The following is a 288,358-nucleotide window of genomic DNA, read 5'->3' as shown; positions in this document are numbered from 1 at the left end:
AGGGCAAAATTCAGAGAAAATTTCTCAATCAGATTTTGAAACCAGGGCTTCAGTTTGAAAGGCTTATAAAATAGAATGCATAGTTTTATATTATAATGGCCACAGGATCAATTTTTTTTTATCGGTTTAGATTGGTTAGTTTTTTTTCCATAAGGATTTGAGTGTGTGTATTTTGGCTACACACACACGCACACACACACCAGTTTCTCCACACACACACACATACACCACATTTAGACATCCCTACCTACACATACAACTCATTGAAGCTGTGATATACTTGGCTGCAGTATTCATAATAGAGGATTAATGTCCCTAGTGGAACCAGGAAAATAGCATGCATCTGGCATAAAGGGTTAAAAAAGAGAAAATGGCTCAATCAGCTAGAAAATACCAAAAATTACAATTTTGGCGCCAGGACATCATTTTGAAAGTCTTATAAAACATAATACATGAATTTATGCTCTGGCAATCATGGGATCAAAAAATGTGGTTTTAATGGGTTTCAATGGGATCTAAAAGGGCCCTAACATGCTGAAAGGTAGTATTGGTTCTACACAGTTTATTATAGACTTATATAGGATCTGTGGTTGAATTACCAAAATTTGAGTAAAAATACACACATTTGCCATATCATGGCTACAGCATAATCACAGCCAAAATGATTGAAAAAAATGTTAAAGGCTCTTTTAGGTCCCTAGTGAGGCGTAAGTGTTAAAATTACAGATTTCTCAGGGTTTGAACATTGTCAGAAACATTTGGGATAATGTAAGTACACACCTCAACAAAATATATAACATAGGTCTAGTCGTTTTTAGACATTATAATGCGGAAACGTTACATATTATACCTTTAAATATTTCACTGACCTGAGAGATACAGGACACTCAGCAAGATCCTTTCCATCATGATGCTGCTCTGAGGTCTATATGTTCTGATGTTTACCCCTAAAAGGAAACTCTACCTCTACTGTATGTTCTTAGGCAAATCAAGGCAAATTGAACACCACCGTCACTTCTATGTCACTATTAAAAGTCACTGTTCTGCTGCATTCTATATGCAAAAAGTATTGTCACGTATGTAAATGTTTGACTCCAGCTGTTTTTTCAGTCATACTTTGGTAGTATACAAAGGTGTTGATTTGAAGGGATCAGTTCATCCCAACTACAAAAGATATATATTTCATTTTTCACTTACCTCCAGTCGTATCTAGCGTGCAGAGTTGTATTTGACTATCTGTTTTTCTGAGATTTCTGCCTTCTACACAGTAGAGGTGAATGGAGATGTTTTGTTTGTTTGTTTTTTGGTGCTCAAAGGGTTGAAAAAGTGGCATTCAGATAGTACAGTAGCAGCGTCACCCAATGGAGTCTTACTCCAAACAGAATTCACTGTGATCAGTTTTCATTGGGACTATTTCTTCAGTAGAAAGTAGTTCCAATGATACCTGCTCACAGAGAGACTGGGCTGGATGTTTGAAATGTTTAAATGTAGTTGGCACCTCTAATTAAAATTCCACAGATTCCAACGTATATATATACATCAGATAAAAAGTCAAAATGCAAGAAAAAAGTGGGGAAAGAGGAAAAATAAATATAATAAATACACACATATATAAATAAATTGAGTAATATCAGTTCACAGATTTAATAGATGATATTTGCCTACTACTACTCTACTGCATTTTGTTGCCTTCAGGCAGCAGAAAGTCTTTTGAGCCTCCCACTTATACATATTGTAATTATCACACATTGTAAACCTTGATCAGAAGTTTCTATCAAATCAGATGAGGAGTTGAAATGGGTATAATGTTGCATTTTTGGGGTGGAACACACTTTCAGGAAGTGGAGCCACGTTTGGCACAGTGCTAGAAAAGGGTAAGATAGATTTGACACTTTGAAATCAAGATAACCTTTAAAAAATACAAGCATGAGCATTAATGTTTTAAAAAAAACAACAACTGAATTGATGGTTTAAAGACTTTTTAAATTTTTTTTTTGTGATTTTTTTTTGTTGCCTGGAGGCATAATTAGTGCCATTAGTGTAAATGTTAAGACATTCTAAATGATGGCAATGTATTCTTGTGTAAAATAATGATCTGGTTAATGTTTTTGCTATCTACTACTCACTGGGAGTAATGAAAGTACATTTTATGATCCAAAGGGTGGAATAGATGCATACAAATATATTGTATTTCTTATGCAAAGTGCAGAAAGTGTGATGTCCATGTCTGGTTTATGAACAAACGTAAGTGCTTCTAAGATTCCACACAGGATGAGAAGCCCTGCTCCACTGTGATGTGATGGTGTTTATATCAAACAGTCCCCGCTGCACTCAGAAATGGAGCTGAGCAGCTCGCTGTTTGCTTGTTAATTCAAAGTTTATTAAATATTAAACGTGTCACATGTCCAGATTGCAATTGCAATTGAGTGTTTGATGGTTGTTTATTTGCGCTTTAGAATGTAACCGCTGTGAAACAATCAAGAAAATAACGTATTTTTGTCATTCACAGTCACATTACTTTTTTTCTCTCAGAGAATACAAAACAAATCATCACTGGGTAACATTTGGGTTACTTGACACACAGAATGAGTTTAGTAGAGAAAGGTGCACATAAGGACAAGGCTGCATGACAGATCCACTGTATCCTAACTTCAGGTTAAATACTAGAGGAACATTAAGCTCACTTAAAGAGGTGGATTCTTGTGGCTTCATGGCAAAAAATGAAGCCATTTTACATCTGTGGAGGATTCAAGGGCTGTTGAGTCCCCCTCCACTCAAAAATGTGTTTTGCTTGTCATTACTTCACTTGAATTTTTAAATTGGATTCAATTTATGAAAATGATAAATAACACCCCAGGCTCGGGGAATGAAGAGATTTGTTTGATATTAACATATCCACAAAAATCTGTAGAACTGACAGCAGCTACTATTGAGGGCATTGAGGACAAGTGTTCAGTGTTGTTTCCGGGAATAACAACCTCTTTTACTCACTTTTACTTTTAATTTGCCATCTTTCAATTTCCCTGCTCTGTTTATAAGTAAATTGTTATTATTATTTTTATTGTTATTATCACATTTATTTGTCAGGGACCATGTACCAAAAAAAATAATCTCACACATGGAGAGGATATACATATACATATTTAACATATATATACATATAATTCATGTGTGTGCAAAAAATCTTTTTCTGTGCTCAGAATCGAGACACAAATATGACCAACGAATCACAACTTTACATTCTAGCTCATTGTGATTTTGTTTGAGTCAATATTCTTAGATGTTTTTTGATTTACAATTTTATATTGTGAATTAAATTTTATTATTTTTCTTCTTCTTCTTCTTCTTCTTCTTCTTCTTCTTCTTCTTCTTCTTCTTCTTCTTCTTCTTCTTCTTCTTATTTTAGATTACACCAACAGAATTACACTCAGTTACCGGTTTATTAGGTACACCTGGCTAAAACTAATGCTGTCTAATACAACAGGCCTGCAGTAATACCATTGCCTTATAATGTTGATCTTTTGTTGACATTTCTTTCTGAAGCTTATGGACATTTTGGAGGCTATGGTTGGAGGAGTTATTGGAAATAAAGTGGAGTGTATATCCTTAGTATTGTCTCTGAAATAACAATTAGACCTCCATACGCAGGGATATAATTTACAGGAAACACTGTATGTTTTAACAGGTAAATAAATACATAAAGAGTAAAAATAATAAGAAACTTTCACAGACTTTTATTGGCTGCTGTTATTTTTTTTCTGAACTCATGACCATCAATCATTCCACTACTTTTCAAATGGCAGTGAATAAAATATTCTGTGTCTGTGTGGTCCCATGATGTACAGTACAGTATATTTTTATGGAGCGGTGCACCCACCACTCATTGATCTCATCCTCTAAAAAGCCATGCTGACCTTTCTTTTATCTGCTGAAGGTCACAAACACTTTGACATCAGTGTGAAAACAGTCTATTGATCACTCTGGAAAATAACAGCAGGCTTAGGTAAGTGCAGTTGAGTCTTTTACTGTATCTCACTTATTTACATGATGGAAATACAATGTTAGTAATAAAAATGAAAGAAAGAGATTATTGCAGTGCAGAGTACAAGAGGATTCAGTAATAAGTATAACACAGTGAGGATATAGATGAAACGTGATGCTTCTTTTCAGGGCAGATTGTTTCATTAACTTGACTGAGTCCAGGAGCAAAAAAGCATCATTAGATGTGTTCATTAGCCTCTCACTGTGCTCTTGTCACCAACAAATAATTAGAGCGGAGCTCAGTTGCATCCAAAGTAATCTGAACATTGCTGGAAACTCTCTGTTAGTGTGTCTGTGAGAGAAAATCCAAAATCACCACTTTAATACCGTAGCTCCATATTCCAAAAACACATATATTTATATCTTAGACATTTTAATCACTTAAATGGATTCTTTGTACCTTTTGCATAGTTTAAGTTGCAGATGTATTTTTTGGCTATAGAGGCATTTAGTCCAGTGATGATCTACATCTGATCTGTCAGTATGTTTGCAGTTTGGTCTATCACTGTCAGTCACATTGATCCCTGGATTATCAAGGTCAATCAAGACCTCTAATGATACTTAATACATCTGTGCTACTGATTATAAAATCAAGTGTATAAGAAAAACATGTGCAGGGTTTACAGTGATTGTTAAATTGTTCCTAATTTGGTTTCAAGAAAGAAACCCAGAAATCACTGAGTGATTACTGCACAGCCCAATAAAGAATGAAGCTAATCTATCGACTGTTGACTGGCTGCAACTAAGCTTCAAACATTGACCTTTTTCAGTTGCATTTAACCTTTTAAAGAGTGTCATAGCTGTGTGATCGATAACCTGCTTCTCTGACCTCTGTGACTGAAGAAACGTAGATCACAGATACAACCTACAGCAACCTACAGTATAAACCCAAGAAAAAAAATCCACATATCTCATGTACTTGTCACTGGACTGTTGAAGCATTTACATCAACTTGAGGTGGCAAGTTGGTTGAGAATCTCAAAGCAAAACATTGAACCTCCACTTCTTACAGAGTTTTCTGGACTGTTTTAGCATCAGTATAATACCTACAGTAAAGACACATTCACAATCAAGACTAAACAGATTTCACATTTTAAATACACGTCTCCAGTGGTGTGCTACAAAACTCAACCCATGGAATCTAATTAAACTGAGTTAATTAAATCAAAGTAGGACAAACAGTTCAAAGTGAGTTAAATGTATGTACAGTGTTTACTGAGCACCTGAGGGTCAGCCATAAATAAGTTATTAAATGCACAGGCGGTGACAAAAAATCAAAAACAAAGCCCACTGCTTGCTTTAAGGCTGCAGGTGAAACTCAGTATGTGGCAACTCATGCATGCATGCTTGTGCTGAATTCTGGTGGTGAGTTACTAAAATGACATATGACATTCAACATTTCCTACCAGTTTTTGTTCATGTATCCGTCCATCCATTTTCCATTCCACCAGTCCTGTTTGGGGTAATGGGGGGCTGAGGCCTATTCCAGCATGCATTGGGCAACAGTAAAGGCACTCCCCAAGCCTGCAGGAACAGCGCCGCACTGTGAAGCCAATTTGATATAGTGGCCAAACTGTAATTACAACTTCTGCGTCGGTCATGTGATGCACACTGACCCCAAAAGCATTTTTCCTACACAATCATTGGAAAAGGAGCTACTGTAAAACGGTGAATATATAGCGTCACAAAGCCCTGCAAAATGACTTGTTTTATTATCAGAATTTGATGCATGACAACAACATTTGGAAACTCTAAAAACATGATGAATTTATTTCATCCCCATTCAAGTGAGTGAGGAGCCAACTGGAAATCAGCTGGCTCAGCCTGTGGAAGTTCTTCTCGACTGGAGGACTCTAGCCTAGCCTAGCCTAGCCTAGCCTGGCCTGGCCTAGCCTAGCCTAGCCCTTCGTGCCTATACTGAGCAACTTTCTTTGAAATGAATGGGCAACAACTTTGAAAAGGTTATCCAGTTCTCCTTAAAACATTCATAGCACTCCCTGGACAGGACTATTAGGCTATTACAGTGCTAATATTTTCATGAGCAAACACTGGCACTACCCGCATTTGCATTCAAAAAATATTCTGGAGGAAAACAGACAGACTGTGTGAGTTGTGGAATTTGGGTGAAGGGGAAAGTGAGTCCCATTTTCTTTTGTACTGTACAAATTATGAATTATTACGAGAGTTACTGCTCCATGAAATCGCTCGACAAAACCCTGAAATATTCTGGTGTTCAGATGAGCAAAAACTGGAATGACTGTTTACTTCTGATGTGTTTAAATCTGCTAACATCATCTCAAAAGTCTGGAAAAGAAGGCAAGATAGATTGTTTAATTGGTATTTATTTAGATTTTTCAGTAATACATAGTAAGCTTCTGCTAGTAAATTAGAAGTTCTGCACTACTCAGTGATGGTCTGAAGATCTGAAAGTGAAAGATGCTTTAGTTGTTTCTTTATTTTCTTTCTCTACTGTTTGACAGTGTATATGCTGTACTCTGGTCATGACTTGTTTGAATTTATGGTGTATATGTATATGCCCATGTAGGCTTTGCATACAATTTTATGGACAGCACTATAATAAAAATATAAATCATTCATTCATTCATTAATGCAATCTTCAGTTCACCTGACCTGTATGTATTTTCACATACACACACAGAAAGGACACGTTCGGTGAGTGGATTGAAACCCAGGCTGGTCTTGCTGTGCAGGAGACAATGTTCACTAGTCAGCCAATTTGTCTGCCACGTTACTGAAGTAAAAACAGTTAAATATTGAGGTAGGTCTGGCCAGTTTTATTACACACATTATTAAACATTAATGAAAGCCAAACAACAAATGCATTCACTCAATCTACAGAGACTTTTCACAGAATGTTCTGGCTCCTTGTTGGATGTGTTCATATATTCGGAGTACAAAACATGATTTAAAAAATATAAAAATCTAAATTAAAAATTATAAATAGGTCAAAGTGGAACAATAAAATATTTTTCTCCAGTGTTGTACCTGCATCACTATTCTAGTGGTGGATGCTTGTGGACATTTTCTCCACAGTGGTTAGCAAACAATCATGGCCGGCCATACAGGGAGAGTGAGACCTGTCAATCATAATGACCTTGAGGAGAACAGGAGTAAAACTGTATATTCCAGCTTATTTCCAAGTCAGCATCAACCACAGAGAATTTTCTTATTTTTCTTTGCAATTTGCATTGACATGGTGACAAATACACGCCTCAAAATGATTTTTAATTTTTTTGTTGTAAAATCTGCAAATACAGCAAACACATGTGTGGATGTTAAATGGGCTGCAGTGATGTTTGAAATATAGAAACCCCAGAGACTGAAGCATACATGCTAACAAGGGTCATATGGGGTAAAGATGAATTCAGGGCCCAATACCTTTCAATCAGAAACCAGATCAACTGTGCAACTCCTATATTGAGAATTTCAGTGAATTGATAACAGCGGAGAGAGGAGGTGAATACTGTTAACCTCTTAGTTCTAAAGAGATCATGTACTAAACAGCCACATGAAGAGGCCTGATAGGGATGTAAATAAACATGAAACCCACTTTACAGGATTTCATCTACAGCAAGGTCGACCAAACTCCGATTATACACAGACTTTTTGCTTGATTTTTTAGTTTGGGTCCCATTAAATATAATATTTCATAGTTTCCTGGAGGAAAAGCAGGAGTAGAAACTTATCAGCAAGTATAAAAATAACACATTCAATTTAAGTTAGTTACTTTTACTGTCAACTCTGCCCTTTTTTTTTTTAGTTTCTCAGCATAATACTGAAATGCAGAAAACTCAAAATCATTCCCAGTTTTTGAAAAGAGAGGCAGGAGGAGTCCTTCTACAGCATCAGTTTATTTTTAGTTACCTAGCAACAGTGTTCTCTCGACTCAAGTTTAACCACTAGGACCCTGCGTCAAAAACTCTCACACTCCTGTTATTGCAAATGTTCCTGTATGAAAGAGAAAATCAATGACCCATCAACGCATATAGTGAGTCACACACACGCACACACACACACACAGAGTGAACACATTCCTAGGCATAGACATACACACTAATACATTTATGTACACACAGAGGCAACATGTGCTGGATGCTGGCACAGCCCTCTAACCCTGCTGTTTGTTGTGTTTCCAGATGGCAGCTGACTTGTGCTCATCAAACATCGCTTCCCAACTTCTGCCCACAAAAACTCTTGTTTGATTGAAAAAGAGTTGCCCGCTGATTTTTTTTTTGTCTGTAAATACGCCGTTATCTCCAGAATGCAGAGTGCTGCTGGTGTGATTTTTTTTTTTCCATCAGTGTAAAGCCGAGCTGTGTGTTGATCTCAGTCAGACTAAAAGAAACCCTTCATCCAAACTTAAAGTTTGAAATGCTTCGTCTGGCTCTATAGCAGCTGCTTGAACTTCTCCCCTGGACCCCCTCTTGGCTCAGCTAAGCCTGTTTGGGGAAAATTAAGAAAGTGTGAAGAAAAAAAACAAAAAAACCCCCACATCGAGCCACAGTCAGATGCCAGAAGAAATGATGGGATAATTTCATATGGAAATGAGAATGCTGTCGTCCAAGGAAGAAATGTTGAGAACAGAACCAAAGGGCCTGCAGTAATTGAATGTCACTCACAAGGGCTGATGTGGTTGGCTACAGTTTGACACGCAGTCTAATTGCACACAGTCTACTAGCGTCATTGGAGATTCATGTCTTTTGGAGAGAAATTACTAATGGAAAAGCCTGTTCTCGCCCTCTATAACTTTGTGCTGAGTCATGTCCGGTGGGGATATGACTGTTGAATGTCCTCTCGCTTTATCACCAGTTGCTGCGTCACACCATCTGGAACGCCAGAAAGAATTTCCCTCAATCTGATTCACTGTTGTGGCCTATTAACTACAGTCCATGCCAAGTTTGTCAATGCCATTTTGAAAACACAAACATTTTTGCACCATCAGAACCAGAAAAACAGATAGAAATGAACTAAATTACTCAACAAAAACAAAAGCAAGATGCTTTTGGGGATTTTTTTTAAGGTGGAGACCTGAGATCAATTTTGTGAATGTCTGATGATTCATCACTATACTGAACAGGGCCAGACACCACCAGGACTAATGCACATAAATCATCACCAAAGTTCTGAGCTACCAACATTGTTATTTAGTGTTAAAACTCACATGATCTAGGGGAGAGGGGAATAACACAACATCAGGAGTCAGATTTACTTATTCTTTCTATTGCCAAAAGCTTATGAGGGCTGATGCTTCTCTTCTTCATCACTTCTTTTTTCTCTAAACTGTTCTGTTTACTTTCCCCTTGGATTTTGTTCATCATTGCAGACTATTTAGTTCAATAAAAAGCTGTAGCTGCATTGAGAGGGGCTTTCAGTCACTGGAGTTAATGTGAAGCTAACTATGGTCAGTATACTCCAAACTGTAGGCTGACTGTTAAACCACTACATCTCGCTTTCTTTGTCTACTTGTGACAAACACAGATAATGGAACATGTGGCTGTGGAGGCTTTGAAGTAATAATGTAGCTAATTACTTTTTCTGTTCAGTAATTAGTAATTAGATTGTGTTGTATATTGTGTATATTGTATTGTGTATATATAGTGTTGGGTAAATTATTACACCTCTCACATTTACTCACTTTACACACTTTGACAAAACTTTTCTGTTATCTGTTGTGTTTTTAGTTGTAGACTAATTTATATTTTTCTTTAAAAATCACATCATTACTTGATGCACTACACTGCGTATAAATACACAAAAAACCCTCAGTTGAAAATGTTTAGGGAGAAAAAAGCATGGTAAATTGGATATAATGTGAGAATTTTGCTTTGAAATATCATATAAAAATTAACACATGCAATTTTGTACTACTGCCATAACATGAGAAACAAAATTAAAAAAAAAAAAATGTTACACAACAATTACCATGTCCTATGAAGCTCCATCCACCTGGGCAAGTTCGTAGCAACATTTTTCACTCTGAGGTTCAATCAGGCGGTTGTTCTATGACTGTCTTACCATGACAGTTTTGTAGTAAATGTAATAAATGTTTAAAACAAAGAAATATAACCACAGAATTCAAAATATATAAACTTATAGCATGCACGAGTCCATATTTCATGTCATAGTGCCCTGAGCCTTACTTTATGCCTTACTATAATGCAGCAGGGAAACTTAAGATATACGTTCAGGGGAGTGGAAGAAACCTTTACATTGGTTATAATGTGATCATTAGAAATGCCGATCATCTATACATTATATGGAACATACGGTGTTTGCGCCTCCAGTGTTTCTTTTTAAATCTTCACACAGAAATACTCATCGTGACAGTAGATGATCACATCATGTTACATATCAGGTAAAGTCATACGGAATTAATTTTGATGGCTCTTATAAATTGGGTTTCGTGCTTCCTCTCAGTCTGATTATTAATATTGCTGGACACTGGCACTGACAAGTATGTCAACTATGTATCTCACCATGAGGTGAACCTTTTGATTGTGGGATAATTCAAATGACCTGTGGCTATATTCTGCAGGGTCGGCTCATGGCATACAAGCAAACAGGAATGATTTTAATCTAATCACATCTCATAGCGTAATGTCATGATGCAGAGTTAAACTGTTCTGCTGAATATGCTCCTTGTAGAGCGCCAATATGGGCCAAGTTAGTTTAATAAGTGCCCTGGGGGTGAAAATTGCTTCTTTTTGTCAGAATAATAAGGCATTTGTAATTACACTTGGGAATGTATGCATGCTCATTGTGTACATGGAGAAGAAATTACATTAGCAGAATTTCATTACCTTGCTTTTGAGGTGATTAGTATGATTATATCTAAAGTAATCATTGCTGTTGTAATTGCAATAGACTGAGATGATTTCAGTTTTTCAGAGATAAAGCGACAGACTATAAGACATTTAACAGGTTTGTAATTTGCAGTAGGTGTCTGCCTGTCCATCTTTCTAATAGACGGGCAGATTTCTAGGCAAATCTTAGTTTCATGCTGTGTTATAGAGTGTTGTGTTCCTCCACTCTCTGGCTTCATTCTACAATTTGTTTTTCTTATCCTGTCCTCACAGACCAATAAAACTTTATTGATATTTTCAGCCCCGGCGACATGTTCCTCTTGGGCTCAATGAATCCACACAGCTGAGAACACGAGTTATTAAGCCAGGCAGCCCAGGAAACAAGCAGTATAAGCCAGAGGAACAAGGATGTGTGAAATGACTGAGCAGGGAAAATCACAATAAGAAAAAGATGGATGTTTTATTGTCCAACAGACACCGTGTTCATTGTGTTTCATAAGATAATGCTTTACAAATGGTTTTACTGACCCCTTTACTGACAGCAAATGTGAAAGCCAGCTGTTCTAAATGAGCCAACAGGCCACCAATGGCCTTTTCATGAAAACTAGAATGACTTAGTTACAGCAATTTTTTATTAAGGACAATATTGCTGGATCATATTTGCAACTTGACACACTGTAAGTTCAAACTGGAACACATTTTGTATGGATAAGAAACTTTTTTTGATTCTGAGGAATACAGTTTATGTGTTATTTTTTGATTCAGTACAGCTGATAATGATCTAATCTAAAGAAGTCTAATAATTTCCCATAGCCCACAAAGTATAGCTCCATCATTCTCTTAAGAGCAGGGACTCTAGCAAATATATTAACTTGCAAATTAGGCTATGGCATCATCTGGAGACTTCAAGTGATGTTTAGAGCAGAAAATAACATTTTACCTTGGAAAACAGTTGGCAAAACTTCTCTGCACCTATATGAGTATCCATGTAGTATGAATATGTCACAAACTGTGTCAGTGAACACATCCAATGCATAGCATACTGCTGTAAACTTACATTGTTTTGTCCCACAGCACAGCTGATTCTGAATCTTGCATGGTGTTGCATGAGGCATGTGGGGTCCATTCATTTTCAGCAATATCAGTATATGTAGGAGAGATAAGACAACGTTGCCCCTCTATTATACGCAGGAATGGATGTAAAAATAGATATCTGTTTAGCTGACAAAGTGGCAATTACAGTGAACAAATGACAGTTTGTCTGATGGATGGAGATAATGCCCCACTCAGCAGGTATCACCAGTGCAGCACTTATTAAGCATTATCAAACATACATCAATGCCAGCATAATTCTAATTTTTTCATAATATTAACACCAATGTTGGTGTTAATGTTGGTGTTAATGAACAACTAAACCTTTCTGCATAAAATCATTAAAAAAAAACAACTTTAAAATGGGCACTTTTAGCAAGTGTATCCTTTCCCTGGTTTGATCATAGGATGATATATAACCACCTCACTACACACTTATTACACCCAACTGTTGTCTGCCAAGAGATAATTGCAGCACATAACTAATATTAATTAGTGAGCTTTAAAGGTGCTGGTAGGTGGATTTTTGAACTTTGGGGTGAGCCAGGCGAGCTAGTTGTCATTGCTTCCAGCATTTATGCAAAGGTAAGCTAATTACCTCCCAGCTATGGCTCCATTTTTAACAGAACAGATACGACTAACTCTCAAAAAGAAAGTGAACACCTGTATCTCCCAAATATTTGAACCATTTGTACAAAACAATACTACACTGATGTATTCTAATTATGGGTTGTGTATCCTCTCCCACTCATTATACTCACATTTACATTCACAAATTATATTCAATACAATTTGATCCGGGATTAAACATTTTAGAAATAAAATAGTGACCAAAATAAACCAGTTATTTATTAATTTTTGTTCATGCTGAATCATAAATGCCCCAGAAAATGATGTCTTTTACTAGACGAACAATGGTACAGTAATAATACAGTGATACGCTGGATACTTTTTTGTTCAGTCCTTAAGGAGGAGGAATATTTCTCTAAAATGCTTCTTACAGGCTGATGTGTGCCTCAGTTCCTGGGTCAATTTCATCTGTCTGTATTTGGTATTTTGATATGATATTATATGATATTGCTGATACAGATGATTTATGATACTGCAGAAGGTTTTGATGACCGTAAAGTAAGAATTCAAATTCAAATTCAAATTTGCTTTACTGGCGTGAATGTCACAACAATAATATTACCAAAGCATCAAGAGTCAATGACACAATATAAGATTAACATAACATCAGGATTGATATATATTAATTATATATAGTATATCTATATCTATCTATCTATCTCTCTCAATATATGTATATATATATATATATATATATAGGTCATTCACTGTCCCTCAGGTTGTGGTATGTTGATACATATTGGGGAGCAGAATATGCCCTGTCTCCTTCTCCTCGGCGTATTTTTATTTTTGAGAGGACATTAAGCTCTTTGAAATCTGAAATTTTAGAATTGAACTTGTTAAAGTAAAAGTTCCCTATTTTATTGAATGTTTTACATTGTAGAAAAGAGTGCTTTCCTGAAACATATCATGTAATCTTTACACTTCTAATGGTTATATAGAGTCCAGTTTCAAATTTAATACAAGCACTGAGCTAAAGTAGACATGCTTTGCTAGTGTCACTGTTTAAAAGCAATTCAACATGGAAGTCAGCGACTTATAATCAAAGTGGATCTTCAGAATAATTAATCATCTGAAAAGGTTAGCTTTAGTTCACTTTTGAGTCTGACAATCTGACATAAAACAGATGCTGCGGCCAATTAAACCATATTTTCCATCTTTACAATATGACTTTCCCCATTGCTTGTGTTGCAGTGTTTATTGGTCTGCCACAGTTTCTACGGGTTACATCAGCTCATAATTTACCCACCAGTTCAACAACAGCTTCAATGCAGTCAAAACCAATGCTGGTCATGTAGGATGGGAGCTGAAGATAAGTGGAACAATACAGGATAGATTTTCAGCCAGATGCTGATGTCAGTAACTGGGGAGATAAATGAATGACCCTCCATTGAGCTTACTGCGCACTCTCCAGGTGTAAAGGGCAATAACCGTTTCTCACAACACACAAGCATTACATGTAGTATTAAACCCTTTACAGACAGAACTAGTTTGTCAGGATGGTTCTGTATCTCCTAACACTGCAGGACAGTGCTGAGGCGCACATCTCTCTTTTATTAAATAATGCTTCCCTGCACAACTAAAATTACAAACTTGACCTCTTCTGGTACAATTAATCCCATCTGGACAGGCCCTTATATAACCACTGGTATTTTACAGAGCTGTTCTCTGCCCAGGGGTGTGGTGTAAATGTCAGACTAACCATAAGTGAAGCAGTTTTGTGTGCATTCTGCCTGAGACATGAAATATAGGCTGTGAACTAGATGCTGATTGCTGACACTGATGTTGCTGTGGGAGGGCAGTGTTGGCTGACAGTATCAGCACACAGCTCATACAGTAAATCTGACTGAGCAGGATGAGCAAGGCAGCGCAGTATGATCACTCAGATAGATATCGTATTAAAGTTAAAGGTACATAGCATCCCAATACATCACAACTTGATAAAGGTTATCTGTGTTTCCACAGATTACATGGATAAATAGATGTTTTCAACCTTCATCTGTACAGAAAATGAAGCTATTTTTGAGTAGTTCCACTGAAGTCATGGTCTATTATTTTTTATTTCTTCTTTTGTCTGGCATCATTTCAACTGGTGATAATGGATCTAAACCCCAATCTCAACCATAAGCATTTATGAAGCATTGTCTTCATTACAATGAAACATTGTCTTGTACAATCCCATAGCTCTTCAGTGAAGAGGCAGACATGAAATAAGAGGAGAGAGAGATGAGTATTACATGCAACAAAGGTGCATGGCTGGAATTGAACCAAGGACATTGTTTTATGTGGCATGCTCAGTAACCATTCAGCTACCAGGAAGCTTCAACAACCAGTTTAATTGATTGATGAATTTGGTGAAAACAGTTATTAACTTCATATATAACTGTTATAATTTTGTGTAAATGTTAGATATGAAGTTTAAGTTTCATCTAGTCTGTATCCATTTAAAAAAATCTGTTCTGTTAATGAATTCATAATACAAATATAAGTACAGCATATTATTATACTGCAACAGGATGATCACATGGTGCAAATTAGCTGTTTAGCTAACCCTGACACATTTACACTGATGTTTTTGAAATGTCACTGTTGATTAATGTGCACTGTCACCTATAAATAAACAAATAAAGACACAAACATATCCAATTTGCTCAGACTGAAATTGTTTCTCATTCATTTTAAATCCTACCCAGCATCCCTTTATATTCACTTCCTCACCTAGATAGTTCACCCTGTCCAGGATTTCAAGTGGGCGTCTGCCATCGCAATCAAGCAGACAAATGGCAGAGAGATGAATAGGAAAGAGATACTTCAACTAGCAATGAATTATCCTACAGTGCATAACTCTGCCTGCTGTCCGCAGCATAATGACAAACCTGAGATTTAAGGCCTGGCAGTGTCAGCGCTGTAACTTAAACTAATTTGACAGAGCAGTTCTTCAGGCATACACATATACACTAGACACACACACAGTCAATTTGTTCACTGTCAGATTCATATGACAGTAAGCAGAATATCAGAGCGGACAGGAATTATTTCAAAGACCAAACAGGACACCTGGGCTCCACATATTGTTGTGCTAACTAATCACTGCTGTCAAAGGGAGACAGCTGCTAAATGCTGCTGCTGCCCAAACAGGCTGAAAAGCACGAGGAGAAACATGAGAGAGAGGCTGAGCAGGACTTCTATCTGCCTACTGTGGTGGAACAATGACAAGATATAGCTAAAAAAAACCTGCAGCTGCAAAGAAATAATGTAGTTGTTTGAGCATGAACAGAGGAATGCAAATCCACACACGTGAATGCACATTTGCACCAACACATACTGTACATTACAGACTTGGAAAGAATGCAGCTGTGGAGCTGTGTATGAATGAACGCAAAGTGGGAGTGTGTTTAGTCAAAAATAATTACAATCATCATTATTAGAGCCCTCTTGCAGCTGGGAGATGGTTATGTTTCAGCTTGAAAACTTCTGAGGAAAAACTTGATTCAATGTTTGCAAATTGGAAAAGTTTCAGCAACTTGTTAAAACTAATTCATATTTGTCTCTCACATCTGGAACATTGATAATCAAACTTTTTCATCCATAGTGTTTGAAGTGCTGGACAGTGGCTTTACCTTCAGATTCAGTTAAATGCAAATTTACCATCAGACAAAGACAGTACATGCAGATGAAACAAATACAGATAGATCAGTTCATAAACAGGAGGATTCACAGAAGTATTTTCATTATACCTACAATGTAGTATATTTTATTACTTTTTATGATGACAAAAAGCTTTTTATTATTGCATCATGTTTAAAGGTATTCCCATGGTCTTACAAGAAAATACAATTAACAAATCGATTAATCTGCTGATTATTTTCTTGATTATTCGATAAGTTGTTTGGTCTATAAAAGTTGTCTGGTCTATAAAATATCTAAAATGGTGGAAAATGTCAATCACTGTTTCCCAAAGCCCAAGATGATGTTCTCAGATGTCTTCTTTTGTCCCAACCAATAGTCCACAACTTGAAGATATTCAGTTTACTATCATAGAAACCAGAACATATTCACTGTTGAGAAGCTGGAACCATAGAATTTGGACATTTTTTTTCTTAAAAAATTACTCCAGACAGTCAAACAGTCAAATGGTTATTTGACTCATTATTAACATTAAAAAAATATTGAATATAGCTTTAAACAATAGTAAGACAGTGTGCACAATCTACAATAATAAGTGACTCACTTACCACTTTTCCTGGATAATACAGCTCACACAATCTATTCTCTGTCTGAATAATTTTGAATCTGCCAACACAGGAAGAATATCAGTTTTTAAATGTGGACTGAAGATCTTTGGCTTCTGGATAAGTGTGATGTCACACATGGTTGAGGGCCATATTTTGTCATGACCTAAGAGCTGCTACTTGTGGCAGTTGTCTGTGACCTACAAAGAACCCAATATAGTGCAGGCATTTTGTGAGAAAAAAGATGTGAACCTCGCACAAATTGCAACAGAAAATTTGACAAATGTGTATTACTCATAAAAGTCTCCTCTATAACATATAAAAGTCCTAAGAGATCCAAGGGGTGGAACATTTTCAAAGGTGTTTCTTAGCCATACCATGGCACCACTTTTTTGTTTCCTAAAATAATATTTTGAAGCAACATCACTATATTGCTATACTTGTATACAAGGCAACATAAATAAGCACTAATCCATATAAATGTAGGCATTGATTAACATAAATTTAAAACAAGATAATTTAAATATCACTTAAAATAGCACTTTTATATTACTTTCAAAATATTTGTGACTGCCAAATCGGCACAAATCAACATAAATGTTGGCACTGATGAACATTAACTTGAACATGTTAACTTTTAAGTAAAATTTAAACATTGCTGGTCATCATCAGTGTAAGTTGTCAGGCTTATCTTCATCATCTTCATCTTCACCACATGCAGCTTGAGATGAATTTACACACCCTGATCCTTTGCAGTTGCTACATGCAACAGAACATTCAGTGTCATGCCTCTTGCATGTGCATCTCAGGCTGCTGCAGCCTGTCTTGCAGGTGAGTCTGATGACCTGAAGGAGTTCCTGTGGAGTTGGTGGTCAGTCAGTTTGGACAGGGACAAGCCCCCCATCACTCTATTTCCATCCCCATTCTTGTGGCAGGGGTTCATCTACGGTTCCCTTCCACTGCAGCACCTGGTAGTACACCTGAAGACTATGTACTTCTGCTTCATCAGCATTCTGCTGCTGATGAAGGTGGCAGACTGTGGCTGTACATGAGAAGTGCTAGTACCCACCTTCTCACAAAAGCACTTGTTTCATAGTGAGTCAACTCCCTACATAGGCTTCTCATTGTACAGGCACAGCAAAGCATCCTCTCCTGCTGACACAACATCTGCTGTAGAAGCTGACTGTGTGTCAAACACTGTAGCTTGCTCATGGAAGTCACCGCTGGTTGTGAATTTCTTTCCCAATGCGTCACACCCGGCTATTGCATGGATGAAGAGGATGTGAGTGCACACACTGGGACCCAGCTGCTGCTTAACGGCCTTGATGTTCCAAACACGTGGCTTCTTCATGCTCTTCTTTGACTCATACTTTAACATTGATGCCAGGTCTTGTGAAGCTTGTGCAGCAATTGTAAATCACTGGAAAAGTAGTTGAGTATCCACCTGCACTGTTTTGCAATCAGTCTTCACTGAGGATTTTGTACTCATGGTGATTGCCTGATCCCTATTCTTGAACGTGTACTCAGCAGTAGTCTGTCCATCCATGCTGTCCAAGATGGTGCCTTATCAACAATCACAGAAGGGTGTGCATGGACCCCATTCTAGACGATGCTCAATCTCGGATCCAAGCAGAAGGCGTGTCTTTCTTGGAGATAGTTCAGAACTGTGAGTGTGTCCTTCATATCACATGTTGATCAATGTTGTGGTTCACCCCTGTCAGCTCCTGCATGAAGCTTGGGGTAGTTATACAAAAATTACAATTTCTTAAAAAGTATAAAAGGTATATTAAAAATGTAAATGGTCTGATATCGAAAACAAGGTTTTTGAGGAATACCTGGAATATGACATGGTAAAAACTTTTTATTACAAAAATATTGCAAAAAACAAAACAAACCCCACCAAAAAATGAACTCACTGGGTCATTCTGATCCACTTGCATCTAAGGGTTAAGAATTTCCTTTTGCACATGCACTGTACTGCATACAACTCCATGTCTCATGTAAAACACAGTTTCTGGTTGATTTTGGACAGTAGTGAATCCTTTGTGTGGACATCAGGCAAGAAGACATGCATAAATCAATTTTTTAACATGGGCAGTAATGGGAAATTATGACATCACTGATTTCAGTATTTTTCAATACTTTTCAATACCACTTGGATTTCTTAGGATTTTTAATATGTTATAAATTACATATTTATAAGTCTAGAACAGTTGACAGAGTTTCTGTTGCAATTCGTGTGGGGTCATGTTGTATAATACCTGTACTAATACACTTTGGTCTCACTTTATCTCATCCCAGTTTCATTTCAATTCTCTGAATGAACAGGCAGGATATTTCTCCCCCACCCTCCATCAAATTGTTCGACCTTTCACCAGGTGTGAAGATAACACATCTTGTAGGAGGACATTCCAAGGATACAAACCAGCTCATGAATCCACAACGTGAACAGTGAGAGATGGTGAGTGGGGGAGGGGGCGGCAGATGGAAAAATAGACAGATAGATATAGACAGATATAAAGACGAGGGATATTAGAAGTATGATTCATGAGCTGCGGGACACCCCTTCCTCTGCATGCGTTCATCATTCATCTCCCTGACAGTAATGAAATGACTGAGATTAAAATTTACATTTAATCCTTTCCTTGGAGCTCCTCAACTTTTCACTGTCACATGGTGTTACACAGTGTAGAAAATATTTCAGTAGGAGGTGAAATACTGCAAAGTCACTGTTGAATCTTCTGAAGGACGATGCTAAATGAAGGAGAACTGGAGTGTGAAAAAGAGAGACCTCTTAAAAGATATTGGTCTGTGTTCCTGCTTTCATTCTCAGCTCATTCATTCAGAAAGAAAAAGTCAGGATCCAACCCGTCCTTTAGAGCACATTTGGCAATCAATTCTCCCAGAAAATGAGACGTCCATCATGGTAAAAAAAATTACACCTGCTCACAAATGATTGATTGTCAAGCATTGAAAGAAATTACAATGATTTTCAAGGACTGACAGTCACCTTAAATCCAAGGTGGAAGACTTATAACACTCATTGTCTTGCTCTTGAACTTCAATCAATCTTTGGCCTACTTTGACCAAGACTTTTAGTTGTGCTGAAGAAGCTGTTGTCTAAAATTAACAATTAACAATATCTGTAAGGTGTGATCTTTTGCCTTGAGTAATGGCAAATGGATGGTGATGTCAGTTGATCAGTCCATCTTTCCATCCAATGCTTTGGCCTGGAGCAAGACCTGTAGAATTACACAACACAACACATGAATATTTATGCTGATTTTGGTCAGGAGGTCACCCCTGATCCCATAAAAATGTCCTCAGAACTATTAGAGGTTGTGTGAGTCCATATAAAGTCAGTGCAAAGATGTGAGTGGGTGCAAACAAACATATATTCACTCTGGGTAGCAGAAATTGAGGCAGACATGTTCTCACAAGTTGAAAATGTTTCAGTTTGGTCAAAAAATGTAAGCTTATCACCAGACAGATGGTGTTTATGTTGCTAGCTAGCTACAGCCAAAATTAGCTTCAAACTCAATGTAACGTGTCTTGACCCCACCACTGAGTTAAAATATATAGTTTGACACACAATATATTGGCCTTATAGTGAAAGCAGCATGTTAGCAGCACTATAGTCTTGTGTTAAGATGCCAGTATACTGACATCAGAGTTGGGCAAGGTGGGTGGCAAGGTGACAATTTCTGTACCTCTCCAAAACTGACAATCCGACATTCACACCAACTTCACATGCAGTGATTGGTCAGCTGTGAGGAGGGGAGAAAATAAACAGGGTTTGAACTTGTCTTTTTAATTTTTTTTCCCTAACTAACCGTTTCTGTCACTTTTTGTGTGTATAACTGAGTGCAAACCTATGAATGCCTCCCAAGGTTGTTCAAAAGTGTATGCTGTTATAACCATTTTTGAATAATTATTGCATCTTGACCTGAATGGCCACACCCTGCTTTTGGGTATGGCTGCATCGAACAAATGTAGTTTTGTCTTCTGACGTAGACCAACAGTATGTCATACAAACTAGTTCTATCTGAGCTTACCCCAGCCCTCAGTGTCTACACTGAATCTATCAGTCTTTTTGAAGGGTCTTGACAGTGATAACAGCCCAATACACAGTGAAAATAGTAACACACATAAGTCAGAAGGAAATAGATTTGAAAGTGTAATGATATCCTTTGCAGTTACACACATGAAGTCACAAGCTCTTACTCTGCTGGTGTAAACAACTATTATTTATATGTGGTATGCTCCTCAAAGGATAAATATTTCCATTTTAGGTACTCCCATGACATCTAGCTACCTTTACACAAAAAATCTCACAATCTAAGAAACATATTGCCATGAAACTTTCTGTGCATATCCATGCATACAATTTGAATTTAATGACCCTGTGACCCCCATTCCTCTAGTGTCATCTCCAGGACAAATATTACATTTTTTAACCAGTTTACTCATGAAAATCTAAGAATAGCATAATCAGGAATTGTATTTTTGTTCCATTGCTCCAGATAGAAAAACCTTACTTAGAGACATGAATGAGTATTGCTCTCTTTGCAATTAAAACTCACAAGCCTCTTAACAACTGGTAACTTCAGCTCCCTCTGATCTGAGTGAATGTTTTTGGGTGGCAGCTCCATCTAAATTGCCATTACTATCAGTGGAGTACCCAGACTTCTTTCTTGCTAGAATTGTCAAGAAAGCACTGACTCTATTAGAGAAAAGTTCCATGTTCACATACTGTACATAACTGAACTCACACAATCAATTCTATTTTTAGGTGTATGTTCCCTTTAATATTGTAGAATCCTTATGATTCCCAAGGCTCCTACCTCGGGGGGGTTCTCCCTTTAAAAACAGCCACGACACACTCACAAAACAAAACCCTGTGACTCATACTTCATTGTTATTCTCACTTCTATAAAAAAATCCACACAATCACAATGAACCCTGCAGTCGATAGTTTGTGTTAATGTTAGAAAATAAGAAAGAAGAGGTCAGGCACTGAAATAGCTTGACTTCACAACCTTAATTTGAACTCTGACAGCGAAGGAACGTCAAGGGTGGTTGTATAACTTATTACATGTGTGCTTGTTTTTAGAAAATAGTGACATTAATTGGGTTACATCTTCGCTCCTCCAGTCTACATGCCGATGTGTCCTTGGGCAAGATACTTAACCCTAAATGTGTGTGAATGGTTAGTTTCCTCTGATGGGCGGGTTGGGACCTTGCATAGTAGCCCCTGTGTTCATTCAGCGTATGAATGTGTATGAATGGGTGAATGTGATTTGTAGTGTAAAAGCGCTTTGAGTGGTCGGAAGACTAGAAAGGCGCTATACAAGTACAGTCCATTTACCATACTGTAACAGCAAACATCAGTTAATACAACCAGAGAAGGAGTCAACAGGGGTGGTAGAGTTCAATTACAAGACGCTCATCAGTACAAAACACACAGCTCGCATGCTGAAATGTGAGATGCCACATCGTTTCATGTGCAAATGAAGCAATCTGCTAGTAATTGGGATACATTAATCCTTTCACTTCCTCTTCTCCCTCATGATCCCATACTGTATCTTCCTTTTATCTTCTGTCTTCAACTTTCCTTTCCTCCTGCTTGTCTATCATACTCGATAATTGTAGCAAACTTTATGTCTTGCTGGGTCTTGTATGTCCTAGATAAAAAGCCAAACTTTACTTGTCTAAAGTGTTTTCAGTAGATCATATGGCAGATTGTATGAGCTGAGTTGTAGTAGAAAACCTTCTTCAAAATAAGATTCTCAGCCTTGCAGATGTGTAACTGGCATCTCCTCGCCACTGAATCCTCCTCATTTATTTCTTACGCCTGTCATCCATTTATTCCGTCTCATTAAAGCTTCTGATTGGGTCTGAAATTGCGCATTGTACATGATGTTCCTTTTCAGTGAGTCACCCATTCACATGAGTAGCATTTTCTGACCTTGAAGTGGGCGTGAGGGCATACAGTGTAGTAAGTGCAGGGGTGCACACACGTATACACAGAGAGGGAGTTTTCCTGACCAGTGAGGTGGATGATCACCCGTGAGAGGTCAGTATTGGAGACCTTCTGCTTGGCTAAGCTTGAACATTAGTACTACAAAACACTGTGACATACAGTGGGGTTAAATGTCTGAAGACTGGAATCACAGCTGGCTGAGCAGATGGAACTGCACCTCTGTCTGACTCAGTCAATTTCAAAAACCATTTCTTTCTTAAAAGAAAGTGGTCGATATGTATTAAGACATGGGAGGGAATAAAAAGTGGGGGAGTGAGACGGAAACCTGAAGAGAATGCAAAAAAAAAGGAATGGATTACAGCTTTCTTTCTTCTCTCTCTACCCTTCTCTGTTCTTTGAATTTGGATAAATTATACTATTTCTTTCTTTTTATTATTTATTATTTCTTTTCTTCTTCTTCCTTTTTTTAAAAAAATGATCAGATGAGGCATAAACGTGAATGTACAGGGTTTATGGGTATCAAGGTGAAGAAGTTTAAGGGCTTTAATCTTCTTCTTTTCATAGACAAATAACTTGATATTGTAGTGTCATTCAACTTTATGTAAATTCTGTATTACCGTAAGAAAATATAACTTTCTTTCCCTTAATGTTTTTCTGTATTTTGTATCATGTTCCATCATATGTTGTTTACTGTCTGTTGTAGCAGGAAGGTTTGGACAGGATTTAGAAAGCTAAGTTAAAATGGAGTTTTCAACCACAAAGTTAAAGTACATTTTGTAACTACAGTATTGTGTTTTCATATTGTCATATTGCTTGGCCGACATAACTACTTCATTCTTTCTACATTAGTGCTGGGAAGCTCAAGTGTTATGTTGCTCCAACATATACTAAAAATGTTCTATACAATTTTCACATTATCGTTAATATTTTAGATGTAAGCTACATAAAGGTCTAGTCTGCTTAATTTTCTGCATTAAATTGTTTTCTAACCCCATTTATACTCCTTACACATAAATCTATAACTTATATATTTAGTTGCCAACAAAATAATATAATATTTTAACCACGTACCTAAATTAATGAAATATTAATACATGATTTATATTTTACCCCTACTTTCAAAAAGCAAGTCTAAATAAAAGCTGCATAACTAAATCAGTAATGACAATATAATGGAAGGCTAGTAGCAAAACACAAGTCAAAACTGCATGATTTTTCTTTATAAACTGGGTGTTGCATATATTAAGAGAGGAAGCCCAGATGAATGTAAAGTTGCTCTGAAGTGTTTATGATGAAAAAAGAAAAAGCTACTGACTGATAAGGGCCATATTAGCTCATGATGCCCTCTTGAATATTGTTTTTAAAAGGGAGATTGTGCATGCAATGGGAGGAGGTCAAGATGAATATTGTCAATGAAAAAAGACAAATGTAAAAATTTTAGTACCTCCCTGAGTCCAATTGCAGTCAAGAGCAAGGTGCCAGGCTTCAATATTGAACATGAGTCAAGAGTTATCCTGCACTGCACAACTAGTGGTGAAAACTGATGAAATGTTATTAGGCATGATCCTCACTGGATGCCTGATTATTGAAATGCACATTTTGAAAGTATCACCATAATGTAGTTTGTTTAGGTTTCTTCTTGTTGGTTGGTGTCCATCTTTCTGTGAAAGGAGGGCTAACTTGCAGCTGCTTAAGAATAGGTTTTGCATTTTACTCATGTTTTACATCATCACTTCCTGGGTGCTGAGGAGAATTCCTCCCACCATCTGTATCCAACACCAGAATTTTATTTCAGCAAAAACTTGAGTCTCAATTAGGGCAATGAGACATCCAAAATACTGCATAGTGCATATTTTTGGAAAATACTAGATATCTACAAAGGGAAAGAAATGAGTCAGGTTATGTTTTCTGTCTTTATTTCTGTCTGTCATCCATTTCCTCCACCCTATCTGCTGTCTCCTCCCCCAACTCCCCCGCTGTCTCTCTCCCTCAATCTCTCCATGTTTTCCAGTCTCTTTGAAATGAGGACAGATACTGTAGGGTGTGGGGATGCGCCAGTGAGCTCCATAGAAAATTTATTAGCAGCTCTGATGTTGGCTAGCCAAAACTGTGATTGCTTAAGCACTTTTTCATGGTGAGATGTCAAATGGATGTGTCATGCTTGATGAAAATAATTTGTAGTCAGTTTCCTGTCTCTATGTGTTCCTGTTATCAGCTGTGTGTGTATGTGTGTGTGTGTGTGTGTGTGTGTGTGTGTGTGTGTGTGTGTGTGTGTGCTTGAGTTACCAAGCCATCTGCACTGGTTTTTATGCATCAAAGCACTTGTAAAAAAATTCCTATATATTCATCCACATCTTTGTATGTGAGTATTAGTGTGTGCCTTTACATTCATGTCTGTAAATGCACATATGTATGACTAAGTGTATGTCACTGTGTGTGTGTGTGTGTGTGTGTGTGTGTGTGTGTGTGTGTGTGTGTGTGTGTGTGTGTTCAGAATCACCAGCATCCCTTTCATGGATGAAATCTCTGAACCATCAAGACCTGCTCTCATTTCCAAATTTGCAGTGGTCAGCTCTCCTCCACTTCCCTGTTAATGAACGGTGAGCACTCAACAAATGATGATATGATCTCTAACACAGACACACCAACACAGGCGCTCAGGGATGTATATATTTAGCTGTGTGTCCTCTGCAAGTGTAAAAAAAGAGGCATGCTATGTGATAAACACAAGAGTTACATGAACTCTCATTAGTTCCCACAGAAACCGACTCGGTCACTGAGTCAGATTTAAGTCCATGAAGTCAGATTTAATCACCACGTTCATCGTCCTGCAGCCGTTCTGCTGTGGCCGCCACCAGCTCGGCTTGTCTGCCTTAATATGGCAGCGTGGCAATATTATGGATTGCCTGCCATGTTTAGCATCATTAGTGTTTTTAATTTGGAAAAGTGATTAAATGAATGTGTACCTTTTTTTATTGCTTCATCAGAACATCCACACACACACAGAGTGAGTGAATCTCTCAACCTTGAGCTGTGCTGTGGCCAAGATGACTTATACTATAGCTATCCAGTGGAGTCTTGTACAAACAGAAGCTCTGTGTAGCAATGTTTTGATGAGTAAGTCCCGATTTTGTTTGTATCTTATGCTTTACTAGCAAGCACATAAGGATGCGCATGCACTCATGTGAGCACGTGGGTGGTCCGATATGCATTTTAGCTGACTGCAGAGGCAGAGGGTGACTGAATGACAGTTTGTGGAGGTAATGTGCCAAGAACTGTAGCGCTGCACCAGTTGAACTTCAGACCCTCCCAAACCAGAAGATGAACTCATGTAAAACGATGTGTTCAACCATTGGAAATGACAGCTATACACAAACATAAATAACTCACACTGAGTTACCTCTATATTTGGTAACAAACTAGCAAGAAGTTTATGTGAAAAGACACAGAAGTCAGAGCCAAGAACCACACAATAGAAAAAACATCTGAACTCCAGACTGATACCAGGCTTGGGTACTAGAGTGCTTGCTCATGGACAGCTCAGAACTGTTCACTAACAGTTTGCTATAGTGAACTACACTCACAGAGCATTTTATTAGGAACACCTGTGCAATCTAATGCAATCCAATACAACAGGTCTGCTGTACTGGAGTGCATTATATTGAGAAGTCTAATATTTTGTCCACCCATTAACATACACGAGGTGGGCAAAATTAAAGAACACTTTTAATGCACTCCAGTACACCACCACTCACTGCAACTTCAATAATAAACATTTAGTAGAATTATCACCTTTCTGACAATGTCAACTGAAAATGTATAAGCTTCATAAAAGTAGAATTTATGGCAGAGCTGTTGTAATGGATTGCATTAGACCATTAGATTGCACAGTTGTTCCTAATGAAGTGATCATGGAGCGTATATTGTAGTGTGTTGGTGTTAATCCTGATGAAATGCATTTAAAGATGCTTCCAGAAATCCCTATTGGAAGTCAGTGCCAATTGACACTGGGGTGGTTGATTAGGCCATTGTTATTATTGGTTGAAATAAAGCCTGAACATAATCCAGTCAGAAGATTGGACAATACTGAGATGCAAAGACTGTGTAATGGGAGGTAAAGGACGATTAACTGTCTTACATATGCTTAAATCTTCATTTCAACAATTGGGCATCGTTCAGTACAACTCAATACATTTTCGTGAGCTACAGTGCAGTACAATTGGTTGAATTCCAGATCGGTTTATATAACTGTACAAATTCAGGACAACATCTGTAAGACTCTTTCACTCACTAGGCTAGAGTGATGTGCAGTATATGGTGTACTTTCATTAGTAGGTTTTGCACTGTCCCTGCTCTTCTGGTGTAAACTGACAATAAAATGAAACCATTACAGTTAGTCATACCTTCAAATTCTGACACATTTTAATCAAATTCAGTGTTATCAAACTTAGATCACACAAGTTTAGCTCAGTTCAGGTGCTACTGTAGTTAATTTGAACCTATTCAGCTGAAAGGCCATTTGGAAAGTAAAGCTGTTTACAGAGTTGACAGTGGTCTAGTCAGTGGTTTCTGAGAAAATGTGATGATGAATCAAAACAAAATTAAAAAAATAGAGATGAAATGTAATAGAAACACATACAAAGTGCAGCTGTGGGATATCTTTGCTTGTGAATGTATCTCTGTATTTCTGCCGCTTCACTGCCTCAGCAGTCTGCTATAAGAGCCATGAGTCATTGGCTGGAGACACAGGGACATACACACACTACAATGCTGTTTAAAAGAGTATGCAAAAATAGCATCTTTTGCCTTCCTTTTCTTGTTTTTTTGTGTGTACTCCATGCTTTCTTTGACAGATGACAGTGCAGAGAAGCATAAGGAATGGGGAGAGACAGTTGACATGTGATGGGGATACTGGGACAAATGGTACAATTGTATCATATGTTTCCTGTCCAACTCAGCCACTGGGATGACCTTGTTTCCTCTTCTGAAGTGAATGAATGAGAATGTTTTGTACCCATTTATAGCAGCTGTAAATGTATCTGTTTGTCTCAAGTGTTCAGCACAGACTGTGATCAAAATGTTTAGGTAAAGAATGTTCATTAAGCCACTGTTGATTATTACACACACAGTAATATACTGCTATACTGTGATATTGAATGGTCAATTGGCCAGTTTTACTATCAGAGTTGAGTAACTCTGTTGCCAACGCAAACCAAACACTTCCTGCTTTACTGCTTAAAAGCTTTTAAATGACTAAACAACAGGAGACTTTTATTGTGAGGAATTTACAGGAAGTGAAACCTGTTCCTCACTAAAGTGGCAGAGCTAGTTAGTTAGCTTGTTAGCGGTGCTAAAAAGCTGTCGAAACAACAACATATGGAGATATTTGGAGCTATTTGTTCAGTAGATCAGTTGAAAATAATGCAGGGAGGACTAGTACAAGCAGAAACAGCCACAGTGATGATGATGTTTTATGAAGAGCTACAGATGACCAGCACACCTCCAACAGGTAAACTACTTATTTTACTTTGCTGTACTGTGTATTGGATTCATGGCTCAGCGTGATTACCCCCGGAGCAGAGTGGAACAGATGAACATATAAAGAAATCCATCACAAACTGACGTCGGCTTGGGCCGAAAGTAGAAAAAACCGTTGGAAAGTTAGCATTTAGAGCAGTCTGAAGGGATTACTTCAACATACGTTTACCTCATTATTTGACACATCGGCCACTTTTAACATTAACATCCGCCATTGTGACATTATATATATGTCTGAAAATAAGGAAAAGTATAATACGTCCCCTTTAAAAAAAGACTGAAAACACAGCTCTGAGAAAAGTCCCAAATGTTATCTTTTAAACATAAAGGCAGTTAGTTAGGGTCTCGATAAATGTCTCAGTAATGTCTTGATACTTGAATTGTTCTCAAAGATACTGGTCCGTGTCTCCTGTTCCCTGCAGTCCTGTCTGCTCTGGTTCCAGTCCCTGTCTCCCATCCCTCATCTCGTCAGCCTGGTTTCCCTACCCTGAATCCCCACTCTATCCGGCTTCCACAGCTTCAGCTCCAGGACTGCTCCCCTTACCCCGGCCTGCCTCAGCCCCAGGTTCCCTGCTATCAGTCCAACCTTCCCCAGGCCTGCATTTCCCACCTTCTTGAAATATATACTTTGTCCTACCAGATCCCTGTCTTACCTACATGGGTTCACCTTGGGATCACCCACTCCACCCCACATAACTAAAATATATTATTCAGACTATAATGCTGTTTAATAGAGCTGGATGAAATCACAGACACTATGTCCTGTTTTGTTAGGGACTGATAAGATTTGAATATTTTAGAATGTTTACAAAGGGTTGATCGGATGCTAAAACATAGACTGAGGAAACTGATTTTCATAATATTTTATAAACCCTAAATGATCTGATGAAGATGAATATTTGATATCTTTGCGTCTAAATGTTAGAATATTTCTGCTAATCATGAAAGCACCTCATGCTATTAACAGCACAATCATTAAATCAATTTACAACATGACAAACCTCCATTAATCACTGCTTGTGGAGTAGCTGTGGAGGATAGAGGTGAAATTAATGCCTGAGATGTGGACTACAGAGTGGGCTCAAAAGTAAGGCACCAAATCCTTGAATAGAGGAAGAGAGAAGAGGAGAAAAATGCCTTTGATGTGTGGTAAATGCATTAACGTTCTTCCATTTCTACCAGGAGGTAATTGGAGTGTTGGTTTGCGGAGGTTTAACTTTCAGCTGAGGATTTTATGGTAATTGATTTTTTTTTTTTTAAATAATAATAAAAGGATTTTTCCATGAGTTAGTGCCTCACACTAATAAAAGGCTTAATCCTTAATCCAAATGTAAACAAAACACATTTATCTGTCATATGTGAATAAACAGTGGAGAAAATATATTTTAAGATATGATGGTTGGAAAAAGGTGATAATATTACAGTGTGACAAGATACACCAAAATGGATTTTTATCAAAAAGACCCTAGATGGAAGTTTAATTACATTATGGTATGATTAACTCAATTTCTATTCATATTTCTCTCTCTCTGTCTTTCTCTGTCACACACAAACACATGGAATGCTTGTTGCATTCCTCATATTTTATTGCTTTGTTGTTGAAAAATGCTGTTTTTCAGAATACAAATGTTGCTCCTTTTTTCAGCAAACTGAGCAGTAAAAGGAATAATCTGACAAATAGTAGTTTGAAAGATTAAGTTTATCAACAAAATGTTTCCATCCATTAAAGCATATACTGAGTCCAAACACATGAGTTTCAATTTTTTTTGCTTTTTAAATTAACTCCTCAATTAACAATAGTCAACACCCATGACAAATGGACAATTCACTAATGTATATAACTTTCAGGAACGCAGAGAGCCAAGGATATTGACATGAATAAGACGCTCTTGGGAGGGCTGTGTTGGTCTGTCTCTCAGTTGGTCCACCACTTTAGTCCAGACTGAAATATCTCAACTATTGGGTGGACTACCATGACATTTTGTACTGACATTCACATTCATCGGAGGATGAAGCCTAACAGATTTTCTAACTTTTCATCCAAAACCATCATCAGGTGTCTCCACCTTAACCTTGCTCCTGATGATGGTTTTATAGGAAACCTGAAAACTTGAAACAACAAATTTCCTGAGTAACTCTACTCCTAGTCTTACCTACTTACTCCTTTTAAAGGTATTACAGTCACGAAATGACATCCTGACTGAGCTTCATGAATAAACCAATTTCTTATTTCTGAGTACAATAATATTTGAAACAGATAAAAGTGAAGGGGCTGCTGCAGCAGAGGTGCAGAATATCTACATTACCTACACTGAAAAAGTGACCTTTCTGATGGTTAAAGTGCACCAATAACCACATGCACATTCTCATTAGGTATGGATGTACAACAAGAATCCATCGGATGTAGTTAAAATATAATAATAAATAACCTGCTGCTAATCTTGCTATCAACCTTGATTCAAATTCATCATCCGAGCAGCTATGATTAATTTCTGGAGCAGCCACCACTCCCCATGTTCTGATAACACTGCTGAGATATTCACAGGCCTCTGCTTTGGCCTTATCTTATTTAGCTCGAGGCCGTGTGACACACAGACTCTCTGAACAAGAACACAGCCGATATACAAAGCCTTGAGAGCATCATTTAAAATGCAGCAGATGGTGCATAGTGATGCAACAGCAGCTGAGCTGAAGGTGTAAGGCTGCTCAGTACATACTGGATATACAATACTGCGTCTTCACTGTCCTGATTGTTTTTTAGGGGTATTTTTCCCACTTTTATTGTCTTAATTTTCGTCTCATACTCTTATACCATCATCAACTCCGACAGTAGCAGCAAATAGCTGTGCACGTTCATGACAGTACCAGTGTCGTCCGTCTCCTTGCTGCTGCCACCAACCTTTGCGACATGGCTGCTGTCTTTAATCCACACAATCAAGCCAGTGAGAATCTAGAATTCTCAATAATAGATGATCATTTATTAATCCAAAACTATTTCAGATACCTGCTTCAAGTCAGTCATCCGTAATGACAATTTGATATTTGCCACTATAACACAGTGCCTGTATGAGTCAGTCTCTGTGTGTGTGTGTGTGTGTGCGCGTGTGCCACGCTGAGGTTGTTAATATTTACACATTGGAACCATGTGGTGCTGTTTTAAAGCTAATCTAAAGGTCTTCCTCCAACATCGGAGGTACACACTGGGAGCAAAATGGAGATCCTGCTGAGATGCATACCGTACACACTCACACACACACACAGGTACACACTCGCAAGTGCACACACACTCTGTAATCCCAGTGGAGGTGAGGTGAGAGCAGCTAAATGATTGTCATGTGGAGTGATTGGAACAGTAACCTTTCCCTCTGTTATTTACCCGACTCAAAATGTCTTACTTCTCTAAAACATACTGTAAACATTCTTCGGCAGCGATGTGTGAAGCAGACATATGCCTTTTAATAAGCTGACTTTATTCCTACTGTTTGTTTCTGCTTAATGACTTGAATGCAGTTAGCAACATGACTGCTTTTAAAATTCAAAATAGCAAGTTGTTAGGTCATAAAATTTAAAACAGTTCGACAGGTTTTAGTGGCTACTGGAAGTGTTTGTGTATTGGGGCAGGTATGGGTGTTTCATTGCATCAGGTACAGGTTTAGGTTCTTTACAATTTGCAAGTTACATCTCAGAAACTAAGAAAGGAGTGCATTTGCTTTTGGGAGAAATAAAAAGGAAAGACAACCACGTAGCTACAAGTGTGCAGGTATCCCAGCTATACTGACATATGTCAACAGACCCTCATCACGTAGGATTCAAAACTAACTAACCTAAGATATTAGTTCAGAGATTTCTGGCCTTTTTTTTTGCCTCAGAACTCCAATTGAAGGTGTGAAAAATTTTGCAACCCCAGATATTTGAATAGATGGTGTATAGTGCATAAGGAAGCAATTACATTAGAGGCACAGACTGATGTCTAGTTCAAAAACAAATATTTCTTGGAAAAAGATGTTGCCACAACATATCATGGATGGATTGTCAGTTTAAGTTACTTAATATCTTTAAAAGCTGCTATATTTGTGTTAGTGTCGTGCTGTCCGTTTTGTAAAGTGATGAATACCTTATTTTAGAACAAAAGTCATTTCATACGATGTGCTGATCAAAAGCTAAAGTAAAAAAGCCTGTGTAATGTTTGTACTTTGGTCCTTGTGGTACATTCAGTGCTTTATGCATTATTTTACAATGTGTGGCTCACGTCTCTGTTGTCTCTCATTACTTGCCTTCGGGATTAAATGGCATGAACTTTGAATATGTAATCAGATATAAGGTGCATGGACACATACACACAACAAACACATGCATGCACAAACATGATCCCAGATCCCAGAGGGGAGGTCGAGAACATAACAGAGAACCCAGAGGAGCTGAAACCATAACAGAGAAACCCATGAAAGAAGATGTGGTATTTTAATCTCCCTCTGCATCTACATCAGTGTGCACTCTGTTTGCATGGATTTATTATTATTCATAGGCTTAAATTTCCTGTGGAAGCATATTCAAAATTGCTGTTGTTACCTTCCCTGGCCAGTATCAATACATCATCTATCTTCTAATTTGACTTATTAAAACCAATAATTTTACTCTCAAAAAATTTCATAGTCTACCTCTAAATATTCCACAGTCACCTACAGACACATACATATATATATATATAGCATTTCACGTTAATATTTGTGTATCCCTTTATTTTCATTTTCCACTGGCCTGATAATTACCGCACATCTCATATATCTCTGTACTGCCATTCATGAAGATGATCATTGACTCCCTGCAGTGCAAACACTCCACAGAGATGCTCACCAGTCAGCAGCAGATGTTATGAGCAGAGTGGGAGAAAAGTCATTCCCACCATTTGTCAGGAAACACCCTTTAATTAGTGATTTTATGTCTGTGTGTGTGTGTGATACTGCAGCTGACACAGGAGCCAACACTGACTCATCAACGGTATACCCAGGGACGTTATAATAAATATGAAGATTGTAAATGTGCATGTATTTATTTATTTTTTATTTATATGTATTTCTTTGATTTCGTGTGAATGTGTGCATTGTTTTGCTTTTCCTGGTTGTGTAGGCCTATGTGTGTTTCCTGCTGACAATGTGTAGTGTAACATAGTGTGATGATAGGCAGCTGGATGATCTTCTCTGCAAGCGGAACTAACTTCTCTCTGTATCAGCCTATAAATCTTGCACAAAACATGCACGCACACAAACACCTTTGAAATAACCTCCTGTCTCTGACAATAATAAGGATTTGAGAACCTGCCTCACTGTGGCCAAACTGTATGCTCATGTTATAATTTTTTTCATTTTAGCAATGTTTTTAAACAGTGAAGAAATGAAATAAATAAGTTAATCATTAGTTCTCTGAAGGCCGACATAGGCACTTGACATCAACTATAACATTTTTTTTAAACATTCCCTTGATTGTGGGTTAGTGGGATCTTTACAAATACTACAATGGGTCATTGTTGTCACTGGCTATTATATTTAGGATTGGAGAGAAATGTTACAATTACTATTGTTGCCTTACCTGTGACAACTTTAAAGCTGCAGCTAGATATTTTGGGAAATACAATAATTGATGAAAGGCATCAATATTGAACTAATCTCTCTCTGGTGTCGAGGAGATGTGCTAAGTTATATTAGCCCTTGTCTTAAGATACAGCTAAACACATCATACAGAATAAAATTGTAATTTAAAACACATTTCCTGCATATCTACTCCAACTAATCTCTTGGATTAAGTAAAGAAACAGCCACCTGCACTAGTCTAGATTAGTTAGATTGAGGGTGCTATGAAAACCAAGAATGCATCATGAACAGTGTATAATTGGGTGGATAAGGACAAGAAATTATTATTAGAAGAATGGCTATTTCATATTTAAAAAATATATTTATAAAAACATTATGTAGCCTAAAATGGAAGTAGGTTATACACAGAGCGTCTCCGTAACCATAGCAACTCATTCTCACTCCTGCTTGTGTGAGTACGGCGTGAGAAGAGAAGAAGAGATGCTGTGCTGCTGCCAGAAGAGCCGCTGACTTAGATTACTCTGAGCAGCATGCATGGGAATACATTACAATATAGCAGTTTGTTTGTGTATATTAGTTTGTGTATATTTATGGATTTCCCCCTGATGTTCTGAATTACTCGTTGCTGCACGGTGCTGCTGTTGTGCTGTGCTGCTCTGTCTTGTCTGTCCATGCGCTGTCAGTGTCCTCTTTTCACGCTGCGATGTTATCATTTATGAATTTGTTTTTCACTGCATGAGAAAATGGACGTGTGGTGTGAGTGTGTGTCAAAAGTGTCAATTGTGTGAGTCTCACAATCAATGTGTTAGACTTGGCAGCCCTGTCTTTAATCATCAGTTTCTTTTGGACATTTGTAAAAAAGACTTTTGCTATGAGAAATACTAGCTGGGAGCTTAATCAGCTGAGTGAGCTTGGTCTGCTATGTCCAGTGGGCTCAAAGGAGACCATGTGCCGGAGAGGAAACGTCAAAAGCAGTGCGACAGAACATGCAAGCGGGTGAAGTGCAGAGGAGTGCAAGCTAGGCTAACTGCAGACCCATACCAACCAGAAGTTCCAACAATTATGCTGGCTAATCTCTGTCCTAGACGCGATATTTTTTTTTCTCCCAGGATGGCGAAGTCATGACCAACCCTACTCTGCCTCTGATTGGTTTACCCTGATATTCTTACCCTAACCCTAACCAGTCTCACTCCTCACGCCTAAACCTAACCAACCCAACCAATTAGGCACTGAGTACTAGCCAATCAGAGGCAGAATACGGCCGGTCATGACTTTGCCATCCTGGGAAAACAAATTTGGTGTACTGGAGGCACAGATGTGAAAAAACAAATCTTTGCAAACAGTAAGCATATTTCTCCAAATGTCAGTTCCAATAAAAGGAAAAGAAAATGTTTTTTTTTGTCTTTTTACTGTGCCCAGAACTCACTTTTATTGCTGTCATTTATCAGAAATGTTAAAGTTTCACCACTGCTCTATAGCACTATAATGCATTTTGCTCACAGCAGCTTAACTGCAGGTTAAGAGTCTCTGTGGCTGTTGAGGCAGGGCAGAGCATTACTCTTTCACGCTGCCCGACCAGATTATTAATAGGGCTCTAGAGATATCTTACCTCCATAGAGCTCGAGCAACTATCTCTTTATTAAAGAGTATTTCCACCAAAGCAACAATGCCTTGTTTAATTGAACGTGTCAGTGATGTCAGAGGATGGAGGAGGAAGTGAAAGATTGCAGAGGGCTGGGCGATGTGATAGCTTCTAGCAAAGCGCTGGGTCGGGAGGCAGAAGAGAGGTCGCTGACTGTGATGCATTACCCCAACACAAAGACACCATTCAATACCAGGGGGCAGGGAAATTGATCTGCAACTCTCTCCGAGGAGCCATTGTTACTGGCTCCCTTGTATTAAATGACAGAGAAAATAAGAGGAGATGAGATGGGGATGGGAAAAAAAGAGAGAGGCTGAGAGAGGGGGTTGAACGGATGAGATGGCGGGGGAGGAGATATTGAGAGAGGAAGAGGAAGGATAAAATGCAAGAGAGAGACATGTTTTGAGTTTTGAGGTTAGGGGAATGAAGAGACATCCAGGCACAAGGATGAGGAGGCAGTGCTTGGTGCTTTTCCAGTTTGTTGTGTTGTTTTATGTTCAAATTCAAATGATAACACACTGGCTTCAGCCTGTGAGATGCTACAGGTGCACCGTGAGCGGATAAAAAAACAAATTAGAAACATCACCTGCAAACATTCTTTAAATCGAATGGAAATTAAAATTTATTTAGCTGAGAAAGACAACCAACACTACCTAGACACCCTCTTCTCTATAATTCAGGATGAACATAGTACTGAGTGTGAAGGTGCTGCCCAAGACTCAAGAGGTGAAATACCATGCACAAAAAGTAATGTCCATAGGGTGACCATATTTTAAAACCCCCAAATGGACCTTTACATGTATGTGCTTATGCATGCAACATAGGCGTTTTCATCAAGATGGGGGATAATTATTTAAGTGCTTAGAACACCTGCCAAGTGCACCTTTCAACACCATACCATCATGATACATGACCAAATGGGATATTGCTGACCAGACTGCTATTATAAACAGATCAAATTATTAATGGCTCTGGTTATAACTGGCTGGACTCAATAATATGGCCTGTCAGAGTTAGGTAAATATCCTAAAGCCAAACAAAGACTTGACAATATCCTACAGTACCTTGCAGTTTGTCTCAGCTAGCACACACATAAGTCATGACAATTAATAAGCTAGAGAGGCTGTTAATTTGCTCTGTTAATTCACGCACAAACACAGCAGCTCCCTGACTAAAAAATAAAGCACATTCAAACCTTGTCTGTTTCTTTTACACCTTCACAAGGATTATTTCTTACTAATGTTACCAGTTATTAATGGTTAAATTAATATAGGATGTCTCAACAGAGATATTGCTGGCCAATGTTGGCTAAAAAAAAGTGCAAAAACTAATTTAATTCATTGATGAGAAAGTAACAAGAGCCAGTAAGTGATAAAGGTTTAGATTTATAAAGGCATATAAAATTTGGCAATTAGCGCCACCTCCTGACAATAATAGGAGACATTATCGAGGGAGCTGGCTAACATTAGCCCTCCTGAATATTATCAAATATCTTTAACAATTTGATGGTTGGTTAGTTATTGATAATCAAATACATGTACAATAATACCTGCTATTAGGAGAAAAGGAGGCTAGCACACCCTCCCCATCTCAGTCAGTGGTCTTACATGCATTGCCATTAACCTGTTTTCTACAGCTGTCTTATGTTCAATCAGAAAATGACTAATATGCAGTCCTATCATTAATGGAAGCATAACATCATGTCTTGTAGTAAATCATAAAAGGACAGACATGGCTGGTTATCATTAATGGAAACATTAACAACATTATATCTTCTGGTAGAGAATGACATGAATAGTATTATGAATAGAAACACAATTAACACTATGACTTCTTCTGGTAAATCTGAAGAGGAAAAACATAACTAGTATAATCCTCAGTGGCAACATTGTTAACACTTTTTTGTTTTTGTTTTAGCCAAATGGTTGGCTGAGCAGCACCACAGTGTCGGAGGAGAGGGTCTGGGCCTAACAAAAAGTGCTTTTTCCACTTTCCAAAGACCCCGACAGAAGAAGGAAATGGATGATAAAGTAATAAAGAGGGCAGGGTCAAATGCATTCCATTTAAGGCAACCTACAAAAGAGTCAAGGCTGTGTGAGGTAAGATAGAGCACTTGAACCCAAAGAAGCATTTATCTGAAAAGTCAATAACAAGTAACATCACTACACTAACCCACCATCCCCTCTTATAAAGGACCACTTCTCAAGTAAACAGTTTGACAGCAAAAGTAGACTTCTCCCTGATCCCAAAACTGCCTAACTCTCAAGGTGAGATAAAATACCTTGTCATACATGAGTAATGTTGTGTTCACACCAAACGCGAAGTGAATTTTCGCCTCGCTTTACTTGCGCGAATTTGGCCGCAGGATCATTTGTGTTTATTCACCCCACGAGTACATGAACCCATGAATATTCACTAGAAAAGAGGAGGATTTATTTCCGCCATTTCTTTCCATCATCAACCATGACCAAAGTAACATTACTGCCTTGTACCTGTTGTGGAAGTCCCAGATACGTCGGAAAACCAAACGCCGCCGTGTCTGGATCCATAACATTATCAGCAGCTGGATGAATTTCACCGCCCTCTCCAGGAACTGCATCTTGATGATGGCCATTTCCAGCGGTACTTCAGGCTGACATGGGCCCAGTTTGATGACATGTTGGCGAGGATCTGTGCCAGGATATCATGGGTGGACACCAACTACAAGTGATCCGTCTCAGCAGCAGAGCGCCTGTCCATCTGTCTCCGGTGAGTTGCAGTTTTTGGTCCGTCAAAATCAACAGATATTCACTGTATCTAGCAAGTCACACGTCAGCTGAATTATCTAATTTACTAAAGCGATATGACTCCAAACTAAACTTATAGTTTATATTATATTATATTCTTCATTGTGGTTGTTGCACAAGTTGTACAATTTATGTGTAAAGTGAATAGATTTATGAGTAAATCCTTAATCTCTTTATCTGCTTTTCTTGTTTTTCAAAGGAAAATTTGTTATTCTAAACAGGGTGAGAAATTAGCACCAGCCACCAGCCAAATGCTGGTAAAATATTAAAGTAGCTGGTAGATTTCAGTCACAAAATAATTATTTAGTGGCAGGTGAATTTGAACATAATGGTTGGTAGATGTTCACATTTTAAAAAGTTAATTTCCCACCATGAGTATAAATATTCAGTTAGCATTTCAAAAACACCTGTGCAGCCATATCAATAAAATAGCACTACTACTAAGCTAAATTAAATGTTTTCTCTATTGCAGATACCTAGCCACTGGTGATCATTGTGAACAGTCTTGGGGTCTCCACTGTCTCCAAGATCATACCAGATTTTGTCACTGCTATGTGGGACTGCCTCATGGACTGGTTCATGGCTGTGCTGACCACAGAGGAGTGGAGATCAATTGTAGAGAGGTTTGAGGAGCGGTGGAATTTTCCTCTCTGCTGTGGAGCACTGAATGGCAAACAGGTCGTTCTTAAAGCCCCTGCTAATTCAGGATTCCAGTACTACAACTACAAGGGAACATTCTCTCTAGTTCTCCTGGCAGTTGTTGAAGTTGTTGATGCCCAATATTGTTTTTGGGTGATTAATGTCGGGGGCTATGGAAGAACAAGCGACGGTGGGATTCTGGCCAACTCAGCCTTTGGTCAGGCACTTCGATCTGGCACCCTCCAACTGCCTGTTGACTTGCCGTTTTCCGGAGCTGACCACTGAGAACCCCAGCCATGTCTTCATTGCTGATGAGGCCTTTCCACTCCAGAAAAACCTTATGAGGCCATTCCCTGGGTGTGTCCTTCCACGAGAGCGACGGATATCCAACTACCGTCTGTCCCGAGCTCGGCTGGTAGCGGAGAATGCCTTTGAGATCCTTTCACCACAGTGGAGAATGTACAGGTGTGCCCTTGAGATCCACCCAGAAGTTGCGGAGAAGTTTGTGAAGGCTACCTGTGTTCTCCATAACTTCCTGTGGAGAACAACCCGGACAACTGCAGGAAGGGGGAGCATCACGGTTGGTGAGGTGGAGCCACTGCCAGGTCTGGGAAGACTTGCTGCCAACAACTCAGCAAGAGAGGCCATCAGGGATAGGGAGATCTTCATGTCCTACTTCTCTGCAGAGAGAAGTGTCCCATGGCAAGACACCGTGTAGTGCACAAACACACCCAAAACGGCTCTTTTCAGAGCCACCCACACATTGCTATTGAGCAAAATTCCTGCAGTATTACTATATTGCATATCAGCACCAATATATGCCTGTGTTTGTGCATGCTAGGTCATCAATTTATATTCATATCATAGAAAACATTGTGCCTGCTTTTATTTTTATCCATAATATATTATTATTGTGAGGTAATACAGCTTTACTTTGGCATGTCTGCACCGCATTACAACACAATAAGGATATTGACCTGTACGTTTGATATGAACAAAATATCTATCTTACGACATAAAGAAATGCACATAAGGTTGTTTCCTTTGTGTGTCAACTGTATTTTTGTAAATAAAGAACATAAAGTAAATCATGGAAATAAAATGTTTTTATTTTTTGATTAAAAAAAACAAAAAAAACAAAACTGTACACTATACCTCAACCAAGTGCCAGGAGGCCAGGTGTGGGTGTGTGTGTGTGTGTGTGTGTGTGTGTGTGAGAGATGTAAGGCCAGGTTTGTTCCCTGCAAAGACTGTCGCCCTGATAACCTATTCTGCTGGTTCCAAATTGAGAACGATGGAGCTGGATTCATAAATGAGTTTGGGGATCTGAAATTTGACAAATTCCTTCCGCTGGGGCGACAGTCTTTGCAGAGAAGGAACCAGGCTTTTGAGGAAAAGCTTGACCTCTGAGGGGGGAGGTGGAGAAGGCCTTTTCAAAGCCTCCAGAAGGAGTACTTCTATCTCGCGCTCCCTGTCACTCCCTCTGGTCCTCTTTCAGGTCCTCTTGGTCACTGTATGAAATCGAAACACCATATTTCCATCAATGTAATAGTTTGTAGAGCTAATATTTACTGAGATCAGGCAACAGACAAGAGCCATGAATCAAACATGAAAGGAAATGAATACAGTAGTGAAAAACATGTCATTCATGCAGAAATTATACTCATACCATAAAAAAATGCAATCCAACTCTTCTGACTCTGCCTCACAGGCTTCAGAAGACTGATCTGACTTGTCTGTAGTGAATATAATAAGACTGTCTTGGTTTTTGTTTTGCAGACATATGATTGTCTGACCATTCTAGCTTTCAGTGTCAATTACAGCACATAAAGCATTTTACAAATGCAACCATATTAATACATCATACAGTTCCAGCCATAATAATATCTAGCCTTATGGTAGATCAGAAACAAAAACAGTTCGTTATCAATCTATACAAAAGATATTTCTTTGTTTGTGTGTGTGTGAGTGTCTCTCTCTTTCTTCTCCTGTCAACCAACCTCTGATGACAATCCCTGACGGTCCAGCTGCTGTGTCTGACACCTGGTCCTCATAATCTGCGGTCCTGTCTTCCTCGACCACCCACCCCATGTTACTGCTGGTCTCTATCGGCGTAACAAAGGGGTCGAGGAAAGACAGGACCGCAGGGTACTTCCACCTCTTGGCTGGCCCTGCTGCTGACCCATTCTTTCTCTCACTGTCCTTTCTCCTCTCCTTCAGATAAGTGTCCCTGAGGCCATTCCATTTCTTCTGACACACCTCACCTAGTGAGGCAGACAAGTAACTTATGCCGGGAAAGCCAGCTCTGAATGGTTGTCCTAACTGAGGCTAATGCTAGTGCTAACTTGGTCCATAGTAAAGTACAATTTATAGCTGGAATCACATATTTTCAAAACTTACCCAGTCGTTCTATCTCCCCGCTCACTTTCCTCCTAGCATTTTCTTTTTTTGTCCAGTCTCTCTAGATATAGGACATTGTGTCATACAGCTCTGGGTGACCACTCACCGCGACAATAAGTTTGTGCTCCATTTTCTGACTCAACAGCACGCCAGGACATCAGGAGAATCTAAACGTTGATAGGCTTTCTCAAGACAGCGTCATGCAAATTTCTTGCTGAAGTTGAATACGCAAATACGTGAATTTGTGTATTTGCACCATTCGTGGCACGTTATTTGCATCTTTAAATTGAATTTATATGTAATCTCATAACATGAAAAATTTTCTTAATGTTTGGTCTGGACACAACATAATGAATACATACAACTTAACAAATTACTTGAAAATATAATTTATGTAAAATAAATGTAATTACAAGTCAAGAAACAAACAAAAACATATCAATTATGTGTATTTCATCATCCCCAGCACTGAGTTGCACCAGTTATGTGTAAGCTGGCATGAGCCACTTGGCATCATAGCACTTTGTAGTAAACTAATGTTAGATCGATATTGAAATATCATATCAGTAAATTAGGTCTATACTGGATTACTGTTGTAAAATGACAGCAATTAATGAGAAAATGTTGCTGTGTGGCAGAAAAACTGCTGTTTTACCAGTATTTACCAGCTATTTTGACATTTTATGATTTACATTTAGTAATGCATAAATCACAACTTAGTAATATTTTACGTTGTAACTAAGTTTGAACACAGCTGGTGCAGATGTACTAGACACAACTGCCTTAATCCGCACTACTACCAATGACGCCAACAAGTTGTCCTTGAGCCAGGATTTGGCCCACAACACCCCTGAGGTTGATGTTGCAGTGGCCCTCTCCTTGGTCTTGGAAAATGGCACTGCACAGGGGGCAATACCCCAAATGAGACCTGTGGAGGAAGACAGATTATGTGATTGAGAAACTCAAAGCTGAACTAGATTTTAAGGTATGCCTTAGGTGACATTTCAATCCCGTACACACATTTTTTTATATGGCTTATGTTACGAACTTAATTCTTTTTAGAATCAAACGCTTGCTGCTGTCTTTAATGAGGATCAGATTCAGTACCTCAAGAGCAGGTGAGATAAAACTCCTTGGTATCAAAATCACTAAAAGTTGAGACTTACAATGAGTGGGGTTGGGTTGGGGTTGGCTTTAGGCTGTGGATTAATGAGGGAAAGAGAGAGACAGACAGACAGAGAGAGAGAGAGAAGGACGTCAACTACTTTAAGGGAGCTTCTGTGGGACGGCATTGGAAATCCCAGGGGTGACGGGGCCCTTTTTGGAGTACCAGGTTTCTAAAGAGAGGGTGGAAGATGGAAGAGGAAAGGGAGGGAGGCAGATAGTGTTAGTAAGAAACAAAAGTGTGAACTGTAAATGATATTTCAAAATACAACCAATACATGCAAAAGTTTGAACAGAACAAATAAATAATAATAATGTGTTTTTTTACACATAGATCCACTAGAATCAAGAGTCCAACAGCGGTCATCTGCAAAAATCAGCAACTGTATGAAAATAAGGGTTACCACAGGGTTGAATGCAGATGAATACTTGAGACAAGTATGGGCTCGACAACATTTTTACAGGAAAGACTAAGTCATTTTATACTTGATGCACCACAATTTTACAGAAAATGAGAGACACTGCAGTCCCACTTAACACTGACAATGTTTCAATTAGCTTTCTTGGTGAAAATTAGCAACTTAAGAAAACTGTCTTTATACCATTTATAGAGATGAATCTGTCCTACCCATCTTTCCAGACAATAACTTGTCATTTGGAATCCATACCATTTGGACCAGGCATCCAGTACACAATTCTGGATATGATGGTGGCAAAGCTGCAGTGATTTCCATCCAATGTGAGACTTACCGGTAACAAACCATACTGAAAAAAACAATAATCTCCACTGCCTTACATTAAAGACTTAATAGAGCCTGACCTAAAGTCACCTTGCCACCAACTCCCCATAAATCGGCTGCAAAACTCCTCAACACCATCTTTTCCTCTCTAATGAGGCAATATAAGAGGGTGCTACACAGTGACGTATAGACCCTTCCTTCTTTTACAGATTCCTTGGTGGTCTTCATTTGTTAGCTAATGTTAACTGGCTAACTAAGCTAACTTAGGAATATCGTCCTTTACATAATGCCATGAGTTATGTTTGTTTGTGTATATATATATATATATATATATATATATATATATATATATACACACACACACACACACACACACATATACATATATAATACATATACATATATAATGTAGTGTATGTATATATACTATATAAACATAGTGAACTTTCACTCTCTACACATACAGATATGAAATGTAAACTTTGGCATTTACATTTTATCAGATGTGGACCTCTTTTTCTACACAAACAATCACACAATCAAAATTTGCTCAGTTAAAGCTATAATATGTACTATTCCACATTAAAATGTCTAAAAACAACTAGACCTGTGTTATATATTTTGTCGCGCTGTGTACTTACATTATCTTACATAACCAAATGTTTCCAACAATTTTCAAACCCAGAGAAATCTGTTACTTTAATCAAAGTAACGGTCCATTTCATTTGGTCACCTGTCAATGGCGTCATACCCCTTTACCAAACAGTATGTAATATGCACAAGATAATATATTGGTGTTGTGGTTGTTTGACAGAAACTGTTATGAATTGACTTTTATCAGTTTTAAGCCACATTTCTCTGATAACTTTTTTTTTTTTTTTAGCTTTTTTAAATATATCTTTTAACTAGATGAAGGGATTTAAGTCATCAGATGTTATCAGAAAGACAATTTATCAGAGAAATAAGCTGGGCAAACGTTAGCAGTAGCTCGGCTAGCAGCCCATCATGGACGTCTGGTGCTTGCCAAACATCATCGGAGAAACATTGATTTTTTTACGTGAAACAGCTTCATTCAGTATTTTTATGGTTTTAATCCCCTTGTACGTTTATTTTTGGAGAGGAGGAGACCTCTGCGGATAATTCGACTCCTGGTAGAAACCTGCTGAATGTCTGTGTCTTAAGTTATCAGAGTAACAAGCTGAGCAAACGTTAGCAGCAGCTCAGCTAACAGCCCCTACCGGACGTTCGGTGCCAGCCGAACAGTGTCAGAGAGAGACACTGATTTTCAATGTGAAACTGCTTTATTCAGTGTTTTTACCTGTTTTAATCACCGGGTCTGTTCGTTTTGGAGAGAAGGAGACCTCTGCGGATCATTCGGCTCCCGGTAAAAACATCCTGAACGATGAACACTGGAGTAATCCTAACCTGAAGAAGCTGGTTGTTGAAGCTTGGCTATTGTTGCTCCTTTTCACTTTTTTGGATTGGCTCTTGCTCCCAAGACGGTCATCTTTTAAGTGTTCTTTTTTTCTGTCATCTTGTGTTTTTTTTGCCTCATTTCTCATTCTCAGCTGCGTGAATCTTTAAATGATTTTTTCTTGTACTCCACAGCATGACGGAAGCCTGCTGGAGAGTGCCTGAGCTTCTTTCTCCAAGATACTGACTGCGCTGAGGAGCTCCATGAGGGAGGACCCAGTCTTGGTCCTAAATAGTTCCTCAATTTGGTGAATGAAATCATTGGCTTCTTGGGAGAGACGGCAAAGACCACCTGCCTTAAACTCTTTTAAGGTGCATTTTTAACCTTGATAACCTTGATGTTAACATAAACCTGTATCAGCATCTTCGCCTGTATGGCCAAAATTGATGTTGTTGCCATTATCACCCCTTTCTGAACAGGCTTCCAACCTCCCTTTTGACGAATCTTCATCCCACGGAACAGATGGACGATGTCCTGGAGGAAGGTGATGGCCTTTTGGTATTCCTCCATCTTGAGTCTGCTCAGCACTGTAATTGGATGGTGGGATGACATGAGATCAAACCAATGATCAATTTGCTCCAGGAGCCATGCTATAATCAGATAGGACAATGGATGGTTTTCTGCCTGTACCATTGTTTCAGCCCAGCACTTGTTGCCTTACTGAATACATTTAGAACAGGACCAATCTTCATCTTATCAAAGTGACTTGGCTCGATGGCTGCAGCTGATAGATGGGAGCTAGTTTTAATGACATCCCTTCTTGAAAGGTCAGTAAGTCCTTAACAGGGACCACTGAAACCTCGTTAGAGAGGAGGTTCTCTTTCTTTACAATATCTTCAGGACTTATGAACACCTGTCCACAGACCAGACCACAGACCTTTTTAGATTTTTTTACCAGATATGGGAGATCAGGCATGAAATGGAGCCACCTGTCTGGTGTTGCCAGTTGTTGGACTGAGGTTTTATTCTGGTCGACCCCAAAGGATTTCCACATGGCCTGGTTAGGACTACCCATGTCAGTGCTGACATTAAGCACATGTAGCCCTATGGATGCTGCCCTCTGTATTATTTATATATTTTGTTAATTACTGGCCTGTTCTCTGCTCTGTTGGTACAATTGCCACTTTAATGATAGGCCACTACTTGCTTCCACCGTGTTGTGTTTCCAGCCAACATGAACGCACAAGCGTGTGTTGCTAGTACTACATACAGTTTGCCTGTAAGCATGTGCAACTCCACACTAGATGTGATTGCCATTTTATTCAATGTCAACACACACTCCCTTTCAAGCCCGGTCAATCCTTCTACCTTCAGTTTTAGAAAATCAAATTCCTGCAGGGTCTCGTAACCTGTTGGACCAGCAGCAAAGCAAATTTTTAACGCCTTCCTAATTGAGTCATTGCTCCATTTCATCCCTTTTGTGGTTAGTCTGCCTAATACTTTAATTTGGTCTTTTGAAAAAGTTTTCTTAAATTTTTGTCCCTAATTTTCATTGTCTTCTTGAGAGCTGCATTTTCCTTCATTATTTTTCTTAGTGCCACCTTTGCTTTTTTGATGATTTTTTCTTGTCTCTTTAATTTTTTCAGTAGATCTGATTGATTGGCTGCTGGCTCACTGGGTGGTGTCAGCTCTCCCCATCTCTCCTCACTAGCCATGTCCTCTCTTTCTTCTCTCTCTTTCCCTTCTCTCAGTCTCCTCATCCCTTTCCTTAATCTTTGAAACTGATGTAAGTGGAAGACATAACACTGTTAATTTTTAAATATTCAAAATAATATATCATTTAAACATATGAAATATTACTATAATTATTAAGAATTCATGCTTATTATACCTGTATCATCTTTAACACTATAGCTGTGATCAGCAGCTATGGGCTCTATATTTACAGGTCCAGGGGTGCATCATGGTGCAGGGGCCCTCCTCTTTTTGACCACAGGGTGATGCACAAAGATGGGGGAAATAGCATCTGCTTTCAGCCTAGTCCTGCCCTTTTTGGTCTTGACAAACTGGTCTGCCTTAAAATGTTCCTGCAGAGAGACGTGAGTTTACTCCCCACACATAACAACTCAGTTTTGTCTACCCACATACATATCCCATAGTGATTAATTGCACAGTATTAGGGAACACTTTATACTTATTGGACATGTATACACACATTACATATCTAAAAGAAAACAATGAACATGAGACAACTTTATATGAATTCATATCACATTGGTAACTGATGCCACTTATCATACTGTACGTTGCTAAACATCAGCAGTAAAACCTGCTGATGATCACAACTACTGAAATATGTTATGTATCAATGTAAAAATTAATGAGTGGTGGGGTGCATAAGAATTGTAAACAAAAAGATTCATTTAAATCCACTCCATTATTTGCAATGGCTTTCCTAAGATAACACACTTAACATCATGGTGGTGTAGCTGCTAGTCCATTAATTTATTGTGCTGTCAGTTGACAATCATTTATGGTCACCTGTTGGTCTCCTTCTCTCTTATCTGAAAGTCATAAAGATTACATATATCATTAATATTACATAGGCCCTCTGTTAGCATGGGATTACTGAAACCACCATGAATTATAGAAATGGCAGAAAATTATTCTAATCTGAATTTTGAAACATCCCTTCCCTTCCCCTCTCTCTAGATATATCAATGACCATTAGGATGTGATTGCTCTTGACTGACATTCAAATTTAAGAACATAAATAGAAAAGTAATAAAAAAGAACAACACGCTCTTTAAAAGGTAACATTAGTCTAAAATATGTCAACAAGGCAGGTAAGTTCACACAGTAACAGTTCATACTAATCCTCAAATATTAGCAAGTTTTACTTTTTAAACACATGGATGTTATTACATACGCATGTCAGTGTGCTATATAAATAGTATATAAATATTATAAATCAATGCATTTATTGAGTACTAATTACCAAAAATCGCAGTTCTGTCTCTCTATATCTATGCTTTCAAATTGCCTGCCAATAACTTCCTGGAATTATGTGAAGTCTACATGAATCATGTAACGAAGCATTTTGAACTTCCGTTGACGTGACTCTCTCTTTATACGGCTCTGGCCTTTGACGACAACACACTGATTGATTGAGACTCATACAGACAAATCAGTGTTGAATTCAGACACATGGTGCATTGTTTATGCTTTTGTATTGGGTTAGGTAATAATGGTTCTATGTTCTATGAGAGAGAGTGGCTGCACCAGAGATAGACTCCTGAATACGTCTCAAACTTGAACCTAAACAGTGGGACATTTTGCAAAATAACCTTCAAATAATCTTCAGAAAAGAATCTTAGGAGGAGATAACAGCATCAGCAAGAACAGAAGAGGAAATATCATCTTTGGATATATTTTGTAAATCAAAACAGCCAGCTTAGCTGTCAACTGCTAACTGCTACCTGCCACTGTTACCAACATTCCAAAGGAGAAACTGCACCGAGGAAGCTAACAGAAGAGTTATTTTGTGAAGAAAAGAAGAGAAATTAAGGGGTCCTTGTTGGTGGTATTCTCTCTCTCTATCTCCATGAACTGGTGTGATGCTGGCACGACTGACATTTGTGACCTCTCCTATTTCCAACTATGCAGTGTCTTTGTCCATGTCCATGTCTACGTCTGTGACATTGTGTGGAGTGCAAGGGAAATATGTCAATGATCGTCAGTTTCTTTTAGACATTTGTAACACTTGTAATGTAAGATTTTTGCTACGAGAAATACTGGCTGGGAGCTAAATAATCTGAGCACGCTTGGTCTGCTATGCCCAGTGGTCCTAATTGAGACCATGGCCTTGCCTGGGGCTGTGCTGGAGGGGAAACATTGAAAGCGGAGCAAGCTGGGCAAGTGTGGAGGAGTGCAAGCTAGGCTAACTGTTAACCCATACAAATCGGCAGTTCCAACAATCATGTCACCTAATGTTCTCTGGACAGCAAATTGAATTATATAACTCCCTCATCAGTGCTGGTCACTCGATGACATGCAGGAGCTGTCTACATCAAACTGAGACATATACTTTTCTCTCTAAATGCACTTTAATGCACTGTGCTGCTAACTGCTCGTTCTTTTATTGTTGTTTTTTTTCTCTTGGGATTTATATGTTTTTATCATTTTGTAAAGGGAATTTTTAGAGATATAGTATATCTTTATCATTTCTGTTGTTGCTCTGCTGTGGGCTGGGAGGAACAGCAAAAATGTGTGCGCGTATGCAAATACAGAAAAAAATGACAATAAACTAAATCTTGAATCTTGAATGAGTGGGACAGAACATGATAAACGTCTATGTAAGCACTGAATTAATATTTTAATTGTGGTGAAAATTGGGACAATTTGGTAGTTAATGTTAAAAACCGGGACATTTTAATGTTTTACAGATATTTGTTGGGACACCCAGCTTGAAACTGGGACAATCCCTGACAAACCAGGTCTGGTCACCGTAAATGTCCATAATGTTAGCAAGCAAGGCTAACTAGCTTCAAGTTTTCCAACTAGATTACAAACTTAACAGCACAATAGGACCTCCTAAATGTTGAATGTTGTGAAATTGCTAATTAGTAGGTAATGTATTGTGATTTTGTTGAAAAATTGGGGAAAAACAACTTATATCTATGTTTGCAAGCTATACTATGACGTTCTTCAGTCATTGGCGTCCCTTAGAAGCTAACAGTGTATTCCCTAGCAATGCTGCCTCTCTGCTGTCAGTCAACCAGTGCCATGGGAAACGCCCAAACCTCAGGGTTTTTGATGCTCTTTTCAAGAATGTTAGAGGTGGGAATCTTTGGGAATATAAAGATTAGATTCAATTCCAACTCTATGTGTCACGATTCGATTCAGAATCGAAATAAAAAAGGAGGCAGTATTTTCAGGGTCTTATTCCAATGTACCAAGCCTGCTAAATTGCAATGACACATGACTGGCAGTTAAGCTAAGTGATCTTGATGAAGATCACTGTGTGTGAGATGAAGCTTTTTTAATGGATAAAATGTATTAAAAAATTGTAATTTACTGACCACCAGTGGCTAAATATCAGTTTTAAAACAGAAATAGATCTACACGTTCTGGAGGGAGAAATTATTTTAAAAAGTGTTTCAATGTGCTGTGCGTATAGTCTGCCTCCAGCAGTGGAGAACATCTCGCTGCTGCAGTGCATGCACAATAGCTGCAATTTATACTTCCTTAAACTAAAAGTGAGGAGAGTTAAAATTTCAGTTTGACTTAGAAGGTGCCCTGTTTAGGTTTAAACAAACAAAAGTTATATATACCTTTAGTGTTATACACCCAAATGCACTGCGTGTATCCTTGAGGTCTAACAAACATGTTGAATGGATTTCCTTCCTCATGAAACATTTCAAAGTGTGTCGTCTTCTTCCTTGCTTTTGCAGGTGCATTGCTGCATATCCTTTGCGCACTATAGCCACTGTTGATCAGTGGAAGAGTGTGCAAATCATTTGCTATAACTGAGTATTGCATGACATAAATTATTTACTATCACTGTTAAAGTGAGGAAAAAGTATCTGATGAAATCACTTGAAGTGCTGCATAAAAAATATTGTGTATATAGTCATGTATTCTATTTCTCCACACTGTTATTTACTTGGGGGTGAATTCGTGAGTCATCTAAATGGGATGGTCACACAGTTGTCCATAGACATAATACAAATGGATGCTTCATTTCGAGCTGTACACACAGTCAAACTGATGGTGGAAAGTATTCATTGGCCACCTACTGAAACAGCTAGAACTGTTTTTCAGAGAAAGAGTTGAGGTTACAAAGATGAATCATACTGCTCTTGAAAGACTGCCAAAACATTTTGGCAAAATGTTTTGTCTCAGTCTAAAGTCTATAAAAGTTTTAACAAGCTTCGGTGCTGAGGAATTTTATTTTTGGCTGCATGAAAATGATTCAGAAACAGCATGTAGGTCATCATGAGATGAGACATCAAGATGCAATTTTTATTGGTGTTGTATGGATATTTAAAGGCTCATCATTTCTATTTAAAGGCACCCTGTAGTACTTAACAACCTGTGGCACAATGGAGCAATGTTTTGATGATGGGGTTTTTGCTTTGTTTGTATTTCGTGTTCTGTGTGAGCCCGAAATGTAAGGCGCCGCAATTCAACAGTTTCATGCTATTTCACATATAGAGCTGTGAAGTGGGAAGATTTGCTGGTTTCCAGAAGTATTTTTCCCCCGTTTGACATTTAAAAATTTTGTTTAACGGTGTTCTAATGTTCCTCAACGTAGAAACACATGAGGCTCAACTTTGTCTCTGAGAAATCACGGTAACCATGAACTTTAGCCTCCGTCGCTACAGATAAGAAGAGAGTCAAAGATGCACAATTATAGCTGTAACACTGTCATTAAAATTAAAACATAGCTGCAAAGTTGCCAAATTGATCCAGAATTTACTCAGTACCTGAAATGCACCTTGGGAGTTGTAGTTTACTTCCCTACTTTAATTGTTTTGTATACATACTTTAAAAAGTTACCAATATTTTTGAATCTTAGATGCCTGAAATCGTTCCACTTTGTAACTCTTTAGTTATAATATAATTAGAAAGAAAAAAGAAACTCACCAAGAATCATGGTCTCACCAGCAAATGTGGGTGAGAAGATAGCTAGCCATTGTTAAAATCAATGTAAACAATTCAAAATATTCAAACATTTTAATATTTTCAAAATATTTCTAAAAGGGAGCTTTGGAAATGTTCTATAAGGAAGGAAATGCACTCTTGATTTTCACATGAAAAGTACACAGGGTACCTTTGAGACATTTAAGACCTTTTACTTTATGAGATGGGTGAAGAGGAGACTGCAAGGCAGACCCAGAACATGCTAGAGGGATTACTTAACACTTGGAGGATGAGGCTGGGGAAAAAGATGGATGACCGCCAATGCAGCTTTGACCTGAATCAATATAAAGATACATTTATGTTTACTGACATTTCTGAACCCAACAACAACAAACAGTAGCATTAACTTTTAGTTTCGTCCACCCACAATGCTACAGTAAGACTATGAAGTTAGTTAAGGTAAAGAACTGAAGGTGATGTTGTGTTCTGAGTCACCTCATGTGTCAGCTGAGCTTGCACACTGCCATCACCATTTGGGTGGCGCATTTAAGCTGTCAAACTAATTTGCTCATTCTGTGCTGCTGCTCATGCAACTCTCAGCTCGTCACCACAACTTGAGCATCCACCTGTTCCCTGTGGCAGACTACACTGATTTCTGTCTGTTTTGAATTATGATGGCAGGCATAGAAAGGCTAGATGCTAAAGACAAAAAGAAAAAAGTTTCCGAAAGAATTTGTGGCTGATATATTGTAGGGATGTGCAGAGAGCCCAGTATTTGTATTTGTTTGTATTCTGTATTTGTTGAGGCAGCAAAATTATTTGTATTTGTATTTGAATAAAAGTGGAAAGACGCTTAAAAATCCTGTTTTTGTTTTTATTACGCTTTTAATTTTAGAAAATTAAAGTGTTACAACAAGTGTTCATGAATAAATTACCTTATGAAGAAGGTCCCCACACCAGGTCTCAAACTGGAGTCTCCCAGATCTTAGACAACTGTGCTGACTACTGAGCTAAAACTTTACTCATCGCCTCATTGCAGACAGACCTCCACCTATTTACAGACCCATAACACAGAGACAGCACAGCGTGTAATGTGTAGGGAAGAATGTCAAAGGAGAATATTGCTTTGCACTTTTCATTTATTGCCTATTTTTTACAACCTAACTTTGTGGAAAGGAGAAAGGTAACAACAGGTTATGGGGAGTCCCTTTGTGCACTTTGTGAGTGTCAGTAGCTCAGCTGTATCTCTTGGGAAGACCCACAACTCCAGGAGTGATGTCCAAATTAGGAAATGTGCGTCATGTAGCAGGTGGATGTGACTCCCCTTGTTGAGACCTGCTGATAGACGTAACAGCAGACCAGAGGAGAGAGACTGAGATAGCGATGTAACCAACCTGTGCACTGGTATTTGATATGTTTTTTTTTCTTCCCGACAACAAATAATTTTTAAAATATTTGTATGAAACAAATATTCATAAAAAAACAAAACATAAACACAATTTGTGCTTTGCCGAATAACGAATAATTGTTTAGTCTACAAAATGTCAATAAAACTGAGAAATAAAACTCAGAAAAGCATCAAATCTTCCCATTTGAGAAGCAAAAAAGAGAAAAAGAGAAGACTAATGAAGATTAATTAAATGTGTTTCCAGTAGTTTTAGAAGTACAGGTACTGTACGTGTAGTGTGTGTATATGTGTATGTGTATGTGTGTGTGTGTGTGTGCATTTATAACTACCAAACTGATGAACTGAAACACTCAATTTTTATACTGACACACTCCTTTCTCTAATTTCCACCCCTCTATCTCTGTAACACACACACACATTAGGGGAAAGACACTATGCGGTGTAAGCAGCTTCCTCTCTAAGAGATGTCCAGGCTTTATTGTCACCCAGCTATTTCTGTATGTGTGTGTGTGTGTGTGTGTGTGTGTGTGTGTGTGTGTATGCAGACAGTACAAGTCTGAATGTTCTTGTTATTTTAGTCTTCCCAGAGGCTGCATTTCACTTCACACTCAGCCGGCCTGACTCAAGCATGTACACCAGTGTGCCCAGAGATGTACATACATGTTTGTACTGTACATATCAGTGCAGAGATACACAAACATGCTCAATGCAACACTGAGTGCCATTGTCTTCATTGGAACCAGACAGTATCTCTATAAACACACTGAGTAGATGATAGATGAAGTAATACTGCAGTTAGGTTCTGCTAAGTGTTATATCTGTACAAATGATCTCCTGACCGTGGTAAATCAACAGCAACACACAACATGAACAGCACAGCCATACAAAATATAATAATATCCTGGCATACAGCCACACAAAAACACTTCTAATATTAAATCCACTCATGGTAATTCATAATGGCACAGTGGCATAATGTGTCTGTGTGTGTGTGTGTGTTTCAGGATGCATAATTAAAGAATCTATTCTAACTATCAACTTTAATTTACATAATATGAAAAGCAATAATATTACATTCATAGGAACCGGTATCAACCTCTATTTAAAAGTTTGTAATATTATATCATCATGTGTGTCTTTGAACTTTTACATCAACTGTAACAAACTTTTATAGTTAATATTTTCTAATTTGACAAAACAATCTCAACTCAAGCTCCACCTGCTAGCTTTCACTCAGTTGTAATAGAGACGGATCTGTTGACATGCTAACTCAGCAGCTGTTATGATGTCATGTTGGCTTCAAAGTTAAATGATTTGACTTGCAATTTTCCATATTTTTCTTACTGTCAGCAACTCTCATGTGCAGAGCCAAACCAACAATGAACTCATGCCAGTTACAAGTAACACAACCTTTTGACTTTGTACTATATTGTAAATTCATGAAAGAACTAGTACAAAGTGAAGAGGTTGTGATATGTAGAAAAACAAGCTAGTGAAGCTCTGTAAACAGAACCATGTTCCCGTGCATGTGCAGTGGTGTCTGCCGTACTAGGAACCGTTCTCCTGAGGGTTATCTTGTCACTGTTTTTATTCTTTAGAGCCTATTTTAAACAAGCTGCGGTAACCATTGTCTTCAGGGAGGAATGAACATGTCACACAGTAGTGTGGCTCATTGACATCTTTTTAATAGTTTTTGGTTTAAAACACGGAGGAATAAGATATATCAGGCTTTGGACACACACACAATACTTGTAAGTAGGATGAGTTCATTGTTGTTTTGGCTCTGCCCATGAGATTTGTTGACAATAAGAAAAATATAGAAAATCTCCAGCCTTATCCTTTAACCCTGAAAGTCTAAGCTTGGAAAAAGTAGTTTGACAAATCCCAACCCAAGGTTCACTTACTAGATCTTCTGGAGCTTTCAGTCATATCTCAAGGTATTCAACTGCTACTGAGCTCACATATTTACAGATTCTTCTCTGTGACAACTGAGTGATGAAGACTGTGATAAAATTGTCATGAATTTTGCTTGGGTATTTATAATTTTGACAAGATGTTTTGGTGACCCTCTGACTTTATTTCCATTGACATTATCTTGTTCAAACTTTCAATTCTACACCGAAAAATAGGAATTAATGTCAACTGTCAACTACACAAACATGTTTTCTCATAATCTAGGATAATAGGCAAAGGCCATCAGATTTTGCAGTTATTTCATGCTCTCAAGGTTGAACTCATTTTATTTGAATCTTTAGTACTTGATTGATGCATTTTTAAATATAGTTCTTTGATTAATGTGAAAAACATTAATTGCTCCTAGCAACTGCCACTGCAGCTTCCATTTAAACTGAAAAACAAAGCAAAATAAGCTTCACTTGCAGCAAGAAATCAGCTAAATGAACACGATATCAGCTGAAGACTGAATTGAAACAAAATGGCATTTCAGTCTTATTATCAGGCTAACTTTGACTTCATGGCTAAATTACACTTATTATAAAAAGGAAAAAAATAGCAAATTGTTTGCCATTATTGAGTCATACAATGTCTCATCAACATGGTTCTTTGACAATACAATCCCAACTCAATGTCCACCTACTGGCTTTTTTCCAGAGTTTGCTTTGCATTGAAATCATAACATCAATCTAACATGTCGACAGATCCATCACCATGACAACCGAACAAAGTCCATCTGCTGATGAAGGTTTGAAAAGGTGTCCTAGAACATGTGTAGTTCTAGTCACATGTCAAATGAAGACATGTCTGAGTAGCCCAATCAAAGCTTTGCTTTGCCTTTTCCGTGTTGCTGTGATCAGAGTACTGTAATCCCACATCACAGTCTACATGTAACCCACAGCTTGTCAACCTGGTGTCTTAGTAAATGTTGAAGTCTGGCTCATAATGTAAACACTCATACTGTAAGAGAGTCATTGAGTCATTACAAACACACACACACATACACACACACGCACACATATCCACACACACACATTCAAATCCCCATCAAAAATAGGTTACCTAGGAACAGATGTAAAGCTCAAAGGAAATGAAATTCTGCCACTGAAGATTTCCTCCAGAGACTGTATGTGTTTGTGTCTATGTATATCTGTGTGCATTTTTCACCACACATGTAAATAGTGCGTGTGCGTCTGCTTCACGGATTCCATTTTTATTAGTTACGGTGTCCTTATCCTGCATAAACAGATGAAAGGTTGGCATGCTAGACATGAAGCCAGTGGGGGATAGAGAAGGTATGAGTGTGTGTATGTGTGTATTTAAGAAAGATAGAGGAAGTGAGACTGTGAAAGAAGGAGAGAGATAGAAGACAAAAATAGAGAGGGATAAAGAAAAGAAAATCTCAGTGCCCTGTCTGGTGGTAAATTTATTGTGTTTGTGTGTATTGTACAGTATGTATGTGTTTGTGCCTTCCACACAACTGCTCCACTTGAATGAACCAAACTATACTAAATGCTCCAGATATTCAAATCAACCAGTGTAAAGTCTGTGTAAACGCCTCTGCTGTGATGTTTTTCATAGGGCTGAATATTTCACTTTCACATGAGGTCTAGTCTGGCCTGTATATGGACTCTGAAGTGTGCCACTACAGCAATTACCAGTGTTTCACAGTCATCAAGTATAATAGAACTTATCCCCTCATAGGGCTCCGTCTGTGCTTATAGAACTAGGGTTACAATATTGTAACCATCATTCCATCTCACACAGGCTCCTCCCTCTACTAGACTCTATGGGTACAGTAGGCAGAGCGTGATGAATGTTTGCCCTGCTGTGACATGCCTTCAGTCTGCCTCACTGAGCGTAAAGCAGCCTCCGTGGCCATGGCGCATGTGAAAACTAGGGGTGCAATGGATCACAAAACTCATGGTTCGGATCGTATCACGGATTTGAGTCACGGATTGGATCATTTTTCAGATCAGCGGAAAAAAAAGAAAGAAAAAAGAAATGCTCAGTTGTTAAATTAAATTGCAATATGAGTCATGATACCTTCCTCCTTTAAACATGGTAGTGAAAGAAACAACAGCCTGTGTCCAGATCATCAGAACTTGATGATAACTTATAAACATAAACACACGTCTTGTCCTGCAGCTTAGTTTGTTGAATAAGCCACCAAACAAACATTCACCGCTAACGTCTGTTAGGGAGGGTGTGGGAACTTGCTCTGTTGGCAAGTTGTATTTTATTTTAATGAAAGGGGAGTGTTTTGCTGTGAAGACACCAGCAAAATGCTCAACACACCCTAAGATGCAGAGCAGATACACCGTTGCTGAAGTGAGAAAGATGAAAGGGGCAGCAAAGTGCTGCCTTATATACTGTGATACATCCTGATTGGCCATCTATGTACATGCAAATTTCAGTGGGTGATTGTGTACGTGTGATTGGAAGAGAGTATTACCCATAGAGTCCAGTAGAGGGTGGAGCCTGTGTGAGATAGAACTACAATCTTCAGCTGGTGACAGCATACAGCAGCTACATGGGAGTAACTGGAGGTGAAATTTCTCATGGGAGGTGGAGAAAGAGGTTATTGTTTGTCCATCACTTTCCCCACAGGGATTTTTCCCACTGATCCAAGAAATCACAGTTGTTGCAGTGTAAACTACAGCAGTTCACCTTTCTCTATCCTCCCCACTGGCTCTGCAGGAGGACACAAACACACACACACACACACACACACACACACACACACAACACAGAGGGAGAACTGCATCCTTGTGGGTTGTGGGGTCTATTTCGGGAGCCCCAATGTCTGATTCAGCCCCGGGACTCTTTGTTAACAAGTAAACACAACCTCCACAACACATTCACCCACATCCACAGAGTACTGCATGAATGAGAGACACACACACATTGAGCTGTAATTTTAGCATCTTTCTTTTACAACTCAAAATAAAGCAGAGTTCAGCAAGATTGTAGTCAGCTGTGCTGCTGTGGGAATACAAGTAAAAACAACTTTCACAACAGTCCTTTGCTTACATCTGAAAGTTTAGTGTCAGATCTTTTGGTTTTCTCATTTTCCTAACATGACTTAAAGACACCTAGTAGGTCCATATGCTCCTCAACAAGTGTTAGTGCTTTGTTAAATCCTTACACTTTTCATTTCTTGATACTGTTTTGCTCAAATTTGACATGATGAGTAAGGATGAAAAATAATGCTGTGAAAATCATTTTACTGTCATTACAATAAAAGTTGTGAAGAACTTTAGTGAGTTCATGATGCAAACAAGACAACAGGACAACAGTCACCAAAACATACAAATAAATCCATCAATATCCTGAAAATAAAATAAAAAACACCATAAATGATTGCAATCTTACTTCTTTACTGTCATCAATCAGACATTTCAAACATTTCTTTTATAATTGTTCCCTGAAACCTCTTTTGTACTTTTGGGGAAATAATCTTAACTCAAGGTTCACTTACTAGCTTTTTCTGGAGATTTTGACATTCAAAAAAACTGAGAAAAGATGCAGTTGAGAACTCCTTAAAAAGCCAGTAAGTGAACACTGAGTTATTAAATCCCTACTGACAAGATCATTATCCAAATTACATTGAATGACAATATATTTACATTGAATGCCAATGTTTGTAAAACTGATTGGCAAAACAATCTTAATCAAGGTCCCTTTAGCTGTTCTGGAAATTTCAATTATATCACACAATCTTTCTCAGCAGATGGAGTTTGCCCAGTTGTCATGTCATGTTCAAATCTCCATATTTCTTAGGACTTCATGACTGTAAAGTTTACTGTAAAACAGTATTTGGTAAAACAGTCTCACCACATCTGTCCGTTCAGTAACCGCTCTGGAGCTTTTGACTGTATCATAAGATCTTCCTCAACAGATGGACTCGCCCAGTTGTGATTGGGCTCAGTTGTGATTATGATGATAGATGGAGCAAATTTCCATTTTCTCCATCTGCTGAGGAAGACTGTGTGATGAGATAAAAATATCTTTCCCATTATTGTTTCCAACGTCAAGAATGAACTTTCACTGTCAGTTTTCATTCTCAGCCTTACTGTCAAAAACCTCACTACATTAAAGGCACACTACCTACTTACCTACTACACTACCTACTACCTCCTGAGTTGACCTTCTGTAGATATAAGGTGAAGTGCAGAATTGCCCATTATGAATATAATTCTTTGGGATACTGGTCCCCCCCCCCCCCTTAGTTCTTCTGTACATTGTAAGAAAGTCTTAGATTAAAAAAAAAGACTCTATAACCATATCGACAAGGTTCAAACCACCCTCTCACAGCTAGACTTGCTTTATGAAGAGTTTTTCCATTGTGTTTCACCTAATTTCCAATAGCCTGTGAGTATTACGGTATGTGGTTTTGATCCATCTCTTAGAGGTCGGATCTGTTTTCTACACTTAAGTGGATAATTGAATTATTGGATGGGTTCCACCCCCTCAGCTGCAACTCTATTCATACCACCTGTGAAATGTGTATATGTTATGTGCCATGATGACAGTTAATGTTGGGTAAAACATGAAACATGTTGGTTTCTTAATGATAGTTAATGATCAGCTGAAATCAGGCCAACACAGAAAGATTTGGAAGAAGATCACAAAGCTTTGTTTTTTCCACGCTAGTTTAATGTATTTTATTCCCAAGTAAAGATCATCCTTAGGATACTACTCACCACCCCCTGTTTGACTGCTCTGTCCGCCATTTGTCTAGCTGATATTTTAATACACTACAAAATAAAAACTAGGTGCATAAACTTAGAACCAATGTAGGAGAAAGATACGCTTTATGTTTTTATTTGCAAAGACTCCACCTTGTACTCCTCACCACTAGTGTTTTGTGATATTGGTAAAAATGTATTATTTTTATTGTTATTGTTATCATGATTATTATTATTATTATGTCTACTTTAGAGCTGTGGTTCCCAAATGGTCCAGGCTCAGGGGTCAAATTTTCCCTTAGACATCAGGTTGCAGTCCACACTCAACCAACATAACACCCAGTCAACTGACTGACATGACTCACATGACTGACCGGGATCGATCGGTTATTTGTTCTATAAAGTTGCATGTTTTAACATGCTACTATACATACTACTATTACTAGGAAGCAGGAAAACGGTACTTAAAAATGAAAGCTTGGTTCTGTAAATTCCCTTAATTTCACCAGTTTTTTCTCTATTTTAAAGTTGATCCACAAATTCATGATCAACTGAAAATGGACCCATTGGTATAGTGCCTACCTTTGGACTGTGCCTTGTCAGTTGGGAACCACTGCTTCAGAGCTAGATAGTCTGTCTATTAGTCAGTCAAATAAATACTAATGCTAAATGCCAATTTTAAAACACAAATGCAATTTCTGGATAATGTTATGTATCATTTTCATTACACTGATACTAAAGTGCACAAGAAGACCAGGAGCAACATTAGCATTCATTTGGTGTCATGTGGCCATCTGACAAATATAATTCCAATATTCAGTCTCCCTTTTGCTCCATTGATCTTCACCAACTCCATAGCAAAATATCCACTATAGCAAATGGTCCACTATATTCACCAGCTAGTTGCTAACTTGGTCTCTCTGCTGTTTGCTTCTAGGCAGTGTAGAGAGAGTTTATCACAGCTTTTTAACTTAAAACAGCTAAATGCTGCATCTGAAAAAGAGGCTGATGAAAGTGATGAGACCAAAGTAATAGTAAAGATGCATTCTTCTCTGTGAGTAAGCACTTTCACATTACACATAGTCTTGACCCAATGACCCAACCTCTAAATAATTTCTGAAGGAGGATTTTTTTTTTGCTAACACAGTTATTGCTACTCTGTGACAGATTACATCTTCAGCGTTATCCTTCGCCCATTTCTCTCTCCACTGCACCTTTAGCGCTCAGCCTTGAGCTAGAGGCAGATGGAGAGGAATGACCTCATGTCTAAAGCTGTTTATGAGTGAAAGGCCACGGACAAACAGCTCCTCTGTCATAGTCAGGGAGTAACAGTTTTTCTCAGCAGTATGTGTGTGTCAGAGAGTGTGTGGGTGCTTGTGTGAGCTCTGGCAGCCTAGTGGTTAATGCAACAGTGTTGAAGGTCAGCTCAGCGCCAAGGAGAACATATCTTTGGTAATTAGCACTCCCACAGAGAGCCCGGCATCTGTGTCTAACCAAGCTACAGAACATTCACATGTGCATTGCTCATACACGTGAATCGCTACTTCCAAGGTTCTTCATTGATTGTAACCAATCTGTAAAGTGTAATTCTAACACAAAGCCCAATTCCTGAATCTAAACTTGTGCATAAAATGTAAAAAGTGCCCTCAATTTGCTGCCGAACAAAGAACCGGTTTGACTTTTTAATCAGTCCATTGTTGATTGGTTTAATGGACAAGGATGTATTCCCACTGCAATATAGTTTCATGTGCCATGAGCAGTGTTGCCAACTACTTTCAGTGGGAAGTAGCTAAAGCCTGCAGGAAGATGTCGCAAGATGATGTAATGTGCTTTTTTTCATATATATGATGTCACAACGTATTTATGTATACATGCATACAAGATTTTAAAAAATCTAAAGAAAATTAAGTGAAACTAAACTGACAGTAACTAGCTATATCATTAGCTATTTTTTCAAGCAGCTCCTCAATGTGCATCTAAATTTACCTCTAATATTAAAAAACTGTTTCACAGGCTGTTGTACTGACTCTCACTGAAGTATTATGAATAGAGAGATTATCATGTACTGGAATAAATGTATTCATTCATTCTATTGTTAACTGTCTATTTTGATGAAACAAAATCAAACTGTAGGGGATCAGTGGGGATCAGTGATCAGTCATTAGGTATTCACATTCACAGCTCATTCATGTCTCTGTCTGGCTGATGATTGGTCGACTGAACGTGCTGCTGCTCTGTCCCACCCACTGAACACAGTCAGTCCAGAGAGCCACATTAGTGCACATTCACTAAGAAGTACTGGTGACTCCCTTCCAGGTGAGGAGTTAAAAGCTGTCCAAAAAATCGCTAGACATGTCTCTAGCTGCTTTTTTGAAAAAAAAAAAAATCGCTAAAGGGGTCTTAAAAATTGCCAAATCTAGCGAGGCTGATGTTGTCCATTTTGTCTTCTCATTTTGGGATGACATTTTGTCCCAAAATATACTTGTCTAATCAGGTATTTGAGGAAAAAAATATGGTCAATCTAATCTAGACTTGAGAACAGGACATCAAGAAAAAGCTAAAGTACTTAAGCTAGCTGGTAAAACCACAGTGTCTTGTTTTCTATTCTAAGTGTGTTAAATTCTCAAGGTATTTGTAATGATGACAGCTTTGGAGTTGTTTGAATTATTTATATGAAGCACAAGGTAAATGTATGTTAAGTTTGCCCCTTACATTAATAATACAGTCTGCCTACAGGCCTGATGAAAAAAAATACATTCATTTTTTATGTTTTGACCTACAACTGCGATCAATATGATTACTAAAAAATCAAAAAAGAAAAAGAAAACTGGCAGTCTGACTTTTCAAATTTCAGATTCCTTGACAAGTGTAATCATCCGTGTCAAACTGGATCATTAAAAAGTGAATTCTTGACCTTAATTGTAGTTTAGCAAACTAGTCAAGTTCAATGATCTATTTTTTTTCCAGGCTCTTTAACTGCATCTGAGATATGGTTGAATGAAAACAACCTCACAGTAGACCACACAGTGCAAAACAAAAATGTACTGTATGCTGTATATTGATGCTGTTGTATGCCAAAGTTGTGTGAATATCTAACTGCGACAAATATAGACTTGATTTTATCTTCTTTTTTATGTGTTGTGTTAACATGACTTCAAGGACACAAAGACGACGAAATGTGTGTTTAAAAAAACCCAAATGATGATATTATATTATCTTTACGTTGTAATATGAGCAAATAATTAGTTTTCTTTACATTGATGATGGTGAACTTGAATATTGTCTGTGATTAATTGCAAGAAACACTGAGAATCAAAACAGGCTACTGTACATCAGAGCGGTGGATTCACATGACTGAGACTCAAGTTAGATTTCATTCATGAATTTAATGACTTCAGACTGGACTTGACCAAAAACAAAAGCAGAACTATGAAAATCTTTAATCTCGAGGTTGACTTTAACACAAATGACTCATAACTTCATGCTGGACTTGAACCTTCTGACTTATACATGAAGAGGAAGACTGCGGGCAGCTGCAGTGTATACAAAGATATTCAGTCTTGTGTTCAAACTGTACTGGATTACTACTGGATCCTCTGCAGCACTTAATTTGATGTGCTTTTGATTTATTGTGATTGTGGCATAAGAGAAAGATGAGAGAAAAAAGTGGTTGTTTACTGTGGGAAGAGAGCATACATATCCATTCTGTGAGAAGATATTCCATTTTATAGAAAATAGGAAATAACACACATTACCATTTCTTCCATACTGAAAATCCTCAAGACAACCCTGTTCTCTAGTAATTACATTTATATATAAAATTCTTGTCCCAATTATGATAAACATAATAACTTCCTGGATTATGTTCACAGGCAATGTTTTATGGATGAATGTAGCGCTGCATTTATATATTGTACTGAAGTAAGAGGGAGGAGGTCAGGGTGGATGGCAGGTATACAAGATGCAGGACTCTGGTACCGGAGACCAAGGTTCACATCATCATCATAGATGCTTTGATATTTCTTCCCCTTACACTGTGATGGCACACTAAGTACTGTGCTGTAAATTATGTTATTTGGAGGGCATTAATGTGATTTTAAGCTGCTCTCATTGGAGATTGGAATTGTTGCTGGCAACAACTTTGTTACTTGTAAGAAAATCTTGTAACCGTTAAGGTGTTGATGCTTACAGAATAATTTCCACCAAGATGGGGATTTTGCTGATACTTTTGTTGATGTTTTTTTCACATATGGCCATATTTATGTGTCATAAAGCCATTTTCACCCTAGTAAAAAAATTAAAATCATAACAGAAACAACTGACAAAAGGTCCATGAATAATTAATGAAGTAGTGTTAGAAGCACAAACAGGTGTTAGGTAGCTTGTTCACACTTGGTTGCATGCATTACTCCCATTAACTACATGAATAAATCAGTGTATTTTTAGGTCGCTTTATTTCCATCACTAGCTGCTCTTTCCCATGATGCACTGGGTGAAAAGTCAGTCTCTTGTTAGTGTTGACTTTACATTTTAAATGAAGATTTGACTTGACAACAGCGGGTGCAAGAAGCTGCAGAATGCCTGACTAGTGACTTGCAAAACAATGGCTCCAACAGTACCTCTGCTGAATGTAGTAGTAATGAGAAGGCCAAGATTAACTCATCAGATCAGTATAATATTATACATACTTAAGTCTCAGCAGCTTTTAAATACAGTCTATTACTAGGCATTTGGTGTTTTCTGCGTTATTTTGCCACAAAAAATCAATGATTATTAAAAATTGACGCTATTACTGCTAAACAGAAGGGTTTTTTGGCCTTGCTACAGCAAAACGCCAATTCTCCTAAAGAAAGAGACACGCTCAAGACCTTAACTTATAGCACTTATAGCACTATGCTCACACCTTACTTTTCTCTGATTGCCGGATGGATCATTACTGGCCCTGATGGGGAACCCATCCAATATCTGAACCCAGATTCATCAACATACACCTCAACACCTGTGGTGTAAAATAGTGCTTATCTGTGCCCACAAACTCCTCAGAGAGACTCACTAAAACACTCTCTGCTGCGCTAAAACAAGAGGGGAGTCGGAGTCATACAAATGGCAGTAAAGGCTGATTCTTCTGTATCACTGGAGTGGCTTTGCCAGAGGCTGTGAAGGTAGAAGTGCTCTTTAGAGATGGCTTCATTTGCAGTTTTATCCAACATAACAGTGGAAGGAGCCATAAGTCTTTCCTTTTTGACTGCCTTATGTCAGTGTATTAAGCTCTATTATTCTCTGCAGGTTCAGTGAGTGTGTGGCAGTATCCTGGTTGGGTGTAGTAGAAAACAGAAAAGTTTACCTGGTGAGAAAATGGTAAAGCTATAATTTGATAATCTTAACCAGACCTATTTCTTCTTCTAACGCCAACCCCAAATCAAAACTCAACTCAACATTTTTTAGCCACTTGGGGACAGCACAACAAGTTATAAACACAAAATTGATATATTATAAAAATGTCATGGCCACCATGTTAAGAGCTGCACATTTACACACCCAGCAGAGACAGAGAAAAAAAACATCAATTGGAGTCATGTTGCTGGCCACCTGACAGATGTAAGTCCAACATTCACTATTTTATCTCTGTTTTCGTCTCCACCAACTGCTGAGGGAAATATCTGTCTCTTTAGCTGCTAAATGCTCCACTGTGTTCACCAGTTTGCAGTTTGTTGCTGGGCAGGGTACACAATATGTACAAAGCTGCAAGCTGTAAAAACAAAAAACGAGCTAAAAGATGCTAAAAAGTTAAGCACATTAAAGCTGAGGGGTTGAAGAGTTGTGTGATAGTTCTCTGTGAGTCAATACCAATGACTCCTTTCACATTACACATAGTCATGCAATGCATTGTTTACATAAAAATATTTATTGGTGCAGCTTTAACTTAGCCCTAATATTAATATAAACTGTACATAACTAATAATTTACAGTTCTGCACTGGAGTGTAGAGGTGTAATGCAAAGCTGCTAAATGTATATGATTAGTTTAGAAAAATATCTGTATTCTGATTTACACTGGCACCAGAAATAGTGAGAAATCATCCAGACTGTTTTATTTTCTGTTTTCAATTGTTTTTTATTGACATTTATACATTTATACCCCATTAAATATGGAATTTGTCGGAACAAATGGTGTTAGTGCAGACATTTTCTATTGGTCCCTGTGGGGGAATAAGAACAAGAATGATCCTAATGTCCATGAGCTGTTTTCATTCATGTTGGACTCATTAAAGTTATGGATGATGATTTATTTGTGTTTATAGATTGTAGGTTATAAATTGCGTGTAAAAACATTTTTAATCAATGATGTTGTGTGGCTGTGATTGGATAGAATAGAGCTACTGTCATGCCACTAAACTGTGTGTACGGGTCACTTTCACAATGTTTGCATAAAACTACAGTACACAACACAGTAGGAACATGAGATAAAACTATTCATGAACATAATGAACATCATTAGGCTGCCATTAAGGTGATCTGTGGAACACCAGTGAATGTTATTTAGTGTTGGGAGGATTCCAGAGTACAATAGAAAACACCTGCTGCAGGACGTCATGATGCCCATTTTTCTTCTTCTTGGCGTTTGGCAGATAGATCAATGGTGCTGTGAAGGTATTCATAATGAACTCGCTCCTCTTGTATTATACTCTAATCAATCCTCTCTTTTATGAACACACATCTGGAAGACAGAATGTTATTAGAGAGTAGCTCCAGGAGAGTGAGTTGAATATATTACTGGGCTGGTTTTCTTCAATAAGTGATGGTGCAGATTAAGCAGGTTTTAATCATTTGTGATGTGTAGATTGTGATCTAGCCTACTTATAATGCATATCTGACATTGCATATTTTATGGTTGTCAAATGTGCCTGTTTAATGTACAATTCAACCAAAGAGGGCACAACACACATCTCACACTGTTTGACTGACACAGTCCTGAGTCACTGATGTCAGTTTGACAGTGACAGCAGCTCTGGCCTGACAGAGATGCATGGTGGGAACGCTTGGAGTGCCTTCTGCAGGTAGGTCAAGTGCAGTTCAGCGCTGACAGCCTACATTACTTAAAGATGATGTGAAATTCAGTGGATGTATTGTTGCTAATGCTGGCTTGTTTCACCGCTCAACTTGAATAAAAATGAACTATTTTTATTTGATTTATTGTTTGAGATTTGGACAGCTCATGAGGATTCAGACATTATAAGTCTTGGAGGGAGTTTGTGAAATTTTTTTTTTTTTTTTTTTTTTAATTTTTGAATTCACAGTCATTATATACACAAACAGAACTTATACTATAATTAGGATAAATTTATAAGGCTTTGTTTAAATTTTGACAAATCAGTTATCAGTGGACTTTTGAATTGTTTGTACATAATCACATTAACTTCAGCAAAATGCCCACACGATTCAAAGAAAGGCTTTTTTTGAGAATTGAGAAAACAACTGTTTGGTTGAATAAACTTAAAGTATTTCAGTGGTGGTGTCTGGTGTAAACACAGCTGAATGCAGGTGAAATCATCTCCCTGTCTTACCAGTGGCACATAGACAGGGTGACACATTGCCCATATAGCACTGCAGGATGGCACAACCACACATGTCAAAGCACATAATGCTTAGCTGCCTCTGTCACACCCACCTCCCTTTCTCGCCCCCTCTCTGTGTCTGAGGATAAAAGGATCACCGGGGAGGCTAGTGAAGGAAGGTGAGGGACATGCAGTGAAAGCAAAAAAAAAAAAAAAAAAAGAAAGAAAAAAGAAAAAAGAGGAGGACAGAGGTTTTTACGATAAGGTGGTAAATGAGAATCCAGCTCTCTGTGAAGTGTTCAGATGGCATTAGAGCAGAGAGATAGTTTGGGGACAAAGTGGCTGAGTCAGTGGACAGTACTCAAAGAACAGACAGGCTGACTCAGTGGCTCTTAAATACACAGTCACAAAGCCAGACACTGGACCTAATGTTGTTTTAGGACAACATCAAGAGTAACAACCTTTCTGAGGGAAGAATGACGATGAATCATAACTTGTGTTTTTTTCAAAGAATCACAAGATCTATGTGCTTTTTCAACATTATGAAGACGATTGAGGTTGGTGTACTGGAAGATTTTATGAAACTGTACCTTCTGAAGGCTCTTGAAAATAAATTAGAAATGACTGTTTTCACATGAATGCTCATTTAAACCTGCACTAAACAATATCAGCAGACAGACAAAGTTAGTAACTCGCTGGTGAACATAGTGGAGCATTTATCAGCTAATGAGAGTGAGAGTGAATATCTGATTTAAAATTTACAGGTGGCCATACGACTCTTGTCAATAGATGATGCCATCTGAACTTTACAAGGCAATAATATGTCAATGTTTTGTATACAGCTTGTTTTGCTGCTCCCAAGTGGCCAAAAGAAAACAATTAATGCAGTTTTAAATACATCAGATTTGACAGATTTGAGATATTTTGACAGTAACACAGAGAAGAATTATAAAGACAGCAATGTTGTATGTTGTATTACATTAGCAAATGATTTGTCTTCTTGTATATTTGTAAGAGGAAGAATGTATTATTACTTAAAAGTCAGAGTCTCACTTCAAAGTATAATGTCAGTCCACTGCATCTTTAACCTTTTCTAACCAACTATACCTATTAGGTTTTAATTTCTCCAAATGGCCTTGAGCTTGATGATACAAAGGTCAGGTTGTGCCAGCTCACCTACCATGGTGAGTCTCCAGTGTGACCAAGAAGCTGCCAATTACAAGAAGAATTCACTGATTTGATCTTCTGCAGCCAGAGAGGAGGACCTAAAGAAGCTCAGATACCTTGTTGAGTTTGGTTGAAAAGAAAACCTGCAGGATCTCAAGCTACCCTAGAATGAGTGCAGCTCTCCTGTGTCCCACGTCAGTCCATTGTACACAATTTGATTCATTGACCTATTTGCACACTTTGGAAAACTATATGTTTGAACCGAATCACAGAGCCGGTTTCTGCTGGGCCTCCACATGGGACAAGTAGCAATATGCATGTGTGAGCTTCAGTCCCATGCAGAGCAGGATTAAAATTGGCTCCCTTGCTGTGAAAAGTTGAAGAAACAGAGTTTTACAGACAAATCTCAGGTTCCAGACGGCTGAGCACAGTGTGCCGGAGCCGCAGGACAAGAGCTCAATGTCATTTCGCAGCTTTAAGAGGAGAGCTGGATGCTGGTGAGGATTTGGGGAAGAGAAGAGTAACAGAGGGAGGCGAGAGGAGGAGGTACGGGAGGGAGACTAATCCAAATACATCACTGCCAGTGTCTTCACATACACACATGTACACACACATGATGAGGGGCCAAAAGGTCAGCAGTGTGTGTCTGGTTTGGTTATGATGAAATATATGGCAGTGATGTGGAGAGCACCCAGGTGCATACTGGGAAGACAGGCTGTCACCAAGCTGTCATCGTCTGTCTGCCACAGCTTGGACACACTCTTGCTCACCTGCACACACACACACACACACACACACACACACACACACACACACACATACACACACACACAGTAAACAGTAGCATTCATTCATAAAAAAAACAATTACACTGAGATGTTAACAACAAAAAAACAAACAAAAAATGTTTGAGGAAATCTTTTTTAGATAAAAGTGGATATAATGTGTTAGACTGGACAAATTCAAGAGAGAGGACTTTAAGACAGCTATAGCTGATTTTGACACTCAAATTTATGACATAATATCTTGTAAGTGTACTCTATAGGCCTGGGCATCTTGAGCCTTCATTATAAGATGAAATCCTATAATTAATGTTTTATGTCCTGCACAAACAGCTCAGCCCAAGTGGACATGAGCTACATCGTTCTTCATTTGAGGAAACAGGGCTTTTTCTTTACTGTGTCTAAGAAAAGTTGTACTTATATTTGTTATGCATAATTTCCCTTCCCTTTTTGCTGACAGTGATCATCTTTAAAGACAAGGAGCTCTGTTTCCCTGACAGTGCATGCTGCATATTGTGAATTTGGGTTGTGATAATTACAATGAAGAGGTGCAGTGTAACCGGGTATCACGGTTTATCATGATTAGCACATGTGTGCCCACCTGCTCATACCTGGCCAAGACTGTATGGCACCAGATGCGGTCCTGTTCTCTGTTATTTTTATGACTGACTGATTGACATAAACAGATCCTGTCTGAAAAGCTACAGTAAGAACTTTCTATGTAGATGATACATTAATATACCTGTATATCCTCCTACCCCCACCTCAATGCTTCATGTTCCCCTGTGGTGATTCTGCACCTCCTGAACAAACATGATATATGAGAAAGTATGATGAGCGGAAATGTACATAAACACCAAATCTTTGATTTTAAAATACTTTATTTCATAAACAATATCTAAATTCAACTTGGTTGGTCACATACACAGTAAGGATAGAAAATGCTTGAATTAGAATAAGAGAAAACAACAAGAATCGGGCATTCCTATCTGCTCCTTGAGTTACGAAGATGATGGTGAAGATCTGAAGAGTGGCCTGATGGTTAGAAAACTGCGCTACACATGGAGGAGGCAGGTCTAAGCCCATATATTGGAAAGCACCTGCCCTGCTGAAGTGCCTGTAAGCAAGACTCTTGAGTTTCCTTCCAGCTGCAGAGATGCTGCTGAGCCTGACCTCTAACCTTTCTGTGGAAAGAAGCAACTTTCTTTCTGGTAATCATTTCAAATATTCTTAGCAAGCACGTTTGGTGCAAATTGTATGAATGAAGGTGAAGCTTGCATCATCTGCTACAATCTGCTTTGATTTGAATCAGAGAGAAAGACAGACTAATGCTAGGCACCTTTCTCGTCTTCTGCTTTGTTCAATACTCTTGTAGTCTCTCTCCTGGTGGTGTGGTCTAACTGGAAGATAATGTTTAGTTTCAGATAAATCATGTAGGCAAGCCATCGATATCTCACAAATAGGCTAGACATAAATAAATCCATTTTCATACTGAAAAGACAACATTTTGGTCCATTGTGTAAATAGAGCTAGAAAAGATTCACATTGTTCCCCCATGTTCAAACAGGGCTGGCTAGTTCTTTAAATGTTGGAAGACCTTCACCTGTGTGGCTAGACTATCATAAATTATCTCTAATATATAGCCAAATATTGCGAATATTGTGCAAGATCAAAGACACTATTTGTGCAAAGAATGTGTGCTCCTCTACTATAAAAGCTCTGACAGGTTTCAGTTTTTATGCCTTTAGTTTTGAGTTTTAGAAAAGTTTCCCACAATAGAACGACACGAGGACAACACTAAGAAGGCATTTGCTGTATAGAATACCTCCATAATTCAATTAGAAATGCCTTTTGTTAAAGAATACACCAAAATGCACACGTCACAAAAGCCATTCACATAATGTTAATGTAAAGAAAAGCCCACAGGCCATGGACTGTACTGTATGTGCTGTTCGGGAGAAAATAGAGAGAGCTCGCTGCTTCCCCCCAAGCATTTTTCTTGTTTCTGTACAGTGTGATCCGTCCGTCTGTTCGTCCATCTATCCCTCGTTTCTGACTCACCGGTGAAGCTACGGTCGGTGAGGCGCCGAGGAGGAATGACTGCGGGCCGGTGAGCTGTGCTGGGCTGGACAGTGCTTCACCATGCTGTGCCTGAGACAAACTGTGCAAACGCTACTGTGCTCTTCGTCCTCTGGGCTACCGGCACTGCTACTGTACAGTAAGTACGGTACCATTCCAGAGGAGCCTGTGGATGTGTATGTGTGTTGGTCTATGTGTGTGTGTGTGTGTATGTGTATGTGTATGTGTATGTGTGTGTGTGTGGTACAAACGTTGGCCAGGCAGTGATTAACTCAGGTCTCGCTATGACCAGTCAAACTGTAAACAGTGGATTTAGTCTTCAGTTTTTATATACAGTCGAGCATTCGTTCCTCTTTGGGGGACGAGGCAGAAAAGAAGCTGTGACCCCCCCCCCCCCCGAACATGTTCATTGTTTGGCTTCACAGCAAATAAAATGTTTTTCTTTCTCTACTATGAAATGTCTTGTCTTTTTGTGCAAGCGCTTAATTCTAGACAAAGAAAGCGGCAGTCTGTGTATCCAGAGGCTGTTTTGTTTCTCTCCAGTTGCTGATAAATCAGTTGTTATGAGGTAACCAAGGAGTAGATCATACTGCAACACAAGAAGAAGAAGAAACAGGAAATTGAAAGTGAGTCAACACCTCTCTGATTGGACAGGCAGGCAGAAAGGTGGCAAAGTCAAAATTACAAAACAATTCAAATCATCTAATGGCCTGTTTGAAGAATTCACATAAAGCATTTGAGCACTGTGCGTGTGTGTGTGTGTATTAATGACTTCAAATGATTAATTGAGCCAAAGTTTTCCTGCTGATTCATCTCAACACTGCTGTCTCAACTACTCACAGATTTTAATAAGAAGTCTGTTTCTTTGTGTACTTGAAAGTTGGAAACTCAAAGGTGGACTTATTTATCTTGGTTTCTGACAGTAAACTTTTATGTGTGATGTCACTGAAGCTTCTTTGTAATAGTCTGCATTATTCAGAGTAATGCTGTGTTCACACATATTGTATTCTGAAAGCTGAATTGTGCTTCTTCATCAAGATGATGCATTGGTGTTTAGTAGTATTGGTAGCGTTACAGCAGCAATTATAATACATTGGTTAAAGTGAGTGAGTGTAACTTTTGAGAGAAGAAATAACACATTCTTCCTCTTAAAAACTGAAAGTTGAATTCATTGGTAAAGAAACACTCCCTGTTGTAGCAGCAGAACTCAGGGCTTTTTGCTGCTACGACCTTAATTGGTCTGGTATGACCAGTAGCTCATGGCTAATGTTAGGAAACTTTGGATATGCAGTGTAACCAGCCCGGTCGCCAGAATAAAATGTTGGCATTGTACATTTCTGCAAACCACAGAAACCTTGAATATCTATGTTTCAACATGTGTAATACGTAGCATATTAACATTTCAACAATACGTATCATCTCAACATTTCTTAAGTGACGTAGTTCACAGAAGATCTATATGAGCTGACTTTCTTATTAGGAGGAGGGGATTGTTAGGAAGTTTGTTGGCAGAAAGTTGGCGAGCACGGTTCGAGACCACCTCGAAACCAATGCCTGCGTCCCGTTTCAACTGACAAAAGCGGGTGTTTTCAGGACATTTGCAGCTGTTTTTATTTTATTTTTTATTTTATTTTAACCCAAACCATGATCTTTCCCTAACCTTAACCAAGTGGTCTTTGTGCCTAAACCTAACCAGACCTTAACCACAGCATTCTCACATCATAAAACATCATTATTCAACGGATAATGGCCAACATTGAAACATAGACATTCAATGTATCTGTGGTTTGCAGAAACATTCAATACCAATGTTTTGTTCTGGCGATTGGGTTGGTGTAACTTACACAATGAGTCACTTTTCTGAATTGATGACTCATCTCTTTTTTTGTTACTGTTTAAAGGACAGGTTAAGTCTGTCTGAAAAGAACTTTCTGCATCCCCGTATCTGTAGCCTAAATTTCTAACCATTTCTGCGAGGGACTGCACATTTCCCAAATGACTGAGTGCTTCTTCTGCACATCCCTATGCAGACACCCGTTGTAGTGCAGACAGGACCATTTGCCTGGCTGCTGTCTGTGTCTGTTTTCAAGTATATTCACTAACTAGCTACGTAGATTACTTTGTAACAGGAACGTCATAACTCTGCTGTTTACCTCGTGACTGTACAGAAAGGGGGAAAATATTCTGATGCTGTGATAGCCTTCCAGATTTGCAAAATATTGTCTAAGATGATTATAAAACCACTGTGCAGCATCTGATTAGCCCCCAGACTGGCCTTCAGTGGGCCAGTTTTCAACATGAGATCATTTCCTCCCGCTCACTGTGACATGTTTCACTAAACAAACCCTTTGCGATCCACACTGTAAATTCAATTTTTTCTGAAATTTGCATGACACTGTCATGATTTGTGATCTGTGTGGAAGCTGGCCCCAGGATCCTATGTTGGTTCATGAAGCAACAAACCTTCACTAAGACAGCCCTTTGATGTTTTTATTTAAAAAAAAGTGCTGTTTCCAGTCTGAAAGCCCACTTACACTATATTTTAGCATTTACCATTATCCTGTAATTGTCACGTGTGACCAGCAACAACTTAACAACTGTTAAGCAAAAGTTGTCTCTCTATGACTCCTATGCTGCAAAATCCTACATGTACACTGGAGGCATCAGGGACCACCATAACACCTTGATGGAGAAGCAAAATGTGGTCTTAGCTTCCACTGTCTATTTTAAAGAACAGACAATGGGAAGTTGCTTCATGGTGCTTTTGCTTTTTGTCAGACTGAAGAGGCTCCAAAGTTTAAAGTAATGAGTGATGTAAACTCCTTTTTTATTAGCCAATCAAAGGAGATTCTCAGGTTTATGTTTCTCACAGAAAAATCACTGTAGTGTGTGCAGCAAGTGGTGGGATCAGATACATCCTAGAACATATAAACTAAAATGAGCCACTTTTTTATTCACATAAAGACTTCACAGAGCTCTGTTTTGTGAAATAAAAGAGCATATATGAACACTGCTGCAAGACTGAAAGCAAATTTTTAGTTCAAAGCCAGTTTAGATTCTGTGGAAGTTTTTCTCTTACCACATTTAATCTGTACTGACGTCAGTGTGGACATGAAAAAGGCGCCAATTGAGGCTCCAGTTGAAAATATTTCAACTTAAGGAGCATATTTCCACTTCATTAATGTATAGATGGCAGGAGTGAAACACACACATACACACACAGTTGGAATCTGTTGTTAGGTAGCTACAGCTGACATCTGTACATCCTCTGGCTGTATGTGGCAGCAGAAACACACTGCAATAAAGTGAAAGGAAACTGAATTCTGAATACCTGTAGAAACTCTCCCGTATCTAGACAAACACATGTTGCACTAACATCACTGACATGTAAATCATTGATCACTTGTGAGAAATTGCAATGCCTAGCATCTTTAAAATGATCCCTATAATGAAATTTAAGGCGTATTATCTGCAAAACAAAAGGATCTGATTTAATAGTTTCAAATACAGAGTTTACATGGAAGAATTAGCTGTAGCTTAGCTACATTAGTTAATAATAAATACATAAACTTTATAAATAAACATTCTAACAAACCATCTTCGCCACAAATCTTTTAAAATAATCAACAAATGAAATGCTTAGTGTAATACCTCCTCACTGTCTTTCTACATTAAATATCACTATTTTACATTTTTAGGTTTTTACCATGACCTAAAAATGTAAAAACAAAAATCCTTCCTGGCATGTTTGTGCTCTTTTTCAGTTTTTGTAAACGATTGCAGCTGTGTGGAAAAAAACTGCCACTGAATGCAAAATAAAAAAAGCAGAAGCTGATGAGCATCATGTAATGCAATGAGAATGTACAAAACAAGCTGCAAAACATGTCACTGCAAAGTGATTTCACTGGTGCAGTCGGAGAAAGACTTTGTTCTTCCAGTATAAACCACTGACAGATCTGTATACTTTATGATTATTTGACCACAGCCAAAGTGATCTGTGATGTTTACCTGAAAAAAAGAGAGTAACAAAGGATTGCATGTAAGAACAACAGCATTAATAGCAGATTGGGGATTTGACACTTGTCTTGCCGAGCTGGGGTTTTGACAAGAACAGATCAGCACCTCACTGACGGCAACTAATGATTCCAAACATTTGCATTCATCCCCGAAGCCTCTCCGAGCTCCTAACACCTCCGTTAATCTCTGCTGGTGAGAGGACTGTAAGTTCACTCTGTTGACTCATGAATATCCATGGAAGGAGAGCGAGATGGGTCGAAAAAATGTGTTGCGGAGAGACACGCAGGAGAAGACAGACAGATCAAGAGTGAAGGGACTTGACCTCCTCCCATTGAAACCTCTGAGAAATGGCTTCATCATTAGTAGATTTACTTGTAGCTCTTTAAATTACAGCTCCTTCACTTTCACAGCCTAATTAGACATTAACAAAACATAATGTATGATAAAATATGACTTGTTATATGAGATACTGCGAGGAGGAATACTGACACTCAGTGCTACATGATTATGAAAAAAGTGATAATACTGTTCAATTTATTTAAATATACAAGGTTATTTAACACATTGTCTTAATTTAAAGGGAAAAAGGTTTTGTACATGATCATATTTTCAATTTTGTAGAATTAGTAGCAGATATGAAGTGAAATTTCAACTCTAATTGTCTTTTTGTGATATTTACATAAAGTATTCAAATAATGATGTTTACTTTGCTGTGAACTATCATTATTGATTTTATATTGGAAAAAAAAAACAAAGTATGTCTAGATAACTAATGATTTTCTATTTTTTACCTGACCTTTCTACTGTCATCTTATAAAAACAATATAAAAACTGAAAAGACAATATCTATAACAATACATGCAAGCTTAAAGGTTACCTTTTATGAAAACGCAAATGTTAAGATAAGAAAGAAAAGAAAATACAGATTTACATATACATACATATAAAAACAAAAATTAGAAAACTAATAATTAAAAAAAACTTTTGAATATACCAAATACACATTAATTATGTAATTTATATAATCATCATGATAAGTTCAGGCACATACTGTTTGTTTGTTTTACATAATGAAACCAGTTCTTTCATGTAATACTTAATTCCCTCTTAATTTAAGAGTAATTTGCTCCATGGTATTTCTATATTATTTCTTTCCGGTCCTGGATTCATGATCTGTAACCATAACATAGTGATATGTTTCAGAGCAGAACACCTTAAAATGTTAATATAAGCAATATGTTCATGTTTCATGGGAAGATGAACACTTAGAAAACCTCAATTCTTAATCTAGTTAGTCTGCTTGGATTACACGCTGTTCTAAAGTGTCACCAGCCTTTAGACCTGGAACTGTATTATTAATGTGTCCAATTTAGACCCATGAACAGTAGAGCACATTGGAGGGGAATTAGTACTGAACACATGCTCCTCACATGACACCTTATTATACCACAACCTGTGTTAACGAGGTAACATCCAATTACTGCACCTCTAATTGTGTGCAGACTTGCATGTAATGTGTGAGTTGAAACACCCACAGGAAGACAGATCAAATTGCCTTTACGTGTTATATATTTCTTCACTGAGCACAACATTTGCTGCACACTATGAATGTTGGATATCTTTGTTTTTCATTATTTGTTTTTTTAACAAAGCTTGAAGTTTTAACTATGTCTGCTGTACTGTAATGTGATTACACTGTAAATTGTCATGTTTTAACTGCTTGCACAGTCATGTTTTTCTTTTGTATTCATTTCTTGCATTGTACATTTCCTACTATGCATGTTTCTTGCCTTATTCCTGTTAGATTGTATCCACTATTTAGCTGCTTCATGGTTCGCTTTCTCTAACTTTACATGTTCTTTATTTTATTGCTGTTTTAATGGGTAATTTCAAGGGTAATTCTATCCTAACCCCAAAACAACACAACAAAAAAATGTCCATCATGTCATAGGACTACAATGCTCTCAGTTCTCTCATCTGGCCAAGGGACTACAGTTGAAAACTAGAAAACTGTAACTTTTGGCTAACATTGGTACATTTACAGTGATCAATGTGCATTGTCAAATTATTGCAAACAAATTTGCATTAACAAATACATTTGGTATTGCGTTTGTTTCTCAACATAATGAAACAATGTTTCTATTGAATGTTTCAATATATTTCATGTTTTCCCTCCAAACAAATGGAGTGCAACTCGTAGCACTTTGACAACATCTACATTATGCCAGCTAAATTCTAAAAACAACATGCTCTCACAGCAAGAGTTTCAGCTTGTTTCTGCAAATACGTCCGTCCACATTGAAATGCCACACGGGGTAATTCTCCTCCTACAGGACAGACGAGCAAGTCAGCAACAGAAAACCAGAGAAGAAGAAATGGTACATAATTTCCATTTCCATGCAGATTTCAACAATTTCAGCAAGAGAAAGGTGGTAGATGGCTATGTTGAAACAACTGATCAAAGTAGACAATAAGGAGAACAGCAATCGCTTGAAGCCATCGGCCATTGTTGTTATTGTCTTTGTGGTTCTTCTTCTTCGTCTTCCAATGAAATGAAGGACTACTGCCACCACTTGTTTCTACAAAACTCCATTTTTGGGAGAGAAAAACACCATTTTAGTGTGGACAGAGGGCCAAAACGGAGAGAAAAAGATGCGTTTAGGAATTTGGTTGGCTTAGTGTGGACATAGCCTTACTTAGGGTTAGTGGGAGATTGTGGCCTTCAAATGTTGAAAAAGTCAATACCGCAGTCTTTCCCTAACCATAACCAAATGTTTTAGTTGCTTAAACCTAACAACAGGTGGCATACAGAACCCAAACCCTGGTGTCCAATGTCTAGAAACTCTATTGCAACAAATGTTGCCAGTTAGTGTAATCCAGACAACAATTTCATCTCCCCTACAACATATTTGGCAAAGCAAATGTATTTTGTAGTTTGTGAGTTTGGTTTGGTTACATAACGATCATGTGTTTAAATGTTGGTAATTTATTCAGTAAAAGTGTTAAATAAATGTTGCAAACAGAGCATGAAAGCTTGCCTGCATAATAGTCCAAGAACTAATGGCTCTAATAATGCTGACAGTATTAGCTATTAGGATCCTTGCACTGAAATGTACACAGTCAGAAATGCTCAAATCTTGCACACAGCTTTGAATGTAATGCATGGAAAAACACTTCATTGTGATTCAAGAGGAAACAATGTTAAATACACGAACAGATGCTCCATCACACCCAATATGCGCCACATTTGACTCCACTGAAAGGTGCAGTTTTTTTTGACCACAGATAGAATTCCATACTGGTTGTAAACAACACAGTACCCACAACAGATGGCTCACACCTAACACGTGATGTGAAATATACGGTTCATGATGTTCAAGTTTATGTTTTTAAAAACCCTCTGCATTCATGAAACAGAATTCATGTCGTGTGAGGTCATTCCCCGTCTGCTGCAAACATTTTACATCAAGTGACAGATGTCGCTTATTTCATGTCCCATTAGCTTTAAACATCTGTCTAGTTAATGAGCCGAGGCTGACCTTGTGTGTGTGTGTGTGTATGTGTATATGTGTGTGTGTGTGTGTGTGTAAATGAACAGGAAAACCAGATTTTCATGCCCAGGAGGAGAGGAAAGAACAAGAAGTACGGTAAAAAGATTGAAACTGTAAATGTACAGCCAGATAGCTCAGATGTAGCAGCATCCAACAACATGCTAAGGACGAGTATGTGAAACCACAGGGGTGAAACCAGGCTGAGGAAAGAAACCTGTATCCATCTTGCAAGGGGAAAAGTATTCATTACTGGAGTGTATCACATTCTACACAGCATCCCTGTGACAAAGCAACAGGCTCAGGAGGAGAGAGGGAAGAAAGAAGGCAAGAGGTTGCAGGGTTAAGGTCAAAGGTCACATTCTGAGGGGATCTCCCTTACTCAGGCAGGACTTCATTATCATCCAGGAGAAAGAAGAGACAGCAAAGAGCGCACCTGAGGCCAGGTTAGAAGGTTTTTTTTATAATTTTACACTGGTAAAATTATAACAAGAGGATTAATGGTAACATTTTTGCACTCATTTACCCTGTTGTTTAATTCTTGATTCATATATATTTACTTATTGAAATGTTAAATTGAATTTTTAAAATAAAAAAATATCACAACAGAAATATGCCCCCCCCCCCCCCTCAAAGTCTGCTTAAAGCCCTCTGAGCTTGTGTTTCTGTTCTCCTGCTGCGCCCAGATGGACAAAATCAAGAGTTATAGAGTAATTCCAGTGGATCATCTGCACCAGATAAGCTCCACTGAGCAACCAAAAAGGATTTTAAATCACCCGTCACCCAGGTGTGGAGGTGAGCGCTCAGGTGGAGCTGTGTGTTCATCTGTGTGTCTGTGAGGGCATGCACAATTTCATTACTTGCATTCATGGGATTTTGGGCCTGTGTATGTGTGTGTGTGTGTGCATCTTTCTCTGCGTGCGGGTAAGATTTATCGGCGGGGTGTGAAGGATCTTTAGGTCACAGATGCGGGAGAGCGGTGCTGGAGTGTGTTTGGTTTTGGGGAGTGGTGGAAAAGAAGGGTCGGTGTCACAAGGCAAGAAAACAGAGACAAGCCTCATGGAGCAGGTTTCAGGCCACTTCACTTCCAATTCAACCAGTTCTATTTATTCATCAAAACAAACCATTTATGATGCTTTCTATACTAGTTTTTATTTTTATTGACCATTACTATGCTAAGACATTAAACCTAACAGATTGGTTATTCATTTTAAGTCACAGTATGTTAATGTTATTACAAAAAATCTTTTCTACAAGCTACTGTAGATTTTGGGTTTTTTTGTAATAGCCATCACTCCTCTGGGTTGTAACATTTTAATTACCAGCTTCACTGATGTGTGTGACACCAGTTCAGTGATGCAGCATCACGAGCAGTTAGAAGATCATAGTTGCAGACAAAATCCCAAATGTCCCTCATGTTGCTGCCCAACATGAGTTGTTCAGTGGTGAGTGAAATTTGATTTATAAAACTTGTTCAGCTATATTGGTACTTTGCTTACTGTAGCTGGTTGACCATTACCTTTATGGAAGTGACACATCAAGTAATCTGGAATAATCTGTTGGCTATTTAATTAAAGACACAGTGGAATGAAAAATACATTTTCCAAGTTCTAATCCTGTTCTAATATATGTGTCATAAAATTCATTTTTGAGTATTTTTCTTTAAAAACCTCTCCTTTCTCTTTCTGTAAAAGGTAAAAAGAGTAATGATGACTCATCTTGAACTTGGGGGCGGTTACATTAATGTATGCAATCAAATGTGTTGGTTTTCAGCTGAGAAATCTTTCTTTATATTGCTAAAGACTTGTGGTTATGCTCTAATTCATTCGTTAACCCTTATGCTCCTTGTCCTGATCTGTGGGTGGAGTTGAACAGTCCTACAGCTTCATATGTCTTCACAGCTCCGTACTGCACTGTATTCATTAAGCCACGCCCCCCCTTTTAGTGATCCAATAGGATTTGATTTAAATCCCTCTTGTCACTTAACCCTATTCAATTTTACTCAGAAATACATCACATTACCAACACTAAAGACGCTCTAACTTCCACCTCACTGTGACTTCAATTAGAACGCTATCAAAGCTGAATGTCTCAATAATAAAAAACAGATGATGACCATTTGCCAGGCTTATACTGTATTACAGTTTGTAGTAGATACAAAAATTACACCATGGTTAATATCTAGAAGACGAACTTGCAGAAATTGGAAGTGAATGGACCATCACCCTGCACTGTAGAGTAGTACCTCACTGCTGCTGCTGCTGCTGCTGCTGCCAGTGGTCTCTAAAACAGCAGATCAGTCCAGTATGAGCTACAGTAGGACAGGATGGAGTGAGATGGAGAAGCAAGATGATTTCAGTTCAAGATGAATGCCTGGTTTATAGTCAGACACCCAGTGTCTGTGACAGTCTGAAAATACATTAGTCAGGACATAGTTCCTCCTTGGCTCACTCAAAAGACAAAATATAGTAAAACACTATAATAACATTTGTTATAGCACTGATGAGCCTCACTTTATCTTGATATGGGTTCATGACTAGTGGGCCACTAGTCCTATTTTAAAGCTGCACCCTGTTTGGTGCATCAAGTCATACCAGCCATTTTTTCATGTTTTAGCCGATTAACTACCAATCACATATACTTCACATATTACACTAATCACATATTACTGTTGACCAGTTTGCATTATTTCTTTACATTTGTAGGGATGTGTAGGATTTGCAGAGTCCCCCCCCCCCAGAAAATCCTAACATCTGAAGCAAAAGAAACGTATATAAAATGCACACAGTTTGTAGCTTATGGGGTAAAACATACAAAACCACTGGTATGGTACTACTAAGTCAGCTCAAAAATTTCTTATTTATTGAACCTGCAAAACAGGTGACTTGATTTCATCTACTGATTAATGTAGGCACTGGTATGAAAATGGATGAGATATGAGCATAAACCAATAGCTCCTTTTTCTTTCCCTTATACTTTCTGCCACTCTACCATGCCAGGAGGGAGCCCACTATAGTTTCAATATTTTTGCAGAATGGCATATTGTTTGGAAAATACTGATTTGTTCAGTCAGCATTTGTAATATCTAACATATATTTTACAAAGTTGCTGACAGCTCACAGTTTGAGAAACCAACAAAGGCTTTGCATCCTTGTTTGCAGAAGAAGAAATGATACATTAGGCTGGAATATTACTTGGTTTCAAAAAACTCATGTGACACATGAAGTGCTGTGTTATATTTCAATCCATGTGAAATTAAATTGCAAAATGTTGAGCATGGACTTAAATAAGAATACAATTAACTATATACTGTATCTCTACTGTATGACTACACAGGGATCATGTGTTAACTAATATATCAGCATCATATCATAACATATCAGCATCACAGCTGTAGCTGTAAGAACAAATTGGTTCTGCCAAGGGGATGAGGTCATGTTTATCTGTCTCAAATTGTTTTCCAAAATTGTTTTTAAGTGATTCACATCATGTTGAAAAGTTGAATTAACAAGATGCAGCACCTCACCCCCCTGGCATATGTTGATTTTGGGATATAGAAATGCTACTTTTATCAAATCAAACAAATTAATACAAAAACTATATGATATATTGTGTTATAGCAGAAGACCAACACTTACTAACATTGCTCATGATGTTGCTTTTCTACCTGTGTGGTATTGCTGTGATAAACATATTAACAGCATACCAATAACAAAGCATCTATAGCCTAAAAAGACAAACTGCATTCTTTTCTACAAGAATAGAAACTCACAGTATGCATTAAATGTTTAATCACAGCATTATCACACACATACAAAAACAACTCCATGTTAAAGTTGCAATCCTTTAATTTGTCATCAAAAATCCTTTACTGAGCTGGTAATGCAATGACTATAAAAATCTTTAATGACAGCCAAGTCATCAAAATACTACAGACAATCTGAAGCTGACATGGCTCTGCAAAAATCTCAAGCTCAGTTTAAAGCTGAAAGCCACATAGCCACAACAGTCCTTAATGGCATATTAATGAATGAAGGCAAACGTGGCCTTTATATAGATCAACAGAGTTTATCAAACACTGTGGTGGCCATATGGAAGGTGGTCCAATTTTCTGTTGAATAATGCTATTCGTTTACTGTCATAAAATAAAAGGTTAAAAAAATATAAGGATTGTACCTTTAAGTGTTTCCATTGATAAGACCTATTAGAGGGATATATCCAGGTTCCACACACTGCAGCACCCACATGACACATGGAACAAGAATCCGCAGTGATTAATATCAGCATTAATAAACATGCACAGGAAAAGTGTTAGCAGTATTATCATATAACAACAACACATTTTAGTCAAATCATGTTCGACAAATACTATCAGTAAAACAATTTCCTTCCTAAGTATAAAAACACAGAATGATCAACATTTTAACCAATGCATAGCAGTTTTATCCATCTGTCATCCACCTTGGCATTCAGGTAGTGCTTGTCAATGAAGTAAAGAATCAAATTCTCTCAACATCACATGCATTAGCAGTGGTGGGCCTAAAAGTCGAGCATAACTACCCTAACAGACCTGAAGTATGTGACAGAACTTGCATGTGACTGTCAGAGAAATGGTTACTTTATTCAGTGATTTGCACTCACATTGCTTCATGAGAGCTGTGAAATAAAACCAGGATAAAATATCAAAGCATATGAAATTTCGAAAATGATGTGAATGTCGATCTTTACAATTTCCTAGTTTTGCATTTTCACCATTTCCCTTCAAACCTTGGTCTGAGTAATATATTTTTTAAGAATCTTAAGTTAGATTTTATATATTTGTTTTTTTTCCCAGTAGCTGCTGTAATCAGATTAATGTAATCTCTTTAAATGTAATCCAATTACGTCGCCCACACTGCCTGCCACATGCTCACCAGTAGAGATAGTAGAAGAAGGAGAGGACGAAGAAGGATAGCTTGCACCAGGCCTCCTTCAGGCAGAACTTGAGCGTGTCGCCGTTCATCACGGATGCTGGGTCGTAGAGCAACTCCTTAGTGTCCGTTGGGGAATGGAAGTACCTACCACAGAGGGCAAAGACCACACCACGGGTAGTTGACCCGTTCCAGACCCAGGGGGGCAAGGGGGAGGGAGGGAGGCGGGGGAGATGATGGGAGAAAATGGGGAAGGAGATAGTATGGAAAAAGATGGCATGATGAGTTACGGGGACACCATCATGCAGCAGACGTGGGTGAAATAGTAGTTGAATATGTTTGGGGGAAATTGACCATTCAATGAACCCCTTCCCTGAGCAGTGATGGTAACCTTGTCAAGCTATGAACATCTCAACAGATTGAAGCAGGGCATAAACCTTTCTATATCCTTTCCCAAACCAAAAACACAAGAGCAAAAGTGTAAGGAATTGATTAAATGATAGCATGCTAACTAGCTTACTGCTTTTAACCTGCCATTACTTTCAGAGATAAAGGGAATATCCTTAGCTAGTGTAGGACAACAGGTTACGTTACAAAAAAACTCTGTCCAGGACTACTACTACAATACTACACCTAGTGTGTAGTATAGTATTTCACCTCAATGAAAGATGGGATGCTACATATCAGAGTTTTGGTTCATGTTAACTGCTCTGTCCTGCTCTTGGAATTTGGGGAAAGTTACACTCCAAGAACCACCAGCCAAAGCAGATAGCATTACATTTGCCAAACTCTTCACCTTCAAAGCCTTCTCTCTTGTTTAAATGAAATATATAGCTTGAAAATATGACCATTGGCAATACCACTCAGTTATCTTTTATCTTTTTGTAGCATACTGTTCTGTACTACTTGCGCAAGCTAGCTACCCTGCAAGAATTCTGATCTGGGTTACCATGTGTTGTACATGGATCATCAACTGGTGAGAATGCTAACTTTTTAAATAGAATTGATAGCTTTTAGCATTACATCATGTATGTGGCCATCAAATGTATATTTAATTACACAATAACAGATTTTTAGGCCACTTGCTTAGCTGCTTTTCAAGCAACTCATTGACTGAATTTTAATGAGCTAGCTAGAGGTGATTAAATATGCCAGCAACAGTTGTTATTTCAGCCAGAAGAATTAACAGTAGCCATCTAAAAATAAGATAGACTGCTTTTGTCTTTGGCCTGTTGTTGTTACCTGCTTTATATGCAATGAATGTAAAGCTTGACAGGCATAGCAGCAGTACCTACTGTGGGCCTTAGCGAAGGGTCAGTTGGGGAAATACTCCAATAAGGAGTTACTTGCTGGATTTATCTTGTGGTGTTGAATGCTAAATTTCCCAACAAGATAAACAAAGTATGATATTTGAATGGATATTCAAATATATTTTGCCCAGGTCTGTAATGCGGTTCTAAAGGTATCAGGGCTGGGGTTTATTATACGTCTCTAAATCCAGTCAGTGTGGTAAATTAATTACAACTCCAATTGCTATGCATAACAATAAGTCAAACAATGACTTTCAGTTCAACTTTGTAATGAATTTTCAATGAAAGATTTTGCACCTGTTTCAAAATACAGCCATTTATCACCCTGCTGACTGATTTAAAGGCTGAAGAGAAAATCCACCCTACAATAGAATCTACATGTGTTAGTGCTTTGCTTTTAGCATAATAAATATTTGTATACACAAACAGCTGTTTCTCACAAAGCTGTGTAAAATGAAGATGTGCAATGTCACCACAACAGAAAACCTGGAGGTGATCAATAGCAGAGCGGGTTTGGGGAATTTAAGATGTTTCCTGGAGCTTCTACATTCCAGTGAGACTTACTTCAGCAGGCTGTTCAATTTATGAAATAGAAAATATGTCATACAGAAAATGAGTACTTAAGGACTATGAGGAAACATCAGGAGGGAATTGTCACTGCTAACTGTTGCTTTGAGACAGGGCTGTTTATGCACTGAGTTTACACTTATCTCACTCAGTTCTTTTATAGGGTGGAATTTGTCTTTTAATGGACCCCAGAGCTGATACAAATGATCTGGTTTCTGTAACAATGGATTACTGCATATCAATGTAATATGTTGAACAGACCAGTTGCATTAAGATAGCTAGCTTCTGGTTTCTTTTCAGTCATTTGCTCCCATCAGAAAGGAATTCACTCAATCAGACATTCAAATTATGTTTTGCAGGGTATGATGGGTAAAACCAGGAGGCTACTGTCCTTATACATGTGGTCTGTTCTGTCATAACTCAAACTAATTGATGGTTTATGCATGTCCATACTGTATGTTAAACCATGTACATTTGGTTAATGATGACTATGAAGTTTGACTTTCATCAATTCTAATGTACATTCAGTAATGTTTCTGTCAATAGATGACTCATGCATGTATGAAATATTCAATAATGCACTTGAAAAAAAATGCATCTTGATGTATTTTGAGTGTGACATGGAGGTTTTGTAATGAGTCACTGAATATGTAATTCCCATGTATTTCTACAAAAGATACATGCACAATTGACTGATGATGAGGTAAACAAGGTTAGCTAATAGTTAACAAACTATTACATACAATTAGCTGATAAAAATGTCATTAATAATAACATTGACACCATTTTTTTCCACAAAGAAAAAGACAAGACAAGTAGACAGTAACAGTCATTTCAAGCGCACTTACAGAGAGTCAAATTAAAAATGACTGAGTTCAGTATTTCTCAGTGTGGACAAAGCAGCTCATCTTTCAGACTAAGCTAACAAACTCATACACGCAAACACACATTGAGAGGGATTCAGCTGGCAATCAAAGCAGTTTAAATAACTGCAGCGCTACACAGCCAACCTCAGTTGGAATATCCCTGTACACCCACATAGTCATATATTGTGAGAGCTTTTTATCTGACAAAAACTTTTCTTTTTAAAAATAAACAAGGAAATTCCTCCCAAGACTGGTCCATCCAGTTACATCATCCCTCCATATTCAACATCAGACCTGTGTTGCAGCATTTATGGTCTTACAACTCTTAGCACAGGTGGTGACTAGTTTTCTTTCCTCTCTGAAGGTCAACAGAGGCGTCAGTGTTGACCGATTAACCAAAGTGACAGCTTGTACTCTACAGGCCTAAGAGGGCCCAGGCTTTTAAAGCAACATGATTACAGTCTCTGTGGCATATTGTACTGTATCATGTAACCACAACATTCCGGGCCTGAATTAAGCTGGGGACCTTTGTCACATGACCCTCTTCTTATTTCCTATATTTTCCTTTAGTTCACCTCCTTACATAACTGTAAAAAAAAACATAACTTCAGAAACCCTTATGACAAAACTGCTTAAATGAGTCTTTAAAGGACTATGCCAGTGTATTGCATGTTTTTTCCCATTTACTATAAATCACATGTATCACATTTTACCTGTGTCTTTATTTATTGGACCTTTCTATCTAAGGTTCAGAGATATTTCACCTCCTCAGTCACCTCCTTATCTATGACAATAGATCAAAGAATAGGTGAGGTAAGGTGCGCAATACTGGTTTCCAGTAGTGCGCACCTTACCTCTGGAATGGCCAACAACACCAACTGAAATTAGTGACACTTGCTCCTCTGAGGGACTTAACATTTTCTTTATATTTTTAATAATATTTGTGAATATTTTAATTAGCGTGTCTGTATGTGTGATGACTGCTTTGTGTGAGCTTGATCTCAGTGAGATTTGCTGCAAAAATACACCAAGTAGCTAACATCACAGTCTAAGGATTAGACTGGAGTCTAAGGAGTCTTAGTATTATTTCAAAGTCTACGCTGCATTATCACACAAAATTTATTTAACATAATTTAATAAAAATGAAGACATGAAGAATGCAGACTTGATAACAGATGTTGGATTACAAAACTTTCATGAATTGAATGTAAATAAATGGCTGGTTGAAAAATACATCTTTGCTAAAATAAAGTATACATGATTTATAGTTAAGGAGCTAAGCCATTCAAAAACACTGGTATGGTCCTTTAATGACGCTTGAACTTTTCTGACAAGACGTCCTTCAGTACAAATTTATATTGACTCAAAATCAACTGTATTAGTAGGAATTTTGCTGACAAAGTTGTCAATCTGGCCTCTGAAAGCAGCCGCTCAGAAGCATCTGTAAACACTGCAGAGCATCACACGGACATGCGGATACACAAGCAAAAAGCCACACAAGCATTCACTCCCGTCCATGTATGTCGCTGTGATCACATACTGTATGTATCCATGAACTCTGTGTTTATTTAGCTCCCCCATCAGTGTCTCCCTGCCTCCCCCTCTCACTCTCCTCTGAATCACCTTGTCAACATTAGATCTCTCTCCTATCACTCACTCGCTTTCTCTCTCGCCTCACCGTCTAGCCTCCTGCTACTCCCTCCTTCATTTTCCACACCCCCTCCATCTCCTGTCTTAATCTCTCTCTCTCCCTTTTCCTTGTCTTCTCATCTCTCAGCTGCGCAGGAAGCTGCATCTGTACCATAGCTAGTGGGCATCTGGCACAGTCTCCACTTAATAAGACATCAAGATGTTTTTCTCTCCTCTCCTCTCCTCTCCTCTCCTCTCCTCTCCTCTCCTCTCCTCTGTCTGTAACTTCAACTAACTGAGCTCAAACCAATGAGGTTGCCAGCAGAGCAGCAGCAACGGCAAAGACAAAAACAGAGAAAGAAGGAGCAGTAAGAGAAATCTGAAGATCACTGACTGGTGACCCATTTTCCAGACATTGCCTTTAAGGGGCTCCAGAAATGTTAGAACACTGATATACTTGCTTTTAACTATGAATTTGGGTGTGCATGATGGCTACCCTGTGTATCCTGTGTTGTCAGAAATCAACGCGACACATCTGCAAGATGCAATTAAACAAATAACAAACAAAAAAGCTTTGCATATTAAAAACATATCTATGAGCCACAATGTTGCACTGGCTAACATGTTCCTTCACTGCATGAACGCACACATTGCAGTTTATTTTGACTCAGTCCCACACACACTGTCCTGCTGCAGGAAATATTCCCTAGAGCACCAAATGTGTATTAATCCGCCGCTGAAAGTAGTCCCCCTGCAAATGCAGTATTTACAACTGTTTGAATAATGTTTGCGAAAAACTACAGTGGCCAACTGTTTTAGGAATCATACACTCACCAGCCACTTCATTAGGAACACCTGTGCAATCTAATGTAATCCAATACAACAGCTCTGCCATAAATTCTACATTCACGAAGCTCATACATTTTCAGTTTTTGTTGACATTGTCAGAAAGGTGATAATTCTACTTTATGTTTATTATTGAGGTCATAGTGGGTGGTGGTGGTGTACTGGTACTCTGGGCTTCAATATGGTTCCAATGCAAACCAATGGGTGGCTTCACACCTCACCATGTCCACCTTTATATACAGGTTATGCTCTAAACTCTAACTACCAACGCAAACCCATAACATTATAGACTAATTCTAGCTCTGATCTTAACTCAAATCTCAAGACCCATAAAGATAAAATTGTAGGCTTACACACACACACACACACACACACACACACAGAATATGCTGGATTGGATATATACCTCCACGTGTTGTAGAAGAGCAGGGGGATGTTGAGGCCCACAGTCAGCCACTCCTGGGCACACAGGAACATGATGCAGAAGAGCCCATGGATGGAATATTCTGGTAGCACCAACTACAGCACAGAGAGAGATAGAGGAGAGTGGGTCAGAGAGAAGAGCATTGATTGATTATTCAGACTTTAACTACCGATAGACATCTGAAGAACTTTAATGTCAATGACCGGGGAGCCAGGCACCAACACTTCAGCTTGTTTCTTTCTCCTTCCACAGATTAACCCAATTGCTAATGATCAGTGTTGCCAAAAATAAATATTTTATTTGACATTTACTCTAATATAATAACTGCATGAATGAACTGAGACTATATTTAACTAAACTAAAGGGCAGTTGGTTAGCAGATGCCACATTATCATTTTAATGCCCACAGGTGTAACAAAATACCTCAAGCAGCATCATTAGCATTCAAATCCTTAGCCTAGCCTATATTTAGCCACTGAAATCTGTCTATGTGCATGCATTCCAAATGGCTAAATGCCCCCATCTAGATTATAGAGGGCTTAGCTTCACAATGGGCAGCACACACTGATGGCAGGGCTCCATCATTATCATAATAACTGGAGGGTTCGGCCCTCCGAATGCAGGAAGCAAGACAACCTCCTGGCAAATAGTAAGGGTGCGAATATGTGAAAGTCCTCGCCACCGATCCCATCCCCCCACACGCCTCACTTTTCTTCTCCAAAAATAAAAAGTTTAGGGAAAAAGAAGCTTATACTTATACAGTTTTGTAATGATCCATAACAAAAAGTTGGAATTCTATACACTTTCAGTCAGTTTGGCTAATATAAAGCTAATTTGCCAATACTGTGTGTTGTAAAAGTAGGCTTAGATTTACAGGCAGCTAAAATACACTTTAAAAGGTAATGATCTTCCCATGAGCCTATCCCTCTTATTTGAAATGTCTTGTGTTTACTACCTTTATTACCGACTTGATCTGAACATAACCACATAACTGTTACCCTTGCCCATAGGTTGTGGCCTGAGTGGAGTGGTTATGCCCATTTGTGCAAAGTATTTAATGGGTGGTATCTGAAGATGCTCGGATATGATCAGCATGCAAAAAAAAGTCACATTTTAAACCTAAGATATTATATTTTTTGGCCAACTGGGAGCAGTACAATCAGCTATAACATAGCACGCTCTTTTAGATCTGTTTTGGTCTCCATCAACTCCTGAGGGAAATATCTGACTCTTTAGCTGCTAAATGCTCCACTATGTTCACTAGCTAGTTGCTAACTTTGTCAGTGTGCTGCTAGGCTGGTAGCATACAGTTGGGTTTCAGCTTTCTGATTTAATACAGCAGCCCTCTGTTGCTAGAAATGCTGCTGGAAAAGAGCAGTGAGAATGAATCAATCAATTTTTGGGTTGGAAAAACCAAAACAATGTGCTGACAGAGACTTTAAAGCTCCATAGAGCTTTATGGGAACTGCAAACCTGGGTGATGATTCTCTTGTCACTATTAGCGACTCCTCTCACATCACACCTATGTTTCATCGTAATGGACAGTTTGTCAATATAAGAACAACAGCATATCAGTTCACAAGGGATTGTATTATCCAAGAAAAAGTGCTTCTGGTGGGTCTGTGTTCTCTGTTAAAGCTGTACAGGAATGGAACTCTATCACAACATATACAGACCTGTACACATACAGTTTATTCAGAGCTCATTTAAAGAAATGGTTGATTAGCGGGTGGCTCTGTCAGCATTAAAGACCAACTGCACCTTGCTTCCTCAGTCTGTCTGTGCTGTGTACTTTGCTGTCTGTTGTCATCCCTCGCTTTCTTGTACTCGCCAGTCTGTCCTCATGTATTATTGTGGCTTTGCTTTTATTGTGCCAGAGTGATTGATGTATTTTATGTACTGTATGTCATTACTATGTCTGTCCTTCTGCTTTGCTTGTTTCAATTGGTGTATAATAATGCAGCACAATACTGTCTTATTCAATCCATATTTCTGTTAACATTAATATTCCCATTTCTTTGCTTTGCATGTCATGTATATGTTTCTGTGTTGCATGTCTTAATTAGTACCTAATTTATTAATTAGTACCTACTTAACATTGTGCTACATTAGACAATTTAGCACAACGTTATGTATGATTTTTTACGAACATTGATATTCTTTTATTTTTTTGTTATTGCTCTGCAAGCCTTTAAATGAACTCAGTGACTTTGTGATGTTAAATCTTATATTCTTTTTTTAGGGTGACTTTGAAACATCTGTCCAGGGATTACAGATGAAAAACAGCCTCTGGGGTATCTCTGGCACATTTACAGCTATGTTTATCAATGTGCACTGTCCCGGTTAAATACACCAAGAAATAAAAATAGAATTTATTCGAAAATACATATTTTACATGATTATAAATTGAAAATGATTAGTGCAGCTTTAAATCCCAGATTTATTCATAGAGTTTAGTGATGTCATCGAAGGAAAAGACTTATTTTAAATAATTATAACATATATATAATAAAATATATATGCTATTATTTTAATATGCATGCCTGGTTATGTAGGATTAATTGACTTATGCAATAGTTTGCATATTGCTGTCTGAGTGCCAGGTCATGTATTACACTTAAAACCACACTTAAAGACAATGTGAAATCACGGCTGTACTTAAGTATTTTTTGTATTTGTTTGAATACTTACGATGTGTTTCTTTAATTTGCTGTTTTTTGTACAGAGAATTGTTGGAAAATAGATGCAACACCACCTAGTCAAATCCTTTTCACTATGAAAATAGACTTTTATAAGAAAGGCAATATGCATTATAAAAAAAAGAAAAACCTTTTGAGGCCCTGAAAGCAAGAAGAAAGGCAGATACAAAATCCAGATAAGAAGCTTGTCTGAGGGAAGCAGGAAGGAAACACTCTAAGAGAGTATAATCATTGAAGGGATCTGCTGCGTATCATCAGGCAGAATATTTTAAGTTATGTTTCAATTGTGCAAAGCACCTATCATGTTTACTTCTATATTAGTTATACACTATTTCGTCACCAACTTTCCATTGTAGGACTCTCAGTTCATAAAGCTTTTAAATATCTGGTTTCTAGCAGCAGGAATAGGGCTCTCTTTAGAATAAAGGAAGATGAGATTGATGAGTAGATAGAGCAATCAGTGTGAAAACACATCTATGTTGTTCAGGAGCTGAGCCTGAAAGCTCTAACTATTTATTATATCTCCCAAAGAACACTGTCCTCTGCTCCTGTTAACATTTCTAATTGATCAAATAGACAACAGTAGTTTTTTCAGCCTTAATTGGCCCCTTGTCATCTACAGAGGAATCATACATCAGTATCTGCACAGAGAGGGAAAAGCTCAATTTCATCAAAAGAAACTAAAGGAAACGAGAGGACATATGCAATTAATTTCAGTTCTGTTCTCTCAAATAAAAAAAGGATTTTCAAAATTTTATCAAAACACACAATACGTCAGAATTAAGGTAAATCAGTTTAAAATTGAGCTAATTTAATATAATTAGGACTATTTAAATGAAGATTCATTTTGTATTCAGTGAACTATTAAATTATGCTGCGACCTAAATCAAACAATCTTTTAATGTCAAAATGTTTGTGTAAATTCTTTGTTGCTTTCCATAGCTAAGCACTAGTTGCTGCTACATCCTCAGGACTGACGGTGTTGCAGATTATCACTTCAGATTAGTCTAAACACATGTATAATCTTTGGCTACCACAAGAGTTGGCAAGCAACCAATAAAGCCTGGCTTGCCACCCTGGAAGGGTCTGTTGCCAATCACATTGCTTTGCTGAAACTGCTTGCCATGCAAATCCCTGTGAACACCTGAATAACCCGAATGTCTGGAAATCTGTAGCAGCCTTTTCGCTGCGGTAGTTAATGTTATTCACAAAGAAAGCCATTTCACTACTCATGTATATTTAACAGCGTACAGGGCGACACATTCTGGACCGCCTGGCCTAGAACATTACTGTATACGCTGCCGTTAAGAGGAAGTGTTCAGGATGCATTATTCAGATGGCTACATGCCTCCTAATAACAGAAGAACACATTTTCACTGAATAGCTCTACAACAGTGGGAGAGGAGAAAACTGCTGCTAAGACAAAACCTAAATATATCCATTTGCTTTCACACATACAGCATGGAGGCTACACACGCCTCACAGATACAACATGCATGCAATACATGGACAAGCACACATACACACTTTCCCCTCCCCACACACACACACAGACAAAAAGCTCATTAAAAAACAAATAGCCACACAGAGCTTTACATTCTGCCTTTTCTGCCCCCTCTCTTGTTTAAATCCCTAATGCATGTTGTCTGACAGCGCTCAGATGAAGGTACAAACATGATCCATCACTCCAGCAGCCACGCAACACTTGAGAAGTACATAAAACTTTAGTGACAACAACACAAGAATCGGTTGTGAACATGTCAAAAAACGTGATTAAAGCAGCTTTGTGTCGCCTTGTTAAAGAATGCAAAATGACTTTTAAATGATGTTGCGGGGGTTAAAAGTGAATGCATGTCTTCTATAATGTGTGTGGTTTCACTATTGCAAAGCATTGTTATGTCATGTTTTCAGCCATTATCCAGTAAGAAAAGAGCATGGAAATGAAACCCTTAAAATTACAGCCTACATTACTGTAATTTGGGAAATATACTGAAATAAAATATGTAGCTAATTATAAAATATTCAAAAACAACTTTATTTATGCAGCACATGATGAGAAGCTGGTGAGGGACATAGAAAGGCCTATTTGCACCTCAAATCCAGTGGTCTGATCACATAGTGTGCATTCAGGCCTATTGTATGAACAGCTGTGTTACAATTTGTTACATATTCATCCAAGTATAATTACATTAAACAGTGGCTTTGTTTATTGTTTACTGTCACAAACAAAGTGGGTGCATTCTTCAGTCCACCATCACAAAAACCCTGCCAGGGTAAAACCTGGCCCTGCAATCCCCCTGAGTATGATGTTTTTTTATTTAGTGGTTCAGTAGTTATGATATGTTTGTTGCTGAGACAGAATGCAAAAACACACACACAAACACACACACAAGAAATGCAAATTCTGAACAATTATTACAATGTATTGCACAGTGCTGGCAACCCTGCTGTGACTCCTTTGCATTCAGTGAACATGTTCACCATACAGTAGTGAGTGAGTGTGTGTGTGTGTGTGTGTGTGTGTGTGTGTGTGTGTGTATTGGAGCATATGTATATGATTCCCCATGCTGATGGGCAGCAAACTATTTTCTTCCTTATATCACAGACCATCTAGCAGATTCTCTGAAGCTGTGTGTGTGTGTGTGTGTGTGTTGACTAAGGGACCCATCTGGGACTGTGCCTGGCTGGGACTGGAGATCTGTTTCTTTGGATGCGGTGCCCAGGGGCCGCCCCTACACCCATCTGATCCAACCAGAAGCTCTGCTGCTGCAATACTGATAAGGCTTCATTCATGTGGGAAGCTATATTTTACCCAAATCACTAGAGGTATCCCATGATACACAAGCGTCACTGCACTTTGGAATACTTTGTACAGCTGCAACCATACTGTATGCTTGCAGAACTCTGTGGATGTTAGTATGTATCCATACATGTATGAATATGTGTATGTTACTGTAGCTACATTATGAAAAGAACAAGTCAAACTACAGCCTCTGAAATTACCATGAAACAAGATCTCTGTTAGGTTTCCACCACAGGAAGTTTCCCAGGGGACCAAGAACCTTTTTAGGAACTCAGGAACTAAACCTGTGTTTTGATCAGAGGAACCAAATGTAGTTCCTGTAGGATCAATCCAGTCTCTTCAAACAGCATACAAATGAAATGACTTTATACTTTGGAACTGCGTGCAGTACATATGCCAAAGTCCAGTTTTATGTACAGGTGATACGCTAATTCCCATTAACTTCTGTGGAGAGCAGATGCGTCTCCAGTCTCGCATCAATACGTGTAATTGCTATGTTGGTCTGCGTCCATGTCACGTGACTGTCAGGTTTCTTTCATTGCAGTGAAAACAAAAAATGACATTCCCTTTATTCTCTGTGGAAAAAGCAATATTTCAAGATAGCTTTGACATTAAAATGCATTTTGATAACATTTCTAGCGATAAATATGCATTTTATTTTCATAGTCTTTGCTCAGTGAATATATATGATGTTTGGTTTGTTAATTATTACGAAGATTTTTGCAGACTTTCTATCGTTGCTATGGTGGTTGCTATGGACGCTGAAATCGCTGAAACCACACAGTTGGATGTTGTGTAGTTATCTGAGCTGTTATGTTATTTGTGTTATTTTATGTAACTGTTCGATGATGTTCTTTCAATAAAAAAGTAGATTGTAGATGCCTCAGGGATGAACTGAATTTGAAATCCAGAATTTGAAGCTTTGTGATTGGCTGACCGGAGAACCATCCTGGAAGTATTTTCCTCACTGTCAACATGTTAATGTTTTCTTTTGATGATATCTTTAACATTTCTCAACACAAAAACACAAAAGTGTCCTTGATAACTCAACAGTACAATAGGTTAATGTTAAGGCCATCAGTTTTGATTATTAGATTTACACCAAAACAAACTAGTTGCCTTTTCTGCTTTTCCTGCCGAAGGTTATTAGCAGTAAGATACCGAGGGTGTGTGAGTGGGACCATGAAGTAATATAAAGTTATTAATAATTAATTACAAACAGAAGTTGGGTGTTACACAACCACTTAGCATATACTTCTGTTGTAAAATGCAAAAAGAAAATATTTTAGTCCACAGCACGATAAAGGTGTCCTTTTCATACAGATAGGATGGCCACTGCTCCTCTCCGTCCTCAGTCACCATATGCAAATCTCCAAGTAGTAAAAAATGAATGTATAACATGTTCACTTAATGTTGAATGAAGACCTAAGAATCAATACACGATATTTTTCATTTGACATACAGTACATCTCTATAACCATTATATCATTGTAACATCTTCACATTGTTTTCTCTGACCAACAGCCCAAAACCCCAAAATATTAAATTCACTCACACATACTCACTGCATATAATCCAACAATATTGGATTCACGGTGGAAAGTTTAAAAAAAATTGATAGAACAAAACCAGAGATATCTGTTTTATTCATTGCATTCATCTTCCTTGTCAAAATCTGCCGCCTACATAACTCACTTTGTAGCTCGACTGCAGACTGTTTGGTCAGAGAATTGGGTGTATTATGCTAGTAGCAGCTAACGTAGCCTGGAGCTGCTAGCCTCCAGCAGAGATGAGGAGCGGGCTACAGAGGTCTGGTAACCTCACTTCTTTCTAAGTCCACAACCCCAGAGTTTTTTTCATTCTCAAACTCATAGTTGTCAGCCACAACTGATGCTGGATGTAGTGACATTACTTGAGACAATTTATCAGATTTCTCGCAGCTCTGGAGCCACAAAACAAGCTGAGTGTCCCAAGTCCTGACAAATATCTGTAAAACACTAAAATGTCCCTGTTTTCAACATTCACAACTAAATTGTCCCAGTTTTCACCACAATTAAAATAATAATTGTAATATTATACTTGTTTTCAGCGCTTACATAGACATGCTTACATATCATGTTCTGTCCCACTCATTATTATCTAACCCAATATAAAAACATAAACAATGCACCACGTGTCTGAATTCAACACTGATTTGTCTGTATGTGTCTCAATCAATGTGTCGTTGTCAAGGCTTTTGCTAGCCTTTGACGCTTGCTGCTCTTCCTGACAGAACCTGCTAACGGTTAGCTACCATGCCGAAGAGAGAGTCGCTCTTTTCTAAAGGGCTCCAGGAGGCTTACTCTGTCCTTTGTAAAGTACCCTGTGCAATGAAATGCCATGTTCTGCACACACTGCAAGAGAACATTTTCAGTCACGCATGGTGGAAACGTCTATGTATTGTATTACAGAGATATCTACTGAAATAAGCATGCTAACTAGCTAGTCCTGGCCCATCCTGTCTCATAATAACACTCGTACCTTGAGAGGCAATAGTGAGTCATTGTATTGTCCAGTGTGCCTCATGGATGTATTATAAGAGCTGGATACCAGACTAAAAATGGCGCCCATTCAGTCCTATAGGAATTGCTCGGCTGGCGCATACGCCAAAAAAAGTTGAATATGCGCAGTAGTGTTTCCCACACTGGCCCTGCCCATGAGTTCCCGTTTGGCCCATAGACTTAACATTGTGATGGCGTCACAGATTTTTAAATCACTTTTCTCGGCTTGAGGAATGTTTTACAAATACAAAACCTCCATGGATCAAAAGTTCATGATAGAAAGAGTCATAATTGACATTGTTTGCAGCTGGAAGTCAACAGTTTTACAGACGTCTCTTTTACAACGGTGGTCTATGGGGAAAATGCTTTCTGGGCCGCAGGGGGATTTTTCGCTGCAATACTGCGAGTGGCCACTGGGAAAAATTGGCTGCAAGGCTGAGTGGCGGCACCCTATCCAACTCTAATACATCCATGGTTTGCCCTCAGTCCAACATGAGAAGAAGTAGCGCTGCCCGAGCCTCCAAGCGCAGTGCAAAACTTTGAAGTGTAATTTGAAGTGTAATTTTCGATGTAGGACTGTCAATATATCACGTTATTATATTTTAATATTTTTTCAGAAGATGAAGTAACCATTTAGATTCTCAATATATGGTCAATTTGTCCAAGTAATGCCAATTTAGAAAATAAAGCCACTGGCTGGGGAGGCAGCTGTCCACCTCAGCTGCATAATCTGATGAACTGATCTGTGCAGCTCTTTGGTAATTTACCGCTGACTCTAATGTCTCCGCACTATTTTGATTTCTTGATGACGCCATAGCACAGATTCAATGTAAACAGTAAGCTTTATGCTATATTCAGTAAGTGATAATTATGGCGTGATGTGTTTGTTGGGAAGGGTGGTGGGTGGAGGGACTGTGCCTCCTGGTGATATGCTGTCCCCATTTGTATGGATCAGGTGGCCAAATTTTATACATTGCACCTTTAAGGGACACAAAAAAAATCAAAACTTAGCCATGTCAAAAGGCACAGCAGTCAGTTGCATGCACATCATCTCCATCCCTCCCCTTTGATTTCAGTAGCAGATGATGACTGAGGACACATCTACCCTCTCTCTAACCCTAACCAGCACTTCCTCTGAAGTTACAGCTCTTGAGTGGCTGGATAGCAGCTCTGCATATGGATGATATTGCATCATGTTTCCCTCTACTGGCAAAATGTAGAAAATCTTGCCTGTAGCACTGATAGATGGATAGATAGATAGATAGATAGATAGATAGATAGATAGATAGATAATATACATATACATATACATATAATAAGTAAATATACATATTAACACTAGAAGAGAGAAATATATATCTATAGAAAAATAAACACAACAAATAAAATAAAATGGTTCAATATAAGGATGTAAGAAAAAACCTTAGCATACACTATAAATATAATAAAATATAAACATAGGATAACATATTATATACATTGGACAGAGTGCAAAGTTTAAAAAAAAAATTTAAATTCACCATGAGCAAAGTTACTGAGAGAGCAAAACAGAGTGGAGTTTGGTTTAGACAGAAACTATAAAGCTGAGAGTTCTCTGTTAGACAGAGGTGAGGTGTTGTAGAAAGTAATTGCTTTGGACAGGGAAAATTTCCTGTATCGGTCCTTGTGACATCGAAGCTGAACCAGTCTGTTAGAGAAGGTGCTCTGCTGTCTGTCCAGTAGGTGGTGGAGAGGGTGGTCAGGATTATCCATAACGGATAACAGTTTGATCAGTGTCCTCCTCTCCACCACAACTTCAAAGGTGTCTGGTTTTCATCCAATCATAGAGCTGGCCTTCTTAATAATTTTATTGAGTCTGTTGGTGTCGCCGGCTCCAATGTTGCTCCCCCAGAAGACTACAGCAAAGTACAGTGCACTGGCCACAACAGACTGGTACAACTAATGAGCCGTGCCAATGCTTATATAATTCTACACACAAATTATACGGTCAGCTTTAATACGTTAGAAATAGTGCAGCCAGTATCTGTTGGTAGAAAAGCAGAATTTTAAATGAAGAAGCCTGTGATACAGTTTCAGATTGTGTGAGTGATCTGCTGGGCTATCTTGCAGATGAGTCAGTCTGGGCAGGCAATAGATAAGACTTGGTTGGTTTCAGTGGGAAAAGCTTTTTTTCCCCTGTGGACTCATAAAAAAACACTTGCATTGCCACATTGTAAATGTATAAATAAAATCATAAGAACATAACACTTTAAGCTCCCCGTCCTCATAAGTCCATGTCCCCCATTAGTCCCCTTCCCCAAAACATTAAGAAAAGTGCATATTTTTGCATAACTGCACATGCTACATTATGTTTTTTTGTCAAATCCTTTTTCTGCAGTGTTCACTTCATTTACTATTCATTGATGGCCTTTTGTCCCAATGAAAAAGAAGCTAAAATGAAAGTTAAAAACAAAAACATCTTCAATGAGTCAAAGCTAAGCGACAAAGTGAAAGGACAAATGAACAAATAAATTAATAACTCTTAATGCAGGCTTATTCAACAACAATGTATTAAACATTGCATCATTCAGACTTCAAAACATTGTCCTCTGCCACCCTACATATCTCTTCCTCAGAAGATGCTTTAGCTGCTAGCATCTTGAATTTCAGTAATGTCATGTCTCTGTCGCTTAAGTAGCTAACGACCAGTTTCTGGAGAAAAAAAGTAACAGATTTATAGACTAAATTCATTTACTATCCCCCTGAAAATTAGACAAGAAGCATTGACAAAACCGCTAGGACAAACCATGAAAACATTCAGGCCAGCACATCGACTTTTTTAAAAAGGTAAGCTAACGTTAACGGCTGTGGATGTAATGCTAATGTTACTTTCAGACAGATACATTTCGTGTTCAGGCTATCGGTAGGAATGAATGTAGGATTAATGAAGGCTGGCAACCATCTTAATCTTCCTCTGGATGTTTACTAAAGGAATATTCCTGCTATTTGACATTTTAGCTGCTTGTCTCATGCTAAACCCAGGCAGTGATCAATATTTTAGTGAATAGTGATCAGTCTATCCCACCTGTATTTTCACCCCCCGTCACTCTCCAGAAAGAAATGTCTTGGCTTATTCTTTCACATTTTTCCCTCTCATTACCCCTGTACTGAGGCAAACAGCTCCCAGACCTCTTGCCGCAAATCAGCATCCAACATGGTAAATGAGAGCTCCTGCCCACGCTCCTTTCAAAGCCCAAGTGGAACATGACAGGGCCACCTCGACTTGGCCTCAACCTCTCCAGGTCCAATTAGTGAGGCCACCCGCTATGGTGTGTGCTCACTCACAGCTAAAAAGAGGCTGCAGAGCTTTTCAAATGTGACTTTTCAGGCAGTCACGTTCTAAGGGATGCAGGGTAAGGTCACGAGGTCAAAGAACAACACTCACAACTAATGAGGGAAATAAACAAATAGAAAATGAAAGAGATGAGAACGAGAGAGAGGAATGATGTGGTCTGTTGCATGTGTAGCCGAGCAAGCCTTCATTTCCCCACTCCTCATCTAGCCCCGGTCATGCTAACTCTTTGTTTGTCACCCACCTTGTTGTGCAGCTTGTAGAGAGGCAGCAGGTATGAAAGCACAGATCCTAACAGTGGAGGGTGTCATGTGAACTTGGATACAGAAATTTACTCATTGGCTGAACTCTCTGACTTTGATTTGGATGACTGGCGCTTCTGAAATCTGGGCCCAAACCTCCACGATAGGTATAGGTGGAAATAAGCTGCAGAGTCTGATGTCCCTGTCTGAAGCTGACTTCAATCACCACATTCATTTGCTTACAGTTTGCTCTGGTTTCTTGACACACATATTACAGCACGTGAAAGGACAGCAGACAGAAACCTAGAGGACTTCAACCACCCTGCTGGACTTGTTCAACAGGGGCATCTCATTCAGTGAGGTTGTTAAGAGTCCCTCTCAGAGATTCCACATTAGCTCCAGGAAATTGAACCACATGTCCCACAGCAACCTGCTGCTGTATTAACACGAGAGTCCTGACTGAACAGGATGATTATTTAATGGGCAATATGAAACTCAGCGACCCCTGAGGAGGATCAGTACGATATATTTCAACCATAGTTTCCCACTGTACATGGTGTGAGCATCAGGAGCCAAATTCAAGGTTAATTAGTCAGTCGTCAGACACATGAAGAAGCCCATTGTCGGCTTTTAATATTATATTAGTCATAGGGGTGCCATGTCGTCCACATACATGCTATATTAACACTATGGCCAGCTGTGGCAGCTTAGTTAGGGGAGTTTGGTTTAGAGCTAAAACGATTAGTTAGTCAATTGAAATAAAATTAAAGGATAAGTTCGCAATTTTTCTAGTCCTTGTTAAAACAACAGTCAGGAGCCCAAATGAACACTGAAATGGGTTTTTCTTGCTATCATCATTCCTCCTGTTCATACTGGCCATTATTATAAGATCCCTACAAATGCACTTACAATGTACAGTAGCTGATGGGGACCAAAGTCCACAGACCTCCCTCTGTGCAAAGGTGTATTTAAAAGTTTATCTGAAGCTCATATGGAGCTTCCAAATGAGTCATATCAGGTAGATATCTTTCAACATTACAGTCTTTTTTGTGCCAGAGTTCTGCTTTTTGTTACTATACTTCCACCACAGCTCAACAGGGAAACACTGTCTGAGGCAACACAAAGGAATTTGATGCTAAAACAGACTGAGTGTGGCAGATATCCACTTGATATGACTAACTCAGACTGCTGAAGCCTCATATAAGCTTCACATCAACTTTTAAATGCTTTTTTGCATAAAATGACTGTGTGGATTTTGGCCTCCATCACTTACATTGAAAGCACATTTGATGGAGGTCTTTCAACAGCCAGTATGAATAGCATTGACTCACTTCACAACCTACGTAGTAAAAATACTAGAAACATTCAGTGCTAAGTATCTACAACTACAGTAGTCAAAGTCATGTACAAATGCCATGGCAACTCATTACATAAACACTCATCAGCTGTCACCATGTCAACCAACTGATGTCAGCATGACCTGATGTGTGAAGCCAGAGATATAGATTACTGTATACGCCAAGGAATATGTTAATAACATGATTCATATCTCATACAATACAAGTTAATTAAGTATTGTCTGATTGATTTAATCATAATATTGGCTGGACATTTTTTATTACTGCATGTTTTACTGGAAGCTACTGGCTAGTGATTTGCATGTAAATTCTGCAGCTTAACCCTTTAATAAACTGTCCCAGAATAATGTGGGTCTTAAAGGGTTACGTTATTTCCAATTCCATAAATTTGGGGGTCAAACAAATAGATCTGATGTATAGCAAACATGAAAGACTAGAGGGAGCAACCCCAACCCAGTCTCACATCACAATGTATAATAGCTATGTTGGTCAACAGCACAAAACGTGTTAGTTTCACAATAACGATTCTAAAATTGTTTGATGCCTACATTTCTGTTTGCTCAAAATTTCTATAGTTTCGAGGGAGAAATTAGTGGTGTAGCATACAGCAGAAATCCCATTTCAAACCACATGTAGTAGTGCTAGCATACAACTTTGGCAAGCTATTGTATTTCAATACAGACAGGCAGCAAGCCCAATGCAGATAAAAACCACAGATGTGCAGGATCCAACCAGGAAACATATGGCCCTCTCCTTCTCCAATCACCCACATTCAGCCTCGTCAAGTGCGCTACACCCCTCTCCACCTAATTCATTTGAGTCCACTCTCATTCCAGATGAAACTTGGATGTTCATTTTAGCTGCAGCAGCTTTTCCTCCCCTGCTTGAGATCAAAAAAACAGACCCGTTCACCAGTTACTGTCTCAAACCCCTTCAGAAGGCAACTTTAATTAAGCTTGGCACAAAAATAATTAATTGTACATTTTTTACGACCTTTAAATGATTCATATTCCTCTGAGATGCTGTGAAGCAGGGACTCACATGGTTCATTTAGTTGTTCAAACAGAATTCAGATGAAACAAAGGCTTAATAAGAAGGCTTCAGTTAGGTAGGGAACATATTATAATCCTCACCTTGATGTAATTTAGTTAGAAGGTAAATTAAATGAGCTAATTTGAATTAAATTGAAGTTACAAGTAAAACTGACACTATATTGTTCTGGCATTGGGCCAACACTTGCTTCTCTAATTTAAAGCCCCTAAATGTAGGCTTGAGAATTTTGATGATTCCTGGTGGTACTATAGGATTTGTGCACACAGCAGTGCACAGATATGACCTGGGAACACTGAGATTACACTTGACAGCTGTAATAGAAAAACCACACTTTTTACTTTCTGTACTGCATTTCATACTGTGCATTTTGGATGAATTCACACTGTATTACCTTGGACATGTAGCCATCTAGCACGTATGCTCATTATTAGTTTTCTTGTTTTTGTCTTGTACGGTGTAGGGAGTAGCTTTGCTTTGAACATGCAATAATTCCTCTCGACAGGCTGACAGCTTTGATGACACCGGGCACTGTACCACACACTGCCTCCCGCACTCCTTGTCTATAAAATACATATACACTTTTGTAACACATCAGTCTGCAATTACACTCTGTTGTGACTGTATGCTGATCCCTTGCAAGGTTTTTCATTAAACAACAAAAAGACAACTTGGCCATTGTCAGCTTTTTATTTTCAGATATCCACCACACACTACCAATTTTCACAATGATAGTTGAATTTTTCTGTGAACAAAAACGTACGACATCCATATAATTTAAACAATGCTATAACCACATACATATTTTACTTATAGGAGCTTTACATGAGCTAGTTAAATGTGGGTTTTTACTGTATAGTTACTCCTGATCACAACCTTAACAATTGTTTTGTTTGTGATGAATTGTCTGAAGTTATTATGATAGCAGATTTTTAAATAGATTAACACAAAAAAATGGTAATTTCTCTTTAGGAAGCTGTAAAATCCGGTGCTTTCACTGATGTCAGTGGGTGCTGGTCCTGAATCCAATTTGCTGCTCTTGTCCTCCTCTCTGGCAGTTGTCTGCAGAGCAACTGCTGCTCAAAGCAGTGCTATTTGAGGCACTTAAAGAAACTACCACAGAAAGGTAAAGGGCCGCTGGACTAAAAAACAAAAAGTGATTGGCTGAGTGGGGGTTGACAGACAAACCCTCTCTCTTTCTCTCCCTGTGGACCGATTTGTGCGGCAGCCCACCGGGAAACCTCCAGGTACTCCCGATGGCCACTCTGGCCTTTTGTAATAACTGTGTCTGGAACAACCTGTTCCATCCTCCAGACTGTGGTCATGAGAGAGACTCCTTTACAGCTCCAGGGCAAAGATGTAGCTAGCTTCGGGGTTAACCCTTGTCACTACACTCAGCAAAACTAGGGAAGTGTGTTACTTTTTCAAGGATCTGTATCTTTTATTTTGTATTAACCATTCACTGACTCTTCTCCAATGGTCAGCACTCCTGCCTGCTCTGAGCCCAGCTACACCTCACTCTTTGACAGTATTTGCTTTTAGCTTTGTTTTCTTATGTATCATGCAAATAGCAGTCACATGACCAACATGTTATCTTTTTTTCTGTAGCAGCTTTTTTTTCATGTGCACCCACCTCCAGTAGCAATTTCTACAGTATTTGAGTCATTTTGGCTATCTGAATTAGACAGAATATGCATGGTTCATCACATTGCTTAGAACTGATAGGTGGTGCAAAGCTGACTCCACCTAATCTGTTTTAAATGAACTCACACAACACATTCTTTACTCGTTGTGACCTTAAGCTTGTAGAGTTAGATTAGCTGTTAGATTTTCAAGAAGTAGCTGGCAGCCTGCAGGAAGTATTTTTTATTGAGTATACTGACATGACTGAAATGAGGTCGGTTATAGAGTTGTAATATCGGTTTTTGGTAAAAGTTAGATTAATTGCCCAACCCTGCTATAGCTTATACTTTCTGTTCTTAATAAGTTTGACTAACCTGGGGTTTGTTTTCAACCTCTTTAATTTTGTGACTGCTTGCTAAGCACTTACTATATTGAGTACAATATGAGTTACAAAACTAAAACCCAAGATGAAATAAGCTTTACTTTTCCTTTTATCTAAAAACTAGGTTGTTTGTTTAAATATTATGCTAGCTGCTAAATTACTGCAAAACTGACTTTATTAAGATATGAGGTTTTAGCATGACAGTAATGATATATTGCACACTCAAGGACTGCTTTCATTGACTGCCAAGCTGCTGAAAGACCACTTTCCCTTGAGCTGAAACATCAAAGAGTTCTCTTATTCAGCTTAAATAAACTGAACTCACTACAGTATTCAGCAGCACTCTGCTGATGCCCTTTCACCCCGAGGGCAGGAATGATAGGCATGAAATTGGAAGAGTCTTCTTTTTGCAATTGAGTTGATGAGATTCTCTTTCCGCATGAGTTGTGAGGACAGCTGCCTCAGGCCTCAATATATTCTAAAAGCCCTCATACACTTGGGTGGAGTTTTGAGACTGGCGACGTGCAGCGTTGCCTTCAGCTGGGATAAAATGATGGTCACTGGGACAAACTGCATATGGATGAATAAATTATTAGATTTATTCTGGAATACTGTATGCCATTTTGAGATTTTACCTAAAAAGGAGATGTGATTTTCTTGGCAAGAGTACTGATATATCTGCAAACTTAAATGTTTTCCAGTCAAAGTTTTACATTTTCAGATGTCAGCAGTCATTTTGCTAGAGTGGGAGTCACTTAAATCAAATGTAAGATGTTTCATTTTGTAAATGAAAGACTTCAAGTGCATGTCTGAGTGAGGATTGCCAAGAAGGATATCCCTCTGACTCTAACAAACACAGACACACAGTAACACGTCTTGTTGAAAGAATGTGACAGGGTCGTAGTCTCACTGAGAGATACGTCAAATGTAGAAGGAGCTCCTCAAATAAGTGTTTTTGACAAAAACAAATAAGAACTGGAGCACCCATCACAGCAGGATTGATCCTCCTGTCATCTCAGTGTCCATTAAAGTGGTTGTCTTGTGTAGTTACAACAGTAGCGGATGATACCAGAGGTTCTTTTTTTTTTTTTACCTCTCAGCTTTCAGACACCAACCCAACAACCCAAGGTGTTAATGTGCACTTAGAATGATTATCAAGCAATATCCTAGAAAGTCAATGCAAAGACCCAAGGACATAAACAGATATGATTTACACAAGGCAGTGCAAATGGAGGCAAAAACGCAGAAGTTGAAAATGTTACAAGTTAACTAAATTTTTGCCCATATCCCAAGACTCTACTTCATCAGTATACAGAGTTAATGGGAAAAAGCAGAGAAACTGGAAGGAAACATCACAAAAAACTTAAGTTTTTGGTAAATCTTGAGTTCAGTCATAATTTAAGCTGCCACACAAACACATACTGTATACAGGCACCACACACACAGTTGGTGCATACCTGGCTAGCTAACAATAGCTAGCATCTGTGCATTCATTACATTACGTGTTTATCACAAATAAACGCACACTGCACAAACTCTCAACTGGTTGCACGAATAAAATAAGGCAGATATTTGCTTTGAACTCTTACAGTCAAGTAATGATATTATGTAAGATTAGCACCAGGAAGGTAAGGATTGTCCCCTCAAGCTCCTCAAGTCATTTTGTGGATGATTATATCCATACAGGTGTGGTGTGAATGTTTCTATTGCCAGAGAAGAACATCTGTATTAGAAAAGAATGTTTGTATTATTCTGTTAAGCCCTGGATTTTGTACATCAAATACCAACCTTTAAAATATGTCTCACTTTCTACAATACCATATATGCACATGGCAACTAAAGACCATAGTTATAGAAAATAAACTATGGATAGGCTTAGGCAACTATAACACTTAAAAAAAAACAACTTGATAACGGTTAATAAATAGGCAAATTGTAAGTATATACGTAACTGTGAGCAAATTTTATTCTCATGCATGCAAGTTAGATGTGCCATATGTCCATCCAGCACCCCAACCTCCACACTCTTACTTTCCGCCACACTACATAATGATCAAAATACTTCCTGTGGTGGTACCAAACGTTGGCATCGGATATAAATCTTGAGTTGTGGAATTGTCCAGTATAAATGTTATTACTAGGGATAACTCCATGTGAGAGCAATACCTTGCAGTGTTGTTTCTTCTAGTTGACGCTCTTTCCTTTTTCTCTGCCTCCTTTTCCTTTCTGATTGGCCTCTTAGTGCAGATTCACAGACTCTCTGACAAGCTAATGAGCCCTCCTCTTCCACCCTTTCCTCTGCAGCCCCTCGTCTTTGGCAGGCCTTGCCAGGCGATGTGATTATACCCTGTCCTAGTTTGGAAAAAGGGTAAGCTGGTAGCCTTTGGAGATGTAACATGATGCTGGACTGGGTTTGCTACAGCACATCAGGGTACACCAGTCTCACTACATGGCTTACACAGAGGGTAGTGACAGTAATGTCCATATTGTTGAAATTCACTCTACAGTTGTTCTCAGAGCTAACAGTTGTTGCCCCCAGTGCCTTTGCCATGTAAAATTTCTTCCTCAACCAACACTTGGTCCATGATAAAATGGAGTTATTCCATATACTAAAAATAGCTAGATCAATCACTTGTTTCCTCCTTTCATTATTTGTCTCTGCAATTTAACCAACTATTACAAACAAAGGTCTCTTGAATAAGTCGTTACCACTCTTCTTTGAGCCAGATGCCATCACTAATCCGGTAAAAAGTGGTGAGGATTACAGGGGTTCACAGCTGAAGATGGTCTATAAAGATTCTACTGGGATGTGAAAATTATAGTAATTAAGTGGGGCCCAGAGCAATATTGTTTCAGAAGGCCCACATATCCTAACTATGCCCTTGCTTGTGTCTCTGGATGACTAGGAGGATAATGCTTTTTAAATTTTCCAAGCAATTGAATTGGCAATGGAGCAATGGTGCGGCATCAACGCAGTCATCACTGAACATCTTTTCCCTGAGCTGGAACACTGAGTTTGCCATTACCATTACTATGTTTTTAATGGTTTGATCTGTGATAATCTTTGTACTTAATAATTATCTTTATGAGAACAAATGGACTGTAAATCACACCATAGATTGGATCCCTGCAGATAAATTCTCTTTTTGCTCCAAAGAGCTGGAAGGGGTCAGTGTCTTGCTCGAGGGCACTAGGCAGAAGTTTGAAAAATCGAAATTGTAACAAAAAGCAAAAATGTCTTACTCTGTCCAGACACACACTCACATGCACAAATACACACCATTACACACATACCAAATGTACAGAATGAATGAATGTACTGTATATTAGTTGTCAGCTCTGTGAGTGTGGATGTCTACGTTACGAAGACACACAGTCAGGCACATGCACACACAGATATACACATTTCCTGAGAATATGACTAACTATGGCTTTGACACAATACTGTGAAATGTACTATATTGTAAATACAGAACAGCTTCTGTCTAAAGGTGCTTTCAGACAGCAGGTGGTTACCGTTGCCACCTCCATTGTTTCCAAACTAAAGATGACGGCAGTCTTGCCCCTGAGGTCTGCAGCAATAGCATCAACAAGGAGCCAAGGGGCTGCTGCCATTCTTGTGTATGTGCATGTTTACTTGCCCCTTGAGTTGATGATGGTTGAAGTATTTTGCATACCATCACTTGCCATTCAAAAACAGCACACAGAAACCACACAAAGGAAAATGAGGCAGGAGCTTATTTTACTGGTATCTGAGTAGTCTGGATTATACACCTCTTCACCAGTGGTGACAACTTGTTTTGTGAAGCTACAGTATGTCATGAAATTACATAGGTAAGTATTCCTTGGAATTACTGTCATATAGGAATAATTTACATAAAATGACATCATTATGTGTCAGTGGAAGAGGTGGTAGCCCTGTATGTGATGAAAGTAAGGGTGTGGAGGTGTGGGTGGTGGGTGGACATGTGGCCCTTTTGTGCAGGAGACCAGAAGTTCACATCTTGTCACAGACTAGCAAAACAAACCACAGCCTTTCCTTCAAGGGGAACTCTACTGATTTCACACCTCAGAGTGTTTTTCCAGGTGGTGGGGAGTACGACTGCATTTGTATAAAAGTAGTATAAAGCCTTTTGTGTCTCCAGAGGGAGTGAAATCTGATAAATTGCCTCAAGTGATGTCACTTCAGGCAGTATCAACTGCAGCAGCTCCAAGTGACTTTAGCCACAACTAGCATTACACACCCAAACCTCGAACGGAACTGTCAGCAGTGGAGTTGCATTGTAGGTAATGTACTATAGGTGCTAGTTTTTGACGAGGAAGAAGAATGTGTGGAATAAAAAACTGCTGCTTTGATTTTGATCGTTACATGTGTAGATATCGCAGAAAGAGTGTTAAAAATATTTTTGAGAATTGTCCAGTTTCAACATTGTTTCAGGGGATAGGGTTGAGATTACAGTGGATATATAGCTGCAATGTGGATTGCATGAAGACTCTTTTCTCAACAGTGAAATGTGCCCTGGTGTCACCTATGCAGAATACAATTTACACCAATTTTGCTAGGCAGTAGAAGCAGTGGTATCTGCTCAGTGTCTAAGAGCACCTTAAGATGGGAGTCAAACAAATGTACATATGAACATACAGAAGGAGCGAGCCTAAGAAACAATGTGACACTGAAAAGTCCGTCAGAAAGAGATGGAAGAGAAGAATGAGAGAAGGACAGAATAAAGTCATATACGCCATCTTTTCCATGTTTTTGCATTAAATAGACTTCTTCCACCTACTAAGGCTTGCAGGGGTACAATACAATAGTACCAGAATCAGGTTAGGTTATCTTATCTTACTAAAAAACCCCTCTCTGTTTCATCATGAAAAAATAGCCCACATGGATCAATCAAAAGCTCAACATGCACTCAATAATATGCATGGTCACCTCATCAAGTCAGTCACTCAATCAGGTCCTCTGACCCTTTTTAATGATCTACAACAGGAGCCTTCATGTGGCAGGAACAGAATTCAGTTCCTGCTGGTTGGAGTAGGACTAAAATATATAATTATCACTCATCATTGGGATCCCACCAGGAACCCAGGAGGTCCCCAGAAACCACTTAGAGAATCATTCAACTGAGAGATGCCACTGAGAAGGAACATTTATTTAACTTTCAGTATCTACTTATGTTCTGCACTGCACAAATGGGAAGAGATCCAGTCCAAATGTGTCCCTCTGGTTCTCTGCTCTGTAGAGAAAATCTACATTTAATAGCTCATATAAGTCTTGCAATGACATTTATGCATCGAGAACACATAAAAGAGAGATTCCCAGTCAAAATGCATCCTTCTGTATCGTCACGTTTGTCATGCGCACACACACACGCACACACTCAGAGCTGTTATCCCACAAACAGAACCACCATCTGTGCCGTGCAACCAGCTTCCCTTTGTGTCCTGTGTCTTGGCAAACTTCACAGAGTTTTATCAAAGTATGCAGGACAGGCCCTCAGTGGCCCCACATCAGACAATACACTTCACACAGACTGCATCACCTGCATGCCCAGCTGCTGGTGTTTATGTGCTGTATGTATATGTACAGCATGTGTGTGTGTGTGTGTGTGTGTCTGTGCCTGTGTGTGTGCACAAGAGAGAGGATAAAAAACAAAGAGAGGATGAGAAACAGACTGAGTGTGTGAGATGTGGAGATGGATGTGACCTGCATGACGGACACAGCAAATGAGAATGAGTCAGAAAGAGGAACGGGAAGTGGGGAGGGGAGGAGGCAAAGAGAACCTTTGTACTGAAACTTCAAAAGCATCATGGGAACCACAGGGGACGCTCCTCATCTCCATCCCTCCCAACCTGACTCCTCTGCATCCCCAATTCTGATTGGCTGTATCTGGAACATGGAGCAAACTTCACCTTGACATCAGTAACATGAAGGAGGGAAGGACCCTGCAATAACTAAATTGGTGATTTTTTAGCTTCTAAACAATGAAATAATTATCCAAAGTTCCTCAGTCTAAAATCATCTCTCCCATCCTCGCTTAAGCAGCACTTGCACTTAAAGTAGGTTACTGCACATGTAATGCACACACGTTCATTTACAATATTTCAGCTTATTTTGCAACTGTGTGTCTCCTATTTCACACAAAGTTTTGGCACCGTGCTCACAGTTACTGTGTTCACTGTTACTGTTGACATGAGCACAAATGAGATGCAGCAGGTTTTCTGTGAATGACAACCAGTGTGTTTTGGAGTTGGTATAACACTGAACATTGAGGTGAAGTATTGGTCTTAATTTCAAATATTGGGGCTGACAAATTTTCATGTTTCATATTTTGGGGGGGACGTGACCCCCACATCCCCCATGACAATTACGCGCCTGTCTTGAAGAGCATTCTCTTGCTCTTCAATAACTCTTTATTGAAGAAAATGTCAGGGAGGATTAAACGGTGCAGTACAGAGAAAATAGAAAGTAACTTGGGGAGTTATTGTTTTTCACTAGTGCTAGCACATTCCCAGCCGGCTAGCACGTTAGCAGGGAGCTCATCAGCTACAGTAGTTCATCATCTGGCCCTGTGAGTGGTCATACATCTAGAAGCAGCTTCTAGAACCACATATTTCATGAAAATGCTCCATCTTCTGGTGTGAAAAGGCCTGAAGCAGAGAAAAACATACAAACCTGAAAAACAGCATCCGTGTCCCCCCTTATGTATAACATACAGCGAGTGAATGGTCAACATTTAAATTTGATACATTTCAGCAGCAGTTGAAGTTCCTGGTTCCAGTTATTGTCAGCATATATGTGTTAATATCTTAAAAAATGGCTGTGTCCTTGTTATATTTTGATTAAAAACATGCTCATTTATTGTAATTTATCATGTCAAACAACTTCCAGAAGGCAGGCTGACCAGCAGAGTTTATAATCTGAGAAAGAGACCATCATGATACTGCAGTCATTTAGTTTGGAAATATTGCGTTCACTACCACTAATGGTAATTTAGATGCTGAGAAAGTGCATGGTAAGATGAATACTCCTCTATATGCAAACATAGCTAGAGGGGTGGATTTTAGATACATGTGTTATCAGGATGGACAGATGGAGGATGGCTACGTGAATGACATGAAAGAATTCAGCCAACAGCAGTGTTTCACTGGCAGAAAATTTGTAAAATATTTGGAATTCTACTGCCAGTCATATTTTAATCACCCAAACTGCTAAAACCCACACAGCAGGTTTGCTATAACAGCAAAAAAAGTTGTCTGTTTGCTGACAACATGCTCTTGTAAAAGCAGCCAGGTGTTGGGCAGTCGGAGTGTTAATAGCCTTTCTTTCATGTGTAGGTATAGTTTTCTTCTTTAGCACCTCTGTTACACAGTCAGACTCCACTAAGGTACCATGATGTGATGTTGTTAATGTGGTAGACGACTGAATCAACTGAAATATCTCAACACATATTGAATGTATTACCATGAAATGATGTACATTTGTGATGCCTGGAGGATGTATTCCAATGACTTTGGTGATCCCTTGACTTTTTCTCTAGCGCCACAATGAGGTTGACATTTGCGGTATTTGGTGACATATCTCAACAATTATTGGATGGATTGCCATGAAATTAGGTTCATTTGGACATTCATGTTTCCCTTCAGAGTTCATTGTAATGGCTTTGGTGATCCCCTGACTTCTCATCTTCATTTGAATATCTCCAATATTTTGGTTTATACTAACATGCTAAAGTAAGATAGTGAACATGGTAAACATTATACCTGCTAAACATCATCATGTTAGCATTAGTAGCAATAGTTTGTATGACATATTGTCCAACCTCGTCTGAAGATTTATAGCTGAATGAAGGTGAAGTGAGAAGGGGGAGATGCAATATACATTTAAATACAGGGACAACAATTCACATTTTCAGACAGACTCTCCTGGAAATTATATTGTTGTACTCGGAGTGAGAGAAGTTCTAACCCCGTTTACTTTCTCTCCTTCACATAGCTGGCCAAGCACTGCGTGACACGGGTGTGAATGTTGAATTTCGTAAGGTTGCAAAAGCTGGAAAGGTGTGGGAGGAAACCGTCTGACCCTCCGACAAGCAGCTCTGAAGGTATACTGGTGCTTTAATTACAGAGCTGCTAGCATGGCTGTAGGCTCTTCGTCTTGTTCATTTATACAGTATCATGTAAAATAAATAACCTTTCTATTATGCAGTCTTAATAGAGTCCAGTTAACATTAGCTCATTTCAAATATAATCAGTATCAGTGCAGAAGTCAGCTGATAAATGGCAGGGAACACAAGTACAGAAATGAAAAGACTGTGTCACCAATTCTATAGTCTTACCACCATAAAGTAGTGACAACTTTATCTTTCAATGACAAAACATCCTGCCAAGTACATTAGTAGATCACAATTGTTATTGTTGTCATTGTATAAAGAAAATTAATATTGGCTGATATATTATTATTCAGTTTTGATCAATACTGGACTCAAAAATCCTGCATCGGTCGACCTATAATTCCCATATGACACATACACATTGCTGCTTTCATCTGGATCCATTCAAAAATTAAAGAATAGTTTAGTTCGATTTGTGATCAGAACATGTATTATTAGTAGCTCCAGCTGAGAGGAAATAAAAGCTTCATCTTTTGGAACAATTCCTCTGCAGAATGGAACTAAATCTCAGAGACAGAATGGACTTTTGCAAAGAGTCCCACCATGAAAATGTGTGCTGTTTCCAGTGTAAGTCACGCAGCACGCTATTAATATTAATTTCCTACAGAGCTTCACAGTGGCTGTTATTTTCTTGTCAGAGAGGAGTTTCCTTTTCCCCCTTCCCCCTCTATTACCATCCTCCTCTCCTCTGCCAGATTCTTCTTTTTCATTTCTTTCTTCTTCACTACACCCCCCTGTTATCTCTTACCCCCTCCCCTCCATCCCTTTCTCCACCTTTCTCTCCACCTCTCAGGTCTTCTTTCCTGGTAACAGTGTGTGGGATCAAGGAAGCACTGCGGTTTGCATATAAGCTCATTACTCTGACTGACAGAGAACTTACACGTTTCCTGCATGAGGGATCACACTGAAGAAAACACAGTCACATACGTACAGTCTTTTATCAGCACCAGACTGGATGGCATTTGTTGTTGTTGGATTTATTTATTGTCTAGCAGCTGCATCATTTTCCTTTTTTAAACTAATGCACATGCACTTGTTTATCTCTGAGTTTTATATGCATACATTCAGTCATTTTAAAGCTAAACCTACTTTTAATAAACAATATATGAAATAATTTTTCATTGTCATGAAAAAAGGTTAAGAAAGCAAAGATTATTTGCTATTTTCACTCAAAGTTAATTGAATTCATTTAAGCAAATCTGAAAAATGTTTGATCAATCAAGTTTAGTCACATTCATTTATCATCATTACTATCAATAAGGTTGAGCTGCTGAAAGGCTGATTATGTTTAATCTGTACAATTTTAAATGATCACTGATGATGCTAAAACATGACTTTTACTTACTTACACTTCAGTAAGTACAGTTACACTTTACTTACTTACAATTATCTGTATGCATTAAAAAAACTTGCCAAGCTACGATGAGGAGTTACAGATTGCGTATTTCCTGCTTTATTCAAGAAACTGAGAGTTCCAACTACAACAACAATAACATACTATATAGACAAACTGATTTCAGATTATGGCTTAATTGATACAAAGAGTTACTGTAGTTCAATTATATTATTTCAAGATATTATATATTACTATACTATACTATTATATAGCTTGGCTGACAATAACGTGAGACTAAACTGATGCTGAAGATGATTGTGCATATCACTGACAATGATAGCAATGTTTTTAAGCTATGTAAAATCTTTTCAGCATCTGCAACCACCATCTGTTACCTCTGTGATAACAAAAAAGCATGATACACATGCCCATATACAATATACAGCTATATTTGTTTTGTCAATACATGATTGTACATTGTACAAAATATTTTACTGCAAATTAGTCATTGAAGAATAAGGATATTGTCAATCTACATTTTCCCTATTGTCAATAAATCCCATGAAGGAATAAATCACAAATGATATAGTTTAATTAAAAACAGCTACAGTAATGTCCTACAAAAAGCTGGGTACTGTAGTTTTTAGCCAGCATTCCTCAAGCAGGAGTTCACAGAGCATTTGTTAGCGACTATTCTCAATGATCAATGGTCAATGGTAATAAAGGAACATGTCAACCGGTGAAATCACACACATCACCCAATCATTGCTGTGTTTTTAATAGTTTTTGAACAACAATGGAGCTCAATGGAACAGAGGAATACGATATATAAGGCTTCGGATACACAGACAAGTTGTGGACCCTCATGAATTCATTGCTGATTTAGGTATTTTCATGGAATTTGCTGACAAAGTAGAGAGTGCCACCAGACCTATCCATTAAAGGGACCGATTTTATACATCAAAGTGTGCTTCCAGGTGTTGAAGAGTTCAACTGCATAAGTGAAAAAGTTGTATAAAGCTATTTGTGTCTCCAGAGAGAGCTGTGTGAAATCTGATGATTTGCCTCAAGTGATGTCCATTGAGTCAAGAATGATAAAAAGCAATATTAAAATGAGCAATGCAGATGTTTATCAAATAAAGCCTTCTTTTATCATATTGTGGCCCTGCTATCAGATCATTATCAGATCAATTCTATTTTAATTAAACCATTCATGTCTTTATCCAAACAAGTTCATATTCAAATGCGATCAATTCAGTCGTACTTCAAACAGCTCAGTTTTCCTCATTAATTATTCCAGCACAAAAGTTCCAGCACTCATATGCAGCTGAGCAGCCTGAAGGGCTTTGTTCAGACAGACAGGATCCCAGCGGACTTAGCTTCAGCCCTCCGGCGCACTGCAGTGAAAAGTGCCATCACTCCTCTGTTAGTCTAATGACTGATTGATTCTGATGGTCAGCCGCCCTTGGTATTAAAACCAGAAGATGCTAATAGGAACATGTAGCTTGTTAGATACTATCACTAGGGGCACTGAAGACGTTTCACTGATACATTAAATCAACTCGTGCATTTGTGAAGAGCAGATTCATTCAACCAACAACCATTTCACAGTCTAGTGAGTGTGTTGACAGATAAATACTGGGCAAGAAATTTCATGGATGTACTTGTCTTGCACTCATGTGCATTATATGCATGAGGGAGAGAATTACAGTTCCTACAGTGTCTGAATGTCGAACATGCAGCAGTCAGGATCTGCTACTGTGATTCACATTCAAAGCAAAACATAGAAAACACTCCTAAAATATTAGAGCTGACAAAAGATTCAGATTGCCCCCATAAGTGGCATCCTGTTGCATTTCAATTGTTTGAGTCTGTATGTGTGAATAGTGGGTTACAGCCTCTCTACACAGGAGGCTTTTCAGCTGTGTTGTTGTCCGTCGCATGTGTGTCTTACAGAACAGTCAGACACTTAAATTTGAATACACTCTTGACACAGGCCCCATAACAGCTCGCACTTTACTTGCATAACCGTGATACTAACTGGCTTCTCAGGTTCAAGTGTATTCCCTTCCGTTTTGTGCGTTAGGCTTTACACAGAGCCTGTATTGGTACCTACACAGCAGTACTGTATCTGAACGCATCCTGTCCTGTGTAGGCACAGACGGAGGATGGAAACTGCTGCTCTGCTAACGTGTTGCTGTCACCACACAGCTTGTTTAGACAGGGTGTCTTGTCAACAGGGTGTCCACTGTTTACTCTGGATGCACTCAGTCACAGTTCACAGCTCAATACACATTCAGTTGAGTTACATGAAAACTTTGGAGGAACATGAAGCTTAAAAAGAAACTTTGGGTTGCAGGACATAAAGTGTGAATGAAGAGAAAGTTGTTTCATGTAAATGGAAGCATTGAAATGTACATTGTATGTATAAAAACCAATGTGTATCTGTTCCATTAGACTGATATGAGACAGTTAGTTTGGTTTTCTTTGGTGTAATAACAGATTGTTGTGTTATTGTGTTTGTTCACCTCAAGACTATCTGTAATGTGCACCACTGTAAACACAATGGTAACAATGCTAATGAGTTAGCAAGTATTGTATGCACACAATATAACTGGCATTTACTGCAGTCAATGGTTAGGCATTACCATGGAAACCATGGACTCCATCAGTCAATACAGATAATACATGGAAAAATTAAAGACCCTCTCTACTGTTTACTCACATGGATCTGCACAATCACCACTGTGCGCGCACACACACACACACATGATTACACTAAGACAACTATGCCACAGCAGTAGACACAAATATGTACACCTCTAACACACAGACATGTGAAAGCAGCTCAGCACAGCACCACTCAGTCTCTGACTCCTCTCTCATCTCTTTCCAATGTGAAGAGAGAAAGAAAGACACAGAGAGAGAGAGTGAGAAGGAGGGGGGAGTAAGAGGCACAAAGGCAAAGAAAGAGCAGAAAAATAAAAAAACCCAATGAAAGCACAGGAGGGGTAGGAATTGAGGGAGAGAAAGTGGATGAAACTGGGAGAGTCAAACAGAAGGGAGCAGGGAAGTAAACCAATTTTACAAAAGGTCTCACTCAAGTTGCATTCAGGCAGTCCCCTATTGCGTCTCCCACAATGCACTTGGTTTCAAAGATTTTGAAACCTTTTTTAAGCCACACAAAAAGGAGACCAGAAACAACATATTTGAAATCTGATTACCAACAATCAAGAAAAAAGAAACAGGAAAGAATCAAGCCTGAGAGTAGTTTGCAGTTCATTCCATTTAAAGATACAGAGTGCATACAATACATATACAATACAGTGGATACAGAAGGTATCACAGGTCAGCTTTAGAGATGAATATCATAAATAGACCGTTATGAGTGTTTAAGTGTTAAGTATGAATCTAGAATCACAGTAAGCTGTCAGGCCAGTTTCTAACTTGTAGATGAGTCGACAATAGTAATATAGGTAGACTAATCATTTAAAATTTTGATGACAGGACAGAGACACAGGTGGACTTAGAGAATACCATGTATATAGACTTACCTGTATTTAAAACAACATAAAAAGTCTCTAAGTATAACAATATATAACTATTATAATATGTATGATAATAAGTATATGTAACAGTCTATATACGTATATATGAAAAGCACACTGAGTTGGAGTGGAACAGGGGCATATAAAATAGTGTCATCTGCATAAAAATAGACATCATAGTTTTGAGTAGGAAGAATAATGTAAACGTAAATAGGACCAACAATTTCTCCACAAAGTTTGGTTGAAATTGAATTAAAACCTGACATCTAGTGTACGATATAAAAAATATTGTACCATAGAAATGTGTAATTTTTTAATAAAACATGAACAATAAGAATAAAAACAAACCGTAAAACCGCACTGCTCTCTACCTAGTCAAGGCTAGTCAGAGAGTAATCATAGCACAGCTAATTTTAGCTCAAGCACATTTACCAACTTTTTCCAAATTGTGTCCTGTAATTGAAAAATACATTTTGATGGTTCTTAGCAACCAAATTTGTTGTACTACATAATTTGGGTAGTGGCTAAATGAAAAAATAATGGAGAAACAAGTAACACCAGTTAAACTAGTCAAATCATACAGTGCAATATCTGATTTTATCAGATTATTTTTCACTTTTTTATAGTTAAAGTTTCACAACTTACATAGCTGTCAAACTTCAACCCTTTTCAAACCATTTTCTTCACTGTTTCTGTAGCTACTGCTGTCTACCTTTGTAAGGCAGAATGGACCCCATTACTGATGGTAATTGGGCTTGATTCAGCACTGTCAGCCACAACAGTCAGAGTTCTCCCTGAGAGGTAAGTTGGAACCAGTTGAATAAAATATCATCAAAGCTTACTGACCCATTAGTCCATTGTTTGCAAAGAATTTTATGATGAACTTAACAACTAAACCATCAAAAAATGGCAAGGATGAAGGTACAGTTAAGGTCCCGGACCCTCAGCTAAGGTTTGAAAAACACATTAAAAAGTTTGGTAGAAATGTTAGGGCCAATCTCCAAACCTTTAGGCAAATCAGACACTGCTTACCATTTCATACAGCTCTAACATTTATGCATGCAATGATTTTTTTCTCATCTTTCATACGGAATAAACTCTTGGCCTCAGGCATCAGCCTCTGCCATTAAACCATTAACATCCCTGTATGACCAAGCTATCAAAGTTCTGGCCAAGAAGAGATTTCATCATTGCAATATTTTAAAGAAGTATAATCTTCTCAGTTTTGAAAATTTCATTAATTACTCCAACCTCAAATTTACATTTAAATGTCTCTACCATCTAGCCCCACCCATTATCAACACATTCATAACTAGACTTCACTATACTGCCGATGACACCCAAAATACACCAGCAGGAAACTGTATTCCCCACCTGCCAGTTCAAAGCAGATTCAGGATTTTCTACAACAGTCAAGTCCTGGTTAAAAGTTGGCCAGAACTGTAATCATGACGCCAACTAGTCATTATTTGTGTACTTGAGTTCATGCTATAAATAATCTGTTTTTTTTTAATTTTTATTTTATTTGTCTGTTTGTATGTTTATTTGTGTGTTGTTGTGGATGGTTGCTCTTGTTTTATTACTATATGCACTGATTTTAAGCTGTAACATGTAATTTTAATGATTGCTTGAACTATCAGTACCCATCAAGGGACTTGTGTTAGAAATAAGCTTTGGCTACACAGTACACAGCGTGTACAGTACATCGGATACTGCTTCTGTAACTGTCAATGTTCTATTTACTTGTCCCTTGCAAATAAACTAATAATAATAAATAAAAGTCTGCTTTGCAAGCTAGGCATGTGTTGAATTGTGATTTGAATGAAAATAAAGCTGCATAAAAATTGTATACAGTTACTCAACAGCTGTGTCATGTTTTGATGGTGCAACATCTACCAGAAAGCGCATCTCACACTGTAAACAAGATTTAGTGCCTGAGATGCTCCTTCTCTCTGACAACTCAGAAAGATTGTTCTCCACAGGGATGCAAACATTTTTTTTAAGTCCCCGATTAGATAATCACCTGGTGACACGTGGGAAAGGCAACCAAAGTTGAGTTTTGAAGACAGCACGGCAGCGATTAAAATAAATACACTTGAGACCTCAGAAATAAAAAATCTATACATGCTGTGCTACTCACTCATTACTACACTTAGGAATGTGTAGAGAGAGGGAGGGATGGAGAGAAGGGGAGGAGAGAGAGCAAGAGATGTTGAAAGAGAGGGAGAGAGAGAGAGGAAAGGGGGCAAAACAGGCCCAAAAATAAAGGAAGAGCACTAATGAGTACACTCAGGTTTGCTCAGTTGCTGTGACAACGCGCCTGCTCATTGCTTCAAGCCACAAGACTGCACATCTAATGAATAACACACACACACACACACACACACACACACACACACACACACACACACACACACAGCTGAAAGTAAAGAACACAGTATATCCCCTCTAGCTATTGTCATCTGCATGGGTTTGCAGCCGTCCAAAGCCCATCAGAAACACAACACACTCCATTGAGAACAATGTGTGTGTGCAGTGAAAACTATCAAATAGGTATGCCAACATAAAGAAAGAGCAGCCAAAGCTTTTAACCAAATCAATCAGGACCACCGTGCTGCGTCTGTGCCAGTTGGAGCGAGCTGAATAGTTTAGTGGAGGGAAGAGGAGCTCTGGAGAAAGGAGGGAAAAAACCTTCACAATGCAGCAGATCCTCCTGCATCAGGACCTCAGGCATCCAAACTGACAGGCACAGTATGCAACAGAGAGAAAATATAGTTCATAAATGGTGTGCGTCTGAATAGATGTATGAAAAAGGGAAATCGTCACTTGAGGCACTTGGCAGGGATGTCCTCTCTTGCCATTTCTCTTTGCTTTGAGCTGCTAGACGATGCTGTTCGTCAATCACCTCGTGCATTGGGTTGGACAGTGTGATGACTGACTGTATATATGCTGATAAACATTGTTAGCCTATTTTGCTGTAGCATTTTTTCTGAGGTAATTATCTATGGTTGTGTTAGGGCTTTTCAGGCAGTACTGAAAATCAATGAATAGGATTTATAAGATTTTTGCATCAATGCAATGAAGGACCTTTAATTTACCGGATTAGCCAAAAAACAGACAGTTTATTTAATCTATACATTTTTTCTCGGTTGAATTTAGCCAACTCACTGTGGCTTCTTCATGACTAACAAAATTTGAAAGTAGTCACTGACAAAAAAGTGCTGAATGTCTGCATCTGGGCATTTTTTATCAATAAGAAGGTAGCAGTCAGTTGCGAACCACAGTAGGCGTGGAATTTACCATTAGGCTAAGTAGGCAACTGTCTTGAGCCCCGACAACTAAAAGGAACTCCTGACAGCTGTAGATTTAACATGAGGTTTAGATATAAAACATATAATATGATGTTACTTTCCTAACTCATATATGCCCTGCAAGAAAAAGAAAAATTATTCATAGAAGCAATTATTGGTTGGAATGGCATTCATTAATTCTTAAAATGCCCCTCCACTCAAAATTGTGTTGCTACTTGTTCCTTCAGTTAGATGTGAATGATGTATGTGCAGAGTTCAATTTCAAATTCACCTGCTGAAGGTAAAGGTGTGTACATACAAGCATGATTTGTGACATCACAACTAGTTCGAAAGCCAATCGAGGTAGAGTATGCAACTTACACAACTGTGATATGGAAACTTGAAGCCTCCAGTGCACAAACGTTGTGAATGGACTTTTCAGTGAAGTAGGAGATGTCATGTGTCCAACTGTCAAACTTTTGAAATGAAAAATATTTATATATTCAGAGATTCTGGATTTATGAATAAGGGAGAAGGAGTAGATGTCATTTTTGATCTCTGTAGGGGGTCTTTGGATTAAGCTTAAACCTCTAGTATCATGTCAGCAGCCACCTCCAATGATCTCTGCACAGTAGGTCACAGCTGCAAGGACAGTGCATCTGGATGTGTGTATGCACTGTATGTCGCTTTGTGTGTTCGTGTATTCATGCATGTGTGTATTTGTCTCTGTGTTAAGTACTGTAGGGAGAATATCCTTCCCCTGGGGGGCCAGTGGAGGGCCTGGGGGTCGAGTTGACAACACTGATAACCAAGATCAGCTGTTCAACCAATGAACCTCCAGCATAAACAGACACACATAAACAAACACATACACACACACACACACACACACACTTGCGAGCACACGTGCATGAAACATGCAGACACAGTGTGAGTTTCAGAGAGGTGGAGAGAGAAACAGATGTCACACTGAAGCTGGAAGGAGGCCTCTTCTCATCCTCATACTGAGTCCTCAAGGCAAACTGTCTGCACACACACCACACACACACACACACACACACACACACACACACACACACACACACACACACACACACACACACAGCATGGCTCTGCAGAGCACAGCACATCTCAATCTCTGTCTCCCCTTTGATGTCAGTCCAACATGAGGCAAGAAGACAAAGGAAGCATCACCGTGCAAATCAAAAATTCATTCAAAAGCTCGACTACTGGCACCAGACCTGAGGAATATCATTATGCAGCTCTAAAAACTCACATAACTCAAAAATCTGATACAAAATTGTCGAGAAGAAGCTTTGCATTTCTAACTAATAAGGAGAAAAGTGTGAAGAAACTGCTGTCAATGCACCACATTCAGAGAATTTAAAAGATGCATTTTGAGTTTGCACATACGACAGATGGATAAAGCAAAAAACATATTTAATAAACTTAAAAGAATCAGATATCAGATGCAAGTAAGATGGAATTCCAGTTCCACTTCATTTTCTGTACTTTCTCATTAGAGTACATCTTCCTTCACGACATCAATCTGGGATTTGTCCTTCACTGCTTACCTTCCTCAGCAGATTGCAGATCCTCTCGATGTTCCGCAGTCTCTCCCTCTGTAAGGGGACAGACGGAGAACAGGTAAGTTCTAGCATTCACACAACACTTTGTTCATGTTGTGTATGTTGGCATCTGATGAAAGATGAAACAAAATTTTAAAAAATGGCTTGTATTTCGAGGGAAAGTAGGTGAAAATTAGATGCTGATGCTAGATATACAAAAGCATTTGAGATGTATTTTATCACTGAGCTAAAGTAAACTAAACTACACTAAAATATGTCTGTTAATATGTTAGTTTTAGGTGAGGAGTTCCCCAGATTATAATATTTTCTCACTTTTACACAAGCATCTCTCAATATATAGAAACGAAAGACAAATATCTTTTCAAATGTAAAGATACATAATTCTTCATTAGTGTGTTTATTTTGTTTTGATTCCTCTTAAATTAAACCTACACCCTTACTTTCTGCCTCCCTGTAAATGACACACTGTTTCCACATTGGCGCTAAAAGTTGGAACTAAACTAAACTGTGAAGTTAGAATTGTCTAACATGTGCTAATAAGAAGGAGCTGGGGTGGGTCTCTCTTCTATTTTGTTGATGAATGATGCTACCAGTAGAAAGTTTCTTGCATCTGAGACCTAGAACCCATTTCAGGCCGGGTCCAAATGATATCCAGTCTAATCTGGTTGGGTAGGGTACCACTGAATTGCAGTGGGTCTTGGTCTGTGTGTCACTATGTCTAATATCTGAGTGAATCCTGTTTGTTTAACCTGTAAATGAAAAGAATTACAAAAATTGTGGTTTTAAGGTGAGTTAGATGCTGGAACTATCCTTAGTAGGCAACAGTCAGGCGCAGTGACTGAGTGCAGCTTCCTTGTCGTCATTATGAAGTTTCTAGGTTTGGTACCAAAACCAACTTGCAACTTCTCCTAAAACTGCTAATTGTTGAACATCACCTGTACTAGTGAGCTTTAGAGGGGCAGGTGGTATTTTTAAACTTCTGTCAGAGCCAGGCTAGCTGTTTCCCCCTACTTTGCTGGTCTTTATGCTAAGATAACCACCTCCTGAATCCAGTTCTGTGCCTAACACATAGACCAGCGACTGATATTAGTCTTCTCATCTCACTCTCAGAAAGAAAGTGTATGAGTGTATTCCTAAAACCATTCTTTTAAGGCAAAGTTATTGGTGTGTTCTAAAAATTGCAGTTTGGTGCATTTGAAGTTAGATGCCAATTCACAGTTCAGACTCTGAGTGTCTGTTTATCATTTCCTAAAATATGCATCCATAAGACGGTTAACATACATATTTGACTATTTTTAAGAGGCAGTTATGGAGGTTTCTCATGGAAAATGTTTAATTTATGTCTGTGCTCTGAATAATAAAGCCAGAGGTTTCTGGGTAGGAGGCTGCAAATAAGTTTTGATTCTCGTACCAAAATATATATTTATAAAAAAGAAAAACATATTATATTGTCTTTAGATCAACCCTGTCAGCACACAGGAAGGTCAATATTGGATGATTCTCCAGATCACATTCAGTGTTTTTTGTCTTATGTATTTATTGGGACCATGGACAGTGTCAAACATAAATGTTATCATGTGATGTACTGTACCAGAGTTAGCTTATATATCATTTTGATCTGCAGTCCCTTCAGCAAGTCACAATTATAACATATAACAGAACAATAACAAACTGTACAAAGCAAAAAACACACAGGACACATAATACAAAATACAAAACTACATTACAACTACTGTATAGTTAATGTTAATGTTGTGGTTGGCATTTCTAAAAATGCAAATGAGAGGGGATGGGATATGATGGGATGCAAGAACTGCAGCCTAAAATTGAAACAACTCACTACTTGGCACTAAACACTGGAACTGGATGTGAATTCTGAAGTCAGAATTGTCTAATATATTCCTCAGCTACAGTAAGACATGGTTATATGCTAAGTGAGCTCAGGTGGGTTTCTTCTTCAGTACGTCTAACACCAGCCCTGATCATGAGGAGCCTCATAATCACTGCATGGGTAAAAATGTGTTTCGGATGCAAGGCGGTGAATGTGAAATGTGAAGTGCGGGAAAAATGATAATGTATTGCTATTCTTTTCAAGCATGACTCTTTGTCAACGGGTGGTGTATCATACTGCTGTCAGTGGTGGTGTTCTCTCTCTGTTTGAGTCTGTTCTGGTAGACATTATTCAGGTAGAGTTTTACATCAGGTTTCTTTTTTCTTTTTTTTGAAAATGAATGTATACATGTCAGGTTTGGGCAGGTTTCCCACTCTATTCTTCTGTTCTTTCCAAACTTTTGGACCCATGAAGACCTCTAAGGACTATTTTGAGAAATACCTCAAAGAAAGTTTGCTAGATCTCACTTGGAGTTTCTCCACATCGTGTAGAGTGCCAAGAAATTCACTAAGACAGAGCAGGAGTGTAACTTTTTACTCCAGCAGTTACTATCACTGTCACTGTATTTATTCTGTGTTACTATGTTTCAATATTTGAGGGTTCTCAGTTTGTATATTAAGCTGATAATGCTTAAATCAGCACTGGCCACAATGCTGACTCTAACAGCCACCATTTCAGCAAAGTTTTTCACATCATCATCAAATATTAACAAATTCCTATAGCGATGCAATCTGGACGTGACTGGCAGCGCTGGCTGTTCCACGGGGGGGGATCCAAAACTCTGGCTGCTTATGAATCATATACTGATCTCAGCGTCACACTGTTGGTGCTTGTGGACAGTCATTTTGACTTTATCTCTGCTTCTCATAAGCTGGCTGCAGACGTCAACAACGGAGGCTCCCTGCTGATAAAGTATATAAAAAAATATTTAGGCTCATACAAAAACATCAAAGCCAACGTGTCTAAAGCTGAACTGATATTTAGTAACCACACAAGGAAAACAGGATTAAACAATATGGAAATGTGCTGAAATAATTGGAGTAAAAATGGAGCTTGCTGCTTGTGAACACAGTGTTTATGAATGTTTGTGATGGGCTCTGCTTATTGTGATTTACTTTTTCATATACTGTAAGTGACAGTCAATATGTGTATCTTTAAACAACATAATCCCTTAATTTAAGCCCTTTGTGATTTTTAATTTACCTGTGTATTTTTTTAATATCATATATTTAATGCTGAATGCAGACAAGACGTCTGTGAATTAGATTGATCTGTGTGAGAAACTATCTCTGCTAAACTACAGTGCAAACAGCCGTGCAGCAGTCTGTGTGTGTGTGTGTGTGTGTGTGTGTATGTGTGTGTGTGTGCGAGACAGAGAGAGAGAGCGAGCGAGAAAGAGAGAGAGAGAGAGAGAGAGAGAGAGCGAGAGAGAGAGAATGAATTGGAAAGAGAAGCAGGAGCTTACAGGGTGAGAGCTGTGAGACACACACACACACAGCTGTGAGATACAGAGAGAGAGAGAGAGACACACACAGACACAACAGGGCATCCAGTATTTCCAACTTAGTACAGTAAAAAAGTAATATGACTTCTATGCACCTGAGGGCTTAACTTTCACTCTTAAATTCAATCTTAAGTACTGAAATCTCATTCTGAAACATCTGATGTCATGTTTTGTTACTACACTGTATATAGAGGATCTCATTTGGGCACACTGATATAATAGCTGTTAAGTATTATGTCAGCCTGTAATTGGAAATGTGATCATAAGCCTTCACTGCAGCTACATCACTCAGTGATGACTGATGCAGGTACTCATGATGGTCTTTCTACCTGTCCTGTTTCTGTGTTTGTGGACAGGCAGTTGAGCTCACAGCTCAGAAGCACAAATCAAAGGTTAAACAAGGGACCTGCAGGGCTGCAAAGTCTTGATTGACTGTGTGTTTGTTGTTGTATGAAGTATCAAAGATTACCTTCCACTTTGAATGAGTCACCATGTCTTTTTTGCAGCCTTTCACACCTCCTGCACCACCCAACTCTTTCTTGATCAGTATGCACACATATGTCTTTATGTGTGTATCACACAACTATGTCATTTTGCTTAGAGACGGTATTGTACAGCACTATTAGTTTAAGGTGGAACACTGGTCAGGGTATATGTATATTGTGTGCCTTATACTTTTGACTTGAATTGCTTTTATATTGTTTGTTATTTAAAAAAAATCATTATTACTTCTTCCCTATTCATCTTTACTTCTATGTCTTTGTGCTACTGCAACACCCAAAATTCTTTCCCTGGGGAACAGTGAAGGCTTATCTTACCTCATTTTCTCTAACACTTTTATTTCAAATGACTAAGTTCTTTTATAAATATGGTGCAACACTTTGAAAAATAACTTATTTGCCCTCTTCCTGAGAGTGAAATTAGTACAGTAGATCAACACTTACCTGAACGTCTGTGTGTTAAGTAAAGAGTTAATGCAGCATCAGAGTATCATAATTACAATTTCCCAACTTGCTAAATATTGTTCACATCAACATCCAAGTTATGATTACAACTAGGAAACCACAATTTTTTTTAAAGCTCTGATATATCTGACTTGGTCCTTAATAATACAAAAGTGCTTCGAAGCCTGATTGGCACCTGATTGGCAGCATAGGGCTGCCAGGAGGCCTGCCATGACTGCCCTTCACCGTCAGGCCCATTTGCACTGGTGTTGGTAACACGTGCACTGGAACCTGAACATGTGGAACATTATGTTCAGCGATGAGTCCAGATTGTGCCTACGGCAGTTGGATCATAGCGTCAAAGTGTGGAGAAGACACGGAGAACGCTATACTGATTGCTGCACCAATAGAGTAACATCTTTTGGTGGAGGCAGTGTGGTGGTGTGGGGCGGCATCTCCCTCACTGGAAAAACGAGGCTTGTCATCATTGGAGGCAATCTCAATGCAGAGAGGTATCGAGATGAGATTCTGCAACCAGTGGAAATCCCATATCTCCACAGTCTGGGACCGAACTCTGTCCTCCAAGATGACAACGCTCGCCCCCACAGAGTGGGGTTTATCAGAGACTACCTCCTGAATTTGGGAGTGGAGAGGATGGAATGGCCTGCCAGCAGTCCTGACCTCAACCCCATTGAACATTTGTGGGATCAGCTTGGGCTTGCTGTTCGTACCAGAGTGACCAACACAATCACGTTGGCTGACTTGCGACAAATGCTGGTTGAAGAATGGGATGCCATCCCACAGCAGTGTGTGACCAGGCTGGTGACCAGCATGAGAAGGAGGTGCCAGGCTGTTGTGGCTGTGGATGGTTCTTCCACACACTGAGGAGGCTCCGGTTTGTTAAATGAATAAATTGTTAAATTGCCAATATGTCTTGTTTCTTCAAACTTCAATCATCCAATCCACCAAACACCAAACAAGAGTCAATGGCAGAATAAGCTGTTTGGCATTGGCAGTGAAGATTTGGCAAATTTTTCATGGGCGCAACCCACATACTCATCCCACAAATGCATGTTCCTTACAAATGTGGCACCATTTAAAAGGGAAATAAACAGGCTTTCCAACGGTATAAGATTTATTTAAGATTATTTAGCATTGTTACAACAAAGAAATAATCTACCAAACACAAATGTCCTTACTTTTTGTGCTATGTTTATATATATATATATATATATATATATATATATATGTATATTTGTTTTTGGGAAAAAAAAAATCCCATGTCAAATACCAGCGCCCAGGTTGGTTACATTGCTATCTCAGTCTCTCTCCTCTGCTCTGCTGTTACATCTATCAGCAGGTCTCAACGAAGGGAGTCACATCCACCTGCTACATGATGTTGTTCCCCTTCTCCTTTCCACAAAGCAAGGTTGTAAAAAATGGGCAATAAATGAAAAGTGCAAAGCAAGAATCGCCTTTGAAGGTCCAGTCGTCTAGGATCTGAGAGACTCCAGTTCGAGACCCCGTGTAGGGACCTCCTTCGTAAGGTAGTTTATTCATGAACACTTATTGTGACACTTTAATTTTCTAAATTAAAAGCATAATAAAAACAAAAAAAGGATTTTCAAGCCTCTTTCCACTTTTATTCGAATACAAATACAAATAATTTTGCTGCCTCAACAAATATAGATAGAAATACAAATACTGGGCTCTCTGCACAACCCTATAAGGGCTGCAAACTCAATCAGTGTGTTCCAGTCTTTCCCCTCTGAAGTTTGCTGTCTCTGATCTGAGAGACACCTGATTCAGCTGCACCTTGGTGGAGGATGGATGGAGAAACCCTTTTTACATTGACAACCATCTTAATCCATCATTTCACATCTCCCAAAATGTTGAACTATTCTTTTAAAGCAGAGGTATTGGTTTAGTTCTAAAAAACTGTTGTTTGATATATTTGAAGTTAGATGCCAAAATGTTCTTCAAATTCTGAGTGTGTGTTTATCATTTCCTAAAATATGCATCCATAACAAAGTTAACATACATATTTGGTTACTATTTTTAAGAGGCTTTCAGTTGCAGAGGTTTCTCCTGGAAAATGTTTAATTTATGCCTGTGCTCTAAATAATGAAGCCAGAGGTTCCTGGTTAGAAGGCTGCAAACATGTCTGAGGTAACATCACTGTAACAATGGAGAGAGAGAGAGAGAGAGGTGGTGGTGGAGGGATGAAGGAAATAAGTGAAAGGAAGCGGGAAAAGAAGGGTGACCATCAAGTCATTTTGTATTAATTTCTTGTGTATGAGTGTGCCTGAGAGTGTGCGATGAGAGTGAAGTATCACGACTTCCACTCCGTCAATCTCTCATCTCCCCAAAACGCCTCATGGGACTTTACCTCATTTCACAAGAGCAAGGGAAGGAAGCATGGGAAAAAAGAAACCAAAAACTTTTCATTATTTCAAATATTTCAAAGCACAAGGAGAAGCCATCTCTGCTGAAGAAAGTTGGACTTTGAAGTGCAATGTACGGCAGCGGCATGACTGGCAAAAATAGGGAATCTGTGATTAGGAGGAGGAACCGCGGAAAAAAGTGGTCGGGGTAAGAATTTATATTCATAGTCGTGGATTGCAGATTCATGCGGCAGGCACAGAAAGTCTTTCATGTTCTTCAAAACGCAGACTTTTCTGACCCACCCTCTGTCCTCAATATGACCTCATCCTCTGCACACACATACACCCACATCCATATACACTTACATGAACGCACACTCCTGTCTCTGACAAAAAACACACCACACCATGAAATGCATCCGGTCTGATAGCCAATTATCTCCAGTGCTAATGTCTATTTCTGGTTGAGACTGTGCACCTCATCAAGGACCGGACCAATTCACTCCTGTGCGATACCATCTCCCCTCGCCTTCATCTCCTAACGGGTTTCAACGAGGACATGCAAATATATTCCACTCTAAGCAGCATGTGTGTGTGTGTGTGTTTGTTGGTGTGTGCATGTGCACATACCCGCAACTGTCTTCTCATTAGCAAGCAATTAGGCTGATGCCTCTTTGAAATGTTACTCAGCGAGAATTTGCTTGACAAGCGAGAGCGGCGCGGAAGTATAAACAAGTCGAGTGAGGCAGAGGGAGGGAGGAGGTAGCGGGGGGAGCAGAGGGAGAGTGGGGGGGAGGGGTGGCGGTTTAAATTGACCTTTATTTAACCAGGCAGGCCAATTAAGAGCAAATTCTCATTTACAGGAACTGCATGGTGTAAGCATGATTGACCCTAAAGATAAAGAAGAAAAGGTTCATAATGTTAATGTTCTCCTGGTGCAAAGTGTGTTTAAATGGCCCCTGTGAATCAAATAAGACTTAAATCTAAGCGGGGGAGACAGGTGTGGAGCAGTGAGGGAGATGGAGTGATAAGGCTGATGAGGGTCAGAGGGGAGCATTTAAGAGGCTACAGAAACTGCCATCAGTTGGTGCTTGTGTCCTTGTTGCAAGGCTGATAGACATCAATAAACTTACTTCATGAAAAATACTTAAAATTCACACACATAAAACATTTGAACAGCCTGATCTATTAAAAAAAAGACACAAGTCTCTCGTTCCTTCATCTCCTACCTCAGTTATCACTTAGATTTCAGACTCAGATGATTATCAGCGCTCCTGGCTACAGCTTCATCCCTTCATAATGAAGCGTATGTGCGCATATTAAACATGCAAGGGTGTGCGTTTATTCACTGGAGTGTGTCTGCAGGATGTGTGTAACAGTTGCACAAGCAACAGATGACAGGAGCACTGTAAAGAACGCATTAAACCCTGAGCACTGTGGGAAACAAAGAAGTGAACTATAATGTATTTTCATCACAGGACATCTGTGTTTGTGTGCGTCTGCATGTGAGGGAGAGATACGTGTGAAATCCTCACAGACATGTAAAGCCAGCAGTGTTTTCATCGTGTAGAGGAGAGTGTTAACACGTTATCTGTGTTTGTGCATGGATACGCCTGTTTGCCTTTTACTGACAATAAAGGTCTAGCACACCAGAAAGCAGCACAGTTCATCTGCACGCGCTCCTGAAATAGGCAATAGGCTAAAGTCTTGGTGATGTTGGAACTACTCACACAGCTAGGTGAAAAAATGTAGCTGGTGAACTAATGGCATGGATGTATTATAAGAACTGGATACCGGACTAAAAATGGCGCCCATTCAGTCCTATAGGAATTGCTCGACTGGCACATACGCAAAAAAAGTTTCTAGCTTCCAGGTTTGCGGCCCACTGAATATGCACAGTAGTGTTTCCCCCGTTGGCCCCGCTCGCAAGCTCCCACTCAGCCCATAGACTTTACATTGTGACGACGTCACAGATTTTTAAATCACTTTTCTCGGCTCGAGGAAAGTTCAACCTCCATGGATCAAAAGTTCACCATAAAAAGAGTCATAATTGACGTTGTTTGCAGTTCAAGGGGTCCTGTCAACAGTTTTACAGGTGTCTCTTTTACAATGGTGGTCTATGGGGAAAATGCTTTTTGGACTGCAGGAGGATTTTTTGCTGCAATACCGCGAGTGGCCACTGGGAAAAATTGGCTGCAAGGCTGAGAAGCGACACCCTATCCAACTCTTATTATACATCCATGGCTAATGGCTAACACGTTAGCAGGCCGAGAACATGCTAGCACTGGATCTATGGATATATACATGTAAATGCCATATTAGGCCGCCCCTTTTAATGCATACAAGTATATTGTGAGAAGAGGTCTATCCACTCTTACAGCTATCATAACTCACTGAACTGTCAAACAATCAATCAATTTTCCAGCAGTTTGTTTTTTTTATAGTTGTAACTAATAAAAAAGTCCAATGTCAATGTGCTTCACAATTCTGCTTTAATGATATTCATGTTTTTTCACATACATTCTACTGACATTTCCCATTATATTTACATAAAGTTCAAGTAAGTTCAAGTTCTTCCAGTGTAGCAGTTACACGTTCTGCTCAATTAATTGTTTTGTAGAAACAAAACCACAAGCAGCAGGAAAATGACAGTGAGTTGTGGGCTGCATGTGTGTGTATGAGAGACATGATCAGTATAAATTTAATCTCATATTAATTTAGTCAACGTGAAAGCAGCGTTTATTCTTTGAGCGAGATAATCAGGTAGGTGCCTGGTTGGTTCCTATGTGGGCATGTGGCTGTATCCAGGTTTGATAAATAGAGTCCAAGATTAACAGCCACTTTAAATTGCTTATAATGATAAAAGTATATTAAATTCATATTTGTGTGAGTAAAGCGTTGTCTAATAACTACTCGCCCATGAAATTATTCCTTGTGCCTCAGTTTCATTAGAATGTTCAAATGCAGCACAAAAGTCTGGTATTCATCCCTGCAGAGAGCAGCCAGACTGAACCAATATGACGGCAGCTGAGACGCATCCCGCATACAGTATCTATGTGTATGTATCTATGACTGGATATGTGAGAGTCTCTCTTATATTGTTTGTACTGGACTGTTTACCACTCAATGGGATTTTGTTCTGAGAATTGCAAATCATTTCATTCAATAAGAAGTTATTGAAGAGTGAAAAAACATCTTGCTGCATACTGTCTGTTCACACAGTTTATTCAATACATGTATTTGTACCATTGACTCTTGTTCTGTCTGACAAACGTTCTTCTTTTGTAGAGCAGTTTAACAGCTAATAAGCTACGATAGCTTCATTTTAAACTCTCTGGCTCTCCATTCCCTCAAAGGTCAGCAATGTCAAGACAGCTTGCTATTGGTCAGCAGGGTGATTTTGCGTGTCAAAGTTGAACTCAACATAATTAACTTGTCAGAATCTTTTTTTGCAGTGATTCCATTTAAGAGTTGATTACACAAAAAAAAATCACTGTTTTTAAATGCTGGAGAGACCAGACCTTACAACATCACTGAACTTTAAATTTAATATTAATTCATTAGTTTATTCAGTCATTACTTACTTAGTTTCTGAGTCACAGGAGGCCTGTAGCAGCATGCATTACAGTTTAAAGTCTCCAGTGTGGAGCAGTGAGGAGCAAACAGCAGAAGGGAGACATATGTTGATACAGGAAAAACATGCTCATCTTCATACTGTAGAATGGAGCAGAGTGAGTGATGTGGAAGGAAAATTAAAGGACAGATTCTGATTATTTTTTCATTACCTTAATACACCGCCCACATGCAATATGTTTATTGAGACAGTTACTGCTGGTTGTAATCATTCCTCCTCTGCATGCTGGCTGTCAAGTGATTTCATCATGCAGAGTAAAAGATAAGGAACAAAATCAACAAACCTTGTTCTGGAAGATTCATTCTAGATGTTATATGAGGCTTCAATTAGTCTGAGTTCAGCAAAGCAAGTGAGTATCATCTAAAGTTATGATCTTTCTAGGTTGTAATTTGCTTTCTGTGTTTTCACTGACGGTGTTTCCTTGCTGAGCGGTGGTGGAGGAATAAGTCCTGGCAGTGGCGTGCATGTTTGTTGTTGGGACAGAGCAATGAACCTACATGCCAGAGCAAAGATACCCACTCTAACTGACTCTGCTGTAGCATTATATTAACTTCAACCTAACTTTAAGCAGTTTTGCATGGAACGAGGACTGTGAAGTATGCACCCCTTCTTTTACAAGGTGCTAAAAAAGGATATTTTGATGGCCAAATCAATGTATATATGAAATATGCTTAAGCTTCTGTTGCATGCAGATTAACACTAAAACATTAAAAGCATTTGATTTGTATAGTGATGACAATAAGTTCTTGTCTTGGCAAACATTACTGTGCGATTGAAAATTAACTCTCCAGTCCTCTTAGATCTGAAAGGCAAACTAAAAGAGGCTACATTTTCTGAAGAAAATGTTTGCTCACTGCAGAAATTTTGTCGTTGAAACATTTGAAAAGTACTAAAGCAGTTGAAGTGGCAGTCAAAATACACACACTCAAAGAATCAGATATAGCAGTTAAAGTAGAGATGCTGGAAGAAGTTTATTTTGAGTGTGAGGTCTGAATAAAGTTGAGGTGTCAAAATTTGTGTAAAAAAGTGTAAGCACTGAGCCAAGTTGAGGTATCAGTTGAAGAGAAAGTGCTGAAAGGAGCTGAAAATGTCAGTTGAAGTGTAGGTGATACATTGAGCTGGAAGTGTCAGTTGAAGTGGAAGTCCCGAAAGAAATTAGTGTCAGTTCAAGTGTATACTGTGAAGTGTAAACTGAAAGATTATGTCAGTAAAAGGCTGAAGTGTAAGCACTGAAACAGTTGGAGATACAGTAATTGTGCAAGAACTGTGGAAGTTATGGGAGTTATACAAGCTGATTTTTTTTTTGTTTTTTGTTGTTGGAAGTTGAAGACCTGAGACATGAAAGTATTTGAAGTGTCAGTGGAAGGTGAAGTGGAAGTGTTGAAAGGGGAAAGTCACAAAGAGAGAAAAAAAAGCTGAATTTAGTTCAAATAAAATGTTTACAAAATGTTAAACTGGTAATTCCACGTTGTGAAATTGCTCACTAACAATCTGCCGGCAAACACACACACACACACACACACACACACACACACACACACACACACACACACACACACACACACACACACAAGGAATTAGTACTGGATACACACAGAAACTCATCCATAAAATGAACAAGCACATGTAAATACACTATCAAACAGTTTAGGAAACATCTCCAACACATCAGCTCCTCCAGCAACAGCCACCCTACTTTTCTTGGGAAGCAAGTTTTTGAGGGCAAAAACAATTCTTCAAAGTGCCGGAACATTATTCTCTATCTTATTTCCACTACACTGTCTGAATACAAATTTTCAGTCAAATTTGACCGCGTGTGTGTGTGTGCTTGACGAGAGAGTAACAGAGACCTGCGTGTTTATGTGTGGCTCCTCACAATGTGAGTAGCAGGCTGACTGACACCACTAATTAGACTGCCTGGTTTCAAGAAAGAAAGGAAGACGAAGGAAGGAAATCGGGCGGGAGACATTATGCAAGGGTTAGTGAGAGACGGATCATATAAATCATTTCTGGAAGCGTGTGTCTGTGTGACAGATAGAAGGGAAAAACACCAACCTGCTGGATTAAAAAGACAGAAAAATGTAGGACAAATGGAAGACAAAGCAGAGATTTTCCAATTATATTCCAAAATAAGATGAAACTTGCACTTGAACTCTAACCACTAATGCAAATGAAAATGTAATAAAGGGCCAAGTTACAAGTACGTTCCTTATATCATACAGCAACTTAAATTAATTAAACAATGTTTTTAAGTTTCTATTAGTCGAAGCAGCAGTTTGTTATGATAAAAAAGAACTGAGAATCAACAGCTTAAATAGCTTTAGAGACAGATTAGTCAGCTCAAACATCTACAGAAACACGAAAAGTATAACATGTAGTGGCAATCAGTGCTAACGCTAGCAAGATAGGCTAACTGTCCAAGTGAAATTATACAAATGTAACAGAATGATGTTTTTAAAAGCAGTTCATGGTCATGAATCACTTTCTTTTCTTTAATCATTTATCTCTTATGTTCATATTTTATTGCCTCATCTATTTTATTGGCATCATTATTTCACTGTAATCATTTCAGATTGTCAGTCATCTGTAATGCAACCCTAACCCTAACCCTATGATGTGAGGTTAGGGTTAGGGTTAGGATGGATTAATGATGGGTCCACCTAAATGTTTAATGCTGTAAAGGGACAGATAAGTAATCGATAATTAATTCTATAAAAAGTGGAAGAGATTCATAATGATGAATGCTATATGTGTGTCTCTCAAAGTTGTGTGAGGATTGATATGTTTGTTGAAATATTTCTCTCTAGATCTAGATCTCTCTGCCAGAGCTACCTGCCTACTGGGGGGATGTTATATGCTGTGTCCCGCTGCGCCCCTGCTTCCAGTCTTTATGCTAAGCTAGGCTAACCACATCTTGGCTTCAGATCTATAAATAATGCACACAGAGGACGCACGTGTCCTCTCGAATATATGATATTGGATGGCTTTAGAAAGTTGCTCTGGTTTTACTATAACCCAGAAGAGTAATTAACATTAGTGTTCACTTGTTGTCCTTGCTATTATCAGTAGCTAAATTGTTTTTTTGTCAAAAGAAACTTTCAGCACTATAATTTGTCCTACAAAACAGGGGATGGACAGATATATTAGTGTAAATAAAAACAGTATCTACATGTTTTAACCATTTTTTATGTTAAATAATCAACAGTGCTGCTAGCTTACCAGCTAACGTTAGCCCCAACTTCAAAGCCTTTTTGCTCTCATTTTCTTGTTCAATATTGCTTTTAAATGTAATATTGTAGAAGTGTCATTCGATTATATTTAGATAGTTACTGATAGGGGGCGGTTTGATCATATTGAACATAGAAGCCAAAGCAGATAATTACTGCAACAGCATGGTTTAGAGTGAACATTAACATATGCATTGTGAAATTGCACACCCTCAAGAAATTGTCTACATGACTGTATGTACATAACCATCACTGGACAAAATGTTACTTTCGTTTCTACTGTATTCATTAATTATTATTTTTGTAATCCACAAAGTTTCCAGGGTTTTCAGGGTCTGGAGGAACCCATGGAGAAAGTAAGACATTAATTTAAACCTGTCATAAAAAACTTTAAGAGTAGCTTTAACAACTTTAACAATGTATTTAATTAATGCATTGAAAAGAGAAATTCACACATTTCCATCTGGAAATGGGCAGCAGTGACGCGTTTCATATAAGAAGCAAGAGGCAAAAGGGGAAGGATGGCTTTAGGAAACATGGGAGAGTGAGAGAAGAAAGAAGAGAGAAGAGAAAATTAGATGGAACCTTTTGTACCCATTCCCCCGCTGGATTCTTTGATACACTCTGCATTGCATAATGATATGCAAATATGACAAAATATGAAAGTGGTACTGAGTGGGGAAATCTGGTCTAATGCACTGTTTTCAGAATCTTGAAAATGCCTTTCAAGCCGAAGAATTCTTTTCATTTGACTCTTAAGAAATCCTCATTCAGCCATCGCTCCCTCTTTCTGTCTGTCTGTCTCCATCTCTAATGCTTCTCTTTCACTCAGTTTGCAATTTTTCCATCAATCTGTCTCCTTTTCTGACTTTCCTCCCCTCTTTCTTCCGCTCATCCCTAAGGATGTATAGAAGTCAATACTCCAGAGAAGCTATACAGTCCAGAGCTCTTAAGTCAAAGTCACCTCCAAACTAACTGCTTGCACTGTACTGTACCACCATGCATTATTAAGATCTGACTGTGTTAGTAAAACCCCAAAAGACTCAAGGGAAAGGGATTTAGAAGGCTGGAAATCATCCTAAAACAACTTCACCGGGGGGCAGCTTTCCCATGCTGGCCATCGCTAATGTACATTTTTCTCCACATCCCCCTGTGATTGCTGCTGTGGCAATTTTGAAGAGCAACGAAGCAGAACATATATGCCTGTTTCCTCACTGAGAATTTTTTGAGAACGAGAAGGTAGCGGAAAGAGATGAGATTGGTGTAAGGGGTGGAAAAAACGCGTGTGAGAAAAACACTCAAAACGGTCCAATGCTCAAAGAGACTCGCAGTTTGTCAAACCACCTTTTTCTCTCACATTACATGCACATATATGAATATATTTATGCATTAACATGTATAAATACATTAACGCAGATGTTAGGACACAGTTTAAAGCACAACATTTATTTAATATTCACTACAGATCCACTTTGTTTACCAGACTGCCGGGGAGAGTTGAGGATATATGTATAATCCTGTGTATTAACCTGTGAATTGAGTATTGTTAAAACATAATATTCTGTAAGCTGAATCAAATACATGCTCCTATTTAAATAGCAGGCTGGATACACAGTATCACTAAAAGCCTAAATCCCTGCATTAGCCTGGAAGAGCCTTTCAATAATATCAGGGATAAACTGACGTGAATAGCATTAGTTGTGGGGGTGGCCAGCAGTGAGTCTGGTAGCACCTGTCAAGGCCCCAACACTATATAAAATTTAGGATTGTCCCAGACGAAAGTTGATAGTTGTGAGAGAAACGTGCTGTAATATTTGGTTGTCAAACTAGAACATTGGTGCTAGAACTGTGAGGCACTGGCTACCAACAATTTCCATATTATACGGATAGAAGAAGCAGTGATCTATATCTAGGAAGCAAATGTGATCAGATTGCTGCTTCTCTGGAGCAACAAACCCCCCAAATCAAATGAAAAAATAGGTAGGTTGTTGCTCCATGCACTGCAGAACAACACAGAAGTGCTTTCTGATCTAACGTCCCTATCATCAGACAACATCATTTGTTTGTGCCTGTACTTTTTCAAATCACTGTTGAAAAGTGAATGTTTTATGATGTGACGACGCTATTGTTAAGGTTTTGTTAGGTTAAGGCACAACAACTTTATTAAGGTTTGGGGAAACATTGTGGTTTGACTTACAATGACTAGTTCGCTATTGTTAGGGGACATTCACTGTCATGGTTACAATAATAATCACATGGTTAAGGGAGGGTATCGTGGTCATGCTTTCAAAAAAAACAATATTGATTTGCGGTTCGGGAAACGAACAGCGATCTCCCATGTATATAACGTCACCCGATTTCCTCCTTTGCTCCCGTCATAATTACTACTGCCACTAGAGGGTGCTGTCACTTGACTGTACACGTGTTGTTTTAGGGCGCTTGGATGGGACTAGAACAATGACAGTTAAAGTTTGGCATCAGAAATAAAATTTGGCATTGAGAACAAAACCTGAACTGAAAAAGGAAACATTGGCATTAAATAAAATTACAATCTTATTTTATTTTGATTTTATTTTTTGCATTATGATGTCTTTCAATGTCAATCCTCAAATGTTTTCTTCATGTCTGTCTTTTTTCAGAGACAATTTTTTCTTTTTTAGAGCTGACATTTTTCCCCCCAGTGTCACTGGTTTTTAGTTTCAACTTTCTGTCACTGTTTTGGTGTAGAGAGGAGGGCCCTTGTTTGGGTCTGCATTACCCAGTATGCCTTTTGGTACGACAATACCCCAGGGCAATGGTGGAGATTTTGAGCCAGACTGATGTAATTTTCGCTCTGGGACTGTTAATATGTCACTTTATTAAGTTTGAATATTTTTTCAGGCAAGAAAGTAACCATTTAGATTGCCAATATGTGGTCAGTTTATCCAAATAACTCCTGTTTGTAAAACTGCTGTGACGTTTCAGAGCTGCTGGCTGGGTGAAACCAGCCAGTCATCTCCAAGCAGCAGCCTGACTCCTGTGTCCTCATCCTTGGGGAGAAAATGATCTGATGAACTGATCTGTGCAGCTCTTTGGTAATTTAGCTCTGGCTCTAATGTCTCTGTAGCATTTTGATATATGATATAATTCCTTTTGGAAGATAAATGTTGGTCTCACAGAGGAAATCTAACAATTGTAGCTGCCACATTAGTTTGTCTTAGTGTGAAGTGAAGCTTCATGCTCTTACTGGACTGAACAACAGTGCTGCCTCTGGCGCTCTATATGTACAGATACACTGCATTTCAATCAATATATATGTATTATAATGAACAGATCAGTCTATATTAACTTTCATCTGAGTTCCTCAAAAGGTTCTTAGTGCTGGGGGAAAGTTCCTGTGGTCAAGACATGGCTCAGGTGTATTTGGGCAAGATGCTGAACCCCAAATTGCTCCCGATGTGTGAGTGTGTGCGTGAATGGGTGAGTGAGCATTAGAAACATTGTAAAGTAAAAAAGTAAGATAAAAAGCACTATATTGCTCCTGATGAGCAGGTTGGCACCTTGCATGGCAGCCTCTGCCATCAGTGTATGAATGTGTGTGTGAATAGGTGAATGTTGGTATGTGTTATAAAGCGCTTTGAGTGGTTGGTAGACTAGAAAAGCGCTATACAAATGCAGTCCAGTTCATTTAAACATAGAGCCTGCAGATCAGGTTTGCTTAATATTTTTCCTGCATGGACGATCAGGCCAACTGTGGATTCCATGTTTATCTTTTATTGTGGCTTGTAGCTTTTACTTTATTTATATTTGGATTCAAGGATTTGTTCGTAAAAGATGATTCATTCATACTTGATGCTTTGGCCTTAGGTGCTATAATAGGAGTCTTCTTGTAAGCCAGGAAGTGGGGAGAGGAGGGCATACAAAACTAGTAGGATGCCAGCTGCCTGATTTAAATTTAATGAAGAGAGAGAGAGAATGTGCAGGAATGAAGACTGGGAACGTCAGAGACAGAGAGTGAAAGACGAGACAGTGAATCACCCTGTGTACTGTTGTGTATTAATGTATGTGGCCCTCCGGAAATGGGTTTAAGTCTTTGTCTAAAATTACCACGCACACATAAACAGTAACACAATAATCTGCTGTAATATGTGCGGTAAATGTGTGGTATATATGGCATTGAGTAGTGAAAGCAAAACCTACCGCATGGAGTGGATTGCCCTGATCGATTGGCACCTTGAAGTCAGCCTGGAGCTCATCAAAAGCTGTTATCTGAGAAAAAGAGAGAGGGAAAAAGAGATGACTCATAAAATCAGCAAAATAGAGGGACAATATAATGAAATTTGTCATTCTGAAAGCACATCAAAAGTGCTTACAGCCCTGTACTGCATGTACCCATGAGATGCTCGGCTGCAGAAGACCACATTATTGCCATAGATTATCTTTATGTTAATTAACGCTAAACAGATGCTACCATGGCACATTTAAAGGATAAGGCTGGTAAGAAAAGACCAAAACCACCAACAATTTGATCCTATGAGTATTGTCTACACACCCAAAGTCTGATACACATTCCTCCAAAGAGCTTCATTGTTATCCATGAAAAACACATCAGTGAGTCACACCTTTGACATACGATGCAGAAACATGTCACATGGGTAACAGTGGTGCTAACATCAACATGCTAACATGGTCAGCATGGACAATGCTGTCCCATACTTAAGCTTATGAACAATTGCTTACAAAAAATAATGATATTTCCATCAGCCTCAACTGTATTGCTAATGTTTAAAAGGTAGTGTATGATGTTTACCATGTTAACCATTGTATTTTAGTATGTTAGCATGCTAACACTTGTTAATTAGCACTAATCACAAACTACAATTGAAGCTGATGGAAATGTCATAATTTTTGCAGGTGTCTGGTCATAAACTTAAGTATGGGACAAACTGGAAAATTTGATCTGATGATGGCATTAGATTAAAAGTCAGAGGATCATAAAAATGATTAGAATTCATGCGCTGGGCACAATGGATATCTAAAATATATAAGCATATATAAGATATTTCAGTCTGGAAAGTGGTGGACCTACCGGCTGACTAACATCACCGTCATAGAGCTACACAGCTACAGCCCCCAGCTACTGTATTTTAGGAAATTATTGAGTCTTAAAAAAAAAAAAAAAGATATATTTGCAGCACATTTTTAAGGATGTAAGTCTTCATTAGGAATGGGTTTGGGAGTTCCACAGTTAGGGTCGGGAAGTATTGAGAGATGGACTAACACATTGTTGGTTTCGTTAAAGTCCTCCTCCACTCAAAAATATGTTTTTCTTCTTGTTCCTACAGTTGAATGTTTGAGTTTCTCTGTGCAAAATGATGTATGTGCAGAGTTTGACAGTGGATGGAGGGCTGTTTTCACATTCGTCTGCTGAAAGTGGAATACTTCTCTGCGCTCATTAAAATCAGATTTTTAGGGGTGGGCCTATGAGCATGATTTGTGACATCACAAATAGTATGGAAGCCAATCCTGATTCAGTGTTCAACTTACACAAGCGTGATGTGGAAACTTGAAGCCCAAGTGCACAAACACTGAGAATGGACTTTACAGTGAAATAGGAGACATCTTGTGTCCAGCAGTTAAAGATTCTGGAATTTTTAATAAGAGAGAAGACGTAGATGGAATTTTAATGATTTTTAAGATAACTGAACTTTTTTTTGTGGCAAAGCCATACCAGACACAAATTATTATTCAGAGTTCATTTTATTTTATTCATTTTATATTCAGAGATTTGTTCAATCAAAATGAATTTATTCAGACCCACGTAACCAAAAAGCAAGTGTTTCAGAAAAATGAAATGAAAAACATACAAAACAAACAGATTAATCTGGTTTAACTCGAGAAAACTGAAATTTAGGCACGCTCATATGCACGCAGCTACACAGACATCCTCTCCCTCAAACCAACAAGTCTCCCCTTAAATAGGCTGTCCAATCTGTCTAGGCAGAACCATGTTTCTAACAGCTGTGTCCCTTCCCTTATACCAACAACTGGTATATGACAATGTAACTTGTATTACTTAACACTGTTTACATACACATCACCCACAGCACAGTCCTAACCATAAGCCAAAATAAGTACAAAGCTTAAAAGCAGGAAGTGGTTGGGTGCCCTCACCTTTTTTCTCGTGGAAAACGAGATGATGGATATGATAAGGGACACGACAAGGAAATCAATAACTCAAGAAACTCAGGACTTAAATCAATAAACAATAAGTGAGTTTAAATCTTATCTGTCTTCATTAAAGCAGAAATGCAGACGTAAATGTAACAAACAAACCTGAGATAGTATGTGAAAGCAATGCTACAAATAGATGTTATATTATCTAAACAATCAAATGACAAGGATGTTAAGAAATGTGGTGTCACCCACTATGTCACAGGCAGTCTTATCCTTTAAGGACACGGTCATACAGACTGATTTATTGAACATGCCAGTGCTCTTTATTCACTTATTTCCTTCAATCTGCCACCCTGAGATTTCAGGTTCAAAATGTCTCGTTTTCACTGCAGCATGTGTTATGTCATCATCTGCTAAACACATCAATCCACCTGCTGCACTGTCAGGCAAAAAGAAAAGAAGAAAAGAAAAAAAAAGCCCATTTCTAAGTTACTCTACAAGGACAATTTCAGGTCTTCACCCTCGTCATCGGCATGATCTGCTCCACTTAAAATGTTGGATCGTTTCTGCCCAGAGCAACACAATTTGCATGTAAGAGACTTAGAAATCAGAACCTTTTGGATTTTATTTGATCCTGCCACCCACCCACTGCTGCATTGTGGGATAGCTCTTGGTAATAACAATGTCAAGTAAAGATGAGCAGCAGAGAAACTACGCAACAGTTCCATTGGTGTTGCGTGTGTTGCAACGGAGGCAATTGCACTACAAAGACAGATGTCATTGCTTGAGTTGGGCCTCAGGAGGAAAGTGTGTGTGTGTATGAGAGAGAACGGGAAGAGATACTGTATGAGTGTGTCAGTCAGTGTATCTGCATATGAGCTACGCTCTCTGTCTCCAGTGTGTGTGCACTATGGGGGAGCTGTAAGATGCGAGAACGTCACGATTATATCATTGTATGTGTGTGCAGAGTAAGAAAAAATGGATTACTGTTTGTGTGGTAGGAAAACGTTACCCATTCATTGTGTTGTGTGAGCAAGAAACAGAGGAAACTGTTGCATATGTGTTTGCACATGTGAATGTGTGTGTTAGCCCAGTATGGGGAATTAACATCAGAGAGACGGCAGAGGTTCGCACCAATCCCGGGTTATTTCCCTGGGCTCGCCCCGCACTGACAGGCAGCTTTTTACATGTTATTTCCCAATGGATCCAAACAGTGATCCTGGCTCATTGCCTCGCTCTGTTACAGTGTGTTAGCTTCCCCCAGGCTGTTCCTCATGGGCGACAGGAAGACACATACACAGTCTTCATGGGTGTATAAATACATGCATACAGTAAAGCACTGTGCATAGCAGTGCACACTAACACACTTCCACAAAGACAGCCATATAAAGATTGAAAGTACAGCAGAAATACCTGGTCTATAATCCTTGTGCACCACATGAGAGACTGGATGTTCTTGGTGGGTGTCAGGCTTCAAGGATAATTAAGATTTATCTCAACTTGCATCTTATTTTTGTAGTTTAAGCCAGTTGCTATCATTTAAAATAGCAATCACAACATGAAATCTGACAAAGCAAGAGGCATAGTTGGACAGATTGTCACAGTTCATCCAGATTATCTAAACTACTTCATTAATCCATCAGTTTTCCACTGCTTATCTGTGTGTGTGTCACAGTGGCAGCAGGCTAAGCTAAGGTATCCCGGATGTGCTTCTCCCTAGCCATGTCCTCCAGCTCTTCCTGAGGCATTGACTGACCAGATTGGATATGTAATGTCTTCACCAAGTACTGGTCAGCCCCAGGCTCCCTTCCCAATTGGATGTGGCAAGAGTACCTGCACAGGGGGGCATCCAGGAGGTATCTTAATCAGATGCCTGAATCACCTCAACTGGCTCCTTTTAACATGAAGGAACAGCAGTTCTATTCCACTCTGAGAGGGAGTTCAGCCACCCTGGAACTTATTGTGGCTGCTTGTATTAGCAGTCTCATTCTTTCAGTCATCACCCAAAGGTCATGGGTGATGACTGAATGGTTTGAGAACCCCTTGACCCTGGGATCTGTGTTGTCGAAACAATAGTTCCTGGTAGGGTCACTCTTGGCAAATCTGTCCCAAGGACCCTTACACAGCTGCAACTTCGGAAGAAAGCTACTTTGCTTGGATTAGAGAATCTAGAGCCCTTTCCTGCCGCCAGGCAATGGTAAGGGAACTTACCCTTGGTAGGGGAACTCGTCCCAAGGCATATTGGTTCAAAGGAATGGGTCAGAACAAGAGTATAACCCTTATGGAGTTTTTTTTAGCTTGATTAAAGCTGATTAAATATATACTCAAGGTACCTTTACAATCTGTTTTATCATCTAAGTACTGGTATTTCTTGCTCCGTCAAACGTCTTTTTAGCAATGACAATACATACCCAGATATCAGCAATTAACTTGGCAAGTACCATGTTTTCATTACCAACAGGGATGATGGCTTAAACTCCAAAACTACGAACCATATTGTAATGAACTAGTATCCTTTAAGGGAAAATCCACCCTAAAACAAAATTTCACCTCCTTGATATTTGGCAACTTAGTCAGTGGTGATCTGAAGCAATATTTGACCCTTAGCTGCAGACCAGAGGACCAGAACTCAAATCTGTGGCATGCTCAGAGGGTGATTCCTGCAGAAGACCCACTGGCAATGACTATGGGTTTTCTTTTTGCAAATCTGCTTCTATTTTGATGTGGATGATAACTTTAACAGACTGCTTTGAAGTCAAGGTTGGCTGGCAGAAACGGCGAACAAACTGGCACACTCTGCTCCTCTCTTGGCTTGCTGAATTCTGCATAAACAGTGTTTTTTAATGCAGACTGTGGCTGCTAGTAGACCGACACCTTATTCTGTGTGTGTGTGTGTCTGCAAGGAAAAGAACAGCAAGAAGAGTGTAGCCTAATTTGTTGTGTTTTAGTGTACGGATATAAATTTGGGCTCATTTCCACTGTCTTTCGGTCGGTTGAAGCTGTGACACACCAAAAACATGCTTTTCCATCCATGCAGTCTCCAAGGCATTCATATGGAAATAACAAGATTAAAAACAACAACAGCAATCACAGGAACCTCCACCCTGATGTGAAAGACTACAAGGTCCACTTTAATTATTCAAAACCTTGTCTGAATTATTCATTGGGATTTTAAACCCACTCAATATGGGTTAATTTTCTGCATAGCCATTTCTCACCAACCTCTGAAGCACAGTTTAGAACCCAATGAAGCTGGTGCCAAAACACTAAGTCTAATATGCATACAGCCAATTGAGAACCACACAGTGCTGGACTTAATTCATGCTATCTGTCTGTTTCCCGGCATTAACCAACAGGCTCGATGCAAAGTTTACAACACAAGCTGCCCAATTTCCCCACGAGGAGCATTAAATTTTCATCTTATCTCAGGCGGAGAGTAAAATGCAGTGCCGAGCTAACGGAGAATGGGGAAAGGTCTATTGTGAGTAATCCTGTGTTGGTCCTTATTGCTTACAACTCATTTTTTAGTAACGGCAGGTTTAATAATCAAGTGTTAGGAAGCGTAAAGGCAAGCAAAATGGCTGGCAATGTTCATCACAGTTTGGATGCCTTACAGACAAATCCATATGCATGGATTCTCGCTCAGGGAAGGATCACCTGCTTCACATATTGATGATGTTTTTGAAAAGGCAGAGCACAGAAGAAAACATTGAATAAATAAAATAGGAAAGGAGGTAAATATTATGTCTTTTAGTTCCATTTTTGCAACATTTTGCGAATATGTTAAGCTTTTGTATTTCTGCCTTTGAGGGTCTGTTTTCTCCTTCTATGACTTTATAGGGAACATCAAAATATCCTTTCCCCTGCAGACTTCCCAGAGGTCACTGGCTATCCATGTGCTGGGAATTGGCTTGTGTTTTAATCACTAACATGCTCCCGTAAGTGTCAGCCTATATCTGTGCTGAACACCTTGGCGGGGGGGAGACAGCTGGAGGAGGCAGTTTCCCTGATGCTAATAAACACTGCTGGCACAATTAACCCCTTCATTCACTGTGATGAGATCAAATGAAACAAATCTCTTCCTTTTAGAAAATTCCTTTGTCAGCTTTTTGTATGTATGAATCGGCTGCCAGGAACTTTATAGGCGTATATGAAACTACAGTGACAGTTATTAGACAGAACATCAACTGAGCACATTCAACACATATACATATGTGTATATGTTGCTGTGACCATGGCGTCTAGTGGAGGCAAGAATGATGTTGCACTGACATTACAGCAGGACAGTGTTTTCTTTCGTCTTAAAATCAATGACAGGAATTAGATTACCATGGAAACATTGATTCCAGCAGCACTTGATTCCTTGACCCTTGAGCCAGTTATTGAGACAATATTGCTGAGGTTCATCTTTGTTTCTTGAGGTCACAAAAAGAAGTCAGTAACCATGACCAACCGGTATGATAGACTTTTATGCTGAGAAACCCCAGTGAATAAGTGAATGCAAGAGCTGGATTGTTGGCATATATTCATATTAATGTGGGATCCGGCAGATGTCTGAAGTGCCTTTTCGAAATTGCTCTCTTGAATTAGCAGAGCATAAACAATATTGTTAACATTTTAACATGTTTAAAGCTGCACTCATCCATATCTTTATTTAATTCTTATGCCAGTAATGTGAAAAGGGTTGTTGAAGTGACAAACCCACAGAGAATTACCATCAGACTCTGCAGTTCCCTTCAATTCTACGGAGCATTTCAGCTCATTGTTTAGTTTCACGGTCTTCACCTCAATATGAAAACACATCTGCTAGCTACAGTAGCTGCTAACACTTGGGTGTAAGGTTAGGGTGTTTCTTCCTAACTGACTCACCACAACAACCTGTTAACACGAACTAGTACAAATAAGAATTTACAGTTGGAAAAAAAAAACATATTACACCTGTCCGGCTCCATAAGTTCAAGTCTTATTTAAGTTATGCTGTGAAGTGTTGTTGTCAAGCAAGAAAATATATAGTTGGCCCTAATTTAACCACGCAAGTACAACAACAGGTGCAGCGTTGTAAGTCTGAGGTGCACAGACTGTGTGGACGTCTCCATGCGCACCTGTTATTGTGGTTATGTATGTCTGATATGTGTGTAGAGGTCTGTGTGGTTATTTTGTAGCAGACTGTGGTGTTTTCAGATGATTTAATGAAAATAAACACAGTGAACAGCCATGTGAAACAGCACTGGTACGACACTTCTAAGAGGCTGAGGATTTATCAATATATCAGTCCTGCTGCCTTCAGATGCTGCAGAGATTTAATGAACTGAAGGAGAAGCATTTCATACAGTATAAACAGCTGTGGACAGCAGATACTGTAAAAATCACCCACATTCATTTATAGGGCAATACAGACTGATTTACTGACTTTCCTTCTTTAACCCAATCAAATGTTATTTTCTGTGCTGATTTTGGTTTGAGAGTGTTTAATTGAAGTAACTTATTTATATTTCAAACATTAATCAATTATTATAGCACATTTGCAGCAAGTATTTAGTTTGCTCTTGTGATAAAATCACCAAAGCAGGAGCAGATTGACGTTGTGCCAGAAACAGAGGTGGTTCTGAGATGTCTGTTTTCAGTGCAACATCTAAGACCAAATTACAACCAAAATACAACCAAAATACAACAACTGGCTTTGCGCTGCTTCACTTGAATGAACCTTCAACCTATTTATACCTCTCCTCCCACCTGTGCACCATGCGTTCTGCATTGGTCACCAAAATACCACACAGACTGGCGAAGCAAGTTTTAGGGTCAGGAAATTACCAAACAGTCAGAGCGCTGCTTGTGCTGGTCATTGCCGTCTCACTTCCAGTTAACAGAACTGCTAATTATCTTCTTTCTGTCTGATGGAGCAATACTGAGCTAATCTACCATGTAGCCTTTGATACATTAAAAGTAAATCACAGTATGATCCCAGTAGTAATCTGTACAATGTGACAAATGTACTTATGTTTGGAAGTGAAAGCAATAACACCTTTACATGGCTAATCTTACCCTGGTCTAGTTACTAGACTATGAACATAACAAGGCAGTTTTGATGTTTACATGCATCAATCCAACAAACTAATGATTTTATTAATTATTAATTACTTAAACAATCCTACAAAGAGATTTATCTCTATCTATGTATTTACAGCAACTGCTTGTCATTAGTAGTGCTATTCCTTTCGCCTGTACTGACTATTATCCACTACCATACAAGTGGAGCGACAGTGGATTTTCAAGGTCTCCTTACACAAGAAAAATCAATGGAAATCCAGTTGATTCAGAATGCATGAATCCTCACAGGCTTTACTTGTTAATGGTGAACACTTGCCCCTGAGAAATCTTCACACACTAAACATAACCATAAAGAAATAGCTGGAATGGTGATTTGTCTGATGTTGCAACCAATGTGTCTTTGATGGGGCTGGCTAATGGAAACAGTCAGCCAAACCAGATCAAGTGTGCTCTAAAGACATTTAAAATGTGATCAGACCTGCACTGGGGTTTTCATTGAATCTACTGAATAAGAATAAAGAAAGAAAGCAAGGCTTTTAAAACTGCACACTTTTCAAACCATTTTCACACTTATCCATATTGTTGTGTATAAGAAAACAAAGAGGGTTTACTTAAATTAATGTTGAACAAAACTACCAATTTTCTGTCATTGTTTAAATGTGAAGAAGAATGAACTGGAAAGAAAAAGGGGGTAGGACAAGGATCGACCATATAATCCTACAGTGTATGCACTGTGTAGAGAAACAATAGAAACAGTGGAGTCATAATGATGGATGAGGAGCCAGCAGGGGTTAATGAACACGTGGATCGATGCTGAGCCAACCCAGCTATATACTGAACACCACCCCCATTAGCCTCCAGTGCCTGGTGCCAGAAAGCCTTGTTGACTGTTTACTTCTTTGAAATTACAATCAATTATATCACCTATGTATTTCTTCCCCCTGATATCTTATAAGGGCACCTTGAGCATGAGCTACTTCCTAGTTTGTACAGTTCAGGGAAGCGTGGTAGAAAATCACAGTGGCTCAGCATGCTCAATGCAAGGTGAAATCCTACAGGACCTGCCTTCACTTCAATTATTCTTTTTGTTCTGTCATTTACAGACCTGTCTGCACCTTGAAGGGTATGTCTTCCTTTTTATATTCCCTTGGGTTCATAGTCATATTAGACAACACAGTGTTGTAAGGCAGTCACAATCAAACTTTCTGCCTTTGTTGCCTTGCATCAATCCTGTCCTCTTTGTAAAATATACAAAAGGTATGGTAAAGGTGAAGGTGGCAGACATGCTTACGCTTTAAGATTAGTATAAACTAATCTTTAAGGGGAAGCTTGGTTTCATGGGTCTTATTTTTTTTTTTTTATAATTTTGACTAACATTCCAATTGGGAGTGATAATATCGTTCTTAGCAAATCAATTGCTGGGAGTAAAAAAGAAGTCCATCTGGGCAACAAACAACAGCAGTTTAAAACAACAGGTTTTAAACAAATCTCCAGTGTACAGCCTAACTTAATTAGAAGAGAAAACAAAGGCAAACTATTAAATTATTACCCAGTCTACAGACTCGACTTCCTGGTTCAACCTTGACTTACCACACCTGCAGTTCTGTAAATGTGTGGGAAGACAATTTTCCTCTGCAATAAGGGATCATTACTGTCCCTTCTGCACCATTTTGCTGCACCTCATTTAGGTTTTACCACTGAATAATGTTGTTTAGAGATAATCTGACTGTATACTGCTTGTGTATAACTTGTGTCTGATTGCCTGTTAACTGCATTAAGACTGAATTTCCATTTCATTCCATTCATTCATCCTGACATTGTGCTCATGTTAACCAATTTCTTGTTTGTTCGAAGCAGTAGTGAGTGACATCCAGCCTGCCGACATCATTTTCACAGACACAGGAGGTAGGAGTTGCCTGGATCGGCATTTTAAACATTTTCCACAATTACTGAAGAGATGTTATTTTAAATCCCCATTTACATGTGGTATTAACATGTGATCTTTACCTGGATACATTATCTGGACAATGACATCCAATCTATGGGTCTTTGGATTTATACCCTGTATTAAAATATGCTCTCATTTTCTCAGTCGTGTCTGCATTATGATTGGATCTCAATATGCAAATTGGGTGGGTGGAGCTGGCAGACCTGTCAACAAACATGGCGACTCTTAGGTCATGGGAAGCAATGCCATGGATGGATGTCATTAATTTTTTGTGAGGGAAAACTTTTAGTTTGTGCTACTAGTTGCAGTTTTTGCTGTGCTTGTGACCTTTAAACAAATTCTTTCTTCTGAATGTGGTCATGCTATATGGACTGCATTTACACCTGGCTGCGTTCTGATCACAATGTGTTCTGAGTGGATTTACACCTTGAATTTTCCCATATCCAGACAATGTATCCAGATACAGATTGCATTTTATAACTTTAATATTTTAATAATAGATGTAAATGGGGTATAAGAGGTGTTACTTCTGTAAGTTGACATACAGCAAACTGTGCAGCTGCATCAGTCTAATCATCTCGTCCCATTCTGTGGCAATTTTACTGTCGCAATTTTCCATGTGATCTGTCTAGGTACCTAGCAGGCTATACAGGAAAATAAAGTCTATATTTTTAATCCAATCTCCAAAACTCTGATTGGCGTAACCAGCATAACCAGCCGTTAATGGACACAACATCTCTGTGGCAATTCAGAGGTCTGGAATTAAACTGCTTCATTGTAGCATTGGTGTTGTGTTCCCAATTCTCAGCAATTCATTTGATTAAAACAATGGCCAAAACTACTAACTTAGGGGGGCTGGGACCCTTTAATTGACAGCTTGGACCCTCTGAAAATCTCAAAATGAAGTATCTTGAAGTCAAAGCATTTATGGCATATGAGTGTCATTAACCCCACCTCTGCATATTTAAAACGTCACACAAAAAATGTGAACAAAAACTAATGGTATACAGAATAAAAGTCCTAATTGAGGGAAATTTTGAAACAGTCCTTATGTCACAGAAAAAACAAATAGAATAACAAAGCACAACCATGCTTGTTCTTGTTCAGCTACTTGGATCTAGTGGCTGATGTATGCCTATTCAGTTTTGGGAGTACCGCCCATGGCACCGGGACCCTCTGATTGTCACAGGGTATTTAACACACTGATTAAAAGATTAAAAACAAGGAGGCTGTGTCAGAAATGATTCACTATTATACCATGGTCTGGATGTATACTCGATTCTGATTGGCTGCAGGGTGTCCATTAATTCCTGATAATGGACACCTACTAAGTAGTTCCAGTGAAACTGTCTGCTCACCGTTCTAAATTAATTCACTGGTTAAAATGAGTAACCATAGCGACAGGGACACAATCAAAACCTATGTTTACAATTTATTGCAACATGTTAACATCTAATTACAACAATGAGTAACTTCGACATTTCTTTTAACCTGTTTGAAGAATATGACAACTTTGATGACTGGGATGCAGCTGAAGAAAGAGAAACTGAGAAGAAAATTGAGAAATGGCACAAAGAGTTGGTAGAACTCCTTTGCACAAAAATGAATGGACTCCAACTTTGAAAACTACACCGCCGATGCTTTGAATGAGACCCTGTGGGAGTTTTATGCCCCTGTCCAGTCCACCAAGGCGGGGGGGGAATACAGCGTTGCCAGAATAAGGAGTCTGAGGGCCGGTATGAACCGTAATTTAAATGAATTCAATGTCATGACTGACACCAGATTCAAGACCAGCAATGTGGTGTTTAAAGCTATACTTAAACATTACAGGAAAAGTGGTAAAGGTACCAGCCTGCACCATGCCTGTATCTCAGAGTTGAACCTTGAACTCAAATTCCACTGCACTGTCTCCTGATACGCCCCTCGGCCTGGTCAGATAAGTTGGGATTCATCATCCAACTATGTTTGGCTCGGCGTGACAGGGAGGGCAACCAGGTCAAAAAAAACACCCTGGCACACAATCCACAAACTAAGAATCATAAAGCCCCGAATAACCCAGACAAGGAAAACCTAAGAGGTTTTATGTTTGCAGGCCTGACAGTTAATTCAGTTTTTAAATTATATATATGATTTCTGTTGGCTCCGATATGTGGAGCGGAATGAATTGTTGACATGTTTCTTTGCATTAAAAACATGAATTACTACTTGTGGTTTTTAATTATTTACAATGAAATTGTTTGAAAAGCCCATGACTACAACATGAAAAAGCACGATACATCCAGTCAGACTACTGTTTGAAAAATGGTATGAGGAACATAGGTTAGGCCTAAATGTTGCAAGCCTCATGAAAACAGTCCTGTTAACACAATGTATCTAGTCTGGTCTACAAACCTCTGCTGGCATTGGCATCAGCTGGATGCAGACACATCAACATCAGAATAACATTAAATGACAAAATAAATCTGAATATCTTATTTACAATGCTGAGTGTAGTCCTTCAGCACCTCATCCTCTGAACATCACAGGATGGCAACTGTAAGCTGCAAGTTACACCGCCCCTCTGAACTTTCTGATACTTAGTATCGCATAAGTGATCAACTCACATCCTATTCGCTGTTCAACTCGCTTCAGGCTGCAGCTGACAGTAAACATGGCCTATCAGTTGTTCATGAAAATCATGATATTGATTTGGGGAAAATTACATGGCTGGATAGTTAGCTTGTCATGTTGTTAAACATACTGTCAAATTATATTATATATATATATTATATTATTTTCAGCCATAAACAAAATTATTAACTTTGAATTTTGCTAGCATAACGTTAGCTTTCTGGTTCATAGCTGAGCCAAAAGGTTCTATGAGCTGAGTGGACTAGAAATCTCCCGTTGCCAAGTCGTATCTAAGGTTCGTCCTGTTTACTGGAGTAGTGAACAACGGTTTCATTGCATAAGAACCTCATGGGATGGTAATGACTGTTCCAGGTATTAGTCAAACCCTCAGGTGTTAGATTGTTAGATTTTGATTGCAAAACTTGAAAAGACAAATTAATGGTCTTATTTTTTTTCTCTGGCAAGTGACCATGGTATAAGTAGAATAATGTCCTTCGAGGTGTCCGTGATCAGGAATTAAAGGACTCCGTGGAGGCAACTGTCCTTGGCGCCCCGTCGTCCATTAATTCCTGATAATGGACATGTCATCAGGCATTATCCCTTACTCCACTATCACTGTTCACACAATTTTGTAGTGTTTCCCCAACATCTAGTGGAACTTAAAGTGTGTAGTAAATAGTGAATGAGTGAATGATTTCGGAAGCAGCCAGAGACAAATGTAAAAAGAACATTAAGTGGAAAGCTGATTGTACTTCATCTTTATTTCATTGCTTTTATTAAGACATAAATAATCCAGATGAAGACAGTGTGAACTGTGAGTGCCCTCCCCGCAACACACAGCTTAACTTTCTGTGGCTGAACTCGTCCGTTCTTCTTTCTAAAGTTAATTATTTTGTCCTTGATGTTTTTATGTTTCCGTGTTTGTATCTCTTGCTGTCACACTCGTCTCCTAGAAAGGCTTGATCTTAGGACTTTTCCCTCACTCTCAGGAAACTTCAACCTTCCCACACAGAACTATAATTTTATTATTTATCATCCCTGTCTTCCTTTGATCTCCCCCTATATGCACTGCTGCCTACTTACAGCTTTGCATCTGCTGTTTCCTTCCTTTTCATGTCTGATCATCATTTTGTATTCTGCTCCAGTCATCTATCCAGCAGCCCAATCTGCCCCCGTCTGATCTCCCAGTAAGCGAAATCTCTCTCTGGCTTTTCCTCCTCTCCTTCTCCATCATCCCATCACTCCTGCAGCTCACGTCATTCCCCTCTCCTCAGCAGCCTTTCATCTTTCTTCTTGTGACATTGTCTGTCCCTTTCCTCTGGGGCTTGACCAGTCTATCCCCAGCGGACCTGTACAGTAGATGTCTGAGGCGTTACAGATCACAGGAACAAGCTTAGGCCTCTGGCAGGCTAAGAAAAGTAACACAAACCATGCCTGGCTAGATATCACTCTCATTTTCAATCTCTTTTGCGCACTTTCACATCTGTCTCTGAAGCTATGTCAACCCTCTGCCATTCTAAAATATAATCCTCCATAATTGATCAAAGGAAAGTACTTTTCACTTATCTCACTTCCCTTTCCTTCTCTCTCCTTTCTGCCCGTGAAAACAACTTGTTTTGCTCCATCATCAGAACACCACAGAGACAGTATTAGATTAGGGAGTGTTATGGTTGTTCAGTGTGAATGATTATGCACACGACACCTCTGTTAAACCTGTGAATGCCCTGTACTTGTCAAAATCTCAGTGTGATGCAAAGTCACGCTCGGCGAGGAAGCAACGCCAACTGCGATGCTAGCTGAGCTGCTCACCTCCAAATCCATCCTGAGGTGTGCGTGAAATTCTGATGTATAGTGTCGCCTCTGGTCATTGAAGTGAATAAATGGGAGGCAGGTGGACGGGAGAGGGTAAAGAGAAAAGACTTATGGAAATAAAAGGAATTCTTCCTCAATGCCATGGCTGGAATAACCTGCTAGGGGCCAGAGGCCAAAAATCTGTTGTGGGCCCTTAATTAAATTAAATTATTACATTTTTATGAAATATTATATTAAGGTTCTTAAACAATGGTGCTATATTACACAGCAAAGGCTGAGTATTTAATAAAACTGTCATCTAGTGACAACATTTATAACAAGATCACACGCATTAGTCTGATTCAGCTCAGCAGATGATTAATTGATCATATTTTCAGTTATTAATCAGATCAGCATTTCAGGAAAAAGAAAAACTTCTGAGAATTTAATAGTTTGGAAAAGTAAACACAAGCAGCCCATCAGTCACAATCAGTGTCAGATGGACACATGTTTTACCCAATAGTAGAAGTTAGTCTGTTTCCTGGGGGAAACCCTGTCAGTACTAGATTTTGACACAGGGCTCCTTGACAAGACAGGGCCTCAGTTTTAGGTCTACATAGATCCCCTACACTGGATTAGTATCAGGGCTGATACAGACCTTATTAAACAGCTTGGGTATTGAACAGATGTGACCAATCCACATTAAATACAGTCTGTTCATCAATGTCACAAAATGTAGTGGTTCTGCTATCAGTTCTGGTGGGAAATCAAGTTTGTTTTTTTTTGCATCACACCAACACCTGGTTTTATGCAATGAGGTATACAGACTTTAACTTTGGGAAAAATAAAGCACCACATCCATAAAGGCATGGGAAGGTGCCCTGAGTTAAAATCATATTTTGACATTTTAGGAAAAACACTCGATACCACTTTAAGCCTAATGAAGACCTAGTAGGATAAAACCAATGCTTTTTCAGTCAAATAAATTTGTTGGGAGCTAAAAGCCAGTGTGCGGACACACAACTTCTTTCTTTCATTGAAGCTTTTGTCCTGCACCTGGCCTGAACATAGGATGGGATGTGCCCGCAACTATCTCTATGATTGTTACCACTTTTATATTTGTCTGCTAAATATACAGCCAATAGCCAGTTAGCTTAGCTTAGCACCAAGCCTGGAAACAGCCAGTCTGCTTCTGTAACACTTACAAAATCTGTCAACCAGTACTAATAAAGTTAACTAATTGGGTTGAATTTCATATGTTTAGTCTGTACAAATACTGAAGTGTGGAAACAACAATTTGCCTTTTTACAGGGGGTTACATGCCCGACTATTTGTTAGTTAGGAGCAGTTACTTCCCAGAATCCCCAGCAACTCTGTTGCCTGGCACCTCTGAGAAGTTGAGCATTTCCCATAATTCACAAACTTTTCCATTAAAGTATGGGATTTGGTATCTGGAGAGAAAATGTTATATTTATGCATCCCTATTTGTTTTGGTAAAAATATGAGAGCTGCCTTTTGGTTCTCATCGTTTTGAGTTTGTGCTCTAGTCGTGCATATCATGAAATAAATTTGAACTTTTTAAATTGGTCTGTAGAGGATGAATTAAGTAATTTGATTAAACTGAATTGAAATTAATCAAATTACGACAAATCAGACAGTAATCCCAGCGCTTTCTGTGAGTGCCTAGTGATCCAGTTGATAATCCAGCCTTACTCATTGCTCCTTCCATACTAAACATGCTTTCATACTTCACTGCACCTTCCATACTAAATGCCAAAACTGCCATAATATAATGGAAACTCTAACTGAGAGAGTAAATGCTGTCAATTTGACATTCCGCCCTCTGCAACGCTGCCAGGACAGCCTCTACATCATATCTGCACCACGGGGCTTTCCCAGCTATCAGAGGTGCACCGGAGGAGCGTCTGGCTCGCTCCCAGCTTTAATGACACTTAGAGCACATTAGGAGCTGTGGTTACATGGGAGGAGAATCATTCAAGCGGAGTCGGACCATAGACGCGCTGATCCATAGAGCTCGGGGGAGGTCGCAGTTCACCTTGTATGCTAATTAAAATGGCTTTGTAATCACTTACGTGAGTGCTCCCGCGGGAGTCTGTGGTGTTGTGTTTTATGTGATGAACAGATTGATTCTGCCGATCGCTGCATCTGGCTGGAAGTGAACTGCTGAAAGTGACATTATAGCCCACAGAGAGAATATTGTGACATGCTTTTCATTATTACTACATTATTGTTTTTTTCTAATGGACAAATGTGTTTTAGAAGAAGAAATCTGGGTGTTAGACTAGATTCAGACCTCAAGTTGAGCAGTCATATCAAGTCAATTGTGAAATCAGCGTTCTATCACTTAAAAAAATATTAGCAGAATCAGAGACCTGTTGTCCAGAAAAGCTGATTCACGCTTGTGTTTTTAGCAGACTGGACTACTGTAATGTCCAGTTCTCTGGTCTCACAGAGAACAATTACAACTCATCCAGAACAGTGCAGCAAGGGTGCTTACCAGAACAAAACAAGCCAAACATATCACACCAATTCTTAAAACTCTGCGCGGGCTTCCAAATAGTTTTATAATCCATTTTAAAATCCTTTTACTTGTTTTTAAATCAATCAGCGGCTTTGGCCCTAAATACATTGCTGAAATGCTAATTCCTTAGATCATCAGGGACTAGTCTATTAGTCGTCCCTCAGATAAACACTAAGCATGGCTGCCTGTTACTGTAAAATATGAGACAGGCCCCATCTGCAGATTCATTTAAGACCAGGCTAAAACCTCACTGTTCTCCAAAGCCTTTGACTGACTATCAACTGTGACCTCAGCACAGTCACTTTAACGGCTTTTTATTACTTAATATGTTTTATGTGTTTACATTATCATGATTTTATGTGTTTACGATTGTGTTTTATTTTATATCATGCTTTTATACATTTGTCAGCATTGTTTTAAGATTCAGTTTTACATGATTTAAATTGTTTTAATTAGATTGTTTTAATAGTTATTTTATTCTCTTCACATTGATGTTTTTATTTAATAACTTACACAATGTTCTTTCTTTTTATTTTCTGTAAAAGACTTTGAATTGCCCCGGTATAAAATGTGCTATAAATAAAGTTACCTTGCCTTCAGTAAGCTTCTGAACCTTTAAGGGTTATGTCTCTAAATGTCACTGACAAAATGACTCTATTATTTCCACAGAAGCAGAATTGATATTAGATTTGTTGTTGCTCCATGTCTGAGAGTGTAAATGGGCAACCGTTTTCCAACACATTCACAATATCAACTTTACAAGGTGATAATATGTCAATGTTGTGTTTTCAGCTTGTTCTGCTGTCCCCAAGTGGCCAAAAACACAATCAATACAGTTTTAAACATGGTTAGTATATAAGTTCAGTTTTAGATGACGTGCTGACAGTATCACAGACTAGAACAATGATTTGAAAACTTCACCAGAGGTTTAAAAAAGTAATTTTGTTACTTTTATATCACACAGTAATTTTAATGTGCTTTCACTGGACCAAGCTTTACGTCTTTTCCGTCCTCATTACTCGACCTGTTCTTACTTTACACCTCAGCTCACGTTGAAAGCAGGGACAGTCAGAGAGGAAGGTGATTAATGATAATAGCTATTCTAAAGATAGCCGACATGTCTTTCCCTTTTTTTTTCCTCACAGAAATGCTTCATTTGTGTGTAAATGAGGACTATGGAAGAGGAAATATTTCCCATAGAGAGGTTGTGTTCAGTCGCTACTTCAAAACAAGTTCATGAAATATTTATCAGCACCTGAAAAGGAGTGTTTAAGTAGATAAGGCATATGCGTGAGCAAGTTAACTTGGCGGTATATGGTTTGATTAATTATGGCCAATTAGTGACAGAAGTCCATCAGTGTGCAGTCATTTTTCATTCTGTGACTTCCATAAGTCTGACACTCATACTACCTGCTGATAGCATGTGTATTATGTTTCAATCAGAACACTTCATTACTCATTTTATTTCCATTGTCTTTTTCTATGTGGCTGTTTCATAGCCCATGTATTTTTATGTTCATTTACACTACCTCATTTTTATTTATAGCTTGGTTTTACCCTGGGTGCTTTGAGTCAGCACACTTGCTCTTTTTAGCAATTCACTGCTGCTCAGGGCAATAAAAACTAACCTTTTGGTCAAGTGGCCACTGTGTCAGCAGGATTCAGTGTTTTCAGCAGTTCTTTGAAACCAGATGAGTTCTTGAAATAAAAAAAAATGAGAGACTGACGGAGAGTTGGCCACCTGCCAAAATGGCTGATAGAAGTAAAAGAGTTACAGCCAAATAACTGCCCAGCTTTTGGCAGATGGCTAGTGTTAATGTGCAGCCTTGGCTCTGCTGCACACTTCCACAGCTCCCCATATTCCCACCTCACAGCCTCTTCCTAATTATGTTTCCTCGCAGTATGGAGCCCGAGATTATTACGCTGCGTTTCTGTATGTCAACGTGAATGGGAATCAGCCGTGGAGGCATCTCCACTGTTTCTGCCGTCATAAGCAGAATGCAAAATAAAGCCTGGTGCGATGTGGATTATTGCTGAAGCTACAGAATAATGTGTTCTATTGTGATCCGGCACGAGCACTGAATTTACATCACAGACATAACTGAAGGAGGTGTTGTGGTTTCTGTCCCTCCATTATGAAGCAATGCAGACAGATAGCTTTCCCTCTATCACTGAGGCAGCATCACACAGTGTTTAGTCTATTTTTGCATAAACATCAGTTTTGACTGGACTATTATGAGTGACTGCACTCTGTTATTTTTCTCTTTATTTTTAAATGTGCGGTGAGCAGACACTTGGGCCACTGTCTGACAGACAGGCCGACCCACTATCAGCTGTAATTGCCAGAGGATCAGTCATCCCAAGTGCATCAGGTCTGTTGCTGTTTCTATGCAAAAGGCAGACCCGGGGCAAGACGCTAGAAGACCTGACCCAAATCTGTCTTTACATAAGGCCCTGCATGATGGAGACGTTGCTCAGGGAGCAAATAATTAGATTATTCAAATATCATAATGCAGTCAGTCATATTGGCACTGCATAGTGTGTAGCTGAGCTGAGGCTTGATTAAAGGCAGCAGGGAACAGAGCGGAAAGATGAGAGGGGAGAGATAACACTCTACAAGATTTCATAATTGATCTGGAAGGAAGGCTGTTTAATTGATCTAGGATGCTGCACAGGGTTGCAAGCATTTCCGGATATCAAATTGGGTCAGCAAAAATGCATAAAGTAGCCAAGTAAGAGGAAGCGCTGCAAAATCGTGAGAAAGTGGTGAAAATGCTGGATGCGTGTATGAATGATGAGGCAGGAGCTCAAGATACAGGTGCGCACCTGTCGTGTTGAGGATCATATCTGACAAAAAAATGATCATGCAATGTCTAACTGAAAATAAAAAAGGACATTGGAGAGGAATTAGTCTTTGGTGTTATAAGCTATCTAGCACTATTACGCACAAATATGACAGAAGCATCACCTGCGCGTCCAATATACACACACATCCCCGACGATGAGGCAATCCTCTGCTTATCAAATCTAAGACAAAGATGAGAAAAATCTCATAACATACCACATGTGAGGTACTTACGTGCCATATTGCAAAGAAGATCAGTGACACACAGAGGACCAGCGACAGCATGTAGCAGAAGGCAGCAAAAGTGAACATAATTGAAAGGGGAAACGGTGGATAATTTCCCAAAGAAGCAACATCTAAAACAAAAAGAGGGGGGCAGGAAGAAAGTTCTCACGGTGCCATGAAAAGCCGAGGCGGTACCGGCACCATGACTTCGTCCCTCTCAATGTTTGCAACAAATTGTTGCAGAAAACCTCTCCAGATGATCAGCGGTGCGTCCACCCAGCAGCGGTGAAAGTCAAAGCCGGTCTCAGATCAGTCCACTTGGCATGATCAGCGATCAGTGTGCGCAATCTTGGCGAGGTGATCATGTAATCATAGAAACGCAGCTGTTTTCTCACAAATGAGTGTAAATTGATTTGAGGAGGTTATGCGCAAAACCATCCGGGTGAGGTGAATTGGTGGGTAATCCATTCAGTAGCAGCAGAAGAAGCCCTGCTTGTACGGGTATCTGTGCTGTGATGATGTTAGTTAGGAGAGGGGCTCCTCGTCACTTCAGGCACAAGGCGTTAATAAATGCTGTTTTCTCTCCATCACAAACCTATCAGCAGCAGCGCGAGCAGAGAGGCGCGTGAACAGGTGGATTTAAAAGAGCAGCACCGTGCGTGCGTGTGTGTATGTGTGTATGTGTGTGTGTGTGTGTGAGTGTGTGTGTATGCGTGCGTGTGTACAGTATTTGGCTGGTGTGTGCGAGTGTTCAAATTTCTAGTCTACAGGCTCTTGCTATTAAGGTTAAATGTGCTCTTAGTGCAGTTTTGATCATTTTTTGGTGCCAATCTGAACATTTGGAACATTTTGCGCATGATTCTGGGTTTAGTTATGATGCCCACGTTAAAGAGGCGAGCACCAACATGTAGGACCTCATATCACCTCACAAGTATGCTGTGTTCAAAAATATCAGACTCATAATCTAATGCAATACACAGGCTTCAGAGAGAAAGCACAAAGTCCAAACTTACTGAAATAGAAAATGAAGAGAATAAATAGAAATATTGATTGACGCATTACATTACATAACACATTCCCTAAACATTCTTGCAGACAGATAATTTGGATTTTATGAAACAACAACAGCAACAAACTGTTTCCACCGATGTCCTTGAAGAAACTAACTCATCTACTTGGATTGAGGGATATAGTATATTAGAGACTGGCGCCACCGTCTGACTCTTTTAAAAATTGCCCACAATTGCATCCAAGTGTCTCACATGCAGTATAGTATACAGCAATAATCAACCATTCAAACAAGCTTACAAGCTAATATCACCACCACCACCATGATGATTATGATGATGATGATGATGATGATGATGATGATGATGATGATTTATATTATTATAGTAGTAGTAAGCCTATTTACATATAGAGCATTTTTCAAGCAAGATGCACAGAGAAGCAACATAAACAGTAGCTGGATATACAGTAGGCCTATTCAGGCAGCAGGACCAGTGTGCAGCTTCAGTGGTCACTACGCTGTTCAGACTGTAAAGCCAATGAGGCAAATGTGTGATTTTAGACCATATAAACAAAACTGACTGGATCTCACTTGACAGCTAATAAAATAGTCTGCTATATCTGAAATGGACTTTTTATGAAAATTAGACAGATTTCCAAATTGCTTGGTGTTCTGTAGGCTAATTTTTTTTCCTGGCATGGGCTTATATAACGATGAAAAACTGCAACTGCTCAAAGAAGATTGATGTCACAGGAACATGTAATACATCGTAATGCAAGCTTTATTGTGAAGGATGGTATAGCCGGATATCAGGCAGCTATTCTTCATAACTTGACGGTTGTACTTTGTCGCCTAGCAACAGCTGGAGACAGTAAATTGCACTGTGGCTGCTACTTTTGACTTGCTGCGTTACCACAAACGGAAATTATTGTTTGCTAATGAAACAATGACGACATAAACCGCCGAGTTAGCCGCGATAAAGAATTCAAACTTTCTGGCGTAATTGAGTTTTCAGTAGGAATTTGTAACTTTGCTGGAATTCATCAGTCACAGAGGAAGTGTGGAAGTGTTTATCTACCCTACAGACTGCACCTGACACCGGACGCTAATTAATAGAGTAAGTATGAACATTTTCACTATGAAGGACGCTCATTATGACCCAGAGTCTGAAGAGAGATTTTCTTAATGTGGTGTTGAATTATACAACTTAATAGTAGGCTGGTAGGAGGATAGAATGGAAAGTAAAAACTGTCTGTGCTCACTGTGTGTATCTGCTGTTTTCAGCTTTCTGTTTCCCTGTAAAATCAGACTCAGGAGCTTGTAATGGCGCAAGTTAATGACAGCTAATCAGCTCCAGGTGTGCCAGTTAATTGCCCAGTTTTAGCTGTTAGGTTGATGACGTAACAGGTTTAATGTGTTCAAAATATGACGAACATCAGTTTTTATTTTTAATTTTTTCAACCTACACCATTTCATATGGAAAAACCAAAACAAAAAACAAACAAACAAAAAAACCCAAAAGGGTTATTATCCTGTTAATTCAGTTATTGTTATTACAGGTTAAATGTTGACCTTTTGTTCTTTTTGCCTGAACACACTTTGAACTGAAACTCGTGCTTTGGGACTTTACCTGTATTCAAACCTTTAGGAATGACCTGAATGACTTTTTAAAAACATTAGACATTAAGGCAAAATGAGAATGTAACTGTTATTTGGTATTTTTACCAATGTAAGAACATATGTCCCCCCTCCTTTTTACAAACTCAAAAACTATAAAAACTTGAGTCTAATAAAATTAACTTTTTTTTTCAATTTTACTGCAATATTTATTTCATTTTTCTCTCACACACCAGTGATCCCAATATCATGTAACCAGCTTTAGTTCTTTAGAAGTCTCTGATGATTGTTCCAAAGCAAAAGTTTGTAACAGTGAAAATGCCTCTGAGCTGTTTTGAAGTAACTCTTCTCTTATACATTCTAAATAGCAGTGGATCTTTTTTTTTTTTTTTTACCAGTATCTCATTAAATACTCATCTGACATCCCAAAAAAACTATTCCACTTCATCACAGACAGTGCATACTCTGCATGTACAGTATGTGTACAACAGGCTTAATGAAGAATATACTGTAGATTTGGATACACTGTGACAAACATTGTGAAAAATTCCAACAACTTTGAGACCGTTTCACAGTTTATTACATTGTGAATGCATTCCTATTTTGTATTCAAGTGCTCAATGAAATAAAAACAGGCAGAAGTCTAAATTGCAATCTTACTCCTCTCAGAGCATCTTCATGTGAGAGCTTTGTAGTCCAACACTTAAGGCTGTTATTCAGCCCTTCTAATGTAACAGAAAATTGCTGCAGTGCAGCCTTTCATTTTCAAGCAGCTAAAGATCCTCTTTAACCTCATCACACACACACACACACTTCTGTTAAGTCACTCCAGGACTCTCGTCTTTGTTGCCGTGACACTGCGCTGTCACAGTGTTATTCTTCCGCAACACATGTGGCGATATGACAGCACCGACGGCCACTTTGTGAGGCGTCAAAAAGTTGTTGTGTCAGTGTCAATGAGAGACAGACAGCAGGCCTGCGAGCGGGAGAGACAGACAGGTGGACACAGACAAAGACCGAGGAGTCTGCACGGCAACTAGTGATGCAGCAGGTTAAGGATACAGCGCTGTGTCATTGCTCAGCATTTTCTGACAGATGTTTACTTTCTTATGTGTGTAAAGTCCGTCATACCGTCTGAGGTCACGGGGTGCCACCATTGACAGAACACATCATGGTCCAGAAGCATTTACACATGAATGACCATCATAATGACCAATCATTATGATGAGATTTAAAGGGGCACCCACCAAATTTATATATGAGGATCAGTTACCTATACAGCATAGGGAGTATTATTTAGCCTGTGGTTGTGTTACTCTTCTGTGACTGCACGAGCTTTGTCAGGTCTTTTTTACATACATTATAAAATGTATTGCATACATTACAAACTAGGCTTGTGGAGTTGAAAGACATAGGTGAAGTTTGAACAAAAAGGTCAAGTTGCATTATGGGAATTGTAGGACGCTGTGTTTTGCTCTTGACCCTTAGGGACTAAGCATCGTGATTTCTCAACCTCTGCTGTATTGATTTTTAGCATCTTTTTTTATCTGTCTCTTCACTTTATCAGCTTAATGGAACTCCAATACTGAGTACGCTATTCAAATAGTTTTTATACTTACAGTACTAGTCAAAAGTTTGGACATATCTTCCTTTTCAGTTGAATGAGAAAGTGTATCCAACAGTATTGCAACTGCTGGTTGGGTTTTCTTTGCCCTCGTTGAACTTGCTTTGCTTTACCAATCAACGTATTGCTTGTTGAAATAAACCACTTATGTTTAGTTTAGTTTTATGTTTAGTGTTTAGTTATTATTATAACAAAGGTTCAGGAACAAAACTACGCCCCTCTCTCGCACTAATTCAATCATCCGTGCATACCTATATAAGCGTGTCTAACCCCTTTCTCTCCTGTTCGTCTCAGTTCTCACGCGACATACGACACGCTTGCATCGCACATGCTTACCTCTCACCCGTGCTCCACGTTCCTCAGCAACATACCACCACGACTAGATCCAGCAGTACCAACGAGATACATCCTTCACCACCACATCCACATGGAACCCTTCTCCTCCAGACACCGCACTCTGATCAGCTGGAATCCAGACGATCCACAAGCATCCACGCAAGGGCCCACTCGGACGCGGCTCTTTTCCAAGTGATTAACATCTTCAACCGGATGTTTGCTCACCTCCGGCGAGCTCTCAAGAAGATGGTCGTCCCACTCCTACGAAACAATGATAAGGACAAACTTTCCAACCCTATGCAGACTCTACTTCCATCAACCCTCTTGCCGGCTGCTCAAATCCTTCTGCTCTTCCAGGTTCATTTTCCGCCGCCGGGCTGACGCACACCGATGACGTCACAACGCCGCCTACTACAACAGAGCCCAGACTTCTTCAGCCCCGGCTGAAGGCCAGGCTGAACTCCAGATACAAATCCTGTTTCGCCGAACCGACAACAAAGCAGGTTCTTCCTGCTCCTTTCTGCCTCCACCCATGGATGTATAAAGAGAACTGGATACAGCGTCGGAGGCAGGGCCCTTTTCATTCCTATGAAAGTTGCTCAGTGGCGCATGAAGCAATAAAAAACCTACCTCTACGCTTTTGGCTCCATCACTGCTTCTTTTCATTCATTCAACCTTTATTTACATCTCGAGATATTATTGAGGGTGTACCCTCATTTTCAGTGACATTGACTGACTGTATCAACTGCGTTGCCACAGTGAACAATTTTCATTGCAATCGTTTCATATCAATTCATTGCTTCAGGGAGCCTGGTTTTCCTCATCATTAGTTGATACATAAGGAAGCCATAGAACTCTCTTCTTTCTAACCCCCTTCATTTTGTATTTGTTTTCGTTTTCGTTTCATCCCTGTGTCCGCAGGCTGCACAATCGACCCCTGCACATACATCCCCTCATTCCAGCATCCTTTCCTCTTCCTTTCCCTCAGCTACAGCTACCTCAGCGCTTTCGGCTCCACCTGCCCCCGCAGCTCTTTTCTTCTCTTTCTTCCCATACTGGTCCTGCTGTTACCTCAGCCACAGTCACACCGAGCCACGGTGCTCCCTCTACTGGACCCATTCCATTTCCTCCTGTTCTATCCCTGTCCCCCCCCCAATTCCCCAACACCCAACTATATTTTCTTCTAACGTCTCCATAAAACTGTCCTCAGGGGCACCATACCTAGCCTTCTTTCATGCACACTTTGGCATGTTATCTGTAAGTCCGAACCACATCTTATGCCAAACGTTCGCCCCTCACTTCAGACTTCCTGGCCCACTACCAAACTCTCCGCACAGGCACAAACATCGACAAAGTCAGTCCACATTCCTAACCGTACTCTGGCCAATTCTTCCGCACTGGAGCCGCTTCAACCGCTTCCAAATAAGAAATCCCAGACCACCTGTTAAAATTAAAAAATAAAATTCTCGACCGCTAGTCTTCCCAAGATTCCATACTTACCTCAGCGACATTCAAAGAGCCCGTTCTCACTTAGTCCAATGAAGTTAACTTTGGGGGATGACGAAGCAGAAAGCTCATCGAGACATGTCCCCCACCCTGAGTCTCGACCCCCGGGTTCCTAGACGCTCCAGCCTCTTTGTGATTCCATTTGGTCCCCGGTCATCCCCATGCCATCAACCCTCTTCATCCCTCTCTGTGACCCCATCATCCCACTGTACATGACCCGGACCAACCTTCAGCTCCCATTCATCTCCCCGACAATCGACCCCCTTCATCCCTCTCCTTGACCCCCATCCAGCCCACCATACACTATCCTCATCCAATCCTGAACCCTCTCAACAATCCAAATAAAACTACTTTTTATACTGTTCAAATTGCGTGGTCTTTGTTAGTGAAAAATCTATTCGTTATTTGGAGTTGGTGTGCAGGTGTTACCTTTTCAGACATGCTTATAACATGGCTCTGTGGATAGCAATGCCGGTCCGTCAACAGGCCTTTTTCACAGCAGACATTTTGACTTATCATAGCAGCAGAAGCATAAGTGGAACTGACAATATTAACGGTGGCTCAATTCCATTCAAGGGTCCATGGCAGTCATACACATGAACCAAGCACTTTACCAGGGTCATGAATTTGGAAGAACTAAATGGGATCCAGCTGTCATTAATGTTATTAATCGCACCTGTTCTATTCCTGCTTTGACAGGTTAAAATGTCTACTTTGAGAAAAGTCTATTGGTCTCTCACTCCACCAATGTGGTTCAGGTTTGAAACAAGGCAAAAACTAAAGTATCACTGCAAGGAATGCAAGATGTTAAGATACCTTGCTTCCCAATGATAAAATGATGATATACCACTGATAAAGAACTCCATTCATTACAGATCAAACAAGTACTAATCAACATTTAATCCAGTGCATCTAAAAGCATAAAGGCAGGAGGTGTTAGGTTGTCACGCCTTTTGACTCTTGGGAAAACATGGTGAGTATAGGGAAGTTAGAAAAAAGAAAGCTAATGTTTAAAGGACCAAGTCTAAATCAATAAGGATGAATTAAACAGTAAATTGAATAAAAACCAACCCTGGATAGTGTGCGCTAGCAATGCTACAGATAAAGATGTTATACTCGCTAAAACAACAAATGACAAGCATGGTAAGAAATACATAAATGTGACAAAGCTGGATATGACTCCCCTGTCTTCCTTTCTGTTGTTTGCTGTAATGGTATTGGGTGTTTTATGTGTATTGTGTGTACTTGTTATTTATTGCAAAAAAGTCAAAAATAAAATAGTCCAAAAAGAAAAAGAAAAGAAATACATAAAAGTGTAAATGGGACAAATGGTGTGGTCTCACCCACTTTGTCACACCATCTACTAAAAATTTGCTCAAACGATGGAATGCTCATTTTAAAATAACTTTCGGGGTTATACTGATGCCTCCAAAGCAGGTCATGGACAGTCAGCTGCCTTGGGGATTCATTTTTATCACAAGCTAAATGCGTCAGTGTTGGCCTTTTTACAGCTTTTTGTGAAAGCAGAATTGCCAGAAATTGGCAAAGCCTCTAGTTTTATGTTTGGAAAGCAGCCAAGGCCATAATACACTCAATTCCCAGTAGGTATTTCAAATGGTGTTGCATAGCAACTAATAATCCTTTTTGTCCAATCAAGAAGCTTTTCTACACTGTTTTCTAATTGTTATACTGTATATCAGAGGGAGCGCTTTACTGAGCTTTACTTCTTCTCTGGAGCAGCTATTTGATATTCATGCACAGAAGGTTCACACCTTTCACACCACATCTCTTAGGTGTGTTCAGGATACTTGTAGAAGCAGGATGGACTGAAGGCTCAAATGCACTGAAAGTGATAATTGACACATCAATTGCTATATGAGCATCATTTGACGCTCCTATGGCGCACTGCAGGCATCAGATTTGAAATGCCAACACCACAGATCCAACACAGGTTTTTCATTTTGTTTTTGTATTAACCACTGCATTAGTTGGATATAATGAATGAATGAAAAGGTGAAATGCAAAGGAGGAAAATGAAACTGAAACTAAGAGCATCTGTGTCCACAGTAAATCATCTGTTGACTGTTTGATGGTTATTTATTTGTGCTTTAAAACGTAACTGCTGTGAAATAATCAGAATAGAATGTTTTATTTCTCTCATTCAGCGGTTTTGTTCTCACTACCACTCGCTCTCCTTACTCGACCATAGCTGAGCTGTCTCTCTCTCTCTTGCGCTATCTCTCAGTTTTTCGGCTGGAGAGAAAACAGCTTTGGTCGAATCCAAAATCGAAACAAGGTCGAAGTTGCGGCATCAAGACAGTTTGACGCGCCTCATAACGCTTTTAGTATGTGTTTGGCCATTAAAAACAATAGGTGTACTTCAAATCGCGCGCATCAGACGTGTCCAGTGCGTTTAGGCCTTAAGTGTTAGATTGTGGGCTGTGGTTAAGGATGCACTGGATTCAGTAGAATTCCTTTGTTGTGTTTTAGATGCTAACATGGAGCAGAGGGAGCAGTGTACCCTTAACCCGGGCCTTCGCCAGGCCCAGGCTCACAACATCCAAGCTGAGGAAACCTGTCCTGTGCAGGACTCTCCACTTCAAACCACTGAAGTCTCCAAGAGCAGGAAAACACAAAGTCAGTCTATAAAATGTAGCTGTTTAAATTTTGACTAGAAGTATTCAAATGTACATCAGGCACATGAAAAAGGCACATCACTCTGTGTTTAAAGATAATATTCTGTCTTTCTCTTTTAATGTTTGAGGAACACAAATATTAAACATTGACTACATGATCCCATAATCTCTTATTTACAGGGACGTTTCCCTGCCATGGAGCAGTTGGAGCCAGACCCTACTGCTCCCCTGAGTACAGCCCTGACTTTTACAAGTTAGACTCAACATTACCTCATAGCAAATTTGGGTGAGTTACAATTTCTTCAAACAGTTTTATTTATAAATCTTATATTGACAAAGGATGAAATTACATCATGTAATGTGAAAGGTGTAGCAGATGTCAAACCAACAGTCTTTTAGCTGTTGGTTTGGTTTTACAGCCTGCAGGTGAGCTATTTTGGCTCAGTGAACCTTTTATGGAACAAAGTTTCCAGTAAAAAAGCTCAGATAAACCTGCTTTACACTACCTGCCCAGCAATAAAAGTCACACAGTGAAAGTTACTCTACACTGTTATACACTGAAACAAGCGGAACAGGAGATGTGTGACCAGCAGATGGTGCAATTTTCCTTTTTATCCATGAAATGGAAAAGGGAAGCAGGAACTGAAGTCCACAGAATGAGATTTAACAAACAGTATAACAGTATTTTGTACTCTGATTCCCCCCTCCCCTATTCACAACCAAGCTATTTAGAACAAACTGATCCTTCTTTCAGGACGATGTCACATATGAAAACAGATACCTTCATTCCTCTCCAGCCTTCTACCAAAACACTGTGAGTTGAACTCTATTAGCCCTTATTATTATATTCAATGTTTATATTACATTATACTTGATAAAGTACTTAATTTGATGATTTTATGGTCATTGGTGAGTTGAGAGCAACATTTAACAGAACTACCTTGTGAGTGGAGGTAAATACAGCCTCAAAAGGTGGCACACAACAGGATGATAATGTGCTTTGATTTGAAGTTCAGAAGTTCGAAGTGTAAAACATTTTGATAGAACAGAGGAAAGGGGATAGTGAGGGAATAAAATAAATAGTTTTTTGCCTTGCCATTGACAGCGTGCCTTATTTAGAGAAAAAGAAGCTCCTAGACAAAGAAGAAGAAATCCAGGAGGTGAAGCAGCTGGATGAGTGGAAGCCTGCTGTAGGCATCTTTACGGCAGTGCTGGAGGGTTTAGATGACAAAGCCAGTTAACACTTCACACAGGCACTATAGTGTTTACTGTACACTCTTGTTTTCATCCGAACATTGTAAGAAATACACATTTAACACAGCTATATCTGAAGTGAAGTAAAAGTATCATATGCAGTGTGTCTACCATGTCATTACTCTGGACTTGCTGTTTGAACTGTTTTGTTCACACCCACTTTTCTGGATGTTAGTTGATGCTCCTTGTAATCATTTTGTGTGAGTCATCAGTTTGTCTCTCCATCTCACTCTGCCTTTTTCTCTATCATGTAGCAGATTCTTATTTTCCAAGGTATGGTAAGGCTAGCAGGGCTCTAAGAGTAGCTAAATCACCAGTAGGGTGTTTGATCTGTCCAACACTTTAATATTGTGGCTATAATGAACACTGCATCAACACTGCGTCTAGGAGACACTCACAGGACTTTAGACTGTAAGAACCAGACAAAGACATGTTCCAGTTCGCTCACATCATGTAAGTGTCCAACAAACCTCTAGAACCATTAAACCACTAGAACTATATTTGAGAAACAACAGATAAAACACTGAATAAAAAACAAAACAAACCTGGATCCAATTAAAAATGTATTTATGTTTAATCACAAGACAATAAAAGAGGGTCAATTAAGAATTTCTAATGAACTGATCTTGCATGTCTTTGGAGTGTGGGAGAAAACTGGAGCACTCTGAGGAAATCCACAGCTGGTACATGCAAACAGCCCCCCCTCTACAATTTTCTCCCCTCTGCCCCTTGTTTCCTTGTTCCTTTCCCTTCCTTTCCTGTAGATGAAAGGTGGTTTTTACTGTTTTTTGTAGGTGAAAGGTGTTTTGTTTTTTTTAGAAAATAGGAAAGTCCTTCTTTATCTAGGCTTTGCAGAGAATGCAGACATCAGATACACATTATCTTTACGGCAATGTACATTTAAGTTCAAATGAGATGCACCACCATATCAATGATAGAAAACGTTGCATCCTACAATTTTCTAGAGAGACCTGAAACAACCTTCATAATAACTAACAAACCAAACATCATATACATTCACTGAACAAAGATTATGAAAATAAAATGCACATTTCTCGCTAGAAATGTCATCAAAACGCATTTTGTGCTGAAACTATCCTAAAATATTGCATTTTCCACTGAGAATAAAAGAAATGTCAGCCATTTTGTCTCTTTTGCAGACAGAAACTTGATCGTCATGTGACATGGACGCAGGCCAATAGAAAAGAATAGTCCAAAAAAAAGTAGGCTGAAACTAATACGTTTTGCACTGTGGACCAATGTAGCTATTATACTTTTTGATGTGAGACTAGGTTGTTGAGTATTTCCATTTGATGCTACTTTATACTTCCACTCCACTACATTTCAGAGAGAAATATTGTACTTTCTACTCCACTATGTTCAAATGTTCAAATGATCCAATATTTCAGCAAAAATCAAAGATTAGAGAAAAAGTCTAAAACACTGAAAACAGATTTGTGTATCAGAACTTTGTTTTTTCTTCTTTTGTCTCCCATTAATCATCTCACCACCCTTCAGATTTATCTGCTGACCCTTTGGAGGGGCCTGGCCCCTAGGTTGGGAACCACTGGACTAAACTAGCTAACTGTATATAAAGTAGTTGAAACTAGCTCCATCTCCAGCAGATACAACAGTGACATTCTGCTTAAACACTGATGCTTCAGTATTAATAATCTAATGATGTCATAACTAACTAACGACTTAGAGCTATGCATGGTTTTAAAGGGGTGGCCATAGTGGCCAGAGCCACCCCCACAATCTGATTGGTCACCCCAGATGCCACTCCAAAATTTCTGTCAACTCATTGGCTTCCACCTCCCTGTGGGGCAAGCATTTGGCCAGCACGTTTGTTCTTACCTGAGACACTGTGCAAGAGGCATGACGGGCCCCACAGGTTTGACTCTCACTGTCTCAAAATTTGGGAATCTCCCTTAACTTCAGTCCCATTGCAGCGACATCCCCCCCCTAAGGGCCCCCATCTCATTGGTGTCTCTGTGAGCAGCATTACATCCAGGTAACTACTATTTGCATTGACCCATGTTACGCAAAATAGAGAGGAATTATCCGTCCAAGAATGAAGAAAGAAAGAGTTGGAAGAGAAAGGAAAGCAGGACAGTGGTAAGTGGAGTACAAAATGACAAATGATGATGATTGATAATAGTAAATGGTATAAGCCAAAAAGTTAGTTAGCAAAGATACATGATATCATTTAACATGTAGCCTAGGAGTTTTAATGCTTTAGGAGTTGGTAATAACTTGACTAATGCTATCTAGCAAGCTAACAGAATTGAGCTTGCTAGCTATTTACGTTGAGATTATATGAGCCTGATTAAAATCTAATGTAAACTAAATAAATAGTTTTAGCTTTGGTAAGGTTTGTGAAACTAGCCTGTGAAACTGATTAAAGTTAAGTAAATCAAATGGAATAAATTTTAAAAAAGATAATAGGATAATATAAATAATAAGGCCTGAATATATTTTGAATATACTTCATGAATATGATATCGCTGCTTAGTATTAAGCAAGCTCCCCAGGTCCTGATCCTGATGAATGTGAGTTCATTGCATCCTAATGGTATTGATGACATATGCCATGTCCTCTAAAAATCATCGTGACAATATGTTCCCTGTTTTTTTTTTCTTTTCAGGTCCATCAACTTCCACCAACCCCAGCACTTTAGTAACAGCAACTCCAGCACCACCTGCTCATGAAGAAGACACAACTACCACCAGCAGCTCCACCACAACACAAAAAGAACCAGTCCCCCCTCAAGGTCCTGATCGTGGTGAATGTGAGTTCATTGCATCCTGATGGTACTAATGAGATATGCCATGCCTTCTAAAAATCATCATGACAATATGTTCCCTTTTACCGTTTCTTATCAGGTCCATCAACTTCCACCATCTCCATCACTTTAGCAACAGCAACACCACCACCCATAACTAAGGAGTTTATTCATTACTGTTCAGGAGTCAGATAAGAAGATTATTACATTTGTTTTTTCTGCTAATATTAGTGTGAAGAATGTGTAAGCTAGATGTTGATGAGCACTGATCTCATAATGTGGGGTTTTGTTCGCAAAGAGAAAGAACTTTAATGAGTTAGCTTTTAGTTAATTTGCGTTTGCTATTTATATATATATATATATGTTTTATATATATTTGTATACATTTTTACTTTATACTTTTAAGTTGTTTACATTTATCCTATTTCATTTATCTTATACCTTTAATATAAAACTATGTGTTTTTAAAGTAACTAAGGAGTTTATTACATTTGTTTTTCGCTGTTAATATAAATGTGTTAAAATAAAAATGTTTAGATTCTATAAATGCTTTTTGATTAATAGCTGATTATTTAATAGGCGTTTGGGGAACGTAATGTCAACGAAAGTTGGTCAGAAGGGCTCGGTGGATTTTCTGCCTGGGGCCCCATTAGACTTTAGATTTGCCACAAGTCCACATCTCTCCTCCCACAGTCTGTAAATTCTGGATTATGATTATTACAGGTGCTGGTGATATGAACATGCCAATTGTTTAATCCAGATAACAGATAAATACAAATACTGTACAATATCTGTACTTATTAATCATATCCACATTTACCATCCATATCCATATCCACTTCCACATAGCAATGCTGCTTGTGCTATTGTTGACATTGCACTGTTCTCTCAACAATGTTTCTGCAATCTCTGATTGCACATCAACAAGACATCATATTCTTACTTCATCAGTCATAATAATCATAATTATTTTCACTGTTCTTATTTAATCTGAACAATAATGTGTAGCACTCCTCTTGCAAGCATATTTCATGATAGCAGAGGAATAGCTTTCATGAAGTCAGCTTCTTCTTCTTCTTCTTCTTCTTCTTCTTCTTATTATTATTATTATAATAATTATTATTATGTTTGAATGGCTTTTTATAGATCCATGACCACAAATATTTGCACAGGTTTAGTTACAGCTCAGAGCATTATTTATTATATTAAAGCTCAGGAACCTGAAGATGGTAATACCTAAAGTGGTAATTGTTGCTTTGTCCAACAATCACATTCACACTAACTCTATAATGATGCATGTTAGTTATCCAGTCACTTCAGGCTAGTCTCCTCAGATTGAAACAAGCCTGTAAATTGGTGTTACATTGGTAACCGTGGCAGGGATTGTCTAACACCTGCAGTTTGTTCTGCAGAACAAAGTCCACGACTTTAAAAGCCTTAAATATGGTCAGAACCTGTTTTTTATTCTTTATCCAAAGATATCCAGGCTAATTATCTTATTATATTATTATATGTTATAATGTATGGTATACTATATAATTCAGATTAGTCATTTTGATTTTAATTTAGAGGAAGACGGAACCCAGGGTTTGCAGTTTGGTGGTTTGCTTAGAGCATTTGACCACTTAATAGCCTTAAGTTTTGTAAATGAGCTCAGAGACAGGTCCTATTTATTTGTCATTGTTAATGTTAGCCTACTTGACTATAAAGGTTCTGCCAAATAGAAGACTGACCATAAACAGTTATGTTTATGCACGTAGCCTATTCATTTATGTTTTAGCCTATTATTAATAGAATATTAATGCATATAAAAAATTTCATGCCCTATGCATGCACATTAACTACACATTGTGGGCCTCTAAACATCCCTTTGCCACCGCTGGGCCACCCCAGATAAAAATTCCTAGAACCGCCACCGCTTATAGCAGTTTGACACCATTTACCATGATGAATGATATGATGCTTTCTCATTATCACAGTGTTTTTTAATCAACCTAAAAAACATGTTGTGTGTGCAGAAAAACTGAGTGGAGGAGCTTTAACCCCACTACATCCCTGGTTAGCAGGATGAAGGCGCCCTCTTGTGTCGTGCATCAGTTTTTAGATTTCAGTTGTTGACCTGCTGTGATGTTCACTGCAGGAAGAAAAGCTCATGACACAATACCTGTTGCTTCATGTTTGTCAGGACCCAACAAAACTACTTCACACCCAAACTTGATCAAATTAATTCTTACTATTTTCCATTTTTTTTAGGCCTGTATAACAAAGTCTTTATCAAATAAAGTGCCCAAAGAAAATCTTGTTTGTTTGTTGATAGAGAACTGCTCTTTTCTCTGTGACAAAACTGCTATAGTGAAGAAAGCGGAAAGTACAGAAACAGACTGACAAACGTTTGTTTGCTCTGAACATGAACTCTGTACTTTGTGGTGTTTCAGGAGGAAAACTGCCTCAAATAAACTCAGAATGTTATCATGATAATTACAGTTTGATTGTACATTTCTTCATGAATTTACAAAGTGGTGAGAACAAAATATCTATGATGAAGGAAGTTCTGCGGTTTTCTCTGTTTAAGAAACAACAGCACACAAATACATCAGTACAAATATGAAACTAACATTTAGAACAAAGAGAAGTTTACATTTTCATCTGAAGAAATGTCAGTGAAGGTTAAATACATCCTCATGAGCAGTGATAGCCTCCATGGTTAAAAACACACAGGAAAAGTGACATTTAAAGAAAATGAAAACATCAACAGAACAAAAATTGAAAAGAAAAAAAAGTGTTAATAATCCCAGTTTGACTGACAGCTGATCTCTGTGCAGTTCAGAAACACCATTACAGGAACGAATTACAACACAGAAGTCTGACATGACTTCTGTCTATTTGAGTTTACAGAACTCAGCTGTGTCTCCATAATAAGGACAAAGTCCAGCATAGAGAGGCTGAGTGAATGTGGTCTGGACTCTGTGGAGGAGAGTCATGGTTTCAGAGACGTTGTAGAAGGACAGAATACCTGCTCTGTGATCCAGGTACACTCCCACTCTGGAGGAACCAGGACCTGAGACACGAGTTGAGATATTGTTGAACCAAAATTCATAACAGTTGGTGTCACAATATAAAGCCCAAGATTTGTAACTGAATCCAAATCCACATTGAATTGATCCTCCTGCTCTGCTGATATTTTTGTATGCGACTGCTACACAAACTCCTCTCCCTCTCCTCTCCACCTCCCAGTAACAGCGTCCAGTCAGACTCTCCCCACTAAGGACCTGACGCCAATCAGTGAATCTGTCTGGATGATTAGAATAAGACTGTTTTTGTCTCGTTTGTTCTGCTTTTCTGTTCCCCTCAGATAATAACAGCCATGTGTTTACTGTGTTTGGATCCAGAGTAATTTCACGTGAATATTTTAAGAATTCAGCTCTGGTCTTGGGTTCTGGTTCTGACAGTAAAACCTCCACTTCAGTCACTGTCAGTGAGATGTTTGTCCATTTCTGCTTCAGGATGTCCTGAAGTTTGTCTCTGAGCTCTGACACAGCTGCTGTCACATCCTCAAAGTAGCGCAGAGGACAGATGTTGATGCTGGATGAGTCTTTAGATGCACTGAGTTGTGACAGTGAGGGATAGTTGTGTAGAAACTGGATGTGATCCTCTGTATGTGAGAGCTGCTTCAGTTCAGCGTCTTTCCTCCTCAGCTCAGTGATCTCCTGCTCCAGCTTCTCCTGAAGCTCTTTGACTTGACTCACTTCAGTTTGCTGCTGGGATCTGATCTGCTGCTTCACATCAGAGCTTCTTTTCCTGATGAGATGGATCAGTTCAGTGAAGATTTCCCCACTGTCCTCCACTGCTTTATCAGCAGAGCGATTGAAGGCCTCCACTTCCTGTTGAAGCAGCTTCACATCTTTCTCTCTGTCCTGGATTCTCTGCTGGATTTGTCGCAGACTCACTTCGATCTCTCTCTGCCTCTCAGTCCTTTCTGCTGCAGCTGAGACTGTGTCATGGCCTTTATGTTCATCCACAGAGCAGAGATAACAGATACTCTGCTGATCAGTACGGCAGAACATCTTCATCACCTCATCATGACGAGAGCAGATGTTCTCCTGGAGTTTCTCCGAGGGGTCGACCAGCTTGTGTTTCTTTAATGGAGCTGCATCATAATGAGGCCGGAGGTGTTTCTCACAGTAAGAGGCCAGACACTGCAGACAGGACTTGAGGGCTTTCCGCTTCCTCCGAATGCAGACATCACAGGCCACATCTTCAGGTCCAGCAGAGGAGTGATCAGCACGAGAAGCTTTGGGTCCAGTCTTCTTCTTCAGCTGCTCCACTAAAGCTGCTAACATGGTGCTTTTCACCAGGGCAGGCCTCGGTTTGAAGGTCTTTCTGCACTGAGGGCAGCTGTAGATCCTTCTCTTTCCATCCCAGAAGTTTTTAATACAGCTCATGCAGTAGCTGTGTCCACAGGGAATAGTCACCGGATCCGTCAGTAGATCCAGACAGATCGAACAGCTGATTGTTTCTCGGTACAGCCGATCTCCTTTCTGTGCCATTTCATCTCTCAGGAGCAATGACTGTCTGAGTTTCACTTACTGAAAAGTGAAACTAGTTTGAGCTCTTATCTGAACAACATGTGTTTTTGCAGTAAATGCAGCCTGACTGCTCTTGTACTGCATTACATGTTGGTTTCACCCATCTTCAAACTGTAGATCTGAAGGGGAGGGAACAAGGAAATATGAGCACAGAGTGGAGCTTGAAAGAGCAGGGAGGAGTTATCAGGACAAGGAATGGTATGTGCATTAAAACTGTTCCCTCATTTACAGTGAAGTCTCAGTTAAAACCTGCTCACCATTTGAAAACATTTCTGTATTTAGCTGTAAAATACTTTGATAATGGCTCCATATTTCCCTAACTTTTCCTTAAAAGCAGATCAATTCACATTTGTTGGTTAAAAACTGACTGAAAACAGGGAGTTATTACACTAAAGTGTGATAAAAATAATTTAATGGCTGTATTATAAATTTCCCATATACTTAATAAACTTCTTTAACACATTTTTGAGAACACAGGTAAAATTCAGAATCTTATTCAGCTTCAGACGGGTTTAAACAAACATCATTAATACCATCCCGAAGGACATGAATGAAGCCGATCAGCTGATTGTATTGTTCTAAGTTAACACCTTCTCTGCTGCCTGGGTTTATGTTTAGTTGACACTGTGCAATACAATGGTTAATTAACAGCTGTGAACTGTAGAGCCGATGCGCAGTCAGTCTTACTGGTGTAAATACACTGTATTTTAGGCTGGACAGGATATAAAAGACACTTTTAGTCTGTACTGTTGTGTGCAGCCTTTATAGTCTGATGCTCTGTTGGTTGAGCATGTTGGATTGTTTTGGTGTTATTGCTTTTGTGATGCAGAATGCTGCAAAAGTAAACTGGTGGCTGGTTGTTCAGTTTGTCTATGTTTTTTTAATTTTTTAATTTTTTTACTTTTCATAAATCAGTTTTTCTGGGAAAAGGTGGCTGACCCACTTTTGTATTGGCTCACCCAAAATACAATTTCTGCCTATGCCACTCCTCTAAAATAAACGTAGGTAAAACCAGATTGTTTATCTTATCCAGTAACACTCCTGATAATGGTCAACCTTTGACAATCACATGATCCACTGTAGAAACTAGCAGTCAGTCAGTAGCAGAGGTGGAACAAGTATTCAGATCCTTTACTGCAGTAAAAGTACCAATACAACAATGTAAAAATACTCCATTACAAGTAAAAGTCCTGCATGAAAAATTAACTACTATATATACAGTTAGCTAGTTTAGTCCAGTGATCCCAGCCTAGGGGTCGGGGCCCTTCAAAGGGTCACCAGATAAATCTGAGGGGTCGTCAGATGAGCCAATAAAAGGAGTCGAACACACCAGGTGTGTGTGTGTGTGTGTGAATGGGGTGGTTCAAACTATATGCAACTACGTGGTTTCAGCAACACCAGGATCCATAGCAACCACTATAGCAACAATAGAAAAACGTTGCATTCATCATAACATCATATACATTCACTGAACAAAGATTATGAAAATAAAATGCACAGTTCTCACTAGAAATGTCATCAAAATTAAGTTTAATGCCAAAACCATCCTAAAATATTGCATTTTCCACTGAGAATAAAAGAAATGTCAGCCATTTTGTTTGTTTTGGCAGATAGAAACTTGACAGTCACGTGACATGGATGCAGGCCAATAGAAAAGAAAAAGCCAAAAGAACGTGGGCATCTCACAATTTTAGAGCCATTATTATGAAACCAATACATTTTGCACTGTGGACCAACGTAGTTGTTATACATTTTGACATGAGACTGGGTTGCAATAATAGTTTGGTATTATCCATTTTAAATCATTAGCTTAATATTCATTGAGGTCAATTCAATTAATGTCCCACTTTAATAATATGTGGCTCCAGCTGAGCCATCTGAAGTGCTGTGCTGGTTTTTTCTGTGATCTAGGCAGATCAATGTTGTGATAATGATTTAATCAATAAGCCCCAAGGTCCTCCAGCCAACAAAATAAAACAGAATTACTGCTTCCATCTCTGATACTGTGCTGCTGCTTGTACTGTTACCTCCCTTAGGCATATTAGCTGCTGGTCTGGATTAAATGATCCATGGCCTATGAAATCCATGTAGGACTAACAGATAAACGATGAATGCAGATCAAAGCATAAAGTGGTGACCAGGGTGAAGGTGTGTGCCTTCAACTTGTCCTTTTCCTATTTCGCTTATTGTTTAATCATGTATACTTAAATGTAGTGTACCCAGTATAATATGAGAGTATACAGTGAGGGGTGGAATGGAGAGGTAAATAGGGGCCCAGCAGGCAAATATTTCCCTGGGGCCCCGATGCAGCTTAAGCCAGCTTCTGTACGCCGTGACATGTACAGTATTCATCAATAACAAATGTCTCTGCGATAAAAAGGACAGTCACAGAAACATTAATGTTTGTGCAACAATAACCTACATTAATAACTGAAAAAGACTTCCAAATAATGTTGATGGATTGCTAAACACTGTCCCTCTAAGTTATTGTTGCTATGCCTGTCAAGCTGTTCATTTTGGTATGCTATTGATAACAGTTGCAAATGTAATAATTCCTTGTAGATTTTAAATAATAGAATTTCAACTTCAAACAAAAGTAAACAGAAGCAGGTTTCTCAATTTTAGCTTTGGACTGTCAATTCTGCTGAATTCAGCTGAAATGATTATGGCAGATATTATCGCTAACTCATTCAGTTGTTGAAAACCCCTCTCCAGCTGAGTTTTTAATGTTTTCATCAAACTTGTTTTAAAAACCCTGTAAGTAAGGTCTTAAATCTGCATATAATGGCTAGATACATGTTATAATGTTAAAAGACTAAAGCTCATGTCCTGCAGGCAAAAAGTCAGTTATTTGATGATCCACATAGAAGACATTATTTTATGCTGTTATTTTATTATGATGCTTCTAGATAATACCAAAAAAATCATACATGATTGACAAAACAGAGGTTAGATTCATGCATTATTGTTCATATTTTCAAACAAAATGGACTTCAAAATGTTTATCTTTACATGATTTATATGTGGTTTCCAATTTATAATTGACACATTATAGATTTTCACAATAAATACATGCATAAAGACCTGTCGGTAAGTTCTTGCTCTGTTTAAACCAACTCTCTGCTGCAAGACATCTTCAAACCACTTCTGAGATTCTGTAGCTCTGTTCTTTCAGTGTGTTGTTTTGACTACAAATCAAATTTCCTGCAAATAATAAAATATTAGATTGATTGCAGAACATTCTTATTAGATCAGCAGTTACTGGCACTTTGTTTTTCCCTTTAAAAAGGACCTGATGTATTATTTTCACTTTTGGGAGACATTGTCATCAGTAAGTTTGATAAAATTGTAGTTGTTTTGTTTGTCTTGGAAAGGCAAAAAAAGACGTTGCCCTTCAAACTCTTCGTATATTAAGTATTGCTCATACTACAGCCCCATGTACACTGCTTCAACTTGTTGAGAAACTAAAACTTGACGGACTTGCCTTACCTTGCCACAGTTGCAATAATTGCCCAATCACTGTTCAGGGGAGGGGTTCAGAATGGTCAGTTCACATAGTGGTGAAACTAAAGTCTTAAGGCTAAGAATGAAACTTTAGAAGTGTCTTAATTCAGGGATGCCACTGGAAATTTTGGGCCCTGAATACAGCTCAAGAACAGTTCTGGTACAATTAATCAATATCATGTTCCATGGCCGCTGGCCTGCTCTGGGAATCCTGAAGCTCCTAGTGTCCCTCCTAACGACACCTGTCTCCATCAATATTTGCTGTTTGTCCTTTGGTCAAATCAGAGCAGGGCGAGTTCCATGGATGGATGAGTAGACAGTCCTGCTCTGTCACTGTTGCCCAGGATGTGTCATCTGCTCTGTACTGCTGATATCTTAAAGGTAATCCTTTGTGATTATTGAGTTAGCATCCCATAGCACTAAATGAATGTCAATAGTGTTGGATTTTTTGCCAGATTTCCCCTAGGTTGACTGCTTTTGGGGGGGAGTGGGGCTCTGTTTACGAGCAGCTGAGATTGTCACTAAAATGAGAATAGCTGGTCCACCTTAAAGATCAGTCCACCTTAAGGCCACAATCAGACAGTGCTTTTTGGCAGGCTGGGGCAGCTTTTTATTGTTTTCAATGAAAGTGAAGCTTTGTCTCACTGCTTTTGCGTTGCTGAGCGCCTCGTGTTTTTGCAGGAGCGCCCTGAGCACCTCAAACTGAAAAAACTTCAACTCAGAGTGGAAAAGTGCCAGATGTCATTTGTATTTTTTCCCATTGTCCAATTGGATGAATTGAGAGATAGGCCTTCTGTGGTGGTGACAACATGTGGAGATAACCAGACCGGCCTGGGACAATATAGTGGTGGCTGTTGCTGGATACCCTGAGCTATATGACTTTGCAACCATAGTTACCATGATCTGAATGGAGAACAGCAGGCCTGGAGTGAATTTACTTCACAGCAAAATCAACCACACACTCGCTACTTTCTTGCCTTAATGGAAGAATAAGACTCGCTATTTTGACATTTGGGGTTGTCTGTCCATATTTTGCGCGGATTACAATAATAAATTACTCATTTTGGCTTTTCACTCACAAAACTTTTATTGCACTTACAGTAATGTGTGCATGTAAATTAGGTATATTACATAAATAAACATATTTTGTTTCTTTCAGGAGGGGTGAGGGGTCCTGTTGGAGGGGCAGGACAGAAACACTGCAACCATAGCATCATCCTTTTAAATGTCAAGAGAGAGAGAAAGAATGCAAGAACGAGAGAAAGTGAGACAGGGTTTGAGAATGGAGAAGCAGACACCTGGATGAAGGAACATGCATTTTTAGTTTTCTACCTGAAAATACACCCGTCTAATCAGTGCGAATCACAAATTGGTGTTGCAGCAGAGGGGCAAGTCCAGTCCTCACAAATGTAAATGTCAAAGATTTTATTTACTCAAAAGCACCGCAGTGGAGAAAAGGGCACACGAGCCTCTGATGTCTTAAAGCTGTTTTATTGAAGTACTTGGTCAAGGAGAACCGAAATAGCGAACATCGAAGTCATCTGCAGTTCAGATGCTGTCTCTTTCTGTTCTGCCCCCTGAAGGTCTGAGTCTTAGTCTTTAACCCAAGCAGATCAGCCTACAATATGAAAAATTAGTCTAACTGGTTCACTAGTTTCTAAACAAAGAACTGCATTTTACCCGTGTCAGTTCAGGTCACATTGCATGGAACTTCACGTCACTGTCAGCACTTTCCACCTATCTGTGTTGTCTTGTTAGACACAGCCTCCCCTGACCTTGGTGACCATGGCAATGCTGATTTACCCTCTATCAGAGAGGTTTCTGCTTTCCCCAAAACATCACAGACAGCTGGAGTCTCACAGAGGGGAGAAAGTGTCCCCTTCCTGCTTAAGAATTACAGTGTGACCTCAAGGCCCAGGCTTGACCCAGTGTAACCCAATTTGTAACCCCCAAAGATGGAAAATTCCATAACACATGTGACTAACCAAGGTGAGAGGCAAAATACCAATCCAAGACCAGATGTTGTATCCAGAAACAGTGAACTTCTCAATTGAAGAAGCTTGGCTGGTTTGTTTGGTTAGATTGAGCAGTATGTTACTGTTGATGGCAGAATGTTAGCTGGCTTGAAGAGATAGTTCAGATTTTTTGAAGTGGGGTTGTATGAGGTAGTTATCCATAGTGTATTACCTGCAGTATATTTGGGTCAGCACTCCCCTAGTTTGGAGAAGCAGACAGGAGTACCGACACATAAGCTAAGCAATGTACTGCTGTGGACGGGGCCAGAAGCAAAACATTTTAGCCACCTAAAAAAAGGCCTACCTAAAAACATCAATATCAGTTTAAGTGTACACTATATTTGGAATATTTTCATCGCTTTACCTTGCCATCAGACAGCCCTTTCCATTGGCATTACATTTTCTCAACCGTAGAACTTCCGTATTCCTACACTTGTGCAATGCAGCAGTACTTTCTGACCCAAACAGCAGATCTGTGGTGTAATATAGTGTGTAGAATGCGTAGGGTTATGGAAGCTCTATGGTCCCAGATTCCTTACAGTTGGCTGGAGGCCAGGGCAATGCCATCCAGAGCAGCTATATCACTAGATAATGTGTTTCTAAGGTGTTTAGGTCCAAGCACAATGACTTAGTTTTGTCTTAGTTTAGTAGTAGAAAATTGCAGGTCCTCCAGGTCTTTATGTCCTTAAGGCATGCTTGGAGTTTAGTTAAATGTTTGGTTCCATTTGGCTTCATTGATATATATAATTGAGTATCATCTGCATGACAATGAAAATTTATGGAGTTTTTTCTAATAATATTACCTAAAGGAAGCATATATAAGGTGAATAGTATCGGTCCAAGCACAGAACCTTGTGAACTCTGTGTCTAACTTTTGCATGCATGGAGGATTCATTGTTAATGTGTACAAACAGCAATCGATCTGATAAATAGGACTTGAACCAGCTTGATGCAGTTCCTTTAATGCTATAGGATGTGATGGTTGGTGGTGTCAAATGCAGCACTAAGATGTAAGAAGACAAGTACAAAGAGAAGTCCTTTGTCCGATGCAACTGAGAGGTCATTTGTAACTTTCACCAGTGCTGTCTCTGTGCTATGGTGCACTCTAAATCTTGACTGAAAATCCTCAAATAGCTAGCATGCAGTTAGCTGATGGTGTTAGTCGGTGATATTACAAACAGAGGTGTACGCTTTGTTGACTGCTACGGTGAGGTAGTTGTAGGTTGTTTGGTTTATTTGGCAGCTCAGGCAGCATTCTAATTAGCTTGGCATGTTTGCTAGCCTGTTGTTGGCTGATGGTGTTACCTGGTGATGTTGTAACAGGTGAGTTATTTGTTGCTTGCCAAGGCAACATTGAGGATAATGGTGTGGTTTTTTGCTTGGTGAGATGAGTAGCATGCTGCTGGTGATAACATGTCAGTTAGATTAATATTGTTAGCTAGTTGTAGACAAGTAAATATATCTTACTTTGGAGGGTTGTGTTGATTGTGTGGGTGCAGGTTAAGAGGGGGGTGGTTCTGGGGCACTGGAACACACTGTTGAACTTTCTCAGAGTCCTGGGTCCAACTCAACGAAACACCAGTGAGTTGAGTAGGTGCCCAGCTGATGACCCTGTAGACTTCTCTGCATTCTTACAATCATAAAATTGCATATTGAAACCATGTTCTTTTCTTCGGTAAGACAAGCCAGTAGTGTGGAAAGTTTTTTGATATAACTAGCAGCAGGCCATGATATTCAGATGAAAATGCCTATCAAGTCAGTGGAGGCAGCTAATGTAGGTCAGGCTAAGCAGTTACAGTATACAGTAGTTATAAAGCTGGGTCAAGCCACCGAGTATGGATGAAAGAACTTTTAAAAGAAATTTTTACCTGAAAATACACCTAATAAGTCAGAATCACCAATTGGTATTGCAGCAGAGAGGGAAGTTATGTCTTCAGAAACTTATTGTCAAAGATTTTACTTAAAATGAGCCAGGAAATCTCATATTGCACATTATGTGACTAACCAACTTGAGGCAGGCCTGCCAATTAAGGCTTTTAAATTGTGACGTTTTACTGCTTTGAAGCAGAAATAAGATGCACATCAATGTTTGAGTTGTGCATACACATCTGCACACACCCCCATTCCTCCAAACCGCCCTGAAGCTTTGCATGTAATTAAAGGTGGTGCGAGGATACCAATGGCAATCAAGTACAGAGCCTGGGTCTGCTAGATAAGGTAATATGCAACCACCTTTCTGCCTTCTCATTCATACGCCACCACCACAGGCACCATCATAAGCTCCTGCTGGGGACTGAGATGGAGGGTGTGTATGCATGTAAGTGATTTTTTGTGGAAGCACATGTGTGTACAGGGGTTTGCTTCATATTAGATTTTCATGCCAAAAAAAACAACAGCAGCTTTGGTATGAACCCTCCATAGATGGTATGTTTGTGGTGGAATTTTTATTTGATTGTTTTCAGTCAAAACATTATGTACACAGACTAATGAATTTCTCATAAGATGTGTTCAGACTGAGTGTGTTGTGTTTTTCATGCAAATGTCACCACTGGAGTGTTTGTGCAGTCTGTGTGCCAAACAGCGCACCTGTAAATAAGTTAATCGTCAGTGTATGTCTACTGCTCACTGACATGTGGGAGGAAGTGGTCTCCTGCTGCTGCTACTTAACAGTTTCAAACAGATGATGAAGTGTGTTTGTGCAGTTCACCTGGGCTGAAGAAAACATGCATACATTAATGAACTGCACATTAACACTCCAAACTGTAAATACAACGGTAAGCATGTTTCATTTAAATTCATTCATTACAGAGCAAGTTGGCAACATGTGATGCTAACCTTAGGTTATAGGCTAACTTTTTATAACACATGTGACTTGTAGTTAAAGTGAAGGAACCACAGTAGGTGAGTGAAAAACAAGGCTCTCTTGAACATTTATTCACTAATAACTTCAACAATCCATTCTGTTTCTCAACACATACATAGCCATAGAGCACCCCTCGTGCCCCCCTTCAGCAAAAATAGATAATCCCATACATAGACAGCCCCCTAAATTAAATATACAGTCTGAACTCAGATTGCATTGTGAGTTTGATAAGAATGAAGAATTGATAAAGGATTATTAATTTCATCATGCAACGTAATTTTTCATGCAAAAATGGCAAACATTCTCTAAAATTGGAGCTTCTTAAATTGGATGATTTCCTGCTCTCCTCTTTAGCTATCGAATTGGAAAATGGGCTGAGAGTCAATTGAAATAACAAGCTATTTGAATGTGTCACACACTAGGCTCTAGGATTTGTGATTGTAATTTTTTTGTCATTTGAAAGATTAAATAGTTAATTAAAGCCACTATACAATTTTGTGTGATTATCACTTCTTTGTTTCTTTTACATGATTCTTATGGAGTATGTCTTTTTAGAAAAATGAGTAAGTACTGATAAAGATTGGTACAGTCTATGTGTTGCTTTTGGCACACTGATGCTAGTGTGCCTGGAACAGAATAGGGGAGGTGGGTATCGCTGTACATTGCTGTCTCCCACAGTGTCTTTTCTGAAACTACCACTGGGAGGTGCTAAAGTCTGAAGTTTAAAATCCTACAGTGCATGGAGCACTTTTATTAATAGAATAATTAATAGATTAATTCACAATGAAAATAATCTTTATTTTTAGCCCTATTGCGCTATATATATGCAGTATAACAACTGTTATGTGTTCACACATCTTTGTATGTTTACATTGTGCCAAAACAGAAAAGCAGGTGAATCACCATCAGCAAACCATTTTAATGCAGAGAGAATAAGTGACAATAGCAGGAGGTGAAGGCACGCACTTACAGTTTACATGGAAGCAATTTCCCCAACCTGCCCATGGCTATTGTTCCAAAGCAAGCAATTACCACAAATAACAGCATTTCTGCCTCCGCATACAAGCAATGGATGTAAAACAGTATTCACAGTGTGGAAATTGATGTCTAGATTATATAATGTGATGTATAATACCAGAGCAAATCATACCACCATAGCCTATCTTGAATAATGATTTTGCAAGGGCCCAATAACAATGAAATTGCAAATACAGTCATTTGAATCTGCATTGCACTTGAAGTGCTGACAGTGCTTCGTTTTCAGAGTTCGCTCACTCTGAAGCCTGTCAGAGGAAAACCATCTGTCTCTGTCATGAAGATGTGATCGACTGGACCAACACTGCTTCTTAAGGACAAACCCTGAATTTAGAGAAGTGGATATATTAAACACATTTTGCTTTGCTCGTCCAAGAAATATGATTTATAATAATAAAAAAAAGAAGTAAAAGACTTAAATATAGTTCTTAAAATGTTGAATGAAGGTACACATACAATACAAGAGGATAGATCGTTAACACAGATATATTCATGCTATCATTGTGACTGTAAAAAAGTACAATGCTGCAAATGTAAAATTAATGAAGCTAACTGACTTCAGCTTATTACTGAGTTTCAAAAGCATTCATTTTAAAACACTTTCTGGTAGATGACTCTATCATATTAATAAGTGGCTGAATACCTAATGTAGTGAAGATATATATATATATTAGAGATACAATTCAGCTAAAATGAAATCACACACTAAAATGTAAATCTGCACTGAGCAATATTTTTACATTAACAATGATCAAATGACTACAGTTTGAAAGGGGTTGCTTATAGTGACAAGCCCACTGAAAATATTCACCTAAGTGCAGCTCTGTGGAGCATTTCAGCCTGTTTTAATTGTTTTGGTTTCACAGTCCACACTTTATTCTCAGTAACCTTGTTTCCAGACAAAGAAGAAAGTTTTAAGCAACAAAGCTTTGATACACTCATTGTATGCCACCTGCCAAGGCCTTAACATCAAGCAAGAGCCGAATATTTCCCTCAGGAGTTGACAGAGACCAATGAGGGGGAGAAAGGAAAGACAAGTGAATATTAGACTTATATTCTACAGGTGGCCAGAAACAGGACTCCACATTAATGTTAGTGTTCTTGTCTGCTGCTCAGTAATTGTTTGCTAACGGCCAGTCCACATAGAAAGCGTTTCTAGAAGCATTTTTGACATACATCACTTGTGTGTCTCACAGAACAGATATGGTGCGGACACACATAATCCAGTAAGGATGCATTTGAACACACTGGACCAATGAACGCTTTGGCCGGTGGGTGAACTGATGGGTGACGTACTGCGAGTTTGGTGGTGCTTGGTTTTTATTCTGCTGTTTTCAACATGGTGGCTGCGTTAAAAACAATTTCATTTTACAGCTGAACAGTATACCAGAGTATGTTTCTGAAAACATTTGAGGTGAGAAATAGGCAATGCAGTAACAGAATCTTGATTCATATTTGATCAGCACAGTCTAGTTTGACAGTGTGATCTAAGTTTTGTGAGCTGGCTGTGTTGCACTGGATGGACCTCATTTACATAAAGTTGAGGTCAAGTCATGATTATGCAGATTCAGATACAGTGGTTTGTCTGTCAACTCGCCCTGCCATATCCATCATGCACAGCGCGGCCAGATATCCTGCTCTCCATAGAAAATGAATGGGATCCGTCAAGTTGATATCCGTAGACAGATTCAGTGTGTCTGCACCAATATGCTTTCAGTTTATTTTGGCACTCACATCTTCTACACTTCAGAGAGGCACAGTCACACTGTCTACACTTAAAAATCGATTGCACGTCTACATTGCTTTGTATGGTAAAGCGTTTGCCACTTAGGTTGTTTAAAATGGGAAAGTTTCTATTTTTTTCTTATTTTCCTTTATTTAAATACATACATCTATCATTACTTTGTCGTTCTTTCTCTACAGCATTTTTAATTATTAGATTAAATCCGTGTGTGCTGATGTGTATTTAATTAAATCATAACAATATCCCATTCATTTCTACATAGGAAGATTTTTTTTTTTAAAGTTCCATTAAAAGAAATCTTATCAAATTGTTATCAGCAAACTGAACCATATTCTTGTACAACAGGTCCTGAAGTACCTCTGTGATGACTGTCAAGTTGTTTTGCTGCAGCATTTTTTGATAATTAAATACTTAAGTCATACCCAATATGAATACATTGCTATATAGGCATACTTTTCAAATTCCATTAAAAAGTTTAATGTATGCAAATTGTTATCAGCAAACTCCACCATATTCTTGTTCAGCATGTCCCCAGGTACCTCTGTGATGATTTTCAAGTTGTTAGTTTAGCATTTTTTAATAATTAAATGCTAAAATCATAACAATATCCGTTCAGTTCTACATAGGCATATTTTTAAAAAATAATCAAATTGTTATCAGCAAACTCCAGTACATTCAGTCAGGCTGGAGCCCAGTGAGATCCCCTCATCTCTCTTTCTCTCTCTCTCTCTGTCTTTCTTTCAGCAGCATTTGATTTCTTTTCACCATTTTTGCTTTTCACTTGCTTGCTCCTTGTGTTTTCCTTTGCTGTGTGTGTGTGTGTGTGTGTGTGTGTGTGTGTGTGTGTGTGTGTGTGTGTGTGTGTCCAGATCCCATATAGTAGATCCAGCCCAAATCACCTGGTTTCTCTGTTTCCAGCTACCCACATGCTCTGCCTCATCTCTCCCCCTTCTCTGTACCTCTTATCAGTCTATTATCCACCTGCCCTGCTGGCTCACCACCAACTAGTATGATATTGTATATACCTGTATGTAATCAGTCAGTGTTTGCCAGTTTGTCCCAGTGGTTTACGTGTGATTATCTGTGAGTCTGTACCTTTTTCTGTTGCTATTTTTTTAACTCTCTGATTTTATATGCTTTTGGCTGACTTTGGGATAACCTGGTTTTGATTTGATTAGGACTGTCTATTGGATTTTGACATTAGGCTTCTTTAATTCTAGTCCTGCCTCTTCCTTGTGTGTGCTGTTCCGGTGTTACTATTGTAACAATGGAGATGTGGACCCAAGATCAGAAAAAAAAGGACGGAGAAGAGCAGATCTGGTTTTTAGTCTCTTTATCAGACTTGAACTTGGTTGCACAAAAGCACAAAGAAAATATTAAACACTACTGCCAAAGGTGGAAGAGACTGAACTAAACTTAAAACTATCACCAGACGGTGAGCAGGCTAAAAATAAACAAAAAAGGAATCTAACTCAAAACTCTCTAGCAAGGAGTCTCCAGGCTTGACTTGACTTGGAATGATGTGAAGTTGCAGAGCTTCAGCACCATGGACAGCAGCAGATCCAGAGCTCAGAGCAGCAGTGGATGTGACAACTATATACTGTATAAATACAACATGTGGGCTACAACAGGTCCCCAGATACTCCTGTCATGACTTTCATGTCGGTTTACTGCTGCATTTTCTTAAATTTTGAGATGGCAAAGTCAAAACAAATGCCCACTTAGCTACAAACAGTCTGTTTCATCATTGTATGAAATTTTCAGATGAAGTTTTTATCAGCAATATCTGTCTATTGTGTTGTATAACAAGTACTTCTGACATGGAGTTAATTTTACTTTATCACAATTTCCTATAATGAGATATCTGAATCAGTAAATAAATGAATAAACAAACAAATTCTCCTTTATTCTCGAGTTTTCCAGGTGTTCCTGTATAATACCATATATTCTTTTTAAGATGTGGTTTTATAGGGTTAAATGGACTATACCCTTAAACCTCAGAGCCTTACAATACTGATAGTTAAGTTTAGGCATAAGGTTACACATTATTATTATTATTATTATTATTGAAGTTGTTTGACAGAATTATTAAGTTTAGGCAAGAGAAAATTTTATAGTTAGGGTCAAGTATCAGCTGACTCTTTTCAAGTAATATAATGCATTAAAACAACTTGACAATCATCACAGAGGTAATTGGGGACATTTTGAACAAGAATATGGTGGAGTTTGCTGATAACAATCTGATTTGATTTTTTATGGAATTTTTAAAATCCGCTTATGCAGAAATTAATGGGGTTGTTATGATTTTAGCAGCTAATTATTGTAAATGCTGTAGTGAAAGAACAAGAAAGTACTGACAGCATATAAGCAATTTGTCACTCTAATTCAAAAAGCAGCCTTACAGAAGACCCTATAGACATGAGCTCTGCACTTTTTGATAATGATCTGGGAGAAGGAACAATCAGCATGGAAACAAGTGCTTACCCATCCCACTGGAAAATGTGCCAAAAAAAGCTGTCCTGCAGGGGCTGTAGAGGAGCAGCTCCTAAAAATATTGGAGCAGCCAACCTTACCCCGTGTGCTACACCAGGGGGATGAAATGTATTATTCTGCCCTCAGTCTAGTGCCAATTCTCAACAGGCTGGACAGTAGGGGTCAGGCAGAGGCCAAGATTAGAATTTTGGGTGTGCTAGATGAGGTAGAGCGCAAAGATGTTGCACCTGCTCTCACTCCAAGAGTGGATGGAGTGGGCCCAGCAACCCCCCACACACTTTTAATAATTCTTGGGGTTCTTCATTTTAAAATAATTAGTTAGTTAGTTATACTGTTGTTTTAGGTATTTTCACCAATTGTTTTATAAAATACATAAATAAAAATGAATACTGTATATAAATATAAATATAATATAAAAATCTTGTCTTGTTTTTATCTTTTAGTAATGTGCCATTATAAATAGTCTGTACTCAAGCTTTTATTAAAAACTACTCACTTCTCTTATTGTAATTTCACCTTATAGAATTTAAGACATTTGAAGTTAATTGAAGTGGTTTAACATGAATTTGTTGTTCAAAGCTTTTTCTTATCTCATCATATGTTACATGAAAACACATTTACACTAAGCAGATAGTGATGTGAATTCCAAGTAAGCAAATTACTTTGTTACCTCAGTGTGATAGCAAGTCGTTGTTTTGGCTCGATGGCATCCCTGAAGTTTGTCGACTGCTTTTCGAGTTCAGCACCAGTCCTGGACAACAGGTCGTCCATTTGCTCAGCGCTCATCCTGAAGTACTGCTGATGAAGGTCAGGATTTGGCTTCAACTCCGCAACCGAATCCCCCTGTAGTTTCCTTCTCTGATTGATCAGATGAACCCATCACTGTCCAGGTTGCCGTCTCCTTTGGATTCGCCGGAGCAGAAGAAGGAGTGTCCGTCTCTTATTAATAGCGGCCACGGCTCAAAACAAAATGCATCATGATAAGTAGTAATAACACATTAACCTCTGTTAAATGATTCCTAGCCAGGTAACATTGGCTGTTGCTATCAAAGTAACTCAGCAAACTTGAATTTTCTTTACATTAGTGCAAAAAATTTCAGTGAATATGTTTGTCAATGTTTTCTATATTAGGACAACTAGAATAACATATATTATTATACCTTTATTATACCTCTCACTGGACTTCTTTATTCATACAGAGCCTTATATGCTGTAAATACTGCCAGATGTTCTCATTTTTCATCTTCATCTTCTGCCTTTGTTATTAAAACCTGATCTGTTTCTGGAAGGTATATTAGAGAGTGTACATAGCCAGAGAATTGTACAGAAAGATTTACATGTTTTTTTCTTGATTTTGTCCTTAGTGATTTGGAAACGTTGATATTGGCCCCAGCAGAACTTTGGTGTCATATCCAGAAACAATTCTTCATTACAATCAACATTTGACAGTCTATACTGTTATGTACATGTAGTTGGCAAAGTAATTGTGCTTGTAAAACCCACTGGGATGCCACATAGGCCTTCAATATGATTAAATCATTTGTGTGTAATGCTTGAGAATGAGAATGAGAATCCTTGTTCTCTGCAATATTTAAGACTGACTCAAAAATGACCATTGTCTTGTTTTAAAGATGCAATATTTTTTATGAACAATTGTTGTAAGGCTTAACCTTGGTTGACAAATATATTATGTATATACTGTACTTAACTTAATAAAAGCAACCGTGTATTTTGCCAGTTGAATGCTTCTAATGTGAAGCAGCAGCAGTAGAAAATGTTGGATTAGCATAGCAGTAACTTAATACAGCTCTGATATGGCTGTAGGAGAATGAACAGTGAGGTTAACATCAATGACATAAAATGACAAACAGTAACGCTGGATTACATGCTGCATTGTTTCCTTTAAATCCCTCATGCATGTGAAGGCAATTTCAATCCAGCACAGGAATGGTGGACTCTACCACTAACAATGAAACCTAGAGAGAGGTAATTACAGATTGTAAATACATTAAATGACTATAGCAGAAAAAACATATAGCACCAAAACAGGATTTGATTTCATGAAAATCTTCAAGGAGTCTAACTTCAAGTACTATTCCTTTGAAGTGGTCCTACATTTGATTTGAATGTAAGACCAACAGCCATTCTGTAGACGATTTTACAGATCTTACAAGGTCACAAGTACATGTGTGTTATGCAAAAGTTTCTTTAACCCTGTTAGTTTTATTCTTTGTCCACTTGGAAACCAGCGCCATTAATTTCTTCAAAAGAAAATCTTCATTCAAGTCCCTAAATGACTGCAGCCTCCACACCTCCTATACGCTTTACCTTTTGACGCATAATGACTATATCAATGATCCAGTCCCCTCACTGGTCTCAGCTCCAGTTTGTTTTGCCAGCCATTCCAGCCAATATATCAATACATATCATCAAGACAAATCAGGCCTCCAGTATTCTGCATTTTCATTTTCTGGAGCAGTGGACATGGACATTTGCCTGGAGGAAAACTCTTGCTTCCGTAAATGAATCCATTCTTTTCTGAGCTTGTTCTTTACAGTCTGCTTTGATTCATCTTGGAACAATTGATTTTATGTTTTTTAAAGTTATGTTCCCTTTAAATTGTAAAGTTTTTGGTGAATATATGGGATTTTAGGAAACCTACTGTATAGTGAATATATATTCTAAAGGATGTGACGACATAATTAATTGAGAACCAGTATCATTAGAACATCATGACATTGCATTGCTCCTTCCCACCTTAGATGCATTCATGTTTTCTCTGTTTCTCTGTTTTCCCTGCAATCAAACTGGAGACATTGTGTTCATGTACACTCTTGACTCTTCTGCCCTTTACAAACTTTATTCCTGTTGCTTTTTGATGTAGTGGCCTGTAACAGCGACTGGTAGCATGACATGGATGAAAGCCTTTATCACATTGTCTCTTTTTTGACATTTTTAAATTCAGCCAAGCATGAAAACTTATTGGAGATATTCACACCCTCTCTTTTAATAGGATTTCTGGCATTTAATGTTGGCATTTTGTGTGCAAATTCAAAATGTTTTTGAAAACTGGTGGATAGAAATGTATAGTACCTACAGTGTGAAAGTTGACATCCTGCACTCTTGTTGTACACATTTAAATACTTGTTTCCATTGTGTAATTTCTGCATTAATTCCATCATTAGACAAAAAAAACATTTTATATCAAGGACTTAAGGAAGAATAGTTTCAGTGGTTTATAGCAGAACCCCATAACCCAGATGTGACATAATGTTGTCACATTGTTGTCACAGATGTTTCCTCTCACTGATTTTATTTACCTTGCTTGATTTTAAGTGCAGAGCAGGATTCCTGACTCCGGGACACCACAGAGCTTGTTACTGTATGAATCTGCTGATTCACTAATGTGCTGTTGAGTCAAACAAACTGTATATCCCCTGCCTGTTTCTCACTAGCTTTTTCCTATCTCTGTATCCTCATTCAGCTCAGTCCACTAATGGACCCTTATCCTAATATACGACCTGCTGTAGACTGTTGTTCCCTTGGACCCTTCTTCCTTCCTTATCTGTGAAAGACATTGAATATTGACCCCCACTAGCAACGGATGCACCATTAAAACATGATCAATCACTTTAGTTTGATCAATACAGTCTGTGTACTAATCACAGTGATGGTGAACGAGTGTTTGATGGTGATTGCTGATTACACAAATATCCCTCCAGAGCTTACTCTTTGGTTGATTACTGAGTCAGACTCAGAAGCAGGTACAACAGCCCATTACAAATGATTTCATTTGATGTCACAGCTCCCTCATGACAACAACTATTTGGCTTAATTTTAACCAGGATGCAGCATTTAATCCTGATGAAGCCTAACACAGATTTAAACAAATAAAATACAACAAAGCCAAGATGAGTATCATCCTGCTTTATTTATTAGCCAATGCCCACCAGTTCATACCAGCCTGGCTGCTGCTGTATTTCCCAGAGGCAGTTTTCAGGCTCACCACTAGATGGCAGTCTTTAATTTTGTTCCTCTCCTGCTTCATGGCTTTATCATAACATTTTGTCCTCTCCTCATGTTGACCGTCAGCAGGCTCCACTGGGATCTCCACTGGGTCCAACGTGGTGACTGCAGAGACACACTGCCACGTGTTATAACAGATGCAGATACAGAGCAAGAGGACACATTTGTACTGTGCTTACTTCAAGCACATGTTGCACAGAAGCCCACACAGGGTTCCTCGCTACTGTAGGTTTAAGATGAATCACTGATCGATACACAGTTGACTGAAGCAGCAACTCTCATCCTCTCCGGCTCTTGCTCCCTGTATGAAATTGATGGCAAATGGTTCCCCACACTGCTGCAGGCATAAACGTGTGGATCAGTGACCTTTGACACCAAGGCAGGATTTTTGTTTTTCTTTCTTATTATTTTTACTGGGCTGTTCTGGAGAACATAAGGCCACAGGCTGTATGTACAATACTTGTTGTTTCACAAGAGAAAAAGCTTTTTGTATCAGAAAAAAAACAAATGCAGTGTTCATAAAATAAAAAAGTAACACTATCTTTTTTGTTTCCTAATAATTTTAATTGTAATGTTCCTGAAAAGGTGTATGGAAAAAAGAGAATATGGAGACAGTGTTAAATTAGTACACTTCCATTTGACTTCAATGTATTGGTAGTGTAACCTTCTTTTACCAAAGTGTCATTCAGTCAGTATAGCTGAACATGCAGATATAAAAATTAGTTTTTCTGCGTGTAGTTGTGAATTTTTATTTCAAAATTATAAGGATGAGACCCTTGAGATGCACCATCTTGTTTTCGAGGGGGTCCTTAGGCACAGAAAATAAAAATAAGAATATATAAGCAAAACAAAAATAGATTAGACAATAAATCAAACATTACATTAACACAAAACAATCAACATAATAACATCAACATGGACATACACATAAGGGCTCTCCCACCATCCTAAACCCCACCAGCTACATCTGTTACATGAGTCATCTGTACAAAGAATGAACAAGAAATAAAATATATGAATAGATCAAATAACATTATGTCAAAGTATAAAGTTTACTTATGAACAGAAATGAAAGTACATGCAATCAAAGACGAGAACAGGAAGAGTTAAGGTGGACAAGCAACGAAGTCTTGAAGTCATTGAAAGAAGTAATCGATCTGAGTGAGTTAGACAAATTATTCCAGTCTGATGGTGCTTTAAACTTAAAGCACGTCTCCCAATTTATTACAGGCAATCATGTAATTTAAGTAGTATGGAAAGTTAAAGTTTCCAACAACAAATCAATATTTACAATTAGTTTTTTCTTTCTATCATTAAAGGAGTACTCCACTGATTAAAAACATTGATGATCAAAATGGAGGCAGCAGTGGCCAAGATAGTCTCTATTATGTGTCAAGCTCCAAAAATGCTGGATTATCCAACTCCTAATTTGATAGTGTCCATATCAAACCTCAGACCTCATAGTTCATAATTACTGATGTAACCTTGATGACATCATCATCAAAAAATTCTTAACTCAAGATCCACTTACTACATTTCTCCTGCTTTCAGGGCTTTCAGGATCTCATGCTCCTTGTTAATAGATTGTCCTGTCTCAGTTGTCATGGAGATGGTTCAGTTGTCAAACAGTGAAGCCATACCGTTTATGACCACCAATATACAGTATACTTAATCATCTCCATGTAAACCAGGCAAAATCCATCTGCTGATGAAGGCTACGAGATGTTGCTGAAAGCTCTGCAAGAATAGTGAGTGGACCTTGAGCTAAGATGGGGTTTTTTTTGACAAACTTATTTTCCAAGCTCAATCATCAAGGTCATTTTCTTACTCTTTAAAAAGTTCCTCCACAGCCACAGAAGACTTTCTTACTGTGGAGCAGTACTTACGCATGACCTAAATCACTCTGACCACTGTGATTGGTTGATAGATGACTGGTCTGTGTCAGTGAATGTGAAATGAAAGAATGAATATACAGATAGATGGATTTTGGTTTGATGAATAATTCTGACTAAAGGCTGGAATATTCAAAAAATGAATGAAAATTCATTAGTCTTACAAACAGCATTTTTTTTTTTCCAGTTACCCAGTAATGGAGAGTTGTACAAACTGTCATCTCAGGTGTTATAGGTGAGTTGATTGGATTCTTATTAACTGCATCACCATCTAAATATGCTTTTAAACTGTAGTTATTGTTGTATTTTCCCAAAACAGTGACACAACGATGTTTATTACCTGCAGCAGCTGACTGTGAGCAAGTCTCAGTGATTCAGGAGTCCTCTGGAGCACTAAAATGTTTTGTAAATGAATCTAAACACTTAGTTAGGACTAATATGCCCTTAATTTTTAGGAGTTTTAGTCTTAATTTTAACCTGAGCATTTGAAAAACTGGTGGATTTCCCCTCTATGATTTTAAGATATTTTTACTGTAAATCAACAACTGCATGTACACCTCATCCAGTTAAGTAACTTTTATATCAATTCTTGACTTCTTTTTAATTGAATACACAAGTCAGTAATTACTGTGTGTACTGGCTCAATACATTGTCTCAGTTTTCTCCACACTGTAATTAGTACCAAATCATATGATCCTTCTCTGGAAACATACCTGTAAATTATGGCATAATTAAGGCACCCGGAAAAAGAAGTGTCACGATAAAAACATAATATACAGGAATTTTCATAAATATGATTCCAAGTACAAAAGCCACTGATATAAGAGCCAAGGATGTCTTTGGTTCTTATATCAGTGCTTTATGCTCCTGTAGTATAATGAAAAGAAACATGAATTTATCAAGGTGAGTCTCACCTGCCGTTGCATACTGACACTTAATTTTTCATATAATTTCTGTTTTTGTGAGTAGCATAAATGGACTACAAACTACATTTCGTTATACAATCTTGTGTTGTGAAATGATAATAATAAATGATCTTGAATCTTGATAAAGCAACATCCTTTTTGTAGCATGTAATCTCTGTGGTTGTACCAGAGCATCTCTGTAGCTTCTCTGTATCACCTGCAGCATTGCTGTTTGTACACAATGTGACAGTCTATAGAGAACTCGATTAGGGCCCTGGCAGAGAGAGCAGTGATCTGCTGAAGCGCTGCCTGAGTGAGCGAGCTTTGCTGCAAAGTCACAGTATCCCCCTCTCCAGCAGAGAGAATCAGAGAGACACGCAGAGATATGCAGCAGTTTGTTGCACCCATCTGAATATCTCTCAGTTTAGCTGTGTCTATTCAGAGCTTGGCCATATTTCTCACCAACCTTCTATCCAGTTTTGTTGTGGATTTTTTTTTATTTATTTATTTTTGGCTGCGAGTTTGTGAGTCTTCGGGGTCGGCAAAGAAGAGGTGTAGCGCAGTCCTGTGTGCCTTTCTGAATGTGCCAGCTAGCATCAGTGCCTCCAGCAGGCTGTGTAGGACACAGCCTGCTGGATCAGCATTTTACTCAAAGAGACAGAGAGAGAGAAAACTCTATTCTTGGGTTATAAGGCCCATGAGGGCTGCAGGGTGGTGAGAGCTGCGTGTTTTTCCCATTGTTCTACTACTTCATTTTCTTTTCTTCTTTAGTTGTGTCACATTTCCTCTGTTTTTCTGCCACTGTTTTTGTGCTCAGTCTTTCTTTTTGCAGCCCTTGTCCGTCTTTCTACTCTTCATCTCCTGCTCTAGTCTGTATCGCTCATCACTTCACTAAGAGTTCTACCAGCCATGAAATCAGAAGCCTCTCGCTTTTTTAAGTCAACTTAAGACGGCAGCCCAGTCAGCATCCTTTACATCAGCATGACAGTGCTGCTGCCAGGAAAGAGGGAAAAAAACAGGCACTATAAGGCCCACTTCAACTAGCGTGTAATCTCCCCGAGAGTTCACCTTGATGTAAATGTGCAGCTAATCAATACACAACATTAAAGCGGTAACAATAGGCTTGGCAAATTGCCCCTTTAAAGGCACACTAGGGAGTTGGGTTCATTTATTTGAGAGCTCCCTTGCTGCCAGTTGTGCTACTTTAGTGTTGTTGTAGAGGAAAAAGTTTGTTTTGTCTTTTCCCTCTTTTTCTCTAAAGCTTTCACGGTTTTTTCCACTTTGTCCCTCCAGCTGCTGTACCCCGTCCCCCCAGCTTGCCGTCTTTTTCAAACTAATTTGTCTGGGCTGGTATCTTTTCTGCAGGCGAGAGCTGCCGGTGCATGTTTGACTTTGACTGACCTTTCTAATTCGACTCACTTCCATTGTAAAGTGGTATCAGGGGTGTTTATTCAGCTTTTGAGACTGCAACACCGAGCTAAAGGGCAAAAGGACACCAGTCACTCAGGGCCCATTCTGCTAATGAAGACAGATTAGTCAAGGAACAACATCCGCACACACACACAAACAGACACACACGCATAGATACGTACACCTCCTCTGTATTGACTGTTTGACACAAATTACAGTGTGTGATTTTTGCTCACTGTGTTTATTCACTGGAGGAAATTATGGGGCTGATCAGTTCACCAAAGTGGTGAGAAGCCATGATTTTAAAAACATGTGATGTCAACTGAAGTTGACAGGTGATGAAAAAATAAATGGTGAATATATAGTAGGTCTTTATGCTCTCACCCAACTTATATTGTCTTTTCCTAATTCTTTAAGAGCTTTTGTATATGGATATTTGAACATTGTGGCTTTTATGGATTCTTTCCAGTAAATTTGCTCCTCTGCCTAATGACCTGCATGTGTTCTGTCTCCTCAAGGAGTCTACAGCCATGCTAGGTGAGCATGTGAGGCTGTACTTGCACATAGCGCTGCTTTCAGTTAAATGCTAACATGCTCTCAATGACAATGCTAAGTCTTAATATGTAGAATGTTTACCATGTCCTTCATCTTACTTTTGCATGTTAGCATGCTAACATTTGCCAATTTGTACTAAATACTAAGTACAGCTGAGACAGATGGGAACGTCATTAGTTGTGCAGGTATCTGCTCATTAATCAAGATTTTCACCTGATGATGCAGGAGCTACAAAGTGATTATGATTCATCCTCGGGGGACCGAATGTCTGTAAACATTTCTCAGCAAACTATCCAATATTTGTTAAAAAAAAAAAAAAAAAAAATCAGTCAGAATCAAAGTGGTGGACCAACCAACCAACATTACTATCCCTAGAGCTCCACTGCTAGTGTATATAGAAAAAACTGCCACGAAACTGTTTTATTTTTCTGACTTTCTTTGAATCTTTGCCTTTTTCCTATGAAAAATTGGAATGTTTTTCATCTTTGTGATTCTGAAAATTATTAAAGCAATCTGTCTTTGGTCAAACTACACAGTTCATTGAGAACTTGTACTTGTAGACAATGTCCGTGGGGATGTTTTGGTCTGGTTCCCAGATTTTGACCATTTATAGCCAAGCACTGAAAAATGTTTACTTCTATGTCATATAATTTAATATACTGAACAGCACTGTTCTATTGTTGTGATATGATGCAATCTTAAGTAATGATAATAAATAATGTAGTTATGTTTATTTTGATAATATACTAATGTAACATAATATGATAGTATTGTAGATTGTAGAGTATTGTATGTACTGTAACTTGCTGTTGTGAGCATAAATGTGGAATACATTGAGATATTATATGGAAACCACTTAGCTCCTCTCATATTTTTTAATCTCTATATAAAAGATACTTTAAAGACCTCTTCACATCCTCTCATCTACATGAGCTTTGATTTTTCTAATTCCCACCCATAATTTTGGTGAGGAATGAAAGCAGCCAACTTTTCCCTCATGACGAGGTGTTGTATCATTATGTTAACCACATCCCTCTTCCCTTTATTCATTTGGCCACATTATCAAGTATTTTAATCCTAGAGGAAGATTGCCTCAAGCAAAGTAAAAAGTGCCTTAATGTATAGACGTGCTCATCCAAAAAGAAACAAGCATTTCCTTTTCGTTAAGCAGGTAACAGATCATTGCCCAAGGAGATAAAATGGCACTAACACAGAAAAAATGACTAATAATTACGACAGAAGGAACAAAATAGACTCAAGAGTTCACTTAACTAATTTTTTTTTAAAGCTGCACTACTCAATATTTTTATATTAACGATAGATCAAATGACCATGTGTAATGTGAAAGGGGTTGCTTGTAGTGATGAAACCAGAGAATTATCACTCAACTCTGCAGTTCTATGGAGCTTTTTTAGCCTCTTTTAGCTCATTGTTTTGATTTTATGACCCAAAACTTTACAGTTGGGTTCATTCTCACCCCTCTAATCAACCTTGTTTCCAGTAGCACCAGGCAGCTATTTTCAGAAAAACAAAAAAGCTCTGATAAACCCACCCTGTACACTACCTGTCCAGCACCAAATGTTAGCTAATAGCTGGTGAACATAGTGGCATCAGTGAGCCAGATGTCTCAGTTGGTGGAGACCACAACTGAACTAAAAGGAGAGTGAATTACATTCATCAGGGCATAAGAAACTTGTCTTTACATAAGGGCTAATGTTGCTATCTGTTGGATGTATAAACAGGCAATTGTTTGCTAACACACCAATATAAGGCTGTGTTCTCAGCTTGTTGCAGGGCCTCCAAATATCTATTAGTACAGCTCTGAAGAAACTGAAAAGTTAAAAAGCCATTTACACCATGCACGTCTATTTTGTCTTTTGGTCGAACTGTACAGCATTTTGTGGTCTCGTTTTCTTTGAATGTTCATTTATCACGCAGATTTAGATCAGTGTCATTCTGAGACAATAGTTTATTGATCCAAAATGAGACAATTATGTCTACTTCTTTTAAAAAAAACACTGTTGTGTTCTTTCAGGTAATACATTCGATAACTGCCAGTTAGCATTAAGCTTAATCAATACTTGACTAATTTGTACAATGTAGTAGACAGCTTATAATTTAAAGGGGAGATAACATGCACATTTCCAGGTCTATATTTTTAATCTGGGGCTCTACTTGAATGTCTTTGCATAATTTACAGTTCAAAAAACTCCTTATTTAACTACTACTAACCCTTTACACAGCCCCTCAGTTCAGCCTCTGTCTGAAACAGGCTGTTTTAGCTTCTGTCTCTTTAAGCCCCCCCTCCCAATGAGCCCACTCTGTTCTGATTGGCCAGTTCTTGGAAGCTGCCCCTCAGGAAACTTTCCCTCGCTCCGGAATTGATGTCAACAAACAATGAAACAAACAGTAATAGTAGGATTTCACTACTTTTTCTCATTCTTTACTTGAAATGTCAACTTCTTAAATACATCCAAACATGTCTGAGTTGAAATCCGATCTGAAATATGAGAGTGGACAACACAAAAAACGCATGACAAAACCTTAGCAACATCATTGGCAACCAAGGCTACGGAATGGACAGCTATTTTTGGGCATACTGCCGAGCTGACTTCAGCTCATCAGCACGGTAGAAAAAAACAATGCAAAAGAAGCATTCAGAGCAGGGTGAAGCCCTGGCTTTTGACTTGCAGGGAGCATTTCTACATAAAGAAGGATGCTTTTGTGTTGAAGTGAAATTGATGTGTTTTAATATGCATTTGCTGTTGCATGTTTCAAATGAATTTAAAATGGAATACCTGAGTGCATACAGGTAAGGTTACCATAGTGATTGAAGCACACTGCCTGACAGGCTAAACACAGGTTGTGTGACATTGGGTGTCCTGGGACCACCTCTGCCTTTATGTTGCGTGACACACAGCAATGCATCAGTAAACTCTCTTTGACAGCACATGTACTATAACATGATCACAGCAGCCAGAAGTGATGTGTGTACAGAGATAGATTCACTGCACACAGGGTCACATATCTCAACATGTGCAAAATCTAGAGATCTTTTAGCTTCATGTTGCCGCTGTAAAGTGAGGAATACACTCCCATTGTGCAAATGTGTGAGAAAATGTCACAAAAACAGCTGTGATACTCATCACAGTTTCACTAAATGCTAATGTGTAATATTATGCACAACCTTTCCTGAACATGCTGTGCCTTTTAACTGCCTTCAACCTGGTGGGTTCCTCTACATTATTATTGCTTTTAGGCTCTAATGGCTGTCAGTATAATGGCAGTGATTATTGGTTTCCCATGTAAAGATCTTTGAGAATAACCCTGAAAATTAACTGTTTGACACCGATTAAGTCATAACAAGGACAAGTTGAATATGTAATAGTAGCAAAATGATCTACAAATGGTCTGTTAATTTTAAGGTTCATGCAGGTCAGGGCCACAACCTACTAGCATACAGCAGAAAAAGTGTTGAGATGGCAGCATTTTTCGTGCTGATTTTTTTTTAAAGGTGAAAAAGTCTCCACAGGAAATACAGTGTAAGTGATTTAAAGCTGATCAATATTTTTATATTAACAAAAGATCTATAATATGTTGCTTGTAGTGACACAGAGAATTATCACCCTACTCTGCAGTTCCCCTCACTTCTGCTGAGACTTTTTACCTATTTTAACTGTTTTGGTTTTCTGGCCCACATCCTCAACCCTGTTTTCAGCCACTGGAGGCAGAAGTTTTCGGACAAAAATTTCTGATAAATCAGCTGACCGTTACCTGCCCAGCACCAAACACTGACAGACAAAGTTAGCGACTAACAGGTAGCCAGAAACATGACTCCAAACGAATGCTAATGCAGTTTCTGCTGAATGTGTAAATAGGTGACTGTTTGCCAACACGTTCACCATAATAACTTTATAAGTTGATATGTCAGTGTTATGTTTTCATGTTACTCTGCTGCCCCCAAGTGGTCAAACAATACATGAACGCAGCTTCAGACTGGAGGAGCTTAACAAATAATCATTAACATACAAAACTGATTTAAAATGGCTTGCATTTTGCATTTTACACAACATGTTGCGACATGATCAGCACACAGAAAATATAAAGAGCAACCACCAAGCCACCAGCAGTTAGACAAAGAGAATAAAATATTAACTTACCTTTGCTCCTGCATCAGTATTATTGGCTTCCCCCAGTGGCAGTAGTGCATGCAATGCTGCTGTGCTGCACTCTCGTCAGTGAGTGAGGAAGAAATCACAGTATTTATTTTAATGGAAATAAGCTGCATTCTATTTGTCTTTTTTCTACTTTGCACTTGTAACATCAAAATTTTTCCCCTGATGGCTGCTCACCTTCCCTGGAGATATCTGGATATAATATTGTGGCAGACAAGCAATACATGAACCTGGATCAAGGCTATACAATTTCATATAAAATTAGTGTATAGATCAAGCCGCAACCACTGGGGCTGAAAAATGAAGCCAATGCGGAAGTGCCAAAAACCTGCATTCTATCTAATAGCCATCAGGGGGCGACTCCACTGGCTGCAAAAAGAAGTCAGATTGTATGGAAGTCTATGAGAGAATGACCCTAGTTCTGTCTTGATTTATTACCTCAGTAAACTGTTTCCTAATGAGTTTATGATCTCAATTGCTAGTTTCACGTCTTCTTCAATACAGCATGATGTTCATTTTGTAAATTATGGTCCCATTTAATTTAAATTTGATGATAAAGCAGGGTATGCTTTAGGGTGTGGCTATGTTGTGATTGGCAAGGCACTACCACGGTGACGACATTGCTTACGTAACGTAACCATTGCGTATAGGCCTAGCCGTTGCTATTTATTATTGTATTTTCAGTTCACTAAAGTTGGTTGAACTTTGTGATCGCCTAAAAAATCTTGTTCAGTGTTTGGTTTTAATAAAAGACCCATTAGTGAGTCGGATCAGTTTTTCCAGTGAGTACATTTTGTTTGAACGGTTTTAGGCCTGTTTTTCGCTAGCGAAAATTAACCATATATTGTAAATGCACCATGCTAACTAAGCTAGCAGCTAGAGCTATGGTCAGCTCCACCCTCTTGTCCAAATATGGTCACTTTTGGCTCCAAAAATCAAACATGGCAACGGCCAAATCCAAGATGGCGATGGTCAAATCGCTACACTCGAGGCTTCAAAACAGCTGTTCGCAAACCAATGGGTGACGTCACGGGGACTATGTCCATATTTACATACAGTCTATGGTATAGATGCAAATACCTGCAACGTTGTAAATGACAAACCAATGAAATTAGATTTATACTTATCTTGAGATGTTTGACAAACAGGAAATGGCCTAACTAGCATAACTAGCATAAAGAAGTAGCCGAAGTTTCTGGTAAGTTTTGAAAGTACACAAACATAGCTTATGCCCACACATGCACAGAGTTGTGTGTTGTTAACTAGCTCCAGCAAATGCCTGTACTGTCATGTCCTTTGGCGGCTTGTGGCTCCACATACTGTAAAAACACTCCAACAGTCACATTTTTACAAACAATGCAAAATGAAAACTTGCTTCATGTTTAGAATAACAGCACCTGTGGTTTGTGTATACTACAACTACGACTGCAAATTCAACTCAAAATAAATTCACAAATCCAATTTCTTCACGTGTAAAGTAACAAACAGGATGTGCCTGCTGTCTAAGAATAGCCTTGAACATTCCCGTCCTCTCCTCTCTGCTCCTCTAAGCCATTTCACACATGCTAACCGTACTTTATTATGGATGATGCACTCAGTTGACAGATATGAATGGCTGTGATCCTTTTTTTAGTCACTGTGTCATCCTTTCCTTTCCTCGTAAAACATTAAGCTCCAAAGTATACAGTCAGCTATACACCAGAGACAATCATCACAGCAGGGAGCCACAGCAAAAGAAAGGCAGAGGCAGCATGATGGACTAAGTCAAGAGTTTGAAAAAATATCTTGGAGGGTTGCATCGATCTTGACTTTACTTTGCTAATTTGAGCATTTTAATGCAGGAGTTGTTCAAAGAAGCGCTGACAGGAATCATAAAACACATAAAAGCAAACTTAACTTTGGAATGTTCATTACTGATGTCCTTTATCAAAAAACACAGATAACATCCAGCTCTTCTTCTGGAGGTTTTTGCTGAGTAAAGAATTAATTTGCAGTGAGCTGTTTCTGGAATTGTAACTAGATGAACAAAATGTTACCAGTACTTTCTGTAAATTCATAAATAAACACATCTTAATAACTCACCAATAAAATCAATGAATATGCAGGGTAAAACAAGACTAAATGTCTGCAGCCACACTAGCTGGTATATGGTAAGGTATATTGTGTTTACTTTATGTTTTACTTTTGAGATAAAAAACCTTTTCTTCTGTGACATCTGTGACATGATAAAGCGTAAAAAGAAAATAAGAGTCATAAAGCAACTACACTGACTCAGTAATGTTAGTTATACAACTAACAATAGCCACCATAAGCTACAGGTCATACCATACACATATTAAAAGAGCTGTATACTATGTTCTGAGATAGAGCCCTATTTTTCCAATGACATTTGCTTACAAGACACCCATGCTAAAATACATTTTTTTCAGGTCTCCTGAAGCTAAGAGTAACTTATTTGTTGTTTTACAGCCATTCCTTTTGTAGTGATAAGAGGGAAAAATCTGCTTGGGTCAGTGTCCATCACCTGTATTGCAATACAGACTATGGCCACCAAGTGAAAATTGGCTCAGCCCAGCGATGTTCTTGTCATACCAGTCTAAGTAAGGCCATGGCAGCAAATCCCTTGAGTGTACTGAACTTTCAAAAGTTAGCAAAAAGCAAAATGTGACAAAGTGAGATGGAAACAGATTTAGCAAATAAATGATGACGTACAGGAAGCATGTACGCTCTCTTCTTCATCTCTGGTCAGCATTCAATACATGCCTATATAACAGACACAGGGTTGTAATCAAAACACTTCCAAAAACAAGAAGCTGTGATGTTAGCTATTCTCTCCATTTCCACCGTCCATTACGCTCTCCATCACCAGGATTTCTATCACGTTTTCAATTGCTTCAGCTTTGACTGTCACTATATTAATTATATCATCGCGTTGCGCCATCTTACTGTTTTTGTGGTTTATTACACTTGATAGAAGATCAGCGCCACCAACTGTTTACTTTGATGTGCTCATCTATTAATATTAACAAAACAGTAGTGGATGGAAACACACATTCATTTGCATTTTCTTTTATCGATTCTCAGAAATTTCACTTAAAATTTGTGCTACATTTGGATGGAAACCTGAGAAATGACTACCATGATCACTATCTTGACTTAGTTTGTTACGGCTTGATCCCAGTGGGTGCGGCTGCATTGCATTTCAGCTGTTGCCGGAGCTGATTGCTGCCACTCAATGCTGGTGATCCCACCAGATGCACCGCAGCATGTTTCAGAAGTGTCCCAGAAGTGGCTCTCCGCTCCACTCCGCCAAAAATATGCACCTAGTCTAATTTTAATGGAAGCCAGGTCAAGCTGCACAGTGCAGATCGAGCCGGGCCAGAAGTCAGACATAGGAACAGCACAGAGCATCTGGTCACTTTTCAAAATAAAACACCTTGTGCAGACTCCCGATCATATATCACATCACTACATCAACATTACATTATAAGTGGTGGCACCAGGCCAGAAGTCAACTGGGCAGAGAATATTTGTTGCCATGAAAGATGAGATCTTGGAAATGGAGAATCACAAGATTTTATGATACCACTGCTGCAATGACTGCCCCAGTCCTTGGCTTCCTCTCCAGGTAGAGGGGTGGCTCTCTTCTCTCTGGCACTGCCCGTAGCAAAACATTCCATTTCTGAAATGCTCCCGGTGGGGTATGTCGCCCTGTGGAGGACGAACAAAATCGCAAAGCAGCCGGAACATGACGCAGCCATGCCCGGTGGAATCAAAGCATTAGCATGTTAACATTTGTTGATTACTTCTACACACTAAGTAGAGCTGAGGCTGATAATGCCTTTAGTTTTGTAGTTGTTTGATCATAAACCTAAGTATAGGACTACAAAAATGTTGACTTAATGATGGTTCTAGATAATAAATCAGTGGATTTCTGAAGTTACTATCATTTATTCTCTGGGGACATTGAATGGGTTGGGAATGGGAATGGGATCCATCCAATTACTGTTGGGAAATTTCACACAAAACCAAAACAGTAGTGCTGGAGGGGAAGTCAGGGGATCAGCAAAGTTGTTAGGATTCATCCTCTGGAGATCATGAATGTCATGAGTGGTATGGCAGTCGTGGCAGCATTTCAGCCTGAACCAAATCAAATGATGACTCACTAACCCACATTGTGATATGTGGAGCTCTGCCGCTAGCATTGTTAAAAACTTTATTTATTTTATCTGTCTTCCTTGTTGTTTGATGTCCTTACACAGACATTTGCTGCAAAATGAAAAAAGACAAATCAGTCTCAGGTCTGTGTACTTTGTTAAGATGACCTTAAGAAGTGGTGATGCAGCAGATTGCGATTTTGTTTTGATGAACTGCCAAAGGAAGCCAATGTCTATCTCACCGCCGCAGCCTGTTCAATTAGAACATCTCTCCTTCTCCTCTTTCTCTCTCCTCATATCCACAAAGGGAATCTCAGCTCTCTCCGCTTCTCTCTAATCTCCTCTGAATAACTGTGTGGGAGGAAGCTTGGCGATACTGCATATTCCTATACAGCCACATGGTGGGGTTAATATATTCTCTTAATCCTCCCAAATTCACCTAAATTAGCTCTCTTTTTTATAATGAGCTGCACCATCTGTGATTCGGTGTTGTACGGGTGCCTCAGGGGAAGCTGTTTGTTGCCACAAGAAACCTTAGATTGACCCCAGGTTGACCTGCAGGAGAGGTCACAGACAAAAATGGAGGTGGTAGCTATGGCCCAGGCCAGAATCAATACCCGTGGAATTGCCTTGCACTCTGACCTGCCCTAGGCAAAGATATTTAACTCTTGTATCATGTATCTATCAATTTGTCTATGCAGTATAGCCTACTGGTGACTTGCCAGGGAGTGCTCTGGCTGTCAATAAAAAATATAACCTCAGATTCACTGTACTGCATAATACAGTAAGCCAGCTGAACTCATCAGACAGGATTGCTGCAAAATGATATCATGTCCAGTCATTTATTCATCTCTGGGGTGATTAATATTTTGTGTCTTTGTCTATAAATATCTTTGAGTCTCACAGCCCAGAACTGCTCATTATGATTTCTAATTTCTTTCCCCCATAACCTGGATTCACACCATTTATTCATATGATGTTACACAGCAGATTTTCCCCCAAAGCAGGTTTCTATTACCTTGTTAACAAGATCACTCTCCTGTTGCTCTCCTGTTAAATTAATTCGTTTTGAGGTTTTGTCCATGTCGACAGAAAAATTGAGGCATTTCATTTAGAAGTGTTGTCTTTTAACTGAATTTAGTTTGATAGTTGAATGACAGTTGAATGTTGGTTTTAGTGAGGTTATACAGTCTGTGCTCAACAAAGGGAGCAAGTAGAGCAGCTGTTACCTCTCAGGAAACGCAAGCACCCACGAGCTAACTGCAGTGTCTTAAAGGGGCTCTTCACTATTTTGCACATCAGGATCAGTTTACTCGTCATCTCTTCATTGTGAAAACTGTTGCATGATTTCTTTTGTGGCTCTGGAGGAACTTTGTCAAATCTGAGAAAAAAACCCTGATCAGACCTGTCCCAACTTCACTGTATGAAAGTGCAATGCTAAATCCCTGGAGTTTCCGTTTAAGTCTTCAGTTTACTAATGTACAGTTGAATTTTGTCAGTCATTGTGTTGTGCTAATTCTTGTCTCATTTATGGTCTGATAAACAATAACTGAATATACAGTTAGGCAATAGGAGGCTAGCTGCGGCATCCAGCCTTGTCAATCCTAGTGCTTTAATGCTTTGCAGGGCGTGTCTTGCCAAGAAAAGCAGTGGGATCCATAATAACATGTCAGTTATACAACAGCTTCTATCTAAAGTTAGCTAACATTAGCTAGCATTAGCCATCAGAAGCTAATGGCGATATCAGACCAAGTGAGGCTGTAGCAGAGAAACCCCTAACTTTACTGAACTGAGCATGGTTGAATTTTATTGCTTATGAACTTACCTCCTTGGTTGTGTTGTGTTTCATATTTTCAAAAGCTGGTCTCATTTTAACTCTGAATTCCGAGTCCCAAACACAACGACTTATTCATTCTATGAAAGCTGTTCATACTGGATGCTTATGCCTGAAAGAAAGAAAAAAAATCAGGATTCAAATATTTGGACCAATTACAACTTCTATGCATGCTTTTGAGTCCTTGAGAATGAGACTAAAGGGCACAAAAATAATATATTGATATATGGAAATTCTGATAATATTAGAAGTCATTCTGTGTCTTCTCATTAGATACATTCACTTGTTTTATAGCTGTTTATGAGTGGTTGTGTATGGGGGAAAAATTCTTTCTGGACCCGAGTGTATAATGTGACCTGCATTTTTGATGCTTTTATTTTTTTGAGCTTCACTGCCCCCTTAGTTGCAAAATTGATTTTTCAAGAACTCATTGGGGCACTGCTGCAGTTTCTTGATGAATGATTAATTATGCAACAATAGTTTGATTAGATTAGTCTGTTCACCCCTTTATGAGGACATTCTGTGCTGTTTTGTTACACAGCATCTGCTTTGACTGCACATCACCATGTGGCTTTAATTCTTGCTTAAGTAATCAAGGTAACATGGGCTGTTATTTACACAAAACCTATCAGCAACAAGCCATAAAGGGACCAACCTAGATATATAATGTATGCTACTACCTTAGTCAGAAACATTATACTGGGCCCTGGGGAAATATTCAGAAGGAAATGTTGTAGTTACAGTCTTTGTGTGTAAGAGGGTTTGTGTGTGTGTGTATTTTTGCATGTTTGTGTATGTGTGTGTTCTGTGGGGGTGGTTCCTCTGGTGGATGACTAATGACTTTGTGTGTGTGTGAGTGAAGTTGGGGGGGGGGGGGTTGCTGTTATGTGTGCATGCGTGCCTTCGAGAAACAGGGATGCAGAGAGGTTTATCTTATTTGCTTAGACTTATTTACCAGGAGATGGATGTGCTCATGTAGGCTATGTTAATGCACACTCGAACAAGTTTAAATTACCTGTTAAATCAGTATTTCACCTACACAGACAGGTGAGGAGAAACAACAGTGGCAGAAATAAAGTGGTTTGTCTAAATCAGTTAACCTGTAACCACACGTTCTACACCAAAATACCCTCAGCTGGACTAATACTACAGAGTACGACCCCTATCCATCTCTCCATGTGGCACACAATACATTCAGATTTGTCACTGTCAAATATGTAATTTCAACAGCAGTCAAAGTAAATTGCTTTGCCTCCCACGGTAGTTTATTAATGATTTACAAATCACGGTGGAGCAGAAAATAGGTACACACACACCCAGTATGTGTTCAGACCATGACATGTATCATTTCTCAGCACGGCTCTTTCACACAGATCGATTCCTATGAAAAATGCGACATGTCAGTGGGGTAATTGTGTGTGTACAGTATGTACCAAAGTGTAGCGGTGAGTAAATATGTGTTAAATTAACACACGTATTCATTCATTTGTGACTACGACTGAGTAGGTCTTTGTTTGTACATTTGATGATTGTGTGTGTTCAATACTGTGATTTAGTTCACCAGTTAGAAAAAACTGAACATAGTTTAGTGGCTGTAGTGTATACCATAGTCACTAAAAAAAACTTCAAAAACGACATGCATCCACACCAACTTGTTTCAGCAAATAACTCTGTCCACATTAAAATGCCATAATGGGTAATTCTCCTCCTACTGGGCTTGAATGTAGGACAGACAAGCAAGTCAGCCACAGAAAACCACTGAAGAAGAAACGGTATACTATTTCAGTTTCTGCAATGGCTTTCTGACAATTTGAACACATTGTTTATTGCAAGCAGATTACAACCATTTCAGTGAGATGTTTAACTCTAAACAAGCTATCAAAGTAGACAATAAAGAGAACAACACTCACATGAAGTCATCAACCATTGTTGTTGCTGTCATTGTGTTTGTTCTTCTTCCTCTTCCACTCTGTTTTTTCACTGAAATAACAGCGTTTCTACAAAGCTATAACACACTACAACGCCAAGCCAGCACTTTCAGATTTACACACTCTGGAGGCCGTTTTGGAAAAGCTCCATTTTTGAGGGAGAAAAACACAGTTTTAGTCTGGACTGAGGGCCAAATGGAGAGAAAAAGATGTATTTACGCATTTAGCTGGCTTAGTGAGAACATGGTCTTAGGCACGTTGGTGGTTTGAGCTAAATGCTAACATCAGCATGCTCCACATGACAATGTTAACATGTTGATGATTATCAAGTATGTTGGTGTTTAGTTTGGTAGTTTTGGAGGTATTTGGTCCTAAACCAAAGAATTGGACAAATTTTAGTGTAGATGTGACAGATTTTGCTAAATGAAAAGTCAGAGGATCACTAAAGTGATTACAATTCATCCTGAAGGGCACATAACCTTATGGCGGTGCTCAAACAAAAATCAGGGGATCACCAAAGTCAGTAGGGTTCATCCCCTGGGGACCATGCATGTTTGTACAAATTAAATGACAGTCCATCCAATAGTTGTTGAGATATTTTGGTCTGGACCAAAGTGATGGACTGACCGACCAAGAGACCAACATTGCTGGTGGCACTAGATATTGGCAACTACAACAAAATCAGAGAGTATACCCAAATACATAAACATTTATTTTGTTTTCTATATATGAGGCACTGTATGGAAACATAACTGTTTGTAACTACAGTATATGGTGAAAAAGAATCAAAGCTCAAAGGTCCAGTTACTTATAATTTGGAGCTTTCAACTGTGCGTCACAGCCTACATTCAGTAAATGGAGGTGGTTATATGTAGGGGTGGAGTGGGGATTGTAACCTCTATTGCTGTTCAAAAAAGCCTCTGGTGTTGTATGTGAATGGCCTCCTTGATCTCTCTCCAGCTGTCCACGGACACCTGGTTGATGTTGTTTGACCCCTTCCCAGATGATGCTGTGGTTGTCTTTTTGTGTGGTGTTCACAGACAGCAGATGTTGTTTCCGGTGTCTATTCAGTCTCTTGTCAAGGGACCTCTTCATTTCACGGTTCCCTTCTACTGCCCTACTACTATTGCATGTGATGTCATACAACACTCCAGTCTTCCTTTCCTTTCCTGCCTTTAGGGTGTGTCAGGAGAGACCTTAAGGTATTGCATGGTCGAGGAAGGTCATGGAGAGTTCTGTGGAATCTGCTGATATGAATTTATGCAGGACTGAAAATTGGATCTAAGAGTACTCTAGTAATATAGTATACAGTATTAGATGGAAACATTTACAGTATGTTCAATCATCTACATGGTCCTTCACAAGTAAATGAAAAAGACAAAGGCCCTGCAGAACCTTGCTTGCTACAAAGGTCTCTAACTGCTCAACATACTGTAATCGTGTTAAGTTGGGTATCTCAGCTGTCAAAAGTATCACCTATCCATACAAGACTATGCAAACACAAGAAATGTTGAGATGGATTATGGAAATAAATATTTCAAATACAGTTGTAGTTGTTCATGTAGAGCAAAGAGAGACATTTATCCTTGAGATACACTCAGTTGTCTTTCAGACTTATCCCGAATCAGTCAGCTGTCTTGGCTATGTCTCTATGCTGTTGGTTGTGATATTTAGCAGCCAGTGGGTCATTCACACAAGCATGTTGTTTGAGGCTTACAGATTGAAAAATATATCTCACTATAACATGTTAATTCATTTGAATACATCATATGATTATGTTTGGACTCCAACTAAAGAGTTCAAAATTTGGTGGTTGGTTCCTTATCTGGTTGGTTAACACGTGCTCATTTCACATGCCCACTAAAGGGGGCAAGAAGACCATCTACATATACTGCAATACTATGTACATTTGGTTCAGTCAAGTCTGAATCTTCTATCCACTTTAACACTCAAACATAGCTTGGTGTAAAACCAAGAAAACAACACCACAGTAGACTGAAAATACCCTTGTGAGACTGGCTGTTGGCCAGTATATAATCACACATTTCCACACTCATCTATCCCCTGCCACAGAATAGCGGAGCTAACTTTTTCCTCCTAATCCACAGTAACACCTCCCAAGCACTCATTATTCTACTGCTTCAAGCACAGATCTGGGTATGGAGCCAGAACACTAAATGACTGATGACGTCCTGAGTGGGTTTGGCCACTGCTTCTATATGATTTGAATTCATTCATTTGTAAATTCAATAACTGTACAATAAAAGAACAGAAATGATTAAAATCCAATACTGTTGCCCAACCCCTGAATTTCCTTTTAGAAATCTCAAAAGTTCATTGTTGAAATTCAGTTCTTGAGATTTGGTTACACTATAAAAACAATAAAAAAAACAGGTAGTGTATTTAACATTTTAATGTGTTTCATAGAGGACAATAACTAATTAACAAGTACTTGGCAGTCAACTGAAATCAATCTGTAATATTCTTAAAGCTACATTAACAGTTGGGGACAGAAGAACAAGCTGCAAACACAACATTGCTAATGTGTGTGCAGCAGACAGAGCAACATTAGCAATTATCTCACGTTGTGTGACCTCTTGATTAATGTAAGTCCAATATTCACTCCATTTTAGCGCTGTTTTGGTATCCACCAACTCCTGAGAAAAAAATCTGGGTTATTAGCTGCTAAATGCTTCCCATATGTTCACTTAGCTAATCGCTAATCTTGTCTGTCTGCTGTTTGGTGCATGGAAAGAAGTGTATAATTGGGTTCATCAAAGCTTTTTTGTTTGAAACAGAAGTCTGCTGCTGCTGGAGATGAGGTTGATGTGAGCGGAGGTCACATCAACCTCATCAACCTTTTATGCCAACCATAAAACGCAAAACAATGACATTCTGGCTTTTTAGCTGCTAAATGCTTCCATACATTCAGCAGCTAGTTGTTAACTTTATCTATCTACTGTTTGTTGCTGGGCAGCTGGAGTACAGTGGATTTATCAGAACTTTTTCGCTGAAAACAGCTGCCTGCTTCTGCTGGAAACAAGGTTGATGAGAACAGAGTTTGTGGGCCATAAAACAAATCAATGAACTTAAAGATGCTGAATTGCGCCGTAAAGCAGGGGGGAACTGCAGTCTAGTGACAATTCTGTGTAGGTTTGTCAATATAAGAGAACCCTTTCACATTTTACATAATCATTTGAATTGTGCAGCTTTAAGAATAAAATAAAAAAAAAAACAATTTTACTAGAGTGTAACTGAGAAAAGAAAACTGTCCAAATACTTTTTTTAATCAAATCACATTTTAGTGGTAGCGTAAATATAGCTTTAAAAAACACAGCCATGATGTTAAGTGACTCATCCCATTAATACATACTGTATTGTTAAGTGATACAGCGCCTTTTCCTTTGATTTCCCATGCCTGTGCTCTGTGAGTAATGATGGACTGTTGTCTGCTGTTTCCCTCTCAGGAGGAAGCATCTTGGATAAACCTTTCACTGAACTCCATTAGTTGCAAAAGCTCTCTGTTTAGTGTCAGCTCAGTTACACTATATATGGTGCAGATTTGTTTTATGTTATACTTAATCGATGAGTGTAGTTTTATGTGACAGCTCCTTTTATCAGACACAAACCCAGCCTCTCAGGGAAATTAAACTCTGTGATGGCTGATTGCTGTCAGTGGAGAACTGGCATGTAAGCAGGAATGCCATTCAACATTTTATGTGTTTAGGTTTTTTCAAGCAAGGTGCATTAGACTTAAGAATTGCTGTAAAGGACTTGAGAATGTTGTACAATCTTATGCTTTTTGCTGGGCAGATATGTTATTCAAAATGATGGATTACTTTCGACGTTTTCTGTTTGTGCTGCACCCTGCACTGCACAAAAATACATTACAAAACACATTACAAAAGTCTCTCAGTGGGATAGCTAAAATATTCATCAGCACAAATGTGTTCAGATGCTGCATGTGGATCCACCAACTTCTCTCCCCGTAGCCGGCAAATGAGAGAAAAATGTTCTGGCTGCACCATTAACGTTGTCACACTCTCCAAACAAATCCACCTGCATTTCCCTGCATCCAAAACCCAATTTCAGGAGACATCTTTCATAATTTATGAAGCCGAAGCGACGTCAGGGTCCTTCTGCAAACTATGTCGCATTTACATAGTCCCCACAGCATTCTGGTGGATATGACACCAAGCTTTTCTCTCTGAAGCCAATACATCTTTAAATGACCACAATTACTGTCTGTTGACAGTGTTATCAAGAAATTCTGATTGGAAAAGTCCTTCAGTTAATTTTGTAAATGAGTGGGCAGGGACAGAAAGACTTGGAGGGACAAGTGGAGGAAAAGTGAAGAAAAGATAAAGCAGTGGGGGTAAAAAAGCAGAAATTGAATTTACTGCTGGAGTGAGGCTTCACTGTAGGTAATGTGTGGATTTATTTATCGTTCTGTTCCAGTGGCCTCCTTCTTTCCTTCCCCCAGTCCCGTTTCCCCTTCCTCCTCCTCCTTTTCTTCCACATCCATGCTTTATGTACACAATCAATTATTCAACATGCAGTTTTCACAAGCTGTACCTCCCACTCTGCCAACTGCATGCCTTGTTGTAGCCTCAGATAAACACAGCCACTGTAGGCTGCAGACAACGCCAGAGCTACGGCCTGCTCCTCCATTCTGAGACCGTGCAGGAAATTTGCCAAATCGGTGTACAGTATGGAAGGCCAGTGTGAGCTTGTTGTTTGTTGGAGCTGCTCTTGTCCACTGATGCTTTAAATGTCTACTGTGTAGAATTTAGTGGCATCCAGTGGAGCAGACTGGGCAGAAATGGAATATAATATTCATACGTATGTTTTCATTAGTGTATCACCTGAAAATAAGAATCGTTGTGCTTTCATTACCTTAGCATGAGTCTTTTATATCTACACAGACAACAGAAAAACCAAACACTGGCTCTAGAGAGGGCCTTTTGCGTTTTTTGCGAGTTTCGCAGCCACCGTAGGTTCTCCTACATGCTTGGAGGGGGAGGGGTAGTCAGTTGGTTGTAATCTGCAACCTCACCACTAGATGCCACTAAATCTTACACACTGGTCCTTTAAGTTGAAAACTGTAGAAAGATCACATGTAAAAACGGACACCGACTTATTTAGAATTAAAAAGACTACTCTGCGAGTTTCAGTTGGTCTTTAAATGAAATTATTTTGTATACAAAAATGCATCTCTGCATCTGCATGGATCTTTTCTTTCATCCCGCTGCAGTGCTGTCACAGTGACACTTTCCATCTGAAGTCTTGCATGCACATAAGTAAAAAGCTAATTAGCAACCTTGTTAAACATTTGTATGACCGAGATATTGGGTTTCTCCAGGACAAATGTAGATGAAGAAATCAGGTTTCTCAAGTAACCTTTCCCCGATTACAAAAACTGGGTTTCTCATTAACCCTTTGAAAGCTAGGGTGGTTTTGCTAGTTTTTGCTAGTTAGTTTTCATTTATAGGCTTATAGCATTGTCACTATATGTGTCACCCAGACATGCCATATATTGTTTTTTTCAGGACAAGTTGGGCTTTGAACTATCATGTTGCATTTGAGTTGGCTCTCGGAGACGTTTTAAGGGATAAAAAGTCTCATTAAAATTTTGTATTTCTTTGTCTTTATGTCTGGAAGTTCTGTTCAGGACAGTATAAATTATTTCAGGGATATAAGAACCATGTTGATAGGACATTCTCAGCCTTAGTAATGTCAAAAATGATTGTGCCAAATGATGAAACACAGAAACCCCATTTTCATTTTCACCAAGTTATAAGTATGTATATTTTCTATGATTTCAAAGTGGATTTACTGATGCTGATTTTGATGTTTATCTTTCTGCTGATTTTTACAGAGTGTGTATGATGTCTGTGTTCTGGTTTGACAGATGTCATGATGTTGACATTAAGGGAGATGTGTAATGACGCGTATTGTGTCCCTTGGGTGCAAAGGGTTAAACAACTTATTTCAGACAGTTGACAGTAACCTGGTAACTGCCATCACTGCATATAAAAATGCTTTATGTGTGTTAGCAGTGTGGTAGACTTGGTCAGAGTGTACTCTGTCTCCTGTCCCTGTGCATGCTGCGATATACTCCAAAACTTGTGAGCCTAAACAGCATAAGTAAAATAAGAAAAAAAGGGCTGAATGGATCATCTCTATAGAAAATTAGTATGAAATGATGATAACATTCCTTTATGCTCTATTTTATAGTAGTGATTTGAAATCAAAACAACTTTATTGTCCACCTTTGTTACATGAAAGTAGAAATCACATATCACATCATACATCACAAAACGATAAGTAAAAATATTTAAATACACTATATTATATGAAACTTCATAAAAAAGCAAGGAATAAATTGACAAAACTTATTTAAAATAATTTAAAATAATTTAAGTCCAATTTAAGAAGTAAATTGTCAGGTACATGGGATTCAGAACATTACTGTCCATTAATTACTGGTTTAACTGATGTATGGCAAGTGGGATGAATGTTTTTTTTTAATGGATATTTTTGTTTGCACAGGGGATACTGTCTCCCTGAAGGCAGGAGCTGGAAGTGATGATTCAGATGGGATGCATCCTCTAAGATTTTGTCTGTCATCCGTGCAACTGCTTTGTCATGGTGATAAGCTAACGAGTGTTGTTTACAGCCTGATATTGCACTGCCAAGTTTGATCATCCTGGAGAGTTTGTTTTTGCCTTTGCCTTGTTTTTGACATTCAGGTATTTGAACCAGGACACAGCTCAGTATCCTGAGTTTTGGCCATATTGGATGTTTCTGCATCTCACAATTGACATCAATGTCCTTTATGCAACAAAGCGGAAAATAATGACTTGGAGTGTGTAGTGAGTCCGACTTTTCATGCAGGAGATTGGATTTCAGATCCTATCTCAGACTTGGAATTAATATTCTATTTTTTAATAACTGTCTGTAAGAGCCTGTAACTGAACATGAAGCCATTGTCTCGAGTTCTGCTCTTGTTTCTACTATAACCTCCTGCTTTGGTGACAAGTTCCAGGTGCAAAACATCAGCACCCTTAGGTAAGGTGGTACTAAATCAAGTTCCAGGCACTCGCGGGGGGGGGGGGGGGGGGATGATCGCAGGGCTGTCACCTCTGATTGGTCAAGCAGTTGATCATCACATCTCAACTACAACCACAACAACATTGCAGTAACCATCATCTCACTTCTGTGTGTACATTAGAGAAGACATTTTGTAACATAAAACATGCATGTTGGACACACATGTAAAAATGGCGCCTTTTTAATTCTGTACGTCTGAAGTGTGTCCTGTTTTCAATGACATAGTAGACGAGTTGTTAAGTTCCTGTCATGGAAAAGAGCTATAAGATGTTGGAGACAGAAAGCAGATATTGTAGAAAGCATTAAAAACATTCATACTGGATGTGAAAAAAATTGTCACTGAGTATAATTTAGCGGAATTGTCCGTCAATGTTCTTGTGTGGCATCAGAGTTGACTTTTCACTGAAGGACTGATCTCCCCTAATCAGGTAGCCTAGGGTAATTTCTGTCAGCCCAGAGCTTGATATATTATATATACTGATTTATAATATGAGTAAAAGGCACCTCTGGCTGGAGAGTTGGCCTCATTTTATAATATGTTAACATACTGTATATCTGTTGTCTTCTTATTCTTCTACTCCAGATTCTATTAGTCATCTGTGGACACTTGATTTCATTGGCTGACAGAGAAAAATTAGAAATTACACAGCTCTTTTCAGCTTTTGCTTCACATTCACATTCAAAATTCAAATGTAATCCTTTTTGGAAACAGATCTCTACTTAGTGACCAAACCAGAACCTCATATAGGCAAACACAGTGAATATAAATGGATTTCTAGTATGGTGTTCATATTGTAATTTCATCTGATGAAACAAAATTTTATATTCTAACAAAAAAAAAAGTCCCTAGTTCATCTTTAAAATCAGGTAAAACTCTGACTCTGATTCTTGGAGGTATTCTCTTTAGTCTTTTACTGCCTAACAGAGAGGTCAGATATACAGATTCAGTACACCTTGCAGGTCCAGACTCTATACTTCATCCTGCTGTACTGCTGGAACTTGTGCGTGGGCAGAGCTGTCTCTTGCACAAAGGCTAATTTCAAATGGCAAAGGATGCAATGCAGACGATCCAGACTGGAACAAGAAAACAATGCCAAACACCATTATCTCATCTCACCCTTCCTGTTTGCATCAGCCTGCAATTCTGCACGCTGCAAGAGGAAATAAAAATAGCTACGGGAAGATGAAAGAGGGCAGAATGTGGGTAAAAATGGAATACAAGAGACGTGCCTCAAATCCTTGAAATAGAAGGAGTGGAAATAATAATGATCACGGGCTCCTTCTTTGCCTTGTCACACGGTTTCCTGTAGTGACTGCGACACATTTCAAGAGCTATAAGAGCACTTTGTCAGTCACTTCAACCACTCATGTTTTGTGTATAATATGTGTGTGTGTGTGTGTGTGCTCCTGCAGCCATGTATTTCTGCACTGTGGGACTTCATGATTATACTCCTGCACACCATGTTCTCTGTTGTCTTATGAGACTGTTTACAACATAATGAACACTAATGACAACAGAATTATGACAAAGTGTGCATCTGAAATGAGATCCTCAGTGCATCAGTGTCACACCAACGCTAAAATGTTCCTCCTTACCAATGATGCTGCAGAGTGAACAGCCAGCTAATTAGCCATTCCAGGCACGATGGCCACAGGCAGTTTTCTCTGTGAAACCTCCCATTACCGGCATCATTTCCACAGCTGTCGTTATAAACCATGCTCTCTTTGTTCCTGATCAGCCAGAGCAGACAGCTCCTGGCCCTGGTCTGCTCATCAATGCAGAAATCTCAGTAACCTGTATGTGGTGGTGGTGGTGGTCGTGGTGGTTGCGTTGTGTTAGAGGAGGTTAATATTAAAGAAGAGAGAAAATTGCAAGATTGGGGAACACACCACAGAATCAAAGAACGTTCTTCATCCCAGCTCACTTTTTTATAGAAGTAAATACATAATAAACATGAAGGAAAGTTTGATACTCACCATCTCAAGGTTGTGAAGTTTGGTTGTCAAGTTAAATGAACGTTATGTGAGAATCCAACCTTGTCTCCTAGAAATTACATTTCTTATTGTTTTTTTCAAATATGATTTAAAAGAGACATAGTCACACCATTACATAGTTACTTGTTACAAAAGTGTGATGTTGAAACTTGAAGCCTTCAGTGCACAAACACTGAGAATGGACTTCACCGTGAATTATCTGCATATTCATAGATTCTGTATTTGTTAATGATGGAGGAGTAGATGCCATTTCAAGGATTTTAACAAGATAATTGACCTTTTTTGTGGAAAAATCATATCATGAACAATGACTATTATGTTGAAAGTTCAAGAACAGTGTAGAATTTATAAAAATGAAAGTATCTGTATGTGCTGTAGTGGCACTGCTCTGTTGCCGCACACAATAAGATTCTCTCTCTCTGGATCAGTAACTTGTGCTCTGTGATAAACCAGCAGTGTGTGTTTATTTCAACGCAGCTTTAACTAACACATTCAGCTCTCTCATCAAAGTGATCCCCTCTGGTCATTTTCTGTCTACTAATCTATTCATAGGTTTCATATATGTGAAAGATGATGCAGAGTCTTAATATTAGCCTGGAGTGGCCCCAGAGACTGTATTCTACTCCACCTCCTACCCAGGCTTTTCATTTGACTGCAACAGTATCTGCAATATCAGTACGCTCTCTTTCTGCAGAGGGGTTTCCCAGCACAGGCATTCCCTCGCTCTCTTATCTCTCCTCTGCTGCTGATACAGCGTGACCAGGATTACGCTTTTAACCCAGTCCAAGATGGCTGCCTCCAGCTTGCAACACACTCTCTCTTTTCTCTCTCGCTCCCTGCGCTGTGTCTGAAAGGCAGAGTGTGAGAGCGAGACTTTTAAAAATACATGACCCCTGGAGAACGAATGACACTCCAGTCAGCATTTCTCGACTCCAACCATCAAACCCAGTGCAAAGAGATTTACTATCAACCACAATATGACAGCTGAACATGCTAATTAAAGCAGTCCTTCCATCTGTTACTACAGATAAGGGAATGTGCTGATTGTTCTCGAGGCAGTCCTCAGTTTAAGAAAACCAACTCAAGGATGCAATGATGCAGTGCTTTTATTATTAGCCTGAAAGGAAACAGAAGAAAGCTGCTGCAACTTAGTGTTCAGAATACAGACCAGACATATTGTCTCAGCATTCAGAGGTCAGAATAAGCTGCTAGAATCAATAATTTACTGCAGTTCCAGTACATATGAAATGTCTTTTTTTCATAATTTAGCATCAACCTGACCAGAGTAACCCAGATTCTTGGAATCTTTATTCCAAACACAGCAGCCATTTCAGCAGTGGTGCGAAGTAGGAGGAGATATTTTGGGGAGAGTTTCGGATGAAAAAGCTTTGTTTATTTTCTGCATCCACAATGGTGAGTGACTGGCAGTGGGAGCTTTCTAAAGCTTGGATGGGCATGAAACTCTCCTTGTTCCTTGTAGTTATTGTCAGAAACATGCAGTAAACAAGGTTAAGATTTGGTTGCGTGCGCCGCTAGTGTCAAATGTAAGCTAAAGCTAATTGCCATTTTGAAAGAGGGATAAAACGGGATGAAGGAAATGGATTATTCTCTGTGAGTTTATCACTACATGTAACGTCTTTCACATAACATATAGTCATTTGATATATTGTTAATATATGCATATTGATTATTTATGGTTCATCGCATGTAAATGAATATAAAGTAAGATTCAGACGTCCACTTTCAAAAATCTTCCTTTTTTGTAAGAAAAGTTTGTAATATAACTAATCATTTAATCATAAGGATTCTTTTGGTGCCATCTTTCATATCTTTGCAAGAGAATGTGGCAGGTTGAGTGGAGGAGGAACAGATGTAGCAGTTTTGACTTGGAGAGCTGTGAGGTGAAGTAATACCGCTCCTCCAGCATCCCTGTTGACAAATTTAAAGAAAAAAAAAACACACACATTCAAACACTTTTGAGGTGTCAGTTATTTCCATTTTTATTACAAGGAGAAATAATGACATTTTAAGTGGCCTCTGTCAGCACTCTCTATCAGACACACGCTCCACAAATCTGTCCCAACACATTTATTTGGCTCTATGTTCTCTGATAACATTATCTTTTTGATTTAACTGCACATGCACACTCACTTCATGTAACTACAGTAGCTAAACACGCACGCAGCACAAAAGCGTGCACACTCGAGCAGATGGCATGCGTGAGTGTGTGTTTGCATACTGTTATGTGCATCTCTGTGAGATTATATGTGGGTTGCCATGGTGACACATCGTCCTCAGTCCTCCCCAGCAAAGTCCTGATGTTGAGACTCGTCCTGACACTTAAATGAAGGAAAATACTCAGCTCGTGAGGAAAATGGAGCAGAGGGATGAAGGAAGGAAAATGAGGAATGAAGGAAAGAAAGATGAGAGGAAAAAAACAGGAATAAAGGAACAAAAAGTGGTACAATGGTGCATGTCCTGCGCATTTTTTTTACATCTCAGTGCTGCTGAATTATTATGCTGTAGAGCAAAAGGATAATATGATTAACATAAGCTCAATTACAATGTTTTATTGATTTGTTGTCAATATTTGTCACTTTTTTGCCTGCAAAACAGTTGCCTTTTTCTAAAAAATAACCCAAAAATAGACTTTCCTAATCCTGTTTTTTCAGCAGGTAATCTATCATCTGTAGAGGATAAGGGTGTGAAAGTAATGTTCTCTAACCTGCTGTTTGTCAAAGTAGAGATCAAAGGGGCTGCTGCAGAGTGAAGTTAAGCAGGCTGTTTGTGGCATTAAAGAGAAGCAGCTTTCTGCAAGTCAGAGCTTAATGCTCCCAGCCGGCACGCTGACAGCTCTTGTCACTGTGGATCTCAGTGAAAAGCCATGCATTTGTAAACAGCAGGTTAAACTAAGGCTGGGATATGGGTACCTGTACAAAATAGTACAACAAAACCAGGAAAACATACACATTAAAGGAATAAAGAGGTGAAGTACTGCGTGATATATAGAGCAGCTCCATCGCTTTGTTAGGATCTTTGTTTTTTTTTCAAGAGTGATAGTGGTGCAAATATTTTATTAGTGAAGCTGGAATCTTAAAATTTAAAGTGTGGTAGTAGCAGGAGAAAATATTTAATTCATTGAAAGTGAAAGGACCCTGGGCAACATTTATTACAGAAACTTGTTCCACCTTTGACACTGTAATTGTGGACGTTTCCTGTCCACAGTTATCTCAGTTTGTCCTCCTGTCTCTCTCTCCCCACTCAGTAATATTAATGTGGTTCAAATGTTTCTGCAGACACCATTGAGCCTTTATATCTGTTGGCAGGTGTGTTCAGATCATAGCTATGGCATGTGGAACTGAACTATAGGCTTCAATATTTCAATGATTTTTTGCCATTTTCTTAGGGGCTGAGGATAAATAAAAGGGTTAGTCCACTCAAATCACAATGCAGACAGACATTTGTGTGTCTAATGGACTGCTGATCTGTCTCTGCTGCTTGTATTATGTTGCCTGTTGATCTTGCATCTCCCTGTTTCTCACTCAAATGAATGTGGAGTCAAATCTGGTCCAACTTCAACTTCACACCAGCTTCCTCCTGCTGCTCCTCCACCATCCAACTTATCGTTGCTAGCATTTATATTATATTTTAAAAAGTATCATGCAGTTATGTACAGTATGTAGCAGCCCTGGGATGTGTAGGGGTGCATAATATTTTTGTTCATGCTGTCTTTTCACCTGTTTTTTAGATAGCTAAGGTAAGCAATTTGCATTTCAGTTTAGTTGTTTATAGGTTGGTTTAATTCAGTTTTAATTTGTTTTTGATTTAGCTGTAGCCTCTAATGAGTTGAAGACTTTGCAAAATCAGAGTAAGAGATAGTTTAAGCACTGAAATTTCCTGTTCTTGGAAGCTAGGAAGAGAAACATGGAAAACACCATGTTCTTCTAATGTTTTTCCCATAATTCAGAAGAATAACACAGAGCCACTAGAGGTCCTTGTTAAGTAAAAGTAAACATCGGTAGTAATATGCAAATGACTGCTGTGAAAGTGGCCATTTTTGTAGGAAAGGCAAGTTGCTTTTGAGATATTCAGATCTGTTTTTTCAATGCACTTCCACTCAGCTCCACTGGATCGGGATGGATTGATACTACTAGACGTGATTTATGTGATTTGGGTGAAACGACCCTTTAATATGTCCCTAAAGTATAATCCCATCTTGTTTGACAATTTACAAATTCGCACAGCATGTTGATAAAATGGTATTTTGATACTGTTGGGGTGCAGCTTGACAAATCACACGAGGTCAGTGGCATGGCTCAGATACTGTGACCAGAGAGGAGCGATATCTTTAATAATATTTATTTGCAAGTCAAATCATCTTAATGGCCTTTGTTCATTTATTTATCCGTGCTTTATATAATGGCAGAGTGACTTCTCTGATGTATTAGCCAGCGCTGAGTGGGCAGCTCAGATCCATTACCCATCTACTAATGCAGGTCTTTCTCTTTTTATGCAGCCATTTATCTCAGCCTTCTTGTTGCACTGTATAACTCAACAGCATCCACTGAAGAGAACAGAGGGAGATTATGAGGAGCAAGGCTGTAGCCAGGATTTTAGATTGTATTTTTCTAGTAATAAACATTACCTCAGTTGGATATTTGAGCTTCATTGTGCAGAATGATGTATGTGCAGAGTCTAAGGCTGTTTTCACATTCATCTGCTCAAGGAGGAAAGTTTCTCTGTGTTCACCTTAAGCTTAAGGGATGTACCTATGAGCGTTATTTGTGGCAATTAGTTTGGAGCCAATCCTGATCCAGTATGCCACTTATAAAAATGTGATGTAGAAACTTGAAGCCTCCAGTGCACAAACACTGAGAATGAACTTTTCAGTGAAGTAGGAAACATCTCGTATCCGGCAGTTCAACTTTTGAAGCGAACAGTATTTGCATATTCATGGCATCCACTCATTTTTCAATGAGGGAGAAGGAGTAGGTGTAATCTTAGGAATTTAAATGAACTTTTTGGTGGAGGTGGATGTGTGGAACTTGAATAATGAAATTACAAATGGAATATCAATAAATGCAGCTGCAAATCATTAATACATTTTTTAAAAAAATGCATCGGTGCCAGTAGAAATGGTTCATGTGTATTCAAGTCTGTTTACACGCTGTGGCTCGACTGATCTGCACACAGTATAAATACAGAATAAAGGTTGTTAATAAATGTGTGAATGCTTCTGAAACTATTTATTGAAAAGGGCAATGTGCAGTGAGGCTCAAAAAACAAAATTAATATTATTTGGATAGCACATACTCTACACTGTATGTGCAAATACAAACCACCACTAGACTACAGAGCTGTTAACATCAACTGGTGGCTGAAGACATTAATTTCTTTAAAAGAGTGTTTCCTTCATTCGTCTTTCTTGGCATCTCTCATCTGTCCCAGTGAAGACACAGAAAAGACTCAAGTGAGCAAATAAGGGAATATGGGCGCATTCTTAGCCTTAAAATATCCCTTAGATGACGAAATGAGGATTTTACATTCATCGCCTCTTACTTGTCCACTGAATGTAAGGAGTCAAATAGTAAACCCAAATTTTACACTGGAGACTTAAGATAGGCTGATAGGCTTCTAAGTTTATCCTGAAGTTTCTTTCTTGGACGCTTTTAAAAGGATAATTTTAAAATAATCTTTTATTGTTTTATTTCCCCATGAAGGTCTACATTTGGTTTTAAAATGTAATATTGTTCACATGTAGACCATCGTTGAAACCCATTAAATACATAGAATATTACTTTAAATACTGAGGACATGACATCAGTGTCCTCAGAGGCAGCTAGGGTCCTGATGGGGAAGGAAGAATAAAACTACATCTGTTTACATCTGTAGAAAGTGGCTGTGGAGCTGATGGCTCAGAGGTTTAGGTCATCCCGCCTGGTGTTTCAGGCTCTGGGTAACTGACAGCCGCCTGTGTGCACAGCACCAGTCTGAAACGGGATGTTGGGATTTAAAAACTGTGAATACTCTTCTCATTACATGCACCGATCACAAATGCTTTCAATCAGAAAAACATCAACTGAGCCTCACACTCTTATTTTCTTATTTCTCATCCGGGAGATTGGCGTTGCAGCTGATTGCACCTGTTCCCCCTCAAACAGATACAGTATGTGCAAAGCTGAAAAGCCGATACGCTGCGCTGATTCACTATTAAAAATTCCTCCAGAGTATTCAACATATCTACACCATCTTTCCCCCCATTCAGTCATGCAGTGAACACTCATTTCACATTCACAAAAGAACCGTGAATCACAACTAATTTGAAATATTTCAACAACAAAATTAATCAGCACAGTTTGATGAATGCTGAATACGTCCAATTATTTTTCACTCAGTGTTTTACTTGTTATTGCCAACACATAAAGCCAGTGATTAATGAGACTGCCTGGAACTTTTGAATATACTTTTTTTTTTATCATCACAGTTGAAATAATAGAATACATGCAATGGGATTTGTGTCATTTTCTTACAAAAACCTGTTATACTTATCATTACAGCTGCTCTGAAACCCTGATTAAAATAATCTCCAGCTCACAGATAATTACAACAAACAAGAATATTTTATTTAGCTTTTTTAAAGAGGGAGTTTTTTTTTTGAAGGATTCATTTATTTATTTATGAAAGAAGTAGAATAGCATTACTGTATAAATTCATTGCACATTACTCTGCACTTAATTATCATCATGGTTTTTGTCAGAAAACTAAATTAATGACAAAACGGATCCTATAATATTAATAGAAAATCCCCATCCCCAATCCCCAAAACCCCATCAAAACTTATTTTCATAATCTTTACCCTTCTTCCTATTGGTCATGATAACAATGTACTTACCTAATTGGTTGCTTTAGTTCTTTAGTTTTAGGAACATGGCAACATTGCCACGAGGTCTGAAACAGTTTCTTGCCCCGTCATAAATGTAGCCAGATTATGTGAATGTCAGTAACTATTCCACATTGCAAAGGAAAACACACGTGTGCAGTTAGTAGAGTAAATACAGTACAAGGCAAAGATGAACCAGATATCTGGATCTGTACACTGTGATGAATGTTTACAGCAGACAAACATCCATCACAGTGTACAGATGGATGTTTGTACACTGTGATGGAGACGATGTTGATAATAACTACTGTTGGCCTTTGTGTCCTCTTCCAAATATGACAATGAAGCTAACCCGGGTGTCTCATCATGTGGCTGCTTTTTTAGTAATGTTATTATTACTGATAGAGATTATGGCCAATATGACAATAAGATCCACATTGTAATTGTAATTGTAAAGCTGCACTTGTCAATATTTTTATATTAACAGTGAATAAATGGAATGACTGAATTAAAATACTATGTGTATGTGAGAGGGGTCATTCATGACAGACCCACAGAGGATCAACTCAGTGTTTTAGCATCTTTTAACTTGCCGTTTTGTTCATACAGCTGCAACTTTATTGTTAACTGTTTAGTTTTCCTCTCACCATTATGTCAGTGTTGTTTCCAGCAGCAGCAGCAGGATATAGAGAATACAATTCAGAACTGAAATTGAAAAATTAAGCAGCGAGACTGAAAAAAGTGACCACAAAAGAGAAATCCCCATCAGGGAAAGAAAAGTCTGAATATTGCAATCAAATGTCACACTCTTCTGTAGTTGTATTGTAAATTTTGTCTTTGAGGTCATATTTTTTTTGGGTAAATGTATTATTTTATTCTTGGGAGATTTTGTTCAATTATTATGACATACATTTAATCCCGTAATAAACCCACTGTACACTACCTGCCCAACAACTGACAGACAGACAAGATTAACGACTCATTAGCTGGTGAGCAAAGTGAAGCATTTAGCAGTCAAAGAGCTTAAAGGTGAGTATATATTGGACTTATAATATCCAATTCAGCCAATTAAATACTAGTGTTGCTCCATGTTTGCTGGATGCGTGTTGCTGTTTCCTAACATAATAGCAACGTTAAATATTGATCATATGTTCATGTTGTGGTTTGAGGTCACACTGCTACCACTAACTGGCTAAATGCAACTTCAGTTAAAATAAATCTTTGGGTTTTTTTTACTTTCACCTTTCAGAATATTCATCACATGGACTGATGAGTAAATGGTTTTAAATCATTTAACCTTAAAGTTTACCCACTTATTTACAGAGGGGCTTTACTTGGCAAATCACAATTCTCATGCTATTAGTTCTGATTACTACTAAAATACTTTTTTCTTTTCATAATCCCTGCTTTTAACACATAAATAAATGAAAACACTATTCTTTAAAGGAGAAACAATGGCAACTCTTCCTTTTGGTGATTTGTGGGTAACTTCAAAGGAGTGGATCAATGTTGCTTCCAGCGATAAACTTATCCTTTGCTGTACCTCAGAGGGTTTTTTTTTTTTGCTAAATGAATGAATTCTTCATGGTTTACTGCCTGTGTTGAAAATAACAATCAAATTGGCAAGATGGTGACTATTTGGCCACAGGTGCCCTCATGCTGTGTGGCAGAATAAAACTGTGCATTGGCTCAATTTAATTATGTAGCCCAGAGCCTTTGTTTTCTTTGCCACAGATCTTTCTTGACTTCAGCATGGGCGACAGAACATTGAGCAATGAGACAGAATGTGTTTTTACTGTCTTAAAGAAATTGACAGATGGTATTACAGTGACTTTGATGCTCTTCTTGTTGGGCGTATGTGTAAAGCCAGTGATCCATCAGCAAATAAAAAAATTACAGAAATTACAACACCTTATTCATTCAAATTAATCCTATTTCCCTTTGGGGGGTAACGAGCATACATTAGGTCCAGTATCTGGTGGTTTATAAGAGATGAGCACTTTGTTGCAGCCCCTCATGAGTATGAAGATTAATCCTGCACATGTAATGACCTTTATTGTGTGGGGGACAGCTGGCAGGTAACACTTACCAGCCGTAATATAGAGTGATGAGCCCACAAGTAATTACAATAATTCCTCATGGTCATTAGCAAAAAGGTAAAGAGTCTTCCTTGGTGAGATCATCCCCACAATTAGAATGAATAGTGAGGGCGCTTCCTGGTGGATCTTGGGAACGTATTATTTGACACACCCAACATGATGACAGAAGATTTTGATAGATTTGAGCAATTTTTATGTACAATTTGGTTATGTTAATGTAGATTAGAGATTAAAAAACTTCCCTGCCTTGAATATTTTGGTTTCTTTAGTGTTTTGCCAATTGATGTCCACAGTTATAACCCAGTGATGTAGTTAATATGTCATTCATGTAAGCTTGTGCATCTGTTGTTCTAAACTCTGAAGGGCAAAACACAACAACTGCAACATAGCAACACACACAAATAGCTATACAACGTTAGCCATAGCACAAAACCAAAAGGTTCAACACACACAGATGAAATCGTCATTGTATGATAGGCAGGATGCTCTGATCTAGGGAAGAAATTAAATCAAATTCCTGATTGAGCGTCAATGTGTGTCCATCAATGCTGGGAAATGACATAGGACAGTGGCATATCAGCTTCACGAGAAGGGTAAAAATATTGCATTTTGCATTTTAAGTTAATAGTTTGTATGGAATAAAGGCAAAGAGGCAGTGGCTAGTTAGCATTAGAAGTTACAGTAGAGCCATTGCTTTTGGTTTTTGAATGTGGCTTTATTTGGGTTATTTGCTTGGGTTTACTGCTTCTCTTTGTTGCACTGTCACTTGATACAGCTATTTAACTGTACTATTATAAAATCTGATAATGGTAATCTACTGGCTTCCACCTGCAACACCTTTTATTGGCCTCTATTTATGTGAAAAAAAAGGCACAGAGCACAACAAACAAGATATGTCTCTAATTATTCCCTGTTTGCTACCTGCCGAACTATTGTTTACTTTCTAATCACATTTGATTGTGCAACTTCACATTGGGAAATGTATGCACTATATTGTGCCCTCAAAAATTCCCACAGTGGAACAAAAAATTTACTTGTATCAGGCTTGTCAATAATTATGTGTTCTCTACACCCACCATCAACTAGAGGTAGAAATCATGAATCACCTTGTTGATTCAATTAACTTTGTTGAGTCCATTTCAAAGATAAGTTGTCACTGACTATGTAGTTCTTTCACTCTTTCCTTCAGGATGTACATCAGTAAGTGAATGTGTGATAATTCCAGCACTGATTGTTTAGTTCAGTAGGACACTGAGTCTGTTGCTAGTCCAAGCTGTCACGTTCAGTTCAGTACTAAACTAGCCTACACAAGCACTGCACAAAAATTTAATAGCTCAGCAGTCTGTTATTCACAACAGAGTTGTCAGATTATGGTTATTTGTGTATTTTTCACAGTCTTTTTTAATGAGGAAGTAACGTATTGTGAATCACGGTTGAGCTGGGAACAAACGGTGCTCTCAGTCACTGGTGAGGAACTCCACTGCTAAAAATTACTGTCTGTAAAGATTGTTTCATTTAAAGTCTGGACCCCCCAACCACTTCAATTAGGTAGAAGAATGTAGCACTTCATGGATTGGAAAAAAAAAAAAACGGTGCCAGTGAACATAATCCACACAACAGTTACTGTACATTTCCTCCAGTACTATGCAAACCTTCAAAGAGTATATTAACAGAATTTTTAGGAGACAGGCTTAGTCCATCGCCTGTTTTCTACTTTTGGCTTTGAAATATGTGAAAATTAAAATTCATATGAATTTGCTGCTGAGTGTTTAGGGAATAATGAATGAGTGAACAAGGGAGTGATTTTGGATGTGGAAACCTAAGTGTGTTATATATAGTGAAGCATCAGGAATGTTTTTACTGAAAATGTAGCAATAAAATAGGCCTGTATTTGGGTTTTCCTTTTTTTTTTCATTTGCCTGTAATGTTTGAGTCAATGTTCAAAAGCTTTTTTCATGGCCCACTATGTATGCAAATCATAGATACTCCCCTGGGGCTAGATGCATAAAAACCATGCATACGCCATTTCCTGCACATAAACTGGTATTTATAAACACAGAATGTGCGGAGAGAATGTGCGCACTTCATGCATTCTTCAGACCAGGCGTACACACGTTTCTCTAAAGTGATCTGAGGGTGATGTGATGAGGTGAAGATGAAATATAAGGTGAGGGACAGAATCTTTTAGTCAAACATTGTGTAGATTGCTAACCAGCTGCACTGATTGCATTTACACAGAGATTAGTAAAATGCCAATCAAAGGCCCATTTATAAACATAACATTGATTAATTTGTGTGATTTTATCATTCTTTTAATTTACATAGATGTCAACATTTTATTTTCTTGTTAATATTCTTTTTATTCTTTCGTTGATTGTGACACACCTTGTGAAGTCAGTTTAGATACAAACTAATCATTGATTACATTTCTGAGATATCACTGCTGACAATGGTTTACAGTCCATTTGATGAATTAATGATATGGGCGGTATAAAGAGCCGTGTGGCCACATGTAATGACAGCTGTTCTGGCTGTTGGAGAACCTCGCCGGTGCAACACAATCGGTGAACCCGCACGTCCTCTTTGCCATTTGTTTCATTGACAGGTGTACAGACTGGTGGAGCAGGAGGTGAAGTAATATGAAAACGACTGGTTCAAGGCATCTTCATCCATTTATGGTTAATTGAGGGAGTGGAGATGAAGCTTGTGCATGTGTGCCCAGTTTTTCAATGACTGAGATTTATAAAACAAACCCATGCAGCTCTATAGCTTTATAAATCTGATGAAAAGAATGTGTATGCATATTTCTGGCTTTGTGTGTGCACACAGTTTTAGTCATGAATCTACAGAGTTTTATGCTTCTGGGCCCTGCTTTCCTTTTCTTAGAATGACTAACATACACTTTTTTTGAGACTTTGCTCTCTTTGTTTCAACATTTATATCAGTTCACATTAATCATGAAGAGAAACTTACTGTTTGTAACACAATATCTACATCTACACAAAGGAGTACCGTTTTGTTTATATGCTGTGTGTGTAGTAGACAATACTGTAATCCAGATCCCAAACAAATCCAAAGGGTACTATTGGATTTACAAGCCGTGCTGCAACAGCAAAAGTGGAATATTATGACATTTTCTTTAAGAAAATGAAGAGACAACCACAACAGAATCCAATAGAGGTGGATGAGCGCTGGAACTGCTGAGCTCCAGCACTCACAAGGACACATCTTCCATTCTGTTCCAACAATGAAATCAAAGTCGAGAAGATACATGAGGGAGAAAGTGCCGTGGGAGACTCAGCCATTGATCCAACAGAGAAACAAATCTGTCTTTCTTACTGTCTGCAGGGATCAGAATAATACTGTACGGATCACCTGCGGCTGCCTGTCTGTTACTTTGTCTAGTTTCTCTAAACCTGCTGCCTTTTCATTTGCTCACATCATGTCTAATGTCTGTGCTGTGGACATGTCCTCAACTTTGATGGTTGGTTAAATATATAGTGGTAAAATGTCTGATTAGATTATATTAATATTGTGTCTGCCTAATTTATCTTGACTTTCTTCTTCTTATTATTATTATTATTTTATTTGATTGATTTGGTCTTTATTATTCTACAAGCATTAATTCTGATTAAAATTTAAGGTAATAACTTAAGATTTTCATCATGTCCAACCCCCATTTTTATACTATTTATGGCCGACATTTTGTCAATAGCCATTTAACCTCTCTCTAACCTTTAACCTCTCATACTGTTTTTTGCATGCAGTATAAATGTTTTATTTTCGTCAATTCTAAAAATAGTGCATTTGAAGATTTCTGCATACTGGGGTCCCTGAACAGTCTTGGAGTTGCATAAATTTGGTATGACTGGAAAGCTGAGACTCTTGTGGATTCAATGAGCCTAATTGTGTTCATGTGTGATGATGTTAGTCCCCACAGTAGCCATTTCATTGTAGTGAAACCATTTTTTGAAACTTGACCTCACTGTATAAAATGACCTATTGTGACCTCTAGGATAATCACAGCCTCATGAAACTCGAGACCTAGAGCATTCAGGGGTCGTATGGATTTCCTGGGTGTATTGACAATAAGAGCGTTTCTGAGAAATCTCCAGAACAGAAGTGCTCACCATCCAATTGCTGAAAAATTTAATTCTTACAGAAATCTCCAAATGTCAAAAGTTTTTGATACCAAATCACAGCATGAATTTTTCTGTGGTGTTTCTCAAGGTCTTGGTGTCTTAATGTGGTACTTTGGAGGAATTTTTGACAAGTTTTATCAATTGTGGAGTGGTCAAAAATGGTTAAATTTTCCACCAAATCTGTGTAACAAATGGTATCAACCCAAAAATGGCTGCAACAGCTATGATATATAATTCAGCATGAGAATGGCAATCATATGCTTCCATTATAATGTTCTAAGCCCTTATACACTCTAAACTTTCAAAATTTGAATAGGTGCCTAACCAAAACCAACCAGATTTATCACTAGAAAAATTTGACACAGTGCTGAGTTGTATCTCAAATTAATCTTCAGGTTCCCAGCTTTCAGATGATATATACCACTACTATGTGGCATCTACTGTTGACCTGCTATCTCCCCCTAAAGATCCCCTGTCCCCCTCAAAAATGTGTCTATGGTAGGGGGGCAGGAGGGGAAGAGCTTAATGTATTTGCATTCTGTAATTGCCTCTCTATATTGACGTTTACATAAAGCTGGAATTATGGTTCTCCAGAGATACACATAAACGTCTGCAGGTCTATGCGTAGAGAGGAGTTATGGGAAATAGTAGGTCCACAGGCTCAGAGAAGATGATGCCAACACCTCCGCAATCACAATACAGTGGAAACTGCTTATAGTGATCCCAGTTACAGTGATCAACCACTTATTGGTGGTTTGGGACAGAATCAATCCTATACAAATGCTGTTTAAAGAATTCACTTATAGTAATCAAGTAGTCAATTTACAGTGTTCATTTTTTTGGTCTTTTCATACATGACAACATATGGCAAAAAGTTAAAACTGTGGTCTTTTTTTTTTTTTTTTTTTACTTTACTCTCATTATACACGGATGATATGTACTTAGCGGATGTGGCACCATTGTGGCCTCACAATAACCCATCTGCTTGCGGCTGGTTACCTGAGGCTGGTGCTGCATGCACACTGAAATCATTATGGGAAAAAGGAAATCATTTTCTCTCGATGAAAAACGTAGTCTCCTTGAAGTTTATGACAAACTGCATAAAATGAGCCAACGAGATGCAGCAGCAAAACAAGCATTTGAAACAGCTGTACTGTATTTTGAAACAGTCAATAAAATTCAGTAAATAATGAAGTTGTTTTTTTTAACTTTATATTCATGTAATAAATATACACATGTCAAATACATGGTCATTTGCATAAGAAATAAAGAAAAAGAAAAAAATGGTAATAATAATCATCCCCTTGTAATGATCAATTTGACAGACAGTTGTGATCACTATTAGTGGTTTCCACTGTATTGTGTGCAAGTCTATTGGTTGATCCAACACCTTGTTGGGAGGCAGGTTCAAAAATCTAAATGAAAAAACAAATTGTATTCACAATCCATAGAACTATAAAAGAAAAAAACATGCAAACTTTTTCAAATGACCTCTGTGTGCATTTGCTTAGTTTGGAAAGGTGTGTTCCAGCCTTCACTGGCAGAGTTCACCCTTCTAGTGTAGGATTCACCCAGAGGCAAGTGGTACACAATGGGGTGACAATGCTTGTATGTACTGGACATGATGCAAAACACAAGAGCAGGAGCATTTACACACTTCAATTAAAGACAACATGTCATGATGATGTCAGTATTACTGTCATTGTTGACTGTCTCGTTGTGCTGTTAAATAGAACAGCTTTATTCGTTGAATTCTCTCAGCCCACAATGTGTAGAACATAAACATCAATTACCATTATCAGACTTTTTCATAGTAAAGATAGACATAGTTATACCCAAAGACAATAAAATTAATCTAAGAGAAGCAAATATATCAATAAAACCATCAAGCAGTGACAGATGGTTAATAACAATCAGATATCGAAATTACACAGTTGGTGACAAAGAAAGACAGCAATATGAAAAATAAATGCTTGTATTTGTGTTACAGCAACATATTAAGTTAGACCTGATTAGTTTGCTTTTATAGGTTTATTCAAAAGTAAAGAATACAAATTTTCACAGTAATTTCTGTAAATTTACCATAAAGTATGAGGTGAAGGGCATGCAATGTCTTGTTCAGGATTTAAAACACACATTTTAGGACTCTACATGGAACTTATTGGCATTGACTTGGGATTTGACTCTGAACTTCATAGCCAAGATTTTCTTGTGACTTGGAAAACAATAACTTTCTCCTATCTTTGGAAACATGTCATTTCGAAAGGAACTCTGACACTGGTATGATGAAATGCACTCACAGTTACCACCAGTAAACCAAATCAACCAGGACCTCAGTACTTTGAATATTTTTGAGATTTTTTACTGGATGACATACCACTGGTACATGAAGCTAGCAAGATGTCATCCTAACAGGCACTGTAGGAGTAGGGGAGTGGCAGAATGCTATATTTACAGCAGGGATATTAAAAGACAACAGTTTAATGCCTATCATTTGGAGGGCCTTAGCAACAGAGAGAAGATGTGGAGATGAAGGGAGAAAGACAAAGCAGGATGAGAGAGACTATTACAAGCTGATTGATAGTACTGATTAAGGGAGAAGAGTGTATGCGGGTCTTATTTTCATTACAGTTCCAATAGATTTTGCTGAAGGTAAGAGTTTTTCTCATGTTAGCAGGAACAACATACAGTACATTACGTGGACAACACAGGGGGTTAACAATGCATTTAAATAGCTCCCATTAAGTGCACATGCAGATAAGATTATTTACCATGTGTTTATCTTGGGATATGCAATGAATTTTGATGTGCTTGTTTACCTCAAGCAAAAACTCACAAGTGTATGTTCTCTAAATGTACCTTTCTAGTCTGTTTCTTTGAAGCATTTAGTCGATAATTGAAGGATGTTATTTCTCTCAAAGACATCGCTCTGCCACATTTTGAGTACACAAACTGTATAAAGCTTTGCATTTACATCACAAGTGTCCTTGTACCCATATCTGGCACATTGATGAAAGTAGCACACTGTACATGTGAGAATAACTGTATGCAGAACAAATGTGAAGATGGCATCAGGGCCAGAGAAACTGAGATACTGTTCCAAAGAATACACGTCTTCCAAATATGTCCATCCATTCATCCATCTATCCATCCCTCCTGTCATGTTCTCCAGGACCTTGAACACCTCAAATGCCTCCTTTAAGGGAAAAGGAGCAAAGGTTTTACTCTGAGCTGCCTGTGAACATCTGAGCTCCTCACCCTGTCCCTGAGGGTGACCCCAGAGACCCTGCAAAGAGAACTGATTGCTTGTATCTTAGTATATCTTGTATACTAGCCAGAGCTCATGACAACATGTCAAGTCAAGTCAAGTCAATTTTATTTGTATAGCCTAATATCACAAATCACAAATTTGCCTCAGGGCACTTTACAATCTGTACAGCAATACAACATCCTCTGTCCTTAGACCCTAGATTCGAATAAGGAAAAACTCCCTGAAGAAAAAAAAAAAAAAAAAACCTTTAAAAAAAAGAAAAAAAGAAACCTCAGGAAGAGGAACAGAGGGATCCCTCTCCCAGGACGGACAGACATGTAATAGATGTGTGTACAGAATCAAACACAAATTACAGAATCCAGCATTGAACAGGATGACAAAATTATAATGGATTTACAATATATATGAAGAATGTGATGAAGAGGACATCGAGCAGCTTCCAGGTGCCACCAGGACAGAATAGGACCTGAGCCACATGACCTCTATCACCATGGAGACCTGGCAGGAGGACAGACTACACATGCACACATGAGGCTGAACTCCTGCAGGATGGGGAACCAGATCCAAAACCTCAGGAAATGGCACCAACAGCCAGGGCAGCAAAGTGGTTCCAGGAGGGGTACTGATCCAGCAAGAGATGCCTCAGAGACAAGAGATGACAGGAGGAGAAAAAGGGAGAGAGCAGGAGAAAATAGAGAAGGTCACACATCTCATACATGCATTTGCTTGTGGAACAAATAAGGTTAAAGAGATGCAGTGGTTATCAGTTACAATAATTAATAATCTCGGCAGGACAGCACTTAGTAAATTCATCGAGACAGAAACCGACCTGCCGTGTAGCACAAAGTCATGAAGTACTCAATTAAAGGCAACTAATCATAGGGTAAGGCAAAAAGATGAATTTAAAGTTTAGATTTAAAGGCCTCAACAGACTTGCATTGTCTGATGTCAGCAAGGAGGTTATTCTATAAGAAAGGGGGCCCGATAGGAAAAGGCCCTGCTGCCTACTGACTTCCTCTTAACTTGGGTACACACAGGAACCCTGCATTTTGAAAGCAGAGAGCTTGAGATGGAATATAAGGTATAATATAAGTCAGCACAAACACCTTAAAGTTTGATCTAACATGGATAGGAAGCCAATGAAGGAAGGCTAGAATTGGTGTAAGATGGTCAAATTTTATTGTCTTAGTTAAGATTCTAGCTTCAGCATTTTGAACCATCTGAAGACTTTTACTACTAGCATGTGGCAGAACTGAAAACAGAACGTTACAGTAATCAAGTCTGGATGAAACAAATGCATGTATTAGAGGCTCTGTGTCAGCCATGAACAGGGAAGACCCAATATTAGATACGTAACGTAACTGGAAAAAAGGCAGTCTTGGTGATTTCCTTAATGTGCTTATCAAAAGAAAGCTGGGATCAAATGTAATACCAAGATTCTTGGCTGCCACACCATTGGAAATCACACAGTTGTCGAGTGTTATTGTTACTTGATCAAACTGGTGTTTGTGTCTAGCAGGGCCAGTGACCAGCATCTCAGTTTTATCCGAATTTAGAAGCAGGAAATTTAGTGACATCCGATTTTTCACAGCAGCCAAGCAGGCCTCTAATTTAGTGATTTGAGTATGATCATCAGCCCTTATAGGCACATACAGCTGAGTATCATCCATGTAGCAATGGAAATTTATTCCATAGCCAAGAGGTGAAATATAAAGAGAGAAAAGCAAAGGGCCAAGAACCAAGCCCTGAGGTACTCTATATTTAACATCACAGATTTTAAATGTATTATTATTATTATTATTATTATTATTATTATTATTATTATTATTATTATTATTATTAAAGCAGCATCCATTGTTTTCTATGTAAAGCTGGATTTATACCTTTGCATTAAGGGCTGCACCTTCAGCTACGTGCCTTGGCTCTGAGACTACGCCATAGGCTGTGCCAAAGCTGGCATGATAATATTCTCAAAAATGTAACTACACATTTGGGCTACAGTGGTGATGGTGATACTACATGGGAACCACAAGGATAGTGATTGGTCAGTTTGGCTGCTTTTGTTTTCTCCAACAAGTTTCTGTAACAAATGGTAGTAGATTACTGAGAGGGAAGATAACATCAAAGAAGTTAATATTAATCTGAAAATCCAGCTAAAGTCAGCTCGTAGGGATTCACCACTGGTTATGGCCTATTTCCCAGTATCAGTGTATGTCAAATCTCCAGTAAAGGTGCAATGACATCACTTTCATGCCCTGACTCGGGACACCCCAGCTACCTTTAATGACTACTTATGATTGTACGGTAGGTCTTGTGTGTGAAGAGTATATGTATGTAATTCAGAATACATGGTCTTTGTGGGCTGTTTCTTATTATAGTATATTGCCAAACTTTCCAATATTTCTCATCAGACAGGTCACCAGTGTATCCTCAGCTTTGAAGTTCAATGGCTCTTTTATTTTGAAGTTGTGCTTTGGTTATTAGGAAAAAAATCAATGAGGACACAGAAAGTATGCAAATTGAGAAAGAGCCTCTGTTGCCATCTGTCTTCCTCTGTCACAGCACAAACATATACACACTCTGTCACTCACTGACTGTCTCTCTTTGTCTCTCTCTTGTTTTTCTTCATCTCTGGGTATACAGGAAAGCATGTGTGTTAATATCAGTGCCTAGCCGAGAGGAATTCATTTATCTGGCTTCCCTCTGCTCTCCATCTGAGCAGACACACATCCACTTGTGCAGCCAATAAAGCAATTGGTTCTGCTGCAGCCTGAGGACAACAGGCAGAGGTATATCTGCCTCTACCAGACGGCTGGACTGAGACTACAGTCCATTAACAGTAGGAGCTCAGACTAACAGATCACACCAAATTATATTTTGTAGTCAAACCTCATCCATCCAAACCTCAGACTTGCTGTAGTCCATGGAGAACCTAAGAGTAGGTTAACTTCAAACTTTGACCAATTAACAGTACTGCAAAGCAGATCAAAGTCCACCTCATACATCCAAACGTCAAACCTGATATACAATTAAGATTACAGCACACTAATAAACATACACACACATACAAATCTACTAGCTTACATCAGAGCTTTCAAATCCAGGACAGCCTCAAGGAAAACCAGTAAGTGAACCTTAAAATGTTAACACTCAGCTACTTTGTAGAAAGTCCATAACCAGGAAGGACAAAAGAATAAAAAACTCCATCTCACAGTATCAAACTGGAGGCTCTAATGTACAGACAATGAAAAGTTTTATGAACAATTGGATTCTTTCTAAGGCTCAGGCAAATATTATACCTAGAAAGGCTATTAGTACCATATATCCATCACTATAGGCTCAAGGCATGGCAATGTTACTGTGTAAGTTGGTTCACCACTTTGGTGCAGAAATACCTCAGCATCTACAGGATTGATGCTGACATTTATGATTGACAATCAATGAATCCTACTCACTTTGGTAATTCCCTGACTTTTCCTCCATCATCATAATAAGGCTGGCAATTGAGGTTTTCAGTGAAATGTCTCAACAACTATAGGATGGATTGCCACAAAATTTGGTACACACATTCATGTTCACCACTGGTTGAATTGTAGTAACTTTGGTGATTCCTCAACTTTTCATCCTGCCCCATCATCACGTCAAATTTTTCATTTGTCCAAAAGTTTGGCATATGACCAAATACCTGCAAAACTAATACCTGCAAAACGGTGGCCGTCAAGGGCAAGTGCGCTGCAACTTAAGAAAACACATGAAAATAAACAAAACAAAGGCAAATAAAGAAAATTTGACAACACATGCGCAGCATTTAGAAAACGCGCTGCAAATACCACAACACAACGGAAGTGTTTCCAGAGGACACTTAAGATTAATGAACATGTCAATAACTCGTAAGCAAAACATTAAAATACAAACAAGGCCTCTCTCCTACCGTAGTAAGGTAGACAGTGAGCTACAACCTTAATTTCACCAAAACAAGCCGTCCTTTGAGCTGGACAAATGACATTGGTCTCTATGTACAGCCAGCTGTGAAGCGAGTGCGCAGGGACCATCTACAAAGTGCAATAACGAAAAGAGATACTTCAAACAATATTCCATAACCCCTAACCCTTTTTTCCCCCAAACTAAGTGTTATAGTATAACCAACAGCAGACCATTGATATGTGAAGTGATTTTGGGGACACTACTCTGTATAAGAGTTAAGTTACTGAATACTGTCGCTGCGCATGTGTTGTCAAACCTACTGCATTCATATAACTGGAAATGAATGGAACAATACTTAACAATTTTTTTACAAAATCGGCCAATGAAATGATGTCTTCAGACACATGGACATGCAGATGTTTTTGTTCTTTTCAATTGGTTTTCCAACATGGTAAAAGCTGATGTCTTAATATAATACAACAACACTGCTGTCCTCACCTCCAGTATCATTCTTGTGGCCTATTAGAATTTAAACAAATAAACAAAAAAAACAGTCACATTGCATCTGGTTCTGCTTGCCTCACCCTAGTACGCTGTATTTATGGAGCTCTCTGCATCTCCACTCACTGAAAATTTTATGTAACTTCTCATCCAATCAGGATGAGCCTAAGGGCTTGGCATATACTCACCCTATATACAAGGCCCCAGAGATATCACAGAGCTCCTTGACTTGTACTGTTTTCTACTCCTGCAGACTCTTTGTTTTAAAGCAAGGAGTTCTTGGATGAAAATTTGTATTTGTGAAGAATCTTCAGTGCAAACAAGAAGAGCATCTTTTAACTTAAAATTCAGGCGAGAAAATGGTGCAGCTTGGTGTAAGAGCACTTTGTGGTTCAGTGTTGGTAGATGTTTTTTTTGCATTCCAGTTCTGAATTGAAGAAGAAAATGTTAAACAATGCATCATGCGGTGCAGCAGTAACAACTGAGATTACATATTGTTTATGGGATGTGAATCCATCATGGCTGCATTTGTATATTCAAAAAGGCGACTGAATAGAACATTCCACTTATCAAAACCACCTCCCTGAAAACCTTTTCATCCAAGTACATAAATTTGATGTTGATATTCCTCATGCTTTGTGTCAGTGTGTTTCATGAAATGTTTTGTCAGATAGTGCATCCATTTGATGTTTGTATTCCACATGTTCACCGTAATTATGTGATTTATATCCAGGTGGGGGCTGCACTGCAGGCCTGTATGATCTGCATAGTGGACTATTTATGGGGTTGTGTCTAGAATAATATAGAAACAAAATGTGTGTGTGTCTGTGTGTGTGGCACTGGTTGCACTTTATTGTTTGATATATTGTATTTGTAACTATGTTATTGTGAAATTCAATGAAGATATTTAAACCAAACCTCCGTTCATTGAGGGTCTCTGCTGTCAGATTCGTTGACTGTTCACTGACTCCTGGTCCATATGTTTATTCAGTCTCTTAAACAGGGGACCAGACTGAAACCTGCTTGAGCAGGATGGGATCGAAGTCATTGACCTGGAGTCAGTCATCATGATGACAAGTGAGCTTTTTGTATGCAACCATGCAAACTCCGCTGAGACAGACTGAGATATGAATGAATGCTTCGGAAAAAGCTAGAGTGGACTTTGAGTGGAGTTCTTTATTTATTCATTTTATTTATTTATATTTGTTGTCAAACTACAGCAATACTACACTGGTCCCAGGCCTCTGAATCACTGCCTACATCTCAAATGTGGTCAATGATTCAAACAGGTCTGGTTACGCATCTGGAGAAACAGTCAGCCAATCAGAGCTTAGCAGGTAGGATTAAAGGGGATAATCATGTACATTTACAGGTCTATATTTATATTCTGGGACTCTACTGGAATATCTTTGCATGATTTACAGTCAAAAAACTCCTTATCTATTTTATACTGACCTTTTACGCAGCCCCTCAGTTCAGCCTCTGTCTGACACAGGCCATTAAAGCTTCTGTCTCTTTACATAGCCCCCTGGTAGGGGGGCCTTAAACAAACAATAGTATTAGGATTTCAATTTTTTTCAAATTTTTCTCATTCTTTACTTGAAAAGGAAGCCTCTCAAACATATCCATGCATCACATCCGAAATACATGAGTGGACAACATGAACAACCTGTGAAACAATCTCAGCAACAAAGACTACAGAACGGTCATCATGAGGAGGAAGTAAAAGTAACTTTGCAGATGAAGAATTCAGAGTAGGATGAACCCCACTTGCAGGGAGTATTTTTTTTACATATCTTCAACCTCAAAATTTGGACATCTGATATCATAACAGTATAAAAATAACAGAAAACCAAAGCATAAAATCATCATTGTCTCACTGCCCACAAACAAGTGGAGATGCTGCTCTAGAGTAAAAAGTAATTTCTAAAAAGAGATGATATGATGGAATCCTTACACTTACCCTGTTATACAAGGATGTTCGGCAGGTTTGGAACAAACATGGTGACAGAATGATAGTGAAGATAGAACAAAGACTTCCCTCCACTCATTTTCCTCTCACACGCTCAAAATTATGAACAGAAAAAAGAAATATTAACCAAGGCTTTGAACATTGTTACTCATAAATAAAGAACAGGAAGCCTTACATTTGTTTGTGTGTTTGTCCAAAACCAGAACTCACTGCTCCTCACGTTTCTCTAGAGGCATGGAGAGAAATGGACAGAGAGATGAGGTGTGACGGAGACAAAAAACAAAGAAAGAGGCAGCGAGGCGGAGCGGAAAAAGGCACAAAAACAAAGAAAATGGAAGACATAGATAGTGAGACAGACAGTACAGAAAGATCACTTTCCCCATTAATTAGAGTTTCTTTCTGGAGGACAAAAGCTGTGAAATGGATGACCAACTCTTCACAGGGCTGTCAAATAATGCTGGATGTTTTGATTTGTAGCTATGCAGTGACAGGACCTTTTCAGGGAAATAAAAAAGGTGGGAATCCAAAACATGTATTTTTCGTCCAGAAAACCCAATTAGTCACTGCAATTTGTCTTTGATATATCCACATTCCAGCACAAAACTACTTACTGGTTTTGTTTTTGTGGGTCACTCAGACCCAAACATATTACATTTGGATGTGTAGTTTTATGTTCAAATGTGTGGAAATTTTGTTATAGATGTAAAAGTGTGCAAATATTTAATTTCCCCCATTCCCCATTTTTTCTGCACACATAAGACTGGTTGGTAATAACTCAGTATTCTGCCTGTTTTTGTGGGATACATTGGATTACAGGAGATCATTAATCCTGGGCGTCATGATTCAACGGGAGAAGAAGTAGCCTTGCCTTCACCTGCATACTGTGTTGTCCACTCTCACACACGCCTCCAATGTTGCAATCTCTATGTCAAGATATTTTTTTTTACTTGCAAAATGTTTAACTTTTGCTTAATGTCTTTCAGTTATTGTTCAATTCATATTATATTGCTGCATTCCTGTTAGCTAGTATTAACATTGCTAACGTTAGCATCTAACAGAAGTCAGCAAATCTTGATATAAAGTAATGAATTGAGTTGACTGCATAGTGGTTGCCCTCTGTAGAGCAACCACAGCTGACGCCTGGGACACACTGGATGTGTGAACCTCAGCAGTGCGTGTGCATCGCTGAACTGCTGTGTCTCTCACGCTTGCAGCGTCCACACAGGAAGCGTGTCTGCTGCAGCGCTTCTACCACTGGCAGCCCTATCTTTCTATCGTGTTCCCTGTCTATTTCTGCTGAGAACCGTGCGCATCACACGGAGAAAATAGGCGAGACCTCGAATCTCTAGATGAAGCGGGCTGTGTGGCTGCTCACGCATCCAGTGTGTCCCAGGGGTGACATTAACATGTGAATACAAGTTCATAGAAGCGTGATGTGAACTTTGTGAAGCTTCTCTGTTTGACAAAACGCAGGTATTTTCTTTATTTCAGCTGTTGTGCTTTCAGATATTTCTGCTTATTTATAACATTAAATTGACTGGAAAGTCTTCCTTATTTGCCACAAAAGGGATTTTATATAACGTATAATATTTCATTTATCTATTTCAAACTATCGCTTAGCAAATGACAAACTGAACGGAGCGCTGACTACAGCGTAGCGCACCTTCTCAGGCTGTTGCTATAGTTACTGTCTGACCTGAAATGTTCACGCGGTACCGGTCCATCTATCCATCTCATTCACTAAAGGCTTGCTGGCAGAACCTCGCAAATATGTAACGCTAGTTAAACAAAAACAGCGCTACGCTTGATGTGTGTGAGTAAACACTTATAAACACTTATCAAGTCAGGTGGGTCAGGTCATAACAAATTATAAATTAATAGTAGATGGATCGAAGTGGTGAAACAATACATCATTAATGAGGAAAATAATTACATTCTCTAAAATGTGAACATAGCAGAGAGCAGAGCACTGCTGCACTCCGCTGCTGCTCAGCTTCATTTTTTGTCAGGCACGAATTACTGACTCACAACTAAGTAAACCAACAACTGGGAACACTAAGAAATATATCGGCACTAATAACTATTTCTACAATTATACTAGAGAGATTGCTGGAGGAATTGGTCCACCTGAGACTCCTGTCAGCAAGATCTTGGAGAAGTGGCCAGCATTAAATTCTTAATGTGTTTCAATCCAGTGAGCTTTTATGAATTTGTTTCTAGACTGTTAATAACAAAAATAATGTTTGTGCTTAGATTTTTGAGTTCGGGCCAGATTTCTGGTAAAAATCAGAGACAGGAATTCTACGCAGCACTTGATGGCCACACAGCACGCTTCTTGGAAATCTTCAGATCCAAAGGCGGATCACAGGGGAAGACTTTGCGTGAATTCTTGTGACGACTGGGTAGTTTAGGCCTCCAGCCTATGTAGGTGTCTTCTTCTAAACCTCTCTCTTCTTTCCAGGCCTCCACCACCCAGATGGGTTAGACTTTGGTTTTGTTTTGCTTTGCTTGCACGCATCACATACTTCACTCATCCATACGTTGCATTCATGACTGATTTAACTGACTAACATTATTAAAATTTTATATTAAGTTAATAATAAATCTAATTTTGAAAAGTTTTATTCATGTGTGATTCCCTCCTTTGTCACTGACTCTGAGCCCGTTCGTGACAGGCACATCGCCACTGCAAAATTATGAGCGCCGCTGCTAAAATTTCATGTGTGTGTAAATGTTCGTGTGTAGTTGCGCGAGTGGCAGAAACGTGATGTGAATGCAAGCGGAGCAGAGGAAAAGTTTAGCAGTAAGTTGTCAATCTGGCAGTAAACGTACACTACAGGCTGCGTGTCAGTTAATAAATGCTGCAGCTCCTCAAGACAAAGACAATACTCATCTATCGAAGGGTGTTAGCCCCAAAGTTACCAACAACGCGTTAGCTGAACTTGACCAGGCTAACTTAAGGTGGACCAGTAGAGTTTTTCATATGGCCCCACATATGACATATGTTTTTCTGAATGGTTTTACAATATACTGTTTACAATGTGACATGAAGTATTCAGACAATACTCTGAAGTGTGAAATTTGTGTTTAAAACTCAAAGCTTAATTCCCCAATGTAGGAATTTACCATCTCCAGTCAAAGTCATCCACACCTTAAAGTCCCCAAACAAAGGAAATGAATATTCAGCAGTAATGTGGCGCAAAAACATTTAAAACACACCCAAAATTCCACCCATTTCAACCAAAATTATAAATAGAAAGTTGGACTCCAGAAACACATGAGCTGAGCCACAATTCTTCTAAAATTTTCTTTTCTTTCTTCTTCACCCAAGTAAGCGCATATTTGAATCTTCATTCATCTTCATCTTCCAAGTTCAGTTTGTATTTGATTATTTGTAACATTAAGTCTCATGTTTCCACTAATAGTATTTGCTTTTGAATTCACATCAACTCACACGGAGTTTATCCAATGACTGAATAAAGATTTGAGTGTAGTCAGATTAAACTTTATTCAGCATTGAATTACGATTACAAGAAGCCAGTGAAAGACTGAATCCTCATCTCAAACTGAAACATCACTATGAAGAAGATAGGGATGCTTAAACTGGATCTCGGCCTGCTAGCTGACAGCACTATGGCCAAACTGGGGGTTAGGCTGACAGAGATTCTTTCTTAAATTAATAAATGCCTAATATTCCAACAATATGAAAAAAAGTTTATTTATTTATACAAATTAGCAAAAAAGCAGTTACTTAAAAGTAGCCATTATTATTTTAACAAACCAAGATTGGTTAAATATGATATTTTAAGTATTGTCAGATTTGACAGTTCTTGGATTAGTCAGAACATAGTCCACAATTGTGCCACAAATTAAAAAAAATAATTTTTCAAGAATGGCACCTTAGAACCTGAGAAACCACCACCAGGTCTCAGAAACTAGAAACGCAGACTGTCTCATCCTTTTGCTGAGTCCACTAATTCGCTGATATGTATGCACATATAGACCCCTATACACACTGATATACTACACTCTCACACACTCACTCATCCAGGTTGTTTCCCCCTCCATCTTTCTTTCACACACACGTTCAGGCATAAATTAGTAAAGTACAGTATCTCCCTGTGCTGCTCTTTATGCCTCTCAGACAGAAGTACCTCTCATGAAGTCCTCACACAGGCTCTGGTTTCCTCTCATCAGAGGGTGAGTTAAGTGTGAGGGAATACCTTGAAGGTGAAGACACTCTGAGAATTAATTTACCTTCTTTGGAATTTATTATGTGATATTTCAAGACATTTGGGGCTCGTGAAGAGACTGTAGTGGATTGTAGTAAATTTATTATTATTATCAAGTCTCTAAGATCATAGGGTTGAGCCATTAACAATACAGAAACAAACACAAGTTCTTATTTTTTTTATATTTTTTTTTAAATATTTTTTTATATGCTACCACTAATGTCATCATAACGTATTATTTGCTGAATCAAAATGCACCATGTAATAGTATTTACATAATGTCATGTTTTGTGGGGGGCTTTTTGTTTTACACAATGTACGTGACATGGTTCTCATTCACTAATATGTGCATAGAAATGTTCTTTGCGCACAAAATAAGTATGCACGCAAAATTACTGTCAGATTCATGACACGTGCGCATATGTTAGTGAATCAGAATCATTCTAAATTGACAGGTGCGTGCCCACTATCAGTAATTAACATACTACCACGCCCCCATTTATCTATATAAGGAAAGCTCTGTTGGAGGGTGCAGCAGTGCAGAGAGCTGTCACTCATTGCAAAGAGGGCTGTGACGGTGAAAATGTAGAAACACATTACTGCGAGTGAAATACAAACAATAGTCTCAGAAGAAGAAGCCAGAAAAGGCAGATTTGGCTGGTGAACATGTCATTGGCACAACCGTTTGGAGCCCAACTGTGAATCCTGTATACAGCCTGCAGACCTCTTGCACCACTAACACGCAGTACATCTGTAACAAAATAAAAAGTTGGTAAATTTTTAGATCTGTGGAATTGATCTAAATAAATCTCTGATGACAAAGTTTTGGTTTTTTCTTAACTATTTCCACACCATATTCTTCCACTGCTCGCTCGTTTTCGGATTTCATGTCCTTGTTATTTCTGCTAGTAAACCAGGTGGCCCCAACTGAAGGTAACATGACATTATTGCAGTAATTTGACTGGCTGTTGCATGCACTTAGTTTTAAATAAATCAAACAGTTTCAACTAATGGTTCCTCTCATCTTTGTAGTGAAGTGCATAAGATGATACACAGTTGAACTCTAATGAGAGAGAGACATCCTGTCACTGCCATCAGATCTGTCTCTCTGTTCCTCCCACTCCACACTGCTTCTGGTTGACAAGAGCAGAAACTGGGTCATGTTTTTATTCAGCCTCTGAGATAGAGAATAAAATGCTGATTGAGAGAGTACTGACCTTAGGTATAAGGCAGACAGACAGAACTGTTTGAAAATGCATTGGAAACCTTGGGCCTTACCAGCTGTGAGTCTGCTGCATGAGGACAGAACATTTCCCCACAGTGGAATTCACTCTGAACCACCCACGTAGCTGTGGATGTGCCTGGATGTGCCTGTGCAGGCTAGGACTGGCAATCTGGCAATTTTGGCAAATGCCAGATGGCCACAAGGTCACCAGCAATGTGGGGAAAAAAACTGTGGGAAAAAAAAATTCAACCTGCCAGCTGTGGCCCACTTGATGTTGGAACAGCCTATCTGAATGGGGGTTATGGTCCCAATTGTCAATTGACCTATCATGGACGTATAAAGAGAACTGGATACAGCGTCGGAGGCGGGGCCCCGTTCATTTCTATGAAAGTTGCTCGGATGATGGATAACTTGCGGTTGAGCCCTCTGGTTAACTTGAACAGGGATAAAATGATTCAATCATGCAGCTCAAAATGTGATTGGACTGAATGGATCATATTCTAATAGTGAAATGAGTCATTTTACAGTGTTTGTGACGCTCAAAGAAATGTATCTGCTGATTGGCAAATGTCTCTTTCACAATATAAGTCTATGGGAAAAAGTCATTTTGGGCTCAATAGCATCACATGACGGACCTGGAAGTTGTAATTACACGGTATGGCCACTATGTCAAATTGGCTTCAAAGCCCGGCGCTGTTCCTGGGGCCTTTCGACCTATACTGTAAGGCAGGTGCAGGAAATGCTACCGTCGTCATCTTCCCCCCCACCCTTTCAAGTGGACGCGTCCATCCATGTAATGTCAGAGGTCAAACAGGAAACAATCAAATCAAGACAGAAAGAATGGAGTTTGAATGAAAGTAATGCTAGCCTGTACAAATGGATAAAGGTCTCAAAAAGCAAAAAGGTGGAGCGGAAAAGGAGAGAGAGAGAGAGAAAAAAAAAAATCTTGTGGCTGATGCTGCAACACATTTATTCAAAACGTTAATGCCACTGTGTTATGTAAGCAGACTTTCTCCTGGCCTCTTTTTGGAAGAGAGCTGTATCTGTGTGTTTCAGGTCTGATCACCCACATCTGAACTTCATCTGATCATCAGTGGAGCTGTATATCGACCCCTGTGAACCAGTGCTCCTTGCCATTTAGCCACTGAGCTGCTTGTTGGGCTGGTGCTGCATTTGAGTTTTTTGCTGTTGTTCGTACTCTGTGTCTCTGGTAGCACTTTGATACAGCTCTGTTTACATTCATGTAACTTGTAGGTAATTTTAAGGAAGCCTTGTAGGGGTTCTCTCATTTATTTTTCTCTCCATTTAGAAAATCTGATGTGATCTAGTTGCATGATTCAATGCTGCAGATGTTCCCTGAGTAAGTTGAACCATTGCAGTCGCCACAACTCCAGTTTGACATTGCGTTTATGCAGCATTTATGCTATAATGTTACTGGGGAAATCACTGCTGCATGAAATGAAGAAATGTTGCAGCTCACCTCCGCAACCTTATTTTTTGAAACTCACATTTTGCTAAGCAACAGTAAACAAAACCAGTGGCCTACGATCAATACAATGTACAGTAGGCAAATACTCTGAATAATCCTTTTAATGAGATCTTAAAACAAGAGTAAAAAAAAAAAAACAACTAAAAAATACTTATGGTTGATTTACTGATCACCTTGGTTCTTGCACATATTACATCCCACAGGCACACCTAAATTAATATTTGTGGCTATGCTACTGCTCTGAAACATAACATTGCAGGGCAGCTCAATGCATTTCAAACAGTTTTGACTTTGAGTCCTTGGACCAGCTGTGTGTGTGTGTGTGTGTGTGTGTGTGTGTGTGTATACAGGTTCACTCTGTGGAAACTTGCAGGCATGTGTGTGTATTTTATTGTGTGCATGACACAACCCTGAATTCACACAGCTCTTGTCTGCCACTTGAGCTCACTCCCATTGGTTGAAATAAACAGTGTGTGTAAAGAGTGTGATTGTGTGTGTGTGAACTGAGATGACATTGTTTGCTGATATTCGTGGACATTGCCCAGCATTTGGATACGTTCCTGCTTTGAGGGCACTTGAGTTTAGAAAATTGAGGGAGTGGAGGAGATCTGCTGTCATGATGATTAAACTGTTCCTCTCCCTCTCAGTTTATTCTGCTGCTGCCAAGCTAAACCAAACAAGTTGGGAAGGCTCCATTCAAAATGCAATCTTGTGTCATTCCTTGCAGGTGACTGATTATTTAATCATAGACTCTGACTGCTCTCTGTTACATTAAGGCTTTTCTAACTTTGAGATTTGTTCCTTTTTAATTGCCAAGATTTATGCTACCTCTGCATGCCGTCCACTGTCCGCAAAGTCTTTAATAGTTGTTAACACAAAGTTCCAATTGCTAAAAGTGGGGTTACAATAAGGCTCAGGTGTATTCAGCCCACTACCCTCTTTTTCCATTGACTCCACTTTGTTTTCTTGTGCAGGATTTGCCATATTGGGGGGCCTTCCAAAAAATGTTATAAGCAGAGTTGCACAGTAAAGCCCCCCTACAGCAACTCTGCATCAGTGCTGACCTATCATACTCCACTATCTCACATGCCACTGAATGGAAAATAGTTATTTGTCATCTTGCTGTTCTGCTAAACATTATTTGCACATAAACTGCTTGCCATGTTTTAATGATACTATATTTTCCTGGTGTGTCCAGATTATATTTTGAAATTATAGGCACTGCAGCCAGAATTTAAAATTTTAAACTTTTTAAATATATGATAGGTCCTGTCAATCATTATTACTATTACATTTCCAATCTGTGTGTGTATATATACACACACACACACAGAGATTGTGAGGAGGCTATTTCCTATAATGTGTTGCTATGCCAACCTGTTTTAATTTGTTGGCAAATGTAAGTAGAAATAATAATAAGAAAAGTATATTTTCATTAGTTTTGTCTGAAAAAAAAACAAAAAAAAACTATCCAGTACTTCAGCCCTATGATGGAACCTTCCAGATCAATCATGAATTGAATAAACTGATTAAACCTTGATCACAGCCCTAAAATCATGTAGCAACTAACACCAGTTGTCTATAAAACTGTGTGTGCGCTTGTGTTTGTGTTTGCATGAGCGAGTGCATCTCAAGGTGTCACGAATGAGAACGGGGCAGACAGGTGGAGGACCCAAATGCTGACTCAGCAGACAGACAGGTTGAATGAGGGAGTCTTAATGCTCAAAACACAAATGACAGGCAGCGCCAGCATGGAATGAGTCTGAAATTAGGCAAAGTCCAAAAGGGGAAAAGGCAGACAGGCAAGTCAAAAACAGGCTGAACCACAGGAGCAGGTTGGTGAGAAAGAGTTGATGGAAGAAACTATGACATACTGGCAGGGAATGGATTACTGAGACCAGTATAAATACTGAGGAACTGATGAGGGAATGAGTAGCAGGTGCAGACAATTACTGAGTGGAAATAGGTGAGCAGGTGCATGTGATAAACAGGAGGGAAAGTCACCAACTGGTGGCCTGGTGGAGAAATGGCAAAGACCAAAGCAGAGAGTGATGAAGAAAGTTGCATCAATAAGGCTGTTACTGACATTCCTTCTTTGTTTTTGTACACAATGTACAGACATTTTGTGTTGTTGGCTCTGTACTCTGGCACACTGGATCTGACACAAAAGATTAGTGCTGACTTTCGGCTTTAATTTAAGAATATTTATTTTCGTGTTGGGTGAACATGTAGTGATTGTTGTCCTGTCTTTGTCTTTTTGCACCCTTTAAATATTTAGGGACTAAATAAAAAAAGTCAACACTTTAACCTCAGTCGTCATTTCATTTTAAATGGTAAACAGACTGCACTTATATGGCGCCTTTCCAGTCTTCTAACCATTCAAAGTGCTTTTACACTACAAGCCACATTTACACATTCACACACTGATGGCAAGGGCTGCTATGTAAGGTGCCAACCTGCACATCAGTGGAAATCTAATCATTCACAATTGGGGAGCAATTTGGGGTTCAGTATCTTGCCTAAGGACACTTCATCACGTGGACTGGAGGAGCCACGAATCGAACCACTGATCTTCCGATTAGTGGAGGACCCACTCTACCTCCTCAGCCACAGCCACCCCAAAATACAATGTGCTGAAGGAGCACACAGCCAAAAGAGCAGAAATTGTAATTGCATACAAATAATCACATACTTCACTGTATAGTATAAGATTTAATATGAGAATTCCTGACATTATTTATTTAATAACTATATAGTGAAAGAATCTATTGTTTATAATGTTGCAGAAAAAATCTGAGTCAGAATATATTATTTCAGCACCAAGATTTATGACATGAGCAGTGCGCACAGATGGGCTTATTAAGGGGTTAATTGCTTTGTTACCTCCCTCTGCTGTGTTTTCCATTTTTAAATAACCTTTGAGGGAGGAAATTAGCGTGTCAGTGAAAAACAAATAATCACTTTCATACAACAGCAGATTATTATATAACTGCTCTCTGTTCTGTTTGGACAAATCTAAACATCATTTTGAGACATTTATTTTTCCAAACTGATTGGTTTGGACTGAAGATTAGCCTGAAGGTAAGAGAAGTAGTAATGTGACTGGAATATTGATGGTTTGAATCCTTGGACCAGCTGTGTGTGTGTGTGTGTGTGTGTGTGTGTGTGTGTGTGTGTGTGTGAGAGAGAGAGAGAGAGAGAGAGAGAGACACCCACACACATCTCTGTCTCTCAGTCTGTGGATGTGAAGGCAAGCTGAGCTTTAAAGCCTAGCTGCAGGGACTACTTGGTGAAAGTGCCATTTGGGATTTGCGAAAAAAGTGAGGCAGAAATGTGGTACAAGCAGGAACAGTACATCAGCCCAGGACCCACATATAAAGCTCTAAAACATCACAGGTTGGGAAATGTTTTTATTATCAAGATATTTGCCTTCTCAAGCACTTATCTCTTCACCACACCAAGTTAAAGTAGACCATTCTTAGGGTGTTTAACACCTGCACTTTTTGGTCCAGTTAAATCAAGCTCTGGTTCATTTTCCCCCTTGGTGTGATTCGTTTGTTTAGGTGTGAGCACAGTAATAGCACCAGGGTGTGGAACAACGAACAACTAGCACAACGTAGTGCATTGTATTTGGCCAATGGACCTCCTTCAGGACCTTCTTTCTGTATTTACGTTCTTGCTCCCCGCCAGACACATCTGATCAATAAGTGAAGTGAACGTTCTGAAGTGGCTTGTGGTGCTGCATTTTGGCTCGCTTGGATTTTTCTCTGTGTGAAAAGAAACCGAAATAAAGGGAAAACTCACCAAGTTCACCAACTCATCAAATGAGTTGGACCAGAGCAAACAAACTATAGGTGTGAAAACGCCCTTAATGACAGTTTCCATGTACAAAAATCTACCAAGAAAATGGGTCAGGAATGGGTAACTGCTTAACTGAGTTCCTGCAAAATGTGAGTTTGTATTACTAAAATATCAGTTATGTGTCCACTAGCTAGCTACTGAGCATGGTTAGCAGGCTTTTAGACTTAAAATTGCACTGCATTAAAAAAAAACACAGGGCTGCACTGGTCTGGACAATTTGCTACACATACTAGTAAGTGAAGTCATACATAGGTAACGTTTGTAAGAGGGCACTGATTATTCTTGAGCTTCATACTCAAAGTATCAATGATACAAATACGTCTTTTTACTAAATTGTGAAGTTATTGCCCCGTTAGCTACTGAGCCAAGCTAACAAGTCCACTAACTGACCGTTGGCAAGCTCATTAGCTTAGAGAGCTTTATTTTTATCTCAGAGAGTTATCTCAAATAACTCTTTATTGAATGAAATGGTGAACAAAATACCAGGTGGAAGTAAACAGAACAGTAGTGAGAAAATATAAAGAAGCTCCCGGAGCTATTGTAAATGTCTCGTGCTAGCCTGGTCAGTGAGCTACAGCAGTTCTCCAACTAGCCTTGTAGTGGTCACTATGTCACCAAGTTTCCTGCCCCACCTATTTTGCGTGGACGAGTGACACTTTGTGGTGTGGTCCGGTGTGGTCAGTGTTGGTTCTTAACCCATATACCTTGACTCAGCTTGTTAGTGGGACTGTTCACAGAGGTTACTGCTCATCTCGGTGAGTACTGCTGCTCAGAGAACACTGACACTCAGAAAAACTGCTCCATGCTTCAGGCAAAATATGCTGCTCTGGTATCACCGACAAACCACCAGTTTCACTGCAAATCAGGGACAGGAATACCCTGAGAATAGATGACCCTGAAGTAATTATGGGTAATAAAAAAGTAAGTAAGATAAGGAGGATTTTTTTCAATAAGCCAGGAATATTTCAGATCAAGTAGGGAAGATATAGAGAAGAGGGGGCAAAATGTAGCCGAAATGCCAAGCATATGGGAAGATGCAATCTCCTGGAGCAATTCAATTTTGTCCTTGACTTAGCAGCCGCACATGAAGGCTGCAGATTGGCTGCATTAACATATGCTCTACTTTAATGAGAGAAGGACAGATGGTGGGCCATCGTTTGGGGTTTTATCTCAACTGTAGCTGTAACTGGCTCCTGTGACTTTGCTGCAGAGAAGGAATACTGGCCAAGGAGGGATGGAGGGAATGAGGAATTGAGACACAACAAGAGATGAATGGTAATGGATGTGGGGACTTCACAAACAGTTGTCTATTTACACATCCAGCAGACACAGAGAAACATTAGTATTCATTTGGAGTCATGTTTCATGCCCCCTGGCAAATGGAAGTCCAATATTCACTCTCCCTTTAGCTCTGTTTGGCTCTCCAACTCCTCAAAACTATGAGCTGAAAGACACTAAAACACTCGCCAGCGCTCAAATGAACTCATTGTTAATATGAAAATATTGATTACTGCAGCTTTAAGCAGTCAAGTAGTAAGCCATCTTCTTGGCTTGGTTATCCAAAACAGTTCTGTATGTTTAAGGTTGTTTTGGCAGGTGATCATATCCCTCATCTTTCTATCTCACTTTTGATACTAAAACAATAGCATGCGGTGTGTTTTGAAGCTCAAAGTGAGCCGCTCCGGCCGTTGCCATCTTGGCAGTGCGTGACGCTGCCTAACTCCCAGCCAATCAAACATGGGCAAAGAGGCAGGCCGAATGGCTGAAACAAGCCACCTAGTGGCTGGCGGACCTGTCACTCAAAGCAGCAATGTCTTTCATTATGCATAACTTTACGGCTTAATAAAATTTAAACGGGTGAGTTATAAAAAAATTCACCCCCATACAGTTGACATGAAAGAGGAAATTAGCTATAGAGACCAAAACCGTTTTTTGAACGAGGCTGTAAACATGTTTATTTCTGCTGTAAAGTCGGGCATTTTAACATGGGGGTCTATGGGGAATGACTCGCTTTTGGACCCAGCCTCAAGTGGCCATTCAAGGAACTGCAGTTTTTGGCACTTCCACCTTGGCTTCATTTTACAGCCCCAGAGGTTGCCACTTGGTTTCAACCAACCCTGCTGTGCAATTGTTAGGCTGCTCCTAAAGTCCTGCCATACAACTGGTTGAAATTGCTCGGTTTATGTAAAGTGATTAGGTGTTATGTTGCATTGTCAAGCAATGTGCCCTATCTGCAGTGCTGTATCAGTTTGCAGCATTATATAATTTCATATCATGGATTTTAAAAAGTTGACATAAGTATTATTTTGTCCTATAGCTCTGCTAACCACTATTATTCATCTTATTTTCAGTGTGCAAACAATAGAAATCAATTTCTTACCTTAAAGTCATAAGCAAATCAAGCAATTTAACATGAAAGCAAAGGAAAAGTCTGCATCCATGTGTATTTCACAATCCTCCTCCTTAAAACTAAAACCAGAGCTTTTAGCAAGTCTCAGAGTGTCAACTCATATTACAAATGGACTCTCAAAGTGCCCTTTTCAGGACAACTCTATATTGGTCTTTAGACCAGAGTGGTTGCTTATATGAATCACAGAGGCCAGGCCTCATCTGAAGGTCAGCCATATAGCTGCTGGATCAAACACGAGGTCCACACAACACGGAGCCTTATCATTATTCACTGCCGAGGCACCCGGAGAGCAGCGATGCTAAAACCCCAACATTTATTATGGCTGCCCTTGAGGCTCCTCACGGCCGCTATAAAGTCATTGAGCATAATAAAAATGACACCCAGGAACAACAGACATCTGCAATTTTCTGGCCTTGATGCAAAAGAGCTTATATGCATTTACATTTGGGGCATTTGAGTGACACTCTCATGCAGAGAAGCACTTACAGAATGAGGAGGAAGCTTTTTTTTTTTTGTCAAGGACACGTCAGCAGCTCAAAGAATCAAACCATCAACCCTCCAGTCACAGGGCAATCTGCCTGACAATGGGGCCACCAGGCCACTGGCCCTGTATGAGCATGCAAACAAATGCACAAAAAGTGCACAAGCATACACATTCAGCAAATTGCCTCTCTCTAATGCCCTCTCCATTCACTTACAGTAACTCTGTATGTAATGTGCCGCCATCAGTGTGTGTGTGTGTGTGTGTGTATGTGTGTGTGTGTGTGTGTGTGAATGGTTGAATGACAGGCAAAAATTGTAGAGTGCTGTGTCGTGTGTTAAGGTGGAAAGGTGCTATATAAGTGCAATCCACTTACCATTTGCCGACTCTGTGTGTAATGAGCAATGAGCCTAGTCACTCTGGTAAAAAGAAAAAAGGGCTGAAGAAAATATTACAGAAGAAAAATCTATCAGGCTTCTATTGAGCAGCAGTAATCAAAGCCTCAGCTCAGAGCTCTGATTTGTTTTGTGGAAGAACTACACCAGCAGTGTTTTCTCTTTCACAATAACATAATATTGATGAGATTAATTTGTGAATGTGCAGCTACAGTAATCTGGAATCTATGATGCTATCAGCTGTTGCATTTCATTTTCCTCACTGCAGTATCCTCTGCTCTGCTGTATAGAGATATTTGGTTCTTAGAAAACTGAATTACAAACCCTAGACCACGTGTCAAACTCCAGGCTCCAAGACCAAATCCGGCCCCAAATTTTGATCCAGGCCACATATCGGTTTAGGTTCTCAATAAATTTTGGCCCACCTAGTTGTAGCTGTGCACAGCGACACCAAACAGACAGGCGCAACTCCACTGCACCTGCAAGCTAGCTAACACAGAATGGCACAAAAAAGGAAAGTTGATGCTGAAGGCAGACAATTTCAAGAGAGGTGAGAAACTAAGAGCTTCTTTACCGAGTGTAAAGAGAAGCCTGTGTTTCTTATGTGCGATGAGACAATCTCCATTTTCAAAGAATTTAACTTGTGTCGTCATTTTGAAGCAACCCAGTCTCACATCAAAATGTGTAAAAGCTATGTTGGTCCACAGTGCAAAATGTATTAGTTTCACAATAATGGCTCTAAAATTGTAAGATGCCTATGTTTTCTGTTTTTTGGCCTACTCAAGTCAAGTTTTTGTCTGCAAAGACAAAGTGGAAAATGCAATATTTTTAAGATAGTTTTGGAAAGAAAGATATTTTATTTTTTCAATTGTATAAAAGCATGTCAATAAAGTATATATGTCTGGCCCTTGATGTGATTTCCCAGTGTGGCCCTTAGTGAAACTGAGTTTGACAACCCTGATCTAGACTCATGGAGGTAAAATGGACTGGAGTGCCAGTTGGTTTCATTCTGATGGTTTACCTTAAAGGTCACCAGCACTGTATGAATGGTGTTCATATTGGACGTTACTGTGGGGCATGATTTACATCCAATGTCAATGTTCAGTGCCAATAGGCCTATAGGAAGTAGTTTTCCCTTCATTTAGAGAGACAGACTGTTCTGTAGAGGTGTGAAGACCCCATTGTCCAGTCCAACAGTTAATGTCAGCAGGGTTTTTTTTTTCTGCCATAACCATGGTCTTTTTTTCTTAGAGTTGCACTAGTGGATATTTTTGGCCATTTTGGGGCAACGAAACAAGCTGAAAACACAATTTAAAACATATAGTATTATCACCCTCTAAAATTGTCATGTTGGCAAAATATTCAGTTTGAGTCATGTGTCTGTTATTTCTGTTAGGTCCAACATTCACTTTAGTTTTAGCTGCCTTTTGGTGCTGCACAGATAGCTTACATTGGGTTTGTTACTTGTAAGTTGTTTTGGACAAAGCATCTGCAAAATAAGAGCAGAGTTGTGGACCAGAAAACCAAAACAATGAGCTGAAAGATGCTGAAAGACGCTGAAAGATGTAGAGCTGAGGAACTGAGGCATTGGAAGACCTTTCACAATACACATTATTGTCATTTGATCTATAGTTTATATAAAAAATATTGATTAGTGCAGCTTTAAGCATACTTTAGCCATGCTGTAATTGCCATATGAAGAAAAAATAAACCATTTTTATTAAGAAAGACTATGAGTCTAACCATGCTAGTGGCTCTGTGAGGCTGTACTTAAGCACAGTGGTACATTGAGCTAAATGCTGATGTCAGCATTTAGTGTGTTAGCATGTTAGAAAACAAGTAAAACGTCTTGTTCCTGACTGGTTCACACAGCCTGCTATATATCTTATAGTTGGGAATATATGTCCACATTTTAGAGATCATGTGATGTGAGAGCACCATACCCACCACAGATATTAGATAAAAAAAACTGATCTAATGAGCACTGCAGCATAGGTTGGTGTAAGACTGTTGTAGAAGTCTCATTTTCTTCCAGCTAAGTCAGTCCCTCACACTGTATGTTATTCTCAAAAACTCAGATGCAGTATTTGGTAAAATGCAGGTGCAAGGTGATCACAAGCATCAAAGGCAATCCACAAAATGTGATATTCCCACCTTTGGTGCAGACAGGACGTGGAAAGACAAAACAGACTTGGAGCACTTTGTTGTTGCTGAAAAGCAATATGTCAATAGGGACTAAAAGTCAGGGTATCTCAGCTTGTGCTGCATCGATTTTGGCTAGGTAAGGTAACAGGGTAATTATCTACTGGCAGATGACAAGGGATTCAGTGTACTTTTTTCCAGTGTTCAGCATACTGGCTCTATTAACAGCATGACACTTCAAATCTGTTGTATCTGTACAGAAGCTCTACTGCCAAACATACTTGGTCTGTACTGCAGATTAGGCCTGCTGGCTGCTCTTACATTTTACTCACATCCCCAGAGAGCATCTGATACTCATTAAATTTCATCCTCACCAAACTGGGGCACATATGACAACAGTTACAAGCACATCTGTACCCATTGAAAGGTAAGTGTGATTCCTGAGGGGTCCATAAAGTTAATAGCAGTGACAAAGAGAGGGAGCTTTCTTCTCTGCTGGCTTTTCACAGGGTACATTTATAAGACAACACATTTGCAGCTTTGATGAGTAATATACAGGGAGATTCGCTCTTTGAGCAGGACTGCTTTTTTACTTGATGAATGCACTTGTCACTGGTAAAATGTTGCTTGCAAAGCTATTGATTTTTGCTTCTGCAGCCTTGGTCCCATAAGCCCCCTGCTCTAAAATCAGGGCAGCGGAACAAAAACCCATGGAAACTAAAACGCCACAGTCCCACAGGAAAACATGCACAATAATAAAGGGTCGCAAACAAACAAAAAACAACACTTCCATACAAGCATGAGGACATTGAAGGCATGCAATGCAGCACAGTACAAATAGGTTTCGGTGGCTGGAAAATAGCTTCTGTAATCCGCATTCTCTACAGCCACATTGTGACAAAGCATTTTCCATTTCCTGCTGTGATAATGTAGAAGCTCTTATAATGATATGGAGCAGAAAAGGAGACCCCAAGGTGAGAACGGGGAAGCCCATGTATCATAGCCCAGCTGCTATCTTCACACCCATTCACGAGCCATCAGTCCCCAGTAAAAATAAATTGCTGCACTTCACAGTTCAGTGGAGAGAAACAGGCCTTTGTGTGAAGTAAAAACTCAGCCGGTGACCCAAAGTGCTGCTGCATGCACTAGCGGGAAGGCCCACACATGCAGTATATACAAATGAAATAACATATCCACTACGACACACAGCCTTTTCCCTGTGTTTTTAACAGTCAAGACGGGTGTGTCAAACACCACTTGATAAATTGTACCCTGGAACTTGTGTACGAGGCATGAGGAGAGTGTAGGTAACACATCTTTCTAACAACATAGCCAGTCAGCTAATCATCAATCACCCAAAAACTGTTATAATATTGTAATTATCAATTTTCCACTGACTGAACTAATGACAAACTATACATTTATTCAAATGCAATCCCAACAGAGATGATCAGGCTTGAACAATGAAGTAATTTTCTTGACATTGTGATTGTAATTGTTATAATTATTATGCGGGTGTGATGACTGATTGGGCTTAAAACAGGCTCTGTTCTGTCTGGTCCAGTCTGGGTCAGCTGATGGCGGTTTTAAGTAAATGGTTTTGAAGGATTTTTATTGTTTCTCCCCCTGCTCCAGTCACTCCCTGTTGTTCTCATTAAATTATCTGAAAAATGTTTGATATTTCAAGTGATGTTGCTAACATCACATGTGCAAGCAATGTACATAAGAATAAAAATGATAGAGGAAATTAGTGCTGTGAGTGAAAGAATAGCTATTATTTTATAATCCACTTCATCAGGTTTTAGCGCAGTTCTGTTTCTGTTTTGGTAAAGCAAGAATTTGTATTTGCACAGGATTTTGACAGGTGACTTGTAATGCAACTGTTCATTGGCTTGTTTCTGTCTTGTCTTTGTAGGTTTCAATTATCTTAAAGTCTATTATGTAATGTGACTGAAGTTCTGTACTTCAGACAACAACTGAGCAACCTTTATCTGCTGAGAAAGACCATTATTACTGAAAGCTCCAAATAAAACATAGCCAGCGTTATGTCAAGCCATTATATAATAAAAGACAGTAGTACATCATTAACTTCACAGTTAAGATTATCAAAGTTGTTCTTTATTGGTAATGTGACTGAAACTTTTACATTTCTATAGTAATTTTTGTTTATGCACTTCTTTAGCTATACAATACATTCAATTAGTTTTAGTCAGCCAGATTCAAGCACACTGCATACATAAATCCCACTGATGATTTTGACCCATTTCTGTGTCCACATCGTGTTGAGCTGTGCAGCTACAGCTTTAATTTTTTTTTTGTACTTTCTGTAGAAGTAGTCTGGTGTAAATATAGAAATTAGAAAGGCTTGCTTCAAAATTTAATTGGTTATTAGAGGAGCACTCAATGGATTTTGTGTCCAGAAGAACCTCAAATAACATAAAATTTGTATTATCCCAATACTCATTTTGGACTGCAGTAAGAAAATACCAACTAAGCAATCCCCATTGCTTTAAGTGCTCAACATAAATGGATTTATTTGCAGGTCTGCAGTGTAAATCCATCTATACAATGCTGTCAATTAAATACACAAACAAGCCAAACCAGAGATTAAGTTTATATCTCTGTATACCCTGCAATGTTTATTACAAGCATTGGCAGTGTTGCAGAGAGGATTGCACACAATCACTGATTGGATTTACTGTGTATGGTACCATAGCAACAGTTAGTAGGGCAGCCAGCATACTGTCTAACGCTGTGTAATGATGAGTGTAAAACCTGCTGTTCATTGTCCACCTAGAACCTTCTTTGGTAGAAGATCATTATGAAGTGACACACCTGGTTAGCAGTGAGAGCCCACTGATGTCCAATTATGACTGTACTTTATGTCTTGGACATTTACAGTGAATAGCTTTACTACATAGAATAAAATGAAAACATTAATTACACTTTGCAGTAGTTAGATTGTAATTTGTTTAGTTATCTAATTTAATATCTTTTACATTTTAAATCTGCCCTGTGGATTTTCATTGTAAATAAACAAAAGTTATGTTTACATTCAGTGTTTCTCACCAGAATGCATTGAATCCTTGAGGTCTAAAAAAAACACGTTGAGTGCATTCCCTTCCTCAATTGGTCCGATACCTTGAAATCAATGGCATTATATAAATATGTGTCCTCATATGCATGGACATTACAAACAAAATGGGGATATACTAAAAATATTGCTCTATAGCTCCACTAGTGGTCAAAAACTCAACAGGGTAACTTTAAGTTGTTTATCCAAAAGACAACACAATTGCATCATACTGGTCTTACTGTTTTAGAACTATGACTTTTTCAATGAATAACTAATAGATATGTTTGTAATTAATGTCATGGGTCACAAAGTTTTGTGTGAGATGAAAAAATGACGTAAAAATTGAAAAAAAACATTAATTTGGAAAACATCTTGTTTCTGCTGCCCCCAAATGGCAAAGCTAATTCAGTCACCAAACCTACTTTATGGCCACTTGGGGGCAGTAGAAACAAGATGTGAACACAACCTTTTCAGTTGATATGTTCAACTTAAATATCTGGCTTAAATATCTGTCTGTTTAGCTGCCAAATGCTCCACTATGTTCACCAGATAGTTGCTAATTGTGTCTGTTTGCCGTTTGGTGCTGAGCAGGTAGAGTAAAATGGGTTTTGAAGGCTTTATTTCTCTGAAAACAGCTGCCTGCTGTGGCCTCTATAATAGCAGTGAGAGTGAACCAAAACATTAAAGTGGAAAACAGACAGCTAAACAATGAGCTGAAACAAAATGGACAAAATGGCACCTATTCACTTAAATGAAAATTGCTCACCATGCACATAAGCCAAAAGGGTTTTCTAGCTTCCGGGTTAGCTTTGTGTTGAGCGGCCCGCTGCACATGCTCATTAGTGTTTCTCCCTGTTTCACCCTGCCCCCGATATCCCACTCAACCCGTAGACTTCCACATTTGAATGATGTCACACACATAATAATCACTTTTCTAGGCTCTAGGATGTCTCCTTGATAATGGGAACATTGCAGTTCATGGTCGGCGTCTCAACCAATAGCTACGGGGTCGTCCTGTGTGTAGTGAGAGAAAGTATCTCCTGATCTCTGACTGAAAATGATGTTTTATCGACTGGACATATGCACTATGACAAAGCTTTAATCTGCATTACAATATCAGTGAATGTTTCCCAGCAGCCATCAGCAAAATGAGCACTAAAATGACGTGGAGGGGAATACCTCCTCCTCCTCCCATTCAAAGGTCTGTGGGAGTCCTGGGTCCTGTTCTCTTTCCCATTCTCTCTGTGGGTTCCTCTGTGCGACAGCTTAATGTCCAGACTGTTGCTGGACCATTACCCAAATCCATCTCCTCAACATGGCATGTCAGGCCTCACAGACAGCGGGTGCTCGCATCTGAAAGCAGCATGTTTTTAAAGCCGTCACTGCAGGGCAGAAGGGCTTATTCACGCCGCCGGAGAGAGGCAGCGGGGTTTACACGGCCGGGAGAGAAGATACTGTGGACTGCTCAGGCAAAAAAACAGTGTGTCTGAGACAAATGCTGTCTTTGCAAGACATTACAGTACATTAATGTACGTTTAATTTCATAAAGCAGTATTGTTCTTTTGTTGTCTTACTTGCCAGAAAAGCAAGAAAAGCTACCTTCAGCTCTAACATCATTACATCAAACACTTTCTGAGACATCTACACCTTTATAGTGTCCTCAAAGCATGGCAATCTATATTTAGACAGACCAAATACGCCAGGAGAACAAACAGATGCTGTTGAAGTGACAGCAATGTCAGCACAAGAACAAGCGCTAGTTATGTTTGCTCGTATGAACGATCCTCATTAAGTCACACACAGAATGGAGAAAATGGAGGAGAGAGTAAGACAGGACAAGAATGCGTGTCAAGACTATCTCATATAAGCGAGCAGCAACTTAAATTGCCGTTTGTTTTATGAAAAGGAATAACGACAAGTTGACAGCGCAATCAAAGCACAATATTGTTGATGGAAAATGTGGCCATTACAGTGTGTGATGAACCAAGCCAAATTGCTTATTTCAATAGCACAATTTCAAAGGCAGTCAAAGGAAGAGTAATATTGTATCTTAAAAGTACAAGCTATTTTAAACAAAAGCTATCTCACACCCCATTCCTCTACACAGCTTCCCTTATGAGAGACAATATATACCAAGGTTGTAGATGTTTTATTTAGCTTGACTATGACTTGACCTTTACGAATCATGGTGGATGTCAGTTGACCTACTCCTGCTTTCATCCATAATAGCAGTGTCTATGCAATGCAACATATAAGTCTACTGAGACAGCCCATCCTAACAAGAGAAATGACAGTATAGGTCTAAAATTCAGGCCAGCAAAAATGCCCAAAGTTACATTTACGCCATCTAGCGGCCGTAGTAATGCACTCCGGCATTCCAAAACCGTTACAAATCACTGTTAAAAAATAATTCTGTTTTATGGTGTGACAATACAGGTTTAGGTCTGGTTAGGTTTAGGCACAAAAAACAATTGGTTAGGGTTAGGGAAAGATCATGACTTGGGTTAAAATGATCACTTGACACTACGTGATTAACATGGTTTATACTTTCTTAAAGTTACGCAACCTTTGTCGTTATGGCAACAGTAAACAACACAATGGAACAGTTTAAAAAAAAAAAAAAATGTGACACTCAAATAAGATGCGAACAGCAGTCTCCTGCAACAAAGTCCACTATCTTTCTAGACATTCACCCAATCTGCCTCCTCCCAAGAAGACAAAATCACCTTATCAGGTCACATTGATATATTGACGTTATCTGAACTGCGTCACTTTCCCGGATCATAATTACTATCAGAATTTGATCCATTCGGGTCTATAACATTTGGAAAGCCTAGAAAAGCCACATGATTAACAGCCAAACGGCCTGCGCAGGAATGTCGCGCCCAACATGAGATTTAAAAACTCAATGTACTTTGAAATACAGAGAGATTTATCTGGCTGTCATAGGCTTAATCAGCATTGTGTAAACTCATTTGGCAAGGGCTCATTTATATGTAAGGGTTCATTTGTATGTAAAAGTTCCACACTACAGGTTTAAAATGTTTCTTGCTTTCTTTGAGTTTAAGTGGCTATAATCTATATTTTTTACAATAAAAATATATCAAATGACAATGTGTTATGTCAGAGGTGTTGCTTGTAGTGTAAATCTACAGAGAATTATCAGCGACTCTGCAGCTCCTTTCAGCTTTAGAGAGCTTTACAGAGCAAGTTTCAGCTCATTGTTTAGCTGTTCAGCTGCGAATTTGCTTTTTTGGTTCACTCTCAGTATTCTGATAATGCCATTTTCAACCACAGCAGGCAGCTGTTTTCAGAGAAAAACCTCTCAAAACCCATTGTACAATACCTGCTCAGCACCAAATGGCAAACAGACAAAGAGTAGCTGGTGAACACAGTGGAGATTTAGCAGCTACAGAGCCAGATATTTCCCTCAAGAGTAGGTAGAGAGCAAAAACAGAGCTAAAACAGAGTGAATATTGGGCTTATATTCACCAGGTGGACAGAGACATGACTCCAAATGAATGATAATGTTGCTCATAACTGCTGGATGTTGACTAACTAGTTCAACATATTAACTTAAAAGGTGATGATATGTCAGTGCTGTGTTCACAACTTGTTTCGGCTGCCCCCAAGTGGCCAAAAAATCTGTTAATGCACGTTTAAATACAGCGAAGGGCTATATAAAATAATCTTCTCTCTTTTGCTTTCACTTGCACATTGCCTCTTGTGCTGGGGTAACTGATCACCCGTAACAGAAAAACAAAACAAAACAAAAATCTTTTCCCTTTCTGGCTAAACTTATGACAAAAACCTGAGCTTTCTCCTCATTTCATATTATAACAGAATAAACACACTTAAAATGGCTATAACAGATATTTTTATATTAATTTCATCAGATTTCAGATTTCATCAGTGTTGTTTCCATATGCAAGCAGCTGAGAAACCTACAAAAAAAACACTGCCCATTACGTGGATGTGTAAATAGGCAACTGTTCTCTACATCAACTTAAAATGTGATGATATATCAATGTTGTGGGCACAGACTGTTGTTGTGGGGACAGAAATGAAGCTAATATAACTAAGATAACTGTTACCATTTGCTTAATGCCTCCATTTATTTATAACAACTAATTAAAGGTACGGTGCGTAGAATTTAGAGGCATCTAGTGGAACGGACGGCAGAAATGGAATATTATATTCATAAGTATGTTTTAATTGGTGTATAATCACCTAAAAATAAGAACCATGTTTTCCTTACCTTAGAATGAGCCCTTTATTTCTACATAGGGAGCGGGTCCCTTTCCATGCCATTTTGCACCGCCATGTTTCTACAGTAGCCAAGAACGGACAAACCAAACATTGGCTCTAGAAAGGGCCTTTCGCATTTTTCGGGAGTTTCGTGGCCACTGTAGGTTCTTCTACTTGTTTGGAAGAGGAGGGTGAGGGGAGGGGTATTCAGTTGGTTGCAACCTGCAATCACACCACTAGATGCCACTAAATCCTACACACTGCACCTTTAAGAGATGCATGTTTCACCATCACACTCAGCGGGATATCTGGCCAACACATTTAAGTCACTGATGACACTTAGCAACTAGTAGGTTGAGCTAGTGTCAGCTAGCTAACACCATTTCCAGCATTATTTCAGTTTAACATAACAACAATGCACAATTGAGCATTCAATCCACTGCGTTGATCTAATTTAACTTATTAAAATCCAAGCTCCTGAAACTTAAAGGCGTATGGCTATGGCTTGCAAATGCTCTAAAACCTCCATACTTGCATACATATTGCACACACACTGTCTTTCTTGATCATGTGTTAAATTTCCATGGCTTGAGTTGTTGCTATACGTCACTTATCCTACAGAGTCACAGAGGTTGAGAGCCTGGATGGATGCTCTCCACTGGACCAGAGTGACAGACAGTGTAAGTGGGTGATCCTAAGGTCAAGGTGCATGAACAGGGCAGACCCAGAGAGGAGGCAAAGAAGTGAAGGACATAACTTCAAGCTTGCTGCCTCTTGATGTGTTGGCAGTGCTGGTGTATGAACATGAACCTTCGCCTGACAAGATAGAGGAGATAACTCACCAAGGGAAAGCATGAGGGGACAGCTGAGGAGGAATGGTCAAGGCCACATGAAGGAGAAATGTCATTCATACGCCAGCACTGTAATATGCTCTTCCCCACATGATGCATCAGCACAGCTATTCCTCATTACACGTCTATTGATTTAGCCATTTAGAGGAGGCAGGGGGCCCTGGTCTCTCTCCAGGTCCATCCGTAGCAGCTAGATTAGATACATGTATGGGAGACAGACTGATAGGTGATGCAGTTTTTTGGGTCGGTTCTTTGCCTTATTGTTACTAGTTACTATGCGGCTGAGATTTGCCTGTGCTTCCTCTCTCCTTGTGTTAAACAGGAAGGACAGGCGGGGAGTGGGAGTTGCAGCTCCTGGTGTTGGCTGTCCCCCCACTTTCTGCTTAGCAGGGTGCAAAGATGGGGAGCGGACCATCCTGGATGTCCTGTTACACAAGACTAAACATGGCAGGGGTTGTGGTAATCAGGCTCCACTCCCTAAGACTATAAAGTCCCATTAGATAGAAAAGCCTATGTGAAATATGATGCAATGGTTAAGTGTTGGAACACTGGAACAATAACCCCACATCTCCTCGTCTGAGACACAGCCCCTGATCCCTGAGGATGTACATGTGATTAAAGCTAGATTTATACTTGTGGGTATGGTGGGGGATACGGTGCAGTAATTGAGCATAGGCACATAGCCTGCATAGCCACTCTCTAGCTGATTTCCTCAAAAGTTTTGAGAGCGTGCAACAATTTGACAAGTCAAGTTCAAATTCAAGTTTAATGAACACAAAGCAAAACTCCCCATCCACTGTTCATTTGCATTACAGTAATCAGATATTATATTCACTAATAGTAACAAAAAACCTATTTTCAGAAATTGTGTGACCTTAGTAAATTCAGTGGAATACATAATGAACCTGTGTTAACTTGTCACCTACTATTTTCACAATCCTTCCTTAAATCCATATGCGATGAGGAGAGAGACCTTGCAAACATGTGCAAATTGTAAACTGCAACTTCAGCTGCTTGATAAATATAGCACATTTGGGGCAGAGTGTGTCTCATCTTTTGCATTTTCTCATCTATTTTTACAAAGTCTACAACGCGTTCCTTGACAGTGACCCAGCGGAGCACAGAGTCCTCCGTGCACAGCTGTAAACATGCACTTCTTTTCTGCTCACCTATGCACTTCTTTTCTGCTCACCTATGCACATCATACTAGTCCTGAAAGTCGTGAAGTCGATGTGTGAGAATTCTTTTCTGTATTCTGGAGCCATGGAACAGCATAAGTTGCCTACTTTAATTAAAGATGAGTCAAATCCTTCTAGCATTAAGTCAAAGGCACAACAATGGCTGATACACAGAGTTCCTTAACAGAATGATGGTATCTTGATATCTTTTTGGTGGCTAATCTTTGATTCACTTTTTTGTCACTTTAATTTTATCTTGAACTTATTTATTATTTTAACTGTTGTCTATGTTGCATTTTGTCTTTAATACACCCTAAAAACTTTTTCCAACTACTTGTTCTGTGTTTGGTGCTTGTGTTGTGATATTTCTTAATATCAGACAATGAACTGTCCCCATCTTGTTGAATGGTCTGATATGTTGTGTTTTTACAATATATTGGAGTGTCAATGAACCTAAACGTAAAGTTGGCAAGCTATGGGCTGGGGTTGGGGTGTAAAATACAGCCTGCCATGTCTCCCAGCCAAGTTACACCAAGAACTGATGTGTCTATAATAGGCCAATCTGACACGGTGACCATTTGGCAGGGCAAATGAAGCATGTTGTTCTATCCCATCATTCACCATGGCCATTGGTTTAGAATTCATGTCAACTAAAGCAATCAAAAACTACAGCAGAAATCAGCTCAAAGTCAAAACCAAATGTCATTTTATCTTTTTAACTTTAATGATGATTATGCAGGTTCCAGGCTTTTTCACTTTCCGTCTCTCTCTCTCTCTCTCTCTCTCTCTCTCTCTCTCTCTCTCTCTCTCTCTATATATATATATATATATATATATATACATGTACTGATGTAAATACTGTAAAAACTGATCATATCATAGCAGAGAGCCATCAGATACAGTGAGATATCACATTGCATAGGAACCAGACTTCAAAATCACATGGCAAAAAGTTTTTAATTCAAATCAGGTACAGTAGTTTTGATTATTATCAACAACAGACCTGGGCTTTTATGTAGCTGTTGAACTGTTTTTATCTGGGGATTTACACAAGTGTCTTATCACATCAGATCTGACACCTTACAGTACATCTTCAGAAGTAGTATTGGATGGAAATGTTGTCAGGGAGAAATCGGTGATAATGAGATGACTCGTTAGTCTTTGTCGTGACTGAAGGACATCATGTGATAATGTGGTTCACCTGCTGGCTTTAAAAAAGTGTACATGCAGACATGAGTGAATTAAATACTGACTGGCATGCAACCACATTTCTCCTCTTCTGCTTCTCTCTTTAACACTACCTCCCTCTCTCTTTATCACCACTCCATCTCTCAGTAAAGCAATAAGCAGCTAGCATCCTAGCTAATGCAGTCACGGCTAATTTGAGCTTTGTCTGAGGTGCCGCTTCAGTACAAATAATCAGAATGCTGGGGCTTCATTTATTAAAATGTGCACTCCTCATACAGATACAGGAATGCAGGTGCACACACACACACACACACACACACACACACACACACACACACACACAAAACGTTGAAGTGCTTTATTGGATGATGTGGCTCGATATTAATTGAGGAAGAATCTATGTTTTAAGACAGATGATTTCATATTAAATATTCTCAGCCTCATATTCTTGGATATATAAAATTAAATCAGCAACTTGACATTTTACAATCACAGGCTATAAAACGCCTTTTCTTAACAGACATAGTGGCATTTGGATTCGGGTTGCGGCTGACCGACGCCAAGTTACCCACAACACAGTGTTCTGTAATGTATCATTCTGCTATCAAAAACTGACAAAAATCTTTATTTCTCAGAATCGAAGGAGAAGTAATTAAAACTGAAGGTCTTAACATATCTATGGTATTGTTGAGTTATCAAGGACACTTTCGTGTTTTTGTGTTGAGAAATGCTAAAAATATCATGAAAAGAAGACCATAGCACAGTGACAGTGAGGAAAATACTTCTGGGCAGTGGGTCCTCCAGTCAGCCAAAGCTTGCAAAGCTTCAAATCTGGATCTCTAAAATCGACGTTCTCTATTGAAAGAACATCATCAAACAGTTACATAAAATAACATAACATAACAACTCAGATAACTACACAACGCAAAGACAATGATTCAAACAACATGTAATTATGTGGTTTCAGTGATTGAAGTGTCCATAGCAACCACCATAGCAACGATAGGAAGCCTGAAAAAATATTCATAATAACTGACAAACTAAACATCATATACATTCACTGAACAAAGATTATGAAAATAAAATGCACATGTATTGCTTGAAATGTTATCAAAACACATTTTAATATATAAAATATTGCATTTTCCACTGAGAATAAAAGGAATGTCAGCAATTTGTTTTGTTTGAGCAGACAAACTTGACAGTCATGTTATGTGGATGCAGGCCAATAGAAAAGAATAGGCCAAAAAAATCTCACAATTTTAGAGCAGTTATTGTGAAACTAATACATTTTGTGCTGTGGACCAACGTAGTTATTGTACATTTTGATGTGAGACTGGGTTGCATATGTGGCGGGGCGGTAATGTAACGAAGCAAAAAGTTTTCCTTAAACCCTTGTGGTTCTGAGTCTCTGTGTTTTTGTTGCAGTTGGTCTTTGTCCTTTACTTTTTTTTGACTGCCTCCCCCCATCATGCCTCCTTCTCTTCCTATTTCCAGTTTCAATTTACTCCATTTCTACAGCATCACTATTCATTCCCTCTTTCCCTGCTTCATCTTCATGTAACCCCACAGATGAGAAAATCAGAACAGAACACAGAAGAAGACATTTTCTGTTGGTCTGCTCCCTACAGCAGATGTTACACTGTCATCACATTCAAATATAGTGTGGGGCAAATCTGCTATATATCTGAGTGTTTCCTCAGTATTACAACCGTACTGTCAGGCTAGAAATGGTGTCAATTTGTAATGCTTGGAGCAGCACAAACTGAATTGCAGTCACCTCCATTGTAATGGTTGAAGGCAGTAATCTCAGAGACACATATCCCAAAACCTGGACAAAAAAAATGAACTGACTCTTCAAACTCTGTTAAATTTAATTTAAATTCAAATTTACAATTTATTATGGTTGGACCTTTGAGGGCTTTGCGAGGTAAAACCAACATCCATGCTAATGCTTAGCCATGCTATTTTGGAATGGCTTTGCCCAAATTTTTTATTTTTTAATTTTTTTTTTTTTAGATTCATACTGTAGTTCCCAGAGGATGAAGCATACTGAGTTTGGTGATCCCCTGACTTTTCCTCTTGTGCCACAATGAGGATAAAATGTTTGGTTTTTAGGGAAAAGTATTGGTCAACTTTTTGGTATATTTTCATAACATTTGGTACATGCATTCATGTCCCCCTCAGGATGAAATGTAATCTGACTTTTCATGCAGCAACATTATCAGGTCAAAATTTTTATTACCAATACTTTTGTAATTGACCAGATACTGTACCCTCAAAACACATTGCCATTAGCCTCAGCTGTACTTTTTATTAATGCTGATTAGCAAATGTTAGCATGCTAACAGGTTAAACTAAGATGGTGAACATCATAAACCTGCTAAACAGCAGTACAGCCTCACAGACCTGCTAGCATGACTCTTCAGCCCCAAACATGCTCCACACAAGTACACAAATGCAAATGGAAACAAGATCAATGACAATAGCAAACAAACAATGTGTCTGTGGAGGAATGTGTACTAAAGAATTTTCAGGTGACACACTCCAGAATGACATGTGAAATCGATATTGGGTAGCTCGAAGCATGTGTGTTTGTGTACTTGTGTGGAGCGTGTTTGGGTCCTTAGTCTTGCTGAATCCCACAGTGCATTTGTAATTTTGAGGCTGAAAGGATTTTAGAATACATGCCAATGTCTTAACTTAAATGTATTCCATGGCATTAAATTCAAATAACATCTCTCCACTATCACCTGTGCTTCAAAGCACAACTTGTTTCATTGATGCCTGTTAGGAACAGCACAGGTGTGTGTTCTTTGAGAACCAACAGGATCAAGAACCAGCAACAACTACAGAGTCAGAGGCATCCCTCGTCAAATTAACAAAATTACAACAGCTGGAAACACAAAACACCTATTTACATGCAAGCCTGCTTCCCAGGCATTAAGCAAACACTAATTAAATCAATCACTAGCGATTCTGTTGATTGAATCAATGGCAGAGCTGTGATAGAGAATAATTAGATCAGTTTCTTGGGTCGTCCGTAGAGACCCTGTCAGCAAAGTGCCTTACCTTTCTGCCATGTTTCACTGTTTCGAAAACTTTAGTTCACACTGTATGTTAGTGACTTGCAGGGGCTTTCTAAAGATCCAGAGGCAAAAGGTAAAGAAACACAATATCTTGTGAGGTTTGGGAAAAAGACATCATGTTCAGCAGTCATCATGTAAAGCATTCACACTACTGGTGCAATAAGTTCACATTTATAAACTGTGTATGCTTTACACAATGATGCCTGACAATTGGTGCCATTTCTAAAATAAATGTAAATCTCTATGTGGACCTGATTATACAAAATTATACATGTCCCTTATATCCAATTATAAATGTAAACAGTATATAATGACATGCAAGTGTACGAGCAGATACAATAAACTCAGTGAGATCAAAAATTGTGACTTTTATTTGCTACTAATGTACTTAGTTACACATATCTGTTAAGGTGTCAAAATCAGAGCTATAGCCAAGATTTTAAGAATACTGAGGTCATCCATTCCCCCACACAGACACTAGCATTTTCTGGATGTCTCATATTTTACTTATGCACTTGGTTTCTCTCTCAACCCATCCGGTCAAGGCAGATGGCCACCCACTTAGAGCCCAGTTCTGCTTGAGGTTTCTAAAGTGGAGTTTTTCCTTGCTGCTGTCGCCAAGTTCTTGCTCAGGGGGGAATTGTTGGGTAAATTAAAGAGTACGGTCTAGATCTGCTCTATGTGAAAAGTGCCCTGAGATGACTTTTGTTATGATTTGGTGATATATAAAAAAAGTTGAGTTGAATTGAACTGATTGGTTTTTAGTGTAAGTTTCATTTACCAACATGAAGATTAGTGTTAAATGTTGGAAAGATCCCGTTATTTGCTGGGAATTACAGCCATAATCTGCTCACTTCTCCTGGTAGAAATGACAACTTTCCAGCTGCAGCTTTCTGTCAATTACTTTTCATGGTAAGATGGCAGCTTACAGTTAAGCTGTGTGGCAAAAATCAGATATACATGATGTTTTAAAGACTTCTCTACGCTACCAGGAAATATCAAATCCTTCATTTATTATATTTCATTTTGTGTCATCCTAAAAGTGATCAAATATAACTCTCCAGTGTTACTTTTATGTCATATAATGGCAAGGTCTCCCCAGGTTGCTAACAAAAAAGGTGACGCCTAGCCAACTGTAGTTGAGTGTTCAGAGTTCAGTTCAGTGGGGATCAAACCACCAAACCTGCGATTACTGGACATGACCTCAGTGTCCTCAGTCATAGCTACAGCTCTAATCCAATTCATTATTAACTAATGCTTAAAAATTCTGTGCTGACAACAATTAATCCCTACCATCTATGTGTAGTCGGCACTTGAGTGCTATCAGGATAAAGCTGGGGAAATTGTTCCCAATGCTGCTGCTTCATCCACACCCTTGTATTACACACAGGGCATTTAAATGGATTCAGGATGAACTCCCCCATGCACACAAGAAGCTCTTGTGTCTTCTAGTTCATGCAGTAATCCATTATTTCTTTTTTTTTCTGTTTTAATTGTGTTGGTGCTCAGAGACATGGAGAAAGTAGATCGTGTCAGACCGTGTTACCATGATTCATTTGAAATTTTGATTCCGCTAATTAAATGCTATAGCGTCCTTTATTTCTCTTAAAGTGCTGATAGAGAACCGGGCGGGGAGGGACGGGCTCCATCATTATTTCACCTGGGAACCAGTGAAGATGAGCAGTTGGGGGGGAGGAAAAGATAGGGGGCAGGCTGAGAAACAGAGAGGACAGATGAATGGTAGAGAGACACGGGTGGATAGTAACTTATTACAAGTGCATGCACTTGTGCCAGATATTAATGAGCTGGTCAAATGCAAAAATTGAGAAAATCAGTCAAATACCTTTTCAATTTAAGGTTTGATTGTCCTACTAATGTAAGTCAAATCCAGTAACTGCACATTATGCCACTGGTGGCCGTATTGGAAAGCAGCCTGCATCACCACTTTCCATTAATGGCATATTAAAAATGTATTTAGTCTATGCAGAACAAATGGAGGCTACACACTGTATAAACATCTAAGTCAGGTGATCACTGGATTGATTCTGATATATTAACAGAATCCTGTTGTTGCACAGAGCATGGCTTTCTTTTGATGGAAATTAACCTATTTCTTTCCTCTAATTCACATTGGTTGCTGTTTGTTTTATAGCGATTCCCAATGGTGAATTCATTAAATAGAATGTTGCTGGTGAAAATGATCTTGGCTTTCACTCAGTCGGCTACCAGTTGTTATTTATTCAGGAAGCAATAATTTTTGAGAAGCATAGGGAGAGAGCAAATATGGGTGGATAAAACAGTCCTGTTGGGCTTTACACCATGACTCACAGGTCTCCCTCTATATGTAGGCTTACCCTACTTCATTCAACAATGGGCTGCTCCTGTGCTATTACCACAATAATTCTTTACGTTGTAAAGATTATGTTCATAGATGCTTTAGAAATAATCATTTTGTATTGGGTGCCTGTGCTATTGGAGAAGGTAAATCATATGCAGCGTTGTTCATATCAAAGCAAGTGGTTTGGTTGGCTACATGTCCATATCAAGATAACAACAGATAGGCTGCAGGCAACAATAGTAGGCTAGGCAGCTGGCAAGTATGATATTTTAAAGTGATCTTATCAATACCATCATGTAGATTAAAAAAAAAGTAAAATAATTGTATGAAACATAAATAGCTAAATTAGAGGCAATCAACATGCAAGGCAAAGCGCATTCCCTAGAAACAACCATGTTGCACAGTGGTTATTTCTAACCTGATGTACAGAGGATGTAACACTTATTATTCCCAAAAGAGACGTGAGACTTGACTCAGACTCCTGAACAAAGACTTAAGACTTGGACTTGCATAAAATGACTTGTGAAGATCTCTAAACAATATTTAAACATGAAGTAAGTTGTACTTTCAGTAGTTTATTGACCAAGTACTTTTATACTTTTACTTGAGTAGGTCTTTTAGATGGTAATTTTTACTTTTAATTGAGCAATTTTCTTATGGAAGTAATTGTACTTTTACTTGAATAATGATTTTCAGTACTCTACCCACCACTGTAGAGAAAACATATCTTGTATCATGTCTGCTCTAACCTCCCAGACACTTGGCAGTGTGGCAGTCTTTTAAAAAGCACTGTAAATCACAAAACCACTTTCCTCAATGTTTTAAGTTGGCACTGATTAAGACTCCTCTAATAATGGAGAGGGAATCCCCATCAGCAACTGCTGTAGTTAGGCAGCTACAAACCTGTTCAGTTCAAGCTCGAAAAACAGACAGAGATCAACAGTCTATTTGAAGAAGTTGTAATGGAGTGGGGGTTTGTTTACAACCTGACCTGGTCACCTAATTTCTTGCTTTCTTGCCCCGTTGGACCTATGTTTAGTGATGTTGCTCTCACCAATTATTTATAAAACCAATAAAAGATAGTTTTATTCTATTTTTTTAAATAACCTTTTTGAAAAAAACTATTCATTATTTGTTTAAAATATGCAACATACTCACTAGCATTTATAATATATAAAATATGAAGCATTAGTGTTGGGGGGAAATGTTTGTTCACTGTCTCTAAGCAGCTCTTTTGGGGTGATAGAAACATCCAGCATAGCCAATTGCTGACTCAAGATATTCACATGGCCATATAAATTTAGCCAATCAGCATCCTCCAGTCTAATGCAAAAAGGACGATTCTTCTTGTAAAAAAAACAGTTATGTTAAGTATGATAAGCACATCGTCTAGTCTTTAAGAATGCCATTATACAGTATATCCCTAATGAAGGTAACCCTCATTTATCACCCCTGTGATAAAAATAAGCCTCAGACTTTCAGATGTAACCTACCAACCAAGTCACTTTGAAAATATTAAAGCCACTTTACTGAAAGCAATTTAGTGATGCTCCAACAAACTTGTTTTCTGACCATGAGCCAGAGTAATATTTTACTAGTATGAGTGTCACCTCTGCTGGCCTACTTCTGAGGCGACACAGGGACGTTTAGATCAGTTTAGAGGTTGTGATCGGGAATCACGCCTCCCTGCTGAGGATTCAGAAAGAAGGACAGCATCTATTAATGGCCAACCCAGATGTCTGGAAACAGAGCAAAACAACCTAAATTTGTACCAACAGACATCCAGTGGGGGTGACGGTCTAGACAGTGTCTCAAGTGCTACACTGAAACAAATCTCGAGCATTACACCGCCTCTAGTTACTGTCCTTCAGAAAACCTTCCACCTTCAGCTCGGGTGTATGATTGACAACTGTCATTGTGTCTCACATATTCATCGTGGCCTGGGGTCGGTCAAACCGATGTGTAAATTAGATGCTAATTGGATGTGATAGTTTAATGACACTTCTCTTTTTGTTTTCCCACATTCAGGGCGGAAAGAGCTTTAGGTCAGCTCTGGCCTGGTCACCACTCTCTGTCTCAGGCCATCACCTCAAGGACAGCTGGCCTGCTACGCTGCCAACCAGCTGCTAACAGGTACACATACACTGCCTACAATTCTGATCCATGTAGATAGTGCGTGTAGGTAGTATGTACTTATGTAAGTGGTAGAGTGTTGGAGCACTTAAGTAATAGCACTAAATGCTATAATTTGAAATGACACCTGAGTGATTTTCATGAGCAGAAAACAGTCATTTCAGCTTTACCTCAGACTGAATGAGCTATTCAAGCAGGTATTAATTTCCTGTGTCAAATTACTGTAACCTGCAAGCAGCCTGTACAACATGAGATCTGTACCTCTGCCCATAGATTCATTCCCTTAAAGTGTTGAAGGCTTCTCTCAATGATAGAGGTTCATGCATTTCTGATTAGAGGACTCATTACCACTTTATTAGTCTATTTATCTCAGTAGTTTTAAGCTACAGTAGTAATACCCAGTGTGGGTAGAACACTGCAAGAAAATAAGATAATACTACAAAAAACTGTAACACAAAAAAAGTTTATATGGCTGAAAGAAGGCAAGTTTGGATTCTTGTTTCTTTTATTTCTCTTTGTGTTTCACTCTTTTGGGTGGAAATGGACACTCAAGCTGTTTCCTGTCTAATCAAACTCAACAATATGCCTTAAAACCTCTGTTTCATTGGATTTGTCAACACCATTTAGCAAGGGCATAGGTTTGGTTTCAGAAGTGGGGTGACAATAAAACACACATACGAAAAAGGAGAACATTAAATACTAATATCACCAAAAACAACTTAAGTTTGCAGTGCCCTTTTAATCTCTGAGTGGTGAATTCCTTTTAGGCTGCATATACAGCCTCTAAAAGCCTTCGCTAATAAAGCAAGGCAGTCTGGAGCCTGAGAGGTGAAACCCAGGTCAAAAAACATTGTGACGCACGTGCACAGTACTCATCACTGCTAGTTAGTCTTATTGCTTTGGGCACAAGGTAATAATCTAACTGCAATGCAAATGTAGAATGTATCAATATTTTAATCAATATTTAATCTCTCATGGACTATGGTGGTTGGACAGTAAGAGAGTGATGTTCAAAGAGACATCAGTGATAGAATCAACCTGAAACAATAAATGTGAGGGGACAAAGATAGGATTTTGAAAAGTGAAGGGAACATATGCCACCAACCCCAGTAGAAATGAATGTCTTGCCATTTGGTGGCTGGTCATATCAAGTATCATATAGCTCCATTGGAAACAAACCAGCCATATTTAATGTAACATCATAGCTGACCTGCTGAAAAGGGATCGGCAACTGGTATAAAGAATCATATCCACCTGCATTATCCCATCATCCACATTGTATGACATCACATAGCCTCTATTCTCTGCTTGTTTCAACACTATATGATTCTTACACCAGCCTACTTTAATAGCAACGTTACATCAAATGCAACATTCTACAGTCATAGTGGTGTCGTGGGCTCTACGATAGAGGGTACAGATTGTGAGTGGTTCCATGAGTTCAAGGGTTTGAGGAATTTAAGAATGACATGTTTGAGGACTGTTAATTTTTTCAGTTGAAGGTTCCCGGCTGTTCCATTTTCGACACACAACGCTGATGCCAGAAACAGCATTTCACTGAAGTGCAGTACTTGCGATGTGCAGAGCTTCATAAATGCATATATTATCAACGGGAGTGCCAATCTCTAGATGCGTGTCAACTGGAGGTCACTACCACTCATTTGACCTTTGAACCCAATTCTGCCCCGTGGTATTCTCTAGAGAATCGACTGGTCCAGTTGAACCATGTGTATGTTTCTCTTGTCAATGAATTACTAGACGATTCCCCGTTCCTGTATTCATGACTCACTGCACCAGTGGATTTTATCTGAACACTACATCACTCACACTGTCTAGCTCCCTAGAGACTGTCAGCAGTGTCAGGAGGGATGATTTAGAGGGTTTCAAGTTAAGGCAGCTCGTGACATCAATGAGGTTACTCAACAGAACAAGAAAATGATTTCTATGTCCTTTTTATTTTATGTGAATTTTATGATGCATCAATAATTGCTTTAAATTCCAACCTTTTGTGTTTATGGTTGAAGTAATGTGTGGGGGTTTTGAAATCCTGCTGTACTACTGTAACACCAGATAATATTGGGGATATTTTCTTATTCTACAGACTGCAAAACACCCTTGTGGTGGAATATACTGTAACTTATGTGAGGCAAAAATTCGCTTAATGTTCTTTCTTAACACATTAACCTGCATTAACTGGCCAATTTACTCATCCAGCAGACATAGAGCAGCATTAGCATTCATTTGAAGTCATGTTTGTGTCTGCCTGATGAATTTGAATCTGATGTTCTCTCTCCTTTGAGCTCTGTTTTGATCTACACCAACTCCTGACTGACAACTCTGTGCTGTAGGATACATTGAGTTTATCAGAGCCTTTTTGCTGAAAGCAGCTGCCTAAAAGATGTTGTATCAGTAGGTTGATCATTAGAACTGAGAGGAACTGCAGAGTTGGGTATGACTTCACTTTACATTAGTAATTTGATTCATTGATATTATAAAAACGTTTATTAGAGCAGCTTTGAGGTTTTCATTCACTGAGGTCATATGAGGCAAAAGTTAAAGGCAGCTCCTCTTGTTTTCTCAGATATCTGGCCACCAGTGTCTAGCCATTACAATGCTTATATTTGCAAAGCTCAATAAAAGTCAGGAGGGATTAATGGGTGTTAGTCATTGAATCATTTCATATTGCATTTTGTTTTGGACAAAAAAACTGTGCTTTGGTGCTGATCCAATGTTGGTGCTGATTTAAAGGCCTGGCAACATGTACAGTCAGCAAAACCAGCCTTTATGTGACCTCTCACTGAGTGACCCTGCTCCCTGGCTGCTAATCAAGTTCGACTGACCTTGCCTCCCTGTAACCCTTGAATGGCGCCATGCTCTATTCGCCAGCTGACCAAGCATGAAATGATTATTGGGTTCCAAACTGTGAGATCTGGTATTCTGCTGAGCCTCAATGCTGGCAGACCAGTTTGGTTACTGGCATAAATCAGGTGTGGGGAGTGGAGCGGAAGGAGACTATTATCCAGATGCCATCTATTTTTAGACAGAGACGGAGATAGATGGAGAAGGGATGAGATAGAGATGGAGACTTATTATCACAGAAACAAAGAGAGACTGATACAGGGAGGAAGACGGGGAAATCAAGATTACAAGAAAGAAAAAGACGAAGAAAGAACAAAAGGACGAGAAAGAGAGAAGAGGGAGACATAGAGGGGGTTCAAAGGCTTAATGACCATTTGCACAGCTCATTGGTCAGAAAGAACAACCTTGGCAACCTTGGCGCAGCCCAGGAAAAGCTATCCATATATCTGGCACTTTACAAGCTGCATTAGCTGACTTATCCAGCTGTATTACCTGCCTGCCATCGATATGCATCATCAGTTCAAGACAGATGCCTCGATCTGCACTGCCATAGTACTTAGCAGCAACTGTCATCCATAAAAATGGCTGCCTTCATTTATGAGCAGGGACAGTCTCATAGCACAGTATACCAAACACTAAATCCATTGCATGACTAGTAATGCTTTATAATGCACTGTGTTTTTAATATGATTAATATATATGAGCATACTGTATATCAGGAACACAAGCACTTATGTCATAATATACTTGAAATACAGGAAGATTACACTAAATCTTCATCTACTCATAATTGTGGCAATTCTAACTACTTCATGCTAACTTTACCACTTCCATTGCAGAGATTAGGGAAAGCAGATAGTAAAAACCTTCTAAAGCTTTGAAAATTAACTTTAAATAACAACAATTTAGAAAGCTTTAGGAGACATGTGCTGTTTGCCCTGATATACGATGTATGCCAAAGTCAAATTCCCCAAATCACTACACTAGCATGACAAATAGTCGAAATGACCACAATTATGAGAAAAAGATCCAGGTTAAAAAACATCAAAATTATCCTTTAAAATGTATTAAAAAGGTATTTCATTAAAACACACTTGGATATACAATGCTGCTAGATTAAATGGAGCACATGTAGTTATGTTTTTTTCTTCAACAACAAAAGTTGACCAAAGTGCTTTACAGAGACTGAGAAATACAATCAAGTGAAAACACAGACATAGTTAATAGTTCATTGATCGGTTAAGATCCTTGCAAGTTTTCCTACTTTTACAAAGTTACTCTTTGATTGCAGTGCCATTTCAGTCCAGTTCCACACAATGAATGTGACCTTCATATAATGAGCTTTCCCTTCATGCAACACAGAGCCGTGCCATCAGTCAGTTTTTGCTTAGCCAGCCTGTCTGGCACAACATCAGGTGCTATAACAGAGCAGGTGCTGGTGTCTCAGAGCTGTCACTGTGTTTTGAACAGGGTATTTCCTCAAGGCTCCCCTTGCCGCTTCTCTCACACAGAGCAGCTGGACATCTCTATGCTTGCCTGATTAAAATAGAAACACTGTCGTCATATGTATTGCATTATTTATATACAAAGCTTAGAGTAGTTTTTAATGGTTTTCACATACGGCACTTAAACCCAGTGTACAAAATTATTCAGGGCACATCCATCAGGAAAGTACTGACAAGAAGAATAAAGGTTAAAGCCATCAAGCATTGTTGATTTAATTTATGAAATGTATACCAAATATTATCAAGATGTAGATTGGAAGGTATAGATTAAAGGTATAAAAAAGGTATCAGCTACTTGTTTTAGCATACTAAGTGTACCTCCTTTTGTAGCATACTGGAGTTTTTTGGTAAGAAAAGTTATGTTATGTCCAGTGTTTCTCATCAAAACACATTGTGTGTATCTTTGAGGTCTAATAAACATGTTGAATGCATTTCTTTCCCAATTTCACATTTACAGAGCTGAAGTTCAGATGAATTTGAAACTGATATTATTTACATCCATGTTTGCTTGCTAGCAGTCTTCTGCCTTGCTTTTGTTGGCATATTATTACATTTGTTGGCACCACATGTCAGTGGAATAGCATGAAACCATTGGCAGGGATCAGCGTCATCTGCATGTACTTGCATCCTCATGCACATGTACAAGATACCAACAAAATGGGAACCCATTCTTAAATCACTGCTCCATAGTGCTACTAGTGGTCAAAAACACCACAGGATACCTTTAATATAATTAAAATGTGCTATTTTTGACATATTAAGATTGTACTTAATGTGTAAAAATATATATAATTAGAATAATTTGACATATACTTGAGCTAAGCTGAAATCACTGCACATTGTACAGTATGTAAGTACTGTATTGTTGTACAATTTTGACATATAATTCATTTTTTATAATGTTGCTTGCTTCATTTCCTCTTTTTCATTCACATATTTGTCAAGCACAACAACAATTACACACATTTTGTAATTCTCATAATGATTTAAATGAGTAGAACTGTAGTGTTCCAGCCAGTAAGCAGTTGATATTAATGTTTGGTGGAGATATTATCCTGCCTTTATTTCTGCCTCTGTACAATACAAAGCACATTTTGACTGCAGCAAAACTGGAGATATTTTTGATGTTTATTATTGGACTTCAGTTGTAATTTAACATAAAGAGGCTCTTTCCTGCTTTGATTTTGTCAGGGGCCATAGCTTGCCTCACACACCACCTGTTCTGGCAAAAACAAAACATGCTGCCACGTTAGCCTCTGTCTCCTATAACTCAGGTTCTTCTCATAAATACAGAACATGGCCAAATACCATCAGCCATCAGAGAGCCAAAGCTGGTATGGTGGAGGTTCAATGGAGGTTGAAAAACAAACTAAGGGATGCAAAATGGTCTGTAGCCAAAAATATTCTGAAATACAGCCCGAAATGTTCAGTAAGTAATGTGTTGGATAGAAAATACTACAGTTCTTTGGTTCAGAGATAAAGGGGAATATTTTATCATTTTCAGTGTGTAGCCAGAGGAAATAGACTGTATCATAATGTTCTGTGTCAAGGTGCAGCACTGCTCCCTAAAAAAAGGAGTTGTTTTCTCCATTTCTGTGCAGTTCTTATGTTTTATTCACTTGCCACAGTGAGCAGGCAGCTACAGGGCCTGTGTATATGCCATACAGGACCTATGTGTTCAGCATGGGGAACCCCTTTGTGGCAGGCCTTTCTGATATCACAGTATTGCCTGATATTATTTGGCTTTAATCCATTGTAATTTCATACACACTCTGAGACCTGACGCCAGAGTTGTGAGTCCTCATTAGCGGTAATAATATCCAGCTGGCCCCTCTCAATGCCTACCAATGAGCCCAAGTCCTATCGACAAGGAAAAAGGTGCCACTGCTGTTGACTTGGTGCCAGACAGCAGAGAGGAAGTGGGGAAGTGTTGAACGTGGGAAAGTTAAAGGGGTCATATAAAGGCCCGACTGCAGCCGAAGCAGAAAAATGAATTCTGAATTTTTAGAAATAATTGTTCAGGAAGTGTTCTCAATTGCACATTTAATGCAAACAACAGTACCAGTCAAAAGCTTGGACACACCTTCCCATTCATTTCTATGAGAAAGTGTTTCCAAACTTTGGACTGGTACTGTATGTCACATGTATATGACATTTATGTGTTATTAGACTGTTGTTGTAAATATTTGACTCATACTATTTTCATGAACACTGCACTAGAAAGGCGGCATTTTGTTGTGTTTACAATTATTTTTTGGGCAGTTCCTTCCTTTTTTCAATAGTGACAGTAGAGAGATGTCAGGAGAGCAGTAGACTGGAACATGGTGAAAGATGCAACAAATATCCCCTGCTTGACACAAACCGGGAATGTTGTGGTTCATGGTTGGCGCCTTACCCGCTAGACCACCAGGGAGGTTAATATTTTTATTCTGGTCTTCCCTGTACACACATCCTTTGCATGTCTGTCCTGAAAGAGAGATCCCTCCTCTGTTGCTCTTCCCGAAGTTTCTTCCATTTTCCCCCATTAAAGGGTTTTTGGGGGGACTTTTATCTTAAATGTGTGATTTTGGGCCATGTAAATAAAATTGACATGACTTATCACACATACAAAAGCAGTTTTGTAACACTTCCCTCTCAAGTAATGTATAGCTATAGTTACTGTGTAGAGAAAGATATTTAGATTATCACTGATCCATAATGCATTCATAAACAATCAATCTATTCAAAGTGTGCCATATTATAAAGTTATACCAAATGCATCTCACATATCAGTGCGTCAGTAATAACTATTATATGATACCATACATAATGAGAACTTTTATTTTACTTTTGATACTTAAGTAATACAAAGGATCTAAACACTTCTTCCAACACTGCAAAAAATATTTTCAACCATGAACATGAACTATACCATACTGCATTATAACAGACTGATAAAATCTCAAGTCCACACTGTCAATCTTACATCTACAGTTACATGTTTTTTTGTTCCTTTTTTTTTTTTGAGTCAGTGGAAATAAGTGCTGCTAACCCTGGCAAAGTCAGTGCTCCACCTATTAAGCTACATAACACCAGTATTGACTCATCCCTCATGAATATGCATCCTCCAACATTGTCTGTGCGCTTGTGCTGATGAAGCCATTTACAGTAGGGTCTCTGGTGATGTCAAGGTTGTTGGCATTCTGCTGGCCAGATGTACAGACGCATACACTGGATCTGTTCGTGCTACTGGCTCCTTTAGCACCAAAGCAATAGAGGACGGTGAGGATGAGAACATAAGAGTAGGCATGCAGTAAAGAGGATACACATATACACACAAATTCACCACAAGCAAGAGATGTGCAGGGCATACACACATAACGGCTTCACTGATACAAACACATGTTGTGCAGCCAAGCAATGTTCAAACCCACAGAACTTTATTTAAACATTTCTGGACATCCCAAAGTTCCAAAAGAAGCCAAATACACAGGATCAGGCTGAATTTCGGAGTGGTGTTTATATTTAATAATGCACCAGACTTCTAGAATAATTCTATTTGATGTAATGCAATGATATTATGCATCTTGGCCTTGAATATTTGAACACAGGATCATACTGCATCATACAGATTGTGCTGGAACAGGCAGACAGAGAATATATTGTCAAACAGTGTGTTTTTCTGGTTCGCTTAATTTAAAGGGGAAACAGGTCTGAGAGGTTAATGAATTGTTAATTAAATATCTGATTAGCTCATGTTCCCATCGAACTGTCGGATGAATTTTGCACAAACTTTTGAAATGTTAAAATATGAATAAGGAGCATTTCTGTCATCTGGGTTTAAATCAACAAATCTGTGTTCTGAATGTTAAAAAAGCTCACATCCATTAAGAACAGAAGAAAGAAGAGCCTTTCAGGAGATGATTTGATGTTGGACAGGCTGATGTTTTACTTTAAAGGCAATTGAAGTTAGAGACATTTTATACTTTTCTCTAACTGTGAACCAGTAAGGCTTAAACTAGGACATTTTAGTCGGAAGAAATGTTGAAAATATAAACTCACTCGATGGTAGGAAAGTAACAAAAATAACTAAAAACATGATTAATCCCAGGAGAGAAGGTTTACTTAGAATAAAATCAATAGTAGACGTGTAAAGTCAAAGACGATATAGGACTCCTTCCTTGCTCAGTGACTATGTTGCTGAATGTATAGATTAATGAATTACTGAAATTTCCTTCTTTTTGTGAACTGGTCCATCACACATGGCAGTATTGCACCTATAAACAAGGACTTCTGGCAATGACTCCAAAGAAAAATGGATCATTACTATATATCAGATACCACTTCATGTTCCTAAACCAAAGAAACAAATGATCTGCAATTTGGCTTTTCAACTTGAATTAATCAAGATTAGAACCACTTGAAAATGCAACACTTGAGATTTAGTACATTTGCAGATGGGACGCTATCAGTCACCCCTTTGGCTAGGACATTTTGGGAAATGCAAACAGAGACTGTGAGTCACTCTTTCTTAAGCAGACAGACAGTCAGTGCCCAGTCGCAAACCAATCGATTACCGTGTCCTCTCTGCTCAGAGACTGGATGGCAGCGGGGAACCCTGCAGCAGTCAATAGGCTGAGATATCTGACACGCAATGACAATAGCAAGTGCAGATAGCATGACTGAGTATCTGTGTGTGGGTAAGAGAGACGGAGAGAAATAGTAGGAAAGTCAAAACCTTACCAGAGACTTCCTATATGCTGGGCCAGACTTCCACAGAGTACACACTAGCTTATTTGAATATGTAGCTAGTCCAATATTAACTCAGTCAAATGACACTCAGATGACTCCATCTCCATCAGATGTCACCCATTTTCCTCTATTCACTGTCTTTCTTTCCCATTTACTCCCTAAGTAGAATTTTTAGAATTTTTGAATTTATTTTTCCGATCTGCATATACATATTTGTCTTTACTCATACATAAACACACAAAAAAGGGACAGATACTTAAATAGAGCAACTCAAAACAGCACAATAACTCACCTTAAAGTTTTCTTATGCAGTCCAA

At 38.8% G+C, this 288,358-nt stretch overlaps 3 protein-coding genes, 1 long non-coding RNA gene and 1 pseudogene across 14 annotated transcripts; 3 read left to right on the top strand and 2 right to left on the bottom strand.

Annotated features, from left to right (window-relative positions):
• Window positions 1–28,223: 28,223 nt before the first annotated feature.
• Window positions 28,224–39,785, top strand: LOC137169919 (uncharacterized; annotated as a pseudogene).
• Window positions 39,786–44,260: 4,475 nt separating this feature from the next.
• LOC137169260 (uncharacterized) lies at window positions 44,261–47,004 on the top strand. 2 transcript variants are annotated; one of them, XR_010924426.1, is made up of 5 exons: window positions 44,261–44,683; window positions 44,908–45,084; window positions 45,193–45,257; window positions 46,363–46,499; window positions 46,628–47,004. It is a non-coding gene; the product is annotated as an uncharacterized lncRNA (long non-coding RNA). The 2 variants fall into 2 exon arrangements; XR_010924425.1 differs by having other exon boundaries at window positions 46,360–46,499.
• Window positions 47,005–69,818: 22,814 nt separating this feature from the next.
• On the bottom strand, window positions 69,819–161,566 carry cnih3 (cornichon family AMPA receptor auxiliary protein 3). Of its 3 annotated transcripts, XR_010924493.1 has the most exons (8): window positions 160,834–161,566; window positions 140,839–140,907; window positions 123,061–123,108; window positions 89,093–89,205; window positions 83,472–83,615; window positions 82,735–82,790; window positions 80,804–80,869; window positions 69,819–71,582 (listed from the first exon to the last, which is right to left on the bottom strand). XR_010924493.1 is itself a non-coding variant. In XM_067572872.1 (6 exons), the coding sequence occupies exons 1-6, from the start codon at window positions 160,909–160,911 to the stop codon at window positions 71,555–71,557; spliced, it is 480 nt and encodes a 159-aa protein (XP_067428973.1). In that variant the 5' UTR covers window positions 160,912–161,566; the 3' UTR covers window positions 69,819–71,554. The 3 variants fall into 3 exon arrangements, 2 of the variants coding, with proteins under 2 accessions (XP_067428973.1, XP_067428974.1); XM_067572872.1 differs by lacking the exons at window positions 80,804–80,869; window positions 82,735–82,790; XM_067572873.1 differs by lacking the exons at window positions 69,819–71,582; window positions 80,804–80,869 and having other exon boundaries at window positions 82,421–82,790.
• A 1,075-nt stretch (window positions 161,567–162,641) lies between these two features.
• Window positions 162,642–196,394, top strand: LOC137169527 (spermatogenesis-associated serine-rich protein 1). Of its 8 annotated transcripts, none has more exons than XM_067572758.1 (5): window positions 162,643–162,950; window positions 169,407–169,553; window positions 169,733–169,838; window positions 170,307–170,366; window positions 185,859–186,103. In XM_067572758.1, the coding sequence occupies exons 2-5, from the start codon at window positions 169,415–169,417 to the stop codon at window positions 186,019–186,021; spliced, it is 468 nt and encodes a 155-aa protein (XP_067428859.1). In that variant the 5' UTR covers window positions 162,643–162,950; window positions 169,407–169,414; the 3' UTR covers window positions 186,022–186,103. The 8 variants fall into 8 exon arrangements, with proteins under 8 accessions (XP_067428864.1, XP_067428862.1, XP_067428859.1 ...); XM_067572757.1 differs by lacking the exon at window positions 185,859–186,103 and adding an exon at window positions 195,924–196,389 and having other exon boundaries at window positions 162,644–162,950; XM_067572759.1 differs by lacking the exon at window positions 185,859–186,103 and adding an exon at window positions 195,927–196,389 and having other exon boundaries at window positions 162,645–162,950.
• LOC137169678 (tripartite motif-containing protein 16-like) lies at window positions 175,697–178,201 on the bottom strand. The gene has a single exon (XM_067572983.1). The coding sequence runs from the start codon at window positions 178,136–178,138 to the stop codon at window positions 176,471–176,473; it is 1,668 nt and encodes a 555-aa protein (XP_067429084.1). The 5' UTR covers window positions 178,139–178,201; the 3' UTR covers window positions 175,697–176,470.
• Window positions 196,395–288,358: the final 91,964 nt, after the last annotated feature.

Source organism: Thunnus thynnus, chromosome 18 (genome assembly GCF_963924715.1).
Source record: "Thunnus thynnus chromosome 18, fThuThy2.1, whole genome shotgun sequence".
NCBI lineage: Eukaryota > Metazoa > Chordata > Actinopteri > Scombriformes > Scombridae > Thunnus > Thunnus thynnus.
The sequence above is the reverse complement of the archived record's forward strand: the minus strand, read 5'-3'. Positions and strand labels throughout refer to the sequence as shown.

What these genes read in the sequence shown, in the direction of transcription:
- cnih3 (XM_067572872.1), bottom strand. Translation starts at nt 160,911, where the DNA reads ATGTTCACTTTTGCTGCCTTCTGCTACATGCTGTCGCTGGTCCTCTGT. An exon ending in AGGGCAATCCACTCCATGCG is followed by an intron (nt 123,109 to 140,838) that starts GTAGGTTTTGCT and finishes GTCCCCTTACAG; the next exon opens with AGGGAGAGACTGCGGAACAT. An exon ending in TCTGCAATCTGCTGAGGAAG is followed by an intron (nt 89,206 to 123,060) that starts GTAAGCAGTGAA and finishes TCTGTGCTGTAG; the next exon opens with TTGGTGCTACCAGAATATTC.
- LOC137169527 (XM_067572757.1), top strand. Translation starts at nt 169,415, where the DNA reads ATGGAGCAGAGGGAGCAGTGTACCCTTAACCCGGGCCTTCGCCAGGCC. An exon ending in CAAGAGCAGGAAAACACAAA is followed by an intron (nt 169,554 to 169,732) that starts GTCAGTCTATAA and finishes TCTTATTTACAG; the next exon opens with GGACGTTTCCCTGCCATGGA. An exon ending in CAGCCTTCTACCAAAACACT is followed by an intron (nt 170,367 to 195,923) that starts GTGAGTTGAACT and finishes GTTGACCGTCAG; the next exon opens with CAGGCTCCACTGGGATCTCC.
- LOC137169678 (XM_067572983.1), bottom strand. Translation starts at nt 178,138, where the DNA reads ATGGCACAGAAAGGAGATCGGCTGTACCGAGAAACAATCAGCTGTTCG.